Genomic DNA, 230,971 nt, shown 5'->3' on the forward strand with positions numbered 1-230,971 from the left:
CTTCACACTGAAATAAAAAGACACTAGATAGTAGTAACTCTAAGCCATAAGAATAAATAAAGAACAATGTTAAAAGTAATTACATAGGTAAATATAAAAGTCAATATTATTGTGCTTTTGGTTCACAACTCTTTTATGTTATTTTACAGGCAATTGCATAAAACAATCATTATAAAATCACTAGAGGCCCAGTGCACAAAGTCATGCATGAGTGGAGTCCCTTGGCCTGGCCTGCAGGATCAGGCCAAGACTGGCTCTCCAACATCCCCTGAGGGGTTCAGGATTGCGAGAGGGCACAGGCCAGGCCAAGGGACCCCACCGGTGCATGAAAGTGACCGATTTAAAGGCAGAGATTGGCAGATTGATTATTTTTATATTTTTATTATTATTAAAAATATTTTTATGGATTTTTTTAGAGGGAGGAGGGAAGAGAGATAGAGAGATAGAAACATCAATAATGAGAGAGAATCATCAGTTGGCTGTCTTTCACATGTCCCTCACTGGAGATGGAGCCTGCAACCTGGGTATGTGCCCTGACCAACTGGGAAATGAACGGTGATCTCCTAGTTCATGGGCTGATGCTCAACCATTGAGCCACACCACACGGGTGGCAGATTGCATTTTTTTAAAAATATATTTTATTGATATTTTACAGAGAGGAAGGGAAAGGGATAGAGAGCTAGAAACATCGATGAGAGAGAAACATCGATCAGCTGCCTCCTGCACACCTCCCACTGGGGATGTGCCCGCAACCAAGGTACATGCCCTTGACCGGAATCGAACCCGGGACCCTTGAGTCCGCAGGCCGACGCTCTATCCACTGAGCCAAACCGGTTTCGGCAGATTGCATTTTTAATAAATGATCCATGTCTTCTATTGTCTGCAAGAGACTCATTTTATAGACCCAAAGAGGTTAAAAGTAAATGGATGGAAAAAGATATCCCATGCAAATAGTAACTAAAAGAGAACTGAAGTGGTTATATATTTTTTTAATATATTTTTTTTCCATTTCAGAGAGGGAGAGGGAGGGAGAGAGATAGAAACATCATCGATGAGAGAGAATCATAGATTGGCCGCCTCCTGCATGCCCCCTAGTGGGGATCGAGCCCACAACCCGGGCATGTGTCCTTGACCAAAATTGAACCCGGGACCCTTTGGTCCGCAGGCTGATGCTCTATCCACTGAGCCAAACCAGCCAGGGCTGAAGTGGCTATATTATTATCAGGTAAAATAAGCTTTAAGTCAAAAAAGAATATGAGACAAAGGAGATTATAAATTGATAAAAGGTTCAATCCAAAAAGAATATAGAACAATTATATATATGTCTAAAAACAGAGCCCCAAAATATATGAAGCAAAAATTAACAGAATTGAAAGGAAAAATAGACAGTTCTGAATAATAGTTAGAGACTTCAATACTCCACTTTCTATAATGGGTATAACCACCAGACAGAATATCAACATTAAGGAAATAGCACACTTGAACAACACTATAAACTCATTAGACTTACAAACATATAAAAAACATTCCATTTGCCTGGCTGGTGTGGCTCAGTATTTGAGCATTGACCTATAAACCAGGAAGTCATGGTTTGATTCCCAGTCGGGGCATATGCCCAGGTTGGGGGTTTGATCTCTCCAATGTGGGGCATGCAGGAGGCAGCAAGTCAATGATTCTCTCTCATCATTTGATGTTTCTCTCTCTCTCTCCCTTTCTCTACCTTTCTGAAATAAAAAAAATATATCCTATATAATAATCCTATATAATAAAGAGCTAATATGCAAATGGTTGTCATGCTGTCACGCCATCATGCCAGGGCCAGGGGACTTGAGGCTGTAACCCCCATCCTGGCACCGGGGCAGGGGGACCAGAGGCCATGGCCTTGCCCTGGTGCCAGGCCGGGGAACCTGAGGCTGCATACCGCCCCCACCCCCCGCCCAGTGGGGCTTGACGGGGAACCTGAGGCTGTACCCCCCACCTGGTGCCTGTCCGAGGGACCTGAAGTTGTGTCGCCCACCCTGCGGGGCTTGACGGGAGTGGGGCTGGCTGGGTCTGGGTCTCGCGCGATTTTTTTTTTTTTTTTTGCTTTACTAATTCCTATACTGATTTATTTTTTTGTTCTAATTCTTTTTTTAATTTAATAAATCTTTATTGTTCAGATTATTACAATTGTTCCTCTTCTCCCCCCCCCCCGTAGCTCCCTTCCACTCGGTTCCCACCCCACCCTCTGCCCTTACCTCCCTTCCACTGTCCTCATCCATAGGTGTACGATTTTTGTCCAGTCTCTTCCCACACCCCCCATACCATTTCCCCCCGAGAATTATCAGTCCACTCCCTTTCTATGCCCCTGATTCTACTATAATCACCAGTTTATTCTGTTCATCAGACTTTTTATTCACTTGATTTTTAGATTCACTTGTTGATAGATATGTATTTGTTGTTCATAATTTTTATCTTTACCTTTTTCTTCTTCTTCCTCTTCTTAAAGAATACCTTTTAGCATTTCATATAATACTGGTTTGGTGGTGATGAACTCCTTTAGCTTTTTCTTATCTGTGAAGCTCTTTATCTGACCTTCAATTCTGAATGATAGCTTTGCTGGGTAGAGTAATCTTGGTTGTAGGTTCTTGCTATTCATCACTTTGAATATTTCTTGCCACTCCCATCTGGCCTGCATAGTTTCTGTTGAGAAATCAGCTGACAGTTGTATGGGTGCTCCCTTGTAGGTAACTGACTGTTTTTCTCTTGCTTCTTTTAATATTCTCTCTTTGTCGTTTGCTCTTGGCATTTTAATTATGATGTGTCTTGGTGTGGTCCTCTTTGGGTTCCTTTTGTTTGGGGTTCTGTGCGCTTCCTAAACTTGTAAGTCTATTTCTTTCACCAGGTGGGGGAAGTTTTACGTCATTATTTCTTCAAATACGTTTTCAGTATCTTGCTCTCTCTCTTCTTCTGGAACCCCCATAATTCTGATGTTGGTATGCTTGAGGTTGTCCCAGAGACTCCTTACAGTATCTTCAAATTTTTGGATTCTTTTTTCTTTTTGCTTTTCCATTTGAGTGGTTTTTGCTTCTTTGTATTTCAAATCTTTGACTTGATTCCTGTGGTCCTCTAGTCTGCTGTTAGGTTTCTGTATAATATTTTTTATTTCAGTCAGTGCATGTTTAATTTCTAGTTGGTTCTTTTTCATATCCTTGAGGGTCTCGCTAAATTTATCAGCCTTTTCTAGGAAATTCTTGAAAAACCTTATAACCGTGGTTTTGAACTCTATATCCAGTCGTTTGCTTTCCTCCATTTCTTTCATTTGTGATCTGTTTCTTTGTCTCCGCATTTTCGTTGCTTCCCTGAGTTGGTAGAGTAGCTTTGTGTGCTAGGTGTCCTATAGGGCCCAGTGGCTCAGCCTCCCCAGTTAGTTGAGGTGGACACTCTTGGTGCACCCCTTTGTGGATTGTGTGCACAGTCTTGTTGTAGTTAAGTCTTGATTGTTGTTGGCATCACTGGGAGGAATTGACCTCCAGGCCAATTGGCTGTGAGGTTCAGCTGTGTCTACGCTGGGAGAACTTCTGTGCTGGAGACACCCTTATAAGATAAGACTTGCAAAATTGCAAAAGCCTTTGTGCTCCACTTGGATGGGGTGGAGTCTCAGGGCAGAGCAGACAGCCTTGGCTTCCCATCAGCCCTGCCCTCAGTGTCCCTCAGTAATCACTGCAATCACCTCTGAGAGAAAGCTGCCCTCAAGTTTTGCCCGCTGCCAGACAGTCCAGTTTCTCCCCGAATGAGTCTGGGTTCCCAGAGTCTTGCCCAGAACTGGAGTTCAGCACAGTCAGGGGCTTCTGTCTCCCTACCACTTGAGAAAGCCAGCCGCACACTCAGCCGCCAGTCCTCTCCGCGCTCGCGTCTCCCTACCTCAGCCTCCTGCAGCTCCTCTGAGTCTCAATATGCTTTTCTCTTTCCTTCTAGTTGTAGAATTTCCACTCAGCCAGCTTCCCTGTGGTTCTGGATGATGTCCGTTTTGTCTTTTAGGTGTAGTTTTGAAATTGTTGTGCGAGGCAGCAGTTTAGGTGTTTACCTATGCCAACTGAGAGACCTAAAGTAACCACAAAGGATGGTCTGATATTAAACTTTAACTAAAAGCAGTTATGGTGGGTAGTTACATCCAAGGCTAGTATTGTGTGAATAAACAAATCATCTTTTCTGTCAAAGAACAGTTTAGACAGCTGCCATTTTGGACTGCACAGCCGCCATGTTGGCCACATGGCTTGCAGCTCCCCTGGGAGCCACCATCTTGAAACAGCAAAGGCCAACCCCTCCCTTTGAATTAGCCAATTGTGAAAGACTGTGTGCCTGAGCTCCAATCAAGAGCAAAGGACAGGTCATGTTCATCAGGGATTATAAACCCCAGCAGCCCACCTGCTTGGTGTGCATGTGCTTCCAGACCATGTGTGCGCACCCTTCTACATAGAAGTAAAGATGTTTGCCTTGCTGCCTGGCTCCTGAGTATGTTTTGTGTTCTACCAGGACCTCTGACTTGGGGGGCTCGCCTTATTTCTAACAGTATCTTCATTGACAAGGTCAACCTTTACCTTAACTGAGCCTATCTGTCTTTTTGCAGCTATAAAGAAAATTGATAAATATCCCTGCTCTCATGGAGTTCATATTCTAAGTGATGGTGATGAAACGGAATTTTTGGACTAGATCCTGGATTCTTTGTCCAGTGGAGTTAAAGAACGAATCCACGGACAGAGGGTAGTACATACAGCAAAGGTGGAGATTTATTGAAGAATAAGTACAGACTCCCGAGTGGGGAGAGGGAAAGAGTCCCACAGAATGGACTCCTGCATGGGGAGAGGGGAAGGGTCCCACCTGTCTTCCTGTTTCCATGGTTTATAAAGGCTGCAGTTCCTGTGCCCTGATAGCCCCTCTGAATGGTCAATATTCCCTTTCGAATTGGTTACTATAGTGACTTCTGAGGCCCTCCTTCCTCATTGTCCTATTCCCTCTGGGCTTTATTCTTCCTTCTTTATTTTGTAGAGATCTTTTTGGCTATTTCCAGTTCCCTTGTCTTATAGAAATGTAACTGCTCCTGGCTTCCTTGTGTTATGGAAATATACCTTTTCGCCCTAACCAGTTTGGCTCAGTGGATAGAGTGTCAGCCTGCAGACTGAAGGGTCCCAGGTTCAATTCCGGTCAAGGGCATGTACCTTGGTTGCAGGCACATCCCCAGTTGGGACTGTGCAGGAGGCAGCTGATCGATGTTTCTCTCTCATCGATGTTTCTAACTATCCCTTTCCCTTTCTCTCTGTAAAAAATCAATAAAATATATTTTTTTAAAAAATAGAAATATACCTTTTCCCAGTCTGTAGTCCTGTATTTTTCCATGGACCCCAATTCTAAAAATTCCCTAAACCTGCCTATATTCCCCTAAAATTCCTGTTTCAGTGACAAGAGAGTTGGGTTTGAGAAAAAGTGGAAATGTTGAATATGCAGGTGTGATACATATGGAGGAATTGGGAGTAGGGAAAAAAGTTGGGAATCTTCCACATATATGAGCCATTTAAAGCCGTAAGACTGGATGCTTTTTGTAAAGTTTGTGCATATTTGCAAAAATTTGGAGAAATGTGGAAGGATGCACTGAGAGACTAGAGAGAAAGGCTGAGGTTCAAATCTCAGCTGTTAAGTCTCTTGGAAGATGATGGCAGGCTCTTAAAGCCCGTTTGTAAAATGAATAGAATAACACAGCTTTCCAAATGGCTCCACCATTGCCACCTCCTGGCTTCGAGAAGCTGCCATGAAGTTGGAGTTTCCAAGATAGAAACGTAGCGTCCTGAAAGCCCAGGCTGAAGCCAGGACAGCCATATTGATTATGGGAAGTGTGAAAGCGTTGCGACCACAGCCATTTTCAGTTAGGGCAGGAGGCGACTTCCGGTCACCATCTTGAGAGACAGCAGACGCAGCTCTGAGCGACGTACTCATTGAGGGCCGGGCTCCGAAGGCACCTCGGGGCGGAGGCGCGCAGTCGTAGTCCCTCCCCCAGTTTGGGCTCCACCTCTCGGCCCCACTTCCGCTGGGTGAGGTCGCCTGGCGTCGCTGTCGTAATTCGCGCCGGCGGTTTGCCGCATCACGGAAGATGGCGGCTGCAGCGTTGAATGCCGGGTTGGGCTCCTCTAACTCGGGGCCTTCGGCGGCCTCGAGCGCGGTCCTGCAGGCCGCGGCCGGCATGTACGAGCAGCTCAAGGGCGAGTGGAACCGTAAAAGCCCCAACCTCAGCAAGTGTGGGGAAGAGCTGGGCCGTCTCAAGGTAGGGGTGGCCGGGGGCGCTACGAGGTTCTAGACCGAGCCGAGTTTCCGGACGCGGGGTTAACCGGACCACGTCTGGGATCAAATAGTGTGAAGGATTCGGAACAGCCAAAGTGCGGACTTGGAGGGGTGATAGAGAGTGGTTTGGGCACAACCCAGTGAGAGGGCAAAGTTTGGGTGCTTGGAGGCCTGACTGGCTGGTGTGGCAGGACGGGGTTTTTCAGGCGGCGTGTTCTGGATAAGACCAAATGGGAAATGAGGACTGGATAGGGTGATGAAAGAAGGCTGAGGTAATGGGCTGTGTAGTCTAGACCAGACCAAGTTTGGTTCTGAGATACTGGGGTGGGGTTAGGGATGCATCTGTAGGGAGTGGGAGGCCAGCCAAGTTGTGAAGGCTGGACTAAACCTACAAAAAAAAATGTCTTATAGTAGAGGACTAGAGTGGGGTTTATGGTACTTCAGACCAAATGTTTTTGGGAAAGTAGAAATACTGTGAGTTGGACCAAGTTTGAGAGGGGGTGTTGTCAGATAAGAAGTGAGGTGTGGGCTGGACTGTACCGGGAGGTTAGCATCCCTCCCTCCCTCGCTAGTGTGGATTGGGGTTGGGGGAGTAAGCTGGGCTCAACCCAACAGAGTATGGGAAAGGTCTGCAAGAACTGAAGGTGCTAGTGTTCCCCTCCTCCTCCCTCTCCCCCACCACCACTTTGATTCCATTGGGCCAAGCATGGATTTTGTCTCCTGATTCCCCAGTAGGGCTATTACTAATTGTAACATGAGGCAATCCTGAATGAGCACTCAGGATTTATGAGGACTGACTCCTTTAATGCTCATAACAACCTTATGAGTAAGCAATGATGATGAGTTACATTTTCTAGATTGGGAAACCAAGGCCTAGAAAAGGTAAGTAACCATTACTTGAATTCCCATCTTCTTTCCTTCCTTTTTCCCTTTCCATTCTTTCTTGTCAGCTGGTTCTGCTGGAGCTCAACTTCCTGCCAACCACAGGGACCAAACTGACCAAACAGCAGCTCATTCTGGCCCGTGAGTGTCACTGGAGTTGGTGGGGGGTAATGTGTTGGGGGTCGTGGCAGGAATAGTATTGTGGTGGCCAGGAGAGGGACTCATTCAACTGAGAGCCTGCCCTGTCACCCACAGGTGATATACTGGAGATTGGGGCCCAGTGGAGTATCCTACGCAAGGACATCCCCTCCTTCGAGCGCTACATGGCCCAGCTCAAATGTTACTACTTCGATTACAAGTGAGTATGGACTCTGCCTGATGGCAGCTCATTGATCCCTGGTGCTCTAGCTTGGGAACTTCCTCTCTGCAGAGCTTCATACCCAGAGACTGCAGGCTCAGGAGGTTGGCCTTGAGGCCCTGAGTCTCTGTTGGCCTCCATTCTGTCTCCCCCTCCATATTCCCACACTACATTTCCACTCCCCAGTGTAGCCACCATTACCTTTCATATGCCCTGGCCCCAGCCTTAACCCCTTGGATCATTCCTCCACCACCGACCCCCACCCCATGGCAGCCAGTAGGATCTTTGTGACACCAAACTTGGACCATGCTGATGCCCTGCTTAGAACCTATCATGGCTCTCCATAACCCTCAGGCTCCAGGCCTTGTTCTTTCCTGTGGTCTCCAATGCAGTATCAGCACTCTTCCTAGCTGCCCCATCCTAGCTCTGACCCCTGTGCCTGTGCTTCTCCTATCCCAGGCCTGTCTCTCCTGCTGGACTGTGAGCCTCCTAAAGGCAGAGGGGTATTGGTCACTGCTGTGTCCCAACTTTGCCTAGCATGGGGCCAGGCCCAGGGCATGGATTCAGTGGATATGTGTTGAATATAAAACAATGGTTTTATAGCTCAGTGGTGCCTGCATGGATTAATGATTAAGAATTTGACATCAAAAGTCAGACAAACCAGAGTTTGAAACTGATTTTTTCAATTCCCAATTATGTGGTCTTAGGCAAATGACCTTACCTCCCTAAGCCTCACTTCCCCTCTTAAAATAAAGGCTATGATTCCTAATATCATAATCATAACTAATACTTGTACAATACTTATTTGGGCTAGGTACTGTTCTAATCACTTTATCTAGGTTAAATCATTTAATTCACTTAACCCTTCTTCATTTAACCCTCTTCTTGTGGTATGAGTACTGTAGTAATACCCATTTTACAGTTGGGGAAATTGAGGCTGAGTCACTTTACTGAAGTGAGGTCACTCACTTGGGCCCATATGATTTGTGACTTCTTTTACCTCTCTGGACATCATTTTCATCTGAGAACCCAGGGCTCAATACCTCTCCGAGGGGACAGCATGAGACAGTCATAGGTAGTCCCTGGAACCTGGAGTGGGAGACACAGTAGGTACCTAAGTTCTTACCTTGGTTCCCTCACCCTGGTTCACAGGGAACAGCTCCCTGAATCAGCGTACATGCACCAGCTCTTGGGCCTTAACCTCCTCTTCCTGCTGTCTCAGAACCGGGTGGCTGAGTTCCACACGGAGTTGGAGCGGCTGCCTGCCAAGGACATTCAGACCAATGTATACATCAAGCATCCTGTGTCCCTTGAGCAGGTGAGTCTGGAGAAAGGGAAAGGAAGGGCCTGGCTAAGGAGGGTGGTGCAAGGACAGACATTAGGGAGGGTTTCCTGGAGGAGTGGATAGGGTTCACCCATCTTTCAGCCCATGGACTCATTTGTCTAACAAATATTGAGCACCAGCTATGTGCCAGGCACTGTGGTTGGTTTTCAGACTATACAGTGAACAAAACAAATAAAATCCCTGATCTTGGGAGCATGACATAAGGGTGGTCAGGGAAGATCTTGCTGAAAAGGTGAAATTTGAAAAAAGAGAGGAGTAAAGAACCCAATCATATGGACATCTAGGGGAACAGTGGTCCAGGTAGCCTGGACCTGCCAAAGGTCCCAAGGCAGAAACATGCCTGGTTGCCTGGCTGAGGGGTAGCAAAGAAGACAGTGTTTCTAGAACAAGGTCAGCAGGGTGAGGGAAGAGCCTTAGTACCCAAGGTTAGGAAGTAGTTCCTAGAGCTGAGGTCTCATGGGAGGATTTGGCTGTGGGGAGAGGCTGGGAGAGAGGACAGTTAAGGCAGGCAGCTCAGCTTGGGCAAAGGAGGAATGGGCTTGCCCTACATCCAGCTCTGTCTCCTCCTGTGATTGGATAATAGATGATATTAGTACATACCAGCCCAGGGCAGGCTGGGTGTGTGTGTGTGTGGCGGGAGGCGGGCGGGGAGGTGTATGGAAGTAAACCAGGGAGGCCTTTCTGGTAGAGCAGGTGCCCATTCTGCATGGGGAATGGGTGTTCTAGCAGAGTGGGGCTTATGGTAGCACTGGGAGTATGGTGAAGCCTCAGAGGGTAGGCCACTATGCTGTTTCTACCTCATCTTCTCATCTTCCCCACCCTCGGTCTCTGCAGTACCTAATGGAGGGCAGCTACAACAAGGTGTTCCTGGCCAAAGGCAACATCCCTGCGGAGAGTTACACCTTCTTCATCGACATCCTGCTTGACACTATCAGGTTCATGGGGAACCAGGGCCTTGGAATCTGGAGTCAGACAGCCCTTAACTGAATCCCATTCTGGCCACTTATGCTCTGGGGAGACTGGGCACATCAGTTTTCTTTTTCTGTGCACTGGAACTGGTCATGAGATTGTGGAAAACAGTCCTCATCTCGCTCTGGGCTGTTTTACCAGTGTGCCTATGCATTCCAGACCCAGAGCATTGATTTAGCACCCAGACAGTGCTCAGCAAACAGGGACCGTGCTGCCTTTCTTAGGAGTGTTCCAAGAGTCCTGTGACCTCACCTCAGATCACCTAAACCAGTGGTCGGCAAACTGCGGCTCGCGAGCCACATGCGGCTCTTTGGCCCCTTGAGTGTGGCTCTTCCACAAAATACCACGGCCTGGGCGAGTCTATTTTAAAGAAGTGGCATTAGAAGAAGTTTAAGTTTTAAAAATTTGGCTCTCAAAAGAAATTTCAGTCGTTGTACTGTTGATATTTGGCTCTGTTGACTAATGAGTTTGCCGACCACTGACCTAAACTATAAAACCTTTAGTTTCCACTTCTTTAAAATGGGGCCCTTAAACCCACTAACCCTTCGGGGGTTGCTCTGTGCACAAGTGACATCACAGAGGAAGGAAGGTGGGCATGACATTTACAAGTCCTTTGAGAAGTAAAAGAGTGCCCAGGTGGTGGCAGAGTATCAGATTGAGAGGGTTTCCATTCCTCGGGTGGCAAAGCCAAGCCCAGAGAGGTGGTGAAGGAGTGAGGATGGCAGTTTTGTGGATTTGGGTTATTTTTAATTATGAAATATTTTGACTCCAAAATTAAAGGAGTCAAAAGTGAGTGTCCATATACTGCTTGGCCTAAGAAATAAAATACTTCAGAACAGATGCACCCTCCCTGTCATCCCCACCCAACTCCCCCAAGCTAATCCCTTCTCCTGTTTCAGTGACTCCATGCCTTGTAGTTTTTCTACTCATTGTTGATCATGATACCTCTTGGCAAGGGTACAAGGAACCCCCTCAGGATTGGATCTAGAAATGGAGTGCAGCACCCTTGTAAGGGGTGTGGTGCTATGTGAAAAGACCCCCTACATGGGAATCCCAGGCTGACTTTCAGATAGCCCGAAGTCCTTGTGGCTGGGAGTGGAATTCAGAGTTTGGGCCAGGAAGTCAGAGAGACCTGAGTGTGGCCCTAGCTTTGCAAGCTGGTCAAGCTTCTCCCTCTCTCCCTGAGCCTCCATTGGTTAAACAGGACAGGTAACAAACATATCCCAGTAGTCGGTACTGAATTGAAGGGTCAGAACTTACCCATGTCAGATCAGGGAGGACAGAGCCTGGAGTGCTGTTTGTGTTCAATAGCGAGAACCTCATCTTCCCCCAGAGATGAGATTGCTGGATGCATCGAGAAGGCCTACGAGAAAATCCTCTTTACTGAGGCCACCCGGATCCTCTTCTTCAACACACCCAAAAAGATGACAGACTATGCCAAAAAGGTGGCTGGGGTGCAAGGGGTCATGGGGCCAAGGGGTGCACTTACTAATAGCTATGAGGGTGGCCTGGAGGGACCTGGAGCAAGACTGCCCAAGGTTTAAAAATTCAGGTGTGTATCCTCAGGCAAGTCACCAAACTTCTCTGAACTTCAGTTTCCCTATCTGTAGAATGAGGCTAGAATTTAACATGTGGGATGAGCTTAGCATAGCATCTGGCACAAGGTGGAGGTGAAAACTCCGTACATGTTAGCTGTTGTCCTTAACAGAATTCCTTGGAGGTTGTCGCTTTTCCCCACACAACTTTGCTTCATTTGGTTTGGGGTATTTGTGCAGGAGCAGTGCCCCTGGACATGCTGGTACATGGGATGCAGTGACCCTGGCTAGAAGAGGTGAAATTGACCTGAGTGGTGGTAACGGTTGATATTTAGTGGGCCAAACACTATTCTCAGCACTTCACAAGTGTTGATTGAATTCTCATAGCAGTTTAGAAGAGGAGTGTGATTAGGGTCCTAGTCTCAAACATGGAGAAACTGAGGCACAGAGAGGTGAAGTTACTTGCCTAGAGTTGTGCGGGTAGATTATGGTTAGTAAAGCAAGCCAGGGCCTACGTGGGTAAGTGCTGGCTCTATGGGGTGGGGAGGGAGCCTATGTGATCACCCCACCCATCTCTCATCCCTCCCTTTCTGCAGCGAGGGTGGGTCCTGGGCCTCAACAACTACTACAGCTTTGCCAGCCAACAGCAGAAACCAGAAGATACCACCATCCCCTCCACGGAGCTGGCCAAACAGGTCATCGAGTATGCCCGGCAGCTGGAAATGATCGTCTGAGCCCAGCAGGCACTGAGTGGGGCAGAGCTTACATTATTGAAAGCAGTTGCATTGCAGGGTTTCCTCTAATAAAGCTGAATGGACATTCTCCTAAGTCCTTGTCTCCCTAGGTGGAATGGTAGGGAGACAAGTCCTTGTCTCTGAAAAACATGGAAGTTTGAGGGCCCTCAGGGTCAGTCTTTGTCCAGTGGCCTTTGCAGAGGGTATCAAAACAAATGCCCACTGCAGGGTCTGGTGGCAGTGTGGCCTGGAGGAGCACAGGCCTTGGGTAGAGGAACTGTTGTACCTAGCTGTGGGCACAGGAGGGCCAGGCTAAGGTACCAGTTTTTTTAGTGAAGGGGATGAAGTATCGCAATTTTTAAAGTAAGTTTGCAATGAATTAAACCAGTTTTTTCAATAATAATGTGAAATGGAACCCTTGTGTGGGATACCACTTTGAGACCTCTTGGAACAAAAGGCATGGGCCCTGGCATGGGCTTGTCTTGGTTCCTGACCTTCCTGAGCCAATGCTGGGACTTACAAACTCCTACACCCCCAGCCTATGTTTCCTGCCTTGAAATTCTTGAGGTGTTTAAGGCTGAGTCCAAGTCTAGCTGGGCTATAGGTGGCATTTTCAAGCCTTCCAGAGTCAGTTTCCCCAGCTGTAAAATAGGAATGTCCACTCCTGCTTTCCAGAGTGATTTGTGCTGAACCCTTGAGTTTGGCACGAGATCAGCTCAGAAATGGAACTGATGGTATTATGGGGAATGAGACCATTTCACCATGGGCCCCATCAGTCTGGATGGTGGATGAATGGAACTTCCATTACTGTTGCTCTGGGTCCAACCTATTTCTAGGATGTGGTGCCTGCATGGAGACTTCTGCCATGCCCCAACCCCACTCCTTCAACCTTTAGTAGGTGACTTGAACAGGCAGCTAGGCATCTGGTTGTTGGTTATTTTATTGTCAAGGAGGGGAAGGTAGAGGCCATTGAACAGACTACACTCAGTTGGAATGGGTGGCCTGCAAGTCGAAGTGCTCCAGCCCGGCTACCAGGGAGCCGGCCAACTTGATGGTGGCAACCCAGGATGGCTCGCTCAGGTGGTTGGTGGGCGTGCTCAGCCTAGGATGAAAGTAGATTCAGCAGGGCCTGGCTGGTGGTGAGGCCTTTACCCCTTCTAGGCTTCACTTTCTCCATCTACATGAGGGACCATGTCTGAATATACTATAGGCAGTCTAGGGCAGGGCTATATGCAGTTAAACTAAATAGGAAAGGGGCCTGAGATTTGGTGAGTGTGACATCCCCCACTCTCCCTAGCTGAACTCCAAGGGGTCCAGGGCAGAGGGTCTCCTAGTGCAGTGGTCGGCAAACTCAGTCAACAGAGCCAAATATCAACAGTACAACGATTGAAATTTCTTTTGAGAGCCAAATTTTTTAAACTTAAACTATATAGGTAGGTACATTGTTATTACCTTAATTAGGGTACTCCTAAGCTGGCCTTTGCTAAAAACTCAAGGGGCCAAAGAGCCGCATGTGGCTCGCGAGCTGCAGTTTGCCGACCACTGTCCTAGTGATTCAGGATTCTCAGGAGCCAGGGTGACCGATCCTGAAATTCAATGTCGGGGTAATTAGATGATAGTGTCTCCCCTGGATCTGAAGACTCAGGAGTAGTCTCTGCAGCACTAAGACTGGAACATCAGTGCCCGCTGGCAGTCAAAAACTTGGGTCCCAGAGTTAGAAGTTGCCAGAGGCTAGAGGGAGGAGTGGCAGTCTGAGGGCTAGACCAGGGACTTCCTTTGGAGTCCTGCATTTATATCCGTTTGGTTCCAGAAGATAGTCATTTCCCCTCCTGTCCCTGAAGGGCTTGGAACATGGCCCCTCTTGGTACTCTCAGGGACAGTGTCAAGGCTGAGAAGACTGTCAGCTAGGACCAGCTTCCCTCCCTGGTGGCTCCAGAGAGCAACAAAAGTAACAACAGGGCCAGGAGTCAGCTTGAAGGGCTGGATACCAAAAGGCTGGGCCAACGTGTTCCTTGGAGCCCAGTTGGGTTTGAGTTGCAGCCAAGGAAAAGGTCAAGGGTAACCTGGGGTCATGAGCAAAAGTGCTTAGTGGGACTCTACCCAAGAAAGTTGGGTTTGGGACTTAAAAGGGGTATGCCCTCCTCTCCCTAACTCCCCACTTTCCCTCCCTAACCCCCTACCTCTCCTCACCAGGCAGACACGTTGCGTGGCAGGCGGCGATGGCGTGGCTGGTGGCGGCAGTAACACTTGCAGGGGCAAGAATTAAGCACCTGGAAGGGTGGCCAGTGGCGTCGGGCAGCAGTGTTAGCCGTCGCCGCTGGAGGAGCTCCGCCACCACCACCTCCACCACCTCCGTCAGTCATGGTAACTGCAGTCCTTTCACGAGGACCCTCTCCAGGTGCACCATCCTCACGGGTCGCGCCCCGGGCTGCGCGCGGGCCCTTGTTTCTGCGTGTGCGGGTTTTGATGGGCGCGGGCATGGGCGCAGGTGGTGATGGTTCGGCCTTAGTGGGAGCTGGAACTGGGGATGGGGATGGGGATGGGGCCTGGTCTGCAGCCAAGGCGAGGGGCGGGGCGGTAGCCTGGGCTGACTCCAAGTGGCCTGAGCCTGGGTTTGGTGGGAGTGCTGCGAACAGTGGCGTTGGCTGGAGAACTGGTGGCTGTGGTATGGGCTGCGGCGCCAGAGGCGGCGTGGGTGGTGGCGTGGGCGGTAGCAACTCCAGTTGGCCGGGAGGCCTGGGGCGCACCGGCTCTCCATTGGTGGGCGCTGGGAAGATGAACATAGGCGGTGCAAGCAAAGCGGGTGCGGGCCTCCGGGGCCTGGGAGCTGGGTGCGTCTGCCCTGGCGGAGGCGGCAAGGAGCCCCAGGGACCTGAGAACGCGGCTGTGCGCCGCCTGGGGGCCCCGATGCCTCCGCCTGCCCCGTTGAAGCGGAAGTGGCGTTCAGGGCCATCGGGAGGGCTCACCCAGTCAAATTTGGGCTTCGAGCCTGGGAAGGTGGTGTAGGGTGGTGGCGGAAGGGCCCGGGCGTGGGACGCAGGCACGGAGGGGGGTCCAGAACAACCCTCGCCGTCTCCATTACCGCCCTCTGCTTCCTGGGTCACCCGAGGGACCTCTCCAGGGGAGCGAGCGGCCCCAGGAGCCAGGGGCCCTTGCTTCAGGACCTCGGCATAAGAGATGGCGCCCGAGGCAGTGGAGAAGAGTCCCCTGCCTCCGCTGCCCCCTAGCGAGACTTTGGCGACTAAGGAACTCGATGCTGCCGCTGGGGGCAAAGAAGGCCCCGACTTGAAGGTGACTTTACACAGCAGACTCAGGCCGGACTCGGAGGCCACAGGCCGGGCCATTTCACCCTCGCCTGCTTGGGCAGGAGCTCCTCCGCCGGCCCTGCCGGCTGCCTGGCGCTCGCTGCTGCGAGGGACCTGGTTTTCTATGGGGGTTGCGGCAAGTGTGGCCAGAGCAGGACTTATTTTGTGGTCCGAGGTCTGCTGGTCGGAAGGCGGCGGTGGTGACGGCTTTCGCGGCTCCAAGGATGGGGGAGTCAGGGATGGGGCCCTCGGGACTGGGTCGGAGTCCTCTTCGGTTCGTGGCAGAGGCGGCGGTGGCGGCGGCGGCGGCGGTAGTGGGCGGAGGCTCGGAGGGTCGCCCTGGCCGCGATGGCTTGCTTCCAGTAGACCACGGATCCGAGGCACCGGAGTGCCCGTGGGTTTTCGCCACTTAGACGGCGTGGGCAACAGGGTCCCCACGGGGGGTGGGGATGTGGAGACCGCGGCCGCAGCCGTCTCCTCTGAAGGGGGCATCACTGGCGAGGGCAGTTCTAAGGGCAGGGGCAGGGGCGAGGGTGAGGCCTGGGGCTCCGGGGGTACCAGGAGTCCCTGGGGCGCTGAGCTGCTGGGGAACCAGACGCCCAGCCCGCGAGCCAGGCGTATGGCAGGGGAGGAGGGGGTCACCTCGGGCTCCGCCAAGGATGTCCGGCGGGAGTCGGAAGAGCGGTCCGAGGCCTGCTCTTTTCGGGAGCCCCCGCCGGCGGACGGCTCCGACTGCACGTTCCCCATTTCTGACGGAGGTCGGAGACTGTGGTCAGAAAAACTTGTACCAGTCAGTCTGCCAGGTCTGTGGGGGCCCGACGAAACTGGCTGTACTTGGTCCACTGAGGCACCAGTCTCGCATTCGTGTTCCCTGACTCCCGACGCTCACGCCTTCTTCCCCATGGCCTCATACAGCTGCTTTAACACACAGGCTCCATCCTTAGTTTAATGAGGTTCTATCCCTAATGCCTTGGCTGGTCCCTCAGATCACATCCCTACACTTTGGCCACCTCCTAGGTCTTCAGGCTCCAAGACACAGGTCTTGCCCGTTTTTCTCTCTCAGGCCACATCATTCATGATGGTTGTGCTCAGTAGCCTATAAGGTCTACAAGTTCAAACTTCTCTCCCTGCACTGTAACCTCACCCCCACTCTAGTCCCGCCCCCAATTGTCAGGAAATAGGGCCTCCTCAACACCTACTCAGGTCTGGCCCCGCCTCCACCTAACAAATTCCAGGTGTTCTAGTAATGCTCAGCCCTCAGTCCTCACCTCTAATCCTCTGATCTTTCTCTCTATCTCTATGTCGATCATTTGGGGCCTGCCTTCTATCCAAGCAGCGGCAGAGCTTCAGGCCTCACTCCTAAACTCCTTCCTGCTCGGGTTCTACCGCAGGCCTCAACACTCAGGCCCCACCCCTTCCTCCAAGTTCCGCCCTTGGCTCCTCCGCCCAGAGGTTGCCACTCACCGATTTCTCCTGCCCACCAAAGTTCACACCACGGCCCCCTGGGCCCAGGGCAGGGCGGGGAACGGCCGTAGAAGAAAATAACCGAAAAGAACGGGGATGCGGGTGAAGGCAAGTGGGCGAGACAGCTAGGGCGGACCCCGAGATCTAGGCCCCGCCCCCTGGCTCGAGGCCACGCCCTCCTGTTAGACAGCTTGAAACTGGCCTCTTACGAACCTGGATCTCCCTTGGAAATACTCGGGGGTCTTCTTCCCTACTCCTAGGCCTCGGAGTTCTAAGCCCCACCCCTTTAGAACGTTCTCCTTAGCCCCTCCCCTTTACCCCGTCCTCCCATTAGTCCCTCTCCCTAAGGCCCGCCCATTAGGAACACTGCCACGTAGCTCCTCACTTGGGTCTCTCAAGCGCCCCTTCCCCAAAACAATTTACTCCTAAACTCCCAAGACCCTCTCTGTCCATCGCCAGCCCAGAGGGCCCATCCACCATGGACCGGCCCTTCTCCATGACGTACTAACTTGTCTGCGCCTTGGGCGTCCTGTCTCTCCTTTTCCGGGCCCTCAGACCTCGCCCCCTAGTGAATGCTCCCTTCTCGCCCCACGCCTTTCGAACCCGGCAGGCACTTAGCCCCTTCCGTCTAGTACCCAAAGCGTAAACCCTCGCCTCTTTAGAACGCTGAGACCAGGCCATGTCCCGGACCCCTTCCCCACATCCTTAGGCGCTCATGGGTGGGAAAGTAGGGTATCCTTTCTGGATCCTGAGAAAATGGGGGCTGGGGGCTGTTCCCTGGAGCTGGTGCCGGGCTCTAGGACCCAGCGGGCAAGTACTCCCGCCTCGCGTTTACACCACCCCAAGCCTCCCCCTCCCCCTTCCCATCTTCCAAGCTCCCCCTTCCTCCCCCCTCGCCCCGGCTCCCGGAGCCCGTCTCTAGCGCCGCCGGAGCAAGCGAGGGAGCCGGAGCGAAAAGAAGGAGGAGGAGGCCACGTCACCGCCGCTCGGAGCCCGGCCGGAGCCTCCCAGGCAGGTGCCGAGGAGGGTGAGGGGGCTAGGGCTGTCCTGGTGTGGGGACGACCTGCACCGCGTTTCGCCTCCTGCCCACCGGGCCGTCCCCAGATCCCGGCTGGAAGAACAAGGGGGTGGGGGCTCCTAAACTACGCGGCAGCCATTTGGGGTAGCAGTCTCCATTTGGGGGGCCTGGACTTCCTCCGAGGATGCTCCATTCATAAAATTCTGTACAGGACCCCCACCATTGAGAAGCTGTGGGGACCACTCCTCCCGGGAAACAGATGTGTGGAGAGCATAGAGCACCCAGAAATCCCGGCGTCCCTTCGAAGCGAGGCCCTGCAGGGGACCCCTGCCCTTTTTCTCTGCTTCACCTGTTGTCCGGGGAGGCGGGCGGACAAAGGAAGCAGTGTCACGTGACTGCTCATTCACAAAATCCCATCCCATTGAGAAAAGGGGGCTGGGGGCGCTGGCGGCTCTGCGGCCGCCCCTTCCCCTATTGAAGGGCCGGGGAAACCGGTAGCCTGCTAGTGGGGGAAAGGGCCAAAGTTCGTTGCATGGGTCCCTAAGTCTGGGGCGCCAGGGTCCCTGCACTAGGTGGTAGTGAGGGGCTGGACGGCGGCCCGAATACTGGGGCAGAGGGCTAGGTCTCCTGAGCTGGGGGGCGGGGTAAGATGGTTTTGAAGGATGCTGGGGCGGGGAGAAGGAGGGATCAACTCCCACCCCCCTTCCCCCGCCAATTTCTCCCCTTCGCCTTCCCGCGGCTGGGGCCGGAGGGTGCAGGCTTTTTTGTTTTGTTTTGTTTTGTTTTTGTGAATGAAATGCTCTCTGGATGTGTCTCCGTAGCCGGTTTCTGGCTTCCTCTGCCTCCATCTCCCTGTTGGCCTCTTTCTGGTCATTTCTGGTTCTCTCCCTGACCATCTCCCGTTGCTGGGTGACTCAGTGAACTCTGCATCCGGTCTCATTCATAAATGCGGGAAGGCGGAGTGGGGGGGCGGGGGGACGGGGAGAGCCCAGTGGCCTGAGCGGCAGGGTGCAGAGGCAGTGAAGGGGGGATTGGAGCTGACTTGATGGACTCTAAGAAAATATGTATGCGCAGGCACCCAGCTGTGAGGGGGAAGGATGGGTGGGGCTGTGGGTATGAGTAGGAGAGGAGAGAAGGGAGGAGATGGGGTTGATGGGTATGAGCAGGAGGGGGGAGGGAAGTGGAAACCCAAGGCTGTGGGGGTTCGGATGGGAAAGATGGGGAGAGGGAGAAAAGGGGTATGGAAAGAAAAGGTAGATATGGAGAAGGTAGGGATGGGAGAAAAGAGATGGCATGAGAAAGAAAGAAGCCATGCTGGAAGAAGGGGGTAGGGAGAGAAGGTGGGTACTTGAAGAAGGTGGAAATGGAAGGTAAACTGAGTATCAAAGGTGAAAGTTGCAATGGATCCAGATGTGAGAAATGAAGAGGGGAAATGAAGGGTTCGTGAGACATCAAATGTGAGAACAGGATTGGAGTTCACTGACCATGTTGTTCCTGTCCCCCCACCTCCAGGTACATGGTTCGGGTCCGAGCTGTGGTGATGGCCCGAGATGACTCCAGTGGGGGCTGGCTGCCTGTGGGGGGCGGGGGCCTCAGCCAGGTGAGCTTATGTCGGGTCCAAGGGGCCAGGCCCGAGGGGGGGGCCCGCCAGGGGCACTACGTCATCCACGGGGAGCGACTCCGGGACCAGAAAGTGAGCCACCCTGGGGCACGGGACTAGGGTGGGGGCCTGGGAAAATAGGGAAATGGGCCTGGGAGTGCAGAGGTGAAATCAGGTCATCTCCAAGCCTGGGAATCAAACCTGAGTGTGGGATGGAGTTTGGAAGTGGCTTTCTGTCCTATGGATAAAAGTTGGGAGTTTCGAGAACATTTGGAGTATTCGGCAGGTCTTGTCCACTGCCATCGCCTGATGGACTATCATAGCAGCCTCCTCACTGCTCTCCTTGTCCTGCTCCCTCCCACACCTCAGTGTGTACCACAGGGGCTCTGCTAACACATCACTCAGATCACATCCCTCCTCTGCTTAGAACCTCTCACTGCTCCATCTTGTCCAGAGTCCTCACCTCAGTGCCCTACACTCTTGGCCCCTATCTGCCCTAAACACCTGGAGGCATTTGGTGGGGGACTATCTGGAAATGTCAAATAGGGCTTACAACCCTATATTTGAGTTCAGCAGGCATATTCTGGGCTGTCTGGCACAATAGGGAAGAAAAGTGTTAAAGTTTCAGTTGGGGGTGTAGTAGAAAGATCTGGATGGTTTGAAAAGGCTTGGGGGAAGGGTTGCATTTCAGGGGAGGGGTCAGAAGGAACAATGCATGGGGATTTGAAATGGTGTGAAGGAATATAATGATGTTGGGCAAGGATATAAGGGATTATCTAGGGCAGTGGTCCACAGGTTAAGAGCCGCTAGCAGGGTCGCGTAAGACCATCAGAAAACACAGATATTTACATTACGATTCATAACAATAGCAAAATTACAGTTATAAAGTAGCAACGAAAATAATTTTATGGTTGGGGGTCACCACAACATGAGGAACTGTATTAAAGGGTCGCGGCATTAGAAAGGTTGAGAACCACTGATCTAGGGTGTTGACCAGCATGTGTTGAGGAATCTGTGGGAGTTTGATAAGAATTTGGGGGGTAGTGTTTTGGGAGATTATTGGGGTGTTGAGAGGGGATTAGCAGTAATATTCTGAGGAGTTTAATAAAGTTTGGGGAATACTATTGAGTCAGAAGGAGGGATATTTGATTATCAGAAGTGGACTAATTAGTTTTTTGAGGCATTTAATAAGATTTGGGATTCCTATTGGGATATCAGAGGGGGGATATTGGAAAAAGGGATCAGGGGGTTTAGAGGAAATATTGGAGTATCAGAAGTCTGCTCAATAAAATTGGGGAGTGATGTTGGTCAGGGTTCAGGGGGTTACACCTAGGATAGAGAAATGAGGTTTAGGAGTATGCAGAGAGGCTGGGGGTGGAGGAGAAGTCCTACGCATGGCTGGATGGAGGTGTCTGACCTGCTCCTCCTGCCCTCAGACCACCTTGGAGTGTACGCTGAGGCCAGGCTTGGTTTACAACAAGGTGAACCCCATCTTCCATCACTGGAGCTTGGGTGACTGCAAGTTTGGGCTAACATTTCAGAGTCCTGCAGAAGCTGATGAGTTCCAGAGGAGCCTGCTGGCAGCACTGGCGGCACTGGGTCAAGGTGAGTGGTACAGGTGGTGGGCACTGGGGGCTGGGGTGGAGGGGTGGGAGAAGCTGGGGTACATGGAACTCATTCTCTGCTTCTCTCCCTGTCCCAGGCTCACTCACTCCCTCCTCCTCTTCCTCCTCCTCCCCTTCCCAGGACACTGCAGAGACCCCCTGCCCTCTGACGGTGAGTTTCCAGGACCAGCTCTGCTGGAAGGGCAGGGTTTATTTCTGTTCTACAACCATTATTGAGCACCTATTGTGTATCAGGCATCATGCCACAAGCTAGGGACAGAAATTTGGGCCCAAACTATCAGGTCAATTCTATCCCAGTTATTCTAGTTTCTGTTCTATCATGATAGAACATATTCACACATTCATTCAAGGGTATTTATTGAGCATCTTTAATTAGCAGTGTTTTAGGCACTGGGGATACATCACTGAACAAAACCAAGTCCTTTTCCTCATGGAGCTTCTCTTCTAATGTGGAAAGGCAGATTTTCTTTTAAAAAAGATAAACTATAAAATGAATAAATATTAAAAGTAAATGTATGAGCAAATTAATGACAAGTCCATCCTTTTAGTGTCTCAGGATACAAACCTTGAAGTCAACCTCGACTCCTCTCCTTTTTTATGCCTCTCCATCGGCAAATATTGGCTTCACTTTCAAAATGATCAGACTCTGCCTCCAATCTGGTAACTGCCCAACCGCATCTCCCAACTAGACCATCCCACCAGCTTCTCATTGTCAACGCCTTCACACCCCCCCCCCCCCGCCAAAACCTCTTCCTGAACACAACCAGAGGGACCCTATTGATATCTAAGTCAGATTATTGCCATCCCCCAGTCAGAACCCTCCCCAGGGCTCCATCTCACTCAGGGTAAAGGACAAAGTCCTTACAGTGGTATATAAAATCCCACACCATCTGGCCCCCTCTTTTTCTCCCTCTTCCTCACTCTGCTTCAGCCACACTGATTGCCTGTTACTCCAAAAGGGTAGGCACATTTCTGTCTCAGGGCCTTTGCACTGGCTGGTCCATCTGTCTTGGGACACTCTTTCCTAAATTTCTACATGGCTTATTTCCTTATATTTTTCAGGGCTTTACACACATCACCTTCTCACTGAGGCCCTCCCTGAGGAACCTGTTAAATTGCAATATCTTAATGTTCCTTATTCTGTTCTAATTTTTCCCCAGCTTCTAAAATATTGTACTTATTTTCTTTCCCAATAGACAATTTTCTTATCTTTTAATTTACTGTCATTCTCCCATGCTAGAATGTCAGCTCCTGGAGGGCAAGGATCTTTTGTTGCTTTCTTGCAGCATCTCCAAGGCTTAAAACAGGGCCTGGTGGAGATACAGTAAGTGTGCAGTAAAGATGTGTCAAATAAATTTATTGAATCAATAAATGCCCAGAATGTCCAATGTGATTTGGCACTTGCTGGGAACAGTTGGAGTTGCTTGAGAACACTGAGGAACAAAACTGGTTCTCTGGCCCTCGCCGGTTTGGCTCAGCGGATAAGGCATCGGCCTGTGGACTGAAGGATCCTGGGTTCGATTCTGGTCAAGGGCACAGGCCAGGGTTGCGGGCTTGATCCCCAGCAGGGGACATGCAGGAGGCAGCTGATCAATGATTCTCATCATTGATGTTTCTATCTCTCTCTCCCTTCCTCTCTGAAATCAATAAAAATATATTTTAAAAACACACACACACACACACACACACACAAAACTGGTTCTCTGGGCAGACCAGGGGAACTCCCAGTGTAGTGGGAGATTCAGGTGTGTCTACAAAAACCACATAGACAGTTCTTGATTATTGAGCGCTTACTCAGGAAAGATGGCATCCCTTCCATGCTTCATCTCACATCCCTACAAGAGCCTATGTGAGCCTGGCATGTCGTGGGTGTTCAATGAATGGCTACTGAAGATAGTAAACAGATGACATAGGAATGATTCCCAAGTTACAGAAAGGAAACTGAGGGTCCAAGAAGTGATGTTTCAGCTTGTAAAGGATAGAGCTTGGTCTGGGTGGAAAAGAAGGAATTCTAGGTGGGTGAAACTGCCCCAATAAAGGTGTGGTGGTGAGCATGAGGCAGGAAGGCAGCTGGCTGGCCAAGGGAGAAGGCTTCTGAGGAGGGAGAAAGATGATTTGATGTTATGTAGATTCGTGAGCTGAGCAATATCACTCCCCAAGCGGGGGAGGGGGGGAGGGGGCGGGGGTAAATAACAATAACGATAACCATTTCTAGCTCTTCCTGAACGTCAGGCATGTGTTATGCCCTTTACAGTGGCACCTAACCACAGCCTTAAGAATAGACACTATTATAACCCTAATTTTACAGAGGAAGAAACTGAGGCTCAAAGAGATTTGCTCATTTGCTGGAGGCCACACAGCTAGTCAGAGAGGGAGTGGGGTGGTTTGAACCCAGGCCTGGCTGGCCACAGAGCCCTCGCTGGAGGGGAGGGGGTCTATGTGAGGGCATCAGCTGGGTTGTGCCTATCTGGCTCTGAGGCTGCCAATCTCCCCCAGTCCCACGTGGACAGCGACTCCTCCTCCAGTCACAGCCGCCAGGAGACCCCTCCCACCACCACTGCAGCGGCCCCCCAGGTCACCGAGGAGTCAGCTTCCAGCTTCGGGCCAGCCATGCCCCACCAGCACCGATGCTCCTCCGCTCAGGTGCGCCCTTCAATCCCCAGCAGAAGTCTGGGGCACCTCATGGGGCGCGGGAGTCCCGAAGTGGGCAGGAACTGAGGCTGCAGAGGGGGAAGAGACCACGAACACTCGGGGTGGTTGACCGGAGTTCAGGGTGGGATAGGGTGGAATTTGGAAGTCTGGGATCCTTGGAGGGTTGGGTGAGGGTTTCCAGCGTCTCCTGCGCTCCTGGAAATTAGTTCTGAATTCCAGAGGGGTTTGGTGGACGACTTGGGCAATGAATTCTTCTAGTATTAGGGGGTTGCTCTTGGATTTTGAGAGTGCACAGGACGGGAGCCTGGACTACTGGGCCCTTAAGTTGTGGGCTTGGTGCCTGGATTCTTCTGTCTGTCCCTAGATTTCCTCTGACCCTGCGAGGGGAGTGGGCTAGGGGTTTGGAAGACTGCTGGACTCAGGCCACAGCGTCCCAGGACAGGATCCTCGGATGAATGAAGCCTGTGGCGAGGTCTTTGAATTCTCGGGTTTTCTGAGACTAGGCTGGATTGTGATTGTGATGGGATGTCAGGAATCACAAACCCCACTAATGGGTTCTCCGTCTCTTCATCCCACAGAGCTATCCTCCGCTCCTACCGTTCACAGGATTTCCGGAGCCCTCAGAGCCCCTGGCCGGGGCAGGAGGGCTGGGCTGGGGCAGCCGCGGTTATGAGGATTACAGGCGCACCGGGCTGCCCTCGCCCCTGACCCTGTCTACCTGCGTTGTTCGCTTTGCCAAGACTGGCGCGTTGAGAGGTGCAGCCTTGGGGCCCCCAGCCGCCCTACCTGCCCCCCTCCCAGAGGCTGGACCTCCCGGACCAGCCAAGGCCTCCCTGGAGGCGGAGGAGGCTGCACGCTGCGTGCACTGCCGCGCGCTCTTCCGCCGCAGAGCAGATGGGCGTGGTGGCCGCTGTGCGGAGGCCCCGGACCCGGGTCACCTACTGGTGCGCCGTCTCAGCTGCCTGTGGTGCGCAGAGAGCTTGCTCTACCACTGCCTGTCGGATGCCGAAGGCGACTTCTCAGACCCGTGTGCCTGCGAGCCGGGCCACCCACGCCCTGCTGCACGCTGGGCCGCGCTGGCCGCACTCTCCCTGGCGGTGCCCTGCCTCTGCTGCTATGCGCCCCTGCGCGCCTGCCACTGGGTTGCAGCACGATGTGGCTGCGCGGGCTGCGGAGGTCGCCACGAGGAGGCCGTGCGGTGAGGATGGCCTGGTGGACTCAAAATTGAGGGTCCAGGACCCCCGGGCTCCGTTTGGAACCCAAATCTAAACTTAGGCATACCTGGAACTTGAAGCTCGAGTTTAGATTGAGAGACCCCAGACCTGGAACCTGGATTCCAAATCTAGGATTGAGGGATCCCAGGCCCAGCTTCATTGAGCTGTCTGCCTAAGGGGTCCCAGGCATCCTGAGTTCTGGCATCCTCATCCTGCTGTGCCCCTCCCCCCATGACCTAGACTGAGGCGACTCCAGTCATCCCCAGGCGCTACACTTCAGGGCACACAGGTCCCTGACAGAGGCAGGGCCCTGAACCCTGACTGAACCCGCCGATTACAGCCCCAGAACGAGTCAGGAGTTTCGAATACCTGACCCTGCCTGTATACAATTACTCCCAGATCTTGAGATCACAGGACCCAGAATCACCCCAAATGGTTCCTGAATACTCATCTAAAACCTGGGGCACCCATATCTGAGGTGTTCTAGCCCTAGGACCCCTAAGACACCAAGCCCTCTTAAGATGCCCTGGGTTCGAGGATATGCTCAAATAGATGTTCTCTGACTAAAATGGCTTGGGAGACCCACCTCATAGCCTCACCTCTTCCCCCCGTCCCCCAATCCAGACATCAGATTCCAAGATACTCTGGGAGCCAGAGATCAAAGACAGCTGCAGACATCCCCCCCACCCAACCTCCCCAGCCAATGTTTCCAGGAGCTTTGAATCTCATATATAGGACGCTGAGGTGCCTAGTACTTTCAGATTAGGACTGAAGGCCACCAACACCTCAGGACCCAAGACACTGGTACCATATCCTCAGATAGCCCTCTTGGACTTAGATTTCAAGCCCCAGAATGTCCTGGAATCTTTGGCTTCTTTGTACCTACAGATTCCCCAATCCTCTAAAGGCTGGAAGCCCGGCTCCCAGAGGATGGGGTGTTCATGACAACCCTGACCTTTGTCCCCTTGGTCCCCAGCCTAGAGTGACCCCAAGGTGCTTTAGGAGCACTGGATCCAAGACCCCAAGGTGCCACTGACCTTTCAAATTCAGGGCTCAAGCCTACACAGCATTGGGATTATCCCAGACCTGAGACCTTGGTCCCTTCATACCAGAGTGAGATTTGAGTTGCCCCAGGACCCCAGCACACTCAGATCTGATTTCTTTGAATTCAAACCTCTCTAGTCTGATATTCCCTGTGATATGCTGCCCTTTGAATTCTGCTATCCATAGGTCCTTGAGATCCCCAAGATCCCAGACTATGGAACTCTGGAATTCTAGTTCCAGAGTCATTCTCTTCCCCCGCCCCCCCTCACCCCCCGCATGTTCCCAGAATACCACATAACTATCTCTTTACCCTAGAGGGGGCAAAACCACCATTGTGAGCTTACTTTTTTGGATTCTAGGACCACTGAGTTCCACCACTCTCAACATTTCCATAGATGATTGTGCAGGCTATTCACTAACCAAAGGCACCTGGCTAAGGTGGTGAGTGGGCTGGAATTCACACCACACTTCTCTCAGAGGAAGGTGTGCCTTTTTCTAAGTTGCACAAAGGCGCCTTTGGGGCCAGCTATGGCTCTGCTGGTGTACACACATACTCTCTCCAGCCTTCCAGGTTCTTTCCCAAGCCCAATCTTGAGTCCTGGTCCTAGTCCAAGCTTTTAATGTTTCACGCTACATTAACCCCTTCTCTTACATCTCAACCCCTTCTCTTACATCTCAGAGTTGAGGGTTGCTTCAGAAAGTTTGAAAGCCTGTTTCATGGCCCCCTGAGACTCCTGTTCAGGGGAAAGGGGATGTCAGAGTTTCTTTCCCATGAGTGGAATGGGACTTCAGGGTCCCTCAAATCTGATGGCCTGAATAGGGATGAGGGGATCAAGGTCTTGGAGCAACACCATCTTAAATCAGTATATGGGCTTGGGGCCTTCATCTGGTCCCAAGCATCTGGAAACGTGCACTTACCTTTCTTCAATACCTAGACTTGGGTGGCAAGGTTCAAGGACTAGGTCAGGGGGGCTAGAGAGATAGAGCTTTGTCACTTCCTTTAAATGATTAACTATTTCTTACATCTGAACCTGTGAGATTCAGCTCTCCCAACCAGACTCTGGGATGGGTAAGAAAAAAAGGGGGTGTCCCTCTCATCCCCACTCTGCCCAGCTCTCATCACTGTTAGACCCACCAGAGCTGAGACAGAGGGACTGGGGCTGGGGCACCCTGGGTCCCCACCCCCCTCTCTGTACCTCCAGTCTCCTCCCTACTGTGATGGGCAGGGGAAAGCTCCATTCTTAACCTACCTCGTTTTGGGGAGGGGTGGGACAGGGGACCAGAATGCTGTAAGGTGCTGTGGGATCTGCAAATGAAGTGGTGGGGGCTGGGAGAAAGTTCCCCCACACCACCTTGTCAAGGTCTCCCAGTCCTGTGCCCTGATGATACCCACCTCTGATCCATGAATTCTCTTCATCACCCCAAAATTGGGTGCATGGAGGGCTGATCTTGGGAGCCAGGAAGACCTCACACCCTGGAGCCCCAGGCCTAATTTCCCAGCTGCTTGCCCCTCAGATTGGACACTTGGCCCCCAGATTTAGGGGAGGCACCCTGACATTTAATTTCCTGATCTTGATTCCAAGCCAGTCTGTGACCTCAATATTCTTACTGAAGTGGTGAGGGAGCCAAAGACCCAGCCTTGTCATTGGAGGAGGGGGCATGAGATATTCACTCCAAGAAATGTCTTCGACAAAGTCTTAGCCTGTGTTTTTATTTGCATTGACGTGCCCCATCCACTCACCTTCCTGAACTGTCAAACCAGTCTCCTACCCAGTTCTCTTCTCCGTATCCTTTAGTCGCAAGCAGACGCTTAGCTGAGTTTATACATTCCACCAAATGCATTTATTGAACACCCATTATATGCCAAGTCCTGTTTTAGGCTCTGGAGAGAAAGCAGTGAACAGAACACAAAAATTTCCCACACGCTGCTTATGAACTTTATAGGGAATGACACAAATAAATGACATGTAAGAAATGATACGTTCTGTGGGGAAAACGTGGAGATGAGGGATAAAGTCAGTTTTAGCCAGGGTAATCGGGTTGGGCCTCACTGTTGAGCATTGGAATAGAGCCCTGAGGGAGTTCTGTGGGTGTCTTCTGGAAGAGGAGCCCTGCGAGTGAAAGAAGGGTCAGTGGAAGGCCCTGCGGGAGAAGCATGTCTGGCAAGTCAGGGACATTAAGGGAGCTGGAGTATCTGGAGGGGAGAAAGCAAGGAGGAGGTTACTTAGGAGATGAGGGCAGATTTGTGGGGACTTGCAAGCCATTGCAAAGACTTTGGTGTTCACCCTGGGTGAGAGGGAGCTATAGGAAGGTTCCAAACATGGGGGGGTGGGGGTTGTGACCTGACTTAGGTGTTCACAGGTTCCCTCTGGCTGCCTCTGGGGAACAGACACTGGGAAGGGAGGTAAGGAGGAGGCTGATGTGATGGTCCTGGGGAGCCAATGGTGCAGAGGACCAGGGTGAGAGCAATGGAGATGGGGAGAAGTGTTTTTGAAGGTAGAGTACACAAATTTAGATATGGGGTTTGGCTCGGGCAATTTTTAATGTTTTATTAGGGTTAACGAAGGCCTCTTGAATACCCATTCTTGAGGTAGACAGGACTAAGGTGGAACCAGATTAAGGGTAGGTAGGCTCTGCCCCTGAGGAGGAAATTCTGGCCTTTGTTCTTGCCTGAGGCTCAACACCTAGGCCACCCCTGCTCCCAGCAGAATTAAACTAGGAACTACTGGAGATCAGGATAAAGAGTCGGTAAAAGATTAAATCTGGAAAAATTTTAACAACAACAACAAAACAGTAGCAGTAATAACAGTAGTAATAGGTTAAATAGTTAAACGCATGGACTTCAGAATGGTCTGAATTTGAGTTCTGGCACCACTACACATTCAATGTAACTTACCCTCTCTAAACCTCATGTACTTGGCCCAGTGACACACAGGAAAAGCTCAATATATGTTATTCTACTAAGCACTTACATACAGGACTCTAACCCTCACAACTGTAAAAGGTAATGTCCCCTTATAGGTTAGAAGGGAATTTGGCAGGGACATATGTGAGTAGTGGAGTCAAATCGTAACCCCTGTTGGCCTGACTCCCAGGGTGTAATCTCAGTCACGGGCTATGCTGCACCTGCTCCCTCTCTCCAAGGCTTGGGAGGCAGAGGGATGAAGGCGAGACAAGCACAGTGTCATCCATGAGGAGGGCCTCTGTTGGGGCCGGACTTTCTGAGTTCCTGACTTAACTCCAACCCTAAGCAGAGAAGGAATAAGTACGTTTCTAGATTTGGAGCGGAGGTGGAAGAACACTTGGTCTAGGGTGCTTTATGAGCTGAGGGAGGCTGAAGAAAAATCCGAAGGTGCTTCTACATTGCAGCAGTAGCGACACGCACTGGCTGCTCGCGACAGCCGGGATCCTGGATTCACGCTCCGTCTTCCCGAGCCAGGAGGGTTTCCAGGGTCATTAGCTATCCCAAGGGCGGCGCTCCTAAAATACGGCGTGGGCGGGCCTGGGGGCGGCTCTGTCTCCCGCTGCAACAATGGGAACGCAAAAGGCCCTTTGCGAGAAGAGGCTATTGGTCGGTTACGCTGCGGCCAGCTGCGCACGCCACTTTTGGGGCGGGGCCTCCCGCCTACCGGCAGGGGGCGCACACCTACGAGGAGGCTACGTTTCCATGGAGGGCGCAGAGGCTGAGGCACGGGAGGGGGCCGCCGTAGCCCAGGACCTGCAGGCCCTGGGGTAAGGGGCGCGGGTGTGGCTGAGGGCGGCGCTGGAAGGGGCAGGTTTGCCCTCAGAAATTTTGAAGGCCTCCCCGGCTCCCTCTCGCCCTGGCGCCGCCGCAGGTATGAGGACTTCCTGGGGGCGGCGGCGCGGAGCCCCTCGTGCCCAGACTTCAGGGCGCTGTGCGCGCGGCTGGCGGCAGAGCTGGCGACTCTGGGCGCCTTGGAGCGAGAGCGAGAAGAGGGCGCGGAGGCACTGAGTGCCGGCGACGGTACGTGTGGAGCCGCAGGCCCAGAGGGGCGGAGCCCGGTGTCACCGGCGCGCCCTGAGGCTTCCCGCCTCCTGCAGGCCCTGGCGCGGAGGAGGAATTCCTGCGACAGCTGCCCCGCCTGCTGGAGGAGCTGCACTGCCCTGACCACGCGCTCTGCGGCGGAGACTGCGCGACCGCGCTGCGGCAGCCGGGCGCTGGCCTGCGCCTTCTGCGTGAGCCCGGGCGGGCCGGGACGCGGAAGTGGGCGAGGCTTCAGCCCCAGGGCGGGCGGGCGGGCGGGCGGGCGGGCTCGGCGCTGAGCTAGGGCCAAGGTTTCCCCCGAGGGGGCGTGGTCAGAATGTGGAGGGCTGCGAGAGGGGTCAGGTGGGTGTGGAGTCAGAACCTTGCGGGTGGATTTAGTGCTTTGAGTTGGGCGGGATTCGAATTTTGATGGAAAGATCTTGGAGCTCAAGTGGGTTGTGTTAGATGGAGCCTGGCAGTTGGTTCTCAGTCCAACTTTGGGCGAGGTTCAAAGTCCGCAGGGGACTGGGTCTCAAAGTGGGTGGAGATTATTCTGGAGCTAGAGCCAGGGCCCTAGGTGGGCGGAACTAGAAAGAGGGAAGGTGTTTTTGTTTGTTCTAATCCTCACCGGAGATACTTTTTCCGTTGATTTCTAGAGAGAGCTAAAGGGAGGGAAGGAGGGAGGGGGAGAGAGAGAAAGAGAAAGAAACATCGACCTGAGAGAGACACATTGATTGGTTGCCTCCCGCGGGCGCCCCTACTAGGGCTGGGAACCCGCAACAGAGGTACCTGCCCTTGACCTTGAACGGGAATCAAACCCGCCAAGCTCTAACCATTGAGCCACCGGCCAGGGCCTAGAAAGAGGGAGGGTTTGAAGCTGCAGGAGCTTCGTCCCTTCCCCCAACCCCCCTCCCCCGCCCCGCAGGAGCAGATTTTTGGCCCAGGTGGGTGGGCTGGGAGCACGCCTAGATTGCACCACTCCCTTTCCCTGCTTTTAGGCTTTCTCTGCACAGAACTCCAGGCTGCCCGCCTCCTCTGCCTGCACCACCGGCTGGATCCCACCCCAGCGGTGGCCGCATCCCATGGGGAAGGGGCAGAGGAGGGAGCTGGCATGGTTCCGGAACTGATCCTTATCCTCCAAGCCCTGGGGCTGCTCAGACCTACGCTGGGGACCCTCGCCAGCAGGCTGCTGTGGGAGTTGCATGCCAAGGTAGAAAGCAAGAGTCCTCTCCTTACCCGAGCCACCTGTGGTCTGGGTCCTCAGGGCTTTAGGAAACTAGGGTCCACGGAGGATTCCCACAGTTTCTTACAGTCAGTCAGCCTCTTGACTTCTCCCATCAGGTCTCAGAGCTGCTGCCTTCCCTGCCCCCAGGATCCCTGCAGCCCCTTCTAAGCTACCCACTAGATGCACCCAGATGGGTAAGACTGTATGGCTGTATGCAAACAGTGTCCTCATTCAGGGATGGGAGTGATATGACCAAGACCTTTCTTCCCAGGAAGCATTGGAGTCCCTGTGCCAAAACCTGGGAGATCAGTACTGCTGCCGCCGTTGCCTCCTCCTCAAGCGCCTGGACCTCACAATATCTGCATTCCACTGGAGTGATCGGGCAGAGGTGTGGGCATAGGACCCTGGAAGGGTCAAGGAGGCCCAATGGTGGGAGCTACTCCTGCAGGGAAGAGGAGCGAAGGCCAGGAATATTACCCTCTTGCATGTTCTGAGGTCCAGGACAATGTAGAATCTTGTGAGATTGGGGTCCTAGAATCTCCAGGGCATTCTAGAATTCCCAGCTCTGAGTTGGGAGTGTTTTCAGAGCTATACCCCTTATTTAGAGAAATGGGAAGTGAGACCCTGTGTGAGAAAAAAATGTTTCAAAAATGAGAGATTCCCACCTTGATTGGCTCTTGGGTACCTTCTCCATGTTCCCTCACAACCCCCAGGCCCAACGGGAGGCCATGAAGGCAGTGCTGATCCCAATTCGAGAGACTCTGACCCCAGAATCGGATGTCTCCATTGCACACATCCTGGCTGCCCGAGCTGATCTGTCTCGTCTTGTCCCAGCCACGAGCAAGGCTGCCCGCCAAGGGACCAGCTGTGCTATCAACAAGGTGGGCTTCTGGGGTTGGGGAAGGGCCCCAGCATCTTTGGCCTTCAAACTGGCCTTTCAACCTCTACCTTGGCCCAGCTTTGTCCTCTCCTCTGCCTGGTTTCCTAGCCTCTGGATTCGTCACCTCTAATCCACCCTCTCCACATAGCAGTTGGAAGGATATTTCTAACTCAGAAATCTGGCCATGTCCTCACCTCGCTAAAAACCCTCCTGTGGCTCCCCAGTGCCTTTCAAACAGTCCAGCTGAGCCCCCGGCCCACCTCTCCAGCTTTGGCTTAAACTCCTCCCCAACACTTCACTCTATTATATTAGTTTTCAGCCATTTTAAAAGCAGAGATACCATCTCTGTTTAAATGATTGTTATTTGGCCTCATACCTCTGTTTAAATAGTCTTATACTTATGTGAATACTAGGGAATAAAGTCTAGCACAGCAAAGAGAAGTAAAATTTACAAAAGTTGTTTGCTTTAAGGACATATAGTAAGTAAATAATATAGGTGATGCACAAGTGATGGATATTTAGAAAAAAAAATACGCTACTTTACTGGAAATGTTATACAAAGGCCAAATATAAAATAAACATAAATTGAGGTGTCCTTATTACTATTGGTGGGGACTTGGACCTCTGCCATCACTCTCAGTTTTATTTCCCTCTTCCTGAGGCCCCTGGAACCCAGCTGGAAAGCTCCAGGCCTGTATCTTCCACCAATCCAGCCCCCCAGGCCATCCCACCCATTGTACCCAAATAGTCAACATCTGCCCATTTTTAAATTCATGCTATTCCCTTGGCTCTCTGGCCCCCTTGTTCAAGATACTTTTCTTCTCTGAAACTAAAGTCTAATCAACTCTCAGGTGCTTATGGGCAATGTGCCAGACCGAGGGGGACGTCCAAATGAGTTGGAGGCTCCTATGCCCAGCTGGCAGAGCAGAAGAGATAATGGAGGTGGGAGGAAGGCAGGCCGTCACTGCTGGGGCGGTAAGAAGAAAAAGAAATAAAGGGGACTCGGTCCTCTATGAGATGCTGATACCATTGATAATCTCTGGGGAGTCAATTTGAGGGTGTTTCTTGGCACCTGGCACCCAGGCGCCACATCTCCTATTCCTGAGGCCCTAATTTCCCTCCCCCCCCCCCCCATCCACCATTTAACATCAAGGACCATGTTCTCTGGAAAATAAATTTAATTTATGACAGCTCTGGACCTATCTCTGGGAGGCTGGGGGGGGAGGCGGGGGAGGCAGGTCAGGGTGCACAGGTTTGAGGAGGAAAGAGGGGGTCTCAGTCCCTTGGATCTAAATAGGCTCCTGGTGCTCTGACCCTCAAAGTCCTTTGTTCTTCAGCGACACATTTTTCCCTTCCTGTGGGCATAGGGAAAGAGACATGCAGGCATTGGACAAACATTTATCAGGTACCCACCATGTGTCAGCTCTGTTCTAGGCTCTTGGGATAAAGCAGTGAAAAGTGCAGCCCCTGTCTTGCTGGAGCTCACATTTCTAGTACAGATGGGCAGATATTCAACAAAAGAAAAAGGTGAATAGTTGCCAGATGAGGAAAGGACTTTGGAGGAAAATAAAGCAGGGAGGTGGGATCCAGGACCATGGGGAGATTGAAACTTTGAGTATGGTAAGGAGTGGCTTCACTGAGGTGACACTTGAGCTAAGCCCCAAAGAGGGAGTCATGTGGGCCTCTGGGAAAGTGTTCCAGGCAGAGGGAACAGCCAGTGCAAAGGCCCTGAGGTAGGAGTATTGTTGGCATGCTCAGGGACCATTGAGGCCAGTGCAGCTGAAGCAGGATGGGAGGGGGTAAGTGGTAGGAAGTAATAGCGGCAGACTGTGTGGAGTGGGCTACAGGGAGGACTGTGGCTTTTAACCTGAGTGAATTGGAGCCACATAATCAGACTCAAGCGTTCACTGGCTCCCCTTTCTAACCCTTCTCTACTGTCTCTAGAACCCCAGCGTTTGGGACCCTGCCCTCCTCTCCCATCCCCCTCCTGACCCACCCAGACTGTCAGTATAGCACATTGATCAGAAGCTTCTGTTTTAGAGGCAGACAGAAGACTTGGGTTTGAGTCCCACCTCTAACACTTAGGAACTCTGCCACCTTGGGTGAGCAGCTTAACCTCACTGAGCCTCAGTTTCTTCATCTATAAAATGAAGATTTAAGGAGTTGGTAAAATAATGCTAAAGATTAAATGTATCCAACATGGGGCTGCACAGTTACCTAAGTGCAGGAAAAGGGAGTACAATGAATAGCTACTCTGATGCAAAAGAAGAAAATAACTTCCCGATGTCTAGGAATTTGGCTTGGAGGACTGGATGGGTGGCGGGGCCATCGTTGGGAGGGGAACCTGGAAGGAAGAAGATATTGGGTGATATGGGGGGGTGGTGTATGATGTCCAGGAGATGTTTCACTGCCATCAATACCTCACCAGACTTCTCTGTCTCTTTTTAAAATATGGAACCCTTCACGAATTTGCGTGTCATTCTTGAGCAGGGCCATGCTAATCTTCTCTGTATCATTCCAGTTTTAGTATATGTGCTGCCAAAGCGAGCACCTCACTAGACTTTTGTTAAGTGGATGAATGAATGTCCCCTGTGGACATTTTTTAACCCAATCTCAGAGTCTCTGCCTTTGAATAGTGGAATTTACTCCATGACATTTATTGTAGCTCCTGATATATTTGGCCTTATTATTGCCATCTCATTATTTTCTTTATTTTTTCTCCCTAAAATCCTTTTTCTGTTCTACTAGTGGCTACCCCTTCTTCCCATCAACATACTGAAATTTGTTTTTCTAACATTAAAAATTTACCAGAATCTCCTACCCAAGTAATTGAGGATTTTTGCCCATTTTTACTTTCCCATGCTTCCCCAATCTGTTTGGGTTCCCCAGGCAAGTGAGTTGGTCTCCCCTGTATCCACTTGGGGGTAAGGAGCAGTTTCTCCTCACCGTGTCTGGTTCCCAGGAAGGTTGTGGGGGTTCTGTCTGGGTCCAAGCATGGTGAAGGTGGCACTCCGTCTCAGGTTCCAGGGTGTATGTGTAGGAAAGACTGTCCTCGGAGCCTGTTTTGGGGGTATGGGTGGGAGGGGTGTGAGTATGTTGGGAAGAGCTTCATGACCTTGGGATTAATCCCTATGTACCAAGCCCCCTTTCCAGGACTGTACACCCTGGATCTTACCACAGCTGGCATGGGGCGTTGGTGTGGGTGGGACAGGGGCTCCTGAGGGGCTCATATCGCCCTTGGCCCCTGGCCTCCTACACTCCTCCTTTACTCGGTCTCTGCAGTGTTTGTGGCAACACAGCCCACAGTCTGGGGGAAGGCAGCAGTTAGTGGCCAAAGGCCCAGTCCATGCCCCCATTCTTCTGGGCTGCAAGTCCTGAACTCCCTCCCCCCTCACTGATGTCCCACTTACCCCGACAGCGGTAGCCTTGCTTGGTGACACCCCAGAGCTGGGAAGAGAAAGCAGAACAGGTTGCCAAGGCCAGGAGAGGTAGGGCTGTGGGTGGGCGGGGCTCTTTGGAAGTGTGGAACCATCCAGGTTTGGGAAATTCTCAAGGCTAGATAGAGGGTTATGTGGGATAGGGATTAAAGGAATTTGGAGGGTTACTCAAGTTTAAGGAATCATCGGCTATTAGAATTGGGTCAAATTTGGAATTCTGTGGGCAGGGATTGTGTCTGTTGTGTTTCCTGCTTGCCTCTCCCCACCCCTCCCCCCCACACGCACACATACACACCCTGAGCCTAGAACTGTACTGGCAGGTACTTAATAAATATTTAGTGAATGAAAGCAAATTTTGGAAGGCCAAGGGTTGTAAATTAGCCTGGGAGATTGAGAGATTTGTCTATTATCCAGAGTTTGAGTGTACTTTTGGAAATTACCCAGGGTTTGAATTATCTAGAGTCTAGAAACTTGGAGATTGATTGTTTAGAAATAATCTATCCAGGCATGTAAGTTAAATAGGGTTTTAGGTGTTATCCATGCCTTGGCAGTTATCCAGGATGGAGGTCAGCTGGGATTTGGGCGTTAGCTAGACTTTGGAAACATCGGGATATAGAGAACATCCAATGTTTAGGGTGTATATGAAATGTGGGGATTATTTGAGGTTGAACAATTTTCTGGAATTCACAGATTGTTCAGGGCTTGGGGACTGAGTACTCCCAGGAAGGTCTGGCTTCTGAGCCCAGACTGTGAGGAGCTAGGACACTCAGAAGATGGGTCCCAAGGATGATAGTGGGCCGAGTGCTCACGAAGCCACTGCAGCTGTCACAGAAGGTGGGCTTGCGGAAGGTGACCTCATGGAAGGTGTGCAAGAAGGCCAGGCCTAGCTTGGAGCAGATGGCGCTGGCCCGGAGAAGGTATCCCGTCAGCTCCTCTCGGCTGAAGGAGCCACTCCTGGGGGCAGAGACCTCACTTCAGCATGACTGGCCCCTTTCTCCCAGACCCCGGGATCCTGGAAACCCCGGTATCCTCATCTGTAGGGGCCTTAGAAATTAGAGCACTTACTCTTGGCGGGGGGATGGGTGAAGCCCATGACAGGCAAAGGGGAAGTTGCCTGAGAGTCGCTCAAAGTCCTCAAGAGAGATGGTTCCTCGGCCTTCAGGGTCATAATTCTTGAACACGGACTTCAGAGGAACATGGGAAGGGGAGAGTAAGGCCTTGTCGTGATCCCTTCAGTCTTAGGATCAGGGCTATACAGGTAGCTTCCTTCCTGGCCCCCAGTAGCCAGGCCATAGTCCCCTCCTTACCTCTACCAGCTGCTCCACATGTAGACCCAGGGTGGCCCTGTCGGGCTTGGGCATCACACCAGGGGCCCACTCCACCACCAGGGGTGCTTTGAAGGGGGAGGGTGGCTGGGGCAGGGACAGAGGGGCATAGTTAGTCAGTGTATAGGCTTGGACTGGAGGTCAGAGATCAGGGTTCGGGTCTCACCAGACTCTTGGGACAGCGAGGCTCCCGGGTGTAAGAAAGCTCATAGATCTCGTCCTCCGTGTAGAAAAGATCCAGGGAAAGCTGGGGGTGGGCAGGGGTTATAGACCCTCTGTCTCCATCCTCCTACCTACAGCCATTGCCCTGCCTGGGCCTCCATTCTCCTCCTCTTCCCCAAAGCCCCCTCTTCTCTGGGGACCTAGAAGGTCTTCTCTCCCACTGATACCTATTCATTCTTCACAGCACCTGTCCGCTAGTACAGGTATGCTATTTTCTCACCGAGGCTTTTTTTGGATCCTATTTAAAAGTGCAAACCCCTGCTCCTTTCCATTGCCGTTTTCTGCCTTCATTTACTCTGTCATACTTATCTAAAAGACCATGTAATTGACTTAATTGCTTTGTTTTATGTGCTGTCTCCCCCACTAGGATGTCAGCCCCACAAGAACAGTCCCCTCCCCACCTTTTTCTGACTTGCTCACTGCTGTGAACCTAAGTGCCTAAAGTAGTAGTGCCTGGCTCACAGTGGGTATTCAATAAATATTTGGGCTGATGGCCTTATATTAGGGCAGGGCCAGCTTCATGCGCAAGCCCCACACTTAGAAGGGCCCCCACTTTGTTTAATGCCCTGTCACCACAGTCTTGAAAGTCTGAAGAATTTGGAACAAGGAACTCCATATTATTTGTATTGCATCTGTAAACCTACTTTTGCCCACCCCTGTTTATATGTATCTCCAGAATCCCACACTTCCAACCTTAGGACATAGTGTAGTAGTTTAGATGTTACACACGTAGGTTCTGAAGCTGGCCTGCCTGCTTTCAGATCCAGGTTTTACTGCTATGGGAGAGTGGGCAAGTGGCCTCACCTCTGTGGCCCTGTTTCCTAATCTGTAGGAAGCATGATAAGGGTCCCCACCTTGGAGTGGTACAGAAAGAATGAAGTACTCTGTAAAGAGTGTTTTACATTTTGCCTGGCCCAGAGTAAGTGATCAATAATTACTACTAGCTTTTTGCTTAGATTCATAGTATGTTAAAGCTTGGAATTTTGGACTAGTGACATGAGAAGCTCAGAACCTTGGAGTTCAGAAGTGTGAAAGCCCAAAGCAATTCTGGAGCTCAGATCAATGGATACTTGAGTTGCTGGGGGAATGGGAGGAAAATGCATAATATATGTGGAGCTCACTGTGTTCCAGGTACTAATTTAAGCACTTTATGTGAATTATATTGATTGGTTCTTCTCAACTACTCTCTGAAGTGGGTCCTATTATTCCCATTTTGCAGATAAGGAAACTGAAGCCAAGGGTCTAAGTGACTTGCCCAAGGCCACACAGCTAGGGGGGGAAAATACCTAGAAGCTCTGGTTTCAGTATATGTGCTGCCGAAGTGAGCACAAGAAGCTCTGGTTTCAAACCCCAAACATCCCAACACTATTCTCTCCTGGCACACAGCCCTTCACCCACCCAGGACCCCAGGCTAAGCCTCCAGGAGCCCAGCTGGGGCTGGGCAGCTCACCGTAAGCAGATGCAGCAGGTCCTCATTGGCACTGCAGGGGGGGTGCTGCTTCTGAAGGGCTGCCAGTTCCTGCAGCCGTAGGTAGAGGCTATTGAGCTTGGGAAGGTGCAGGCGGCCATCAGGTAACCTGTCAGGCTGTGCCTCATGCAGGGACACCAGGTCCTTGAGGTGCACACCCAGCACAGGCAGCCGGAAGCCTGTACAGCCAGCCCAGGCTCGGCGATAACAGGCATAGTTGTTGTGGGCAGCGAGCAGCTCAGTCAGCTCCAGCAGGGTCTATGTGGGAGGCCATGTTGGGGAAAGGGCAGCATGTTATCGGGGGAAACCAGGTTCTGCTCCCTTAGCCCCGTGGAGGGGTGTATATTAGCAGCCCCCTGTGTGGGCTCCTGACCCCCAGGGGCCCAATGCCATTTTTGGACACTTTCTCAAACCCTATCCATGTCCCACATTGGCCTCAATATCTTCTCAAACTGCTCTTCCTTGGGTCCCCAGGCTAGAGTGATTCTTCCAACACCTAAGTCTGATCATGGATGTTGCATCATTCTCAAATGTTCCCTAACTCCCCAGTGCCCTCTGGATAAAGCCCAGACACCTTAATGAGCTTGCAAGGCTCACCTGGATCTTCCTCTGAACATCATCTGCCACCTCCTGACCTCAGCCACACACCAGACTCATGAATGACTCACTTTCCACAGACATTACCAGAATCCCATCCAATGCTCCTCCCATGGTGGCCCAAATGTTGGCACTCTTGGGGGCATTGTTTTACTCTGCACCTGGACTGCAAGTTCTCCACTAGCACCTTTCTCATGTCTCTTGCCAGTCCTGCTCAGGACTGGACACACAGTAAGAGATGTCAGCATGACAGGTGGATGGGTGAAGAGGGAGGAAGAATGGCAGAGGAGAACAGAGCCTGGGGGTCTGTTGGATTTGGATGAGCAAGGTCTCCAGAGCCCCAGGGGTAAAGGGGGTTGGAGGAAAGTGGGAGTTCAGGACCACTAGAATTTTGGGGAGGGTAGTGGGGCCTCACCTTGGTGCTGTCAGGACTCAGGTGGGCATGGGAGTCCTTGAGCCTGGAGATGGCACTGTGACAGAGGCCACCAGTGACCGCCATCAGTGTGTTGAAGTTCTGCAGCTGGTGGAGACTCTAGGGAGGGAGATGCAGATGTGATGGGGGTCACATGGAGCACGGATAAGTTGGGGGTTCAGATGACAGCATCCCAATTGAAAGTACCCAGTTGAAGTTGAGGTCCCAGGCATTTGTGGGTGTGGGCCAGTATGGGCATCAGACAGTTGAGATGTGTCAGGCAGGAGTGGGCCACAAGCAGGTATGTAACAGACTAATGTGAGGTCAGGCAGGGAACAGACTTAAGGTGAGGTCAGAAAAAAAGTGGAGGGACTCTGTCAAGTGTTGGACTAGACAGGTGTGTGTCAGACAGGTGTAGGTGATTCAGACAAATATCAGGGTGTCAGGCACCTGGAGGTCTCACTGTTCTGAGAGTCAGATGTGGGGAGAAAGAAGGTCCGGCTCTGGGTCCGAGTTAGAAACAGGGCAGAGGTGAATGGGGTCAGAGTGATATAGAGGGGTCAGGTAGACAGGTGTGGGGTCAGCTGGCCATCAGGGAGAATTGCCTCGCCCTCCCCTTTTCCAAGTTTGAAGGGCGCAGGTCGCTGCGAGGAGAAAGTGGAACCAGGAGGAAACCCGCAGGCAAACCCAGAACCGCGGGCCTAAGGGGCCCAGCAAGGGAAGCAAAGGCGCAGGGAGAAGCCAGAGGAAGGGTGTGGCTGCAAGGAAGTGCGCAAAGGGGCGTGGCCACGCTAGGGGAAGGAGGGCTTCCCTTTTCTCCAGAAGGGAGGGAACCTGTCTGCAGGGGAGGGGCGTGACATGGGGCGGGGCCAGGGAGAGACCTGTCGCGAGGGAAAAGGATGTAGTCACTATTTCCGAAGAGGCGGCTGGAATGAATGTAGGGACTAGGGTGGAGGATGACGTAGAGGTGGAGGGCATGAAAGAGACGCTTTTATTGCCTCGGAGACAATATTCGGGTGTAGGTCTTGGAAGACGGGGCCAGGAGGGATGTTCTCAACTGCCAAGTTTAGGACCACGGGGTGGGGCCAGGGAGGGTTGGATGCGGTGATATCAAGGCCAAGGAACCAGGGCTGTCACAGTCCGGGTAAGAACCACCAGACTGAGACCTGGAGGGGACGGGGGGGGGGGGGTGGCGGGGGCGGGGTGCGGGGGAAAGAGGGGACGGGGCAGGCGTGGTCAGGATGGGGCGCGAAGCCGCGGGGCGCGGCCAGGGCACGGTGATGTCATTACCCGACATGGACAACTGGAACCGAAGGGGTGCGAGCGCCCACAAAGCGAGCAGAGCGGCGGGGCGGGCCTCACCTGTGCCACATGGATGAACTTGTCCAGCACCTGTGCGCGCTGTGTGGGCCCGGGCCGGCTCAGCACCATGACCTGCACCCAGCGGGACACGCTGTTGCTGAGACCTACGGAGACCTCTAGGGCCGAGCAGCCCCGCACAGAGCCCTGTAAAACGTAGTCTCGCAGGTCCTGGGGCTGGGGATGAATGGGCATCAGGGTGGGCCGTGGCATTCTGGCCCTGCCCCTCACACGCCCATCCCCCTAGCAGTCATGACCTAAGTCCTAGCCTAGCTGTCATGTCCCTGACGTCACCATGGCTCTTTCCCATCTGAGGAGAAATGTTTATTATTTTAAAAAATTCTCACTTGAGGATATGTTTACTGATTTTAGAGAGAGGAAGGGAGACATAGAGAGAAACACCAATGGTTGCCTCCCATACTCACTCTGACCAAGCATCCAACCTCAGCCTAGGTATGTGCCCTGACTGAGAATCAATGTCACAACCAACCGAGCCACACTAGCCAGGGCCAGAGAAATGTTTACAAAAAGCCAGGCACTCTTCTGAACCTTTTGTCATGTTAAGTGATTTAATCCTCACATCGACTCTATGAAGTGACTACTATATTATTCCCATTTTAGAGATGAGGCCAAGGAGGTACAGAGAGGATAAGTAATTTGTCCAGGATCACATATGCTTGAGTCAGGGTGGGAACCAGTCTGTTGCTCTTAACTGTTTACCTGTCTGGTATACTGGTATACAGTCAGCAAAGGGAAGAATGATGAAGAGGACAAGAAACCGATTTCTATTTGTTCTGCTCAGGGGTCAACAATCCATATCCACATGCACTGTGCTGTGTGTGTGTGTGTGTGTGTGTGTGCGTGCACGCGCGTGCGCACATGATCAGGAAATGTTCACATTAAAAAACCAGATCCCATCAGGATGATCACTTTGTAAGGTATGTAAATGTCTAATCACTATGTTGGACACCTGAAACATAAGTATGTTAACTGTAATTTAAAAATAAATTTAACAAAACAAAAGTATAAGACAAACACGACAAAAAACTAGATCCCCACCTTCCCTTGAAGTTATGATGGCAATAATGAGCACTTACTAGATTGAAACATGAAATTACCATTTGGGTAGATAAAATATAATAGGATTTAATCTGGACCAGGCACTGATCCTATCTTTAGCACTTACTATGTGCCAGGCATTGGGACAAGCATTTTCAAATGGACATATTAATTTAACTCTCCCAACCATCCAATGAAGTAATATGACCTGCATTTAAAAAAACTGAGTCCCGCCCTGACTGGTTTGGCTCAGTGGATAGAGTGTCGGCCTGCGGACTCAAGGGTCCTGGGTTCGATTCCGGTCAAGGGCATGTACCTTGGTTGCAGGCACATCCCCAGTGGGGGTGTGCAGGAGGCAGCTGATCGATGTCTCTCATCGATGTTTCTAACTCTCTATCCCTCTCCCTTCCTCTCTGTAAAAAAAAAAAAAAAAAATCAGTAAAATATATTTTAAAAAAAACAACACACACACACACACACACACACACACACACATACACAAACTGAGTCCCAGAGAGAGGACTAGTTCAAAGTTACACAAGTAACAAGGGGCTGATGGATTTGAACCCCAGGGGCTCTGTGCTCGGACAGCTTAACTCATTTTCCTGGCCCTTCCAGCACCAAGTTTGAGAGTGAGATCCCTGCCCAGAGTCCAGGCCAGGGTGGGGGAGTGTCCTCTTACCTGGCCCAGCCAGGCCCCGCCCCATCACAAGTCCTCCCTAGCTGGAGGAAGGGGGTTCTCACCGTGATAGCCTGAAAGGACCGGAACTCCAGGTAAGTGAGGTGCTGAGCCAGCTCCCCTGCCTCCAGGTGGTCGAAAAGCAAGGACACTTTGCACTTTTTGCCCAGGCCTGGGCTGCTCATGGAGGGTGGGGGGCCAGGGCTACCAAGGCTCAGACTGGGGGTAAAGAGGGGCAGGGTATTATAGGGGCTCAGGGTGAAGAATGTGGGGGGTATGGAGAGAGATGGCAGAGTGGGGGTAGGGACAGAATGGGGAAGGGCTGACTCACAAGTTGGAGGAATCTCCCAGGCTCCTCTGGGCTGAGTTGCCTTCCTGCTCCACAGTGGCCCAGAAACGACCTATAACCTCTTCTAACTGGGGCTCCCGGTGCACTGTCTCCGGGTGTTGGGTCAGCCAGTACCTGAGGACAGTTTAGAGATGGTGGGATGAGGCTGGATGGTGGGATGGTGGGGTGAGGGTAGGGAAGTTCTCTGAGGAATCTCTAGGTGCTGTACTGGGGAATCTCTGGAAGGCCAGGGTTCAGAGAGGCACCAGGCTAGTGCGATCTCTGGGATTAGGATTGGGGGCCTCTTAGCACAGGTTAGTGGATCAATAGGATATAGATTGGGGGGAATCTCTTGGAAGTGACATTGCCAGGTAGGATAGTGAGGAGGTCCCAGGGGGAGATTTTGGGAGAGCAGGATGAAGGGGGTCTTAGAAGCTAGACTGGAGTATGTGGGAGGTAGGGGTTTGGGGATCAGAGCTAGAGGTGTCTGGGCACCAGCTGTGAGAGGGTCTATAGGATCTGGTTAGGGGTCTCTAAGAGGTGAGGATTCTAAGGAGTAGAACTGGGAGAATCTTAGCAATCAAACCAGGTGTCTGAAAGTGGGATTTGGAGGAGCAGAGCTGGATGGGTCTATGGGGAATTGGGCTGGGGAGACTCTGGGAGGTGTTTTAGGGATCAGCAGGGTGAGGGTTTGGGGTCATGGGTATGGAGGTCTTGGCCCAGTCCTACCTGACCAGGTGACAGATCTGCAGCCGCCTCAGCTCCTGCGTGTTCCCTGTGGCCTCCTGATACTTGGGTTCTGGTTAAGGCTCTGATAGCCAGCATCCCAAACCTGCCTGCTCACTTTGTTCCTATCTCTCAGACTCACATCTCTGCCCTCTGACCTCCACCACTGCTCATGGCCCTGGGAGGATATAAGGTCAGCAGACGGGCAGCAAGGTGGTCAGAAGGCAGCACCCAGCTGTGCATGGCCAATACCATGTTGAGAATGTGGTCCCCACGGCGCAGGCTGCCAGCTGAGTCTGGGGACAGAAGGAGGGGACTCTGTGTCAGAATGGCCCCCAGGCAACAAACTGCAGTCTCCAGAGCCAGTTGGACCACCTGGTTCAAATCCCAGCTCTACTCCTGACTCCCTACATGAACTTGGGCAAGCAACTTGGCCTCCTTGAGCCTCAGTTTCCTGGTCTGTACTATGCATGAATCAGAACAGTGCCTGGCAAGTCATGTTGAAGACGGAAATATCATCAGACTTCCTTCTCCACATCTCAGGAAAGAGAAACACAGGTGTCTCTCATACCTAATGTAGTGATTCCACACATCCTATGTTATAAGCCCCCACCCCCACTCCCCAAATGAGGCCTAGAGAGAGGAGAGCACTTGGCCCAACCTTAGTATTTGGAAGGCTGGCCAGGGAGGGGGACACTCACCAAAGGACTGAATGCATTTCTCCAGCAGCTCATCTTCGCTGCAGCCGCCCTCTTTCAGCATGTCCAGAGCCATGGAAGCCATGATCTTGCTGATTTCCCTGGGGCTGGGGCACGTCTTGTGGCGGCGAGCCTGTCGGGGCCGGCCCCGCCCTCCTGTCTTTCCTGGGCATTCCTGGTGGGACTTCCTGTGGGCATTTCCCCCAGGGAATCATGGGAGCCCCTTTCTTCAGACAGGCCCCCAGAATCCTTCTTGATCTTAAAGCCCTAAAGGCAAAGCCTCAGGGTTACTCCTGACCTCCCATGGACTCATGGGAGAAAACCCCCAGAGTATACCAGATCATGGGAGCCTTCTCTTACAGGTAAATTCCAAAGGTTACTCCCGTCTCCAGGGAATCAGGATAAGACTCTCAAAACTACCCTGAAACATCCACCCTCCTCCACACACCCCCAGAGAATCATTGGAGATGACCCTCTAGGTAATCATAAGAAATTTCTCTTCCAGGCATTGCCCCCAAATTCCCCTTGACTATACAGTCCCTAGGCATCATGGGAGATATTTCCTGTTGACAGACTCCTGGAATTACTCCAGATCTTAAAGGGAATTATGGGTGAAGACTACCAGAATCCTGTCCTCCCAGGGGAATCATAGGAGATTCTGCCTTCAGGGAGACTCCACAGAATTCCCTTTTGTTCTCCAATGCCGTGCCTTCTTTTCCCAGCCCTCATGAGAGCAGCAGACCCCTGAGATTCTATCTCCCTCTCCCCTACCTTGATACCTCCATCAAGCCAGCCCTTCTACAGGACTTGAGTCTTAGCCACTCACTTTAGTCCCTAGATTTCGAGCCTAGAGAGAAAGTATGGGTGCTCTTCAGAGTGTGTGGGGTCCTTGGGGCAGAGACAGTTTCAAGGGAAGTTTAAAAATAACCCTCACTCTGCTTTGTGCCTCCTCAAGGCTGGAGGCTGGTGTTCCAGTTGGGGAAAGAGGTAATGGAGAGACTGGGATGGTGGAGAAAGCAGGGAGGAGAATCCAGGCAGAATAGCCTTGGTTTCCACAAGTCAGACAAAATGAGGTTGGAGAAATGTATGCTGGCCATGTGGCTATGTTAGTCACTTAATTTCTATGGGCCTCATAAAAAATGAGTCACCCTGGAACTTTCCCTAGGAATCTGCTCTGACCATTCAATGCCTAGTTCTTCAAAAGTGCTAAGTAAGCATGGCTGGTGTGGCTCAGTGGTTGATCATTGACCTATGAACCAGGAGGTCATGGTTCATTCCCAGCCAGGGCACATGCCTGGGTTGCAGGCTTGATCCTCAGTAGGGGGCGTGCTGGAGGCAGCCACGCAATGATTCTCTCTCATCATTGATGTTTCTCTCCCTTTCCTTCCTCTCTGAAATCAACAAATATATATAGGTCATGCAGGCAGAAAATGAGGCAACTAGGTCTCAACCACTAAACTGCTGGATATTATGGGGAAGGGACCCCTTTGTACATCAGAGACATGCTGGAGGCGCTGCCTAGGCTAGGAACCCAATTACCATGGCCTTGTGAGGACAGGAGGGCCAGCTTGCCCAGGCGATAGAAGGCCATGCCAGCACCTGCTACTATAGCCAGCTGCTAGGCCCTTCCCTGCAGACCGCTAAGCCTAAGACCATCGGAAAACACAGATATTTACATTACGATTCTTAACAGTAGCAAAATTACAGTTATGAAGTAGCAATGAAAATAATTTTATGGTTGGGGGTCACCACAACATGAGGAACTGTGTTAAAGGGTCGCGGTGTTAGAAAGGTTGAGAACCACTGCCCTAAAGCATCTTTCCCTCTGGTGCCCCCTGCTCCTGCCCCTGCCCCCAGAGGAGCCCCACACCCTGCTAACTGGTTAGTGCCTCCCAACCTTCCCACACAATGGGAGGCCCAGGGGCTTTGGGTGCTCCCAATCTCCTCGAGGGTCTCTCACCTCTTGCTGTCTTTCCTGTTCATGCTTCCTGGGGGAGGCTGGAGGGGGTCTTGCAAGAGTCTGGCTCAGCTTCTCCCCTTTCACCAATGCTCCAGCTTCTTAGCCCCTTGGGAGCTGGGGCCTCCTCAGTGCTTGGGAAGGAAAGAGGAACTGGCCCTCCCCACCCAGGCCCAGGCCAGGGGGAAGGAAGAGGCTGGGGAGAGACCAAAGGTTCCCCCTCCCCCCACATGGGGATCCCTTCAGGCTGAGGTTTCCGGTGCTGCTGGCCCCCACCCCCAATCACCCAGTGGGCTTTCTATCTCCCTCATCTTTCTGTCTCTAGACCCGTGATTCTCTGTTCTGTCATTTTCATACTTCAGTAAAAGCATTTTTTAAAAGTATGCCTTATATGACAAATTTATGTGAAAATACACTCAAAATAAAAATTTATATTTCTATAAGGACATATTCATGTAAAGAATGCACAAAGCTTTAAATGGAAAGTTACAGACATAATATTTTGTATATTTCTTCTTAAGTTTCTTTTATTCCTAGTTTAGTCTTTGCTTTATTACCTTCATTGTAACAAAGCCTTATGTAGTGTCTACTGTATACCACACACTGTTCTAAAGGCTTTAAAAATAGTAACTCATTTAATTCTTACACAGCCTTAAAGACTGTTATCTTTTTTGTTTGTTTGTTTTGTTAATCCTCACCCGAGGATATTTTTCCATTGACTTTTAGGGGAAGTGGAAAAAAGAGGGAAAGACAGAGAGAAACATCGATGGGAGAGAAACACATCGATTGGTTGCCTCCTGCATGAACCTGATCAGGGCCCAGGCTAGGAAGAGCTTGCAACCAAGGTAGGTGCCCTTGACCGGAATCGGACCCAGGACCCTTTGGTCCACAGGCCAACACTCTATCCACTGAGCCAAACCGGCTAGGACAAGACTGTTATCTTATTATGAAGAAAACATTAGAGATGGAGGTAAACCCTCTGGGAGCCCCCTCCCCATCCCATTGTCCCCCTTAGGCAGGCTTGACCAATGTCACATGTCTTTGGGTTTCATCTGCTCTGTTGGCTGTGTTTATCTGGGTATATGAATACATACTCATAGAAAGACAGACTTTTCTTTTGAGTGTGTGTGTGTTTTTCTTTTACCTAAATGTGTCATGCTTGACATATTTTTAAAAAATATATATATTTCATTGATTTTTTACAGAGAGGAAGGGAGAGGGGGAGAGAGTTAGAAACATCCATGAGAGAGAAACATCAATCAGCTGCTTCCTGCACACCCCCTACTGGGGATGTGCCCGAAACCAAGGTACATGCCCTTGACCAGAATTGAACCTGGGACCCTTGAGTCCGCAGGCCGACGCTCTATCCACTGATCCAAACCGGTTAGGGCTTGACATATTTTTTAATTGACATATGAATAAAGAGCACAAATCCTAAGTGTTTAGGTTGGTGAATTGTAACAACCACACCAATCAAAAAATAACATTCCCATCCTCTACCAGCCCCCAGAGCTCCTCCGCAGAGCTACCTCCCAAAATTCCACCACCAGCCTGATTTCTAACAGAGCAGTTTTGCCCAGTTTTGAGCTATATATAAATGGAATGATTTATTGTGTTTGGCTTCTTTTATCCAACATCATGTTTTTGTGATTCTTCCATGTTATTCTATTTGGTTTTAGTTTATTCCTTATTTTTAACCAAATAATTTTTTACTGTGTGACTATTCTATAAATGATCTATCGATTTTCCTGTGATGGTCATTTGAGTTCTCAGTTTGGGGCTGTTGTGAATATTGCTGCTGTAAACATTCTCGCACCTGTCTTTTGATGAACATTAAAGTGTACAATTCTGTAGGGTACATACCCAGGACTAGAGTAAATGGGTCATAGTAATTAATATGCTTGTGCCAAACCTAGTGTGTTAGTTAATTCAACCAAAGCTCTTGTAGAAGTGTGTGTGTGTGTATTTTTTAAAAAAATATATATTGATTGATTGATTTTAGAGAGGAAGGGAGAGGGAGAGAGAGATGGAAACATCAATGATGAGAAAAAATAATTGATCAGCTGCCTTCTGCACACCCCTCATTGGGGATTGAGCCCACAACCCGGGCATGTGCCCTTGACTAGAATCGAACCTGGGATCCTTTAGTCCACAGGCTGAGGCTCTATCCACTGAGCCAAACCGGCTAGGGCTAGAAGTATATTTTTGTTCCTTTCTTTTTTACACTAAATGAAGTGTTGTTTTTTTTTCACACCAGAACATTTAGACAAGCGCAGAGCCCATTCTCTTTAGCTTTTCCATGACATAACAAAACATATAGTTTCAGACCCTCTTTCTGCATCTCTTCCTCTTCCTACTTCTTTTCCTCTCTCTCTTCCCCAGTCTCAAGCTTGTGCTCTCCATGATGTGCTGTCTTTCACCCCATCTCCTCAGCACCTGCATCTCCGGAGGTGATGTAATGCTCCTGGCTGAGCTGACTCAGCCTCAGGGAGGGTGGAAGGAGGAAAAGGCCCTGGCACTGGTGTATTGGCATCCCCCTCAAGGCCCTCAGGGATGATTAATACCAACAATGACATGGACAACCAGAAAAGGACAGATTTCTGAAGCAAACCACAAAACTCATATGGCAGAAAAAGGATGCATTTGGTAACACTCAAATAAGGATCTTGTTTAATGAGGACACCATGGGACAAATGTTAGATGCTACAGCAGGGAAAGCTATTTCCAATGTCTAAAATCAATGGGACTTTTTTGTTATTGTTGTTAATCCTCACCTGAGGATATTTTTTCCATTGATTTTTAGAAAGAGGGGAAGGAAGGGAGGGAGGGAGGGAGGAGAGAAGGAGAGAGAGAGAGAGAGAGAGAAACATCTTTGCTCCACTTATTTATGCATTCATTGGTTGATTCTTGTATGTGCCCTGACCAGGGATGGAACCCACAACCTTGGTGTATTGGGATGATGCTCTAACCAACTGAGCTACCTGCCAGGGCTATCATGGGTGGGTCTTCAACAGATAATGATGACTGAAAAAAAAGAGAATTATTAATATCTTATGATATAATGCAAAATGACAGAATAATCTTATATTATATATAAAATTCTAAGGAAAAACTTACTATTTAATATACATGTATATTACATAATGTATAATATGTAAACACATAACTGTATTGTACTATATAATTACATAAGCCTAAATATATAATTATATAATTATCCATTATATAATTCAACAATATGGTACAAACATATGCTATATATTACATTGTATCACTATACCAATATTTAACTATGTTACTCCTAGCAACCTATTTAACACTAGATCCCAGTGCACGAATTCATGCACCAGGGGGGTCCCTCAGCCTGGCTTGTGGGATCTGGCCAAAACCAGCCCTCCCACATCCCCCAAGGGGTCCCGGATTGCAAGAGGGTGCAGGCCAGGCTGAGGGACCCCACTGGAGCATGATCGGGCCGGAGAGGGACGCGAGAGGTTGGCCAGCCAGGGATGGACCACGGGAGGGCTCCAGAGCGTGTCCAGCCTGTCTTGCTCCATCCTGATCGGACCCCAGCAGCAAGCTAACTTACCAGTCCACGTACACGTTCACGGTAAGGAAGGGACCAACTTTCTCCCATTTCACAGAGAGCAAGCTGAGACTGAACGGGGAGCCTGAGGGACCCCCGGAGGCCCTCGAAGGCTGCCCCTGGTGGTCAGTGCATGTCATAACAAGCGGTTGAGCAGCCTTAGCATATCATTAGCGTATTATGCTTTGATTGGTTGAATGGATGACCGGACAACTGGACACTTAGCATATTAGGCTTTTATTATATAGGATTTTATGTATAGTTTTATTTCACTGTAAAATATTGTTTTATATAACTTACTAGATACCATTACATGTTAACAATGATAATAATTTTAATAAATCCCTGTATCAATCAGTTACCATGTTGGTTTCCGCATGGAAATTTCCCCATGTCCCCATTAGGTAGAAACTATTCTAAATTAACCCCATTGCCAGATGAGGAAACTGAGGCCCAGAGGCATGAAGTTGCCTGTCTGGCAGGAGGCCCAAGTAGGTGAGGCTTTCTGTGTTGGACCTCCAGCTGCATGTGTTTTTTGAGAAAATATGTTTTTATTAATTTTTTTAGAGAGAGAAGAAGGGAGAGGGAGAGAGAGAGAGAGAAACATTGATGAGAGAGAAACATCGATGGGCTGTCTCCTCCATGCTCCCTACTGGGGATGGAGCCCACAACCCCAGCATGTGCCCTGATTGGAAATCAAACCAGTTACCTCTTGGTGCATGGGACAATGCTCAACTAACTGAGCCACACAGGCCAGCACCACAGCTGCCTGTTTAGGAAAGTGTAGAGGCCCTCCACACCTGCTCCCAAGAAGCTGGTTACCCTTCTCAGGTTTCCTATTTACAAAGCCCAGAGTGCTCATCTGCATAAAGCAGTGGCCTAGCTAGTGGCCCTCAGCGGCTCAAGGTGACCCTTACAGAGAGGGAGGGTTAGAAATCTGGGGCTGGGGCCTGGACATGGGGAAGTGGATTTTTGTTATAATTGGAAGATTTTATGCAAATATTGAGACAATAAAGCAGAATGGTTAAGAATCCTGGCTTTGAATGGTTAAGAATCCTGGCTTTGGCCCTAGCCAGTTTGGCTCAGTGGATAGAGCGCCGGCCTGTGGACTAAAGGGTCCCAGGTTCAATTCCATTAAGGACACATACCTTGGTTGCAGGCCCCATCCTTGGCCCTGGTCGGGGCACCATCTGTGCCACAGATTCTGTGGGAAGCAACCAATCGATAAGTCTCTCTCACATCGATGTTTCTCTCTCTCTCTTCTCTCTCTCTGTCTCTCCCCCTCACTTCCGCTCTCTCTAAAAATCAATGGAAAAATATCCTCGGGTGAGGATTAAAATAAAAAAAAATATATATATATAAATTCTGGTTTTGGGTTCAAATCCCAGACTCAGTCTCTGTGTGACCTGGGACAAGTCACTCCACTTCTCTGTGCTCAACTTTCCTTATCTGTAAAATGGGCACCGTAAGAGTATGGCTTCACCATACTGTTGTGAGAACTACATCATTTTATTCGTGTCCTTAAAAGTATACATGTTAAGGACCACACATTTTTATTTCCTCCTCTAAACCATGTGAACAATAGCAGGATTGTTGTGAAAACTAAATGAGATGCATAAAAAGATCTAAGCCCAGGGCCTCGAATACAGCATGTACACAAAAGACCTCTGCTATGGCTATTGTTCCTGCCTCATCAGTTTTTATAATGATGCTGATGATGATGATGATGATAATAGTAGCAGCACTTACATAATATTTACATTGGTTCTGTTTTAAATGCTGTAAATAAATGATCTCATTTAATCCTTGCAACAGCCCTGTGAGATAAGTACTATTAATATCCTTCTTACCAGTTGGGGAGTCTCAGGCACGGAGAGGTGAAGTGACTTGTCCAAGATCACACAAGGGAGTCACAAGGCTGGGACTCGGATCCAGACTGTCTGGCTCAGAGTCGTTGCTTTTAATCACTAAGTATGCTGCGCTCTAAAGTCCGGAGACCTGGTGCGCATTCCGGCTCTGCTGTGTGGCACCACGCAGGGGCTCCCGTTCAGCCTCAGTTTGCTTTCTGTGAAATGGGAGAAAGATGGTCCCTTCCTGACCATGACTGTGTAGAGAGAGCAGCTGCCTTCTAGACACTCCCTTGGCGTCTCTCCACACCCAACGCTGACCCGCGGCCGAGGTGCGGGCCTGTGGGCGGGGCACAGGAGAAGGGGCGTGTCCCGAGTGGTCTCGGCCTATTGGGAACCCGGGGGCGGGGACCTCCTTCCAGCTCCGCTAGCGCGCGGGTCCTCCTCGCAGTTCCATCTGCCTCGCGGGTTCCTCTGGTGTCCCCAGAGGTCTCCGATCCAGCCCGCCCGCAGCCCGCCCAGCCTGAGTCTCCTTCTTCCTATTCCCAGACCTCAGCGTCGTCCCCTCGGGCCTCGACATCATGGGTGACGGAGGAGAGGGAGAGGATGAGGTTCAGTTTCTGCGGACGGTGCGTATCTCTGTTAGGGGGACTCTGGGGCTATTTCTCGGGTTCCTCTGCGTTCTCTGTCCTGACTGCTGGTCGTCTCTGAGACTCGAGGTCTCTTCCTCTGTCCCTCTGGGTATCACTCGGTCTTTCTCAGGTTTTTCTCTCTTCGCCCCCTCTCCCCTTTCACCACAGAGAATTAGCCGACTTTGGGGAGGGGGATCTTGGGCCGCCCTCTCTTATGCCATTAGCGGCTTGTCTTGGAGAAGGGGGGCCGCTGGGGAACACCCTCTCTCATCACCCTGGAAGCAGCACTTCGGGAAGGTGGTTTTAATTCCTGAGCTTAATTTAGCCGCCCCCCCCCCCCCCCGCGCCCGCCCCAGACCTAGCCCTCATTCTCTTCTTGCTCCAGACTCTGACCTACTTAAATTCTTGAGAAGGGAGCTGGGGTGGCTGGAAATCCCAAGTCCTTTGCACTCCCAGCCCTTGAGGGCCTCCTGGGGGTCCCTCAACTTCTGGGTCTTCTTTCTTTCCCACCTTGGTTTTGGGGAGGAGGGTGAAATGGCTGTTGATAACCTCTGGCCATGTCGTTCCCTATAGGTCTCTTTGGGTTGTCTCTGTGTCTCTGTCTCCCTGTCTCTGTCTTTGTCTTTTGGTTTCAGACCCTCTGTGTCTCACTCATCTCTCTAGCGCTGTCCCCACATCTCTGATCCCCTGCTGGGGGCAGGGATGGGAATTGGAACAACAGGTGTCTCTCCCAGAATAGCCGCTCTTTTGGGGGCTGGGCAGGGGACAGGGAGATGATGGGGGGGAGGAGCTGCCTATTTCGGAGTCCTTCCTAACTTTCCCTCCCAGTGGCTCAGCTGGATGTGGGGTGTGAGTATGGAAGGAGATGTTCTCTCTTTTGGGCCAGGTCTGCTGACCCTGCACTAGCTCCTCCCCTCCCCCTCTGGGTCCTGGGAAATGCTGACACAGCATCCCGGCTAGGACCATGGCTATAAGGTCTTGTTTCCTGGGAGGGAGGAACACACAAGGGGCTGGCAGTGAAGGATAGGGACAGCTGAGCATGCAGCCAGGGGAGGAGTCCTAGCTTCACCCTAGACTCTTGCCCCAGCTCCAGTCCCTTCCACTGGGTTGGGTTCTCCTCTCCTCTTGGGCCCTAATGAGACGGTGGCCAAGGCCATCAGCCCCTGAACTACTCTATGTCAGACCCGTGTCCAGGGCCTCAGCCTCTGAAGCATCTAATTATATCCTCGCTGCTTATCTTCTGAGGTAGGGCCCTATCTTTATCTCTCTGGGAGGTTTGAAGGAAACCAAGGTCTGAGTGGAACAACTTGCCCAAGGTCAAGGCCAAGAAGAATCATCTCTAGATGCCCCTGGGGCTCAGCACTCCTGCTTTCACAGACTGCGTGTTTTTTTCTGAACTTTATTGATGTTGTGTGGTGGTTCTCTCTACATTATTTAAAAAACAACTTTGTTGAGATATAATTGACATGCAATAATTGCACCCATTTTAGGTGTTACAATTCAATGAGTTTTGACAAACTGTACAGTTATGTAATCAGTATCATAATTAAGACAGAACATTTCCTTTACCCCAAAAAGTTCTTTCTTGCTCTTTGCAGTAACCAACCTGTCCATTCACTTTATGTCACTATAGCTTCCATTGGTGGAATGTTTCATATGAAACATTCCAATGTATCATATATAATTCATGCTCATTTGTCTTGCTTCTTCTGCTCAGTGTAATATTTTTGACATTCACCCATGTAGCATTTCAGAGAGGAAGGGATAGGGAGAGAGAGATAGAAACATCATTGATGAGAGAGAATCATTGATCGGCTGCCTCTTGCACGCCCCCTACTGGAGATCGAGCCTGCAATCCTGGCATGTGCCCTGACTAGGATTGGAACCATGATCTCCTGATTCATAAGTTGGTGCTCACACTGGCTGGGCAAAAGTTCTTTTCTTTTTTTCTTTCTTTTAATTAATTTTTTTTTTTGGTTAATCCTCACCTGAGAATATTTTTCCATTGATTTTTAGGGAGAGTGGGAGAGGGAAAGACAGAGAAAAACATTGATATGAGAAACACATGGATTAGTTGCCTCCAGCATGAACCCCGATGAGGGCCTAGCTAGCCTGCAACCAAAGTGAAGCCTGCAACCAAGGTATGTGCTCTTGACCTGACCGGAATCGAACCCAGGACCCTTTGGTCCACAGACTGACACTCTATCCACTGACCCAAACAAGCTAGGGCTCTTTTTGGTGCTGGGAAGTATTTCAATTGTGTGAATATAGCACAATTTGTTTATCAATTCACCTGCTGATGGCTGCCTCCAATTCATGTTATTATGGACAAATTAGGTGCATTCACACACACACACACACACACACACACACACACACACACACACTTATTTTTAACTGAAATTTCATAAACTGTAGGTAGCCCTTAGAGCATGATGGGCAAGTTGGTATTTTCTGTTCTTCTTATTTCCCTTTTTAAGTATGGTGGCCATGGACCCCCAAACTAATTTCCTTTCCTTTAGATGTGTGGTGGCCTTTAGCCCCCCTTCCCTGGGCTGGGCTTTCTCAAAGCATGGCCCATGTCAGAACCTCCTGAGGTTGGTTAATGGCCCAGATTCCCTGCTCAGGCAGAGCCAATAAATCAGGCTCTTGGTGTTGGGTAGGGGGTGGGAAACTGGCACAGCAAGGAAGCTGCATTTTAACCAAGCACCTCTCTTCATTCTTTTTTGTTTTTGTTTTTTAAAATATATTTTTATTGATTTCAGAGAGGAAGGGAGAGGGAGAGAGAAATAGAAACATCAATGATGAGAGAGAGTCATTGATTGGCTGCCTCCTGCATGTCCCCCACTGGGGATGGAGCCTGCAACTCAGGCATGTGCCCAGACCAGGGAATCAAACCATGACCTCCTGGTCCCTCCCTTCATTCTGAAGCAGGAGAAAGTTAGAGAACCACTGGTGTAGCCATTCTCTGGTTTGTGTCTGGCTTTGCCATTTGCCTGCTTCCAAACTTTGGGCAGGTGATTTTTATTTTTCTCTCCAAGCTTTAATTTCCTAATCTGAAAAATGGGGACAAGGATCAATTCAGCAGCAAATATACTAAAATTAACAATGGGGCCTTTGGCTCAGTGGATAGAGTGTCGGCCCGCAGACTGAAGGGTCCCCAGGTTTGATTCTGGTCAAGGGCACATATCTTGGTTGTAGGCTCAATTGGGGTACATGTGGAAGGCAATCAATCAATGTGTCTCTCTCACATTGATGTTTCTCTCTCTGTTTATCCCCCCACCTTCCACTCTCTCTAAAAATCAATGAAAAAATATCCTGGGGTGAGGATTAACAACAACAACAAAAAACAACAAACAAACAAACCACACACACACGCACACGCACACGCACACGCACACACACACGCACACGCACGCACAAATAATGGGGACAAAAAATCTGTACCATAAGGGTCCCAGGGGTCTGTGCAGCTCTCTCTCTGAGCTCCTCTCTCCCACTCTCCCTTTGTTCCTGCTACCACCATCCTATCCCCCTTGCTCTTCCTCAACACCCTCGGCCCCCTCCAGCCACAGGCCTTTGAACAGGTTGCCCCTTCTTCCCCCAGAGACCATCAGGCCTGATTCCTTCTCATTATTTGGATAAGGTTTATGGTTTGGGATAAAGTATTAGGCTCAGCTCAAATGTCACCTCCTTGGAGAGGCTGTCACTTCATCCCCTCACTGATGTCATCCCTACTCCAAAAGCCACTCTCTTACATCACCCTGGGAATTTTTTCCATTACACTTATCACTGACATTTAAATTATGAACCTATTCACCTGTTTATTGTGTCTGCCCCAAAGGATGTCAGCTCCATGAGGGCGGGGTCTGTCTGCTTTAGTTGATGCTCTATATCAGCCTTGGGCAAACTACGGCCCGCGGGCCGGATCCGGCTGTTCTATCCGGTTCTCTTGCTCTCCCCTCCGCTCCTTTACTTTGAATTTATATTAGTTTACACAAACACTCCATCCATGCTTTTGTTCCGGCCCTCCGGTCCAGTTTAAGAACCCATTGTGGCCCTCGAGTCAAAAAGTTTGCCCACCCCTGCTCTATATACTAGTACAGTTTCTAGATCAGTGCCTGGCAACCACAGATGCTCAATAGTTGTCTGTCAAATGAACATAAAGCCCCGAGCATAAGGCCTAGCAGACAGCAGTACTTAATAACGCAAGCTATATGATTCCCATGAATGCACAAGTGCCGGGATGTCCTGGTTTGGGATTACAGGACAGAAAAGTTGTGGAGCCTCCTTGCCAACAGGCCCGCCCACCCTCCCTCCTCTTGCGCTGGATAGACAGACTGAGGGCTGCCTGTGTGGGTCAAAGCCCAGGACTGGAACACGTTTGTGTGATATGCTGGAAGGGCTGGAGACTGTGCAACCTCAGGCAGGATGCCTGAGCTCCTTGAATCTGTTTCCTCAGCTACAAGATGGAATAACCACTGCCTTCCTCAGCAGATAAGAGCTGTGGTCGCCATCATTTTTGATTGAGATCTCTATCAGTGAAAACACTGAGCACTCCCCATGGATACTGTACTAGATATAAAGGTAGATGTGGACTACTATAGTCATGTATGGAGAGGTGGTCTAGTGTTCTAAGAGTGTGACATACAGAGTTGGGATCAAGTACCAACTATGCCATATGACAGCTGTGTTACTTCAGGCAAGTTGCTTCACCTCTCTGGACCTCAGTTTCCAAAGGTTCACATAATAAGACTTACTTTACAGGGTTGTTGTGAGGAATCAATGAGTTAACTTCTTGGAATGGGACCCACCACATGAAAATGCGTCTATTTTACTTAAAATTTTAATTAATAATCTTGAAATCATTTCAAACTTAGAGAAAAGTTGCAGGGTTAGTTCAAAGAATTCCCATATGGCCTTCAGTCATTTTCCTTAAATGTGAAGATTTGGCATATTTGCTTCCCCTCCCCCCACTCTCTCCATATTTTTTTCCTGAACTGTTGTAGCTGTTTTAGGGTAAGTTGTGAACATGATACCCTTAACCCCTAAATACTGTAGTACCTGTTTCCTAAAACACAAGGGCCGTCTCTTACAAATCACACTACAGTTATCAAAATCAGGAAAATTAGTATTGCGATGATACCATTAGCTAATTCACAGTCCTTATTCAACTTTGACCAGTTGCTGAAACACCAACTTTTGTGGCATTTCCCCTCCATCCAGGATCTAGTCCAGGCTTTGGCATCACATTCATTAGAAAGCACTCCTTAAAGGATAGCTTTTAAAAAATATATATTTTTATTGATTTCAGAGGGGAATGGAGAGGGAGAGAGAGAAATATCAATGATGAGAGAGAATCACTGATTGGCTGCCTCCTGCATGCCTCCTCCTGGGGATTGAGCCTGAAACCCTTGACCGGAATTGAACCTGGGACCCTTCAGTCCGCAGGGCAATGCTCTACCCACTGAGCCAAACCGGCTAGGGCAATGGCTTTTTGTGTGTGTGTGTAATTATTATTTCTTTTTTCAGAAAAAGGAAGGGAGAGAGAGAAACACTGATGAGAGAAACATCTATCAGTTGCCTCTGGCATGCACCCAAATTGGGGATTAAACCCTCAACCCTGGGTTTGGGCCCTGATGAGGAGTAGAACCCATTACCTTTTGGTGTACTGCACTATGCTCCAACCAACTGAGCCACACCGGCCAGGGCAACAATTTTGTGTATTAAGGCAATATACAAAAGAGAAATTAAAGGAGGCTGAGCTTAAAAGCCATTGAACTTGATGTGTTCAGACTTTCCACCCTCCAATGGCTCACCTTGAAGACCCCACCTGGGAGGCCTCTGGAGCCAGCTAGACTGAGGCTCAAATCCCAGCTCCTCCTTTTAGTGGTGTGGTCTTGGACAGGCCATGTCTCCTCTTTGAGCCTCAGTTTCCTATATTAAAATGGGATGACACTAGCTCCTATTTCATGGGGATATTAGAAGTATGTTTAGCGTTCAGTACGGGCACCTACTTTATTGCAAGGTGGGTATCTCTTTCATGGGGACAAGGGTGGGGTGAGTGGCATGGTATGCAGTGTCTGTGGGGTGAGGGTGGGTGCCAGGGAGCCCTAAACCCCCATTCCTTCCCAGGACGATGAGGTGGTCCTACAGTGCAGTGCCACCGTGCTCAAGGAGCAGCTTAAACTCTGCCTGGCAGCCGAGGGCTTTGGCAACCGCCTCTGCTTCCTGGAGCCTACCAGCAATGCCCAGGTCAGCACGGGAGCGAGGGCAGGGGCCAGGGGAAGAGGGAGTCTGAAGGGACACAGAATCTGTGGCCCAAAGAAGGGTGGTCTGGAAATCTGAAGAGGGGGTGCTGATGGGGAGAAAATGGAGGGGGCTAAGAGGAAAAAAGGGCTAGGGTTTAAAGAGGGAGGGACCAGGGTCTTAGGAGGCAGGAGTCTGAGGTGGCAGAGGGCCTTGGATCTGATGTGACAGGGCCTGGAGGGACAGGAGGATGCTAGCAGGGAACTGAGGTGGGGGTGGGGGTGGGGGTTGAGGCTGAGAGGTGGAGGGTGCCTGGGGTCTGAGGGTGAGGTGGACTCAGGTCTGAGAGAGGAGGTGACCTAGGGGATGGGGTGAAGGCTGGGAAAGGGAGGGGACATAGCATCTGATGGGGAAAAGGGCCAGGGTCTGCAGGGGGCAGAGAGCCTTGGGTCCAAGCAGGAGGGTGTCTAAGAGTCGATGTAACAGGTGGGAGACTGAGGGGGTGGCTACGGGTGCCCTCCTGTGATTTTGAAGCAATGTTCACAGTGTCCATGCAAGAGGCAGGAACTGGGCTGCACTGTGACAGCAGGAGGCAGGCCTCCCTCTGGGGTTGGAGAGATTTGAGTTACCTGCAGGGGAAGCGGAGGAGCCCTGGAGTTGGGCGGATGCAGTGTGTCTGAGGATGGAGGCGTTTTCCGAGATTAGGTGGGGTGTGGGGTGCCTGAGCAGGAGGGTAGCGTGGAAGCTTCTGTGGGGTTCAGGTGTTTGAGGGAGGAGGCACAGCAGAAGTGTTTTCTGTGATATTGGTGAGGATTCAGGGTGTCTGAAGCAGGAGGCAGAGGGCAGGGCTTCTTGGAGGGTTGGGATTGAGACTGGGTGTCCATATTTAGAGGGGCAAGGGGTATGCCAGATCTTTGGGCCTGCAGGCCCCCTGCTCACATCTCACCTCCCTCCAGAATGTGCCCCCCGATCTGGCCATCTGTTGCTTTGTCCTGGAGCAGTCGCTGTCCGTCCGAGCCCTGCAGGAGATGCTGGCCAACACTGTGGAGGCCGGTGTGGAGGTGAGGCTCCCCTGAGCCGATGGGTGACCAGGATGGGTGGGAGGACATGGGCTTCATTTACCATCTGCTCTTCTTCCTCTCTCTGACCCACCTCCACAGGCCCTCAATTTGGATAAGTGGGTAGGTCTGGCCTTGGGTGTCACCTGTCCTTCCCACCTCTTCTGAGCCCGATCTGCCTCTTGGGCTCACGTCCTGCATTTGAGGCTGGGGCTATGTACCCCAGAACAGGCCAGGAAAGAAGGAAGGAAAGAAGGAAGGAAGGAAGGAAAGGGATGGGGGCTTCTGAACCCCCTGTTCCCACCGCCTGCTACTTCCTCCTCTTTCCCATCCTTTCCCTGACCCTGATCCCAGCTCTTCTCTGCATGGGACCTCTTCCCTCCCCTCTCTTATCCCAAGTGTGGGTCCCCTCTGGTCCAGGAGTGGGTCTGCCATGTGATCATGTGGTCCCATCACATGGCCCCCTCAGAGCATGGGCATGAAAGAGCTGGGATGGAAGGCCTGGTGCCATTGAATGACGGGGTGTCACCCCTCAAGAGGGACGGAGTCTCCTTGAGGCAGTACAGAGCAGGTCTCTGTGGGTGATGTTCAAATCTTTAACAACTGGCAGGACTGTACCAGTGCACACCAGCTGCCGCCAGCCATGATGCGACAGGTTAGAGTAGAAGGAGCTGAGGTCCATGGAACATGAGATGCTGGGGCTTCCTGGAGTGTCCTCGGTACCTAGAGGAGGGGTCCAGCCTCCGAGTGACTCTTGGCCTAGTTAACAAGGTGAAGGAGGCAGGGAGGACAGAGAGGGCTTTGGGGAATATAAAACACTCCATCCACAGGCTTCTCAGAGACAGAGCCCCCACTTTCATGGGTAGGGAAACTGAGTCAAAGAATCTGCTACTGGTCTGAGTGGAGGCTTCCTTGCATCCAGGTGTGAGCATGGTATTTTATGGGGATCCTATTCCCACCTGGTATAGGCCAGATGTATTGGAGATCTGTTCTCACTCTGTGCCCTCATTCCCCCACACCCCCTGTAGTCATCCCAGGGCGGAGGACACAGGACACTCCTGTATGGCCATGCCATCCTGCTCCGGCATGCACACAGCAGCATGGTGAGTGCATCAGCAAGAGGGCAAGGGCAGGGGGCAGGGAGTGCAGTGCCTTCCAGGAGGAGGCTGACCCCGCTCTATGACCCTAGTATCTGAGCTGCCTCACTACTTCCCGCTCCATGACCGACAAGCTGGCCTTCGACGTGGGACTGCAGGAGGATGCAACAGGTGGAGGAGCTGGAGGGAGCAGGGTGTGATAGGGACAGGACAGGCAGGAAGTTGGGGTGCAGATCTACAGAATTATGGGGTAGACATGGAAATGCTCTGGGGGTAACGAGGACTTTGGGGCAGAGAGTCTCTGGGTGCGAATGGACAAATTTGGATGGGGAGACTTGGGCAAGCATGGGGGAATCGTAGGCAGAGGATCTGAGGGCAGGAAGAGGAAACTGAGGCAGAGTTGGTGGCAGCAGTAGGAGAATTTGGGGCATAAGGCTTGGAAGGCTCAGGACTGGGAAGACCTTGGGAAGAGAATTCTGGGCAGCCATCATCCTGAGAATCCTGCCCCCATAGGCGAAGCCTGTTGGTGGACGATGCACCCAGCCTCCAAGCAGAGGTCCGAAGGAGAAAAGGTTCGCGTTGGGGATGACCTCATCCTCGTTAGTGTCTCCTCTGAGCGCTACCTGGTGAGCAACCCCACCCCCTCGTGGCTACTACTGCCCCCGGGGCTGGAGGCACGTGGGATCCACCCCATCTCCTATCACAGGTTAGCCTCGTCTCTGGCCCCAAGGTCCTGACTCCCAATTTCCAGGTTCCTGACCTTTGACATTCAATTCCTGGTTTCTGACACCCCATCTCCTGACTCCATCATGGTTTCCTGATCTGTGACCTCTAATGTTCTGTCTTTCATCTGCTGGTTTCCTGGCTTCCACCTCTGGGTTTTGGCTTCTGCCTCTGGAACTATTGGCCCATCACCATTGTCTCTGACCATCACCTCCTGGTTGCCTTCAGCACTTGTCAACAGCCAGTGGGGAGCTCCAAGTCGATGCCTCCTTCATGCAAACATTGTGGAACATGAATCCCATCTCCTCTGGCTGTGAAGAGGGTGAGGACTCCCATAATTCCAGACCCTAAACTGAGACCCCCAACATAGACTTCCCACATTGCCTCTCAGATATGCCCAAACAGAACCTTGTAAACTCAGACCCCAAACTATGACCCTCACAATTAGATCTCCAACTGACCCCAAATCCAGAACTCAGGATGAGACTCCCAAACTCAGACCCAAAATATTGGTCCCCAAAGCTGACATGCCAAACTTGGGTCCTGGAGGCCAGACCCCTAAACTCAGATCCAAGCTTAGAACATCAAATTTGGAGCTTATTCTCAACCCTAAGCCTCAGATGACTAGCACAAGCAGCATGTGACCTCAACCCCCAAACCCAGACCCCCAAATTCAAACCCTGATCCCCAAACCAAAACCCCTCATTCAGACTCTAAACCAGAGCTAACCAACCTCAGACCTCCACTTTAACTTCATATCTCCAAAATCATCTCCCAGATTCAGACCCCCATGCTAAGACCCCAAAGCATGGCCCCCAACTTTGACTCCAACTCTGACACCCCAAACCTCAGAGCCCCAAGCCAGACTCAAGCTGAGACTCAAAGGACAGATTCCAAAACTCAGGCCTGAAGTTTGAATCTCAGATTCACCAACTTCCAATTGCAAAGCTCAGACTTACAAACCTAAACTATAACTTCAGACCCTAAACCTCAGCTACCAGCCTCAGACCTTCAAAATCACACACAAATTTCAGATCCCAACTTCAGAGCCAACCATCACACTTCTAAACCCAAAACCCAGACCAAACCCTGGAACTTGGACCCCAATATCAGGGAGCATGAGACCCAAATCTCTAACCCTAATCTCAAATATCCAAACTCAGACCCCAGCTCTGTACACCCGACCCTCAACCTGAGACCCCAAATCATATCCCTCTACTTCAGACCTCAAACTTAGCCTAAATCTCAGACTACACTTCCTACCCTGAAACTCAGGTCTTTAACTGCAGACCCCCAACCCAGGCCCCAGCCTCCCCCGGGCGTTAAACAGGCCCCTGAACTCCCCTTTGGTTCCCGGGCTTGTCTGGGGCTCCAGCCCACAGTGATCATCTTTCCTGGCTCGTCTGCAGGCTATGTGACTGGGGGCCACGTCCTCCGCCTCTTCCATGGACACATGGATGAGTGTCTGACCATTTCCCCCGCTGACAGTGATGACCAGCGCAGGTCTGGATGGGGGACAAGAGTGCATGGGGTTTCAGGGTGGGGGCAGGGAGGAGTGCAAAGGTCAGTTGGGGGGCTGGGGCCCTATGGGTAGGGGTCAAATTCTGGGGGACTGGAACCTGAACGCCTGACCTCACTCTCTTCCATGTCCCCAGGCTTGTCCACTATGAGGGGGGAGCTGTGTGTACCCATGCCCGCTCCCTCTGGAGACTGGAGCCTCTGAGAATCAGGTGGGGGCATTGGGTTGAGCTGGGGGAGGGGACTGGGTCTGGGGGGACAAGAGGGGAAAACTAAGGAAGAGACTGGAGAGTTTTGAGGGGAAATCTGGGGAGCCCAAGAGGGCAATGAAGTCCTCAGGGTCCTAGAATCCTGGAGGAAAAGGAGGTCTTGGGGGTTGTGGGGGTGCTGAGGGAGAGGTCAGAGGGTTCTGAGTGAAAATGTGGGGAGTGGAGAGGGATAAGATGACAGGTCTGGGAAAACTGGGGGCACTAGAGACATCTGGGGAGCCAAGAGGAAGCTGTGAAGGCCTGAGAGGAGATGATTAGGGTTCCTGAAGGGGGATTGCGGGTTCTAGGAAAGATTTGAGGAAAGTTTGGGGCATCCTGGAAAGGGGCTTGAGGAGGTTTGAACTAAGACCATGGTCTCCATGGGAGGATCAGGGCTGGTCTCTGACCATCTTGCCCTCACCCACCACAGCTGGAGTGGGAGCCACCTTCGCTGGGGCCAGCCGCTTCGCATCCGCCATGTCACCACGGGGCGGTACTTGGCACTCACCGAGGATCAGGGTCTGGTGGTGGTTGATGCCAGCAAGGCCCACACCAAGGCTACCTCCTTCTGCTTCCGCATCTCCAAGGTTGGTGGGGTCAGAGTGCCCTCCCTCACCTGGAGCCCCAAATTCCATCTCAGCAGTCTCTCTGTGGGGCTCCCCTACTAACTGCACAGCAGAGGAGCTAACCTCTGTCCCCTGCCCCTGCAGGAGAAACTGGATGTGGCCCCCAAGCGGGACGTGGAAGGCATGGGTCCCCCTGAGATCAAGTATGGGGAGTCGCTGTGCTTTGTGCAGCATGTGGCCTCAGGCCTGTGGCTCACCTATGCCGCTCCGGACCCCAAGGCTCTGCGGCTCGGAGTGCTCAAGAAGAAGGTGGGCACCTGGCAAGGAGAGAAAGGAGACGGGGTGTGGGGTGAGGGGGGTTCATGCTTGAGCCTTCAAAATATCAGGGGTTTGAAGACAGGATGAGAGAAAGACGCAGGCTGAGAGAGAAACCAAGATTGAGAAAGAGGAAAAAATGAAGAGAAATATATATTGTTAATACACATGGAGAAGAAGAGAGAGGGAAATATAGAGACAGAGAAAGGCATAGATAAAAACAATATGGAGACAGAAAAATAGAGAAAGACAGAGATGGAAAAGACAGAGAGTGACAAGCAGACGGAGAATGACATTCAACAAATTAATGAGTATCCAAGTTGTTTTGGATGTGTGTGTGTGTGTGTGTGTGTGTGTGTGTGTGTGTGTAAATATAGGCCAGCTATAGAGACTTGTTCCCAGCCCCCACCCCACCATTGCTCAGAACTGGTGAATAAACTGCTTTTAATGAAGTATATAGCTATATAACTGAAGAGAGGGAAAGCTACTTTTGACAGAGGGAAGAACATGTGTAAAGGTTGGAATGAGGTTGGTTAGTTGCAATAACAGGAAGAAAATCCAGTTTGGCTAGAGCAGAGTGAGCGAGGGGCAAGTAGAGGGGCAGGTGAGGACAGAGAGGAGATGGGAGCAGACCATGTAGGGCCTTGTGGTAATGGGGAGGGTCCTGGCTTTTATTTTTTTTTTTTAATATGGAACGCTTCACGAATTTGCTTGTCATCCTTGCGCAGGGGCCATGCTAATCTTCTCTGTATCGTTCCAATTTTAGTATATGTGCTGCCGAAGCGAGCACCTGGCTTTTACTTTTACCTTGCATGAGATGGAGCCACAGAGTGTTCTGGTTCCTTAGCTGCTTTCAGGAACAGATTGTGTGTGGTGGAGTTGGGGTGCAGAGCTGGAGTAGAAAGACCGGGAGGAGATTGCTGGTAGGGTATAGGTAGTAGATGACAGGGGACAGGACAGGGTGGGGACTGTGGAGTGGGGAAACATGGTGGATTCTGGTTGGATTTTGAGGGTTGAGCCAACAGGATTTTCTGACAGATTGGGTATTGGGAAGAGAGAGATAGGAGTTGGGGGTGATGCTATGATTTTTACCCTGAGCAACCAAAAGGATGGAAGTGCCATTAACCAAGTTAGGGACAGTCAAATGTCAGCTCATGAGGACAGGGATCTAAAGTTTTAGCTCCAATGTCTATAACAGAGTCACTCAATAAAGACTTGCTGAGTGAATGAGTGGGAAGACTAGGGAGGCACCTGTTTGCAAAAAGAACAAGGTTTGTCATTGAAATCATGAGTGGAGGAGTCACAGCCACGGGACTAGAGGTCAGCTCAGGGGAAAGCTGGCACTGTGATGGCTGTATTCACAGAAGGTGCCAGGCATTCTGTCTGGGACATATTAAGTTTGGGGAGCTGCTATAGTGCTCTGATGGGGCAATGTTAAGGCATTAGTAGATACAAGTGGAGGGCGTCTGGCCTGGAGACAGACATGAAAGAGACAGAGAAAGACAGAGAAGGAGAGACAGGGAAAATGAGACCAAAGTGTGCAATAGAGGTAAGATATAGATAAGGAGAGAGAGACAAAGATGAACAGATAGAAAAAAAGAGGGACAAAGACAGAGAGAGACAGAGATGAAAGGGAAAAGACAGAATGAAAGACAGAATCAGATAAAGAGGGATGGCAGGGGAGGACTGGCAGAGAGATTTGGTGGATGAAGCAGGCAGCTTTGGGCTAGAATCTAGGGAGCAAGGCCCCCTCCTGACTTCTCTGTCCTCCCACCGCCAGGCCATGCTGCACCAGGAAGGCCACATGGATGACGCTCTGTCACTGACCCGCTGCCAGCAGGAGGAGTCCCAGGCTGCCCGCATGATCTACAGCACTGCTGGCCTGTACAACCAGTTCATCAAGTGAGCGACCTGCCCACTCTGCCCGTGTGCCAGGCCATACCTTGACCCCCATGCTCCTGGCGTTCAGGCACCTGACCCCATTAATCTCTACCTCTGACATCCACATCCCTGCTAACATTCACATGACCACTAACCTCTAAACTCTTGACCTTTATATACTTGGTCCCTAATCTGATTGAGTTGAACATTTCTGATCATCACCTTTCAAACCCGACACCCAGGCCCTTGACCTGGACCTCCCAATTCCGACTCCTGTTTCCACTGTCCCTGTGCCTACTACACAGGCATAAGTCCTAGTTCCAGCTCTGCCCTTGGCCACGTGTAACCTCAGTCAAGGCCCTTCTTTGTCTTTCTGCATATCCGTCTCCCTCTCTGTTAAAGAGGTGTGTCTGTGGGAGTCCTGCAGGGACGGGGGTAGGGGGACTCCAGAGTGCCACACCCATGGTCAGCACTCAGCCCCTGGCGAACTAGTGCGCGATCCCACAGGGGCCTGGACAGCTTCAGCGGGAAGCCGCGGGGCTCGGGGCCGCCGGCTGGCACCGCGCTGCCCATCGAGGGCGTCGTCCTGAGCCTGCAGGACCTCATCGGCTACTTCGAGCCGCCCTCCGAGGAGCTGCAGCACGAGGAGAAGCAAAGCAAGCTGCGCAGCTTGCGCAACCGGCAGAGTCTCTTTCAAGAGGAGGTGCGGGCGCAGGGCGGGCCTGTGGTCGCCGTAGGCGTGGCCCGAAGGCGGGCGCGGGACCTCGAGGGCGGGGTCTCCGGCGGAGCGGGGGCGGGGTCCCGTGCGAGCGGGCGGGAGGGGCTGACCTTGTTCTCTCACCGGGAAGGAGGGGCCGGGCCTTTGGAGAAGGCCTGAGAAGTCCGAGGATAAAGGCTCAGAGGCTGCGGACTCAGGGGTGGTGTCTGTGGGGGCGCGGCCTGTGGGGTGAGAGGATGGAACCGGTGGGGCGTGGGGGCGGATCAGGGGCAGAGGTGGGTCTTTGGGAGACTGGGAGGGCAGTGTAGGGCGGAAACTCAGATGGGGTCAGGGCTAGGAGTTTGGGTTATGAGAGCCCGAGGAGAAGAGATGTGGGGTCTGAGTGGGAAGGGCTGAGCAGAGTGGGAGGAGGGGGCTGGACAAAGGTTGGGCGTCTGATACATGGTGATGGGGATGTATGTTCATTCAAAGGTTGACAACTTGGTCCCCCTCCTCTCCAGGGGTTCCCAGGCTGATGGGGGAGGCAGACATAGAAATAATAATAATAACAATAATAAAACTTACTTATGGAGTAGAGTTAGGATATGCAGAGCTTGAACAGTGCCAGTAACTAGTAGATGCTATATAAAAATGTTAGTGGTTATTTTACCTTGAATTTAGCCCTCGCTATGTATTAAGAGCGCTATGTACAAGACATCTTCTAATAACTCCATGGGGGATTGTAATTCCTGTATTACAGATGGGTCAGTGAAGGGCAACAAATATGCCAGGGGATGTGGCTGTCAACAAAACAGACAAAATGTCCATCCTTACGGAGTTGACATGGAGGAGGATAGATGATCAATAAAATAAGAAAATTATTCTTTGGCCAGGTAGCTCAGTTGGTTAGAGCATCATCCCGATACACAAAGGTTATGGGTTTAATCCCCAGGCAGGGCACATACAAGAATCAATCAATGCATAAGGAACAACAAATCGATGTGTTTTTCCTTCTCTCTCCCTTCCTCTCTAAAATAAATAAATACATAAAATAAAAAATGTATATGGTATGGTGGCAAGGGCTAAGGAGAAAAATAAAGCAGGACAGCAGTAGGCAGTGCTGGGAGTGGTGCAATTAAAATACAGTAGAGTGCTCAAGGCAGGTGACCTGAACGAAGGGAGGCAGCCATGTGCATACCTGGAGGAGCTAGTGGCAGAGCCAGTCTATGTGACTCCAGCGTGGTTATGCTCTGAATCACAATGCACTGCCTCTCTTATATAGATAAAACAGTTGTCATAGCAGCATTACTTGTAACAGCCTAAAACTAGAAACAGCTCAAATATCCACCACTAGAATGGATCCACAAATGTGTCATATCCATAAATGGATATGGATACACTCAGCAATGAAAATGAACAAACGAAATGATAGCTGCAACAATGTTCTTGGATCTTAAACTATAACATTGAGCAAAAGAATCCACGTACAAAAGAATACTTTCTGTATATTCCAAGTTCAAATACAGGCAAAAGTCAATTAGAAAATTAAGGAAAGGATTTTCATGAAAGTCAGGATGATGGTTTATCCCTAGCAGCAAGGATTGTGTAATCAGAAAGGGCATCCAGGCGACTTCTGGCTGGCTGGCAATGTTCTCTTTCTTGGCCTGGGTCATGATTCCACAGCTATTCTTTTTTTTTAAATATATTTTATTGATTTTTTACAGAGAGGAAGGAAGAGGGATAGATAGTCAGAAACATCGATGAGAGAGAAACATCGATCAGCTGCCTCTTGCACACCTCCTACTGGGGATGTGCCCGCAACCAAGTTACATGCCCTTGACCGGAATCGAACCTGGGACCTTTCAGTCCGCAGGCTGACGCTCTATCCACTGAGCCAAACCGGTTTTGGCTCCACAGCTATTCTTGATATTGGTTTGGTAAAACATATACTTTGGTCTTTGTTATTCACAGATTCTGTATTTTCAATTTGCCTACTTGCTAAAGTTTATTTGTATTACCCTAATCAATACTAGAGCACATGTGTGGCCATGTGCAGAGTGGTAAAAAATTTCAGTCACATGTAGCCAGCTGAGGTGGAACAAGGCTATGCTCCACTTTCATCTCCTTTTTTAAAAAATCCTCACTCCAGAATATGTTTTTTAAACCGATTTTTAGAGGGAGAGAGGGAGAGAAACATCTATTGGTTGCCTCCACTATGAACCTGCAACCCCGCAACCTTTTGGTGTACGGGGCAATGCTCCAACCAACCAAGCCACACTGGCCAGGGCACACGCTGTTTTCTTGTTTCATGTCTCATATTATAAACAAGTGTCCTTTTTGTCACATATTTGGTGCCATATTTTTTTGCATTTTTGTTGATTTTGCTGCTTAAAATGGGCCCTAAGTGTAGTGTTGAAGTGCTGTCTCATGTTCCTAAGCACAAGAAATCTGGGAGGTGCCTTACTGAGAAAATGCATGTTAGATGAGCTTTATTCAGGTATGAGTTATTGTTGACTCTTAATGTTAATGAATCAATAATATATATTAAATCAGTGTTTTTATTTTTTTCATTTTTTTATTGTTTAAAGTATTACAAATAGTAGTACATATGTCTCCTTTTCCCCCCCATTGACCTTCCCCCGGCCTCCCTTACCCCCCGGCACATGCCCTCACCTCCCCCCGCCACTGTCTTGCGTCCACTGGTTATGCTTATATGCATGCATTCAAGTCCTTCGGTTGATCTCTTACCTCCCCTCCCCAGGCTTCCCACTGTAATTTGACAGTCTGTTCAATGCTTCTCTGCCTCTGTATCTATTTTTGTTCATCAGTTTATGTTGTTCATAATTCCATAAATGAGTGAGATCATGTGGTATTTTTCTTTCACTGCCTGGCTTATTTCACTTAGCATAATGCTCTCCAGTTCTATCCATGTTGTTGCAAATGGTAAGAATTCCTTCTTTTTTATAGCAGCGAAGTATTCCATTGTGTAGATGTACCATAGTTTTCTAATCCACTCATCTGCTGATGGGCATTTAGGCTGTTTCCAAATCTTAGCTATTGTAAATTGTGCTGCTATGAACATAGGGGTGCATATATCCTTTCTGATTGGTGTTTCTGTTTTCTTAGGATATATTCCTAGAAGTGGTATTACTGGGTCAAATGGCAGTTCCATTTTTAAATTTTTGAGGAAACACCATACTGTTTTTCACAATGGCTGCACCAGTCTGCATTCCCACCAGCAGTGAAGGAGGGTTCCTTTTTCTCCTCATCCTCTCCAGCACTTGTCGTTTGTTGATTTGTTGATGATAGTCATTCTGACAGGTGTGAGGTGGTACCTCATTGTTGTTTTGATTTGCATCTCTCAGATGATTAGTGACTTTGAGCATGTTTTCATATGTCTCTTGGCTTTCTGAATGTCCTCTTTCAAAAAGTGTCTATTTAGGTCCTTTGCCCATTTTTTGGTTGGATTGTTTATCTTCCTTTTGTTAAGTTGTATGAGTTCCCTGTAAACATTGGAGATTAAACCCTTATCAGAAATAACATTGGCAAATATGTTCTCCCATGCAGTGGGCTTTCTTATTGTTTTGTTGATGGTTTCTTTTGCTGTGCAGAAGCTTTTTATTTTGATGTAGTCCCATTTGTTTATTTTCTCCTTAGTCTCTCTTGCCCTAGGATCTGTGTCTGTAAAGATATTGCTATGACATATGTCTGCAATTTTGCTGCCTATGGAGTCTTGCAGGATTTTTATGGTTTCCTGTCTTACATTCAAGTCCTTTAGCCATTTTGAGTTTGTTTTTGTGTATGGTGTAAGTTGCTGATCTAGTTTCATTTTTTTGCATGTATCTGACCAAATTTCCCAGCACCATTTATTAAAGAGACTGTGTTGACTCCATTGTATGCTCTTGTCTCCATTGTCAAATGTTAATTGAGTATAATGGTTTGGGTCAATTTCTGGGTTCTCTATTCTGTTCCATTGGTCTATATGTCTGTTCTTGTGCCAGTACCAGGCAGTTTTCAGAACTGTGGCTTGGTAATATAGCTTGATGTTTGGTATTGTGATAAATCAGTGTTTTTAAACAGAAATGCACATAAAACAAGAGAGTATGAAATTGTTGGTACTAAATAGAGGAACTGCCTGTATTTCCCCTGGGAGTCATGGTTCAGGATTTGCTAACTCAGTGTTCATGGGGACTTTACAGAACCCAAATATCATGAGTAACAATTGACTGTATATGTCTTATGTGCTTTTCTATGTGTCTGTTATAATTCACAATAAAAAAGACAGAAGATTAAAATATAAAACAACAAAATCTCTCTTATGGTCAGTGTGGCAAGTGAACTGGGCCAACTGGGACCAGGAGTGGGGTGCTTGGAAGTGAAAAGGATGGAAAGAAAACTATAGGAAAGAGAAGCACAAATTCAGTCCTGATGCTAATAAGGCTGTATTATGTTGGGGACAGAGACACAGAAGACAGGACTGATCTGGGGAGCCAAGAAGGAGAGGGGGTGATGGGAGTGAAGGGGGACATGGAGCTATTGTGCTGGTGTAGATCTGGGAACTCACAGTCACTAGCTGTTGAAGAAATATAAATTAGTAAATCCAAGAAAGGCAAGGAAGGACGACTTGGAACTCCTGGGTGACCCTTGTTTCCCCACCTCAGGGGATGCTCTCCCTGGTCTTGAATTGCATTGACCGCCTAAATGTCTACACCACCGCTGCTCACTTCGCAGAATTTGCTGGGGAGGAGGCCGCCGAGTCCTGGAAAGAGATCGTGAACCTGCTCTATGAACTCCTGGGTAAAGGGGCCTAGTTATGACTTCCCCTGGAACTCCACAGGTCCCAGTACTGTTTGGTCTAACCTATCTCTCCACCTTCAGCCTCTCTGATCCGTGGCAATCGTACCAACTGTGCCCTCTTCTCCACCAATTTGGATTGGTTGGTCAGCAAGCTGGATAGGCTGGAAGCCTCATCTGGTAGGAGAGCTCATGGGAAGAGACAGGGGTTTGGGGGAGGGAAGGGCCACAGCCACCTCACCTCTCATTCTGCTAACCATGCAGGAATCCTAGAGGTGCTGTACTGTGTCCTGATTGAGAGTCCTGAAGTCTTAAATATCATCCAAGAGAACCACATCAAGTCCATCATCTCCCTTCTGGACAAGCATGGGAGGAACCACAAGGTCAGCCCTCACCCCTGACTTCTCATCCCCTTAACTCTGAACCCTGGCCCCACGGCCCCAGAACTCTCCACTACTCTCCCTCCCCTCCCTCATCTTATCTCTTACCTGGATTCCTCTTCCATATGCTTCCATCTCTTTAAAAAATATATTTTTATTGATTTCAGAGAGGGAGAGAGAGATAGAAACATCAATGATGAAAGAGAACCATTGATCAGCTGCCTCCTACACACCCCCTACTGGGGATTGAGCCCACAACCCGGACATGTGCCCTTGGCTGGAATCAAACCTGGGACCCTTCAGTCCCCATGCCGACACTCTATCCACTGAGACAAATTGGCTATGGCCCATATGCTTCCATCTTAACATAAGGCCTCTAACTCATAGTTCTGAAATGGATTTGGGGCCATACATGTGCTTCATTAGATCTATGAAATGCTTTTTAAATTTCCTATAATTTTCCAATTTTATAGTCTTTGATTCGGTGCATACACACTCTCCACTTTGCCACAGGTCCTACCTGCATTATTTCTAACCACATCACAGATTTACATTACCCATCCGGGAACTCACAGTCACTAGCTGTTGAAGAAATATAAATTAGTAAATCCAAGAAAGGCAAGGAAGGGAGGGCCTGGAACTCCTGTGGTGACCCCTTGTTTTTCCCACCTCAGGGGATGCTCTCCCTGGTCCTGAATTGCTTTGACTGCCTAAATGTCTACACCACCACAGCTCACTTTGCAGAATTTGCCGGGGAGGAGGCAGACACTAGTTTGCAACCCCTGCTAATCTCAAATCTCACCCTGACCCCTGCGCTCTCTCACTAATATAATACTTTCACTCTTTCCCTGACTTTTTCCTTCTAACATCTTACTTCAGACACTCATTTCTTACATTGCTGATGCTTTATCCCAACTCATATGGCCCCTACCGTCTCACCTGACCTTTCTCTTTGACCCTTGACCTTTCTCTGTGATCCCTGACATCCCACTTTCTCTACTTCCTCTCAGTCAAAATGTCCATCTCCTATTCTGACATACCGCCCTTTACTGCTAGCTTCCCACCCAGGGCCTCTCATGGATTCCTGCCTTGGTGCCCTTACATCATGATCTCTGACTTTGACCTCCAGGTGCTGGATGTGCTGTGTTCTCTGTGTGTGTGTAATGGCGTGGCTGTGCGCTCCAATCAAGATCTCATTACCGAGAACTTGCTCCCTGGCCGTGAGCTTCTGCTGCAGACAAACCTCATCAACTATGTCACCAGGTCTGAACCTAGCCTGACCTCACCCTGACTAAGAGACCCTTCCTCTATCTCCCACCCTGGACTTAACACCTGGTCCTCACAGTTGTCTGCTCTTGCCCCAGCTCACCTGGCTCCCCACTCTTGTCCTCTGTCCCTTCTCCATTTCTGCATCTGTCTGTTCCTTTCACTCTCTGTTCTGTCTCTCTCTATTTCTCCTCCTCATCTTTTCCCCCATCTCTCTCTTCTCTCTGTCTTTGGTGTCTGTCTGTTTCTATCTCTGCTTGTTCTCCCTTTGTTTCGTATTCTCTGCCTTCATGCCTCTGCTTCTCTGTTTTTCCTGTGTATATATCTCTTTTTCTGTCTCTGTCTCTTTGCCTTTCTTTCTCTCCCTCTCCCTCTCCCTCCACCCCTGCAATAACCTGGCTCTCCTCTCCACCTCTCCTTCATCCCCCACTCTTGTTCTCTCTCTCCTACAGCATCCGCCCCAACATCTTTGTGGGCCGAGCAGAGGGCTCTACACAGTATGGAAAATGGTACTTTGAGGTGATGGTGGATGAAGTGACTCCATTCCTGACAGCTCAGGCCACCCACCTGCGGGTGGGCTGGGCCCTCACTGAGGGCTACAGCCCTTACCCTGGGGGTGGTGAGGGCTGGGGCGGCAACGGGGTTGGCGATGACCTCTATTCCTACGGCTTCGATGGGCTGCATCTCTGGACAGGTATCTGAACTCTTCGGGGGGATGACCAACCCTGACCATTGACCCTAAAGTTTCCAAGCCTCTCACCGCATACCTTAGAGTTCTTAGGATCCTGACCCCCCCCCAAACAGGCCAACTTTTGATTCTTTACTCCTCATTTATCATGACCCTATACCTAGAGGTTCCAGAATCCTGTTCCTAATACATTTCTTCATAGCCTCCAGAACTCTGACCCCAGAGGATGTATGATCTGTGACCCTAGAGATCCCAGAAAACTGCCCAGATTATTATGACCTCTGATTTTGACTTCTGACTCCAAAGGATCCAAAATCCTAACTCCAGAAAGTCTTTAATCTCTGACCCCCCAACTTTAAGGGTCCTAACCTCAGGGAGCCTTGATCTCTGCCTGTTGCAGAGCTACAGAAACACTTGACTTTAGAGTTTCCAGGATCCAAACTCCATAAGATCCTCTAATATCTGCCCTTTGTCTCTTGAGAGCATTGGTCCCGTGGGACCTCTGACTTCTGACCCCTCCCTGGTGACCCTGGTGCAGGACATGTGGCACGCCCAGTGACTTCCCCAGGTCAGCATCTCCTGGCCCCAGAGGATGTGGTCAGCTGCTGCCTGGACCTCAGTGTTCCATCCATCTCCTTCCGCATCAATGGCTGTCCCGTACAGGGCGTCTTCGAGGCCTTCAACCTTGATGGGCTCTTCTTCCCTGTCGTCAGCTTCTCAGCTGGTGTAAAGTAAGGACTTGCCCCTGTCCCCTTGCCAGTCCCCAGACCTGGGACTGTCCTGAGACAGCTTCCCCAAGCACTGTCAACACCAGCAGCTCATCTTGAAGATGAGCTGTAAGACCCATAAAGGTCCCAATGACCTCTACATGACCCCGGACACTTTCAGTGTCCTCCCAGTGACCTTAGCTTCTCCCCAACTCCAGGTTCTTCTGGTGACCTTCAAGTGTCCCCAAAATTTCACAATGACCTTCTAAAAACTTCAGACTCTTAAATTACCTCAGACTGTCCCAATGACTCTATGCTATTCCAGTGACCTCCAAATGACTCCAGAATATGACGATGATCTTCTAATGACCCCAAAACCTCCCAATAAATCTGCAATGTCCTTGGACATTCCTAATGACTCCATACTCTTAAACACTTCTCAGTGACTCCAACATCTCTCAATGATCTTTCAATCGCTTAATCTCCCACTGACCCCGGAGTGACCCCACATATTTCAAAGACCTCTCAATTAGTCAGCCTTTTCCCAATGATCCCAAGCTCTGTGAGTGACTTCCCATTCAGGGACAATTATGGTTATCTCATAGTTACACCAGATTCTCAGTGACTCCCAAATGACCTTCTTGGTCTCCCAAAAACCTTCCAATATCCCCAAATGCTCTGTTGACCAAGAGCCTCCAAAAGACGTTCTGTGACCTTACATTAACTCTCTAAGGACCCCACACTTTCCTTCTTTGACTTTCCAATGATTCCCATTGACCTCAGACATTCTTTTCGACTTTAGAATATCCTTTCTGACTCCTTTTTAACCTTTATCATTCTTTGACTGTCCAGTGATCTCAGGTCTCCCCAGAACCTTCCACCAACCCTAGGATTGCTCCCTTACCGCTACTGAGCACAGACTCACCCCTGTAACCTGCCCCTCCAGTGACCTCACTCTCCCATCAGGGTACGGTTCCTTCTTGGTGGCCGACATGGTGAATTCAAGTTCCTCCCCCCACCTGGCTATGCCCCATGCCATGAGGCTGTGCTGCCAAGAGAGCGACTCCATCTGGAACCCATCAAGGAGTATCGGCGGGAGGGGCCCCGGGGCCCCCACTTGGTGGGCCCAAGCCGCTGCCTTTCACATACCGACTTTGTGCCCTGCCCCGTGGACACTGTCCAGGTAGTGCCTGTCCTGCAGGGGTTTCCCGGTGAGGCAGACTCCCTTCGGAGTCAGGGAGGTGGGGAGCTGAGCTGGAAGTTAGGAATCTTGTTTAATAGAGAGGGGAACTAAAGTAGAGAGGAGGAGGCAAAGGACTCTCAAGGCAGACTCCCCATTTCAGGGAGTCCTCACTATAGCCCCCTAAGGAAATCACTATTATTACCCTCAACTTACAGATGTGGGAAAAGAGGCCCAGACAAGTTAAACAATCTGTGCAGGTCACACGGCCGATTTGAACCTAGGCAGTGTGATTCCAAAGCCTGTGATCTTATCCACCACTCCCACGACCCTTATCCCAACCTGAACTCCCACCTTCCTTCCAAGCATGTCCCTGTAGCAGGGAATTTAAGTAGTGTTCAAGAGACTGACCACGCTCTGGCCGGTGTGGCTTAGCTGGTTGGAGCATTGTCCCATATACCAAAAGGTTGTGGGTTAAATCCCCGGTCAGGGCACATACCTGGTTGTGGGTCCAATCCCCATTCGGGGCTCGTATGGGAGGAAACTGATGTTTCTCTCTCTCTCTTCCTCCTTTCCTCCCTCCTTCTCTAAAATAAGAAAGCATGTCCTCCGGCGAGGATTTAAGAAAAGAATAAGAAAGACTGACCATAAGGGTTTGATTTTTATTTTTTTATTTTTTATTTTTTTTATATATTTTTTAATATATTTCTTTATTGATTTCAGAGAGGAAGGGAGAAGGAGAGAGAGATAGAAACATCAATGATGAGAGAGAATCATTGATTAGTTGCCTCCTGCACGCCCCCTACTGGGGGTCGAGCCCATAACCCAGGCATGTGCCCTTGGCCGGAATCGAACCCAGGACCCTTCCGTCCCCAGGCCGACGCTCTATCCACTGAGCCAAGACGGCTAGGGCAAGGGTTTGATTTTTAATATGTCACCATGAGCATGTGGCTTCACCTCTCTGTGCCTCAGTTTCCTCATTTGAGAAAAGGGGATAACAATAGAACCTACCTCATAGCATTGTTGTGAAGTGTGGATAAATTAATAAATGCAAAGTGCTTAGCACATTCCTGAGTAAATAGTAAGTACTCAATATAGTTCCTGTTAGTAGTAGTAGTAGTAATATTATTTCAGGGATGAACTTGTCATTCCCCTGTAGCCAGGCCAGAGCCCTGGGCCTCCTTCTTGATATCTCCCTCCTTAACCCCCAGCCTACTGGACATCCTCATCCCCTTCCCTCCTCTCCCCACAGCCACCCTGGTTCAACTATCTTCTGCCTGGAGAACAGCAACAATATAAATATTTATTAGACACCTCCTATGTGCCAGACATTTAGATAAACTACATACATTTAATAATTTATGGAAGTGATTTCACTGAATCCTTATGAGGTATTATGAGTTAAGTATTGTTCAAATCCTCACTGTACAGAGAAAGAAAGACACTTGACCATTCATTCAGCAAACATTTTCCGAGCATCTCCTCTGGGCCTGGCTCTGGACTGGGCAGGCCTGGGAAAATGGTAGAAACTGAGGAAGCCCTGGTTCTGTCCTCTGGAGCTTCCAGGACATGGGAGAGACAGACCCATTTCCAGACGACCCCTTAATTCTTTTTTTTTTTTTTTTTTTAATGTTTTATTGATTTTTTACAGAGAGGAAGGGAAAGGGATAGAGAGTTAGAAACATCGATCAGCTGCCTCCTGCACACTCTCCACTGGGGATGTGCCTGCAACCAAGGTACATGCCCTTGACCAGAATCAAACATGGGACCCCTGAGTGCGCAGGCCGACACTCTATCCACTGAGCCAAACCGGCCAGGGCACGACCCCTTAATTCTGATGATGCTGAGTCCTTACTTGGCTAGTTCCAATCCTGGAGTCAGGTCATGGAGATGGGGAGCAGGGCTTGGAATAGCAGAAAAGGTCAGAAGAGCATGCTGGGGGGTGGGGAGGGGAACAGAGTTTGCACATGTTCTCTGGAAGAGGGGTCACAGTGCAAGCTGGAGAGAACTCAGGGGCTCACGGATGTCTTCTGCCCCAGATTGTCCTGCCTCCCCATCTGGAGCGGATTCGGGAGAAGCTGGCAGAGAATATCCATGAACTCTGGGCTCTGACTCGCATTGAGCAGGGCTGGACCTATGGCCCGGTAAGTGACTACCTACAGTATCAGGCTGGACTTGCTGCAGAGGGGGGGCATGGCTCACTATTGGGAGGGGCCAGTGGCTGAGGGAAGGGCCTTTACAGCATGGGGCGAGGGGGTGTCCTTGGGTTTCCAGTGGCAGAACTAAGGGTGGGAGGTCAGGGGTCACAGTCTGGGAATGTTGGGGGAAGGGAAGAGGGAACCCAGAACTTGACCCTGGGGTTTCTCCAGGTTCGGGATGACAATAAGAGGCTGCACCCATGTCTTGTGAACTTCCACAGCCTACCAGAGCCTGAGAGGAATTACAACCTGCAGATGTCGGGGGAGACACTCAAGTGAGGGGGGTCCCGTGAAGCAGGGGCTGGTGGGGAGGGGGGTCCCATGGAGCAGGGGCAAAGGGAAAAAGGGAAAGTGAAACAGACTGAAAGAGAGAGAGAGAGAGAGAGGAAAAATGGCAAAAGAAACAGCGAGAGAGAGGCAGGGCTTGTGAGGCAGAAACTGACATAGGGCAAGAAAGAGAGATAGAGGCAGAAGGCAAGATAATCAAGAAGAGACAGACAGACAGAGAAATAGAGAGAGAGACAGAAAGAGGCAGAGTGGAAAATGGACAGTCAAAAGATACAGAGAAAGAAACAGGGAAAGACAGAGTCAGAGAGACAGAGACTAAGACAGAGAGAGGTGGGAACAAAAACACCCAGGAAGCTGGGGGAAAGATATGAAGAGAGCTGGAGACTTAGAGACAGAGGCAACAGGGGCTGCAGGAGAGAGACATGGGGCAGGGGACTGGGTGGGGTGACCCTATACCCCCACCCTCCACCCCAGGACTCTGCTGGCTCTGGGCTGCCATGTGGGCATGGCAGACGAGAAGGCGGAGGACAACTTGAAGAAGACAAAACTCCCTAAGACGTGAGTGTGGGTGGCCTCGTTCCCACTGGGGAATAAAGTATGGGGCTGGCATGATTGAGGGATCTTGTGGGGAGACTGGGGTCAGAGAAGAAAGGGCCATGAGTTGAAGATCATAGGCTCAGGGGTCACGGTCTGGAATCAGTGGTGTCTCGGGAGGTGTCAGGATTTTAGAGTTAGAAGTTCTAGAGGGAGAATAGAAGCATGTCAGGCCCCAGGGGTTATATGTGGAGGTTAGATGCTAAGTTAGAGGCCAGGAATCAGTGGAAAGAGGCGAGACGTTGTAAGGGATCCTAAAATTATAGGTGAGAGGTCCTGGGGATAGATAACAGGGTTCAGAGGTCAAGGGCTCCTAAGCTAGAAGTCTGGAGCAATAAGGTCTTGGGGTTAAAGGTAAGAAAGAGGTGAGAGGTCAGAGCATTCCAGGGTTAGAGATGAGGCTCCCAGAATCAAGATAGAGTCACAGAAGCCAGAGGTCAGTGAAATCAAAGCTTTTGCTAGGGTCACAGGATCCTGGTGTCAAAGGTCAAGCATCTCCAAGATTATTCAGGGAGTCATAGACCCCTAATGTCAAAGATCAAAGGTCAGAAATTCCAAGATTCGTGGCCTCTGAGATCCTGGAGACAAGGGTCAGTTCAGAGTCAGGGATCCCATAACACTGAGCTTATATACCAGTGCCACCACACCTGTAGGTATATGATGAGCAATGGGTACAAACCAGCACCGCTGGACCTGAGCCACGTGCGGCTAACGCCAGCACAGACGACGCTGGTGGACCGGCTGGCAGAGAATGGGCACAATGTGTGGGCCCGAGACCGTGTGGCCCAGGGCTGGAGCTACAGTGCTGTGCAGGACATCCCTGCACGCCGAAACCCTCGCCTAGTGCCCTACCGCCTGTTGGATGAGGCCACCAAGCGCAGCAACAGGGACAGCCTCTGCCAAGCTGTGCGCACCCTGCTGGGCTATGGCTACAACATTGAGCCACCTGACCAGGAGCCCAGTGAGTGTTGACCTCCGGCCCCAAGCCCTGACCCCTGATCTCTGAGCCAACTCAACCTCTGAATGGGCTACATCTACAATACTGAACCTCTACCCCTAACTCTGACCTTTACTCTGACCCCAACCCTGAACTGGATCTTAACCACTGACCTTGACTTAATGCAAACTCTGCCTGGACTATGACTGCGACACTGAGCCACCAGACCAGGAGCCCAGTGAGCACTGACCCTGATCCCAGACTCCAATCCCTGACCCCCAGCTATGATCCTTAACTCCTAACCTCTGGACTATAGCTAATACATGGAGCCACCCAACCAAGATCTCAGAGACCCCTAACTTGACCCCTGACCCATTGCTTTCCTCTAACAGCAGCCTTGACCCCTAACCCTGACTATGGTCCCCAGCCTTCAATTTCTCAACCCCTTGTTACAACCCCAATTTCTATTTCCTCCCTGACCCTGACTCTGACTTTCTCTTTGATCCAGCTCTTAATACTTGATTCTAAATATTAACTGTAATCTTGATCCTTAGCCCAAGACTATGACCATGACCGACCTGACTTCCTCCCTCTATGTCTCTGTCAGTATCTCTTCTCTGAGAGCTCTGACTGCTAAAGACAATAGGGGAGAAGTTTCACTCAGTAGGTCCCTTCTACCTTTCTTTGTCTAGTCCGAGATTTCCCAATTCTTCTCCTCTAACACCAAACAATTGTCCCTCTTCTCCCAGCCTTACCTTCGCTGGTTTCTCCCACCATCCTCTCATTGCCTTGTATCCACTCCCCATCCAGCCTCTTTGACTCTGTCTGGCCCCATTTGTAGGTCTGGTAGAAAGCCAGTCCCGTTGGGATCGAGTGCGCATCTTCCGGGCAGAGAAATCCTATGCGGTGCAGAGTGGTCGCTGGTACTTCGAGTTTGAGGCAGTCACCACAGGCGAGATGCGAGTGGGCTGGGCAAGGCCTGAGCTGCGGCCTGACATGGAGTTGGGAGCTGATGAGCTGGCCTATGTCTTCAACGGGCACCGGGTGGGTAGTTCCCTGGGCTCCACTTTGCCATGTCCTGTAGTCCCTCCCACAGCTCATATAGGTCAGCCCTGCCTCTGTCTGTGCCCCACTCTCTCCACCCATCCCTACATCTGATACCTTACTACTCACCCATTCATCCACCCATCCATCCTTCCCTCTTTCTCTGTCCATACATATATCTACCCATCATCCATCTCTCTATCCAACTATCCATTAATCCATCCACAAATCCAACTCTCCATCCATCTAATTGTCTGTCCAGATAATCACTTAACCATACACTTTTCCACCTACTTATTCATTTGTTAATTCAGCCGCCCACCTATTTAATCAATTTGCAATTTCACTTATCTATCCATTCATCTATTCAATAATTTAGAATGTGGAACCATTAAGTCATTTAAAAATATTATTTATTTCAGAGAGGAAGGGAGAGTGAGAGAGGGATAGAAACATCAGTGATGAGAAAGAATCATTGATCAGCTGCCTCCTGCACACCCCACTCTGGGGATCGAGCCCACAACCCAGGCATGTGCCCTGACCGAGAATCAAACCATGACCTCCAGGTTCATAAGTCGACGCTCAATTACTGAGCCATGCCATCTGGGCTCCATTAATTCATTTATTTATCCATCCAACAACTCATCCAATCATCCATTTATCTATTTGTCTATACCAGTGGTTGGCAAACTCATTAGTTAAAAGAGCCAAATATCAACAGTACAACGATTGAAATTTCTTTTGAGAGCCAAATTTTTTAAACTTAAACTTCTTCTAACGCCACTTCTTCAAAATAGACTCACCCAGGCCGTGGTATTTTGTGGAAGAGCCACACTCAAGGGGCCAAAGAGCTGCATGTGGCTCGCGAGCCGCAGTTTGCCGACCACGGGTCTATACTTTCTTTCTTCCCTGCATCAACCCATGGACTCAGTAGAGAACCTAAGCAGAAGGGAAGCAAAAGCATAAAAGCCTGTCCCTTACATTCCAGGGGTCATGCATACACATGTGGGGAAAGATGGGGACACTGTGGGGATGACCACTGCTTTGTCCCACATGTCCTGGACCTGACGCTTTGTAACGTGTATATTTACATGTCTCTCCTTGCTTTCTTATGTCTCCATTTCTTTGTGTGTCTCTTTCACGCCACATCTTCCCCTTTGCCTCCTCACAGGGCCAGCGCTGGCACTTGGGCAGTGAACCATTTGGGCGTCCCTGGCAGTCAGGTGATGTTGTGGGCTGCATGATTGACCTCACAGAGAACACCATTATCTTCACCCTCAATGGCGAGATCCTCATGTCCGATTCAGGTTCCGAAACAGCCTTCCGCGATATTGAGATTGGTGATGGTGAGGGCTGGCCTCATGGCCCCTTTCTGATTTTCTTCTGTCTGACCTGACCCTACACTGCCCGTTCCAGCCTCCCCTTCTTCCATCCTTTCCTTCCACGTTATCCCCTCCCCACAAGTCCTTGCCCTGCCCACCTATCTCACCTCTGCCCACTCACGCCCTCCCACCAGGTTTCCTGCCGGTCTGCAGCTTGGGACCTGGCCAGGTGGGTCATCTGAACCTGGGCCAGGATGTGAGCTCCCTGCGATTCTTTGCCATCTGCGGTCTTCAGGAAGGCTTTGAGCCATTCGCTATTAACATGCAACGCCCGGTCACCACCTGGTTCAGCAAAAGCCTTCCCCAGTTTGAGGCCGTGCCCCTTGAGCACCCCCACTATGAGGTGAGGACTGACGCCACTCAATACCTTCTGATCTGCCTCCAGACCTCATTTTCCCTGCAATTCTCTTCCCTGAGTTTCTCCTTTCCTTCCGTGTTAGCTGACAAACCGTGTACAAGGGGGTGTCAGGGTGATGGGTTCCCAGGGCCACCTTGTAGGGTATAACCTTGGCAAACTACAACCTTTCTCAGCTCCAGGTACCTTGCCTATAAAATGGGGAAATGGAGGAAAGAGAAGCTGGATTAAATGATTCCATTGGAAATTTCCAGTCTTTTAACTATCTGATCATAGACAAAGTTTAAAGAAATATAAACCTTGAGTACATTTTGGCACCCTCCTTACCAATTGTTATTTGTCTTTTCTGTTTGTTCATTTATTTGTTTTTAGTATCCTAATTTTTTAAAAATACATTTTTATTGATTTCAAAGAGGAAGGTCGAGGGATAGAGAGATAGAAACATCAATGATGAGAGAGAATCATTGATTGGCTGCCTCTTGCACGCCCCCTACTGGGGGTCGAGCCTGCAACCTGGGCATGTGCCCTTGACCAGAATCAAACCCAGGACCCTTCAGTCCCCAGGCCAATGCTCTATCACTGAGCCAAACCAGCTAGGGCTAGAAAAGACCACTCCAGTGTCTTTTCTTTCCCAGGGTTGAACTCAGGGTCAGACTCTTAACATAAATACCCCCCATTGACCAAAGTGATAGTCCTTTTCTCAATCTGAGAAGAACTTGAATCCCATGTGACTGAGGTTCAGCTGTAGAATCAGACAGAGCTGGAGCTGGCCTCTTACATTGGGCATGTGACTGTCTCTTCCTGAGCCCCAGTTTTCCCATCCATGGCATTGTTCGGATCTCCCTCTCACACAACCTTCCTCTTTTTTTTTTTTTTTTTACTGAATCATTTGAGTAAGTTGGAGACATCATACCTCTTTACCCCTAAACTTTCAATATGCATTTCTTCAGAACAGACTATGCTCTTACAGAACTACATGCAGTGCAGTTATGAAAATCAGGAAATTTAACACTGGTATAAACTGTCACCTAATTCACAACCCATATTTAAAATTTATAAATTGTGGCAATAATGTCCCTTTTTATTTCTCTGGTCTAGGATCCAATATGGTGTTTATTGCTATGCTTTTAATCTTAAAATAGAATGTTTCTGAGCCTTTCTTTGTCTTTCATGACATTGACATTTTGAAGTGTACAGGCCAGTTATTTTGCAGAATGTCCCTCGGTTCAGGTTTGTCTGATGATTCCTCATGGTTAGGTTCAGGTTCTGCATACTTGGCAGGGATTCCACAACATTTACATTGTGTAGGCTATCAGGAGGCACACGATGTCTCTGTATCTAAGTTGATGTCTTATATCAACTTAGACTCTGTAGTTAAGGTGGAGTCTGACAGATTTCCCCACTGTAAAGTCACTCTCTATTTGTAATTACGAAGACTTTGTGGGGAGGCATTTTAAGACTACACAAAAGTTGAAGGGTATTAAATGTGGAAATGTACAGTGTAGATTTGAGTTTTGGAAAGAGTCCTATTGACAGTAGAAGGTGACAGTGGAGACAGACCAGAGAGGTGGCTGGGGCAGGAGAAGATGATGGAGTAGCCGTGAACTTCCCAATTCCTGCCACTGCCAGTGGTCTTCACAACACAAAGAGCAGAATGCTAGATAGCAGTGAGAGTGAGAAAACTAGTATATACACAACACATGGACAAACATCATAGACATAATGTTGAGTGAAAGAGCCAGGCACAAGAGAACACATACTGTGGGGTCCCATTTGTAGAAAGTTCAAGAACAGGCAAAGCTAATCTGTGGTGTGATAAATCAGGAGGGTGTTACTGTGAAAGGATAACTCAGACATTTCGTTACTTTGCACACAAATCACAGGAGGGAGAGGTCAGTAGACTGTTGTCAAGGAGCAAAGTCCAAACAGAATTTATAAGGAAGGGAAGAGAGAGAAGATCCTGCCTTTAGTATGGGGACAGCAAATCTTTGTTGCACAGTTTGGGGTGAATTCTCTTTTTACATTTTAAAAATTGATTTGAGAGAGAGAAACATCCTCCCACACTGGCCCCAACTGGCCCCAGTATATGCCCTGACTGGGAGTCGAACCAGTCACCTTTCGGTGTACAAGGCGATGCTCCAACCAACTGAGCCACACCAGCCAGGGCTTGAGGTGAATTCTTTGGCTGGTGAGGAGCACAGAGGTCCATCTCAGCAGCCAGTCCTTCAGGAGGTCAACTTGAGAGGGGCATCAAAGAAAGGGAACCTATCCAATTGTTGATGGAGTCTCCAGAAAACTTTTTTTGTTCTTAAGTAATTTATTTTTATTTATTTATTTTTTTGCAGACACACTGTATTTAAGAACTTTTTTTTTCTTTTTTCTTATTTATTTATTTATTTATTTTAATAAATCTTTATTCAGATTATTACAATTGTTTCTCCATTTTCCCCCCATAGCTCCCCTCCACCTGGTTCCCACCCCACCTTCTGCCCTTACCTCCCCCACACTGTCCTCATCCATAGGTGTATGATTTTTGTCCAGTCTCTTCCTGAACACCCCCATACCCCTTTCCCCCTGAGAATTATCAGTCCACTCCCTTTCTATGCCCCTGATTCTATTATATTCACCAGATTATTCTGTTCCTCAGGTTTTTAATTCACTTGATTTTTAGGTTCACTTGTTGATAGATATGTATTTGTTGTTCATAATTTTTATCTTTACTTTTTTCTTCTTCCTCTTCTTTAAGAATACCTTTCAGCATTTCATATAATACTGGTTTGGTGGTGATGAACTCCTTTAGCTTTCTCTTATCTGTGAAGCTCTTTATCTGACCTTCAATTCTGAATGATAGCTTTGCTGGGTAGAGTAATCTTGGTTGTAGGTTCTTGCTATTCATCACTTTGAATATTTCTTGCCACTCCTGTCTGGCCTGCATAGTTTCTGTTGAGAAATCAGCTGACAATCGTATGGGTGCTCCCTTGTAGGTAATTAACTGTTTTTGTCTTGCTTCTTTTAATATTCTCTCTTTGTCTTTTGCCCTTGGCATTTTAATTATGATGTGTCTTGGTGTGGTCCTCTTTGGATTCCTTTTGTTTGGGGTTCTGTGTGCTTCCTGGACTTGTAAGTCTATTTCTTTCACCAGGTGAGGGAAGTTTTCTGTCATTATTTCTTCAAATAGGTTTTCAGTATCTTGCTTTCTCTCTTCTTCTGGCACCCCCATAATTCTGATGTTGGTACGCTTGAAGTTGTCCCAGAGGCTTCTTACACTATCTTCAACTTTTTGGATTTTTTTTTCTTTTTGCTTTTTCGGTTGAGTATTTTTTGCTTCTTTGTATTTCAATTCTTTGACTTGATTCTTGTGTTCCTCTAGTCTGTTGTTGGGTCTCTGTATAATATATTTTTTTTAATATATTTTATTGATATTTTACAGAGAGGAAGGGAGAGAAATAGAGAGTTAGAAACATCGATGAGAGAGAAACATCGATCAGCTGCCTCCTGCACACCTCCCACTGGGGATGTGCCCGCAACCAAGGTACGTGCCCTTGACTGGAATCGAACCTGGGACCTTTCAGTCCGCAGGCTGATGCTCTATCTACTGAGCCAAACCGGTTTCGGCTGTATAATATTTTTTATTTCAGTCAGTGTATGTTTAATTTCTAGTTGGTCCTTTTCATATCTTCGAGGGTCTCGTTATATTTATCGGCCTTTTCTAGGATATTCTTGAAAAGCCTTATAACTGTGGTTTTGAATTCTATATCCAGTCGTTTGTTTTCCTCCATTTCTTTAATTTGTGATCTGTTTCTTTGTTGCCGCATTTTCATTGCTTCCCTGAGTTGGTAGGGTAGCTTTGTGTGCTAGGTTTCCTATATGGCCCAGTGGCTCAGCCTCCCGTTAAACTGAGGTGGATACTCTTGGTGCACCCCTTTGTGGACTGTGTGTACAGCCTTGTTGTAGTTAAGTCTTGATTGTTGTTGGTATCACTGGGAGGAATTGACCTTCAGGCCAGTTGGCTGTGAGGATCAGCTGTGTCTATGCTGGGAGAAGTTTGGTGCTGGAGACAGCCTTATAGGATTAGACATGCAAAATTGCAAAAGCCTCTGTGCTCAGCTTGGTTGGGGCAGAGTCTCAGGTGGAGCAGACAGTCTTGGCTTCCCGTCAGCCTTGCCCTTGTGCGCAGGCACGCCTCCAGACCTCTGCCTTCCCCGGCTCCTGAGTCTCCGCCCGAGAGTCCAGATTTCCCCCACAAGAGCGTGGATCCCCAGGGGCTCGCCTGGAACTGGGGTTCAGTGCAGTCAGGGGCTTCCTTTCCCCTCCCGCCAGAGAAAGTCAGCCAGGCTCTCAGCCGCCCTTCCTCTCTGCGCACACAAAGACCCTTTGCCGTACCTCCAATTCTCTGTGAGCTTTTCTCTTTCCTTCTGGTTGTAGAATTTCCACTCAGTCAGCTTTCCTGTGGTTCTGGCTGGTGTCCGTTCTGTCTTTTAGTTGTAGTTTTGAAATTGTTGTGCGAGGAAGCAGTTTAGGTGCTTACCTATGCCGCCATCTTGGTTTCTCCAAGTAATTTATTTTTAAATAAGATTACAATGCTTTGATTATACAACATAGCATAATGGAAATTAAACCAACTCAATAAACCAAAAGAGAAAGAAAGCTTGGTTTTCTTCAATATCAGTACTTAAATCATCACTATAAGTACCTGATGTCCCAATCATATCTTATGTAGACATGAGTATAATCATTTCAAACATTTCACTTGTGAGTTTAATTTCTCATTTTTAGCTTTTATGAACTACTAGAGGCCTGGTGCACAAAATTCATACACAGGGGGTGTGTCCCTCACCCCAGCCTGCACCCTCTCCAATCTGGGACCCCTCGAGGGATGTCCGACTGCCTGTTTAGGCCCGATCCTACCTAAACGGGCAGTCGGACATCCCGCTCTCAATCCAGGACTGCTGGCTCCCAACTGCTCACCTGCCTGCCTTCCTGATTGCCCCTAACCGCTTCTGCCTGCCAGCCTGATCACCCCCTAACCACTCCCCTGCCAGCCTGATTGATGCCTAACTGCTCCCCTGCCAGCCTGATTGCCCCTACCTGCCCTTCCCTGCAGGCCTGGTCCCCCCCCAACTGCCCTCCCCTGCAGGCCTGGGTCCCCCCCAACTGCCCTTCCCTGCAGGCCCAGTCACCCCCAACTTCCTTCCTCTGCCGGCCTGGTCACCCCTAACTGCCCTCCCCTGCAGGCTTGATCACCTCCAACTGCCCTCCTTTGCAGATCTGGTCCCTCCCAACTGCCCTCCCCTGCTGGCTATCTTGTGGTGGCCATCTTGTGTACACATGGGGGCAGCCATCTTGTGTGTTGGATATTTGCATATTACTCTTTTATTAGATAAGATAATATAACTTATTTTCAATCCTATGATACCTAGTGTTTATACAGCAGCAAATCTCACATGTGCAATTAAATGATTAACTGGGACACAGATTTTAGTTTTTAGCCGCAGACAAAAATTACACACTGCATTCAGTACAGCAGAGTATATTACATTAACCAGAGCATGGCATTTCATACACTTATTGCAGGATTGGTATTTCTTTCCCTTTGAACTGAACCAGAAAACTTTTGAGAGTTTGTACTTGGAGCACACAGGACAGACATCTGTCCCTCTACCTGCTTCTGTCCTTTATTTAGGCCAGGTCGGTGCATCTCCCTCATCAGAAACTCGCATGGTCCTTGAGAGGATAGTGACTAAACAGGAACTGAGGGGGCTCCTGGAGGCTTTGTTGTGTTCTGTTTCTCCTTCTGGGTGCTGGGCACACATGTGTGTTCACTCTGAAAACTCAAGGTGCTATGCACTTATGATGTGTGCACTTTTCTGAGTGTTATGTTTCCATTTATAAGTGTAACAATTTTTTTTCTGGGACACCTTTACAAAACCCTGGGCTGCTCTCCCCAAGAGGTCTCCCTGAGAGACCAGGATGGCAAGACCTTTGTTCTGTTCACTGCTGTGTTCCCAGAACCTGGAACAGTGCCTGATATACAGTAGGTAGTCAGGAAATATCTGTGGGTTGGATGAATGGATAGATCGGTGGACAAGTGGACAGGTGGATGGACAGGTATATGGACGAATGAATGAGTGGACAGATGGATGGTTGGATGGATGAGTGGACTGATGGATGGGTGGATGGGTGACTTGGTCTGGAGTAAGGCCTGTGCGTAGGTAGGTTTTTTTTAATACTCACTGGAGGACATTCTTTCCATTGATTTCTAGAGAGAGTGGAAGGGAGGGAGGAGGGGGAGAGAGAGAGAAAGGGAGAGACAAATCGATTGGTTGCCTCCCACACATGCCCCCCAGGGTACATACCCTTGACAGGGAATCGAACCCAGAACTCTTCCATCCACAGGCTGATGCTCTAACCCAGGTGTCCTCAAACTACAGCCCGCGGGCCACATGCGGCCCGCCGAGGACATTTATCCGGCCCGCCGGGTGCCGCTGCCTGTCCTGCTTAGCAGCCGACTTGTCCCGGGCCCACAGTGCGCATAGGAATTTGTTCATAGTTTTTTTTTTAAACTATAGTCCAGCCCTCCAACGGTCTGAGGGACAGTAAACTGGCCCCCTGTTTAAAAAGTTTGAGGACCCCCTGCTCTAACCACTGAGCAAAACCTGCCATGGCTATAGGTAGGTTTTGAAAGTGATCCCAGTGTCTGACTAGGGCTGCCACTGTACCAGGTGCCCAGACAAAGGTTGACAGAGGACTGACTGCACCCCATGGCCAAACTGTGTGCTCCATGGGGAGTTTATCCACCCAGAGGAGGGGATACTTTTGACTGATTCTCACACAGGTGCTCTAAGGCCTAATGGTGGCTCGGTGTGTAACCAGGTTTAGGACCAATGGCCTAGCCCAACTATCAGGCTCAGTGCTTCCTGCCCCTCCCCGCAGGTGGCCCGTGTGGACGGCACTGTGGATACACCCCCCTGCCTGCGCCTGACCCACCGCACCTGGGGCTCCCAGAACAGTCTGGTGGAGATGCTCTTTCTTCGCTTGAGCCTTCCAGTCCAGTTCCATCAGCACTTCCGCTGCACTGCAGGGGCCACCCCTCTGGCATCCCCCGGCCTGCAGCCCCCTGCTGAGGATGAGGCCTGGGCAGCAGAGCCTGACACAGACTATGAAAACCTGCGCCGCTCAGCTGGGCGCTGGGGCGAAGCTGAGGGGGGTAAAGAGGGAACTGCAAAGGAGGGGGCACCTGGAGGCACCCTCCAGGCTGGGGCAGAGGCCCAGCCTGCCAGGGCGGAAAATGAGAAGGATGCTACCACAGAGAAGAACAAGAAGAGAGGGTGAGTCAAGGTGGGGCCAGGTGAGGCCTAGGGTCTGTCCTGGGACCCCCAGTTAGACAACCTCAATAACTTGATAAACCCCATTGTATCCCAAGGTATCCCCATATATGCGAAGTAAGTCAGAATACTGATGGATCCTATCATGTCTCAAGTGAACGCCTTTATTTTCCTAGGAAGCTCTAATTTCACTGAGAATGTAAAATTGGGGTACCCCACTATGTCTATGGAGAACTTCACTATCCTTGGGGTACCTGGTGGGCCTCAAAGCATTTCACCCAATGGGCTTCATTAACTATGGACTTTATAGGGAGGACCTCAGTATCTTGGCAGAGTTGACCATATCCCAAGGTAACCCAGTGAACACCAGTGGTCTTCTAAATCAGGGTCATTTCTGTGTCTCACATGTACCCCCAAAACTATTTCAAGGAATGCCCTCAGAAGGCATTAAACTTGAATTGAAATGAAATCAGCTTTCCCCTACTATGGTAGTGGTTTTCAATGGGTGTAGTTCTGTGTCTTTTGCGGTGGGTGGGGGGGCTGGAAATGATGGAAGATTTTGGTTATCACAGATTGGGTTATCACAGCTGCTCCTAGGGTCTCCATCGATTCTACTTGCTTTCAGTGTACCGGACAGTGCCACACAAGAAAAATGGTCCTTTCCCAAATTCCTTTAACACCCATATGAGAAACGCATATGAGAAATGCTGACATAGGGGGACCATTGTATGTCCCCAAGGGAAGCTCCATGTTCCCAGATGCTCCTCTAAATTTGGGTCAACCAGCATTCACAACCTCAGAGCGCAGCACTTTCAGAATAGATTAGGCTGCCATAGTTGGGAATTCTATCCTTTAGGGGCAAGGCCTTGGGTATGAGAATATAGTTAGGACAGATGTGGGCAGCATGAATGTTGTAGTCAGGAGGACTGGAGGGCTGGGCTTGAGAGCTAGTTCTTACACAACTTCTCCTCCCCACCACCAGGTTCTTATTCAAGGCCAAAAAGGCTGCCATGATGACCCAGCCACCAGCCACTCCAGCTCTGCCACGACTCCCTCGAGAGGTGGTATCTGCCGATAACCGTGATGACCCTGAGATCATCCTCAACACCACCACGGTGTGAACCAAGGACCTTCAACTTTAGAAACCTGTCAGATTTCAGAATTTCATGTGATTCCTAGGAACTGCCATACCTCAATATACACTGGAGACTCCTTTGAACTCCTAGATCCACAGAGCCTAAAAATTGTGGGAATCACTGTGAAGTTACAAAGCACACTAACATAACTCCCAGGGATCTAAAAACATCCAAGGGATAAACCAATATAAACTTGGGGCCCCAATATTTGTATTCACCCATATAAACTCAATATATCCAAATTTAAGTTATTCTAGCATATTCCTGGGAACCAAAATTTACAATTATTCCAATAGTTTTGGGATTCCCCAAATCTAGAACATTTCTGAGACAAACAGCCATGTTAGGATCATGGGTGATCTGGGTGCCACTTGGGTCTTCTTGTCAAAAAGCTCTATGGTTTTTTCCATCAGTAAAATGGTAATTATAAGGTTATTACAATTGATGGTAATTGTAAGGATTATGTGAGTTAATTTGTGAGCTAATTAGTGAGCTGTTTGTTAGCCATTGTTTATTTGTAACTTTGCTGTAACCTGAGGAGAGACCCAAACTTGGGGGTATCACAAAATACTCCCAAAGGATTCCCGAGTTTAGAAATACATCAATAAACACAGAAACAGAAGGACATAGACCCAGGGGGTCTCAAATCTGGAGACTTGTTAAATTCCCAGAAGACACTGAGAATCCAGAGAAACCCACTTAAAGTCCCAGGGAAACCGTATGTCACCATTCTTTTGGACTGACCACTGATTTTCCCTTTGCCTCTCCAGTACTATTACTCTGTGAGGGTCTTTGCTGGCCAGGAACCCACCTGCGTGTGGGTGGGCTGGGTCACCCCTGACTACCATCAGCACGACATGAACTTTGACCTCACCAAGGTCCGGGCAGTGACAGTGACCATGGGGGATGAACAAGGCAACGTCCATAGCAGGTGCCAGGGAGGGGTGGGGACTGTGGGAGGCAGGACATCAGCACTGGGCACCTGGCTCAGAAGCTTCCCTCCTACTTTTCCTCCTCTCTTCCTGTTTATTTTCTTCCAATGGCTTCTGTTCTGCTTTTTTTCTTCCTCCTCTCCTTTTTCCATTTCTTCTTTTCTGTTTACTCCTTCTTTTTCATCTTGCCCTCTTCTTTCTACCTCACCTCCTTTCTCTGTTCTCTCCTCTTTGCTCCCCTTCCTTCTCCTCCTTCCAGGACATCCCACCAGCTTTTAAGAATTCTAGCTCCGAGGGGCTCAGGGTCTGGGGTGAGGGGTTTCAGTGCTCAGGTCTGCAGGTGATAGAGGTTTGGGGATGATCCCTGAGGTTGCAGTATTCTAGGAGCTTGGGGAAGGGGGTATCCAGGGTCCAGAATGCTTTGGCTGAAGACCCATGCACTGATCACCCCTGTCTCCTCCAGCCTCAAGTGCAGCAACTGCTACATGGTGTGGGGCGGAGACTTCGTGAGCTCCGGGCAGCAGGGCCGGATCAGCCACACAGACCTTGTCATTGGCTGCCTGGTGGACTTGGCCACTGGCCTAATGACCTTTACAGCCAATGGCAAAGAGAGCAACACCTTTTTCCAGGTGAGCCCAAACCTTTCAACTTAGCAATAGCATCATGTCCCAGCATCCTGGGACAACCTTCCCAGACACCCCTGGAGTCCAGACCTTAAAAAGACAGGACAAAAACAGCACCTAAAACAAAACAAAACAAACAGTACCTAATCTGTCCTCAAGACAGGCCAGAGCTGGCAGGCCCCAGGTTTCGAAACAGTCTAGTTGAACCACCCAGTGAACTGAGGCCCAGAAAGAAGGAGACAGAACATAGCCTTGATCTTAAAGAGAGTTTTGTATTCCCTATTAGGATGGGTGCCACCAGTCACCACCTTTTCACCAATCAGGGAACACCCTAGATAGGCCAGAATCCTAAGGTGGACTTTTCCTTTCAACATTTTATTATGAAAAATTTCAAGTGTACAGCAAAATTAAAGGAATTGTACAGTGAATACTCATATACCCACTACCAAGAATCTACCATCCATGTTTTACTACAATGGCTTTATGTCATATTTATTCACCTGTCCACCCATTAATCCAACTAAATTATGGTCCCTGGATCAGCAGTGTCTGTATCACCTGAGAGTTTGTTAAAATACAGAATCTCTACAAAAAAGATACTCAGCAAAACTAATCATCAGAGACACCATAATGAGATATCACCTCACACCTGTCAGAATGGCTATTTTCAATAAGTCAGCAAGTGTTGGTGAGGATGTGGAGAAAAGGGAACCCTCCTGCACTACTGGTGGGAATGCAAATTGGTGCAGCCACTGTGGGAAACAGTATGGAGGTTCCTCAAAAAAAATTCAAGATAGAATTGCCATGTGACCCAGTAATCGCACCTCTGGGTATTTATCTGAAGAAATACAAACCCCTAATTTGAAAAGACATATTACCTCTATGTTCATTGCAGCATTATTTACACTATCCAAGATATGGAAACAATCTAAGTGTCCGCTGATAGACAAGTGGATAAAGATGTGGTACAGACATACAATGGAATACTACTAAGTCATAAAAAGAATGAAATCTAGGCATTTGTGACAACGTGGATTGACCTAGAGCAGTGGTCGGCAAACTCATTAGTCAACAAAGCCAAATATCAACAGTACAACGATTGAAATTTCTTTTGAGAGCCAAATTTTTTAAACTTAAACTTCTTCTAACGCCACTTCTTCAAAATAGACTCGCCCAGGCCGTGGTATTTTGTGGAAGAGCCACACTCAAGGGGCCAAAAGCCGCATGTGGCTCGCGAGCCGCAGTTTGCTGACCACGGACCTAGAGGATATTATGCTACCAAAAAAGACAAATACCATAAGGTTTCACCTATATGTGGAATCTAAAAACCAAAATACACAAACAAAACAGAAACAAATTCATAGGTACAGAGAACAAACATGGCTGCCAGATGGGAGGGGGATTGGAATGAAAATGGTGAAGGAATTAAGAAGTACAAATTGCTAGTTATAAAAATAGTCCTAGGGGTGTAAAGCACAACATAGTTATTACAATATTATTTTTATTTTATTTTATTTTATTTTTTATTAAGGTATTATATGTGTACATATCTTACCATTGCCCCCCGACCCCACTCCCATACATGCCCTCACCCCCCAATGTTTTGCATCCGTTGGTTACTCTTATATGCATGCATATAAGTTCTTCAGTTGATCTCTCAGTTCCCCCACCTCTCCCTAACCTTCCCGCTGTAATTTGACAGTCTGTTTGATGCTTTACTGCCTCTGTATCTATCTTTTTGTTCATCAGTTCATAATGTTTTTCATTATCCCCAAATGAGTGAGATCATGTGGTATTTTTCTTTCATTGACTGGCTTATTTCACTTAGCATAATGTTCTCTAATTCCATCCAGGTGCCTACAAATGGTAGAATTCCTTCTTTTTTATGGCAGCATAGTATTCCATTGTGTAGATGTACCATAGTTTTCTGATCCAGTCATCTGCTGACGGGCACCTAGGCTGTTTCCAAATCTTAGCTATTGTAAATTGTGCTGCTATGAACATAGGGGTGCATATATCCTTTCTGATTGGTGTTTATTACAATATTATTGACTATATTCCCTATGTATATTGTCAAGTGGGTACTAGACTTATTGGGGTGATTACTTTGTAAGGTATATCACTATGCTGTACATCTAAAAATAGTATAATATTGTATGTTAATGGTAATTGAAAAAAAATTATTTTAAGAAAAATGCAGAATCTCACCTCTCCCCAGACCCACTAACTTGGAACGTGCACTTTAACAAAGCCCAGGGGACTCTGCACACTGCCATCTGAAGAGTATGGGCCTAGTTCCCACTGTCAGGATCTGGCTGACACATCCCTGTGGTATCATCTGAACATTTCCCTCTGTCCTCTGTATTTCCTGTAAACTGGGAGTGGTGCAGAGGCGCAATTAGATTTAGGTTTGGTTTTGGCAAGGCTGCTTCCAGATGGTGGTGTTTGTGGTGGTGGAGGCTGGGTGGGTTCCACTGGGAAGATTAGAAGTGCTGGGGGAAGGGGGAGTCAGAGGATGCTTGCTGGATTTTTAGAGAATGAGTATGCTTGGGAGAGAAGTGGGAATGGCATTTGTGGTGGGGGACATGATGTGGACAGAGACCCAGGCGACAGGTTGCCCCAGTGGAGTTGGAAGAACTGGACCTGGCTGGATCAGAGGAGTGCAGCCCAAGGGCGGCTGCAGGGCCATTGTGGAGCCTACAGTGTCTTAGTTTGGATCTGCAGATGCCAGCAGGATCAGGATGGGACAATCAGCCCCAGAGTTTGGGTTCCAGAGTCAACACCACCTGCAGCTCACCCTCTTCCTCACCCTGCTGTTATCCCTTGCCAGGTGGAACCCAACACGAAGCTCTTTCCTGCTGTCTTTGTCCTGCCCACCCACCAGCATGTCATCCAATTTGAGCTGGGGAAGCAGAAGGTAAGAGTGCAGTGATGGGACAGGCCGAGGTAGGAGGTGTGGCAGGCCAGGCTGGAACAGTAGCTGTAGGGGAGGGGGCAATCTGGGAGGTCTCCCTGGAAGCAGGGTGGCAGGATGGAGGGCTGGGAATCCTGACCAGTGCACTATGCCCCCAGAACATCATGCCGCTGTCTGCCGCCATGTTTCTGAGCGAGCGCAAGAACCCGGCCCCGCAGTGCCCACCGCGGCTGGAGGTGCAGATGCTGATGCCCATCTCATGGAGCCGCATGCCCAACCACTTCCTGCAGGTGGACACGCAGCGTGTTGGAGAGCGACTGGGCTGGGCCGTGGAGTGCCAGGAGCCACTGATCATGATGGCTCTGCACATCCCTGAGGAGAACCGGTCAGGGTCCCTCCGCTGCAAGACATGCGGTGGGGTGGGGGTGGGAGGGCGGCAGGGATCTGGGCCCAACTCAGTGCCCCCCCGCCCCGTACCCTGGGACTCCAGATAACACTCTAGAAGGCCCAGACCTACCTTACTGTCCCCAGATAACACCCCAGGGAACCTTAGATCCATTTCAGTGGGTCCCAGACACACCTCATGGGACCCAGACGCAGTCCAGGCATTCCCAGATACACTTCAGGGAACTCCAGACCCACCTTAGGAGATCCTAGGTCCTTCTCAGGGGACCACAGACCCACCTCAGGGGACCATAGAAAACATCCCAAGGGGCCCCAGACCCACTTTACAGGGCTCCAAACCCATCTTAGGGAGCCCAGATCCATATCAAAGAGCCCACTCCCCCAAGGGGCCTCAAGTGCACATCGGAGGGTCCTGGGCATTCCTTGGAAAGGTCTAGGTGCACCGCAGGGTCTCTCGGGCACACCCCATGGATCTCTTTGAACCCACTCCAGGTGACCCAGACACACCTGGGTGGACATGGATCGCAGGAATACTCTTAAGGACTCTGAACATGGCCAGGAATCCCAGGCTCACCCCAGGAGGCTTCCGACATGCCTCATCTTTCCTTTATTCATTCATGTGGCAAATAGCTTCGAGCTCTTCTTATGTAACTGATGGCATTCCAGGCTGTAGACCATCAAGCCCTTGTGAACGAACATTCTAGTAATGCTCATGTATAACTAAGTGGGCTCACACCCATCCCCAGGGGCCAGACACATCCATTTATTCAGTCAACAAATACTTATTGAACACCTATTATGTGCTACGTCCTGTTTCGGTGCTGGGGAATACAGAAAGAAAAACACGAAAACAGACTGAAATGGCCTACCCTAGTAGCATTTACATTCTAGTGGTGCTCACACATAACCAGGATACTCAGACCTGCCCTGGGAGGGAGGGGGTCAGGCTCCGTCTGGATCCCAGATACACGTCAGAGTCACAAGATCTCCATAGAGTCTCAGATACCCCAGAGTGCCAGACATTCCCAGGGTGCCCCCAGACCCCTTAGGGACGTCCAGAACCATTCAGAGACTCCTAAACCCAGTTCCATAGACCTCACAGAACCTTGGCCCAGCAGAGCACTGGGATTCTCTGCTGGGGCCGCCAAAACTCACCTACACACCTCTTTGCCTCTCTGCGGTTTGTGTCTGTCTCCCACCTCCTCTGCCTGCTCTGTTCCTGTCTGTGGCTCATCTTTGCCACAGGTGCATGGACATCCTGGAGCTGTCGGAGCGCCTGAACCTGCAGCGCTTCCACTCCCACACACTCCGCCTCTACCGCGCAGTGTGCGCCCTGGGCAACAACCGCGTGGCGCATGCTCTGTGCAGCCATGTGGACCAGGCGCAGCTGCTGCACGCCCTGGAGGACGCACACCTGCCTGGCCCTCTGCGCGCTGGCTACTACGACCTCCTCATCAGCATCCACCTGGAAAGTGCCTGTCGCAGCCGTCGCTCCATGCTCTCCGAGTACATCGTGCCCCTCACGTCTGAGACCAGAACCATCACCCTCTTCCCACCTGGAAAAAGCACAGATAATGGTCCCCGCCGCCACGGCTTGCCTGGCGTGGGCATCACCACCTCCCTGCGACCTCCACACCATTTCTCACCCCCCTGTTTCGTGGCTGCCTTGACAGCTGCTGGGATGGCAGAAGCTCCAGCCCGCCTCAGCCCCAGCATCCCTCTGGAGGCCCTGCGGGACAAAGCACTGAGAATGCTGGGAGAAGCAGTGCGAGATGGTGGGCAGCACGCACGCGACCCTGTCGGGGGCTCTGTGGAGTTCCAGTTTGTCCCTGTGCTCAAGCTTGTGTCCACCCTGCTGGTAATGGCTTCCTCCTGCTTTCCTCCTCCCCCAGTCTTCCACAGTCCAAATAATCTGTCCATACATGCATCAACTCCCCTTCCATTTATGCATCTAATCGCCCATTCATCTCTCCATCTATACATCCTCCACCTTTCAAGTTATCCCTCCATTATCTACTCATCCTTCATTCACTTTTCCTTCCATTCATTAATCTGTCATCTATTCATATATTTATTAAATTCTTATTTCCATTCATTCTCCCAACCAACCACCATTCGTACATCTATTTATTCTTCCATTCTCCAACCATATATCCATCCACCCATGTGTCAATCTGTCCAGCTTTCATCCTAGTTTTTCATTTAGCCTTCTATTCACTCATACATCAGTTCATTCACCATGCCATTTATTCATCTATCTATCTACCCATTTAGTTAATAATCTAACTTCCTTTTCATACATCTAATTATCATCCTGTTTCCACTGGTGCATCCATACATCCATATATACATCTATGCACCATCACAGATTTATCCGTTCTTCATTATCTACCTACCTGTCCACCCATACATATATCTGTCTATCCATATGTATTTTTCACCCATCCACCTACCTATGAATCCATCCAACCACCTACACTTATTCATCCACTCACCCATCCACCCAATCTCCATCTTCTATTCATCCCTTATTTCATGTACCCTTTCCTTCACATACCCATCTATTAATTCATCCTTATGCCTACCCACAAATTCATCCAACTTTTCATTCACAAATTCATCCATCCATACCACATCATTCCATGACTACTTACCCATTTATCTATTTACCCATACACATTTACTTGCTCATGCATCTATCAGACAATCCATTCACCTACCCACCTATCCATATGTCATTTATCCTCTGTCATCTTTTCACCTCCCATCTCTTCCTCCACTTTTACCTTCACCTCTCCATTCCTTATCCACCCATCCATCTTTCTTCTCCCTTTCAAACCCTTACTATTCCATCTATTAATTCAGCCACCCAGTTCTCCCCCCATTCATCCATGTTTCTCTTTTTCAACTCTTCTTCCCTTTTATCCCCCAATTTCCTTCCATCTGTTAGCATCTCCATTATGTTGATTGAGAACTGGCAATGCTGGAAGCTGTAAGGGCCTCCATCAGGTATAGGGTGTGTCCTGTTCCAAATGCACACATGCTGAAGCTTGGGAGAATAGACACTTGGGAAGGGAAAGTTGCTCATATTTAGCTATGTGGTCTGGACCATGTGGGTGGGACACAGGATAAGGACTTGAGGGGATCTTAAGGAGGATGAATGTCAGGGCAGAGAAATGTCATTCCTGCTTGTGAGAGGAGCCATATAGCCAATGCAGGAATGAACCTGCCACATGCGGGAAAAGCAGATCTGGGAAATGATGCTGGGACTTACTTATGGAGGCTCTGCAGGCCACAGTGAAGGACCCAGGCTTTGTCCTGTAGGTGATGGGCGTCTTTGGCGATGAGGATGTGAAACAGATATTGAAGATGATTGAGCCTGAAGTATTCACTGAGGAAGAAGAGGAGGAGGAGGAAGATGAAGAGGAAAAGGAGGAGGATGAGGAGGAAGAGTCACAGGAGAAGGAAGATGAGGAGAAAGAGGAAGAGGAGACAGCAGAAGAAGAAAAAGAAGGCTTGGAGGAGGGGCTTCTCCAGATGAAGTTGCCGGAGTCTGTGAAATTACAGGTGGGCTGGTTCTTTTCATTTTCCAACCTCCATTCATCTGGTGTGGGAGACAATGGTGAGGCTTGAATCCGGATTTGTTCTGAGGCAGTGGGGAGCTGTGGAAGTGCACAAAGCAGTGAAGTGCTGCTGGTTTGAAATTATCTCTCTGGTTTCCAAGTGGGAAATGAATTGGAGAAATGAGACCATGGAGAAGTCTGGTTTATGGATCCAGGCAAGAGATGATGGTGGCTGGACTAGGTCAGAGCCCCTGAGAGGAGAAGAGAAAGCAAGAAAAGTTTCAAGGAAGTCCTGATGGTCTGACCACCATCCCTCCTAATGCATGGTTGTTCTGCCACAGATGTGCCACCTGCTGGAATATTTCTGTGACCGAGAGCTGCAGCACCGAGTAGAGTCCCTGGCAGCCTTTGCAGAGCACTACGTGGATAGGCTCCAGGCCAACCAGCGGGACCGCTATGGCCTCCTCATGAAAGCCTTCACCATGTCTGCAGCTGAGACTGCCCGACGTACTCGTGAATTCCGTTCCCCACCCCAGGAGCAGGTCCTCTGACCCCTGACCCTGGTTGGCCTTACTGTCTAAACCCCAACCTCAACTTCTCCCCTACTCATATCACCAATGGTACTTGACCTCTAAACTTGTTCTTGATCTCTGACCCTATTGATATACTTATCTCATACTATCCTACCTATCTCTGAATGAACTTGACCTCTGAGTCATCCAGACTGACCCTGACCCTTTACAAGCGTCTAGTCTCCCATATATTCTTCATTAACTTATACTTTGGCTCATGACCTTAGACAGGAACTCACAATTGAATCTTTTATTCTTGATCACAGTGTTTCTGCTCTGGGGTCTCTGACCCTCATTCTGACCTTTGACCTTCTCCTAGATCAACATGCTAGTGCACTTCAAAGATGGTCAGGAAGAGGAAGATTGTCCTCTCCCTGAAGAGATTCGACAGGATTTGCTCAAATTTCATCAAGACCTGCTGGCACACTGTGGTAAGGAGAAGGGATCAGAGAACCTTCCTCCCAAACTTTTCTTTGAGACCTCTCCTGAAGTTACCCTAAGATTTCCTGATCTTAAACATCTAGAGTATTGTACTATGTAACTGTTGATTGGTTGAATGAATGGATGTATTCGTGAATAGATAGATGATGAGAGGAAGGATATGTTTATATAGGTATTTGGGTGGATGTGTATATGGATGAATGGCTATTGGCAGAGGGATGAGAGTGGAGAGATGGCTGACTGGAAAGATGGATGGATGACCTCCATTGTTCCTGATGAGAAGTCAGCTGACAATCTTGCTGAGATTTCCTTATAATGTATTGTTTTTCTCTGGCTGGCTTTAAAATTTTTCTGTTTACCTTTGCCTTTAAACAGTTTGAGTATGATGTGTCTAGGTGTGGAGCTCTTTGAGTTTATCCTACTTGGAGTTTAATTTCTTTTTTTAAAATATATTTTTATTGATTTCAAAAAGGAAGGAAGAGGGAGAGAGAGACAGAAACATCCATGAGAGAGAATCATGGATTGGCTGCCTCCTGCGATTCCCCCACTGGGGATCGAGCTCACAACCCGGGCATGTGCCCCTGACCAGAATCGAATCTGGGACCTTTCAGTTCACAGGTCGGTGCTCTATCCACTGAGCCAAACCGGCTAGGGCTGGAGTTTAATTTCTTGGACGTGCAGATAAATATTTTTCATCAAATTTGGAAACTTTTGGTCATATTTCTCCAAATATTTTTTCTGCCCCTTTTTCTGCTTTTATTCTGGGACTCCCATTATGCATATATTGATACACTGGATGGTGTCCTACAGGTCTGAGCTTCTGTTGTTTTTTCTTCATTATTTTTCTGTTTTTCAGACTAGATAATCTCTATTGTCCTACCTTCAAGTTCACTGATTCTTTCTCCTGCCAGCTCAAATATGTGGTCATAGCTCTAGCTGGTTTTGCTCAGTGGATAGAGTGTTGGCCTGCGGAATAAAGAGTCCTGCGTTCGATTCCAGTCAAGGGTACATGCCCAGGTTGCAGGCTCAATCCCCAGTAAAGGGCATGCAGGAGGCAGTCGATCAATGATTCTCTCTCATCATTGATGTTTCTATCTCTCTCTCCCTCTCTCTTCCTCTCGGAAGTGTATATATTTTTTAAAAGTCTATTAACCTGGGTTTTTTTGTTTGTTTGTTTGTTTGTTTTTAAGAACTTACTTTTTTTAAAAAAATATATTTTATTGGTATTTTACAGAGAGGAAAGGAGAGGGATAGAAAGCTAGAAACATCGATGAGAGAGAAACATCGATCAGCTGCCTCCTGCACACCCCCCACTGGGGATGTGCCCGCAACCAAGGTACATGCCCTTGACCGGAATCAAACCCGGGACCCTTCAGTCCGCAGGCCGACGCTCTATCCACTGAGCAAAACCGGTTTCGGCACTATTAACCTGTTTTTCAAAAAATGTGGTCATCCTCTCTAGTGATTTTTAAAATTGTTGTTGTACTTTCCAACTCCAGAATTTCTATGTGTTTTTTTTTTTATATTACCTACCTCATTATTATTTTTAGAGCTATTTTTTTAAATTTAATAAAACTTTATTGTTGAGATTATTACAATTGTTCCTATTTTCCCCCTCATGGCTCCCCTCCACCCGGTTCCCACCCCATTCTCTGCCCTTACGTCCCCCCACTGTCCTCATCCATAGGTGTACACTTTTTGTCCAGTCTCTTCCCGCACCTCCCACACCCTTTTCCCCCCAAGAATTGTCAGTTCACTTTCTTTCTATGCCCCTGATTCACCAGTTTATTCTGTTCATCAGATTTTTAATTCACTTGATTTTTAGATTCACTTGTTGATAGACATGTATTAGTTGTTCATAATTTTTATCTTTACCTTTTTCTTCTTCCTCTTCTTAAAGAATACCTTTTAGCATTTCATATAATAGTGGTTTGGTGGTGATGAACTCCTTTAGCTTTTTCTTATCTGTGAAGCTCTTTATCTGACCTTCAATTCTGAATGATAGCTTTGCTGGGTAGAGTAATCTTGGTTGTAGGTTCTTGCTATTCATCACTTTGAATATTTCTTGCCACTCCCGTCTGGCCTGCATAGTTTCTGTTGAGAAATCAGCTGACAATCGTATGGGTGCTCCCTTGTAGGTAATTAACTGTTTTTGTCTTGCTGCTTTTAATATTCTCTCTTTGTATTTTGCTCTTGGCATTTTAATTATGATGTGTCTTGGTGTGGTCCTCTTTGGATTCCTTTTGTTTGGGGTTCTGTGTGCTTCCTGGACTTGTAACTCTATTTCTTTCACCAGGTGGGAGAAGTTTTTGGTCATTATTTCTTCAAATAGGTTTTCAGTATCTTGCTCTCTCTCTTCTTCTGGCACCCCCATAATTCGGATGTTGGTACACTTGAGGTTGTCCCAGCGGCTCCTTACACTATCTTCAAATTTTTGGATTCTTTTTTCTTTTTTCTTTTCCGGCTGAGTGTTTTTTGTTTCTTTGTATTTCAACTCTTTGACTTGATTCTTGCAGTCCTCTAGTCTGCTGTTAGGTCTCTGTATAATATTTTTTATTTCAGTCAGTGTATGTTTAATTTCTAGTTGGTCCTTTTTCATATCCTCGAGGGTCTCGCTAAATTTATCGGCCTTTTCTAGGAAATTCTTGAAAAACCTTATAACCATGGTTTTGAACTCTATATCCAGTTGTTTGTTTTCCTCCATTTCTTTCATTTGTGATCTGTTTCTTTGTCTTCGCATTTTCGCTGCTTCCCTGAGTTGGTAGAGTAGCTTTGTGTGGTAGGTGTCCTCTAGGGCCCAGTGGCTCAGCCTCCCCACTTACCTGAGGTGGACACTCTTGGTGCACCCCTTTGTGGACTGTGTGTACAGCCTTGTTGTAGTTAAGTCTTGATTGTTGTTGGTATCACTAGGAGGAATTGACCTCCAGGCCAACTGGCTGTGAGGATCAGCTGTGTCTATGCTGGGAACACTTCTGTGCTGGAGACACTCTTATGAGACAAGACTTGCAAAATTGCAAAAGCCTCTGTGCTCAGTTTGGATGGGGCAGAGTTTCAGGGCGGAACAGACAGCCTTGGTTTCCTGTCAGCCCTGCCCTATGAGGCCCCTGCATCTCAGTGTCCCATGGTAATCGCTGCAAGCACCTCTGAGAGAAAGCTGCCCTCGAGTTTCTCCTGCTGCCAGACAGTCCAGTTTCTCCCCGAATGAGTCAGGGTTCCCAGAAACTTGCCCGGAACTGGAGTTCAATGTAGTCGGGAGCTTCTGTCTCCCTCCTGCTTTAGAAAGCCAGCTGCACACTCAGCCTCCCGTGCATTCAGCAGTCGGTCCTCTCTGTGCTTGCGCGTCTCCAGACCTCTGCCTTCCGCAGCTCCCGAGTCTCAGTGTGCTTTCTTTTTCCTGACAGTCCAGATTCCCCCCAAATGAGTCTGGTTTCCCAGCGTCTCGCCTGGGACTGGAGTTCAGTGCATTCGGGAGTTTCCTTCTCCCTCCCACTTTAGAAAGCCAGTCACGCACTCAGCTGCCCATGCACACAGCCTCCCGTCCTCTCTGCATGTGAGTCTCCGTACCTCAGCCTTTTGCAGCTCCTCTGAGTCTCAATGTGCTTTCCTCTTTTCTTCTAGTTGTAGAATTTCCACTCAGCCAGCTTTCCTGTGGTTCTGGATGGTGTCGGTTTTGTCTTTTAGTTGTAGTTTTGATATTGTTGTGTGAGGCAGCAGTTTAGGTGTTTACATATGCCGCCATCTTGGTTTCTCTACCTCATTATTAATATTCTCTATTTGATGAGTCATTGTCATCATACTTCTCTTTAATACTTCAGACATGCCCTAGCTGGTTTGGCTCAGTATAGAGCATTGGCTTGTTGACTGAAGGGTCCCAGGTTCGATTCCAGTCAAAGGCACATGCCCAGCTTGCAGGCTCGATTTCCAGTAGGGGGCGTGCAGGAGGCAGCCGATCAATGATTCTCTCTCATTGATGTTTCTATCTCTCTTTCCTTCTCCCTTCCTCTCTGAAATCAATAAAAATATATTAAAAAATAAAAACTTCAGACATGGTTTCCTTTAGCTCTGTGAATATATTTACAGTAGCTGGTTTAAAAGACAAAGGCTTCAAAGAATGAATAAATGAAAAAAAACATGTGGACATATAAAGAAATAAATGATAAAAACATGAATGCATGCATGAATGAATGAACAGATGAAGGAATGAAAAAGTGAATGGTTAAGCATATGAATAGCAAACAGATGAGTGACACTCCCTTCGTCCTTGACCACCTCCAGGAATTCAGCTGGAGGGGAAGGAGGAGGAACCAGAGGAAGAGGTCACCCTGGGCAGCCGCCTGATGAGCCTGTTGGAGAAAGTGCGGCTGGTGAAGAAGAAGGAAGAGAAACCTGAGGAGGAGCTGCCTGCTGAGGAGAGCAAACCCCGTGAGAACTGGGCCATTTGGGAAGGGGCTGAGGTGGGGCAGGCAGCCCTGTGCTTGGGGAACCTCTGGGTTCAAGACAGCTTATGAGGAGTAGTGCAAGGGAAGGATAAATGGATATTAGAGAGGAGGAATGGAGGATGAGGTGAAAGGGGAAGTATGCTGGAGTGGGGCTGCATGTGGACATGTAGACCTCCAAATGTTGGGGCGGCACAATATGTATTGGACCAGGGTAGTATATGGCCCTCCCAGAGAAGAGACTCACATCCATACATGGCAACTCCTACACCACCATGGCTTCCATGTCCTTGTGGATTTTCTTTGTTTTTCTTTTCTTTTTTTGGTGAAATGATTACCATGCTGAGGGATTATGATAAATGTTGGGCCAATGTTGCATCATTATGCAAACTATGTATTAACCCCATCTCACAAAGGCAGAATCATTGATGTTTTATTGGATTTATTCTACAACATGTAGGAAACTATTATTGGCCAACTCTGGGCCAGGCAACATTGGCAGGGCTGGGGAATATATTAGGGGGAAGAGTCAAAGTCCCCACCCTCAAGGAGTTTAGAATATTATGACAGATACATATATACGCGATAATGTCAGGTGGCCATGGGTGTTAAGAATAATAATAAAGTTGAGTGAAAGAAGAGAGAGGGACTAAGATGGAGGGGTTAAATTGGGGGAATGAGGTGTGCAAAGGTCTGGGGAAGATTAATTGGTACAGAGAGAACAGCCAGTGCAAAGGGCCTGAGGCAGAGACATGCTTGGTATGTTTAAAGGCCAAATGTGGCTTGTGCAAAATGAGTAGGGGGTCAGAAGTGATGGGCCAGAGTGTGGAAGGAAGGTAAGATTAACACATCACAGGTCATGAATTGACACCATCATTTAATGCCAGTGCCTGGAGGTTTCTTTTAACACAGGAGACATCTGTCTTCTCTCCCAGAAATCCTGGGAAGAAAATGGGTTGGGAGAGAAAGAGGGACAGAGAGATAAATGGATGCTGGCTGTAGGAGAGGCGAGGCCTAGGGAGATCCCCAGGGAAAAGAAAGGAGTTGCTTTGACATTATTTTCAAATAATACTGAAATGTTCCCAGTTTTTCTTTGTGCCTATTGACTCTTGTGATGACAAGTTGGCAATATTTTTATAAAACACATAGAATTGAGGCTTGGGCTTTCAGAGGTGCATAGTGAAAAGCTCAGAATAGTGCTCTGGTGTTCTCTAGCGATTTAATTTTTTTCCTTTTGAAATTTGTAGGAGGTCCTTATGGAAGGGGAACTAGGGTGAAGAGAACAGAGAGAGTCTTAGGGCAATAGAAAAAATGTGCCAGAATCCGGGCACTCCTGCCTCATGGGGCAGGCAGCTAGTAACTGAGAAGCCACTGGAAAGACGGGTCCCTTTTACATTGTTTGGGCTCAAAGCCCTGGTCAGGCAATGTGTACTGACCCTGTGTCTCCTTCCCAGACTCACTGCAGGAGCTGGTGTCTCACACAGTGGTGCGTTGGGCCCAAGAGGACTTCGTGCAGAGCCCTGAGCTGGTCCGGGCCATGTTCAGCCTCCTGCACCGTCAGTACGATGGACTCGGGGAGCTGCTGCGCGCCCTGCCTCGGGCATACACCATCTCGCCATCCTCCATGGTGGATACCATGAGCCTGCTGGAGTGCCTCGGCCAGATCCGCTCACTGCTCATTGTGCAGATGGGTCCCCAGGAGGAGAACCTCATGATCCAGAGCATCGGGTGAGGCACTGCCCCCTCCTTGACTTTGCAAGTCCCAGGGGAAAGGAGGGGAGCTTGTCCCCTGGGCCACATCCTCTGGATACGATAATGTCTCCTTCCTCCACCTCTGCCCTATCTTCAGGGTGATACATTCTTCTGGCAACTAGGCCATCTCCCTAGATAATGTCCTTTCCCCTTACCGCTCCACCTACCCGTGGGATAACAGCTCCTACTCACCTGTGACTGACTCTTGGCACAAAGTCCACCCTGATGGAGCTTCAGTTTCCTCATCTCAAATGGGGAAGAGGCATGCTCACCTTGTAGAGTCCCTGTGCAGCTTTAGTGAGCTCTTGCTTGTAGCAGTAGCAATAATAATAATAATAGTATTGAGCACTCAGCGTCAAGTGTCTCATTCACTCACTCAGCAAATGTTTATTGAGCACCTACTGTGTACGAGGCCATTTCTAGGTGCTTAAGGATACAATGGGCAATGTGACAAAGGTCTCCTCCCTAGGAAAGCCCACTTGGTGACGACTCCCCCAAGAGTCTAGGGGCTCTCCCTGGACTTGGGCCCCACTTAAGAACTTCATTTGTCCACAGGAACATCATGAACAACAAAGTTTTCTACCAACACCCGAATCTGATGAGGGCACTGGGCATGCATGAAACAGTGATGGAGGTCATGGTGAATGTCCTTGGGGGTGGCGAATCCAAGGTAAGGGTCCTGCATGGGCTGGGGAGCTCAGGGGCAGGGGCCATGGGAGGCAGGCACTGACAAGTGGCCCACCCTGCCCACCCCAGGAGATCCGCTTCCCCAAGATGGTGACAAGTTGCTGCCGCTTCCTCTGTTACTTCTGCCGCATTAGCAGGCAGAACCAGCGCTCCATGTTTGACCACCTGAGCTACCTGCTAGAGAACAGTGGCATTGGCCTGGGTGAGAACCCCCAGGCTTGGTGATGCCTCCCAGAGCCCACTCCTAGCAGTCCATCCAGGCTCCCCTCACTCTCCAATGGCTCACTCATTCATTCAGTAAACACTGACTTTCAACTGCCCTTGGTCTGACCCTGTGTTAAGCAGTGCTGGGGACACCCAGACAGCCCTGGGCCTGGCCCTCATGGGGCTCATGGGGAAGTGCATCGGGGAAGACAGACCCATCCCAGACAGCAACAGCCCAGAGTGGTCAGACCTTGGATGGGGAAGCACAGGACAGAAGAGGCACCCAACCCAGGCTGGAAAGGGGTGGTCACGGAGGGCTTCCAGAGGAGGTAAGATAGGCAGGAGACAGGTGGCTAAGCACCTCCAAAACGCATTCTCACAACCTCTTGCCCCCACAGGCATGCAGGGCTCCACACCCCTGGACGTGGCAGCTGCCTCTGTCATTGACAACAATGAGCTGGCCTTGGCGTTGCAGGAGCAGGACTTGGAGAAGGTGTGGAGGGAGGAGGCCTGGACCCTGGGGGCACCTGCTGATTCAGGACCCATTATGAGGGGCCATTTTGGATGGTCCAGGATCAAATCAAAAGGGGAATAATTTTCAAGAAAAGAACAGGACCCCAGTCACTCATTCGTGGAGCTGAGGGCAAATCCATGCTCCACCCTTCCCAGCTGTTGGCCTTGACACATTTCTTGGCCCTCTGTGCCCCTGCTTCTGGGTGTAGCACTGAAGGGCTCTGAGTTCAGAAACTTAGATTTAACTCTCCCCACTTCCTTGCTGCATGGTCTTGGACAAATGCCTTAAATTCTCCAAGCCTCTGTCTCCTCATCTGCAGAATGAATATAATTAAAAAAAGTTATAGAGCTGATCAGAGGATTAAGTGAGTTAACCTGTGAAAGCATTTACAAAACAGTAAATACTCAATAACAGTTATCCACTATTATATTATTTAACAAATGTTTATTGAGCACCTACTATGTGCAGGGCAGTAGGGGTATGACAGTGATTGAGACAGAAATCCTTGTCTTTGTTCTAGTTGGAAGGATGGATAATAAACAAGATGAATAAGTAAAAGACACGGTATATTAGCTAGTGATAAGTGTTGAAGAGAGAAAAAAAGTAGGCAAGAGAGAAAAATATCAAGTGTCAGAAGGGTGTCCAAGTTTAAACAAGAGTGATCAGAGAAAGCCTCCCTGAGATAGTGACATTCAGGTAAAACTCTGAAGCAGGTGAGGAGCCATGTAGACATCCGGGGAAAGAACATTCCAGGCAGGAGAACAGCCAGTGCAAAGGTCACGAGGTAGTACTGAACCTCATGATTTTGAAGAACAGTGTGGTGGTTGGAGCAGAAGGAGTGAGGGGTGAGTGGTGGGAAGTGAGGGCAGGAGATACTGCGGGGAGGTTGTGTGGAGGGTCTTGTGGGCCACAATAAGGGTTCTGGCTTTTACCATGTGTAATGCACTACCAGAGCATTCTGAGCAGGAGAGGGACATGACCTGACTCAGGTGTTTACAGGGTCCCTCTGACTGAGTGTAGGGGACAGACTTGGGGGTAGCAGAGAGCCCTGGGTGGAGGCCCCACTGATGGCAGGTGGGAATTTAGGGCAGAGGATGAGAGTTATTGTTGGAAATGAAAATGGCGGCGGAATAGACAGACGTGTTCCGAGCCTTGTCCCGGAGCAGAAAGAAAGAACAGCTGAGGGACGCACAAGGAGTGTTTGTTGGCTGGTTGGGAGACAGCTGAATTCCAGAAGGAGGTGGGGGACTGCTGAACGGGGTTCCCCTGACCTGGCAGCACGAACTGCGGCTGGGTCCCCTCCCGGAGCTGCGGGCTTGGACGCGGAGTCTGCGCCATCTTGATCCGGAAAGTGGAGCTTATCTGAAGCCTGAGAATCCACAACTGCGGCACCCTAGGAACAGCTGCGAGCCCCAGAACAACGCTCCCCAACTGGCGCAAGCACACGGGTTCAGAGGAGCTCTACACTCCACCACGGAAAGGTCAGATTTCGCCTGGGATAAGGAGAGAGAGAACTACATAACCAGACACCCAGAGAAGAGAGACCATGGGGAGACAAAGAAGCAGCCCGCATATGAAAGAAAAGCAGGCATCACCAGAAAAGGAAGTAAACGAAATGGAGGCAAGCAACCTTCCAGAAAAAGAATTCAGAGAAATGGTCATAAGGTGGCTGAAAAGAATGGAAGACAAATTCGACAATATGAGCAAGAACCAAGAGGAAATGAAGAAGAACCAAGAAGAAATGAAAAATGACATCGCTGCTGTAAAGAACTCAATAGAAAGCATCAAGAGTAGACTAGAAGAAGCAGAGGACCGCATCAGTGAGCTAGAAGACAAGATGGAAAAAAATACCCAAGAAAAGCAACTTCTAGAAAAAAAAATTAAAAGGCAGGAGGAGAGTCTAAGGGAACTTTGGGACAACACGAAACAAAACAACATCCGCATAATAGGGGTTCCAGAAGGAAAGGAAGCTGAGCAAGGAATAGAAAACCTCTTTGAAGAAATAATGACAGAAAATTTCCCAGATATAGGGAAGAAAAAACCCACACAAATCCAAGAAGCTCACAGAGTCCCAAGCAAAATGAACCCCAAAAGACCGACGCCAAGGCACATTATAATTAAATTGGCAAACACCAACGACAAAGTAAGAATCTTAAAAGCAGCAAGAGAGAGACAGAAAGTTACATACAAAGGAACCCCCATCAGACTAGCAACTGATTTCTCAACAGAAACTCATCAGGCCAGAAGGGAATGGAATGAAATATACAAAGTCATGCAAAGGAAGGGGCTGAATCCAAGAATACTGTACCCAGCAAGGCTGTCAATCAAAATTGAAGGTGAAATCAGGAGCTTCACAGACAAAAAAGGACTAAGGGAATTTATTACCACCAAACCAGCAATGCAAGAAATGCTAAAGGGTCTACTGTAAAAAAAAAAAAAAAGAAAGAAAGAAACAGGAAGCGAAGAAGTAACACAGGGGTAAAGAATAGGAATGGCGACAAATAAGTACCTATCAATAATAACTTTAAATGTAAATGGATTAAATGCCCCAATCAAAAGACATAGGGTAACAGATTGGATAAGAAAACACGACCCATATATCTGCTGTCTACAAGAAACCCACCTCAGAAAAAAAGACGCACACAGACTGAGGGTGAAGGGATGGAAAAAGGTTTTCCAGGCAAATGGAACTGAAAAAAAAGCTGGGGTAGCAATACTTATTTCTGACAAATTAGATCTCAAACTGAAGGACATAACAAGAGATAAGGAAGGCCATTTCATAATACTAAAGGGAGCAATCCAACAAGAAGAAATAACTCTGGTAAACATATATGCACCCAATACAGGAGCACCCAAATACATAAAAAAACTCCTGGAGGATATTAAGGGAGACATTGACAGCAATACAATCATAGTAGGAGACTTTAATACCCCACTATCACCATTGGACAAATCCTCTAAACAAAACATCAGCAAAGAAACATCAATCCTAAATGACTCACTAGACCAGATGGAATTAATTGACATCTTCAGAACATTTCACCCCAAAGCCACAGAATATACATTCTTCTCAAGCGCACATGGGTCATTTTCAAAGATAGACCATATGTTGGGACATAGGCAAAGTCTCTTCAAATTCAAGAAGATAGAAATCATATCAAGCATCTTCTCAGACCACAGTGGCATAAAACTGGAAATCAACTACAATAAAAACAACCCAAAGAAATCAAACACATGGAGACTAAACAGCATGCTATTAAACCATGACTGGGTTACCAGAGAGATCAAAGAAGAAATAAAAAACATCATGACAACAAATGACAATGAAAACACTACAATCCAAAATCTATGGGACACAGCGAAAGCAGTCTTGAGAGGGAAGTTCATAGCTCTACAAGCCTACTGCAAAAAACAAGAAACAGGGGTAATAAATTACCTAACCCAACAACTCAAAGAGTTAGAAAAAGAGCAACAAGAAAAGCCCAGTGTAACCAGAAGGAAGGAAATAATAAAGATCAGAGCACAGATAAACGACATAGAGACCAAAGAAACAATACAAAAGATCAACAAAACCAAGAGCTGGTTCTTTGAAAGGATAAACAAGATTGATGAACCTCTAGCCAGGCTCACCAAGAAGCAAAGGGAGAGGACCCAAATAAACAAGATCAGAAATGAAAGAGGTGAAATAACAACAGATCCCGCCGAAATACAAAGGATTGTTAAAAAATACTACGAACAACTCTATTCCAACAAACTGGACAACCTGGAGGAAATGGACATATTCCTAGAAAAATATAACCTTCCAAAACTCAATCAGGAAGAATCTAAACAGCTCAACATGCCAGTAACTATGGAAGAAATTGAAGCAGTCATCAAAGAGCTTCCGGCAAACAAAAGCCCGGGGCCAGACGGCTTCACAGGAGAGTTCTACCAAACATTCAAGGAAGAACTAAAACCTATCCTCCTCAGACTATTCCAAAAAATTCAAGAGGAAGGAACACTTCCCAGCTCCTTCTATGAAGCCAGCATCACCCTAATACAAAAACCAGATAAAGACAACACAATGAAGGAGAATTACAGGCCAATATCCCTCATGAATGTAGATGCCAAAATCCTCAATAAAATTCTAGCAAATAGGATCCAGCAGTACATCAGAAAGATCATACACCATGACCAAGTAGGATTTATCCCAGGAATGCAAGGATGGTTCAATATCCGCAAATCAATAAATGTGATACATCACATAAACAAATTGAGAGATAAAAATCACATAGTCATATCAATTGATGCAGAAAAAGCATTTGACAAAATCCAACACCCTTTCTTGATAAAAACTCTCAACAAGGTGGGAATAGAAGGATCATACCTCAACATCATAAAAGCTATATATGATAAACCCACAGCTAACATCATACTCAATGGGCAAAAACTAAAACCATTTCCCCTAAGAACAGGAACAAGACAGGGATGCCCACTCTCACCACTCCTGTTTGACATAGTACTGGAAGTATTAGCCACTGCAATTAGACAAGAAGAAGAAATAAAAGGCATCCAAATTGGAAAAGAAGAAGTAAAGCTGTCCTTATTTGCAGATGACATGATATTGTACATAAAAAACCCGAAAGACTCCATCAAAAAACTAACAGACTTAATAAATGAATTCGGCAATGTAGCAGGATACAAAATTAACACCAAGAAATCTATGGCATTTCTATACACCAACAATGAACTTACAGAAAGAGAGACTAAAAAAGCAATCCCATTTTCCATCGCACCAAAAAAATTAAGATACTTAGGAATAAACCTAACCAAGGAGGTAAAAGACCTATATGCGGAAAACTACAGGACACTGAAAAAAGAGATAGAGGAAGATGTAAACAGATGGAAGAACATACCATGTTCATGGATTGGTAGAATCAACATCATTAAAATGTCCATACTACCCAAAGCAATCTATAGATTCAATGCACTCCCCATTAAAATACCAACGGCGTATTTCACAGACCTAGAAAGAACTCTCCAAAAATTCATCTGGAATAAAAAAAGACCCCGAATAGCCACAGCAATCCTGAGAAAGAAGAATAAAGTAGGAGGGATCTCAATACCAGATTTCAAGCTGTATTACAAAGCCACTGTCATCAAAACAGCCTGGTACTGGCACAAGAACAGACATATAGATCAATGGAACAGAATAGAGAATCCAGATATCGACCCAAACCAATATGCGCATTTAATATTTGACAAAGGAGGCATGAGCATACAATGGAGTCAAGACAGTCTCTTTAATAAATGGTGTTGGGAAAATTGGACAGATACATGCAAAAAAATGAAACTAGATCACCAACTTACACCATACACAAAAATAAACTCAAAATGGGTACAGGACTTAAATATAAGACGGGAAACCATAAAAATACTAGAGGAATCCACAGGCAGCAAAATCTCAGACATATGCCAAAAGAACTTTTTCAGTGATACTGCCCCTAGGGTAATGGAAGCCAAACAGAAAATAAACAAATGGGACTACATCAAAATAAAAAGCTTTTGCACAGCAAAAGAAACCATCAACAAAACAACAAGAAACCCCACTGTAAGGGAGAACATATTTGCAAATGGTATCACTGATAAAGGTTTAATTTCCAACATCTACAGGCAGCTTATACAACTTAATAAAAGGAAGATAAATGATCCAATAAAAAAATGGGCAACGGACCTAAATAGAAGCTTTTCGAAAGAAGACAGAAGGAAGGCCAAGAGACACATGAAAACATGCTCAAAGTCACTAATTATCCGAGAGATGCAAATCAAAACAACAATGCGATACCATCTCACACCTGTCAGAATGGCTATCATCAACAAATCAACAAACGACAAGTGTTGGCGAGGATGCGGAGAAAAAGGAACCCTCGTGCACTGCTGGTGGGAATGCAGACTGGTGCAGCCACTGTGGAGAACAGTATGGAGTTTCCTCAAAAAACTGAAAATGGAACTCCCATTTGACCCAGTAATCCCACTCCTAGGAATATATCCTAAGAAACCAGAAACACCAATCAGAAAGGATATATGCACCCCTATGTTCATAGCAGCACAATTTACAATAGCTAAGATTTGGAAACAGCCTAAATGCCCATCAGCAGATGACTGGATCAGAAAACTATGGTACATCTACACAATGGAATACTATGCTGCCGTAAAAAAGAAGGAATTACTACCATTTGTAGGCACTTGGATGGAATTAGAGAACATTATGCTAAGTGAAATAAGCCAGTCAATGAAAGAAAAATACCACATGATCCCACTCATTTGGGGATAATGAAAAACATTATAAACTGATGAACAAAAAGATAGTTACAGAGGCAGTAAAGCATCAAACAGACTGTCAAATTACAGTGGTAAGGTTAGGGAGAGGTGGGGGAAATAAGAGATCAACTGAAGGACTTATATGCATGTATATAAGAGTAACCAACGGATGCAAAACATTGGGGGGTGAGGGCATATATGGGAGTGGGGTGGGGGTCGGGGGCAATGATAAGATATGTACACATATAATACCTTAATAAAAATTTGAAAAAAAAAAAATAAATAAAAATAAAAAAAAAAAAAAAAAAAAAAAAAAAAGAGAGTTATTGTTTGCAGAGGGTTCCAGAGATAATGGGAGTGCAGAGCACCAGGGATTGGCAGGGACCTGAGCCTTGGGGAGGACGGTAGTGTGGGTCTGGCCTCTGGCTGAGCCCTCCTCTGCCCCCAGGTGGTGTCCTACCTGGCTGGCTGTGGCCTCCAGAGTTGCCCCATGCTCCTGGCCAAAGGGTACCCAGACATCGGCTGGAACCCCTGCGGCGGTGAGCGCTACCTGGACTTCCTGCGTTTTGCTGTCTTCGTCAATGGTGAGGCAGGTGGTAGTGGTGGTGGTGGTGGTGGTGGTGGTGGTGGTGGTGGTGGAGGAGGAGGAGGCGGAGGAGGAGACTGGGGTCACTGGCCAAAGTCTCCCTCAGGTGTGGCTCACATCTTGAGCTACAGGCCTGGCATGGGCAGGAGGCAGGGTCTGGGCATGAACTCTTGAGGTGCAGGGTCCAAGGTTACCCGGGGAGGGACCCTGGGCTCACAAGGCCTCCTGACCCCACCTGAGCCACCAGGTGAGAGTGTGGAGGAGAACGCTAATGTGGTGGTGCGGCTGCTCATCCGCAAGCCTGAGTGCTTTGGGCCGGCCCTGCGGGGCGAGGGTGGCTCGGGACTGCTGGCTGCCATCGAAGAAGCCATCCGCATCTCTGAGGACCCTGCGAGGGATGGCCCCGGTGTCCGCAGGGACCGAAGGCGTGAACAGTGAGTTTCCCGCCCCCCTCCTCAACAGAACAACCTGCCCTCCTGTGCCCCTTGCTGCCTCCCCAACGCCACCTTCCTTCTCCTGCAGCTTTGGGGAGGAGCCCCCTGAGGAAAACCGGGTGCACCTGGGACACGCCATCATGTCCTTCTATGCTGCCTTGATTGATCTTCTTGGACGCTGTGCACCAGAGATGCATGTGAGAACAAAAGACCGAGGGGCGTGCATGGCCTTAAACCTCTTCATTCAGGTGTTCAACATTGGTCCTGAGTTAGGCATTGCTGGGGACACACCAGTGACCAAGATAGCCCCAGATCTCACTCTCCCAGTGCTCCCTATCCAGTGGGGGGAGACCAAGTAGTGAGAACATGGGGTAGTCAAGGCTGAAGTGAAGACACACAGGCTGGGGTCAGGGCTGTGTCTCCCTGACCCCTGAGTTATCCCCATGAGAAGGACTTCTGCTCCAGTGCATCAGGAAGGGATAGAGTGGGGTAATGGTCAAATGGGTCATGGGCTTCCCAATGATATGCTCCCCTTCCCCCTCCAGCTAATCCAAGCCGGCAAGGGTGAGGCCCTGCGGATCCGTGCCATCCTACGCTCCCTTGTGCCCCTGGATGACCTCGTGGGCATCATCAGCCTCCCACTGCAGATCCCCACCCTGGGCAAAGGTGTGAGGGGGCGGGACTCAGCAAGGGAGTAATGCTGGGGAGGATGGGTCTGAAGGGCATCTCTGACCCCCTGTGTCCTTGTCCACAGATGGGGCTCTGGTACAGCCAAAGATGTCTGCATCCTTTGTGCCAGACCACAAGGCATCCATGGTGCTCTTCCTGGACCGTGTGTATGGCATCGAGAACCAGGACTTCTTGCTGCATGTGCTGGACGTGGGGTTCTTGCCCGACATGAGGGCAGCTGCCTCACTGGACACGGTGAGCAGCCTGGCCAACCTCCCTACTTCCAGGGTGGGAATAGTGTGTTCTGAAATCGTGTAGCTATCCTGACCCTCTCCCCCGCACCATCAAGATAGAAGACAAAACCAAGAAAAACTGAATTATGGGAAAGGGACAGGGTAGAAACCTCCAACACCTCGGGTTATAAGAAATAATCATTCTCAGAGATGGTTTAGCACCACGGAGACACAAAGACCTGTGCACAACAACAGTACTAATAACAGGTGACAAGGTCAAGTATGATGAAGACTGAGAACTGACCACTGGTTTGGCCAGATGGAGGTTACTGGTGTCCTTGACAGTTTGAACAAGGTGATGGGGCAAAAGCCTTACTGGAGAGAGTTTAAGCAGCCTGGGAGATGAGGTATGGGGGACAATGAATGTTGACAGTCTTTACACAAGTTGGTAACAAAGAAGGCAGAGAAATGGCGATGTGCTGGAGGGGTGACCTTGGTCAAAAAAAGGCTCTTCTTAAGATGGGAGAAATAACTCTTAGCCGTTAATTGGGAAGAGGAACACAGGAACTTGAATCTATAACCATCAGCTTGTCAGAAATACTGGGGCAAAGGAACAAGTTAACTGACACCACCAGGAAGCGACCAGCCAAAGCCAAAATGTAGGAAATTCCACTGGACTAATGACCCAGTTACTTCAGCAAATAAACAGCTTTAAAGGGTGTGGAGGAAAGAGACCGCTGCAGATGAAAAGACCTGAGACCTGTCAGCTAAACATAGTATGTTGACCTTCCTGGGGCCTGATCCAAACAATCTCAGCTAAATGCAAAGCAACTTTTGAGACAATTGAAGTAAGCTGATCATGAATATGAAGACATTAGAGGCCTGGTGCACAAAAATTGTGCTCTCGGGGGTGGGGGGGTCCTTCAACACAGCCTGCCCCCTCTCACAGTCCAGGACCCCTTGGGGGATGTCCACCTGCTGGCTTAGGCCCACTCCCTGGGGGATTGGGCGTAAGCTGGCAATCAGACATCCCTCTGGCAGCCCAGGAGCCCTGGGGGGAGCGGGCCTAAGCAGTTAGTTGGACATCCTTAGCGCTGCGGAGGAGGCAAGAGAGGCTCCTGCCACCACCACTGCACTCAAGCTTTCAGCCGGTTTGTGGTTGGGTGGAGCTTCCCCTGTGGGAGCACACTGACCACCAGGGGGCAGCTCCTGCACTGAGCGTCAGTGCACGTCATAGCGATCAGTAGTTCCACCGTGAGGGTCAATTTGTATTCTACCCTTTTATTATATAAGGAAAATTGTTAATTCTGTGAGGTGTGATAATGGCAGCATAGAATGTTAAATAGAACTTATTGTCTGAATGGAGATACATATTTAAGTATTTTGGAATAAAATGGTATAGGCTGGGTGTTGCATGAAAATATCACAGGAAAAAAGGTGGGGTTAGAGGAAATAAACATGCTGAAGATGGAACTGCAGAGCAGTCTAATCTGGGTAATGAGAATTCATTAATTGGCTTCTGCATTTTTATAAGAGAGTAGAGACTAGGAGGAGCAGGTTTGGAGAAAAGATCAGAAGCCTGGGTCATTTGCTCAGAGTTGTCCAGCGCGAGTGCCAGGGCAACCCCAGGAGCCACAGAGGACTGAAGTCCCCACTCTGCGCCCCAGGCCACGTTCAGCACTACTGAGATGGCGCTGGCGCTGAACAGATACCTGTGCCTGGCGGTGCTGCCGCTCATCACCAAGTGTGCGCCGCTCTTTGCGGGAACCGAGCACCGCGCCATCATGGTGGACTCCATGCTGCACACCGTGTACCGCCTGTCCCGCGGCCGCTCCCTCACCAAAGCGCAGCGCGATGTCATCGAGGACTGCCTCATGGCACTCTGCAAGTAGGCGAACCCGGGGGCGGGGCGAGGCCGAGGGGTGGGGTGGGCTTCCAGGTGAGAGCCCACCGCCCGCCGAATGTCCTCACAGGTACATCCGCCCGTCCATGCTGCAGCACCTGCTGCGGCGCCTGGTGTTCGACGTGCCCATTCTTAATGAGTTCGCCAAGATGCCGCTCAAGGTGAGGGCAGCCGCTCTTTTAGCTCGCTCACTTCCATGCCCCGCCCACCGCTTGCTCTGCACTCTGGGGCTCATTTGTATCAACACCCCCCAGGCCAGTTAAACTACAAATATAAAGCCATTCTTTAGCATTTTCATTTGCATACTGGGGTTCCCAGAATATTCACTTTGTGTCATTGGTGCCTCTAACACTCTCTAATTGAAGTTTAATTTTCCTAACATTGAGCCAACACGCACATAAATTAACATATATTTGCATGGGGCACACAACTTTTCCTAATTAGCATGCTTATTTTTATGCCCAGACCATCAGGCTTCTATTATTCAAATGAATACATTTATTTTAATAAACAGTTCCACAGCTATTTTGAATCTTTGCACACTGTCTTTCCTATTATTTTCTATTTCCATGCTAGTTTTTTTAAAAAATATATTTTTATTGATTTCAGAGAGGAAGGAAGAGGGAGAGAGAGATAGAAACATCAATGATGAGAGAGAATCATTGATCGGCTGTCTCCTGCATGCCCCACACTGGGGAATGAGCCTGCAACCTGGGCACGTGCCCTGACCGGGAATCAAACCATGACCTCCTGGTTCATAGGTCGATGCTCAACCACTGAGCCATGTGGCCGGGCTCCATGCTAGTTTTCATAAGGAGATACCTCCAACTCAGATATCTTGACTATTTTGCATAATACATCTAAATTAGCCCCTATTTTAAATTTGCATATTAAATGTGGAGGCCCTCTTCCCAATTACTATACAAATTACATTTGTATGGAGTGCTGCTAATGTTTCTATTCCACATGATAATTTACATAAGAGCAAACCACTGCATCCATATGTCCATTTACTCATAATGCTACTCATGGGTTAGTTATTTGTGTAAAACAATACCAGACAAATCCAGCTCTGCTTTAATGCCCATCCTGACTCAAAATTAGAATGCTAAATTTGTATAATAAACTGTCCAGGACCACTCCCCAATAAGCATACCATTCCCCTCATTAGCACAATTTACATAACCCATACCTTCTTCAGTACTTAAAAGCACTGGCAACCCTTGGCCTCCCAGGATTTCATTTGCCTGTCAACTGCTTCTGCCCCCTCATTTGCTTACCTCTTCCTTGCTCCGATCCAGCTCCTTACCAACCACTATGAGCGCTGTTGGAAGTACTACTGCCTGCCCACAGGCTGGGCCAACTTTGGCATCACTTCAGAGGAAGAGCTGCACCTCACAAGGAAACTCTTCTGGGGCATCTTTGATTCACTGGCACACAAGGTCTGGGCACCTGGGGACCCTGAACAGAACCTGTTTGGAGGGGGTGGAGTCCAAAGTTGAGACTTAGGATGAAATCTCCAAATGTAGGGTTCAGGGAGGGAGGTTCTTTGGATCCAAGAGAATCCATGAGTTGGACCTCTGGTTTGGGTGTCATGGAAGATGGGATGGACCTCTCATTTGGGGGCTTGGAGAAGGTTACATAGGATGGCTTGAGGGTCCAGGTGGGACTGAGGCTTGGGTTTTAGGAAGAGGGACCGTAATTCATGTTTGTGGGCTCAGAAAGAAGGGTTACTGATGGCAGGGATAAGTTTGAGATCCTTGGGCTCCAGAAACTGCAGGCTCATCCAGGCCTGCAGTGACACCCCTGTCCTTGGCATCCCTAGAAGTATGACCAAGAGCTGTACCGCATAGCTATGCCTTGTCTGTGTGCCATAGCAGGGGCCCTGCCCCCTGACTACGTGGACGCCTCATACTCGTCCAAGGCTGAGAAAAAGGCCACGGTGGATGCTGAAGGCAACTTTGATCCTCGACCTGTGGAGACCCTCAAGTGAGGCCTAGTGGAAGGAGAGGGTGGGGCCTGGGGCAAAGAGAAGTAGGATGTGACTGTCAGAGATGGGAGGAAGGGCCAGCCCCAACATCTGCTGACCCTGTCCCCTCTAATAGTGTGATCATCCCAGAGAAGCTGGACTCCTTCATTAACAAGTTCGCGGAGTACACACATGAGAAGTGGGCCTTCGACAAGGTTGGCGTCAGGGTCCTCCCCTTCCCAGGAACTCCTACCCCTGCCTCAAAACACCAGCTTTTCTGAGACCCTTAACCCTTCCTGAGACCCACAATATCCTCTGAAGCCCTCAGTCCCTCCAGGGTTTCCTCTCTGTGTCCCCCAAGCTTCTGTCTACCCCTCATCTTGCCCCTACTCTCAGCTGTATGGTAACACTGCTTCCACCCATCCCTTTTCACCTCCAGATCCAGAATAACTGGTCCTATGGGGAGAATGTAGATGAGGAGCTGAAGACCCACCCCATGCTGAGGCCATATAAGACCTTTTCAGAGAAGGTGACCAAGCCTTGGGGCCCAATGTCGGGGGTCCAAAATGAAACCTCTAAGCTTGGAGGTTCAGGGAGGAGTGAGTCTGCTTCAAAGGCTTGGATCTAGCTGGATCCCTCTCCATGGACTATGCCGTTCCTCGAACTTGGCTGCCTCCCCTAAACCCAGGACTCCTAGTGTTCCTTCTGGAGAGTTGGAGAGACTGGGTTTGATTCCTTGACCACCCTTAACTTCTCTGAGTCTCCTGTGTAAGATGGGACAATGCGAGTGCGTTTGGAAAGCTCTGTTACAGAGCAGGGAAGAGACCTAGTTTCAAATTCAACTGGACCACTTCCTAGCCATGTGCTGGGGGCTTTCCCCTTTTTGGGATACTGGAAGCCAGGGAAGCTAAGCCAGGGCCTCTTACCTCCACTTCTCTCTCACCCCATTCCACCAACTCCGTTTTCTCCTGTCAACCCCAGGACAAAGAGATTTATCGCTGGCCCATCAAGGAGTCCTTGAAGGCCATGATTGCCTGGGAATGGACCATAGAGAAAGCGAGGGAGGGAGAAGAGGAGAAGACAGAGAAGAAAAAAACAAGGAAGATCTCCCAAAGTGCCCAGGTGGAGGCTGGACCGGGTTGGAGGGCTGGGGGGGGGGGGTGAGTGGCTAGAATAAGAAGCAGGGCCAGGAGAGGGTGGGGCCAGGCAGGAGATGGAGTAGGGGAAGGAGGAAGGCCTGCAATAAGGTGCAGGAGAAGACCCAGGAAAGGAGACAACAAAGTAGAAAGGAGGGGGTGGCTTAGAGGCAGGGCCTTAAAGAGAGGGTGCAGAGCAGGGGTCTAGGGCCAGGTGAGGGGGGGTAGATTGGGTTGGGGCATGGGCTTCCTGCTAACTCACGAAGCCCCCCATTTCTCCCTTGTCCTCCCAGACCTATGATCCGAGAGAAGGCTACAACCCCCAACCACCCGACCTCAGCGGAGTTACCCTGTCCCGGGAGCTGCAGGTGAGACCCCTCATCTTTTCTTTTGGGGTGTGGAGGTGTCTGTTTGGGTGGGGGAGGACATCCTCCGAATCTGGGCCTTGACTCTCCGCATCCATACCCAGGCTATGGCAGAACAGCTGGCGGAAAATTACCACAACACGTGGGGGCGGAAGAAGAAGCAGGAGCTGGAGGCCAAGGGTGAGGGGACCCATCTGCCTCTGCACAGATCCTCCTTCTCCACAGTCCCCTAGTCATAGGCTCTGGATCATAAGGGCCTGTGTTAGAGCTGTGTGACTTTAATCTTCCACAATTGCTTTCATCCCCTTGAACCTTGTTTCTGTGTTTGTACGTGGGGATAATAGCATTTACTACCTTAGGATTGTGGTGAGGATGTGCAGAACATCCAAAAGCAATGATTTGGTTATTTTTATCTCTGTCTTTATTACTATCCTATATAATAAAAACCTAATATGCAAATTGATGGAACTACCAGTCACTATGATGTGCACTGACCACCAGGGGGCAGAGGCTCAATGCAGGAGCTGCCCCCAGCCTGCAGGCCCCAGGCCAACCAAGGCAGATGCCAGCGGGGCCACTCAATCGCCTCACAGATCGGCCCTGATCGCTGGCCAGGCCTAGGGACCCTACCCGTGCATGAATTTCAAACATCTAGCCTCTAGTAATTATATAAGCCTTCAACTGCAGGAACCACTTCATTGAGAGTGGCCTGGGTCCCTCCCAGCCCCCTGATTTCTGGTCTTTGCCACGCCAGGTGGTGGGACCCACCCTCTGTTGGTCCCCTACGACACTCTCACTGCCAAGGAGAAGGCACGAGATCGAGAGAAGGCCCAGGAGCTGCTGAAGTTCCTGCAGATGAATGGCTATGCAGTCACCAGGTACGTGGGCTGGGAGCCAGACCTGAGAACAGTGGGGAAGAGAGGCAGTACCCACAGGGCAGCAGCTGGGAGAACTGAGGCCAGTGTAGGGGAAACCGCCAAAGAAGGGAGGAGGCTAAGAGGGCGGGGTCTGGAGAGCAGAGGAGGGACCTGAGAGGGGAAGAAGCTAAGAAGGTGGGGCCTGGAGAGTGGGGGCGGGACCAGAAAGGAGGAGAAAGCTAAGAGGGTGGAGCCTGACAAATAGGGTGGGTGTTAAGAGGGTGGGACTTGGGATAAGAAGCAGCTCTAGTCCAGGGAGGAGCTAGAAACTCCAGGGACCTGGGGTGAGGCAGAAACTCGAAGAAGCAAGGCCTGGAGGATCAGAGTCGGAGCCAGAGAAGGATGGGAAACGGCATTCTGGGTTTAAGCTGATCCTTTCCTCCACCCATCCACGCAGAGGCCTTAAGGACATGGAGCTGGATACATCTTCCATTGAGAAACGGTTCGCCTTTGGCTTCCTGCAGCAGTTGCTCCGCTGGATGGACATTTCCCAGGAGTTTATTGCCCACCTGGGTGCGGAGAAGTCCCTCCCTGATGCCCGCCCTACCTGGGAGCCAGGTCACGCATGTCTCCTTCCTCCCTCATATAATTACTGCGCCAGACAGTGTTCTAGGTGTTGAGACTAACAGTGAGCAAGACAGACAAAGATCCCTGTCCTGGATTCAGACAATTAATGTCAGAAATAACTAACTCACTTCATGTGTTAGAAGGTGATTGATGTTATGGGGGAAAGACTGCAATAGAGCCAGCTAAGGTGTGTGCAAAGGGGAATAGTCCCGAAGACCTTGAAGGAACTGGGGAGGGGGCAGTGTGGACATCTGGAGAGAGTATCCCAGGCAGGGGAACAGCCAGTGCAAAGACTCTGGGAGGTCCCTGCTATGAATATTAGGCCTGTTTGGCTGCAGCAGAGTGACTGAGGGGGAGAGTGAGAGGAAACGGGGTCAGAGACGTGACAGGGGCAGCTCATGGAGTGATTTCTTAAATGTATGTAGAGCTCACATTTATTTCAAAGTTTAATATTGGAAGTGTTTGGGGTCTTTATTTAGAAGTTTGGTGATGAGAAATATGCCATAGGAACTTAGCTCTTGTTTATGTCAATGAGCTGTGGTCAAATCGGTGCCTTATACATTGTTTTGCTTAAAGCTGCAGTTTCCAAGAACCTAAGGAGGACGTTAAGTGAGAACGTACTGTATACAGACATCCAAGGTGGGAGGAGATGGCACAAGCATGCTTCTCACAGTGCCAAGAAATAGCAAGTCTCTAATAATTAGGGTCGGCATTATTATTTTAATAGTATTAATTATCATTGTCACCATTATTATTACGTTTGAAATTGATTCCCATTTTAAAATTAACAATATTGACCTCTTGTTTCATTTATTTCAAATTTACTCAGTGTCAGTATTGGTGTTCAGGAAGAAAAGGGCTTGTGATAGGAGAGAAGGGGGATGTTTGTTTATTTCAAATTTACTCAATGCCAGGTATTGATGTTCAAGAAGAAAAGGGTTTGTGATAGGAGAGGAGAGGGATGTTCCATGGCCCTGCCCATTTTCAGCCTCAAGAAGGGTTTGATCAAGGAGTTAGGGCAGCAGATGAAAGGTAGGAGAGAGAGTTTTATTTCAGAGCCAACAAGGTGACTTCATGTGAAGAATTTATCTCCCATCCTCTCCTAACTCTGCCCCATCAGAACACCCTGAGTTTGCTAGCCTTGAATCCACCATGACCCCTTTTTGCCCCTCCTCCCCAGAGGCTGTGGTCAGCAGTGGACGAGTAGAAAAGTCCCCGCATGAACAGGAGATTAAGTTCTTTGCCAAGGTGAGAGGAGGGCTCAGAAGCTGGAGGAGGCTGGGAACTCTCTTACCCTTCACTCAGTCACACTCATCTCTTCCCCCCCTCACTTTTCAGATCCTGCTCCCTTTGATCAACCAGTACTTCACCAACCACTGCCTGTATTTCTTGTCCACACCGGCCAAAGTGCTGGGCAGTGGTGGCCATGCCTCCAATAAGGAGAAGGAAATGATCACCAGGTGGGCTACCCTGTGATCTCTGACCCAGCCCCATGACCTCACAGCATTGTAATCCTGGACCTTATACTCCTACCTTGGATCTTAGGGGCTCTGTCCTGGGGGCCGGGCACTGACTACCTCTACCTGCAGAGGCAATTAAAGGGCAGGGTGACCAACTGTCCTATTGTGCCCAAGACCGAGATGTTTCCCAGGACATGGGACTTTCAGGCAAACTGGGATGAATTTGTTGTCCTGTCAGTAAGGCTGACCAGGCTCCCCACTCAGCCCCAACATGCCAGTTATTGCCAATTCCTTTCAAGCTTACTCATCTCTGCCCCTCCCCACCCCTCCTGTCTTCTTTTTCTCCCCCATCATCCTATCTCCCCTGGCTCTGTCTTCTTTCCCTCTCTCCTATGCCTGCCTCCTCTAACTGTGTCATCACTGCCCCTATCCCTCGGAGTCTTTGCACCCTGTTTCCCCATCTTTCTTTCTCTATCATTAGCCTCTTCTGCAAGCTTGCTGCTCTTGTTCGTCACCGAGTCTCTCTCTTCGGTAAGTAACTTTGCTCCCTAAGCCCTTCTTCTTAATCTTCCCTCTCTTCCCCTCATTACCAACCCCACCCTGAAGAAGTATGGACCAGGTTCATGCCTTAATTTGAACAACCTTTACTGTATTCTTCCCCTGGACCCTACATGGACTAGGTAGACCTAGGGGCAGTGACTGGGACAGTCCTGGGCCCTGCCCTCATGGAGCTCACAGGCCAGGACAGGGAAAACAGGCTCATCATCAGAGAGTGAAGGCCTGAGTGGTCAAGGCCTGGATGGGAGAGGGTCAGGGCCTGGATGGGGAAGAACAGCAGCCTATGGGAGTCTGGGTAGGGGTGCAGAGAGATCATTTGGGGTGGATGTAGATGGAGGTACTGTACTGTAGTCCTTCCTTCATCCAAGCTCGTCTTCATCCCTCAGGGACGGATGCCCCAGCTGTTGTCAACTGTCTTCACATCCTGGCACGCTCCCTGGATGCCAGGTAGGGCTACAGGTGATGGTGCCCATTCCTAGATTCCCTGAAATCTAAACTCTCATACTCTATAACTGGGGTGCCCCCACTTCCCTCCTAGGACGGTGATGAAGTCAGGCCCCGAGATCGTGAAGGCTGGCCTCCGTTCCTTCTTTGAGAGTGCCTCAGAGGACATCGAGAAGATGGTAGAGAACCTGAGGCTAGGCAAGGTGTCACAGGCACGCACACAGGTGAAGGGTGTGGGCCAGAACCTCACCTACACCACTGTGGCCCTGCTGCCCGTCCTCACCACCCTCTTCCAGCACATCGCCCAGCACCAGTTTGGAGATGATGTCATCCGTAAGGACTCCTGACCCTAAGGGCAGAGGAGGGGGGCAATTCAGCCAACATCACCCGTCCCTGTGTGCCCAATAGAAAGATCAGGTGTTTAAATGTGTATTTACTGAGTGGATTTATTGCCATAAGCAAAGTGTGCATTCAGTAAATTAGTAGGAAACAGAATGAGTTAATTAGGATGACTTCAGCTGCTCTATCAAAAGAGCCTAAATCGCATAGCTTAAGCAAGATGGAATTATATTTTTGTCCTATGTAACGGTCTATTGTAAGTGGACCATAATGTCAGGATCCCAGGTTCCCTTCATTTTGTTGCTCTGCTATCTCTGAAATATTGCCTTTATCCACATGGTCCAAGATAGCACACCATTACATCCTTATTCTAGCCAGTAGGAGAGGAGAAAAAGCAAAGAGGAGGACACCTCAACTATTTTAAAGGAACAACCTACAAGTGTTCCGCATCACTCCTGCTTACATCAGTCCCATTGGCCAGAACTTAGCATGTGGCCCATGTTTCTGCAAAGGAAGCTGGAAAGTAGCCTTTATTCTGGAGGTCATGTGTAGAGCTAAATATTGGTGGTCTCGGATGAAGAGAAGTACAGAAAGTAGGTAAGAGCAGGTGCTGGGAGTCAATTAGCAGTGTCTGCCATGTTTATTCCACCAAGGGGCTCGGTCCCCAGCAGGGGAGAGCCAATCAATCAATGTTGCTGTTTCTTTCTCATCAATGTTTCTATCTCCCTCTCCATTCCTGTATCTCTAAAATCAATAAAACATTTTTTAAAAACCCTAGTAAGAAAAGTAGCACTTGGAGGGGATTTCCATTTTACTTGGAAATTTTAATAATATACAGAAAAGTCAACAGAAGAGAATTGTGAAGAACTTGCCCCATTTGCTTTACCTTTCACTTTATGGGTGAAAGGATCTGCAGACTTTCCTGAGCTTTTGAATGTGAGTTACACACATAGTGACATCCCACCCCTGAACATTCAGCTTGTATCTCCTAAGCAAGAACCTTCTCTCATATAACCACATATCAGAGTCACCCCTAAACTGACTACATCTAAGTTTCCCTATTACCCTCAAAATGCCTTTGATTTTTTTTTAAAAAATTCAGAATCCAGTGATGTTTCTCTCATGGCTTTGTAGTCTCTTTTCAATCTAGTACAGCCCCCCTGCCCTCTTTTTGCCTTGTGACATTTGTGAACTTGAGATTCTTAACCCAACCTTCCAAAGAGGATGTGTGGCTAACCTAAAATTCTAGCCAGGATTGCATGTGTGTTTGCATTTTTCTGGAGAGTATCCATCACTATCATCAAAGAGATCCATGAGTCCTTTCCTACTGAATGCCTGCTGTGTGCCTTGTTTTAATTGCTTTCCAAGTATTAACTGGTTTTATCCTCACAATAACCCCCAAGAGGAAGATACTATAATTATCCCCATTTTACAGATAGGAAAACAGGCCAAGAGAGTGGTATTTGCTCAAGTCACAAAACTAGTAAATGGCAGGCAGCTCTCCAGCCCCTGCTCTTACCCTCCATTTGGATACAAGGGAGGGGATTGGGGCACTGGTGTGATGGGCACATCCTCCATCCTTGTTCTCTCTCTCTCAGTGGATGACGTCCAGGTCTCATGCTACCGAACACTATGCAGCATCTACTCTCTGGGAACAACCAGAAACTCTTATGTTGAAAAGTAAGGAGGAACAATCATAGTTTGGGGCTGGAATGAGCACTCTGGAGGCTCAGGGAGGGGAGGGCACAAGAGAAGATGGGGGTGAGTGAAAAGCAGGGGAGATCAACAGCGACACTTTGTGGTAGATGCAGTTCCCAAGGTGGCCACATGAGGGCACTCAGGTGAAGGCTAGCAAAGGAAGTGGAGGCCTCCACGCTGGGGGTGGAGTAGGGTGGAGTAGGGCAAGGATGACCAGGCTCTTGCTGGCCCAGATGCCAGGTTGTTCTTCGCTGAGGAACAAGCTTGCCCTGACAAGGGCCTTGCAGAAACGAGGGTAGCACACAGGAGCCATAGCACACTGGGAGCACTGGGAGGGCTCTAGCAGTGCTCATGTGGGCTCTCCTGAGCCAAGACCACAGGTGGGACAAGAGGGCATTCAGGAAGCCTGAGAAAAAGGTCATATCTGTGCCCACTGGTGAGCAGCACTCTGTTCCAAAGGGTTCTGGGGAGAGTCACTTCTGTGGAGGCTGGGGCTGGGACCCAAGTCCAGGCGGAGGACATGGGAGCTAAGGAGCGCCCTCTTTCAGGCTACGGCCAGCCCTCGGGGAGTGCCTGGCCCGCCTGGCAGCAGCCATGCCTGTGGCGTTTCTGGAACCTCAGCTGAACGAGTATAATGCCTACTCAGTGTACACCACCAAGTCTCCCCGGGAGCGGGCCAGTAAGTTGTGTGGGGCTAGGGCAGCTGTCAGGGTTCCAGTCCACATGGCCCAGGGCAGAGCCCACTTTGGGAGCAGTGTGGCCCAATCTGGGCTCTCAGGGGCTGAGGATTCCCAAGCTTGGGTGTGCTCCATATTGGGGAATCCCAGGGTTTATGGGGGACCCTAGTATGTGGTGTGGACACTGAGGTCTGAGGGTATGGGTTGGCATGCCCTGATCCCTCCCTGCACCCCAGTCTTAGGGCTCCCCAACAGCGTGGAGGAGATGTGCCCTGACATTCCAGTGCTGGAGCGGCTCATGGCAGACATCGGGGGGCTGGCCGAGTCGGGGGCCCGCTACACAGAGATGCCACATGTCATTGAGATCACACTGCCCATGCTGTGCAGCTACCTGCCCCGCTGGTGGGAGCGCGGACCTGAGGTGCCCCCACCCACCCTGCCCGCTGGGGTCCTCCCACCCTGCACAGCCGTCACCTCTGACCACCTCAACTCCCTGTTGGGGAATATCCTTCGAATCATCGTCAATAACCTGGGCATTGACGAGGCCTCATGGATGAAACGGCTTGCTGGTGGGTCTGGGGGCATTAAGCTACGGAGGGTTGGGGCCAGGGTCTTTGGGCTGAAGCCTCTTGATCTAACAGTCTGAGAGGAAGATCACAGGCTCCATGGTCTCCTGGGAGTTGAGAGGAGTCAGAGTCTAGGTTTTCTCAGGATTGAAAGTCAAGGGTCATCACAAGGGGTCAGAGGCTCAGGGCTGAAAGGATGAGTCCAGGGAGTCCTCCAGGCTGGATTCTGAATTTCTGGAACCTCAAAGTGGGTTAGATCAGGATTTAGGAACGGGGTCAGAGCCTGAGTTCCTTATGCAAATAGTCAGAGGATGAGGTTCCTGATGAGGATGGGTTATAGGTAAGAGGTTCAAGACATTAGTCCTTAAAGGGTTGGGATTCCTGGTTTAGAAGTTCTATGTCAAAAATTGGTTCAAACTAGAGGTTGGGGCTGGAGTTGGAGGCCAGGATTAGAGGCAAAAGGCTGGGGTAAGAAGCCATAGTGAGAAATCATGTAGTGAGGAAGAGTCTGTGTAGGGACCAGGTCAGAGGTTAAAGACAGGTAAGAGGTTACAGGCTAGCGTAAGATATCAGTTGGGGTCACAGGTCAGGCACATGTGTTAGGCTGGGATCACAGGTTCAGGTTATGGGTTATGGTTGGGATCAGGATTCAGGGACTGTGTTACAGGTCACGGCCCAAGGTCAGAAGTGGGATTAGAGATAAATGCTGGAGTCAGAAGCCAGGGTCAGGCTCAATGATAGCTGCTGGGTCAGAGGAGTCATGGGATGGGAACAGAGGTCATAGGTCAGATGCTGGAGTTAGAGGCTGGCCAGCAATGAGTATCGCCCCTTTGCTCCTGCAGTGTTTGCCCAGCCCATTGTGAGCCGGGCCCGGCCAGAGCTCCTGCACTCACACTTTATCCCAACAATTGGGCGGCTGCGCAAGCGGGCGGGGAAGGTGGTGGCTGAGGAGGAGCAGCTGCGCCTGGAGGCCAAGGCAGAAGCCGAGGAGGGTGAGCTCCTGGTGCGGGACGAGTTCTCTGTGCTCTGCCGGGACCTGTATGCCCTCTATCCACTGCTCATCCGCTACGTGGACAACAACAGGTTAGCATGTCCCTATTGTTCCCCCCACATACCTCAGCCCAACCTCTGGCTTTCCTGAATACCATCTGACCCTTCTTCACCTTCTGACTTGCTATAAACTTCTTGCAATTCTCACCCAACCTTCTGACTCCAACCCCATTGTTTCTGGCTCAACAAAATCCCACCCACTGGATTTGCTCCCTTCCTGCCCCTTTGCACTCCTGAATCTGAGCCCTGCACAGTTGCAATGTCAGCTATAAGGAGCCCTGCTTTTCTCTCCAGCACTTGGCCTCCAGGCTTGGGTAGACGAGGTGTCTGATATTTGTGCAGCAAAGCCCAATCATTAGGCCTTTCTCTGTCACTGGGAGAAGAAAGATAGTCCAGATGTGGCCAGTCTCATTCCCCCAGAAACATGGATCTTTAATAAAAGTGCAAGTGCAGGTATCAACCAACTGCTAATGTCTCTCTAAATTCAGAAACTGTTTAAAAAATTATTAACTCCCATGTGCAGCCTAACTCAAGGATAGTAAATGAGTTTCAGCTCCAGTTCCATCCTTGTTGGAAAAGGTTGTCCTGGGAGCAGAAAAGGAAGTGGTGGTATGCATGCTGGCTGCATCCTTGCACATCCATCTTTGTGCTCACCAGTGGGTACTGCTATAGGGTAGACTCCTAGGAGTGGGAGAGCTAGGTCAAAGAGTTCGAACAAGTAAATTGTGGTATATTCACACAGTGGAATATTACACAATAATTCAAATGAACAAAGTCACAACACACAACATGGATAAATCTCACAAACATCAGGTTAAGTAAAAGCCAGGAAAATAAAACAAAAAAGAGTACATATCATATCATCTATTTATGTAACATTCAAGAACAGACAAAAATAATTTATGGTCTGTAAGTCAAGATAAGTGTCATTTTTTTCAAGAGGAAGGAAGTGGGAGTGGCTGGGAGGAACACAAGGGTAGTTCTAGGGACTGAAAATGTTCTATTTCTTGAGTTGGGTGGTGGTTACACAAGTGTGTTCACTTTGTGATAATTCATCAAGTTGACATTTATATGCATGTTAAATTTATTTTTTTCGCTGTAGAAAAAATTTAGTTGCCTCATTAAAAAATCTCAATAGCGCATTTAACTATAAATTCAATCTTCTCATTCAAGGAGTTGCAAACAAAGTTTAAGTAGAAACTTTCGATTGCTTTAGGTTTACATTTTATTTTTTTAAAATAAATCTTTATTGTTCAGATTATTACAATTGTTCCTATTCCCCCCCCCCCATACCCCATAGCTCCCCTCCACCCGGTTCCCACCCCACCCTCTGCCTTTACCCCCCTCCCCCCCACTGTCCTCATCCATAGGTGTATGATTTTTGTCCAGTCTCTTCCCGCACCCCCCACACCCCTTTCCCCCCAAGAATTGTCAGTCCACTCCCTTTCTATGCCCCGATTCTATTATATTCACCAGTTTATTCTGTTCATCAGATTTTTTATTCACTTGATTTTTAGATTCACTTGTTGATAAATATGTATTTGTTGTTCATAATTTTTATCTTTACCTTTTTCTTCTTCTTCTTCTCCTCCTTCTTCTTCTTCTTCTTCTTCTTCTTCTTCTTCTTCTTCTTCTTCTTCTTCTTCTTCTTCTCCTTCTTCTTAAAGAATACCTTTCAGCATTTCATATAATACTGGTTTGGCGGTGATGAACTCCTTTAGCTTTCTCTTATCTGTGAAGCTCTTTATCTTCCCTTCAATTCTGAATGATAGCTTTGCTGGGTAGAGTAATCTTGGTTGTAGGTTCTTGCTATTCATCACTTTGAATATTTCTTGCCACTCCTGTCTGGCCTGCATAGTTTCTGTTGAGAAATCAGCTGACAATCCTATGGGTGCTCCCTTGCAGGTAATTAACTGTTTTTGTCTTGCTGCTTTTAATATTCTCTCTTTGTCTTTTGCTCTTGGCATTTTAATTATGATGTGTCTTGGTGTGGTCCTCTTTGGATTCCTTTTGTTTGGGGTTCTGTGTGCTTCCTGGACTTGTAAGTCTTTCTTTCACCAGGTGAGGGAAGTTTTCTGTCATTATTTCTTCAAATAGGTTTTCAGTATCTTGCTCTCTCTCTTCTTCTGGCACCCCCAGAATTCTGATGTTGGTACACTTGAAGTTGTCCCAGAGGCTGCTTACACTATCTTCAAATTTTTGGATTCTTTTTGCTTTTTGCTTTTCTGGTTGGGTGTTTTTTGCTTCTTTGTATTTCAAATCTTTGACTTGATTCTTGCTATCCTCTAGTCTGCTGTTGGAACTCTGTATATTATTTTTTATTTCAGTCAGTATATGCTTAATTTCTAGTTGGTCCTTTTTCATATCCTTGAGGGTCTCATTAAATTTATCGGCCTTTTCTAGGAAATTCTTGAAAAACCTTATAACCATGGTTTTGAACTCTATATCCAGTAGTTTGCTTTCCTCCATTTCTTTCAGTTGTGACCTGTTTCTTTGTCTCCACATTTTCGCTGCTTTCCTGAGTTGATAGAGTGGCTTTGTGTGGTAGGTGTCCTCTAGGGCCCAGTGGCTCAGCCTCCCCAGTTACCTGAGGTGGACACTCTTGGTGCACCCCTTTGTGGGCTGTGTGCACAGTCTTGTTGTAGTTAAGCTTTGATTGTTGTTGGTATCACTGGGAGGAATTGACCTCCAGGCCAATTGGCTGTGAGGATCAGCTGTGTCTATGGTGGGAGAAGTTCTGTGCTGGAGACACCCTTATGAGGCAAGACTTGCTTCAGTGGGGCTTTGGTGCTCACTGAGTCTGCCCCCTGAGTATGTCCCTTATGGATCTGAGGAGTTGTAATCTGGATGGTCCTACTCTGACCCCTGGGTACACTGGCTCTTGGATCTCCAAGGAGGTGCTAATTTAGCCTCTGCCTGAGGCCACCCAGCAGGAGCTACGGAGAGATCTGCAGATTCCTCTTCTTTGTTTGGGTTTTGGAGGTGCCCAGATGAGGCCCAGCTGTGAAGCAGTGCAAGCTGCTGCGGGGCCTTGGGCCTTCTTTTGGATGTTCTGGGTCTCTCTGACTCAGCTGCAGTTTGTTAGGTAATTTTAGATTTCAAAGGACCAGGCCATTCATATGCAAAAGCCTCTGCACACAGTTTGGATGGGGCGGAGTCTCAGGGTGGAGCAAACAGCAATGGCTTCCTGTCAGCCCTGCCCTAAGAGGCCCCCAGGTCTCAGTGTCCCTCGGTAATCGCTGCAAGCACCTCTGAGAGAAAGCCGCCCTCGAGTTTCGCCCGCTGCCAGGCAATCCAGTTTCTCCCCGTATAAGTCTGGGTCCCCAGGGTCTCGCCCAGAACTGGAGTTCAGAGCAGTAGGGAGCTTGTGTCTCCCTGCAGATTGAAAAAGCCAGCCACTTACTCAGTTGCCAGCCCTCTCCGCGTGCACCTCCGTACCTCTGCCTTCACTTCCGCAGCTCCTCTGAGTCTCAGTGTGCTTTTCTCTTCCCTTCTAATTGTAGAATTTCCACTCAGCCAGCCTTCCTGTGGTTCTGGATGATGTCCGTTTTATCTTTTAGTTGTAGTTTTGAAGTTGTTGTGTGAGGCAGTAATTTCAGGTGTTTACCTATGCCGCCATCTTGGTTTCTCTCTCTAGGTTTACATTTTAAAAACTCTTAAATTTACCGAGGGAACATTTAAAAAGCCAGACTTAAAAAATCTTGAGCCGAAACTGGTTTGGCTCAGTGGATAGAGCGTCGGCCTGCGGACTCAGGGGTCCCAGGTTCGATTCCGGTCAAGGGCATGTACTGTGGTTGCGGGCACATCCCCAGTGGGGGGTGTGCAGGAGGCAGCTGATCGATGTTTCTCTCTCATCGATGTTTCTAGCTCTCTATCCCTCTCCCTTCCTCTCTGTAAAATATCAATAAAATATATTTTTAAAAAAAATCTTGAAGCATAAATTTATAACTAATGGGTTTGTTATTCTGCTCCCAGTGCCGGCTCTGCAGGAGAGAACACTTCCAATCTATAGCTAAAGCATGAAATAAAACAGTTACAAACTAAATCCTGCATTAGCTACTGAAAGAGCTGAAATAATTTAGGGTGGGAAAGTTATGTGTCATTATCTTACACAATTTCACTCCAAGAGTAAAAAAGTGAAGCCAAAGGCTCAGCTCTTTCCCCGCTTTAAAAATGTCCCTGTCCGACCTCCTCCCTGCAATCCCTCCCTCTCTCCAGGACAAAGTAGAACTAAAGGTCCCTATGGTGGTGACTCCAGGGCTGTCCTCACACCCAGAAAACAAAGGGGATTCCCAGCCATTGTCCTCCCTACGCTGAGCATCACCAGCACTATGCATGCATATTTCACTGGAGAAAGAAAAAAGTTTGTAAAGAAATGGTCATTTAACAATTTTAAATAATCTGAAGGGCCAGATTACCTAGAAAATTCCACCCCTCCCTTTGGAGTCTCCTGGTCCCCCTGATCCTCTCCCCTAAGGTCTCTTGTGTAGCCCCTCTCCTGGGTGTCCCACCCCATCCCTCACCAGCCCCTTCCCTGCTGCCCAGGGCGCACTGGCTGACGGAGCCCAACCCTAACGCTGAGGAGCTGTTCAGGATGGTGGGCGAGATCTTCATCTACTGGTGCAAGTCCCACGTGAGTCCCTGCTCACTCCCTGCTCCTCTTCATACCTGAGAAGCTGCTGTCCTGAGATGCCCTCCCCACACCCTGCCTGACCCCAGTACTGCCTCTACCATCAGAATTTTAAGCGTGAGGAGCAGAATTTCGTGGTCCAGAATGAGATCAACAACATGTCGTTTCTGACTGCCGACAACAAGAGCAAAATGGCCAAGGTGGGTGCTTTGCTCTGGGAGGTGGCCTTAGCAGGGAGGGAGGGAACACCCAAGGGCTTCCTACCTGCCCCTCCTCATACAGCCGGCTGCCCTGTCCTGGTCACATTCCCTGCAGCCCTCACAGCTTTGTCCTCTCTCATCTTGCATTTCCTTCCTCCTATCCTCATTATCCCAGGTCCCCCCCTTCCCCTCCCCTTATTACTTCTCAGAACTGCCCTCTACAGGGTTCTATCTAAAGGACAAACCCACCCACCCTGAGTTAAGGTGTGGGAATGCCCTACAAGGGGATGCATGTCTGGTGGGCAGAGAGCTTGGGTTGAGCCAACTTGGAATTAGGCCTGGGGTTCTCTGAGGACTGAGGTAACCCTTTTTGTCTCTGTCTGCCATCTGATGAAGCAGGCAGGAGACGTACAGGTCAGCCCCTCATCTGGAACCTTCCGCATGACTCTTGGCTAATACCCTCTTCCCCACAAACCCCAGCATCTGCACCTCTCCAGAAAACCCCTGTCCCTATTCCCCACCCCTCATCCTTGGCTCCCAGCCACCATCCTTTTTCTCTCCCCATTCCTCCCTGTCCCCAACCATCCATTCCCTTTCCAACTCTCAGCTTTGAGCAAATTTACTTTTCTTTTTTTTTTTTTTAAACTTACGTTGAAAAAAAAAAAAGAAGAAAAAAAAAAAAAACACCTCTCAGCTTTCCCCAAAGCATCAAAGCATTGTGGGCTAAGGTCCATTGTGGGCTGAGGTTGTGAGGAATGGAATGAGGGTGGGACAGGCATGTGCATGCCGAGTTTAAGTCTTGGGCTCTGGAATGAGAGAGACTTGGGTTAGAATCCTGACTCTGGCAGTTGGCTATGTGACCTTGGTCAACAGTCTTATCCTTTTGAGTTGCTGATGGCATTTGGCCTATGGCCCCTGGCCCAGGACTCTGCAAGGACTCAGATGCATGTACGGCCTCCATATTTCTAGCTGGTGTGGATGTGGCCCTGGCCAAAGCTTGTCACCCGGGCTTCTCATTGGCATGACTGGGGTGGTCCTGACCACAGGTCTGCACCAAGGCTTCAGAACATGGCTATGGGACTCCATGCCCGTGTTTCTGTTCCCAGATCTTTTTGGATCTCTCTTGCATCTTTTGTCTTCCTGTTTTCTTGTCCATCTCAGTCTCTCAGTGTCTTTTTCTTCCAACTTCTCTTTTCTCATCTTTATTTCATTCTTGGGAACTCAGTCTTGAGATATGAAGTGTGGGTTTGTGCATGTTTTTTGGAGAGATGTTGTACTGAGAGTTCTTAGGGGATTCTGGGAGAAGACCTCTAGAGGTTGAGAAAGGCCTGGAATTTGGGGGAATCTGTAAGGGTTTGGGACAGAAGTTAGGAATTTGGGATAGGGGCTTGGGTCTAGGAGGGTCAGGGCTGGGCATCTGGTGAAAGATCAGCAAGGTCTGGGGTGGTAACTGGGGCAATGGCTGTTGGGGTGGGAACCGGGCATGGGGCTGGGCTGGCACACAGGCTGGTGCTGAGCCCCATGTCTCCACAGTCAGGTGGCTCAGACCAGGAACGCACCAAGAAGAAGCGCCGGGGGGACCGGTACTCTGTGCAGACATCGCTGATTGTGGCCACACTCAAAAAGATGCTGCCTATTGGCCTGAACATGTGTGCACCCACTGACCAGGACCTCATTGCGCTGGCCAAGACCCGCTATGCTTTGGTGCCTGCCAGACCCCATTCTGGGAATATGCCAGGATCCCACTCAGCACCCTACACCGAGCCCCCAAGACCCCAGGAGCCCACTGGAAGCCCTCCCTTAGGACCCTACTGAATCCTTCTCTAGGACCCTGAGGACTCACTGGACCCCCTAGGATGTTTAGGACCCACTCAGGAAACTGCCAGAGCCCTGGGACCTAAGGACCCTACCTGGGACCCTACTGAAACCCAGAAATACTAAGACCCTCTCAGATCCTCCCTACATAAGCCTTCCACCAGCTGCTGGGTTGACAAGCCTAGAAGGACCACACTGAGCCTTCAGGGATCCAATTGAACCCCCTCCCCCAGGACCATGCCAAACCCATTATGACTCTGAGGACCCCACCCAAGATACCATTAGCACCCTAGAGACTCCTCTGAGCCCTCCACCAGGACCTCTCAAAACTCCTTGGAACCCAATGAATCCCTCATGATCCCACTGGCCCTCCCCTGAACCTCTGTGTCTTCATTGAGCTCTCATCACCTCTTTCCCTCAGGACCCTGCTGGACCCTCCCTCTGAACTCTCTTGACACCCAACTAAACCCCTCAAAACTCTCAGGGGCCCAGTGAGCACTCTGTGACCCTAAGTAGCCCTGCAGAATCCTAATGGTCCCTTCCCCAGATCTATGAACAATCCTCTGAGGTCCCAACAATCCAAGGGATCTGTTGACCCTGCCCCTGAACTCTAAGCCCTCTGGGACTTAAAGGAGGCCTCCCAGGACCCCACTTACCCCTTGTATAGAATAACACCTTCCCCATCCCTGATCCTTTTCACCACAAGAACCTAAGAAGGTCCTATCTCAAGACCTCTAAAACCTCCCCCCAGGACCCTGCTAAGGAACCTTACAACTTACTATCCCCCACTGACCTCCCCTGGTATCCTTAGGACCTCAGGCTCCTCCTAGGACCTTGCTGAGTCCCTCCAAGACCCCAAAGAGCTCTTTGACCCCTCAACTTGGTCCTTGAGGGCCCCCCTCTCCTGGGACCCTAAGGAACCCCCACCCTATTGACCCCTCCTTTGGCCTGTGAAAACCCTACTTATGACTTGGTTGATATGCCTGATCTCCCATGACTTCTACTAACCTGGCCATCTTCCTTATAACCCCCTTCACCCCATCTGATCAAATACACCCCATCCATCTCCCACTTACTTGCAGTCCCACTCTGACTCTTCTCTGACTTCCAATAATCCCTCTGTGGTCTTATTTGACCTTTGAGGACAGCCTGTCACCTTCTACCTCCTCTCATACCCCCATGAGGCCCTTCTAATCCTTACTGTCTCTTCAAGGTGCCTCCATGCCCTTTAGGACCGCCCCCATCTGACCACTCCTGATCTCTGATTCCTTTCGAGTTTCTCTCCCATCCTCCCTACACAAGCCTCCCACCAGCTGCTGGGGTGACAGGCCTAGAAGGGAAAGGGTTATGGGTCAAGGAGAGAGCTGAGCCCTCCAGAGTGACCCAGCCTGGCCATGTTCCCCTCCCCCCCCCCCAGAAAGACACGGATGAGGAGGTCCGGGAATTTCTGCATAACAATCTTCACCTTCAAGGAAAGGTAGGTCTCCTTAATCTGCATCTAAGCACATTGGGATACCAGCAACAAAAAGAGCCAACTTATGAGCACTATGTACCAGGCATCGAAAGAGGGACTTTAACTTGTACTCACTTCCCACGGAATTAAGTATGACCGCATTGAAAGGGGCCGGGTAGGCCAGAGCAGCCACTGCATGCAGGGCCATTCCCCACCCCACCCCACCCTGCCAGAAACCAGGCGGGGGGAGGGCTTTGCGGACAGGGTAGGGGCCCTCACGCCAGCCCACTGTTCTTCCTCCTCTCAGGTGGAAGGCTCCCCTTCTCTGCGCTGGCAGATGGCCCTGTACCGGGGCCTCCCGGGCCGCGAGGAGGACGCAGACGACCCTGAAAAGATCGTGCGCAGAGTCCAGGAAGTGTCTGCAGTGCTCTACCATCTGGAGCAGGTGGGCGGCTGGCCTATGATCTCCTGGCCGGACAAGGGGCAGGCCTTACGTTTGTGGGCGGGGCCTGAGGGTGTACCTCGGCTTTTCTGGGAGGGCCAAGGGGTGGGTCTTGGGTCTGTGAGTGGAGCTTGCATGGAACCTTGAGTTTAAATAGAGGCTTAGGCCCAGCCAGTGGGGCTCAGTGATTGAGCCTTTTTAAAAAATTAATGTTTATTGTTGAGATTATTACAGATGTCCCTCTTTTTTTCCCCCATTGCCCCCCTCCACCTGGTTCCCACCCCCCCTCAGGTCTTCACCACCCTATTGTCTGTGTCCATAGGTAATGCATATCTATATATATAAAAGCCTAAGCAACCAAACGACTGAATGACTGAACGACCGGTCGACCAGTCACTATGACACGCACTGACCATCAGGGGGCAGACGCTCAACATAGGCACTGCCCCCTGGTGATCAATGCGTTCCCACAGCCAACCTCCTGGGGCCAGCCACCCTCCTGCACTCCCTCCCTCCGGCCAGCCAGCCCTGATTGGCCCCCATAGGGCTGGCTGGCTGAACCTCCTGCAGCCCCACCTCCCCGCTGGGCCTGCCAACCTTCCACAGCCCCTCCTCCCCCCCCCCCCCCCAGCAACTTCCCACAGTTCCTTCCCCCAGCCAGCGGGCCCCAATGACCCCAATGACCCCGATTGGGCTGCCGGCTGAACCTCCTGCAGCCCCACCTCCCCCCTGGGCCTGCCAACCTTCCACAGCCCCTCCCCCCGAGCCAGCCAACCTCCCGTGGCCCCTTCCCTTGCTGGCCAACATCCTGCAGCCCCGATTGGCACTGATCACCAGCCAGGCCGAGAGACCCCACCCGTGCATGAATTTGTGCACCAGGCCTCTAGTATGCATATAAGATCTTTGTTTAATCTCTTCCCATCCCCCTACCTCCCTTCCCTCTGAGAATCTTCAGTCTGTTCCATTTCCATGCCTCTGATTTTATTTTATTCATCAGTTTATTCTGTTTATTAGATTTCTTATTTGTTTATTTTGATTTTTAGATTCAATTGTTGACAGATACGTATTTACTAGAGGCCCAGTGCATGAAATTCGTGCACTTGGGGGGTCCCTCAGCCCAGCCTGTGCCCTCTTGCAGTCCAGGAGCCCTCAGGGGATGTCCAACTGCCAGTTTAGGCCCACTCCCCACAGGGCTTCTGGCCATGAGCCCAGCTTCTGGCCAAGTGGCACTCCCCTTGTGGGAGTGCATTGACCACCAGGGGGCAGCTCCTGCATTGAGTGTCTGCCCCCTGGTGGTCAGTGCACATCATAGTGACCGGTCGTTCTGCCGTTCAGTCAATTTGCATATTAGCCTTTTATTATATAGGACTAGAGGCCCAGTGCACAAAATTCGTGCACTCAGGGGGGGTCCCTCAGCCAAACCTGTGCTCTCTTGCAGTCTGGGAGCCCTTGGGGGATTCCAACTGACAGCTTAGGCCTGCTTGCCGGTCGTTCCACTGCTTGGTCAATTTGCATATTAGCCTTTTATTATATAGGATTGCCTTTTTATTGTTCATATTTTTTATCTTTATCTTTTTCTTCTTCTTCTTTCTCTTCTTAAAAAATACCCTTCAACATTTCATGTAATACTGGTTTGGTGGTGATGAACTCCTTTAGCTTTTCTTGTCTGTGAAGCTATTTATCCAGCCTTCAATTCTAAATGAGAGCTTTGCTGGGTAGAGTAATCTTAGTTGTAGGTCCTTGCTATTCATCACTTTGAATATTTCTTGCCACTCCCTTATGCCTGCGTAGTTTCCGTTGAGAAATCAGCTGACAACCAAGCTCCCTTGTAGTTAACTGTTTTTCTCTTGCTGCTTTTAAGATTCTCTCTTGATCTTTAGCCCTTGGCATTTTAATAAGATGTGTCTTGTTGTGGGCCTCTTTGGGTTCCCTTGTTTGGGACTCTCTGTGCTTCCTGGACTTGTAAGTCTATTTCTTTCACCAGGTAGGGAAAGTTTTCTGTCATTATTTCTCAAATAGGTTTTCAATGTCTTGCTTTCTTTCTTCTTCTAGCACCCCCATAATGCAAATATTGGTACACTTGAAGTTGTCCCAGAGGCTTCTTATACTATCTTCATATTTTTGGATTCTTTTTTCTTTTTGCTCTTCTGATTGGGTGTTTTTTGCTTCCTCACATTTCAAATCATTGATTTGATTCTAGGAATCCTCTACTCTACTGTTGAATCCCTACATATTATTTCTTATTTCAGCCAGTGTATGCTCAATTTCTGACTGGTTAGTTTCCCCTACCTCCCACCACCCCCCCTTTTTGGAATTCTCACTGAGATCCTTGAAAGTCTCACTAAGTTCCTTGAAGGTCTCATGAAGATTCTTGACTAACCTTATAACGTGGTTTTAAACTCTATATCCAGTAGTTTGCTTTCTTCCATTTCTTTTATTGTTGACATGTTTCTTTGTCTCTGCATTTTGGCTACTTCCCTGTGTTTGTTTCTATGTATTGTGTAGAGCTGCTATGTCTCCTTGAGTTGATAGAGTAGCCTTGTGTGGTAGGTGTCCTATAGGGCCCAGTGGCTCAGCCTCCCCAGTCACCTGAGCTGGGCACTCTAGGTGCACCCCTTTGTGTGCTTGTGCACAGTCTTGTTGTAGTTGATTCTTGATTGCTGTTGGTGTTATTGGGAGGAATTGACCTCCAGGCCAATTGACTGTGAGGACCAGCTGTGGCTACAATAGAAGAGCTGCTGTGCAGGAGACACCCCTAAGGAGCAGGACTTGCTTTAGTGGATCTTTGATGCTCACTGAGTCTGCCCCTTGAGTGTGTCACTTATGGATGTATAGAGTTGTAATCTGGTATGGTCTGACACTGACCACTGGGTACACTGGCTCTTTGGTCTCCAGAGAGATGCAAAGTCAACTACTGCCTGGGGCCACCTATCTGCAGATTCCTCCTATTTGTATCAGTTTTGGAAGTGCCCAAGTGAGGCTCAGCTGTGAAGCAAGGCAGGCTGGTGCTAGTGCTGGGTGTTGGGCCTTTTACTGATATGTTTGGGGCTCCCTGACCCCATTGCACCTTGTTTGAGAGATTTTAGCAAAGTCTGAAGCCTGAGCAAAGATAGACCATTCATATGCAAAAGCTACTGCACACAGGTTGGGTGGGGCTGAATATTGGATGGGGCAGGGTCTCAGGGAATCACCAGGGTAGTGGAGCAAACATATATGGCTGCCAGTCAGCTGTACAACTGGGGAGGTCCCAACACAGGAACAATGACCCCTGTTAGCACCTCTGACTGGGAGAAAGCCACCCCTGAGTTCCTGCCCTGATGCCAGACAATCCAATTCCTCCTCGTATGTGTCTGTGTTCCCTAGAGACTTGCCCTGGCACTGGAGCTCAGAGGAAGTGGGACCTTGTAAGTTCAATTTGGGTGCAGGGAGGTGCTTTAAGAGGATCAGCTGGGTCTTCAGCAGCCTCCGTGTTACTGAGCCCCAATCCCTGCTGGTTTTTACAGCCCATAGTTATGGGGACTTCTTTTCCAGCTCTGGGAGCCTAGGCTGGGGGTATAGTGTGGGGCTGGGACCCCTTGCTCCTCATGGGTGGCCTCCACAGAGATGATCTCCCACCCGATTAAAAAATCCACACATGTGGGTGTCGGTCCAACCCATTTCATGCCTCTGCCCCACCTACCAGTCTCAGGGTGCTTTCTTCTTTATTTCTCTAGTTGTAGAACTTCCATTCAGCCAGCTTTCAGGCGGTTCTGGATGATTATTTTTCTGTATTTTAGGTGTAATTTTGATGTGGTTTTGGGAGGCAGAGGGTACAAGCATTTTCCTATGCTTCCATCTTGGTCCCATGAACTAGGAGGACATGGTTTGATTCCCTGTCAGGGCACATGTCCCGGTTGAGGGCTTGATCCCCAGTAGGGGACATGCATGAAGTAGCTGATGGATGATTCTCTCTCATCATTGATGTCTCTCCCTCTCACTTCCTCTTTCTGAAATCAAAAACATTTTTAAGGTGTTTTTTTTAAGTCTAACGTTAAGATGAATTGTAAATAAATAAATTGAGGCTTAGAATGGAAACTTGAATCAGTGCGCTCAATCTTGGGCCCGGAACAGAACTTTGGTTCAGGTAGTAAAGCCTGATGGAGACTACTTGACTCTCTGGGAAAGGCCTTGGAATTGGGGGCGGAGCCTGGGTAGAGACCCTGGGTCTGTGGGCGGGGCCTAGGAGAAAAATTTTGGTCTGGAAGCAGAAACCAGGTTAGAACCTTGACTCTGTCAGTGGAACCGAAGTGTTTCTTTGGCCCTGTTAGTCAGACCTGGGCACAGATGGGCAGTTTCACTCAGGCTGGAAGTGGGAATCAGGCCAGGGGCAGAGTCTGGGGACATGACATTGTTCTGCCCCCAGGTCGAGCACCCTTACAAGTCCAAGAAGGCTGTGTGGCACAAGCTCTTGTCCAAGCAGCGCCGGAGGGCGGTCGTTGCCTGTTTCCGCATGACTCCCTTGTACAACCTGCCCACGTAAGACACTCCGGGTGAAGGGGACCTAAAGGGACCTCGAAGAAAGGGTGGCTGAGAGGGCAGGAGGATGGCGTGCCAATATGATGGGCTCTTTAGGAACGGTTTGTGAGGCAAATTCATAAGAGGTCAGAGGAAGCGGAGGAGAGAAGGTCCCACTGTCTCTCCACACATTTCCCTTGCAGGCACCGGGCATGTAACATGTTCCTGGAGAGGTACAAGGCCACATGGATCCTGACTGAAGACCACAGTTTTGAGGACCGCATGATAGATGACCTTTCAGTGAGCTGGGGCCTGCCTGGGAGTGTGGGGGCAGAGCTGGATAGGGCTGGGGCTGAGGCTGCCTGTTGTACATCTCCAGGGATCACCCTTCACATTGAGAGGTATGAGAAAGGTGGCCTCTGGCTTGGGCAGAACCAGGGAAGGGTGCAGGATGTGGGGCATGTGAGAAAAAAAATCCATCCCATCAGGGCTATGGGTGAAACAGGAGGGGACTCTGGAAGCCCCTTTCCCAACCCCACTCCTTCCCTCAGAAAGCTGGGGAGCAAGAGGAGGAAGAGGAAGAAGTGGAGGAGAAGAAGCCAGACCCCCTGCACCAACTGGTCCTGCACTTTAGTCGCACTGCCTTGACTGAAAAGAGGTGAGGACCCTTCATAGGTCTTGGGGAAATAACCCACTACCTCCCTGCCCCCAGCAACCTCCCTGTTCCTCAAGAGAGACCTTCTGTGTCCTAGGAGAGCTGATCTCTCAATGTCATTTTACGAGGACTGGCAGGGCCACCATGTACCACTGTGCAGGCAGAGCACTCACAAGGGCATCTTTGAAGGTTTCACATCACAGACAATATTGATTTTGACATTTTTAGAAGAAAGCACCTTGCTCAAACAAAATCAGTATATTATAGGAACAAATCAGTAAATTACGACAAATTTCCAACAGAGGGAAGTGTGGAAGGGGGTCCTTTTTCTAATTCACACAAGACTGCATATGGGCTAATGACAGTCTTGGGAATAAATGACCGAAGTAATGGTGCTGCTGCTGATAAGAGGTGACATTTATCAAGTGCTTATGTGTCAGGCACCATGCTAAGCACTTGACATCTATATTCTCTCACTTAATCTTCACACTATAAGATAGACACTATTATCAACTCCTTTTCGTGGACAAGGAAATGGCAGCACAGAGATTTATTTTTCTCACATAACATGAAGTCAGGAGGTAGGAAGTCCAGGGCTAGGCAGTGACACAATGACAGTCACGAGTCATTCAGGCTGACAGGCTTGCTCAGGCTTTCTGCACTGCATTCTGAGCTTCTGTCTTGTGGTCATAAAATGGATGCTAAACTTCGAGACATGACCACATGCCAGGCAGAAAGAAGGGAAGAGAATGTGTTTCCTCTATGCAAGGCCAAGATCTTTTTATCCAAGGAGAGAAGCCCTCCTTGGTGGGCTTCTGCACAAATCTCATTGGCCAGAATTCTGGCATCAGGCTACCAATAGCAGCAAGGGAGGCTGGGAAGTTCAGTGTCCTGGGAAAGCAATGACTCTGGAGTTAGACTATCCAGATGTGAACCCCAGTAAAAGCTGTGTGACCTTGACCAAGAAGGGTCTTTGTGCCTCAGTTTCCTCACTGGTAAAATGTGGCTAGTAACATACCTACCTAATAAGATTATTGTGAGAATTTACATCTCTCTCTCACTTAGAACAGGGATTAACATAGGGTAAACACTTAATAGGTCTTGGCCATTACTATTATTATTATTATTATTATTATTATTATTATTATTAAGACACAAGGATAAGGTGGTTGGTCATAGTTGTCAGGGTGGTAAGATGGACCCAGAAACTCCATGTTTCCATCACACCATTTTAGCAACCCCAGTGGAAAGGGAATAGCTCTACCAATAGCTTCAGCAAAATTCCCCATATGAGTTCCACAGGACTATCTCTAGCCTGTTACTGTGGCCAAGCAGAAAAAAAGTACTGATTGGCCCAGTCTTCATCACAGGCCCACTCTGGCAATGGACAATTTACCCTGGGTGAACCATACAGGCTGAGCATGGGGAGGGCTGGCTTTCCAAAGGAAATCTGGAAGCTACTATAAGACGGGGTTCTCTCCATTGGGTCCTGACTGTCTCCCCAATTACTTCCTCAGCAAACTGGATGAGGATTACCTGTACATGGCGTATGCTGATATCATGGCAAAGGTGAGGCCCTGCCCCCATCCAGGGCAGGTCCCCTTCTCCTCAGCTGCAACGCCTGTCCACTGAAAGGGGTGGGGGTGGACTGAGGATCTCCTCTGTTCCCCATCATCCCTAACTTATGCCCCATCCTCAGAGCTGTCACCTGGAGGAGGGAGGGGAGAACGGCGAAGCTGAAGAAGAGGTTGAGGTTTCATTTGAGGTAGGTGGGATCAGGAGGTCCTGGAGGAAGGGATGGGGGACCCTGACTTCAGTCATCCTCATTCATTCAGCATACACTCACAGAGGAGTGCTCTGAGCCAGGCCCTGGGCTGGGTGATGTTGGGGACACAGCAGTGACCAAGTTAGTCCATTGGGGAGACATGTGCATCACAGACATTAACAGCACAGAGTGTTCACAGTGGTGAAGAGGGAAGCTCAGGCAGGGGGGTCAGGGCTGGGAAAGCAGAGCAGCTCAGGGGTAAGTTCAGGGGGTTGTGGAAGCCCACCCAAGGTGCTCCACCCAGCCAGAGTTGCAGGGTGGCAGGAAGGGCTTCTCAGAGGAAGGGATGTCTGAGTAGGGGTGTGCCAGTTGAAGAAAAGGAGAAAGGTGTTTCAGGTAAGGTAACATTTGCAAAGGCCACGCAGTGAGAAAGAGCTAGTAAACTTGCAGTTAACCCACCTATTCATCATTAAGGCAATCAGCAAGCATTTCCTGGAGTTTCTTAACCATTTTTGTGCCAGGGTTCCTTTTGGCATCTGGTGAAGCCTTTCTCACAATTATATTTTTAAATGCAGAAAATGAATTCATAAGAGAGGAAATAAGCATATTGAAGTAGTTATCAAAATATTGTGTTAAAAATTTGTGATACAGTAATATCTGCACTTCTTTATTAATCTATTAAATAAGATCTAACAGTGGGTCCAATAGCTACTGTAAGTGATAAGTAGTGGTGAATAAAACAATATTTTGAGATGTCTACAAAAATGTGACATGGAAACATCTGTGATTCTTTTTGTTGTTGTTAATCCTCACCTGAGGATATTTTCCATTGATTTTTTAGAGAGAGTGAAAGGGAGGGGGAGACACAGAGAGAAATATCAATGTGAGAGAGACACATTGATTGGTTGCCGCCCGTACTCGCCCTGACAGGGGGGCCAGGGACCAAGCCTGCAACCGAGGCACATGCCCTTGACCAAAGTCGAACCCGTGACTGCGGACCAATGCTCTATCCACTGTGCCAAACTGGCTAGGGCTCATCTGTGATTCTTATTGATGACACAACCACGGGTTCTATAATATTGCTGTTTTATGGCCTCATCCATAATGGGAAGAAGTGCTACATTTCAGTTAGAGGGTAGTAAACAAAACTTTTTTCCTCATTCGAGTTCACAGACTTCCCGGATTTTATCCATTGACCCCTTGAATGTCTGTGGGCCCAGGTTAAGATTGCACCATGCCCAGTCCTGCACTAGGTGCCAGAAACAAATGGAAGATTTCAGTCCCAAGAGATAGAGGAGGTTTATGAGTTGAAGGAATGAGCCAGTGACTGGAGCAGGGAGCACAGGGGTGAGGGACTGGGTTGTGGGGGAGGGGAGGGTTGGCTGGAGAGCCTGGACTCACTTGGCACCATGGACCTGGCTCTGCCCCAGGAGAAAGAGATGGAGAAGCAGAGGCTCCTGTACCAGCAGGCGCGGCTGCACAACCGAGGGGCAGCGGAGATGGTGCTGCAGATGATCAGTGCCTGCAAAGGTGCCCTCCACAAGCATCCGGCTCCTCCTGAGCACACTCATCCTGTTTTCACTCTCCCAGCCCACATTTCCTGTGGACCCAGTGGCACACTCTCTCACCCCTGCATGTCTGTGGTTTGCACACACACACCAGCCCTTGCATGTTTCACTTGCCTTGTGATTTCTTGCTCATCCTCCCATCACTATCACACTTCCACACTCCTCTGACCCTTTCTTTCACATCCCCTGCATTGGCTGTTTTCTGGTGGATGGAGAAGCCCGCTCCCAAACTAAGTGGACCATATTTTGTCCCCTGCTGCCCCCACCCCCCAGGAGAGACAGGAGCCATGGTGTCTTCCACCCTGAAGCTGGGCATCTCCATCCTAAATGGGGGCAATGCTGATGTGCAGCAGGTAGCAGGAGAAGGGACTTGGGAGGAGGGCTAAGAGGGTTAGTAGGTTCCTGTGTGACTACCAGTTCCCCCTGTCCTGCCGCCCCCTCTGCAGAAAATGCTGGATTATCTGAAGGACAAGAAGGAAGTTGGCTTCTTCCAGAGTATCCAGGCGCTGATGCAGACATGCAGGTAGGCTCTAGTATCTATCTTTTAGTGAAACTGTTTGGTGCCACTGTGCCCCTCCCTATTCCTGCTACCACTTCTAGTTCCACTCTCTTGGTTCCAGGAACAGAGACCCATTCAGACTAGCTCAAACGTTAGGGAGTTTATTATAAGAATTCATGTGCAACAATAAGGAAGGCAAAATGCCACCCCATGGATCCAGGCAGGTGGAACTGGAAGGCTATTGAGAATTCAAGGGGCACCGAGCAGCAGGGAATCTGGGCTCTCTCTCTCTAATGACCCCTATTAATGTGACTCTATGATTGTCTGCCTTTGTTCTCCTCTTGATGTTGACCCTCTGAAGCTTTTGCTGATTGATTGTTTCTGTACCCTCCTGATTTCAACTGGGACACATTTTGTCCTTACCCCATATTACTTCACAGCTTCTGCCAACTCTTAGTTTCTGCTTCCTCTTGATCTCTGCTCATTCATGGTGTCCCATGGCTCTTCACCCGCCACTGTCGAGGGGCTGCGGGGCTCTGGAAGAGGACCTCAGCACATCTTCCCATCTTCCCATCTTCCCTTTCTTCCCCTCAGCGTCCTGGATCTCAATGCATTCGAGAGACAGAACAAGGCGGAAGGGCTGGGCATGGTGAACGAGGACGGAACTGGTGAGGCCTTCTCTTGGGCTTCCCTCTCCATGGAATTTCTTTTTCCTTCAGGATCTGCCCCCTCACCCAACACTGCCCAGGGCTCCCTTCCTCCAAGACACCCCCTCTCCAAAAGCATCCCCATGTCTCCCCTCCCCTGCCCCATGCAGTGGTGCCCAGTCCTGTCCCCAATTCCTCCAGGGTCTCCCTCCCCATGATCTCCACCCCTGGGTGCCCTTGTGTCCTGTGTTCTCTCACCCATCACCACATGGACCCTGCCTTCCACAAGCCCCACGTCTCCCACCCTGGTTGCTGTTCTCTCATTAATGTCCCTAATCCGGGTTAATCAAGTCTCCTCTTTGCCGTGTTGTGATGTGTTTAACCTTTCTGCCCTGATCCTTGCCTCCTGCCTCTCCACCTCTACCTGTCCATCTCTCTTTCTCTTCCCTCTCCTTTCTTTCCCATCATTTCCTACTCTCCTCCTGGCTTCCTTCTGTATCCTTATTGCTCTTTCTGTGTGGGTTGTTTCTTTTTCCATGTCTGTGTCTTCGTCCCTGAACTTGTGTCACTGTGTGTTTTTCCGTCTCTATCTCCTTCTGTCTCTTTTTCCCCTCTTTTTTCCTGCTTCCTCCTCCCATCCTGTTGGCTGCCCCAGTCATCAACCGCCAGAACGGTAATTTCCCCAGCCCATTCCCCTTGCTGTGCTACTCTGCCACCCCTCCCTTCTTACCCCCATTGCCCCCTTCACCTGGGGGCTGAGGATCTGGGACATCCAGGGAGGAAGAAATTCTTTCCTGGGTCACTGTACCTGGAGAAAGTCTGGAGAACAGGGTCCAGAGACCAAGATTCGAGTCTCAGATTAGCCACTCACCTATTTTCATTGGCCTCAGTTTCCCCATCTGTAAAGTAGAAGCTAGAGAAGATGGCAAATGTCCCTTTCCAGATGGATGTTCTCAGACTTCCTGACCCAGATTCACAGCCCCAGGGTGGGGTGATCCCCATTCCCACCCATCCCGCTCTTTGTGCCATGACCCCACCCCACATTGGTGGGGTCTGCAGTTCCCATCCACCAACCAGATTGGTTGCTCCTAGCTTCCACTCTGATTGGTGTGTGTGCAACCTCTGTGCCTGCTCTGATTGGCCCTAGCCTCCCCTCTTTTTCCTCCCCTACAGCCCTTCTTGATGGGCTTATTTCAGATGCCTGTTCTGATTGGCCCATGTTCACACATACACACACACACACACACTGCTTCTCCTGGATTGGCTGCTTTCAAGGCACCTGAGCCTATTTCAGTCCTATCCCTTTCTGCTCGGAGCCTTTGTGTGAAAGTGATCCCAATCCCCATAATCCATTAACCCTTTGGCCCTGGAGGAGTGCTGAGGGAGGTGTCAGCTGCTTGAACCTTTGCTGGATCAGGCAGACACTCCCAGATGTCACATAGTGATGACATCAGAGAGACACTGATGTTGTAGAAAGACACCCAAGGCCCCAGCTTCATGACTCAGGGCCCATCAGGTCTACATCAGCTGTCAGATTCTGAAATCAGGACTCCTGGTGTCATGGATGTCCATGGCCCTCACAGTGTCTTTGAAGTGATGGCTGCTACCCCCCCCCATGCTTTGCGCATGCGTGTGCAGTGTGTATGGGCCCTGTGCGTGTGTGCTGTGTTCTGGTGCACCTCACCCCTTCTGGACCCTGCCCCTTTCTCCACCCAGGGGAGAAGGTCATGGCAGATGATGAATTCACCCAAGACCTATTCCGATTCCTGCAATTGCTCTGCGAGGGGCATAATAATGGTGAGAAGGAGGGGTGGGTAGAGTGGAGAGGAGGTGAGGTTTGGGGACAATCTGGAAGAGTTGCCTGAGTTAATCTCCAGTTCCCTCCTCCTTTATCAGTGATGACCTCACTACCTATCCTTATCCCATTGTCCATCATTTACTTTCAGCCAGGGTCAAACTCAATCCACCTACCTTCCTAAATCTCTCTTGAATTTCTGGAATCTAGCCAGAAATTCACTTCCTGGCCAGTCCAAAAGCAACCTATCAGAAACCAATTTGGCCAAAAATCAATTTGCCAAAATGAGCAATTAGCTACTTGCCATTTTTCCATAGTCATTTCAAAGTTGAGTAAATGTTATGGATTTCCATACTTTGGTCCTGTACAGGGGGAAAAATCACATGGCATTTTTCAATTAATCTATTACAACTAGAGGCCCGGTGTACGAATTTGTGCACGGGTGGGGTCCCTTGGCCTGGCCGGTGATTGGGGCTGATCGGGCCAGACAGCCGGGGGAAGGGACCATGGGTGGTTGGCTGGCTGCAGGAGGTTGGTTGTGTGAGTGCACTGACCACCAGGGGCAGCTCCTACATTGAGCATATGCCCCCTGGTGGTCAGTGCATTGTCATAGCCACCAGTTGACCCGTTGATTGGTCGACGGGTTATAACAGTCACTTAGGCTTTTATATATATGGGTAAATGAACAGAAAATATAGGACAAACGTCACACACACAAAATAACACATAAGTAAAAACAGATAACTCAGGGTCGTTCCACCGTTCTGTCTTTGTGATCCAGTCCTCTGCCAAATTCTTGCATATTAGCCTTTTATTATATAGTATTGCTTATTAATTTTGCTTATAAAAATGCTTTGCCAGAAGGAATAACTACAGATTCTTTCCTAACTTAAGCGAGAGTTTTTACATTTGTTCTGGTTCAAGGGTGATCAGCAAGTTAAACACATAGTCAGGGAGAAAATAAAACCCCTTGTGGCACACATAGCTTATAACATTAAAGGAACAGCCCAAACTCTGTCCAACAAACATTCTACCCAAAGTCATTTTAGTCCCAAGGGTGTGGTTGTAATGCTTAGCAGGTGATTATGAAACCACAGACTGCCCAGAAATTAGCCTTCATGACAAGAATAGGAGTAATTATAAATCTAACTTCCATAGAACCTGCACCCTACTTGGCTAGTGCTCTCTAATGTAACTGATTTGTAAATATCTCTAATCTTCACTCTTTTCAACAAAGGATAAAGCATGATCTATTGCTTTACATTCTCAAAAGCTCTTAGGGCCACAACTATTCTTCAACGTTTATTAAATACTCTTCTGCCACATAACTGGGATTTCCTTTCTTTAAATTTAACTAAAGTGGAATCAGTCTTTGGTGTTAAAAATGAATTTTATTCCCTGGATCTATCACTTTTTGGAAATGAAAACATTCTTATGGGTGGGATTTCTTTCTCCCAGTAAATTTGTGATCCAGTCCTCTGCCTAAATTCTTGGATTCATAAACCAGCCCAATCAAATAAGTATTTGAAATCTCAGATGCCTTGCATGTCTTGAGTATTCAGTACAATTCAAAGAAGATAAAGGGTTTGTCTCTTACTTGCTCATGTCTATGACAGCATTCTCAGTTGGCAGAGTTCTTTACAAGAGTGGAGTGCTGTATATCTAACCACTTGTGCATATCGTCTGATGTAAATGAACACAAAGGAGTTAGCAAACAGGGTTGATGAGAAAACCTGCTTATAAAATCTTGAATATTTTAGTATACTTTATCTATAATGTGAAACCAGGCAAAATGGACATTTCGCCTGATACAGTGATTGTGAAGTGATTATAGGAAAGTCAAGGGGGGAGTAAGACTTTGGAGGGGAAATACCTTTCAAGGGCTGTTAAAGCCATCCTGTGCAACATGATATTGCTATCAACATTGAAAGGACTTCACTGAATCCCATGTTTGGTCATTTGGCAAATAGGTGGTTCTCAAACTTAGCATGCCTGAGAATCAGCTGGAAGCCTTGTTAAAATACAGATTTCTGGGCCTCACCCTAGGATTTCTGATTTAGTAGTTCTGGGATGGAGCCCAGGAATGTGAATATCTAACAGGGTCCCAGGAGGTGCTGATGCTACTGGTCTATGGTCACACTTTGAGAATCACCACTCCAAAGGGCAGCTCTTAACCTCAGCACTTTCTTTAAGACCCTTTAAGAACAGCTTAACGTTCACTGAGCACTTACGTACCAGTGCTATCCTAACTCCTTTATGTACGCTAAAGTATTAAAATTATACAATAGCTCTAAGGTGTCTAATAAATGTGACCGCCATGTTGCCAATGGGAAACAGGCAAGTCTGTACCACACAGAAAGGTTCAATAACTTGCCCGAGGTCACACAGCCCGAGGTCACAATCAACTCCTACTTATCTTAAGGTCTCAGCTCAGAGGTCCCCTCCTCCAGCCTTCCTTGATTACCCAGGCTGGGCCAGGATCTCCTCTGGGCTCCTATTGTCCCTTTGGGTTTCCCCATCACAACCAAGATCATTCTGCTCAGTATTTCCCACCACCACTCCTGCCACCAATGAACAATGTATTATTATTATTATTATTATTATTACTATTATTATTATTACCACACACTGATAATGGTCTAGTAAACCCCAAGTACTCATCACTCAGCTTTAATAGTTACAAACTTTCTGCCATAGAACAATGTTTTTTAAATAGTGGAAACTAACTCACCAGAGGTCCTAAACCAGTTTATCACAGAGGTTCTCATCCTAATTGCACATTGGTATGCCTGGGGAGCCTTAAAAAATACTAAAGCCCAGGTTTCACACTCCCCACACCCTCACGTTCTAAGTTAATTGGTCTAGGGTGGGGCCTGAGCATATGGATTTTTAAAAATGCCTTCGGGTGATTCTAATGTGCAGCCAAGGTTGAGAGGTTGAAAACTACAGATTTAGTGGGTTGAGATCAGAATTCCTTATAGTTAATGAGACAGAAAATACAGAATGCACGGCACATAGTAAGTGAAACTTCTGTTTCAGGTATATGTGGATATAATTTCAGTTTAAACACATATTCTGGGTCTCAGTGGAAAATGAATTTCCTACCATAGATTGCAGTTAGAAAATACTGAAAATTACTACATGAGAATCTAAACTTTACAAGGGCAGGGCCTTTGTTTTCTTTTACTGCTATATCCCTAGGGCCTAGAACAGTGCCTGGCACATAGTAAATGCCTAGTAAATTTGTACTATCAAAGAATAAGTGGTCAATCTTCATCTCTCACTAGCATATAGTATACTGGTGGCCTGGTACACAGATTTGTGCACATTGAAAGGAAGTTAATTAGAAGAAATATTTTAGTATCGTTATTCACCCTTTCTCTATAATAGAAGTGTCAACCAAATTCACGATCGACAATGACAGATCGAAACACACGCGTGTGATTGGCGCCACTGAGTGCTTTATATGTATCGTGCATGCGCGAGTCAACATTTATTTTTAAATTGCCAGTGCGCATCATATGTACTGGCCAGCCAGTCAGTCAGTCAGAAGTATGTACGGATGGTCACTTAGCCTTTTATATATACAGATGCTCAGTAAGTATATATTGAATTAATGAACAAAGAAATTACAGATGCTTATTTCCTCTGGCTTTTGGTAGGTGCTCAATAAATATTTGTTGGATAAATAAATACATAATAACCAACCTTCCATCTCCCCCAGCACATTGTAGACATTCAAAAACCATTTTGGAAACAAATAGAGGACTAAATCTCCATTTACCCTGCTATACTGTAGGTGCTCCAGAACCATATTTTGGAAAGTAATCAATGAATAAAGGACCCTCTACCACATCTTGCATATTGTAGGCCCTCAACAAATATTTATTACATAAATGAATAGATTATCCTCCATCTTCCTCTGCCACACAGTAGATACTTGATAATTATTAAATTAATGATAATACTACCGAAAGATGCTCCTAAGCAAAGCCAAGGTCACCAGTTCATCCCACCAAAGGTCTCGCTGCCACAGTTTGGCTCTCCTGTTGAAAGGATTTCTTCCACATTTGACCAGAGGAGATTTCAAAGGATGTGAATATGAGCAAGAACTCTGTCACCTAGAGTGATATCGCCACAACGTACTAATTGTGACTAATGGCCGAGATTGTGAGGTCTCCGAGGGCAGCGCTCTCCTGCACATCTCTGTACTCCCCTGCAGCAGCTTCAGTGTTTGTACTTGTAGGCACCTAATAAATTGATTATTTGCTAAATGGGGGAAAAAAATGATTATATGCCTCAACATACAATAGACACCCTATTTGAACACTTATGCATTAATTAATTAATGAACTTCCCTGAGTACATGGTAGATTCTCAATGAATGAATAACTTTTAATCTTTTTAGATTTCCAAAACTACCTACGGACACAGACAGGGAACACGACCACTATCAACATCATCATCTGCACGGTGGACTACCTCCTGCGGCTGCAGGTGAGGATGTGAGGGTATCCAGGTGTGACCTGGGTCGGGGGCTGATCGTTGGCCCAGCATCCCCTCACCCTCTGTCGGCCCCCCAGGAGTCCATCAGTGATTTCTACTGGTACTACTCTGGCAAGGATGTCATTGAGGAGCAGGGCAAGAGGAACTTTTCCAAGGCCATGTCGGTGGCTAAACAGGTGTTCAACAGCCTCACTGAGTACATCCAGGTAGGGCCCGCGGGCTGTGACAGGGCGGGGAATTCGGCACCGCGCCGCGCCTCGCCTCGCCCTCACGCAGCCCTCTGCCTGCAGGGCCCCTGCACCGGGAACCAGCAGAGCCTGGCGCACAGCCGCCTCTGGGACGCCGTGGTGGGATTCCTGCACGTGTTTGCCCACATGATGATGAAGCTAGCTCAGGTTCGGGCCCCTCAGTTTTTCCTCTAACTGCTTCAGGGCACCCCAACTGGCCCGTTTCCAAGTCCTGCCCCACCACTCACTTTCTCACCCAAGTGCTCCCGGCATGTTCCAGACGGGTTCCCTCCCAGAGGCTAAATCCATCTTCCTTCTGGATTAGCTCTGGGCCTGACCCCGCCTCTTCCTTTGCCACCAATCGGTTGGTTTCCTATCCATACTTCCATTGGGCTGACGTTTGGTCCCGCCCCCTCTGGCCGGAGCTCCTCCATGATTGGTTGGTGTTCTTTTCTCTCTGATGAGGTTATCAATTCAAACAGCCCCAGGAATAGGGTACCCGCAGGCTTCTAGATGAGGGCCTGGGGCTGTAGGAGTGTTTTGCTTCTTTATTCTGTCTGCGGCATATGATGTCCATCGTGGGCATCCTGGATGTAATGTCCATCTCCCATCTCCAGAATCTTCGTGCTCCCCTTTCCCACCACTCCCTCCCCTTTGCGGCCTTGTCAGTGTCTCCCGAACACCATATGCATTTGCTCTGCTCTGTCTGGTAAACAGACCCAAGGCAGCCATAAGTAAACACTGCGCCTGGGCTCAACTTCTGAAGGGGCACCACTCACATCCTAGATATCAGACATACATCGGTGTATTTGTTACAGTAGTTTTCCAGCAGATGGCAGTAAAGTATTCTGTATATTACAATTTCCCAGCAGGAAGAGTCTTGAGGAAGGGAGGCCTTTTTCTAATTTACTCAAAGGTGCTACAGGTGCTGGCATAAACCCTGTCTGGTGTCATTCGACTTTTGGAAAGGAGTTAAATTTTGAAATGCAATTGCTCAGTGTCAGTGCAGTTGAAGTCAAATGTTGGTGTAATTTAAAATTCTAGAGACTGTTGGTATCATAGTGTAGAGTTTTAGACCCTGCAGAATTAATTCATAGGGTCAGGTTGCAAAGGCCAGACACCCAATGCAAAGTACTGGCTTACAAGGGAAAAATAATTTACCAGTTCCCGTCACAGTTCCAAGGCCTAAGGTGATGTCAGCAGAAATGTCTCTCTTGTCTGCCTTCATTCTCAAGCAGGCTCTCCCCAGGGGTTAGAAAAATGGTGCCCTGGGCTTCTGAGCACCCCATTAACAGCTCCAGAGGGAAGAGAGCCCCTTTTTCATGGGAGCCCTGGAAAATACCTGCAATTCTCTCTGATTGGGTTATTGGGTCACATGCCCATCTTGAACCAATCACCAGGGTCAGGAGAAAGAAGGCTTTGATTGGCCAGATCTGGTCATATACTCAATCCTAGAACCAAGAAGATGGAGTTGGCCTCACATGCTCTGAGAGTGGAATTAAGAGAAACAAGGGCTGGATTCTGGGCAGGCACACATCACAGGCACCCACCCATCTCAGGATCTCGAGATCCTGGAATTGTTAGAATCTTAGACTCAGAATACAGAGCTTTGGAACTGTGGAAATGTGTTAGGGTTAGAATAAGCAACTTTAGAACTAACATTTGGGGTAGAAGGAGCCTTATGTCCCATTTCTCTGCTATCCTCCCCCTCCACCATTTTATTAGGTAGAGCCATATGAAATTACCACTTCGTGGATCAAAATGGTCGAATATTGGCAATTTTATGTAGCTCAACCTATACAAATATGGACCATGAGGCAGAAGTTTGACCATGTTGGAAGCTTTTCTGGGCTTTACATAAGGCACTGTAACGGGGGAGGCAGCATGTCTTTACATTGTTCCCAAACAGCTTACCAGAAAGCACATGGCTGTATCTTCCAGCCTTCTTCCTGAACCCAGAGTCCCACTTTTCCCATCACACATTCATTCACTAACCACGTGCCTTGCACCATAATAGCCAGACACAGTGCTGAGCTCCCATCCCTTCAGATACTCCCATCCCTTATTTGTGTCTCTGACCAGTACTTGCCCCTGCCTGTCTCTGTCTGTCTCAGCCCCAAGAGTCTGCTCTCCAAGCCCCATACTCCCCCCAGTCCTTGTCTGCCAGCCCTTGCCCCTACATATCACCTGTTGGGCCTGCTTCTCCCCAAATGTCAATCCCATCCCCACACTTTTGTCTCTTTACCCTTTCCCCTGCTTCCGAGGAACATGTCTGGACTCGGGTCCCCTCGGAGGTAAGAGGGGAGGAAAAAAGATGTCTTGGGCCCTGCTGGGTGGTGAGGAGGAGCAGAAGCAGCTGGAGATGAGGGAGGTGTCTCTGCAGAGACCAGTCCTCATATGGCTGTGGTGTGGGTCTCTAGGACTCGAGCCAAATCGAGCTGCTGAAGGAGCTGCTGGACCTGCAGAAGGACATGGTGGTGATGCTGCTGTCACTGCTGGAAGGTACACACCTGGGGCAGGGGAAGGCGGCTACAAAGCTGTAGACCCTAACCTCAACCCCATCTGATACCATGTCGATATCAATGGGTTGATTAAGAAGTCACATTAATAAGCTCAGCAGACATTTATTGAGAACTTATCATGTGCCAGGTCCTGGCTGTACATACATTAGTTTATTGAATCCCCAGAAAAATCTTTTTTTTAAAAATATATTTTTTTATTGATTTCAGAGAGGAAGGGAAAGGGAGAGAAAGATAGAAACATCAATGATGAGAGAGAATCATTGATCGGCTGCCTCCTGCAAGCCCCCCACTGGGGATCAAGCCCACAACCTGGGCATGTGCCTTGACCAGAATCGAACCTGGGACCTTTCAGTTCACAGGCCGACGCTCTATCCATTGAGCCAAACTGGCCAGGGCCCCTAGAAAAATCTTAATAAGGTAGATGGGCTGGACACTTTCTAAATGACCTAGTAGTTAGTTATTTCATTCCTAGACATATCAGTTATGTTTTGCAGCCTAACAAACATCCCACAACTTAGAAGACTTAAACACAACCACAATCTCCCAGCCAGAGGGCACGGTTGTTTGTCATCCTGTGCACGGTTCTCAGTCAGCGCACATATCGGGGTTGCAGGGTCGGTCCCCATCTGGGCGCGTACAGAAGGCAACCAATGGATATTTCTCTATTCATCAATGTTTCTCTCTCTGTCCCTCTCTCTAAGCATATCCTCCAGTGAGGATTAAAAAAAATAATAATAAAATAAAAAATAGAAGAACACCTATAATTTATTATTGATTAATGAAACAATTTAACTAGTAGACAGACTGTTTTCTATAGAGGTCATAAAGCGTGTCCTCATTCATTTATATGGCTGCATAGTATTGCATTGTATGGGTTACAGTGATTCATTTAACCACATTCCTATTGATAGATATTCAAGTTTTAAAAATATTTCACTACAATGTTGTAATGATTAATCCTCTTAGAGTTTCAGGTTCTTTGGTAACTAAGCATTAACTTTAAAAATAAGGTTTTCTTTAAACATCAGATTTCCAGCTTTTTCTTGAAAAAATGAAAGATTTGGTGACCCTGGGTTCACAGTCTCACATGGCAAAAATTAGCTGGACTGAATTAAATAGCTGAATTATATTAGTTAAATCTTCCGATTTTGGTTACTGTGCTATGATTATATATGTTTTTTAGGACATATCCACTGAAATGTTTAGGGGGGAAGGCCTCGTGCCTGCAGCTTACACTCAAATGGTTCAGAGGGAAAAGAGAGTGGGAAGAGTATAAAGCAAAAAAGCAAATGTGGCAAAATGTAAACAGTTGTTGAATCTGGACTATATGAGGGTTCCCTTGCACTACTGCACCTTTTATGTAAATGTGAAATTATATTAAAATGGAAAGGTACAAAAAGAAGCTGGAGCCAGTTTGCTTTAGAAGGCAGTGCGAGATCCCAGTTTGCCACGGTCTCCACCTCTCCCTGCTATATTACCTGTGGCCTGCCTCACTCATCTGTGGGCCTGCTTCCCTCTGTGGGCTAGTGGAAGGCTTCGGTGTGTGAACTCTGAAGTCATGCATTTCTGGGTTCAAACCCTCCTCACCCCTTTGCTGGCTATGTAGTCCTGAGTGTGTGATTTTCCCTGAGTCTCAGTTTCCTCACCTGTAAAAACGGATAGTAGCATACCTCCCTTACAAGGGTGAGATCATGCCAGCACAGCATCTGTCACCTGCATTAGCTTTTGCCGTCGTTACTTTATCGATGGCTCCTTCAGCTCTCCGGGAGGTGGACAAAGACAGGATCAGCTAGGTTGGCACATCATGCTGATTGAGATCAGGAAGTTCCCCATGCCCTTGAAGGGGGAGGCTTAGGTGCTGGCCAGGGAAGCTTCCACCAGCACAGTGGATCCGGGGGAGCTATGGGAAGCTCTTGAGCTGGAGAGGGAAGCGAGCCATGGGACTCCAGAAAGGAGGTTCTGTTGGACCACACTGACCGGGGCTGTCTACAGGGAACGTGGTGAACGGCATGATTGCCCGGCAGATGGTGGACATGCTGGTGGAATCCTCATCCAACGTGGAGATGATCCTCAAGTTCTTTGACATGTTCCTGAAACTCAAGGACATTGTGGGCTCAGAGGCCTTCCAGGACTATGTCACTGATCCCCGTGGCCTCATTTCCAAGAAGGACTTCCAGAAGGTGAGTGCTGGAAAGTAGCTGGGTGGGGGTGCCAAGTGCCAGTCATATCCTTCCTGGCTACCTGCCTTGGGCAAGAGACTTCTCTGCAAGCCTCAGTTTCCTTATTTGTGAAATGAGATACAACAGCCCTTAGGATTGTTTTCAATGTGAAATATATTAACACAAATAAGAACCATTATTTTATTATCGTTATAAATAGTTATAATATTACTAGAGGCCTGGTGCACAAAATTTGTGCATGGGTAGGGTTCCTAGTGGCTGCGGCTGCTGGCCAGGGCCTCCCTTCCCATGTTGGCTGGCCAGGCCCCACCCCCTGGTTGAAATCCTGGTTGAACTCCCGGTGGAGGGGACAATTTGCATATTAGGCTTTTATTATATAGGATTATTATAATAGATAGAGATCAGCTATTTAGCTGATAAACATCTACTGAGTTTCTTCAGCATGATGGAGACAGAAACAATCCTGCCTTCATGAAGCTTATAGTCCTATGACATAGGCAGTCACCAGTGACCATGGCAAATCTAAATAGTGAGGCTGTTAGGAGGGAAATGCAGAAATCAGCTTCATCCAGGAGCCCACTTATCTCCCTCTGTCCACTCCATCCCAGCTGTATCCTCTCTCTCCCTATGTAAACCCAGCTAAGTCACTTGTCTGCTCTGAGCCTCAGTTTCTTCCTCTGTGAAATGGGGCTGAGAAAATAACATTAACTATCTGACAGGACTGCTGGGAGGGTGGACAGTGCCTGGAACACAGGAGCACTCAAAAGGTGCTAGCTACTATTTTTACGGGCATACCTTGGAGATATTGCCGGTTTGGTTATAGACCACAGCAATAAATTTAATATCGCAATAAAGCAAGTCACAACTTTTTTTAGTTTGCCAGTGCGTATAAAAGTTATGTTTACACTGTACTGTAGTTGGTCAAGTGTACAATAGCATTATGTCTAAAAAACAATATACCTACCTTCTTTTAAAAATACTTTGTTGCTAAAATATTGCTAACTATCATCTGAGCCTTCAGCAAGTCATAATCTCTCTTTTTTAAAATTGATTTTAGAGAGAGGAAGGGAGAGGAAGAGAGAGATAGAAACATCAATGATGAGAGAATCATCAATAAGCTGCCTCCTGCATGCCCCCCACGGGAGGTGGAGGGGATTGAGTCCTGACTGGGAATCGAACCGTGACCTCCTGGTTCATGGGTCGAAGCTCAACCCCTGAGCCACACTGGCTGGGCACAAGTCAAAATCTTTTGCTGGTAGAAGGTCTTACCTTCAATTCATGAAATAACCAGTATCTGCAAAGTGCAATAAAGTGAGGTACACCTGTACTATTATTACTGCCAAATCATTTCCATCACCATTTCATTAACTTTTTCTTTTGAAATGATTTCAAGTTTATAGAGAAGTTGCAAAAACAGTACATTGAATTCCTGAATACACTTCCCCCAGATTGCCCAAATGTTAACTTTTTTAAAAATATATTTTTATTGATTTCAGAGAGTAAGCGAGAGGGAGAGAGAGATAGAAACATCAATGATGAGAGAGAATCATTGATCGGCTGCCTCCTGCACGTTGGGGATCGAGCCCCCAACCTCAGCATGTGCCCTGTGCGGGAATTGAATTGTGACCTCCTAGTTCATAGGTTGATACTCAACCACTGAGCCATGCCAGTCAGGCATATGTTAACTTTTTACCTCATCTGTTCTATTATGATTCCCCTTGACCTCTAAATACCTTAGTGTGTATGTTCTGAGAACATGTTCATTCTCTTATGCAACCACAGAACAATTATGCAAATCAGGCAAATAATACTGGTGTAACGCTACTACCTACAGAGCTTATTCAGTTTTCATTCATTTTTCTTCCCTGTCAAGGATCAATCCAGGATCAGGGATTGCAGTTAGGCACCCTGTCCCTTCAGCCTCCTTCAATTTGGAACCATTCCTTGGTCTGTCTTTGTCTTTCATGACCTTGACATTTTTGAAGAACAAAGGCTAGTTGTTGTATACAATGTCCCTCAGTGTGGGTTTGTCTGAGTTTTCATCATAATTCAATTCAGGTTACACATCTTTGGCAGGAATGTCATAGACATGATGTGTCCTTCTCAGTGCATTGTATTGGGAGGCACATGATATTAGTTCTTCCATTACTGTCGGTATTAACTTGACTCTCTTGGTTAAGGTGATGTTTACTAGGGTCTCCACTGTAAAAAGACTACCATTCCCTTCAATATTGTGTGAGGACCAGCTATGAAGCTATGTAAATATCTTGTTCACCCTCTAGAGTTAGCATCTCTGGATGATTCTTCCCTGAAACGATTACTATGGTAATAGACATGTGTTGATTCTCCAATTTCACCATAACCTTTACCTTTATTAGGTGCCATTTTACCACATGGAAGAGTTTTTCCTACTTCTCCACTTATTTACTCATCTATCATCTATCTATCTATCTATCTATCTATCTATCTATCTATCTATCTATACCTTTGCTTCTTTTATTCTAGGGGTTGCAATCAATACTGATAATCAGTCCTGGCGGATTTGGCTCAGTGGTCAGAGCATCAGAACAAGGACTGAAGGGTCTCAGGTTCGATTCCAGGTCAGGTCACATACCTAGGCTATGGGTTCGATCCCCAGTTGGGGTATATACAGGAAGCAACCAATCATTGTTTCTCTCTCACATAGATGTTTCTATCTCTCCCTCTCTTCTCTCTCTAAAAAAAAAAGCAATTTTAAAAGACTGCTAGAAATTAAAAATAAATAAGTCCAGGGTTTCCTGAGTTAAAATAAAATGCCACACACCTCTGAATCTCTACTCTGACTTATGGTGGCAGCATTTGCCACAGTCAGCCATTTCCTCCCCCCAGCAATGTCTGCCTGCTTCCTTGGGTATCTGTGCCACACACTCCTGGGACCCCCACCTTCCCTGCCAATCCCACACAGCCCCTTAAATGTTCCTGTCCCTGAGCTCTCTACCTTTAGCAGGAAGAAGAGCTAACATTTATCATGTTCTAACTCTGTGCCAGGTCCTGTGTATAAATGAATTACAGATAACTCTTGTACAACACAGGTTTGAATTACACGGGTCCACTTATATGTGGATTTTTCCCCAATAAATATACAATCAGTTCTTCCTATTCCCAGGTTTCACATCCACAGATTGGCCAGCTATGGCTGGGAATCTGCAGATGCCGAGGACCAGCTGTATATATTGTTCTGTACCACTTATACAGAGTACTTGAGCACTCATGGAGCTTGGTATCTGCAGGGGGTGCTGGAACCAATCCCCCACAGATACCAAGGGATGACTGAAGCTTTCAGGGGTCAAAAGTTATACATGGATTTTCAACTGGGGGATCGGGCCTGAAATCCCTCTGTTGTTCAAGGGTCAACTGTAGTTCATTTAACCCGTATATCAACCTTATGTGGGAAGGACTATTTTTATTACCATTTTGCATAAGTGGAAACTGAGGCACAGGGGGGTGAAGTAATGTTCTTAAGATCACATAGCAAATAAGTGACAAAGCTGGGATTAGAATTCAGGAAGTCCAGTTCCAGAGCCGATTGCCTCTCGATTCATCCATCCATTGATCTAGCCTAATAAATAGTCAGTGAGAACCTCCTGGGTGCCAGGCCCTGGCAGGATCAGTGGGAGCTGAAAGAGAGCCAAAAAGCACTATGCAGAAGCTAAAGTGCAAATCATTCATGATATAAAAATGATTCTGCTCAGCAAAGGAAACCATCAATAAAATGAAAAGGCAACCTATGGAATGGGAACAAATATTTGCAAACAACAGATCTGTTGGAGGGTTAACATACAAAATATTCAACAACTCAAAAGCAATAAAACCAGGATGCACGGACATGCTCCCAGGAACAAGCTGGAATTACAACTGAAATATGGAAAGGCTTCCTGAATAATAAACAGAAAACTCACAGGAGAGAACCCTGATACCCAAGGACCATGGAGACCGCATAGAGACTGGTAGGAGGGGCAGAGGTGCAAAAGAGCTGGCCGGGCACCCACAGACAGCAACTGAAGTCCGGGAGGGCTATCTCAGCTGTGGGGGAGTGCCACTGAGAACTTGGGGATCTAATCCCAAAGCTGGGCACCCCAGCAGAGAGCACCAAACTGAGCACATAACATCTAGCTGTGAAAAGTACTGGGGTGTTGTCTGCCAGGGAGTGGCAGCTGAAAGTTTGGGCACCCTCTTGAAGGGCCAACACAAAATAATTCTCTGTGGAGCCACCCACCTGACAGAGGGAGGGGTGAAGTGGACTGGAGCTGTGAGAGCAGAACCCAGGACTGGGGACTCAAGGGATAGAGCTCAGAAGGCAGACACCCCAAGTTTCCTGGGCTGAGTCATTCCCTCACGCAGCAGAGGACATCTTTCCCACACAGACATTTGCCTTGCCTGGGGGGAAGACAAATGACACACCCTATTGGAAAATACCTTGCCCTGAGGCCACTTAAGATATTAATAGTAACAGTTATCCTCCAGGCAGAAGCAACTGCCCTAACCTGTTGAAAAACTATCGCTACACCCCAGAACGATTCAAGTTGAAATCCTATTAGTCTGTAGACAGAGATGGTCTCTGGAGGCTTTGAGTCTTTGCCTGACCCAATTAGTCAGAAACAGCCTTTAACACTGTCCTGCACTAGAAATTGAGAGGTATAGAGCAGCAGTCACCAACTGGTAGTCTGAGGACTACTGGTGGTCCATGAGGTCCAAAAGGTTGGCAATCACTGGTGTAGAGGATCTACCTAATACATAGTCACAAACTCAAACAGACAACCAAAATGAGGAAACAAAGAAACAACCCACAATGAAAGAACTAGAGAATTCTCCAGAAGAAGAGATAAATGAAGCAGAGGTAAGAAATTTATCTGAAACAGAGTTCAGAGTAATGATGGTAAAAATGCTCAACAGTATGAAAAAAGATATAGTAACTATGAAAAAAGAACAGTCTGAGATAAAGAATGACATAACACAAATAAAGAATACATTGGAAGGAATACACGGCAGATTAGGGAAGCTGAGGATTGAATCAGTGAATTAGAAGACAGGGTTGAAAATATCACTCAATTAAAGAACCAAAAAGAAAAAACAATTAAAAAACAGGAAGACAGCTTAAAGGAGCTGAGACAATATGAAACATAACAGTATTAGAATAGCATGTATGCCAGAAGAGGCAGAAAGGGAGAAGGAAATAGAGATGGTGTTTGAAGAAATAATAGTAAAAAACTTCCCTAACCTGGTAAAGGGAAAAGTCACACAAGTTCAGGAGGCACAGAGAACCCCAAACAAGAAGAACCCAAACAGACCCACGCACAGACACATCATAATTAAAATGCCAAAAATTAAAGACAGAGATATTCTTTTTTTTTAAATATATTTTATTGATATTTTACAGAGAGGAAGGAAGAGGGATAGAGAGCTAAAAACATCAATGAGAGAGAAACATCGATCAGCTGCCTCCTGCACACCTCCCAATGGGGATGTGCCCACAACCAAGGTACATGCCCTTGACCATAATCGAACCCGGGACCCTTCAGTCCGCAGGCCGACGCTCTATCCACTGAGCCAAACCGGTTTCGGCAGTCAGAGATATTCTTAAAGTCAGCAAGAGAAAACTGTTACCTACAAAGGAGTTCCCATAAGGCTGACACCTAATTTCTCATCAGAAACTCTACAGGCCCGAAGGGAATGGCATGAAGTACTCAAGGTAATGGAAAGCCAGGATCTGAGACCAAGATTACTATATCCAGCAAGGCTATCACTTAAAATAGATGGTCAAATAAAAGCTTCCCAGACAAAAGAAGGCTAAAGGAGTTCATCACCACCAAGCCAACATTACAAGAAATGCTAAATGAATTGCTGTAAGATATTGCTGAGAAAAAGAAACAGAGAGAAACCTAACCATACAGAATTAAAATGGCATAAATAAGTACCTCTCAATAATAACCCTAAATATAAATGGATTAAATGTTCCAATCAAAAGGTGTAGGGTAGCTGAATGGATACAAAAACATGACCCAACTATATGCTGTCTACAAGAGACCCACCTCAAAATAAAAGACACACACTGGATGAAAGTGAAGGGATGGGAAAAAGTTTTCCATGCAAATGGAAAAGAAAAAAAAAAGCTGGAGTAGCAATACTCATATCTGACAAAATAGACTTCACAATGAAGGCCATCACAAGAGACAACAAAGGTCACTAACATAATACTAAAGGGTTTGATCCAACAAGACAACAAAGGTCACTACATAATACTAAAGGGATTTATCCAACTATGTATTAGGTAGATCCTCTACTACCAGTTGGTGACTGCTGCTCTATAACCCTGGTAAACATTTATGAACCCAATATGGGTGCACCTAAATATATATTAAAAAACTTCTACAGGACTTTAACGGAGAGGTTGACAACAATATAGTCATAATAGGGGACTTTAATATCCCTCTGACTTACCTGGACAGATCTTCCAGACAAAAACTTAACAAGGAAACAGAGACTCTAAAGGACACACTGGATCAGATGGATTTAATAGACATTTATAGAACATTTCACCCCAACACAGCAGAATATACATTTTTCTCAAGTGCACATGGATCATTCACAAAGATAGACCACATGTTAGGACACAAAACAAGTCTCTACAAGTTTAAGAAGACTGAAATCATACCAAGCATCTTATCAGATCACAGTGGAATGAAATTAGAAATCAACTATAGTAAAAACACCCCAAAACATTCAAATACATGGAGGCTAAATAGCATGTTATTAAACAACAAATGGGTTACCAATGAGATCAAGAAAGAAATCAAAAACTTCCTGGAAACAAATGAAAATGAACACACAACAACCCAAAATCTCTGGGACACAGAAAAAGCAGTTCTGAGAGGGAAGTTCATAGCACTACAGGCATACCTCAAAAAAACAAGAAAAATCACCAATAAACTATTTAACCCTACAACTTAAAGAACCAGAAAGAGAACAACAAGAAAAGACCAGAGTAAGTGGAAAGAAGGAAATAATAAAGAGTAGAGCAGAAATAAATAACATAGAGACTTAAAAAAAAAAAAAAGAAATACAAAAAATATCAATGAAAACCAAGACCTTGTACTTTGAAAGGATAAACAAAATTGATAAACCATTAGCCAGATTCATCAAGAAACAAAGAGAGAAGACTCCAATAAATAAAATCAGAAATGAAAGTGGAGAAGTTACCATGGACACCACAGAAATACAAAGGATTGTAAGAAAATACAAGCTGGACAATGTGGATGAAATGGACAAATTCCTAAAAAAATAAAATCTCCCAAAACTGAATCAGGAAGAATCAGAAAACCTGAATAGGCCAATAACAACTTAGGAAATTGAAGCAGTAATCAAAAAACTCCCAGCAAACAAAAGCCCAGGTCCAGATGCCTTCACAGGGGAGTTTTCCCAAACATTCAAAGAAGAACTAACACCTATGCTCCTCAAACTATTTCAGAAAATTCAATAGAAAGGAACACTTCCAAACTCTTTTTATGAGGCCAGCATTATCCTAATTCCAAAACCAGATAAAGACACTACAAAGAAAGAGAATAACAGGCCAATATCCCTGATGAACACAGATACTAAAATCCTCAACAAAATATTAGCAAATGCATCCAGCAATATATTAAAAAGATCATACACCGCCAAAACCGGTTTGGCTCAGTGGATAGAGCGTCGGCTTGCGGACTGAAGGGTCCCGGGTTCGATTCCGGTCAAGGGCATGTACCTTGGTTGCGGGCACATCCCCATTGGGAGGTGTGCAGGAGGCAGCTGATCGATGTTTCTCTCTCATCGATGTTTCTAGCTCTCTATCCCTCTCCCTTCCTCTCTGTAAAAAATCAATAAAATATATTAAAAAAAAAAAAAAAAAAAAAGAGCAGCTGTGGTCAGCCATGGACCATGCTTCTTTTTGAAAAAAAAAAAAAAAAACATCATACACCATGACGAGGTGATATTTATTCAAGGGATGCAAGGCTGGTACAATATATTTGCAAATCAATAAACGTGTTACATCACATAAACAAATTTAAAGACAAAAACCACATGATCATATCAATAGACACAGAAAAAGCATTTGACAAAATCCAACACCCATATTTTATAAAAACTCTTAGCAAAGTGGGAATAGAGGGAGCATATCTCAACATGATAAAGGTCATATACAACAAACCTACAGCCAACATCATACTCAATGGGCAAAACCCATTCTCCCTAAGAACAGGAATAAGACAGGGATGTCCACTTTCACCACTCCTGTTCAACATAGTACTGGAAGTGCTAGCCATAGCGATTAGACAAAAAGAAGAAATAAAAGGCATCCAAATTGGAAAAGAAGAAATAAAATTGTCATTATTTGCAGATGACATGATATTGTACATAGAAAACCCCAAAGACTCCATCAAAAAACTACTAGACTTAATAAATGAATTTGGCAATGTAGCAGGATACAAAATTAACACCCAGAAATCTATGGCTTTTTTTATACACCAATAATGAACTCACAGAAAGAGAAACTAAAAAAAAAAAAAAAAAAAAATCCCATTTACCATTGCACTGAAAAAATTAAGATACCTAGGAATAAACTTAACTAAGGAGGTAAAAGACCTATACTCGGAAAACTACAGGACGTTGAAAAAAGAGATAGAGGAAGACATAAACAAATGGAAGAATATACCATGTTCATGGATTGGTAGAATCAACATTATTAAAATGTCCATACTACCCAAAGCAATCTATAGATTCAACGCAATCCCCATTAAGATACCAACAGAATATTTCACAGACCTAGAACTAATTCTCCAAAAATTCATCTAGAATAAAAAAAGACCCTGAATAGCTGCAGCAATCCTGAGAAAGAAGAACAAAGTTGGAGGGATCACAATACTAGATATCAAGCTGTACTTCAAAGCCACTGTTCTCAAAACTGCCTGGTATTGACACAAGAACAGACATATAGACCAATGGAACCAAACGGAGAACCCAGAAATCGATCCAAGTCATTATGCTCAATTAATATTTGACAAAGGAGGCAAGAGCATACAATGGAGTCAGGATAGTCTTTTCAATAAATAGTGTTGGGAAAATTGGCAAAAAAAATGAAACTAGACCACCAATTTACACCACACACAAAAATAAACTCAAAATGGATAAAGGACTTAAACATAAGACGGGAAACCATAAAAATCTTAGAAGAATCCATAGGCAGCAAAATAGCAGACATATGTCATAGCAATATATTTACTGATACAGCTCCTAGGGCAATGGAAACTAAAGAGAAAATAAACAAGTGGGACTACATAAAAATAAAAAGCTTCTGCACAGCAAAAGAAACCATCAACAAAACAACAAGAAAGCCCACTGCATGGGAGAACATATTTGCCAATGTTATCTCTGATAAGGGTTTAATCTCCAACGTTTACAGGAAGCTCATACAACTTAACAAAAGGAAGATAAACAATCCAACCAAAAAATGGGCAAAGGACCTAAACAGACACCTTTTGAAAGAGGACATTCAGAAAGCCAAGAGATACTGGTATATGAAAACATGCTCAAAGTCACTAATCATCCCAGCAATGCAGATCAAAACAACAATGAGGTACCATCTCACACCTGTCAGAATGGCTATCATCAACAAATCAACAAATGGCAAGTGCTGGCAAGGATGCGGCAAAAAAGGAACCCTCGTGCACTGCTGGTGGGAATGCAGACTGGTGCAGCCACTGTGGAAAACAGTATGGAGTTTCCTCAAAAAGTTAAAAATGGAATTCTCATTTGACCCAGTGATCCCACTTCTAGAAATATATCCCAAGAAATCAGAAACACCAATCAGAAAGAATAAATGCACCCCTATGTTCATAGCAGCACAATTTACAATAGGTAAGATTTGGAAACAGCGTAAGTGCCCATCAGCAGATGAGTGGGTTAGAAAACTATGGTACATCTACACAATGGAATACTACGCTGCGGTAAAAAAGAAGGAATTCTTACCATTTGCAATAGCATGGATGGACCTGGAGAGCATCATGATAAGTGAAATAAGCCAGTTGCAGAAAGAGAAAAATTACATGATCTCACTCATTTGTGGGATATAATGAACAATATAAACTGATGAACAAAAATAGAGCCAGAGGGGGGAAAAATATTCTGGACTATAATAGAAGCAATCCTGTTATTTGCAGATTTTTAATATTTCCTACAACTTTTGTTATATCATACTATATTAGTACAGTTTTGGTAATATTATTATACTTAAAATCCTTTTATTATTGAAATGTTAATGTTTATTGCATGTAATATTATATGTAAGATCGTTTTTCTTGAATAATTGGTGTTTATTGCATGTAACATTATCATATTTAAAATAGTTTTTCTTGAGATATTAATGTGTACTGCATGTAACATTATTATATTTAAGATTTTTTCTTGAAATATTAATGTTTACTGCATGTAACATTATTATATTTAAAATCATTTTTCTTGAAATTAAAAAAACTGAAAAAAGAAAAGTAATACTGAAAAAAGAGGAACTGGTGGTGTTTTTAAATTAAAAATTTTGTTTCACAAAGTTACAAATAATCTGTAACTTTAAAAGGACATTGGTTTTATTTTTGAATGAATAATACATTCACATGATTAAAAAGATACTTTCTGTCTAATTTATTCTTGGTCAGTATGTCCTGGCCAGGAGGCTCAGTTGATTGGAGCCATCATCAGGTACACCAAAAGGTTTGATACACAGTCAGGGCGTGTATGGGAAGAAACTGATTGGTGTTTCTTTCCTTTTTTAAAATACATTTTTATTGATTTTAGAGAGGAAGGGAGAGGGAGAGAGAGATAGAAACATCAATGATGAGAGAGAATCATTGATTGGCTGCCTCCTGCACACCCCACACTGGGGATCGAGCTGAAAACTGGACACATGCCCTGACAGGGAATCGGACCATGACCTCCTGGTTCATAGATAGATGCTCAACCACTGAGCCACGCTGATCAATGTTTCTTTCTCTCTCCCCCAACTCCCTTTTTCCCTTCCCCTCTCTAAAATAAATTTGGAAACATTTAAATGTAAAATATAACAAGGTATGAAGTGAGAGGTCTCATTCTCACCTCTTTCTCAACCTGCCCTTCCCCCACTCCCACTGCTGTAAGTAGCATTAATTTCTTTTGTATCCTTCCATCATTTTTCCAGATATTATTTCCCTCCTTTTTTTATAATAGGTAATGAACTACATACATTAGTATATATCACTTAATATATTCTGGAGATACAGGGAGTCCCCTCATTATTTTTTTTACAGGTGCCCAGTATTCTACTTTGTGTATTTATTATGTTTTATTTGGTTATTCCCTGCTGATGGACATTTGCTTTGTTCCCAGTCTTTTGCTATTACAACACATTCTGTAGTAGTTGTGCACTTTACAAAGGTGCAGTTTATAGCACAGATATTGTAGATTTCTAGGAGATGGAAGTAGGTGTGCTGAGGAAGGCCCCCTATGGTCCATTTGCAATGCTGGCTACAACCATACCCTTGTACACACATCATTCTGTATGTGCAGTTACATCTAAGAGTAAACTTCCGAAAGCAGGATTGCTTGGTTAAAGGGTAAATGCATTTGTCATTGGACAGATTTTGTCATCATCTTCCCTCTCATTAACATCATGTGAGAGTGCCTATTCCCCCACAGCCTCACCACCAGACCTCATTGTAAAATATTTGGATTTTTGCCAATCAGATAAGTAAAAAATGGTAGTGCATTGCAGTTTTAATTCACATTTCTCTTGTTAGAGGAGCAGTTAATCATCTTTTCATGTTATTTCTTTCATGTTAGTTGTTCAGTGAAATGACGATGCCCTTGCCTTGTTTTTCTCTTGGGATGTTGGTACTTTTATTCTTGATTTCTAGGAGCTCTTTATATATTAACTTATTATAACTTTGTTAGTAATAGGAGTTGCACCTATTTTTTCAAGTTCATCATTTTGTCTTTTGACTTTGCTTATGTTGTTGTTTTTTGGGGGGGTCATGCAGAATACTTAATTTTTATGTAGAAAATAATTTAAAATACTTGATTCATTTTTAATGAAATAGATAATACAGAAATACACTCCTCTTGTAAAGAAACTCAGAACTTACAGCTATGATTGAGGTCACCTTTGCCCCCAATTCTGTTCTCATTCCACCTCTCCAAAGGCTGCCACTATTATCCACTCTCCAGTTTTTTATTTCTGCATCTCCATTCATATATAAATCTGCATAAGCCCTGACCGGTTTGGCTCAGTGGATAGAGCGTCGTCCTGCGGACTCAGGGGTCCCAGGTTCGATTCCGGTCAAGGGCATGTGCCTTGGTTGCAGGCGCATCTCCAGTGGGGAGTGTGTAGGATGCAGCTGATCGATGTTTCTCTCTCATCAATATTTCTCTCTATCCTTCTCCCTTCCTCTCTGTAAAAAATCAATAAGACATATTTAAAAAAAAAAACTATATAGTATTGTTTTATCGTTTCCCAAGTTCTTCATGGTTGACAGAGTTCTTGACAGTTTGCAAGACACATCTCCATTAATAAGTACTTTGCAGGTTCCAAACTTTTGCATTAGTTTGGAAAGCCCTTTTTGGTAGTTGAAAACACATTAAAAGCTACTAATTTATTCTCGGTCAGTACTGTTTTGGGGTTTTCTTTATTTTTTGATCTGCAAATATTTTTAATGTATCTCTAAATTTAAAATTTTCTTTTTAAAAATATCTTTGTAGGAATATAATTCACACACCATAAAATTCACCCATTTAAAATGTACAATTCAGTGACTTTTTTTGAGTATATTTACAGAATTGTGCAAGCATCCCTACAATCTAATTTTAGAACATTTTAATCACATCCAAAAAGGAACCCCATACCCTTGGGCAGTCACTTCCCATTTCCCACACCCAAGCACCACTAATCTACTTTCTGTCTTTATAGATTTGCCTATTCTGGACACTTCATATAAATGGAATTGTAGGCTTTTTTTTTAATTTAACAAGCCACAATGTCATTATCACCCCCAACCAAAACCAAAACATATTCACAACTCTTTAAATCATCAAATATCTAGTTGGTGTTCAAATATCCAAATCTCATAAATATCACATAATTTTTTGTAACATCTTTGAACCAGGATCCAAACAAGGCCCACCTATTGCAATTGACTGATATTTCTTCTTCTTTTTTTTTTTTTTGTAAATATATTTTTATTTATTTCAGAGAGGAAGGGAGAAGGAGAGAGAGATAGAAACATCAATGATGAGAATCATTGATCTGGCTGCCTCCCACATGCCCCACACTGGAGATCAAGCCCACAACCAAGGCATGTGCCCTGACTGAGAATCGACCTCCTGGTGCATAGGTCAAAGCTCAACTACTGAGTCATGCTGACTGGGTTGGTTGACATTTCTTTAAATCTACTGCTTCTATCCGTCACTTTTGCTTTTTCTGGCGCTTTATCTGCTAGAGACCCAGGTGATTGGTCCTGTAGAAGTCTGGCAGAAGTACAATGTGAGCAATATGTATAATTTAAAACTTTCTAGTACCTATGCTTTAGGAAAAGGAAAAAGAAACATGTGAAATTATTATTATTATTGTAATATTCACCCAAGAATATTTTTCCATTGATTTTTAGAGAATGGAAGGGAGGTGGAGAGAGAGAGAGAGAGAGAGAGAGAGAGAGAGAGAGAGAGAGAGATGTGAGAGAGACACATCCCTTGGTTGCCTCCCACATGGGTCCCAAGACTGGGGCCAGAGATTGAACCTGCAACCTAGGTATGTGCCCTTGACTGGAATCGAACCCATAACTTTTCAGTGGGTGAGCTGACACTCAACCAATGCTCAACACTGGCCAGGGCACATGAAATTATTTTTTAAAAATAGGTTTTATTGATTTTTAGAGAGAGAGGAAAAGAGAGGGATAGAATCCATGAGAAACTTCAGTTGGCTGCCTCCTGCACGCCCCCTACTGAGGATGCAACCCACAACCTGGACATGTGCCCTGACTGGGAATCGACGGGTGGTGACCTCTTGGTTCCTGGGTCTACACTCAACGACTGAGCCGCACTGGCCAGGCTATTTTTTACATATGTTTTTTAACCTAATGTATCCAAAATATGACTTCAACATATATTCAATTTGAAAATTATTAAATATTTTACATTCTTTTTTTCATAATAAGTCTTCAAGATCCAGTATGTGTTTTTTACACTTTGAGCATATCTCAGTTTGCTCCAGGCACGATTCAAATGCTCAGTAGCTACATGTGGCTCATGGCTATCATTAAACAGTGCTGTGCTTGAGTTTCCCACAGTTTGGATCTGGCTGATGTAACTTTGTTGTGGTATTTACTGTGTTCCTCTGTCCCCTATGTTTCCTGTAAACTTGGACTTAGGTCAAGAAGCTCAATCAGACTTTCAGGTGTGGAATTTTTATTTCTGTTTTCCTTTGTTTGTTTGTTTTTTGTGGTGTTGCATCCGCCTATCAGGAGGCACATCCTGTCCGGGCCTCCTCTTTTGTGATGTCAGCAGCCCTCGTGTCAATGCCCAGGCACATGAGTTCATTAGAGATTACAGAATGGCGAAGTTCTCATTTCTAAATGTTTGACAATTTACCAAGCTTTATGTAGTTTTCTGAACTCTTCACAAATCTTTGTATTTTTACAATGTGCTTTTCAGTTTATTTATTTTTTAATTTTTTTAATTGATTTCAGAGAGGAAGGGAGAGGGAGAGAGAGATAGAAACATCAGTGATGAAAGAGAATCATTGATCGGCTGCCTCCTGCATGCCCCACCCTGGGATGGAGCCTGCAACCCGGGCATGTGTCCTGACTGAAAATCAAACCGTTACCTCCTGGTTCATAGGTTCACACTCAACCACTGAGCCACACCATTTCTTTATGGTTTAAAAAACAAGTTCAAAATTTTTTAAAAGGAACTTTTAAATTTTAAAGAATTGTAACATTTATGCCCGACCAGCATGGCTCAGTGGTTGAGTGTCGACCTATGAACTAGGAAGTCATGATTCGATTCCCAGTCAGGGCACATATCCAGGTTGCAGCTCGATCCTCAGTGGGGGGCATGCAGGAGGCAGCCAATAAATCATTCTCTCACATCATTGAAGTTTGTATCTCTCTCTCCTTCTCACTTCCTCTCTGAAATCAATAAAAAATATTTTTAAAAATTGTAACAGTTATAAACTCTTTGCAGTTTTCAAGATGCTTAATTCATTTGACAAATATGTGTGTAGCAGAGAACAAAACAGAGATCCCATCCTCAGAGCTGATGGCCCAGTGTGGAGGGGCAGATGAAAAAAAGTAAATAAACGAAATAATTTCAGATTATAATCTGTGGTCTGAAGGAAGTGAGCAGGGTATTGTATAAGAAAGTATGGTTTGAATAAATCCTGTTATCTGCATGGTCCAGGAAGGTCTTTCTAGAAGAGAATATTGAAATAAAAGCTGAAAGGTACCATGTGAAGATGGGTGGGGGTGGGGTGGGAAGGTTGTAGCATCCAAGGCGAAGGAGACAGCAAGCTGAAAGGTGGGAACAGAGGGATGCAAAGGAGGCCGTGTGGCTGGAGAGAGCTGTTGGTGGCAAGAGAGGAAGAAATAAAGTCTGAGAGGTGAAGGGGGCAGATATGCAGAGCCTAGTTGGTTGCAGGGAGGACTTTGACTTTTAAGTTGAATAAAATGGAGCCCAGGGAGGATTCTCAGTGGAAAGGGTGCAAGGAGGGGAAATGTGACCTGACTCAGATGTTTCCAGGGTCCCTTCAGCTGAGTGTAGGGGACAGATTTTGGGAACAGATGGGGAAGAGGGAGACCAGGGAGGAGGTTGCTGTAATGGTCCAATGGGAGACAATGGGGTGGGGGGACCTGGATGAGGTCCATTAAAGAGGGGGAATTGTGTGGGACCTAGATCTGTCAAAAGCAGAGCTGACAGATTTGCTGATGGGTTAGGTGTGGGTGGTGAGATAAAAGAGAGGAATCAAGGATGACTTCTGAGATGGGTAAGAGTATGAGAGGATAGGTTTTGAAATCAAAAGTTCAGTTTGTGCCATTTCCAATTTGGGGTACAGATACACAAAGCGTTGTTAGGTAGGGTTTTAGCTGTGTTTGGATTCTGGAGAGCAGTCAGGGCTGGGATGCAGACTTGGCCATCATTGGTGTGAGATGACGTCCAGAGCCTTGGACCTCAATGATATCTCCATGGAGGGTGTATATTTAAAGAAAATTATGCAAATTCCAGGCCCGGAGTCCCCCAACCTTTAGGGATCTGACGTCAGAGAAGAAGGCATTTCAAAAGAAGGGAGTGGGCAAATGGACAATGACAAAGAGAGAGCAGCAAATCACAAGAGCAGAGTCCAGGACTGAATGGAGGGGATGGAGTCCCAGGCCCCCAGTGGGCAGGGGGGCACTTTTAAGGGTTCAGTGTCACACTGCATCATAAAGGGAGGAGATAGTTCTGTGGAGTGAGGTAGAAGGTGAGGAGTTCCTGTCTGATTATGTCTCCACATTCTGCGGTTTTTAGAGCCCTTCATGATTTGCAAAGCATGTTACTCATTTAGAAAGCATTTTGCAAAGTTCTTGACTATAAAGCACTTTTTAGAGACAGAAAATTTTGCTTTTGTTCATACCCCAGAGCAGCATTTCTCAAACTGCATGTGGCAACCTACTTGTGGATCATGAAATTAGTTTAGTTAAGTCATGACCAGCATCTTTAGAAATAAAATAGAACATTACAGAGGGAGTGGCACAGTGAAAGTCAGAATTGTGTCACGAAACCTCTTTTTAATAAAAATGTATTCTTACTGTGGGTGCAGTCAAAACATTTGAAAAACTGCCTTAGAGAGCCTCTTGCATAGGAGATCAGCACCAAATATTCTATCTAAGTGTTGCCTGCGAAGTAAAACACTGGAAACAGCCTCAGTGTCCATCATCAGGAGAATAAAGAGTATTATTTTTCTAAAACAGGAATACTGCAGTGAAATGAATTCATTTGATCTAGATATCAACATGGATAGGTCTAGAAAACATACAGTTGGCCTAGCCAGTTTGGTTCAGTGGGTAGAGCGTTGGCCTGCGGACCAAAGGGTCCTGGGTTCGATTCTGGTCAAGGACACGTATCTTGGTTTCAGGCTTCTCCCCTGCCCAGGCCCTGGTCAGGGCTCAGGCAGGAGGCAACCAATTGATGTTTCTCTCACATTGATGTTTCTCTTTGTTTTCCCCTCTCTCTTCTACTCTCCCTAAAAATCAATGGAAAAATATCCTCAGGCCCTAACCGGTTTGGCTCAGTGGATAGAGCGTCAGCCTGTGGACTGAAGGGTGCCAGGTTCGATTCTGGTTAAGGGCATGTGCCTTGGTTGCAGGCACATCCCCAGTAGGGAATGTGCAGGAGGCAGCTGATCAATGTTTCTCTTTCATCGATGTTTCTAACTCTTCTATCCCTCTCCCTCTCCTTCTCTCTTCCTCTCTGTAAAAACTCAATAAAATATAATTTTTTAAAATATCCTCGGATGAGGATTAACAAAAAAAAAAGAAAAGAAAAAGAAAAAAAGAAGAAAAGAAAACATACAGTTGAATGAAAAAAAGCAAGTTTCAAATTACATCATTCTTTAAATTTAAAAAATGCACAGGATACTGTATATATGTATTTTTTTGGTGGAAAAATGTTGGGATATAGGTAGTAAAAGTATTGACACATTTAGGATAGTGGGTACCTTGGGAGCAGGGTAGAGCAAGAGAAGGATATCAGATAGGACTCCAATCTTACCTGTAATGTTTTAGTTCTAAAATATGTTTTTAAAAATGTAGTATTTGAAAAGTATCTCCTCGGGAGCATTTGCTAACTCTGAGTGATGGGTATATGACTCTTTGTTACCAGGTGTAATTCAGAGGCCTCCATGCATCAGGTGTCAATTTTTAATTGCTAGAAATGTGGGAGGGGCACTTGGGAAAGGGTCAGAGGTTGAGGCAAGCATTAGTCAGGGGAGCCTGGGGGCTGGCCTGGAGGAAAGAATAGTTACCTAACTTGGAGATAAAAGGAGCTGTGTGGACAGGGCTGTAGGACTCACCTTGGAACAAGGGGCACAGCCAGCGCAGGGAGGAAGCCAGGGCAAGAAATGCCACAGCTCCATCCTCCACCTACAGTCAGAGGGCCAAGAGCGCCTAAGGTGCAGGCCATGGGGGCCCTGAGGCAGGGGAGGGAGAAGAAGGTCGGGTGGGGAGTGGCCTGTAAGAGCACACCAAGATAGCACATAGAGCTTGCGGGGAAGCAGCTTTTCCCAGTTACTACACAGTGCTCAGTTTCACCCGGTTACATCTTACAAGCTCTGAAAATAGGATGTATCTTACAATAGATGGCGGCTCACCTTTGTGGAAAGACAGCATTTTTTTTTAAATTTAATAAATCTTTATTGTTCAGATTATTACAATTGTTCCTATTTTTTCCCCCGATAGCTCCCCTCCACCCGGTTCCCACCCCACCCTCTGCCCTTACCTCCCCACCCCCATCCTCATCCATAGGTGTACAATTTTTGTCCAGTCTCTTCCCGCACCTCCCACACCCATTTCCCCCCCGAGAATTGTCAGTCCACTCCCTTTCTATGCCCCTGATTCTATTATATTCACCAGTTTATTCTGTTCATCAGATTTTTTATTCATTTTATTTTTTTTAATAAATCTTTATTCAGATTATTACAATTGTTTCTCCTTTCCCCCCCCCCCCCATAGCTCCCCTCCACCCAGTTCCCACCCCACCTTCTGCCCTTACCTCCCTCCCACTGTCCTCATCCATAGGTGTATGATTTTTGTCCAGTCTCTTCCTGAACCCCCCATACCCCTTTCCCCCTGAGAATTATCAGTCCACTCCCTTTCTATGCCCCTGATTCTATTATATTCACCAGATTATTCTGTTCCTCAGGTTTTTAATTCACTTGATTTTTAGGTTCAACTTGTTGATAGATATGTACTTGTTGTTCATAATTTTTATCTTTACTTTTTTCTTCTTCCTCTTCTTTAAGAATACCTTTCAGCATTTCATATAATACTGGTTTGGCGGTGATGAACTCCTTTAGCTTTCTCTTATCTGTGAAGCTCTTTATCTTCCCTTCAATTCTGAATGATAGCTTTGCTGGGTAGAGTAATCTTGGTTGTAGGTTCTTGCTATTCATCACTTTGAATATTTCTTGCCACTCCCTTCTGGCCTGCATAGTTTCTGTTGAGAAATCAGCTGACAATCATATGGGTGCTCCCTTGTAGGTAACTAACTGTTTTTGTCTTGCTGCTTTTAATATTCTCTGTCTTTTGCTCTTGGCATTTTAATTATGATGTGTCTTGGTGTGGTCCTCTTTGGATTCCTTTTGTTTGGGGTTCTGTGCGCTTCCTGGACTTGTAAGTCTATTTCTTTCACCAGGTGGGGGAAGTTTTCTGTCATTATTTCTTCAAATAGGTTTTCAGTATCTTGCTCTCTCTCTTCTTCTGGCACCCCCATAATTCGGATGTTGGTACGCTTGAAGTTGTCCCAGAGGCTTCTTACACTATCTTCAAATTTTTGGATTCTTTTTTCTTTTTGCTTTTCTGGTTGAGTGTTTTTTGCTTCTTTGCATTTCAAATCTTTTACTTGATTCTTGCAGTCCTCTAGTCTGCTGTTAGGTCTCTGTATAATATTTTTTTATTTTAGTCAGTGTATGTTTAATTTCTAGTTGGTCCTTTTCATATCTTCGAGGGTCTCGCTAAATTCATCGGCCTTTTCTAGGAAATTCTTAAAAAACCTTGTAACCGTGGTTTTGAACTCTATATCCAGTCATTTGCTTTCCTCCATTTCTTTCACTTGTAATCTGTTTCTTTGTCTCTGCATTTTCGCTGCTACCCTGAGTTGGTAGAGTAGCTTTGTGTACTGGGTGTCCTATAGGGCCCAGTGGCTCAGCCTCCCCAGTTACCTGAGGTGGACACTCTTGGTGCACCCCTTTGTGGACTGTGTGTACAGCCTTGTTGTAGTTAAGTCTTGATTGTTGTTGATATCACTAGGAGGAATTGACCTCCAGGCCAATTGGCTGTGAGGATCAGCTGTGTCTACACTGGGAGAACTTCTGTGCTGGAGACACCCTTATGAGACAAGACTTGCAAAATTGCAAAAGCCTCTGTGCTCAGCTTGGATGGGGCGGAGTCTCATGGCGGAGCAGACAGCCTTGGCTTCCCATCAGCCCTGCCCTATGAGGCTTCCAGGTCTCAGTGTCCCTCGGTAATCGCTGCAAGCACCTCCAAGAGAAAGCTGCCCTCTAGTTTTGCCCGCTGCCAGACAGTCCAGTTTCTCCCCGAATGAGTCTGGGTTCCCAGAGTCTCGCCCGGAACTGGAGTTCAGTGCAGTCTGGAGCTTCCATCTCCCTCCCACTTGAGAAAGCCAGCTGTGCACTCAGCAGTCAGTCCTCTCTGCACGCGCACGCCTTCAGACCTCTGCCTTCCGCAGCTCCCCTGAGTCTCAGTGTGCTTTTCTCTTTTCTGGATAGTCCAGATTCCCCCCCGAATGAGTTGGTTTCCCAGAGTCTCATCCAGAACTGGAGTTCAGCGCAGTTGGGAGCTTCCGTCTCCCTCCCGCTTGAGAAAGCCAGCCATGCACTCAGCCGCCAGTCCTCTCTGCGCGCGTGCCTCCATACCTCAGCCTTTTGTAGCTCCTCTGAGTCTCAATGTGCTTTTCTCTTTCCTTCTAGTTGTAGAATTTCCACTCAGCCAGCTTTCCTGTGGTTCTGGATGGTGTCCATTTTTTCTTTTAGTTGTAGTTTTGAAATTGTTGTGTGAGGCAGCAGTTTAGGTGTTTACCTATGCCGCCATCTTGGTTTCCCTCGAAAGACAGCATTTTAATATTTTAATGGCTAGTACAGCCTCGCCAGTGCCAACATGCTGAGTGCCAGCCTTGGGTGCTGTTGATATGATTCTGGACCTTTCTGTCTTCATGAAAAGTCCATAGTTGTTTTAAGAAGACCATTCAGGCTCTCCAGGCCACCCCCTCTGACCTCTTCCCCACCCCTGCCCACACTCAGGCCATGGACAGCCAGAAGCAGTTCAGCAGCCCGGAAATCCAGTTCCTGCTGTCCTGTTCTGAAGCGGATGAAAACGAGATGATCAACTGTGAGGAGTTCGCCAACCGCTTCCAGGAGCCAGCCCGCGAAATCGGCTTCAATGTGGCAGTGCTGCTGATTGACCTGTCAGAGCACGTGCCACACGACCCACGCCTGCGCAACTTCCTGGAGCTAGCCGACAGCATCCTGGAGTACTTCCGGCCCTACCTGGGCCGCATCGAGATCATGGGCGCCTCTCGTCGCATCGAGCGCATCTATTTCGAGATCTCAGAGACCAACCGCACCCAGTGGGAGATGCCCCAGGTCAGAGGACCTGCACTTACTCGTGCATGCTGGCTTTCCCAGGTTTGGGGTCACGCTCCTCGCACCCTTGGACTCCATGCATGCTTTGTACATCTGGTCTGAAGACCCTGGTGGGCGTTTGCTCTGCTCATACAAGCCCATGCCCACGCTTTTGCACACATTTTATGGGTCCTGCAGTGCCCTTGTACACCCTCAGTTCCCCCTTGTCCACTTCTCTGCAGCCTTGGTGCACACATGGATGTACACCCCTTGTATGTGAAGCAGAGTCTGTGTGCCCTCACTGTGGTGCTAGCACACTATGCCTACCATTTGCACACTTATCCTGGGAGCCCTTATAGTCCTGATGCAACCAAGCCCACACCTTCATGTACTAGAACCGACCCCTTGCTCACCTTCCCAGCAGACACTAGTTTGCCCTCTTTTGGTCCTGGCCTATCCATGCCCACATTTTTGCACACTCACTTTGGGGATCCTGGGAGCCATGGTATGCTAGCCCAGCCCTCACCAGCCACCATATGTGCCCACAGGTCTCAGCACACAATGCCCATCCCACTTATTCTGCTTCCACATGTGGTACACGTCTCTTACACACTCATTGGGAGGATGCAGCACTGGCATGCCATATAGTTGTCCATTCACCTCCCACATGCCCTCACTGTAGCCCTGGCACACTCATAATCACCCATGCACACTTGGACTACCCTTTCAAACCCCATAAGAGCCCCCACATGTCCTTAGTGACCAGGCCTACTTCTTGGCCCTCTCTCAGCCCCTCCTATGCCCAACCAAAAGTTTTCATGTCTTTACACATTCACTTACCCCAAGAGTACACTCATGTGGCCCTAGATCAGCCGTGGGCAAACTACGGCCCGCGGGCCGATCCGGCTATTCTATCCGGTTCTCTTGCTCTCCCCTCCGCTCCTTTACTTTGAATTTATATTAGTTCACACAAACACTCCATCCATGCTTTTGTTCCGGCCCTCCGGTCCAGTTTAAGAACCCATTGTGGCCCTCGAGTCAAAAAGTTTGCCCACCCCTGCCCTAGATCATCTCCTGCCCACCTGACACACTCAGCTTGCATGTGGTTCCTATCATTCATTCTCTCACACTCCCACATGCCTCACACACCCTCAGTCCCCAGCCGTGCCCCTGTTGTCCCGGTGGCCCTCCAGCACACACACACATTGCACACCAGCCTGCGTACCCCTTGCATGCCCCTTAAACTCATGCTTCCATTTTGTTCCTTAGATGCCCCGAGGCACCTGCATACTCCTCCACACGTTCTTGCACACCCTTTCCCACTTACAGCCCATGAAGCTTTTACTCCCATAACCTCCTCAACAACTAGGCCCTTCATGTTTCCTCAGTGGACACCTGGCTTATGCACAGCTGGGCTCATGTCCCACACTGAGCCCTGTATTCATGTCCTAGGGCCTTACACTGATTCCTGGGGCCCGCTTGCACATTTATACCTGCTTCACATACACTGACCCTATGAATTGTAGGCCACTCCCACACCAGCACTCCCCCCACCCCTGTTTTGGCCTCAGGCCCTTGCATGCCTGCCCCATGTGCCCATCTCCACATGTACAATGAGCCCCACATGGTCACATATTTCCCAATCTTCCCATGCCACCATGCCCTCCTCACACCCATTCCTCCCTTAATCCCTGGTGCTCTCTCACAAGGCTCTTGCACATCAGCTCCTTCACATAGTCCACAGGAGCCCTCAAAAGTTTGTACACTATGTCCCTTGGGACACCATTGCATACTCCCCCCACCCAATCTAGCCTAAAAGTGGTTGCACCATCCTTGCACCTGGATGTCTGCCACATCCCTGCAACCACCGGAAGCCCTGGCCCTTTATATGCCTGTCCATGCCCTGGGAGCTCCGCCTTCCCTTTGCCTGTCTCATGCTCCCCACGTGACACTCATTCCCTTAATGTGTTCCTCCAAACTTGCACTTCCACCTGCTCACCCTTCCCACCGCACTTGCCCCTGCTGGTGTGGGCCTGGTATTCCTCAGCAGTGTAATAGCAAACGCTATGTGGCATGGATGAGGCGCCAGCTGCTGTTCTAACCCTAACTCATCTAACCATCACACCAACCCTATAATGTAAGTCCTACTATTGTCCCCCACGTTAGAGAGGGGGAAGCTGAGGCCCAGAGAGTTACATGGAAATCACCCAGCTATTCGGTGGCAGAATTGGGATTTCAACCCAGGCAGGCTGGCTGAGGAACCTTTGTGTTCGAGCACTATGCTGTCTCTCAAAGAGGCTGAAAGCATAGATTCTGAAGCCAGCTTGTTGGGAATTCCAATCCCACATCTGCCACCTCTCAGCAGCGTCACCGCAGCGCGTGGTGACCCTCTGGGCCTCCGTTTCCTCATCTGTAAAATGGGGATAAGAGCCCTAGGGGTTGTTTGTGAGGATTAAGTAAAATATATGTAAGATGCTTGGTACAGGGCCTGGCTTTGTTGAAGAGAGCCTACAGCGAGCAGTATATACGCTTACTATTACTAATTTTGCTTTAAATTATTAAAATACAAGTATAAAACCACTAATACCGCTATTAGTGACTGCGTGGAGCGGAGCTGCTCCGTTGACCCCTTGTCCCCACCTGCCCGCAGGTGAAGGAGTCCAAGCGCCAGTTCATCTTTGACGTGGTGAACGAGGGCGGCGAGTCCGAGAAGATGGAGCTCTTCGTCAGCTTCTGCGAGGACACCATCTTCGAGATGCAGATCGCCGCGCAGATCTCGGAGCCCGAGGGCGAGCCCGAGGAGGACGACGAGGAGGGGGCGGCGGAGGCCGGCGAGGGCGCCGAGGAGGGCGCGGCGGGGCCCGAGGGCGCGGCGGGGCCGGCGGCGGGCGCAGCGGCGCGCGTGGCGGCGGCGCTGTCCCGGGCCCTGCGCGGCCTCAGCTACCGGGGCCTGCGGCGGCGCGTGCGGCGGCTGCGGCGGCTGACGGCGCGAGAGGCGGCGGCGGCGGCGGGCTCCCTGCTCTGGGCGGCGGTGACGCGCGCGGGGGCGTTGGGCGCGGGGCTGGCGGCGGGCGCGCTGTGCCTGCTCTGGGGCTCGCTCTTCGGCGGTGGGCTCGTGGAGGGGGCCAAGAAGGTGACGGTGACCGAACTGCTGGCCGGCATGCCCGACCCCACGGGCGACGAGGTGCACGGCGAGCAGCCGGCCGGGTCTGGCGGCGAAGCAGACGGCGAGGGTGAGGGCGAGGGCGCTGGCGACGCCGCGGAGGGCACCGGCGAGGAAGGGGCCGCACACGAGGCCGGCCCGGGAGGCGCCGACGGGCCCGTGGCCGCGGCTGAACGGGGCCCCTTCCGGCTCGAAGGGGCCCCGGGAGGCCTCGGGGACATGGGTGACACGACGCCGGTGGAGCCACCCACGCCAGAGGGCTCCCCCATCATCAAGAGGAAGCTGGGGGTGAGAGTGCAGCGGAGTTGGGGGGTGTTGGGGTTTGGGAGAGATTGGGTTAGGAGGGACAGGAGCGGGAAGAGAGACTCAGACACAGGGATACGCAGAGAAAAACAGGGGGGGGGGGGCGCACACAGAGATAGAGATAGAGAGACACTCAGAGACACAGAGAAATGGACTCAGAGGTGGAGACCTGGAGAGAGGCTCCCGATGAAAAAATGTGGTGTTTCTGGGAGAGAAAGAAAACGATATCTGGAGTCACAGAGCGAGAGACCCCAAGATGACATTTGAGGGGAAACAGGACCAGAAATTAAAAGCAGCCGAGGTGGGGTCAGGGGCACCAGGAGAGACCCTTAGAGACACAGATGGTTGTGGGGAATAAGTTGCCCACAGCATCCTCAGGTCCTTGGTGCTGTGAGTGCTCCCTGGGGGTGGTTGTCAAGGGGATGGGAAAGGTGAGGGAGAGAGCTGGAGCCGGAGAAAGCTGAGTGAGTGGCCTTTGGGCCCAAAGTGCCCAGCCTCTATCATTGCCTGCCTCCTGGACTGCGAGCCTGACCCTGGTGTCAGCCTGACCCTGCAGGGTGCTTGAGCAAGGCATTCCACCTCTCAGGGCCTCAGTTCCCCTCTGTAAAACGAGAGTCCTAGTCCCTCTTCCTTCTAGCTGGGGCGTTGTGGAACTTGGATGGCCCCAAGGAGATGACCAGGGAGGGACACAGGTGAGCAGGCACGTCAGCACTATGAGGCACTCAGGGATGGGGGCTCAAGACTCTGATGCTTGCCCTGCTGCCAGGTGGATGGAGAGGAAGAGGAGCTGCCTCCAGAACCAGAGCCAGAACCTGAGCCAGAGCCAGAGAAAGCTGAGTGAGTGGCCTTGGGGCCCAGAGGGCCCAGGCGTCTATCATTGTCTCCCTCCTGGATGGAGAGCCTTCTGAGGTCAGGGCCCGAGCCAGGAGGCTGTCCTGGTTACCCAGTGTTCTCAGCATCTCCCAGCCCAGGCCCAGAGGAGGGGCTCTGTGAAAGGGAGGAGATAAATGAATGCTCCTCTCTTACCCCCAAGCCTTTGGGGGTATGGGCCTCTGCCCAGAACACCTTCCCCCGTGCTTCATCTCAGTCTTCCTCATCTTCTGAATTTTGGCTCAAGCCTACCTTTACATCACATCCCTAAGTTGAAGGAATGTCTCCTCAGGGCTCCCAGCTTCCCTCATGCCAGCCCTGACCACACTGGGTTGCCACTGTCTCTTGACAGATCTGTACTCCATTGGACTGGAGACCATGAGGACAGGGCCTGAGGTTGTCTCATCACTGTGTTCCCAACACTATCTCAACCTAGGCCAGGAATGGGGGTGGGCCCCCAGTACATGGCTTTGAATGAATGAATGAACAAATTGCTCAGGTACCTCCTCACTCTGTCCTGCCTTGCAGTGCTGAGAATGGGGAGAAGGAAGAAGTCCCCGAGCCTCCACCAGACCCCCCCAAGAAGACAGCACCTCCTCCACCCCATCCAAAGAAGGAGGAAAGCAGAGGTGGGGGCCTGGAATTCTGGGGAGAACTGGAAGTGCAGAGGGTGAAGTTCTTGGTAAGAATCCAGCATGCTGCAACTTCCTCTTCACACACCCCTCCTATCCACCTTGTTCTTGAATGAAAGCCAGGCTGGGAAGAGGGCAGAGATGTCCCAATAGAACCAGGACCTGAGCACAGGACAGCATTTTTAGGTTGTTCCCACTTGGCTCTTCCGCCTCTCCCTGCTCGTGATCCTTATTCCAACCTCCACACCTTTGCTCATCTGGGGCCACCTGCTTAGGCATCCCACTGCCATGCTGGAGCTAAATCCTCTGTCTGGAGCTAAAGCCCACCAAGGCCATGTTCTTCCTGCCATGGCCTGTTTCTTGGCTGTCAGCCTTCAGGTTGGAGCCGTCACTCCAGCCCCAGCTACTCCTATTGGGGGGACAATTCATCTCATCCAGGCAGGAAGAAGGGAGGGTATTTGGGAGAGAGGACCCAGGGCTCCACCTCCTGTTTCCTCTCCCAGGGCCAGCCTGGCATCAGGGCTTAAGGGAAACATGCTGGACAGAAGGTGGTTTAGTGAGGGTTTATGAGAAGAATGAGGGATGGAGAGAAAAAAGGGAGAGATGGAAGTAGGTGTGCTCTGCCTGTGGTAAAGCAGACAGGGTAACCTCACACAGGAAGCAGCAGTGGTTGGGAGCTTGACTGCCTGGTTCCAAATCCCACGTCTGTCACTTCTTGGCTGTGACCTTGAGCAAGGCATCTCATCTCCCTGAGCCTCCATTTCCTCATCTGTAGAGTGGGCATATCAGGAGTACCCACTTCATAGGGTGTGGTGAGAATTAAACAAGTTCATGCAAATAAAGCTCTTAGCCCAGGTCTTGGTATACAGTAAGCACTCAAAAAATAAGAGGTTGTGGGACCAAATATTGAGGACTCGGGTACTTGTGTTATGGGAAGAGGGTGGCCTGTGAGTTCTCTTTCTCTTTCTCTTTCTCTCATCATAGAACTACCTCTCCCGGAACTTTTACACCCTGCGATTTCTTGCCCTCTTCTTGGCATTTGCCATCAACTTCATCTTGCTGTTTTATAAGGTGCTGGTCATGAGGGGCCAGGAGGATTTGGGCTGTGGGGTGGGAGGCTCAGCCCCTAATAAGTTCACAGGGTCACTGCAGTTCACAAGGTGTTGGGCCCGGGGTTCCCAGAAATGTTCTGGCTGGACACCTGGATCTTGGAACCCCACTGGGGTGAGTGTGAGTGTGTGGGTCCATCTGGACAGATGCCTGAGTGCCTGTAGGAGTTAGAACAGGGAGCCAGTTCAGGGTCCCGTGCTCAGCTCTGCCATTTGTCCTGTGCCCCTAGCCACAGGCCTTTGTCTCTGCAACACCCATTGATGCAGTTAAACTTCTTGGCTTTCACATAAGCTAAAGAGACATTTGTAGGGAGGAAGAAATGGGAAGGAAAGGGTTAAGAACCAGGCATCCTGAAGGACAAAGGGATCCTTGGGGCCTATGCCTACATAACAGGACAGAGAGGCATCTAGCAGAGTGATCAGAGCATGGCTTCTGTCAGACTTTTATTTCAGAGAAGGGAGAGGGAGAGAGAGAGATGCCTCTTGCATGCCCCACACTGGGGATTGAGCCTACAACCCTGGCGGCATATGCCCTGACCGGGAATCAAACCGTGACCTTCTAGTTCATAGGTCGACACTCAACCATTGAGCCACACAGGCAACTTCTGTGAGAGTGAATCCTGGCTCTACCACTCACTAGTTGCATGACTTAGAACAGTACCTGACATACAGAAACAACTGTGTAAATGTCAGCTACTACTAATTTTAGTATTAGTGTAAATATTAGTAGTCAGTCTCTTTAAGGCTCCACTACTAAGATGATCCATTCTGTTTTCAGTCCTCCTGTCACTTGGTTCAGTAGTGAGATTCCCAGGACATAGTTTGATTTGCTAGCTAGAGTTCTGGGCCCACCCCTTGATCTTGATTGACAGTTCTTTCCCTACTGTCACTGACAGGGGCCCAGTACAACCTCAGAAATGGAGGCTGTTTGTTTTGTTAGTGGGTTCTGGTAATGGCAGACCAGGTGCCTGTGACTGACCTCTGCTCCCCTTCAGGTCTCAGACTCCCCGCCAGGGGAGGATGACTTGGAAGGCTCAGCAGCTGGGGACCTGGCAGGCACAGGGTCTGGTGGTGGCTCTGGCTGGGGCTCAGGAGTCGGTGAAGAAGCAGAGGGCGACGAGGATGAAAATATGGTGTATTACTTCCTGGAGGAGAGCACGGGCTACATGGAGCCTGCCCTACGTTGCCTGAGCCTGCTGCACACACTGGTGGCATTTCTCTGCATCATTGGCTACAACTGCCTCAAGGTGGGCCATGACCATGTTCCTGAACAGGGGCTTGTGTACTGAGGGGAAGGGGACACTGGCTGAGAGGACCTCGGGCAGGCTGTGGGATCTTACACTGTAGGTGGGACAGAAGGGTCCTGGTGTTGGGGTAAGGGCTGGGGATGGGTACAGGATTGGGGTCTTCAAACTGGGAACTAATGTGGGTCATAGCTGAGGAGCCAGGTCCTCTGAATGTTAATTTCTGGATCAAGAGGCAGATTTTTAAAATTTGGAATATTTCCTGCATGCTAGTCAGTTGGTGAATTAAGATCTGTGGGGTCTCTTAATATAACAAGGGTGCTAGTGGGAATGTAGAGTCTGACATCAACTATGCCTGAGATTTGTGATGCCCCATAAGCACTGTTATGAGAGTTTCCGTAAGATAAGTTTTAATAAATATTGGTATTTTATAATTGGATGAACAGAGTTCTTTGGCTTAGAACTTTTGCATATGCTGTCCCTCTGCCCTGGAATGCTTTGCCCCACTTCTCCCTCCTTTCACCTATCTCTGTTTAATTCATCCTTAAGATCTGAGTTCAGAACTCCCTCCCTTGGGAAGCCACAGGCTGCATCGGGCACCACATCTGGGCTCTCCCATTTCTCTCATGTCCCAGCCCGGACCCCTTTGCCCACACTTCCCCATCACTGCCCTGTTCACTCTAGTGTGGGGGCTCACACAGGCTCCAACAAGATCTCCTGGCACCTGCTGAGGCTGTGGTCTCCTGAGGCACCTGACACCAGCCCCTTTGCCTCCCTGCACAATCTAGGTGCCCCTGGTAATCTTTAAGCGGGAGAAGGAGCTGGCCCGGAAGTTGGAATTTGACGGCCTCTACATCACTGAGCAGCCTGAGGACGACGATGTGAAGGGGCAGTGGGACCGACTGGTGCTTAACACGCCGTAAGGACCCAGTCCCCACCTCCAGGTGGATGCAGGGAGCAGGGCTGGGTTTCTACTCCAGTCCTAGCCTCCTCAAAAGACCAGGGTTTCCGTCACTGCCAGCCTGACTCATTCTCCCCGAGCCTTGGTCTTCCTCTCTGTAATGTAGACACATTTCCTCTGCAGTACCTGTAGGGGTGTTGGTGACACATGGAGACTCCTGGGCCCTGGCCTTGGAGATTCTGGTTTAGGAAGTCTGGAGAGGAGCCCAGGAACTTGCATGTTAAACCCTGCCCCCATGTGGGATTCTTACCCAGGTGCCATGAGTGGGAAATGTGAAATCATTTGGTTTTTATACTGGGCCCAGAGAGGGAATGAGGGTGCGTGAGGGCAATGTGCTGGAACTGTGGATTCCCAATGTGCATGCCAGCCCATTCCATTTCCCCCCAGATGGAGTCCTATTTCAGGTGCCCATATGGGGCTTGGGCGGGGGGAATGTCTCTAGAATAAGAACGTCAGGTCAGATTTAAACCTTGGGTTGGTCATATCCTAGCTGGGAATTCTTGATCAAGTCACTTAGCCTCTCTGTGCCTCAGTTTCTTCATTTGTAAAGTGGGGATAAATAATAATATTGACCTCAAAAAATCTTGTAACTATGAAATGAGTTAATATAGTTTCTGAGGCACAGTGAGTTCTAGGTAAAGATGGGAAGTTATTTTATTATGGGGTCCTGCCTAGTATGGGTGGTGTGAGGAGGGAGGGAAACCACACCAATCACATCCTTCCCTCTCAATGTCACCATCAAAGCCACATTCAAGTACACATGCTTAACAAAAAGACAGAGGAACACTTGTTTAAAATAGTATTTGCCTACCCTAGCCAGTTTGGCTCAGTGGATAGAGCATCAGCCTGTGGACCCAAGAGTTCCGGGTTCGATTCCAGTCAAGGGCACATACCTTGGTTGCAGGCTCCGGGGCACGTGCAGGAGGCAACCAATCAATGTGTTTCTCTCACATTGATGTTTCTCTCTGTCTTTCCCTCTCCCTTCCACTCTCTCTAAAAAAATCAATGGGAAAAATATCCTCGGGTGAGGATTAAATAAATAAATAAAAAACCTTAAAAAAAAAGTATCTGCCCAAGACCTTGACTTCTAAATGCCATTTTCCACAAAAAGGAACCAAGCTCCTTGAAGAAGTGGCAGATTTCAGGGCTGGGGCAGGTCAATATACAATGAGCCTGGATTATCCTGTTGTGTCAGAGATATCAATCAGAAAACTGGTCAATAAAGGGCCAGAATCATCAAATAACATTACATAAAACTGTGTGAGAAAGCACACCACTCCCCACCAGAGCTGTATCAGGACCAGGTTGCTGGCTGGGAGTCCTCCCCACCTGAGTGCCGATAAGGGTTTTTTGGTACATCTAGGCTCTGAATGCTATGCCCGGCCTCACTTGGGCTCCACCAAAAGACACCAGTGGGGGTAACGGTTGGCCTGAGGCAAACTTCAGGCCTGGGTCTTCAGAGCTGGACCCCAAGTGAGAGTGTGGGGTCCACTGTAAGAAAAACATTGGAATTTCAAACCACGTTGAACTGGCTAGTGGCTCCTATTCCCTCCTGTCCTGACACCTCGTGGTCTATCTCTCTTGACAGGTCTTTCCCCAGCAACTACTGGGACAAGTTTGTCAAGCGGAAGGTGAGATGCATGGATGGGGCGGTGGCAGGGCCTTCCAGGCTGGGTCCCTTGCTGCCATCAGGCCATCCCAGCCCTATCAAGGATTTGCTTTGTGTGTGACCTTGGACCAGGAGCACCTCAGTTTGCCCATTTTGAAATGAGCATGATAAGCACCCCTCCCTCTCACAAATGAGATGAGGCAGGTAATGAGCATAGCATAGTGCCTGGCACAGAGTAAGTACTTCATAAATATTACTTTCAAAGGAGGAACTACTCTTTTAAGCACACAGACTCAGGAGCCAGATTGCCTGCTTTTTCTACTCCTAGCTGTGTCAACCTTTCTGTGCCCCAGTTTCCCTCATATTCAGAGTACGGTAACAACAGGGCAGACTCCATAGAGTAGTTGTAAAGATTATATGACCTACTATGTCAACAGTATCTGGCTGTTACCATCATTTATTCACTTAACAAATGTTCATACTGCATACCAATGTTCACCTACTGCATACCAAAAACTATTTTAGAGACCTGGGATTCAGCAGTAAACACAACAGTAATTCTGATACTGGAGTTGGAAAGACATTTGATGAACACATTTACAGCATTCAAGTTGTGATAAGTGATATAGAAGAAAACAGGCAGAGCAGTGGTTGCTCTTTCGTGTAGGGTGGTCAGGAAAGGGCACGCTAATTAAAAAGGATCTGAGAGAATGAGCCAAGTGGAAATCCGGGGGAAGAATCCAGGCGGAGGGGACAGCAGTGCGAAGGCCCGAGGCCAGAGGGTGCCTGGTGCATTTGAGGAGCTGTGAGGAGGTTGGTTTCTGCAGCAGAGTGAGTGAGTTGAGGAGATAAGTTTATAGGTAACAAGGGGCCTAATTATATACAACTCCTTGCCTACCTACCTACCTAAAAATAAGAAATTATCCTAATTTAAAAATTATCCTAATAAGAAATTATCCTAATTACTTTGGTTAATGAATCAGCTGGACCTTTATAAGTATTGGACCCTCCCCCTTAGGATACAAAGAAAGCTCTGACTCTTCTCCCTAGAAAAATGTATCCCCAATTTACCACACAAAGTTCTGAGGGTCCCCAGAACTCCCTATGCCAGCCAAGGCCCTCCCCGACTCCAGCTGTGTCTGTATGGCCCCACGTTCTTCTGTTCAGGTCCTGGACAAGCACGGGGACATCTATGGGCGGGAGCGAATCGCCGAACTGCTGGGCATGGATCTGGCCTCGCTGGAGATCACAGTCCACCATGAGCGCAAGCCTGAACCACCGCCAGGGCTGCTTACCTGGTGCGCCTGGGATAGCACCACGCAGGCCTGGGGCAGGCAGGGGGTTGGCCAGGGTCGGACCCTCAGGCATCTGGCCATCCCTCTTCTCTCCATCCTGCATAGGCTCATGTCCATTGACATCAAGTACCAGATCTGGAAGTTTGGGGTCATCTTCACAGACAATGTAAGGAGGGGTCAGTAGTGGGGGAGGGACCTGTAAGAAAATGGCTCCACCCCTAGGTATCCCTGGCCAGGGACTGACTCCTGAGCCCCCTGCACACCTCTGATCCTAGGATAACTCCTGAGCCCCTGCACACCTCTGATCCAAGGCTCCTTGTCACCCAGAGTGCTGTTTAATTTCCAGACTATATCCTTCTTCAGAGGAATCCCCAACTTTCCCCAGGATGGCTTTTCACCCAGAGTGCTCCTGAACCTCCAAGGTCCCCCCCCCCCCCCGCCAGCTAAAGATGGCATCTGATCCCCAGAGCACTCCCAACCCTCTTAAATGTCCCCAGACCTCCTGTTTCCCAGAGTGCTGCTCCCCACGAATCCCTGCATGCTCCCTGACCCCTGACCCTGTGTGCCCGCAGTCTTTCCTGTACCTGGGCTGGTACATGGTGATGTCCCTCCTGGGACACTACAACAACTTCTTCTTTGCTGCCCACCTCCTGGACATTGCCATGGGAGTCAAGACACTGCGCACTATCCTCTCCTCTGTCACCCACAATGGGAAACAGGTGTGGAGAGGACCTGAAGGAGGCGTGTGAGCCTGGCAGGGACCAGTTTAGCAGTCTGTGTAGGGGTGGAGGGATGAGGGGCAAGGCTAGGCCACCAAGCCAGGGTGGGTGTGGGTAGTAGGACCCGGGGGATGCATGGGCTGAACCTAAGTAAGGATGGGGAAGGCTGGGCATGGGGGAGTGGCAAGCCAGAGCATGGAGCTGACCTGCCCCTGCCTGTCCCCAGTTGGTGATGACTGTCGGCCTCCTGGCAGTGGTGGTTTACCTGTACACTGTGGTGGCCTTCAACTTCTTCCGCAAGTTCTACAACAAGAGCGAGGATGAGGACGAGCCCGACATGAAGTGCGATGACATGATGACAGTAAGCCCCTCCCTCCAGCGCTCTTGGGCCAGTGACTTAACCATCCCTGACCTTTAGATTTCCCCTCTGTAAAGGGGTTTAATAATAAATAGTCCCTGCCTCGTAGATTTACTGTGAGGGTTCAGTGAGCTGATGCTTGTGAGGTACTTTGAATAGTACTGGGCACACAATCAATACTCAGTAAATGTCAACCACTGGTGTACTATTATTTGAGTTTTTATAACTTTTCTTATTGGGAAAGGCACTCAGGCAAAGTGTCCCAAGCCATGTGATAGTGGGCAAGCTACTCAAGCTCCCCATGCTCTGGGGTCTCCACCTGTCAAATGAATGTATAGTAACAGTATCTACAGCTGAGGGTTGCTTTTAGGACTCAGTGGTGCTCTGTGACAATCTCAGATTTAAATAGCTGAGAATAGTGCCTAGCATGTGTTAAGGATTACATAAATGTGAGCTCCTGCCATCATCCTATCTAATAAAAGAGTAATATGCAAATTGACCATCACTTCAACACACAAGATGGCTGCCCCCATGTGGTCAAAGATGGCCGCCCTCATGTGGACACAAGATGGCCACCACAAAATGGCCAGCAGGAGAGGGCAGTTGGGAGGGACCAGGCCTACAGGGGAGGACAGTTGAGGGGGACCAGGCCTGCAGGGGAGGGCAGTTGGGGGGACCCAGGCCTGCAGGAGAGGGCAGTTGGGGGGGACCCAGGCCTGCAGGGGAGGGCAGTTGAGGGGGACCAAGCCTGCAGGGGAGGGCAGTTAGGGGTGACCAGGCCTACAGGGGAGGACAGTTGAGGGGGACCAGGCCTGCAGGGGAGGGCAGTTGGGGGGACCCAGGCCTGCAGGGGAGGGCAGTTGGGGGGGACCCAGGCCTGCAGGGGAGGGCAGTTGAGGGGGACCAAGCCTGCAGGGGAGGGCAGTTAGGGGGTATCAGGCCTGCAGGGGAGGGCAGTTAGGGGAGACCAGGCCTACAGGGGAGGACAGTTGAGGGGGACCAGGCCTGCAGGGGAGGGCAGTTGGGGGGACCCAGGCCTGCAGGGGAGGGCAGTTGGGGGGGACCCAGGCCTGCAGGGGAGGGCAGTTGAGGGGGACCAAGCCTGCAGGGGAGGGCAGTTAGGGGGTATCAGGCCTGCAGGGGAGGGCAGTTAGGGGAGACCAGGCCAGCAGGGGAGGGCAGTTAGGGGTGACCAGGCCTGCAGGGGAGGGCAGTTAGGGGTGACCAGGCCTGCAGGGGAGGGCAGTTGGGGGGTGACCAGGCTGGCAGGGGAGGGCAGTTAGGGGCAATCGGGCCAGCAGGGGAGCAGTTAGGTGTCGATCAGACTGGCAGGGGAGTGGTTAGGAGGTGATCAGGCTGGCAGGCAGAAGCGGTTAGGGGCAATTAGGCAGGCAGGCAGGCAGGCAGGCAAGCAGTTGGGAGCCAGCAGTCCTGGATTGTGAGAGGGATGTCTGACTGCCCGTTTAGGCCCGATCCCACCAGGTTCAGGCTTAAACGGGCAGTCAGGCATCCCTCGAGGGGTCCCAGATTGGAGACAGTGCAGGCTGGGCTGAGGGACACTCCCCGCCCCCACCCCATGCATGAATTTTGTGCACTGGGCCTCTAGTTAGCTATAATTATAAGTTTCACCAAAGTACCAGCATACCACCCATTTCTGTTTTCTCTCCTATTATAATAATGGTGGTTATAATCTAAATTGAGTTTAATCTACCAGAGGCACAGTTGAATCATCTCAGGCTTTTATCTGAAATGTCCTATAATCTGGCACCATGATCTCAGGACCCAGTCCAGCTCCTCAGCCTGTCATTTGAGACCCCACCAGACCCCGTCTTGCCACTCATAGCACTGTTCCCATCACAGTCTCTGGCCTTAGCTTTTATCAAGACAACTAGGTTCTCTCACTTCCTGGGGACACAGAAATAACAAGTGTGAAGTCTTTCCCAAGGTCCAGACAGATGATGTTCCCAGCTCTGCACAGAATCTTCGTGTGGCTCTCTAATGCCAGATGGATGAAACCAAATCCTCTCGTTATGGCTTACAAAGCCAGGGAAAAGCTAGTGTTGCCTGAGTCTAACCACAGTCTTTCTTGCCTTTTGCTCTCTGGCTGCCTGGTCCTTCTTTCAGGTCCCCTAAGACCATGTGTTTTCTCCCAACCCAAGCTTTTTGCTTCTGATGTTCTCTCTGCCTCCCACCCTGGCCCTATGTGCACATACACCTCTTCACTTAACACCTATTTTTTCCACTTAAATGCTGCCTCCTACAGGAAGCTCTCCATGTCCATTGATTGAGCCTCATCTCCCTCCCTACTCTTGCTCACAGGATCTCTATTTTCTAGCCTCACTGAACATTCATTCTTTCAGTTCCTCACAGGACCAAAATATATTCTTTCTCCCCCAATGGTGACGTAACACATGTAGTTTCCTCTGCCTGGAACAGTCTCCCACCTAACACCTGCTTCATGTCCCAGCCCACATATGCCCCCTCTTCCAGGAAGCTGCCTGCTCACCCAGGCTTTCAAGCTTCAAAGCTTCCTGTGCTTCCCCATCTCCTCCGAACACACTGTCTCCCTCATCCCAGCCCTGACTCCTCTTCCTGTGCTTCCCCATCATAGCCCAGATCGTTTCTTGACTGTCACTATCTGGTGGCATGTTTGTGAGCCCTGTGAGGGCAGGGTCCAGGGTTATCTCAGTCATTGCCATGACTCCTACCCCACTGGTCCAGGGCCATGTAGGTACTCGGTGAATGCTGAATGATCAAATGTGTGACCAATATGCTTCTCACCCTCCCCCTGCAGTGTTACTTGTTTCACATGTACGTGGGTGTCCGAGCTGGTGGGGGCATTGGGGATGAGATTGAGGACCCAGCAGGTGATGAATATGAGCTGTACCGAGTGGTCTTCGACATCACCTTCTTCTTCTTTGTCATCGTCATCCTGCTGGCCATCATCCAGGGTCAGTGCTGGTAGGGGTTGTGGGAGTGGGGCTCAGTGCCTAGAGGCAGACTAGCTCCTTTGAGTGCCAGCCCAGAACCCAGTCTGCTTGGGTCTATGTCCTGGCTCTGCCTCTCCTTACTGTAAGATTAGGGCAAGTCACCTCTCTGGACATCAGTTTCTCCATTTGTGAAATGGAGATATAATAAGATGCTCATATTGTTGTTGTGAGAATTAAGTCAATTCATAGGTGTTAAGTGTCTGGCTCATAAGTGCTCAATAAACACTAGATGATAGTATTTTCAGAAAGCAGGGTGAGATTAGGGAGATGGGAGATGGGTGATTCACAGGTGGGTAGCCAGAAGTGGGTCAGAGGTTGGGCACTGACTTGTGCCCTGCCTTCCAGGTTTGATCATTGATGCTTTTGGCGAGCTCCGAGACCAGCAAGAACAAGTGAAGGAAGATATGGAGGTAGGTGTTGTCTGGGGATGACCCAAAGGGATTATAGGACCCTGGAGAGTCAAGTGGGCCTCAACTCTGATGTCTCTCACCACCCACAGACCAAGTGCTTCATCTGTGGCATTGGCAGTGATTACTTTGATACCACACCCCATGGGTTTGAGACTCACACACTAGAGGAGCACAACCTGGCCAATTACATGTGAGTGTGGGCCCACTGGCCAATGAGAAGGATGGGGCGTGGTCACTGACTGTCAGGGGTGGGATACTGGCCTTGGCCAGTTAGGGAAGTGGGTGTGGTGTCCATGTGAGTGGATTCCCAGCCAGCTAATCAGGAGAAGGTAAGGATGTGCCTGACCTGTCTGCTGCTGCACTCCCGTCCCCAGGTTTTTCCTGATGTACCTGATAAACAAGGATGAGACAGAACACACGGGTCAGGTAAAGGGGTGTTAATGGGAGGACAGTGGGCAGGACATGGAGAGTTTTAATATAAGGTCAATCAGCAGGTGTCAGTAAAAAGCTCATATCAATATCAAGTGTTTGAAGATGTGACCAACCTTCTCTTCCCCATCCCCCAACCCTAGGAGTCCTACGTGTGGAAGATGTACCAAGAGAGATGCTGGGACTTCTTCCCTGCTGGCGATTGTTTCCGCAAGCAGTATGAGGACCAGCTTAACTGAGTCACCCCCGCTGGCCCTTCACCCCCGCCTCCAGTGCCTTACTCTCACAGCAAGCCCCTTAGCCCCAGGCCCTCCCCACAAGGCCCCTGCGGGGAGGTGACCATGTACTAGAGAAATAAAGTCTCTGCTACCCCCTGACATCCTTGTGTTGGATTGTTGACATTGGGGAGGGGCATCCAGAAATTCTGTCCTCCCCTAACCCCAGAAAAACAAGATGACAGTAGAGGCTGAAGACATGTTTATTGTGGTAAAGGGACATGTCAGGACCACTAATGAGTGTCTGTTGGGAAGGAGGGTGCAGGAAATGGTTCCTAACACCCCCAGGGACTCATTCCTGAATGTAGAGGTTGCTGGGAGCAGTAGGATCATCTGCTGGGCGTGTCTCCACCACCACAGGCCTGGGGAAGAGAGAAGTCAGTTCAGGCATTTGTGTTTTTTGTGTGTGTTGTTATTTTTTTAATCCTCACCCAAGGATATTTTTCCATTGATTTTTTTTTTAGAGAGAGTGGAAGAGAGAGAGAAAGACAGAGAGAAATATCGATTTGAGAGAAACACATCGATTGGCTACCTCCTGCATGTGCCCGACCAGGGCTTGGGCCGGGGAGCAGCCTGAAACCAAGGTACATGACCAGAATTGAACCTGGGACCCTTTGGTCTGCAAGCCGATGCTCTATCCATTGAGCCAAACTGGCTAGGGCCAGGCATTTGTTCATTCATTCATTCATTCATTCATTCAAGAAATTAATAGAGGCTGTGCCTGCATAATGCTGGGCTGTAGCAGTGAACAAGCAGACATGGTCCCTGAACTTGGGGAGCTTAATTTAGAGCAGGAGACCAACATGAATCAGTAAATTACATGAGTGCAAAGCACGGCACACAGCAGGGACACCTAGCGCCCCAAAGGTCAGCCAAGGTGCCTCCAAAGAATGGATAGGAGATCCTGATGAAGGCTCAGGAGGGAACTTGGTGAAAAGACAGGGAAGAGTGTTCTGGAGAGAGAACAGCCCGTGCAAAGGCCTGGAGGTGGAGAGGGCCTGGGGGTTGGCTGCAGAAGTCATGGTCTTGTGTGCTGTGGCCAGAATTGGGTATTTATCTTGAAGCCACGGGGGAGGGAGGGTATTTTTTATTTATTTATTTTTTAAATATATTTTTTATTGATTTCAGAGAGGAAGGGAGAGGGAGAGGGAGAGATAGAAACATCAATGATGAGAGAATCACTGATCAGCTGCCTTCTGCACACGCCCACCACTGGGGATCGAGCCCACAACCTGGGCATGTGCCCTTGACCAGAATCAAACCTGGGACCTTTCAGTCCACAGGCTGACGCTCCAGCCACTGAACCAAACCGGCTAGGGTGCCACATGAGGGTTTTAGACAGGGGGAGTGACAAATTCATATTTGGAATTTAAAAGACCCCTCTAACATGTCAAAATGGTCACAGAAGATCCTTGAAGAGGCTCTCACTGGCTAAATTTGGGAGTATTTGTGCTTTCCAGATGATAGTAATAGATTATATATAATCCATAGAATACAATGGAAATCCATGAGACTATGCTGAAATACATACATACATACACATAATGGTGGAGAAGGGACAGCTTTTCCCTACAGTAGAATGCCAACTAATAAGTATAGAAGGAATCTCCTGGCCAGTGTGGCTCAGTTGGTTGTCCCGTGCACCTAAAGGTTGCCAGTTGAATTGCTGGTCAAGGCATGTGCCTGGGTTTCAGGCTCAATTACCTGGAGTGGGCTTGTAGGAGACAAACCAATCCATGTATTGCTGTCACATCGATGTTTCTCTCTCTCTCCCTCTCCCTTGCTCAAAAAAAATCAATTGAAAAATCTTAAAAAAAATAAATGTAGACAGAATGATAGAAATAGAAAAATCAACATTTAGTAACCATCCTAATAATAGATTCAGACAAAAATCATCTATAGCCCTGGCCGGGTAGCTCAGTTGGTTAGAGTGTCGTCCTGGTATGCCAAGGTTGAAGGTTCAATCTCTGGTCAGGGCACATACAAGAAGCAATCAATGGCCCAGCTGTGGTGGCTCAGTGGTTGAGCATCGACCTATGAACCAAAAGGTCATGGTTCAATTCCTAGTCAGGGCACATGCCTGGGTTGCAGGCTCAATCCCCAGTGGGAGACATGCAGGAGGCAGCCAATCGATTCTCTCTCGTCATTGATGTTTCTATCTCTCCCTCTCCCTTCCTCTCTGAAATCAATTAAAAAAAATTTTTTTAAAAGAGGCAACCAATGAATGCACAAGTGGAACAACAAATCGATGTCTCTTTCTCTTTTCCTCTAAAATCAATAAATAAAACTTTAAACAAAATCATCAACAGCTAAAACTAGTCGATGAAAGTCTAGTAAGAAAGAGTATATTTACACAGTCTCAACACATTACCCAAAAAGATACAGTAGTCTCTCCTCCCCCCATCCACAGTTTTGCTTTCCAAGGTCTCAATTACCCGAGGTCAAAAGCAGTACAAAAATATTAAATGGAAAATTCCAGAAATAAACAATTCATATGTTTTATTTTTTTTTATTTTTTATTTTTTTTAAAGGAAAGTGCATTCCCAACTCAGGGTCTAAGTTCTTTTTTTTTTTATTTTTTTATTTTATTGATTTTTTACAGAGAGGAAGGAAGAGGGATAGATAGTCAGAAACATCGATGAGAGAGAAACATCGATCAGCTGCCTCTTGCACACCTCCTACTGGTGATGTGCCCGCAACCAAGTTACATGCCCTTGACCGGAATCGAACCTGGGACCTTTCAGTCCGCAGGCTGACGCTCTATCCACTGAGCCAAACCGGTTTTGGCTAATTCATATGTTTTAAATTGCATGTCGTTCTAACTAGCATGATTTAATCTGGTGCTGCACCACTTTGTCCTACCCAGAGGGGGTCATCTCTCTTTGTCTAGCCTACCCAAATTGTATATGCTAGCCTCCCTTTAGTCACTTAGCCATCTCAGTTATCAGATCAACTGTTATGGTATCTCAGTGCTTATGTTCAAAGAACCCTTACAATAGCCTAACGCTACATCACAATGCTTACGTCATTCATCTCACTTCTTCCCATCACATAGGCATTGTATCATTTCACATCATCACGAGAAAAAGGCTGAGTACAGCACAAGATATTTTGAGAGAGACCACATTCAGATAATTTTTATTATTCTATATTATTATAATTGTTCTCGTTTATTAATTATTGTTATCTCTTACTGTGCCTAATTTATAAATTAAACTTTGTTATAGGTATGTATGTATAGGAAAAAACATAATACATATAGGGCTCAATACTATCTGCAGTTTCAGGACTGAGGGTCTTGGAACATATTCCCACAGGTAAGAGGGGGACTTCTGTACTTATTAATAGAAAGGAAAAAAGAGTAACTTGATAGTGGAAAAATGTGGCTGACTGCACACCTTAACCAAATGATCAAAGATAACATCATCAGTAATAAGACAAATGGACATGTGCCTCCTAATATGATGCCGTGAGACAGGCACACCATCACTTCAGTGAATTTCCTGCCCCAAATGCTTAACCTAGACATCTCAAACCCAACTGAGGGACATTCTGTAAAACAATTTTCCTGCACTCTCTCCAAAAGTGTCAAGATCATGAAAAACAAAGTCTGAATAACTGTTCCAGGCTAAAGACTAAAGAAACATGAGTCCTGGCCGGTTTGGCTCAGTGGATAGCGCGCGTCAGCCTGGGGACTGAAGGGTCCCAGGTTCGATTCCGGTCAAGGGTATGTACCTTGGTTGCGGGCACATCCCCAGTGAGGGGTGTGCAGGAGGCAGCTGATCGATGTTTCTCTCCCATCGATGTTTCTAACTCTATCCCTCTCCCTTCCTCTCTGTAAAAAATCAATAAAATTATATTTAAAAAAAAAAAAGAAACATGACTCCTGCCCTGTCCAGTGTTTCTCAGTGGTTAGAGCGTCAGCCTGAGTACCGAAGGCTCACAGGATTGATTCTGGGTCAAGGGCACATATCTGGGTTGCAGGTTCAATCCCGGACCCCCTGGGGCATGTGCCGGAGGCAACCAACCTATTTGTCTCTCTCACATCAATGTTTTGTTTCTCTTTGTCCCTCCCTCTGTCCCTTCCACTCTCTTTCTAAAAAATCTATGGGAAAAATATCCTCAGGTGAGAATTAATTTCAAAAAAACAGAAAAAGACGAAAGAAAAGAAAAGAAAGAAGACTCCTAAATGCAACTCATCATCCTGAATTATATTCTGGACACACACCCCCCAATAGTATTATTTTCTTGTTATTACGAATATCACTGGTACAACTAGTGAGACTTTAATGGGTGTGTGGATTAGAAAGTAGTGATGTCTCCGTATTTTCTTGATTTTGAAGGCTGCATGTGGTTTGTAAGAGCAGGTCCTTGCTTGATTTAGTAAACACACACTGAAGAATATATGGGTAAATAGGCACCACGTCTGCAATTTACACCCCCATAGTCAGGAAAAAAATCAATGGACTATCGGGGGCAGAGCTGGAAACAGGACCAGGGGAGAGAATGTCTAGGTCAAAGATTCAGGTGGCTAGGAACACCTCAGGATGCCCTCTCCATCTCAGAAGCTCCCCTCCCAGGTCCCCGTCCCCAAGTCCATACCTGGGGGAGCCAAGCAGACGGAAGGTGAGGGTGGGGTCTCTCAGCTCCTGAAGCAGCTGGAGGAGAAGTTGTGTGTCAGTATCTAGAATACTCCTCCCACTCCCTTAAAGAGAACAGGAGGGAGTGCTCTGAACTCCCAGCCTCAGATCCACAAATAATCATTCTTGCTAATACCACTCACACAGCTGTGTGACCTCAAGCAAGTTACTTAACCTCTCTGTGCCTCAGATTACTAACCTGTGAAATCACAGTACCTACCTGATAGGTGATCACGAAAATTAAATAAAATACAAACATGTATGGGCAGGTTCTGACACAGTGGTCTATGAGCTAAGCACCATTTTTGCCCCATCTTCCAGATGAGGAAAGTAAGGCACAGGAAGGTTAAGTCATTTGCCTAAGGTGACTCAACTCGATTCCAACCCAGGCAGTCTGGTCCATATGCCTAACCACCCATATATCTCCATAGTGACCCCTATTTTATAGTTGGGACGATGAGGCTAAGAGAGAAGCAAAGTCCTTTGCACAAGGTCACACATGGCCTGGGATGAGCTCCGGACACAAGAGACCCTGGGGAAGAGCAGGGGACCAGTCTGAACTGAGACTGGAGGACGCTTCGCCTCAGGACTTCACAGCTGACTCAGATCTCCCGGCCCATCTCGTGAGTGAGGTGAGTGAGAAAGGAGGTAAGGCTGTAGGGCTTGGGCTGGAGACACTTACCTGGTCAGAGCCTAGAGCCCACACCTGCACTCCATGCTTCCAGAAGGCCTGGAGCCGCCCTCCGACCATCGCTGGGAGGAAAGCAGTGCCTGTTATCCTTGGGTATCACTTGAGCCTCCACTTTGGACCCCGGGCCTCCCAACCTCCACATACCCACAGCCTCCACAGCTTCCGTCATGGGGATCTCCGGAGTTCTAAGCCCCCTGACTGGGGCTCCCTCTGGCGTCACCAGCTTCAGAGACCCTAGAAGGGAGTAAAAAGAGAGCTTTAAGAGAGGGGCGTAGAAGATTGGTTACCGAGGAACTGGACAATAAGTTCAGTGGGAGAAGCAAAGCAAGACGGGGGGCCTGAGAGAAAGGGGCGTCCTTACCGTCCATCAACACCATAACTTTGTCTTCCTCCACCTGGGTCACCTGAACTGGTCCCTTGTGCTCTGTTTGAGAGGAGGAGGTTCACGGACAAATTCGTGGCACTCGCCTTTCTCCTTAGCACCCGCTCCATCCCCACACAAGTAGGCTAAACCCCGCTCCCCAAGCGGCCCCGCCGGGTCTTCTATCTCACCGGTGATGCCTACCGCCTTTCTCCCCGCCCCGCTCACGCCCTGTTCAACCCCGTTCCCAACCCCGCCTCGGGCTCAGGAAGCCCCGCCCGGCCCAGGCCACCCCGCCGCAGCCCCGCCCAGAGCCCGGCCCGCTCACTGGTGCTCATCTCGCCCAGCCAGCAGGAAAGCGCGCCGAAGCGCACGGTGTGGAAGAGCACGGACTTCGGCGCCCCCGGGCTCACGCCGATGCACACGGCGGGCAGCTCGGAGCCCGGCCCCGTCAGCAGCGCGAACACGGGCAAGGGCGTGGGCAGCGGGAACAGCACCTGCTGCGGGGCGCGGAAGGAACGGGCTCAGAGGAGGCTCGTGGCGGGGCGGAGAGGGTGGGGCCTTGAAGGACAGGGGGCTCAGTCTTGGGAGGTGCCAAATCTAGAAATGTCAGGGGGTGAAGTCTCAGGGGTTTCGGTGGTGCCTCCTTAGAAATGGACAGATGTACTTTCAGAGTCGTCGTGGCTGCTGCTTGGGGGCGTGGTGCTCTGGTGGCAGAAAGACAGAGTCCCCAACCCTATCCCACCCCCAGAAGCGTGGCCTCAAAGGCAGCCAGGTCTCAGAGGTTCAAAGGACCTGCATGGGGTCCCCTTAGAGTGCAGAGGCGGGGAAGGGCATTGTGCCTGGGCTGAGGGGCGGAATTTAAGGGTTAGGAAGCCCTCAGAAGGAGGACACCCCCACCCTGACCTATGGCAGGTGGGCAGAACCTTGGGGGAAATTGGGACGAGGCCTCGAGTGGAAGTGGGGTTTCATGGAAGTCTCCACAGAAGCCAGCGTCTACGGCTCCCTACCCGGATCAGCAGGAACTTGTTCATGGGCTGGTACCACTGAAGCAGGACCACAGAGGTCTCCAATGCCCCACACAGGAAGGGGCCCCCGGAGCTGGAGCCCTCCGCTGTGGGGAGGGTAAGGACATGATAGAGTCAATCTTCTCTCCCCTTTCCCGCTCCCCAAAGGCCATATTTTTTCCCAGGCTCTGGACACCCTGCCTTAACTCTTCAAACCCCTAGGGTGGATGCGGCCCATGCCCCACCCCTGGCCCAGTCCAGCCCCCTCCATGGCCCCCAGGGGGTTTTCTCTCACCCACACAGCACACTTGGCAGCCTTTGGTGTCCTGGATCTTGGTGGAGACCATGTTCTTCCTGGAGAAGAAGGTATGTGGGAGTGGAAGGTAGGCGGGGAGGGGGGATTATAGGGGTCTGTGGTGCCATTGGGGGCTGGTACCTTGCGAGTAGCCGGTGGGGACTAATGTGAGAGATGGGGCTTCCTGCTCTGGTCTCTTTCCTTTCCAGCAGGCCCAGGATGCTATGAGAATACAGGTGGGGGGTCTTTCCTGCAGTGGTTGTATACACAGGAAGCAGGCCGTTATAGGACACTGGACATTCCCACCTTTCCAGGTAGCTTCACTCGCCCCATCACTTTGTCTGAAATTCACAAACCTTGAAGCCTTAAGCACTTTTCACCTAACATGTTTTATTTTTTAACATATATTTTTTATTGATTTCAGAGAGGAAGGGAGAGGAGAGAGACACATCAATGACGAGAGAACCATTAATCGGCTGCCTCCTGCACACCCCACAGGGGATTGAGCCAGCAACCAGAGCATGTACCCTGACCGGGAATTGAACCATGACCTTCTGGTTCATAGGTGGACGCTCAACCACTGAGCTATGCTGGCAGGGCTCACTTCACATGTTGTAAACACCCACTGTAAGCCAGGCACTGTGCTAGGCACTGGTAACAGTGGCAAGTAAAAGAAATATGTTCCTTGCCCTTTGGTGCTTATAGCCACATAAGAACTATGGACACTTAACTAGCCAGATGAAGTTATACGCATTGAAAAGTTTAAGAAGAACCTATCTAGAAACTTTTAAGTTTGTCATCACAGGTATTAATTAGCTCATGAATCCTATTTGGTTTGGAGATTCCCCACAAATTAGAAATTCTTTTACACAAAGTGTTTATAAAATTAAACAAATTGTAATCTATAACTTGCTCACTCTATTTTAGTAGTGTGGGCTAAGTTCTAATTGTCATCTTAACATCAAAGAAAGGTAAAGACTAACTTATTGTAGAAATTCCCTCAAAACTGACTTGAGAGGTGGGGACTGTGAGATGGGGAAACAGACTCAGGGAGCAGACGTCTCCTGCCCCAAGTGAGAGTGACTGGGATTGAACCTCAGGCTCTGTGAAGGGGAGCCTAGACTTTTATCAGCTGTGCCCGTCTACCTCCCAACCCACTGACCCTCAACCCCTTAACTTCTGATCCCACCCTTCCCAGCACCCCCCACCCCTGATGGCCAGACCTGAGAGAGACATGAGGACATTGTTGATGGAGTACACCCAGGTAGTCCGGCTAGGAAAGAGCTGCAGAGAATGGGGGAGACGGCTCCTGTAAGACCTCAGCCATCCCCAGCTCCAGCCCCACCCTCGGCCCACCCTGGGAGCTGTCCTTCACCATCTCCAGCGTGGCCTCCTGATCATTCCGGTTCAAGATGAAAATGCCTTCCTCTGCCCCTAGGATCAGGTGCTGGTCTTGGGGGAAAGACACAAGGACACTGGGACCTGCCTTATCCTGGGGGACCTCCCAAACCCACACCTGTCTGACCCCAAACACTGGCACTCTGTCTCCCAGCCCTGACCCTCAGCTCTCTAATTCTCACCCCAACAACAATACTCCCAGCCTGTCCCCAAATCTGAACTGAAACCCTGATCCAATCCCTCTAACTGGTCTCATTCACACCTTCCTCTGACTTCCCACATTCTGGTGGTTCTTCCATCTCTGAACCACAAATCCTGACCCTCTGTCCCCTCAGTCCTGACCAAACATTAGACATGCCTCTCCAAATAGCCCTCTAAATTCTCTTCCTCTTTTTCCCTCCCTAGTTCTGGTCCCTAAAGGCTAATCCTGTCTCAGCATTGATCCTCAAACTCAGGCCCTCTTAAATATAATATAGCTTTCTCTGTTCAGTGTGACACACCCAAACTCTATGCTTTTTCTTTAACCTCTCATTGACCTTGTCTCTACATCTTTGATCCCCAAACTCTATCCCTTTCTGTTATATTCTAATCCCTAAAACTCCTAATCCCAAAATGCTGATTTTAGTCTCTCTACCATTAATCTCCAACTGAGGTTAATGGAGTTAATGGGGTCCAACTGTCCTCCATCTTGTATCCCAAAGTTTGACCTTTCTGCTGTATCTAATACTCGTGGCCCCCAATCCCTAATATTGCTAGTTTTCACTCTCAAACTCATCTTCAAGCCAACTATCTTTAATCCCCAAATGCCACTGTAGCTCCAGGCTCTGTCCCTGCCTCAGCTTGGCCACTCTGCACCCTATTAAGCCCCTCCCTAGTCCCTGACTTTGTACCTTCCATTAAGGTCCCTCCCCATCCCCCCATGCTCTCTGTTACCCTCCTGAATGCCCACCCTTGGTGGAGGGGTGTGTCCAGGCAGCTGTGCTGTGGATCCGGAGGGGGCAGCCATTGAACAACTTCACAAGAAGGGCACATCCCTGGGCAGGTCATGGGGAGCAGAGCAGGAGATTCAGAAAAAAAAAAAAAAAAAAAAAAAAAAGGAGTGGACAGGAAGTGCAGTGGTTAAGGCTCTGGAGCAAGAGTGCCAGTGTTCAGATTCTGCCTCCTCAAAGGTTTATGACCTTGGCAGGCTACATAACCCTCTCTACCTCAGTTTACCCTCTGTGAAATGGGAAATATTATCTACCTCTAACTGTAAAGGTTTACACCATGTAAAGACATGAGATTAGTACCTGGCACAGAGGAACTGCTCCACAAATGTCACTTATCATTAGTCTTCCCACCCCCACCCCACCCAGCATCCCCAGTCCCATCTAGAGGTGTGAGTCCTCAGCATAGATGGCCTCACCTTTCTCTTCATCTTTTCCTTCTTGGGGGGCAACAGTGGGGGCTGGTCAGACTGCTGAGTGGTTGGGTTCCAGAGTGAGGGCTCTGAGACAGGATTGGGAATAATCAGTCCACAAAGCTCCCCCACCCCTGCCCACCTCCCACCCTAGCCTGCCCTGTTACCTGAATGGGCAGTTAGATGGGGACTCCTGGTGGCTGGGAGAGGTCCAACATGGGGAGTGCGTGGGGGAGGCCCACTGGCACATCGGACCAGCACCCCCGGGCTCAGCTGCCCCTCCTCCCCAGGCCCCCCAAGACCCTCGTCTGATGGAGAGCGGAACTTGGGCTTTGGAGACAGAGAAGTGGGGCAGGTAATACATTAGATCAGTGGTCGGCAAACCGCGGCTCGTGAGCCACATGCGGCTCTTTGGCCCCTTGAGTGTTCTAACGCCACTTCTTCAAAATAGACTTGCCCAGGCCAAAAACCGACTTCTGCGCATGGGCCACGAAGTTTCAATCGCACTGTACATGTGCGCCCGCATGTGGTATTTTGTGGAAGAGCCACACTCAAGGGGCCAAAGAGCTGCATGTGGCTCACGAGCCGCGGTTTGCTGACCACTGCATTAGATGATCTCAGAAAGAGAGGGCACCCTGCCATACCAACCCTGCCTAGGCTACAACAGAAATGTGGTCATAGCTCTGACTCTTCCCACAATGTCCTACCACCACTCCAACTTTCCCCTCCATCCGCACCCCGTCAATACACTCCAGCAACTAAAGGATTAATGCTGGGTAACCAGCTACTGACCAGTGTCCATCAGGCTAAATATTTTGAATCACACCTGTGGTTCATGGATGCCACTCCCATACCCCAATATGCTCATTGTCCCATCTCCCAGATTTCAAAGGACCTGGTGTCCCAGACTATAGCCCTAGAATGCCCGGTATCCCAGCATCTAAGGACCCTAAGCTCTTGGCCCCCAAACCCCCAGCTCTTGACTAGGACCTCACCTTGGGGGGCAGTGGAGGAGGTGTGTCCTCTGAAGGGGTGGGGCTGAAACACAAAGACAGGGGTGGGGGTGTGGAAAACAAGGATGGAGTAGTTTGGGGCTGGATATCTGAGGTCAGAAGGGTCAGGGGTGACTTGGTCTGTGATGGAGCTGAGGTCTAAAGGACTAATTAATAATCATCATGACAGCCCAGCCTGTGTGGCTTAGTGGTTGAGTGTTGACCTATGAACCAGGAAGTCATGGTTTGATTCCAGTCAGAGCACATGCCCAGGTTGTGAGTTCAATCCCCAGTAGGGGATGTGCAGGAGGCAGCCGATCAATGATTCTCTCTCATCATTGATGTTTCTATAGCTCTCTCTCCTCTCCCTTCCTCTCTGAAATCAACAAAAAAATATATATTTTAAAATAATAATAATCATGATGACAATAACAACAGCAACTCTTGGAGATCAAGGCATCAAGTCTAAATCTTCATAGCCACCTAGCGACACAGATCATCTGAGCTCCTGGGGGTTAGGTGCCCACATGGTGCCTGGTGCCACATGTGAGCCCATTACAGACATGATGGGAGCCCTGAGGCTGACACTGGGCCTGTGGGCTGGGGGCTGATGGCTGGAGTTGAGGTTGGGGTCTGGGGCCCAGGGTCTAGTCTAACATGGGGAAAATTCCCAGGGACCAAGATTCAGTCAGGTTTTGTGAGATGAGGAAAGATGAAGGCCTGTGGTTGAGGGTTGGGGTTGCAGTTGAAATCTGGGGGTTGGAGCAACGTCTGGGAGGAGCTGGGGACTGGCAGGTGGCAAAGGGTCCAAGGCTGAGCTGGATAGATGGGGAAAGAGCCCTGGCTGGAGCAGAAGGACATTCTGGAAGCAACTGGGGTTGAGGGCAGGTGGGGGCTGAAGTTGGGAGTCAGATCAAAAGTCCTATAAAAAGTTGGAAGGAAGGTGGGTTTGGGGGTCAAGGGTCTGAGGTGAAGGGCTGAGTTTGGGTGGGGCTAAGGAGAGATGGAAACATCAATGAAGGATAGTGGGGGCCGGGCTAGGGGTCAGGTTGGGGTCATAGGTTGGGAGTGAAGGAAGGTGGGGGCTCCATTGAGGGTCCAGTCAAGGTTCAGGGATGAATGGTGAAGGAAAGTAGGGACTGAGGTTGGGGTCAAAGTGGAAGCAAGGCAGGGGCTGCAGGAAGGCAGGGGCTAGGTGAAGGCCTGAGGAGCTGAGGGCCCAGCCTCTCTTACATGTCCACGTCATCGTAGTCATCATCAGACTCCGACAGGTGCCTCCTGAGGAGTGACAGGCATAAGCCTCAGGCAGTTCCCACTTATATCCTAGCCCCTTCCCCTCCCAGCCTTAGGGTCCCTGACCTAGGACTGCTGCTCCTGAAGTCTTCAGGGGGCTGTAAGCGAGCCTGTGGGATAGTAAAGGGTCAGCAGGGGCCTAGGTGAAGGGGAGGGTGTTCGGGGCCAGACAGGTGGGGGAAGGGGCATCTCACAGTGTCAGCTGCAGGCCTGGACTCCATTGCTCTGAGCTTCCTGAATTCCATGTGCCGTCCTGGAGGTTGGGGGTGGGAAGGTGAGGTAACACACAATGAGCTGGGAAGATGGATTCAGAAATAGACTAAAAGTGGGAGTTTGGATTGGAGCTGTTCCTTAAAGGGAAGCATCTTGGTTTACATTTGGGGACCAAGGTTTGGGATTAGGGAGGTAGGGGCTAAAGTAGTGTTAGAGTGTTCAGTTTCAGGTTCCATTGGGTATCAGGGGTCTGCCATATTTCTGAGGTCTCTTTGGGGGTCAGGGTGGTAATGGGAAGTCTGAAGGGGTCTGTTTGCAGGTCAGAGCAGTGGAGCCTCTAGAGCAGCCGTGGGCAAACTACGGCCCGCGGGCCGGATCCGGCTGTTCTATCCGGTTCTCTTGCTCTCCCCTCCGCTCCTTTACTTTGAATTTATATTAGTTCACACAAACACTCCATCCATGCTTTTGTTCTGCCCCCCCCCCCCCCAGTCCAGTTTAAGAACCCATTGTGGCCCTCGAGTCAAAAATTTTGCCCACCCCTGCTAGAGTCACCTTGTAGGTCAGGTAGTAATGAGGTTCTCTGGGGTCTCTGAGGGTCTGTTTGGAAGTGATGAGTGATGTAGGAGTGTAGGGGTCTCTTGGGTCTATTATAGGGCCAAGTGTTCCCAAGTTTGAGGCCTCTCTACTCACGACAGCAATCTGCATCTGGAATCCCCAGGGAGCTGGATCGGTGGGTGGATCTGATCCGCCGAGGGATGGCAGGGGGTGGCTGGGCAGAGTGGCAGCTATATCAGGCCACTCACTTCCAGCAGCCCACCACCCTGTGGGCCCAGCCTGGAGCCCCTGACCCTCCCATAACCTCTGTGCCCCCAGCCCTGTGCCAAGCCCACCATCCTCCCTCCCATTTATCCTTGCAAGAGCAGCAGCAGGAAGTCACTCCAGGCAGGGGGCCTGGCCTGAGCAAAGGCTGGGAGGTTCCAGGGCTTCTGTCTGCCAGGACCCCTCACCTCAGGCTCCTCATCTTCAGTCTCACCAACAGGAGTCCCCTTCCCTGGGTTCCTCAGTTTGTCAAGAAGATCCAGGATCAGGCCTCTATTTAGCCCTGGCTGGGATACCAGTTGATGCTGGGGGAGGGGAGGAGGGTGTCAGCAGGCAGACAGCTGGTGTGAAGGGAGAGGTTGGAACAGGGGCTGGAGAGCCTGCCTAGGGGAACAGAGGGAGAAAGCAGGAAACTCTGGGGAACTGGCAGAAGACCAGAGAATGCTGAGGAATCTGAAGATACTAAAATAATTCAAGGATCCTGGTGGGGGGCTCAGAGAATTCTATTCCAGTGTACACCCAGGAATGGGTCTTGAGGCTCTTGGGAATTTGTGAGTTTTAACAACTCAAGATATCTTGGAAAAGGGTTTGGGTACAAGTTGGAGGGTCTTAGGGGGCATCCTGGGAAATTCTGAAGGACTATGGACTCTGAGAGGGCCATGGGGTTCTGTGGAACTAAACCATCAATGTTCTGGAGAGCCATGTGGCCCTGGGGAATTCTGGGGTGAGAGTCTGGGGAGGGTTTGGAGGAGGGATGGTTTACACTGAGCATCTTGGTGGCGCTGGGTCGTTTCTTGGGGCTCTTGGTGAGGGAGACTTTAACAAAGTTGTGGAAGGCAGCAGACCTTGGAAGAAAGAAGCCAAGTTCTGGGGTGAGGGGCCAGAGACATTCCCATCAGACCATCCACCCTGGCTCTGCCCTCCCTCTCATCACTTCCTCCTACCATTTGCCTTTTTCCTTTAGCCGGGGAGGCTGATAGCCACTCTTGGTCATGAGGAAGAGAACTCTACAAGAATAAGGAGAGTACATGGAGTTCAGACTCCCAATGGGGCTCAATAGCACTGAAGCCAGTAGAGAACAAGTGAGGGACAGAATGAGAATGAGGCTTAGGTTTTACTATGCACTGGGTTGCCACTTCCAGGGGACACCACATTTCACATTATAGAGCTATGTGAGTAGCAGAGGGAGGCTCAAGATGGGGATCCCTGAGTTGGGGGTTCCTGGTGTGGAGGACTGGAAAAAAAGGCTTTGAGAGGATCCTTGGGGGTCTCAGACTGGGTTTGCAGAAAGTGGGGGCTCTCCTATAGGACAATCTTGATGTGGGGAAGCAGGCTGGTGGGGGTGCTTAGAGTCAGGGCTGGGTGGAGTCTCTAGGTCCTGGGGGGAGCAGCCACACCTGCTTACCTGAGAGGGTGCACATCAAAGAGCGGTGGCTGTAGCTCGGCTAGTTCTATGGCTGTGATGCCCAGAGACCAGATGTCACACAGCTCATTGTATCCCCCCTTCAGGGCAACGGCAGCCACTTCTGGAGCCATCCTGGGGGCAGAGACCCTCAGCGAGCCAGGGGTGAGATAAGGAGGGGGAAGGGAGACTCCTTGGTGTGGGGAGTGGGGGGGGGGGGAGAAGAGACACAAAAAGAGAGAGGAGAATGGAAAATAGAGAGAACCAGATGCAGAGAGAATCAACGATGGAGAGAAAGAGACAGATGGGAAAACACTGAGAGAGAGTGAGAGAGATGGGAACATAGAGACAGGGCCACACTAAGACAGAAAAAAGACAGATGGGGAGAGATCAGGATAAAAATCAACACAAACACTAACGAAAGGGAAAACTCAGGATAGAGAGCTGAAGGGAAGATAGAATATTCAACAGAGCAAGGCAGAGGCTGGGAGAAGGAGCCAGAAGAAGAGATGGGGGCAGGGGAGCTGCTGCCCCTCACTCTACCCCTAGCTGCCTGCCAGGCACCCCTCACCAGTAAGGTGTCCCAATGAAAGAGAGGCGTCGAGCCAGCGTTGCCCCGATCTGAGCTGAGATACCAAAGTCAGCTGGAGGCAGAGGGAGACACAGTGAACTAGGGTCCTCTCGGGCCCTAGCCAGTCCACCTCCTCAATCCCCAGCCACACTCACCCAGTCTGACCTCCCCAGAGTCATTGATGAGGATGTTGGCTCCCTGGGGACAGAGGAGAGATTAGAGGCTATCAGAGACCACCATCTCTAGCCTCTACCCCTTGGCCCCCCTACCCCTGCCCCACAGCTCAATACCACTCCAAGCCTTCCAAATACCACTCCCACCTCCTGCCCCTCCCCGCAATGCCACCTTTCTGCCCCTAGACCACCTTAATGTCCCGGTGTATCTTTTTCTGTGAGTGCAGATAGGCCAGTCCCTGGGAAGGGGGGTAAACAAGGAGGCTGTGAGAGCGTGGGGGCTGGAGCAGGGACCTGCCCCCACCCAGGCCTCTCCTCACCTGGAGAACTTCTCGGCAGATGTAGCTGATCTGGAGCTCTGACAGGGAGCCTGTCACTGCAAAGGTCACCCCAGCACAGTGTTGGCTGGGAATTAGGAAACCTGGCCCAAGAGGCCCTGGTCCCCACCGAACTGGCTGAGAGGGTGCCATGTGAGGAGTGGGATACAGTACAGGATGGGACAAGGCGGGGTGGGGACCAAGGGATGGTCAGCAACAGAGAGGCAGCAGGGAGCCAGGAGCCAGATGGAGACGGAAATTCACTCAACAGACATTGACTGTGTGTTTACTGTATGGTAGGCACTGGGGACACAGCTGTGGACAAAAAAGACAGATCCCTACCCTCACAGAGAGAACATTCCAGTGGGGAAGACCAACAGTAAACCAGATAAATAGGTAAAATATACAGTACACAAGATGCTAATAAATAATAAGAAAAAGCATGAATGAACAGGAAATGTGTGGGAAGGCTACGACATTTTACTCAGGCTGGTCAGCGAAGGCCACGCTGTGAAGGTGACAAGATGAAGTTGTGAGCAGTCCTGCTTGGAGGGGGGACAAAGGCCAGTGCAGAGCTGGGAGGCAGGAGGTGCCTGGTGGGTCTGGAAAGCAGCAGAGTGAGTGGAGCCGCGGGGAGACGAGATGAGGCCATACAGCATGGGGCTCAGTGGTGTCAGATTCATGGCCATGATGAGGAGCTTGGGATTTTCAGAGGGAAATGGAAGCCCTGGGAGGGCTCTGAGTAGGGAGTGATGGGACTTTGCAAAATGAGGAAAGGCAGAGAGACAGAGAAGCAGGAATAGATCCAAAGTGAGACAGAGAAAGAAAGATGGTCAGAGACCAAAAAGTGGGAAGAGAGACACAGGGTGGAGAGGGAACAACAGAGAAAGGCAGACAGAGACCAGGTCTGACAGTCTTGCTGTCTGAGTCATTTCCTCTCTATGGGCCTCAGTTTCCCCCCCTGAGGACTTCTTAATGAAGTCCTTCCTTTTCTAACACTTGAGGTGTTGGGATGGAGGGAGACAGGGAGATGGTCAAAGATAGAAGTGGGCATCAGAAATCGAGAGGTGACCACAGGCTACTCCACCCTACCCTCAAATTCTCCCAAGAGAAAAATAAATAAATAAATATAAAAATAAAAAAATTCTCCAAGACAGTGAAAGCAGGATGAGAGAATCACTCATTCAATGAAAATGTGGGCACCTACTATGAGCCAGAAATGCAGAAATACTCAAACACGAATAGACCTTGGTGAGAAAATGCAGACACAGAGGAAGCTGAGGAGGGGGCCTTGGACAGAATATAAATCAGATGCAGAAAGATTGGGGCTGTCAGGTCCTGGAGGGGAGGGCCCAGGACCCAGAGGAGGGGCTCACTATGTAAAATATGGACAGAATAAACAGTTCCAGGACACACAAACACAGACAGACAGAAGAGGTGGATTGGAGGGGCAGGGGCTGCCTGGGTCCCTTGCCCTTCTCTTACCTTGGTAGATGTCCTGAAGAGAACCAGCCCCACAGAATTCCATGCAGATCCAGAACTTTTGCAGCCTACAACAGTTCAACAGCAGTAATAATAATAATACAGTGATAAATTAATATTTATTGGACAGCCCCTGGCTCATTGTCTTGCTCTGACATTTTTGTGTTTTTTTTTAATCCTCACCAGAGGGTATATTCACTGACTTTTAGAGAGGGGGAAAATGAGATAGATATATATAGGGGGTGTCTCTATATATATAGGGAGAAAGAAAGAGAAAGAGGGAAACATTGATCAGTTGCCCCCACCCCCACTGCATGTGCCCTGACCCCTGGCCAAAGATTGAATCGCAACCCAGGCAAGTGTCCTAACCAAAAGCCACACCAGCCAGGGCTCCAACCTTTTAATGTAACAGCAGTCATCTCTAACTTTCTTTTCCCACAGAGTGAAATCATCCCACTTCCATTTTATAGATGGGGAAGTTGAGGCTCAAAGAGGAAATGTATGTTCATGATCAACTGGACTCAAACCCACATCTTTGGCTCCTAATCCAGGGCACCCTCTGCTGTCCCATGCTAACGTAAGAGACAGGGTAGAGATCTCAGAGGTTGAGGAAGTTAGAGGGGACACAGAGGCCCAGGGTGCCAGGTCTGAGGGACAGAGTCATTATTGGGGCATCTGGGGTATTAATGTGGGGGTCAGGTAATTCAGAGGTTCACATTAAAAGAACAGAGAGTGAAACTGGGGGAACCAAAGCACAGGATGAAAGGTTAGTTTTAGGGAATTTAGTTTCAGATTTGGTTACTATAAAGTGGTCGATTTTGGGACCCCTGGTCTGAAATGGGAGTTCTGAATTGAAGTTTACATTAGGGGGTATTCTGGTCAGAAATGTAGAACTTTGGCCTGGGGATTAAGTTAGGGGTAACAGTTAAAATAAGGGTCCAGGATAAAAGGATAGGGGGTACCCTGGTCAGAAGTAGGGGTCCTGGGATAGGGGGCAAGTCTTAGTTAGGCTCATCACCAGAGATAACTCCCGTGGTAGGCCACAATGTTGGCGTGCCGGCAAGTTTTCAAGATGAGGATTTCCTTCTGAAGTGTAGAAACATCATCATCTGCAAAGAGGGTCAGGAGAGAAAATTCCACTGCAGGGAAGGCGTATGGGGGCGAGCCCAGTGTCCTAGGAAGTCGGTGGGGTGTGGGGAAGGATCTCCTGGGACCTCTCCTCACCAGGCTCCATCTTCACCATCTTCAATGCCACCAGGTCCCCCGTCACCTTGTCTCGAGCCTTGTAAAAGGGAAGTTGACAGTCAGGCTGTCTCCATTCCCCTGAATTCCTCTTCAGCATGCCTGAGCCAACATCAAAGACCGGGACCCTCTCTCATCCCCTCCCCTTCTTGGACTTCACCACAAAGGCCACTGGTTGGAGGGTGATGGAGGAGGGGGCTTCTCACCTTGAAGACTTCTCCATAGGTGCCACCACCCAGCCGCTGAAGCAGGTCGTAGTGGTCCCGAGGGTCCCTATTAAAGATGTCGGGGTCCACGAGGTCCATTCCTGGGAGCCGGAGCTGGGCCTCCGCCCAGGGGCCAGCAGGGCCTCAGGGCTGGAGTGCTGGCACCTCCCTCCCTCCCCACACACCCTACACCCGCCTTGCCTCCACCGGCTGTGGCCTCCCCCTTCCCCACTCTCGTTTCCTGCCCCAGCGCAAGGCTGTGCAGCCAGCTCCACCCCCAGTCCCCTGGGCCCTGAGAGCCTGTTGGGACAGCTTGCCTTGAGACCCACGGGACCCCTCTCCACCTTCAGGGCCCTGGACAGAATGTAAATCAGATGCAAACTATCTTAAGTGTGTCCTGATGGGTACCTCAGCACCCCATCCCCCATTCAGGGTGGTGGCTAAAAACCACAGTTGAACCTCTGCTGAGTGCTTGAGGGTTTGGCCACAACCCAGAGATGGCAGGTCTGCACAGGGAGCCGGAGCTGGGCCTGATCATTCAGTGTACATTACTGCTCACCTTGGGCACAGACATGCACTTAGTGGAACCCCCTGTGTGGTGTGCAGACCAACCAGACGTGCACATGCCTGGATACGCATATGCACACATGTGGGTGTACCTAGACCAACAGTGAGAGTAAAAGCTTAGTGTAGCCCAACGCGCTGAGTTGTTGTTATATACCTCCATATATATAACACACGCCTGTACATTCATGCCTGCCTGCAGTGTTTAGAATCTGTATCCACATAACTTATGACGACACACATGGAGAGCTCGCTTTCACCCAACATACTGTAGGTGCAAATCTGCGGAATTCAGGAGTCCCTCACCCCTGCCCCTCCTGGGCAGACCATCCCAACAGCTTTGCGGGCCCCTACCCCTGGAATTAGGGTGGAGCATGGGGGCCAGTTTCAGGCTTTGAAACTATGGAGCTCAGGATCCTGCTGGGGCCCAAGGCTGGGGGAAGAGCTTGGATCACGGCTCAAATAGAGGGCTACTACGTCCATTCCAACAGTTTTGTAAGTTCAGTGCGGCGAGCACCGCGACGTGCGCGCACACCGGCGGAGGCTCGCCTCCTTCCTAGCGAGTTCGCGCGCACGGCCTGAGGACTGGAGCTCGACGCCCGCGAACAGCTTAGCCCCGCCCGGCGCCCCGAGACAGCGCCAGCGCATTGGGCTACACTAAGCTTTTACTCTTGCTGTTGGTCCAGTTCGGGTGGAGAGTGTGCGCACGCGCCAACGGCGCCTCCTGGGAAGAAATCACGTGGCAGCCGGAAAGCGTGGCAGCCACCGCAAGAACCTTCCCCCCCCCCCCCGCTTCTTCGCCTCGGGGCTAGAGAGAAAACAGCGACGTAGTTTCCGTTTCCGCCATCTCTTCCTCTTCCGGTCCTCTAGGACGCCGCACCGGCCGGTACTGCGGCTCCATCCCCTGGGTGGGAAGCGACCGCAGGCATGGCCATGTTCGAGCAGATGAGAGCGAACGTGGGCAAGTTGCTCAAGGGTATCGACAGGTCTGAGCCTGGTCGGAGGGAGAGCTTCTGGTCAGCGGGGTGGAGGAGAGCCTTTTTGGAGACCGCAAGGGGGTGGTCAGGGTCCTGGGCTTGCCCTGGGGTGGGATTTCCCAGTCTTCTGGGGGAGATGTTTAAGGAAAACAGCATTGCAAGCGTCTAGAGGCGGGAGATAACCTTGCCTTGTCTCCCCTCTTTAATTGTCTTAAGGCCTCTCAGCCCCTCAGTTTTCCTCTCAACTGTGACAGTGCTCTTCATCTCTACCTTCTTTTCTCATATCATTCATTCAACACATGTACACTGTCAGCGCCGGGCAACGTTGGGGACCAGAAGTGACCAAGACAGCCGCTGGCCATGCTTTCATGGAGTTCCCAGTTCAGAGTCACGACAAAACTGTCAATAGATAGTGATAGCTGAGAGCAGTCAGAGCTGCGATGGGGGAAGCACAAGCAGATTGATCAGAACTGGAATGGGAGAAGCTAGAGCAGGGAGGATGGGGCTGGAACAGGGGTGAGGTCTGGAGAGGGGAGCCCAGGTATACAGGTTGCAATGACTGATTGAGAGGTTGGGAAGCATCCTAGGCATTAGACCCCTGGCTCCGATGGGATTTAGAGCTTAGGCTCAGGTCTGAGATATGGGTAAGATAAGGGAAGAAAAGGAGGAAGGAGCAGGTTGCTGTGCCCACCCCCATCCTCAAAAAAAGTAACTGGCCTCAGCTCCTGTCTCCTCTCTGCTCATCCATCTTGATTCTTCTCTAGATACAATCCTGAGAATCTGGCCACCCTGGAGCGCTATGTGGAGACACAGGCCAAGGAGAATGCCTATGATCTGGAAGCCAACCTGGCTGTCCTGAAGCTGTGAGTGTCTGCCTCCAACCCCAATCCCATGCCAGTGACCAGCAAGGTACCACTTCCAACACTGGGTGGTACAGGAGTAGGGAGTAGCTTACAGCATGAAGCATCTTTTGTTGTGCAAAACTAGGAATCCAAGGAAGTTAGAGCAGGAGGATGGATTTTTTTAAAAATATATTTTATTGATTTTTACAGAGAGGAAGGGAGAGGGATAGAGAGTTAGAAACATCAATCAGCTGCCTCCTGCACAACCCCCACTGGGGATGTGCCGGAAACCAAGGTACATGCCCTTGACCAGAATCGAACCCGGGACTCTTCAGTCTGCAGGCCGATGCTCTATCCACTGAGCCAAACCAGTTAGGGCAGGATGGATGTTTTTTAAAAGGTAATTATAAAACACACATACAGGCTAGTACATAAAACAAATATAGTTGGCTCTCCATATCCACAGGATCCACATCAGTGGAAAGGTTGAAAACATTCCCCTAAAAATGTGATGTTGCTGATGTACTGTGTAGTTAGACCTACTATGGTTATATCTGTATTGAACATGTACAAACATTTTTCTTGTTATTCCCTAAACAATACAGTATAACAACTATTTACATGGTATGTAATTGTATTGGGTATTATAAGTAATCAAGAGATGGTTTAAAATGTATGAGAGGAGCTCTAGCCAGTTTGGCTCAGTGGATAGAGTGCCGGCCCGTGGACTCAAGGGTCTTGGGTTCAGTTGCAGTCAAGGACACGTACCTCGATGCAGGCTCGATCCCCTGCCCTGGTTGCTGTGCAGGTAGGAGGTAACCAATCAATGTGTCTCTCTCACATCCATGTTTCTCTGTCTCTCACCCTCCCTTCTACTCTCTCTAAAAATCAGTGGAAAGATATCCTTGGGTGAGGATTAACCAAAAAGTAAAAATATGTATGAGAGAACGTGCATCAGTTATATGTAAATACTACACTGTTTTATGTAAGGAACTTGGGTCTGTGGATTTTGGTATGCACAGGGGGTCCTGGAACCAAGCCCTTGTGGATACCGAGGGATTGCATATTGTTTAAACAGTAATTATAAATTCACCCATATGATCACCATCCATATTGCAAAACTGAGTGTTGCTAACAACTCAAGCCCTTTGCCCCACATGTCTTATGTCAGCCACACCTATCGCCCACTCTGGTAACCACTCTTAGGTTCTAATGGCCTGACTTAATGTGAGTTTACCACACATGCATGCATCCTGATCACCTTAGCTGAAGATTGCCTGTTTTGAACTTGATGCAAGTAGAGTCCTACAGAACAAGTTCTGCATCTGGCTGCTTCCACTGAGCACTGCATTAATGAGGTCCAGCCATTTTCTGTGGCTGCAGTTTTTATCTGTTTTCCTGTAACAAACATTTGGGTTCCTCTCCCTCAGTACTTTATTAGCACACAGCTGTGTAATTTTTACGATTGCATAGCTTCAGTTTTAACATCTGTACAATAGATGTACTTAAGGGGTTCTTTAGGTTGTTATTGGTGATCGCTACTTAGGGAGTATTCACCATGTGGTAGTTGCTGTGCTATAAGCTTTGCATGTATTAACTCACTTAGATGCTGTATTGTCCTTGTGAGGTAGATATGGTTGTAATTGCCCCATTTTGCAAGGGAGGAAACTGATATACAGAATTTAAAATAAGAAGTCCATGGTCACTCAGCAGGGAAGTTTAAACCCAGGCATTCTGGTTCCAGAGTCCTAAACCACTATTCGAGACTTCTCTCTGTACTCATTTACTGGTATTTGTGAATCAGTTAATAGTATCTTGTCTTATTGGTGGTTGTGAAAATTAACTGTCCTTGTTGACAGCAGGAAAGTAGGGTCAGGGAGGTCACAAAGCCAGAGAATCTGTGGTTGGGATTGGAGCCCAGGCATGTATAGTTCCCAGGCTCTGGGCCAAAGCAGTGTATACCCTGCCTCACACCTGGTGAGGCTTCTGGGACCTGGAGATGCCACCTGTTGCTGTGTCTCTTGTTTCCCTTCTCAGGTACCAGTTCAACCCAGCCTTCTTTCAGACCACTGTTACCGCTCAGATCCTGCTAAAGGCCCTCACCAACCTGCCCCACACTGACTTCACCCTTTGCAAGTGCATGATCGACCAGGCCCATGTATCCTTCTAGTTCTTGGGCCCACGTGTGTGTGGTAGGAGGCAGGGGCAAGAAAGATCATTTCACTGGGAAGTGGTCTGTGAGTTAGTCACACTTGAGTGCCTGCTCTGGGCTTGGCCCAGTGCTGGGTAGGGCTGGGGCCCTGTGGTGGTTAAGACAGGCCTGTCCCATGTTAGTGACAGCCTCGTGTATTCAGGGCTCAGGGTTAGAGGGGCCAGAGGAGGCACCTGACCTTTCCTGGATGTTAGAGCTTCCTGAAGGAGAGACCATCTGAAAGATGAGGAGTTAGGTGAAGTGGTAGGGAAGGTGATCCAGGCAGAGGGAACAGTATGTAGGGAGGCCTGGAGGAAAAGAAGAGCTCAGTGCTGTCTTTTAAAGGCTATAGAAGTTCAGCATAGCCATGCCATAGCTTTCAAAGTGGAATTTGGGAGGGCACCAGGGAGCTGTAGAGTGATGGGGGTAGATTTATGCTTTAGAGAGATTCTCATGAGGATTCTAGTTGAGTAAAGACCACCAGGCCAGAGGCAGGAGGGGCTGGGGGCTGGGCACCAGGCAGAAGCCATGAAGAGCTGGATTGTCAGCTAAACTTCATTTGATGTATCCTCATTGCCTACCTAGCACGGTACTGGCCTCCAATGAAAAACTTTTGAGTGAAAAATCAATGAATTGGATCCCCCCACCTCCCCTTGCTTTTTTGTAGCTGATCTAACACTTAACTAGGAAAGCCTCTAACTTTCCTTTAATTCCTTGAGAAACTTGGCAGAGTCCCCCCACCATGCTGGGCCCTATGCTCCCTAGTGATCACCATCCCAGGGTTGCCACTACTTGCCTATTACTGGCTGAGCTGAGAAATGGCTGCTTACTATTGGACCTGTTCTGCCAGGTGTGTCCATGAGAGTGTCTCCCTTCTGAGAAATTGTTCACCTTCTCCAGGGTTCTGTTCTGGTGGTTTTGAAAAAAATAGGCATACGGTACACTGTTAAAAGTACAAAAAAAAAATTATATAGGGGGAAAATGGCTTCTCTCCCCTGTCCCACAGCTCCCCCAGTCCCCTCATAGGAGGTAACTATTGTTTGCTGTTCTTAGGGACCTTTCCACAGATATCCTGTAGCTACATAAGTACAGCTGTGTATGTTTATATTCACACTATATATAAATCGTGCACCTGGGCGGGGGTGGGGGGGGGGGGTCCCTCAGCCTGGCCTGCACCCTCTCGCAGTCTAACATCCTTAGCACTGTCGTGGAGGCGGGAGAGGCTCCCCCTTGCCAGCCAAGAGCCCGACTTCTGGCTGAGCACCCCCCAACACCACCCTCCCGTGGGAGCACAGCACACTGAACACCAGGGGGCAGCTCCTGTGTTGAGTGTCTGCCCCCTGGTGGTCAGTGTGCATCATAGTGACCGGTTGTTCTGCCATTCGGTTGATTTGCATATTAGCTTTTTATTATATAGAAAAGGATATGTCCCCCACCCAAATCATAAGCTGTTATGCACATTGTTCTGCATCTTTTTTTTCATATCAGCGTGTCTTATGTTCTATGGGAGTTGGCTCAGTCTCTGTGGACAGTCAGTGATTGATGTCATTGTCCCCATCATTGGATAATTCGGTTGTCTCACCTTTTGCCATTATGACCCGGGCTGCAGTGACCAGAAGAGGTGGGTAGGGAGGGCTGGCTTAGGACTTCACAGTATGCTCCTCAGGCTCTAGGACCATTTTCCCTTAACGTTTTCCTCCAGCAAGAAGAACGGCCCATCCGACAGATTTTGTACCTTGGAGACCTGCTAGAGACCTGCCACTTCCAGGCCTTCTGGGTAACTTCCCTTGGATCCAAGGGCAGGATGGGTGACTGGGCCACACAGAGCGGACTGATGAAAGTAATGACCATGCCCGTTATTGGCTTCCTGTGTTCAGGGCTTTGCAAGCAGGATCTCATAGAATCGTGATCCTCACACAGAGCCAGGGCTCCCAGGTTGCCCCCTTTGCCCACAGGGCTCAGGCATCCTTCCAGTAAAAGTCCTCCATCATCTGAACTGCCCCCTTTCTTGTTCTGACTGGAACCTGATCCTCCACTTCTGCAGCTTCCTAAATGGGACCCACTGCCCCATAATTTTCTTCAGCAATAATTTCTCCTTCCTCTGGCCATTAATGTTAAACATTTCCACTCTCTGACCACTTCCTCCTAGCTTTCCAGCTCCCCCACTGTGAGGTCTCCAACTGACATTCTTAGGCTGACCAGCACTCCAGTCCTTTGTTCTGTTTCCTCTTAGCAAAAGTCATGCATCCCTCCTCCCCAGGATCCCCCCTTCCCCTCCCACCACGCACACACACCTGTATCTGAGATGATATAACAGGCTAGAGAAAAAGCCATCCAGAGCACGTGACAACCCAGATCCACATCCTCCACCCTTCTTGGCCTAGGGCTAAGCTCTTGCTTCCCTCCCCAGTTTATTCCCGCCCACTCACCTAGACAGCTCTTCGGACCTCCCCTCTCACCCACCCTTCTCACCTCAACTTATGATCTGGTTGCTTGTTTTGTGGGAAAATAGAAGCAGCCAAAAGCAGAACTCGCACATGTCCCTCTTATGTCAGGCCATCTGGTGCACTGTCCCCTTTCCCTTGCACCCACTCAGTGGTGTTACAATAGCAATTCTCCCTGTCTTGTAACATCAAACGTGGCCTTCCTGGGTTATTTGTGTCACCATAGAACATGCCTACTCTGGAGTTCTAGCATAACAAAGAGCTCTTGCCCCCACCGTGGTGGCTCAGCGGTTGAGTGTCGACCTATGAACCAGGAGGTCACTGGTCTGATTCCCAGTCAGGGCACATGACCGGATAGTGGGCTCGATCCCCAGTAGAGGGCATGCAGGAGGCAGCCAGTCAATGATTCTCATCATTGATGTTTTTATTTCTCCCTTTTTCTGTGAAATCAATAAAAAATATTTATTTTTTTTAAAGAGAGAGCTGTCCCTGACCTCCACATTCGCTCTGTCTCCTACCCCCTTTCTCTGCGCCCCTTTATAGCCACACTCTTGGCTAGGGGACTGGCTACCCAGTTTGCCCAGGTCTTTCCAGGTTTTAAAACTACAAATGTCACATCTCAAAACTCCTCAGTTTCAGGTAGGTGGGGACTGTTGGTCACCCTGTTCCTGGGACAGATTGCCTATGGTCAATCTTCCCTGCTCACTTGAACCCACTCCAGGCTTTTGTGAGCAACCCTCTGACCCTGCTCCCCAACACAAACACACTCCATGAAACTTGTCGAGGTCAACAGTTGCTAGATTCAGTAGGCAGTTCTCAGTCCCCCATCTTACCTGTCCTGTCAAATCCTTTAATCACTTGGCTTCCAAGACAACTGCTCTCTTGACTTTCCTCATACCTCACTGGCTACTCCTTGTCCTTGTGGCTTCTGCATTTCCCTCACTAATGTTGGAAGGTGCCTTTGCTGAGAAGATGACATATGAATAGAAACCTGGGGGAGGAGAGGAGAGTTCCAGACGCAAGAACAGTCAGTGCAGCCTAGCCAGGTAGCTCAGTTTGTTAGAGCTTCCTGGCCAAGGTTGCGGGTTCAATCCCCAGTCAGGGCACATACAAAAGTCAACCAATGAATGCATAAATAAGAGAACAACAAATCGATGTTTCTCTTTCCCTCTCCCTTCCGCTCTCTAAAAATTAATAAAATTTGGAGTGAGGGGGTAAGTGGGAGGAGGTGAGGGCATAGATCTTGTGGGCCATTGTAGGACATGGTAGGCTTTTTCTCTGAGTGATATAGGAGCAAAGGGAGTGCATTTAGCTAATCTGTATCTGTCCCCTCTCTGAACTGGGTTCTGCCTACCAGATTTAAGCCCTAGGTTTAATTTTGGGCAAATCACTTAACTGTTCTGAGCCTTGGTTTCTTTATCTCTAAAATGGGCATAAAAATAGTAACCGTTACATCATAGGGTTGCACACAGAAGAATGGCTGGCATGTGGGGGTCGATGGCTAATATTTTTAATATTAGCTTTTTTTTAAAAAAATATATTGATTTTTTTACAGAGAGAAACAATCAGCTGCCTCCTGCACACCCCCTATTGGGGATGTGCCTGCAACCAAGGTACATGCCCTTGACTGGAATCGAACCTGGGACCCTTGAGTCCGCAGGCCGACACTCTATCCACTGAGCCAAACCGGTTAGGGCAATATTAGCATTCTTGATATTAATATTAAAATTGTCAACATTGTCATTCCTCTCACAGCAAGCCCTGGATGAAAACATGGACCTTTTGGAAGGTATAACTGGTTTTGAAGATTCTGTCCGAAAATGTAAGTCCCTTTTTGAAACTGAGCTCCCAGGCAGGGGCGAGGGGAGGCAGGTAGGAAGTGTCAGTAGGGTCCTGGGAGGGGGGCGTGGCTCTTTACCATCTTTGTCCCTGACCTCCACAGTTATCTGCCATGTTGTGGGTATCACTTATCAGCACATCGATCGCTGGCTGCTGGCCGAGATGCTCGGGGACCTGACCGGTAAGATGCTCTCTGGGTCCCTAGTGCCAGCCTAGGAAGTTCAGGGTAGTCTGGGGTAATGGGCCTCAGCCAGCTCCTCTGATGGATCTATCTCTTCCTCACCCTGTGGTTATTGAAGGCCCAGCTCAGGAAGGAAGGAAGGAATTGGTATAAGACATTCCCTTCCTTAGGGAAGATATATCACATTCATTCGTTTATTCTGTATTAATTATTGAATGGCTGCTGTGTGCCAGACACTGTTCTGTCCACTGGTAATTCATGCAAGACAGCTTGTAGAGTAGGGCGGGGGCAGCATTTGAACAATTGCAGCCTGAGGGCAGAGCAAATGTGAGGACCCTCAGGCAGGGGGGCTCTGTCATGTTCCCTCGGTGGCTGGAGCAGAGTGCTTGTAGGTGTGGGTGGGTATATGGGGAGTCGATAGCAGAGAAGTGGTGGTGGGAGGGAGATCTCTAGATATAGCAGAGCCTTCAAAGACTTTGACCTTTACTTTGAGTGAGATGGAGCCACAGAGGGTTCTGAGCAGGGAGGACATGATCAGATTTATGTTCTTAAAAGATCCTTCTAATAAGAAAAAGGTGTGTGTGTGTGTGTTTGCACATTTTTGCAAAAAGAAACACAGGAAGGAAAATAAATAAAAGATAAGGAAAATGGGGCAAAGGTGAGGGGGTTGAGAACAGGGAGAGAGGGGTGGGTTTGGAGTGAGATTTCTCTGAGTACCTTAGACAGTTTTGCCTTTTGATCCAGTTAGTTTTTTGTGGGGGGTTTTGTTGTTTTAATGGGAGCTAACTTTGACTTGATTGCACGCTTTGTGTCGGGCACTATACTGTTTTACATCAGATAGGTGTTTGACATACTTTAAAGTGAAATTAAACCAAAAGGGGATGAAACAACCTTAAAATTGAAAATAAAAGATGAATCTGGATCACATTGATAATGGTTAATTATTTCCAGTTACAGTACACCCTCTTGCCCTATATCCTTAGTGGCATATTTTCCAAGGGTGAAAAAGAACTGCAAAGAAATTCTCAAACCTGATAACCACAGGCTTATTGTTCGTGGTAATGATGGCATCGTGATTTTGAAACCATTTCATGCAGGTCGTGGGAAAAAGCAGTTACATAAATACACTGTGGCTATTAGAAACCAAGGTTTGCACTGGGAGAGAAAAGAGATAAATAGAAAATAAGACAAAAGTCCGTGTGACATGTAGGATGAGAAAGGTAAAAAGCTCCCCTTGGCAGCCGTCTGGAGAATGAACTATAGAAGCGCAGAGGTGCTGCTGCTGTCCAGATAGAAAATGCTGTTGGCTTCTGAAGCATTTGGGCAAGGAGGGTGCCTGGGCTTTTGGTTCCCAGGACCCCTGGTACTGCAGGATTGGGTGACCAAAACCCCTGTGCTGCTGTGTCACCTGCAGACAGCCAGCTGAAGGTGTGGATGAGCAAGTATGGCTGGAGCGCTGATGAGGCAGGCCAGATCTTCATCTGTAGCCAGGAAGAGAGCATTAAACCCAAGAACATTGTGGAGAAGATCGACTTTGACAGTGAGTGGTACCCTGAGGCCTCAGGGTGGGTGGCTCAGCAGGTGCCCTTCCACAGAGACCCGGGCTAGGAAATTTGCATCTGCCAGACTCCACTGACCTCTTCTGTCCCAGGGCTACCGCCCAGGAAGGAAAAGCAGGGAGTACTGGTGTCCTTCCCTAGAACTTTCAGGCCCTGTGTCCTGCCCCACAGCACTCAGTAAGACTTCCAAGGGCCTGGAGTGGCCTTGAGAGTTGTCCCCACACATTTACTGGTTCCTGGGGCTCTGTCCCATTGTCTCTCCTTTATCCTTGGGGCTCCTGGGGCCTCAGCCCTGGCATCTGCTCAAACGCAGCAGAATGCCAGAAAGTACAGGCTCTGAAGTTAGGCTAGTGGGTGGGAATCTTGGTTCTGCACTTTATGGCTGTGTAACTTTGGGCAAGTGATTTTACTGCTCTGTGCCTCAGTTTTCTCATCCAAAATATGGGTAAAAGAGCATCAATAATAATGACAAACACTGTTTTTTCACACTTGAGTCAGTTTGTCCTCTCATCATCCTATAAGGTGGGTACTATTAAAGAGACTTATTGGTACAACAAGGCTTCTCAGTGCAAACCAGTAAACTTGGTGCCTATTGAGGAATCAGATTGCGTGGGCACTTGGGTACTGTAGACCCTCACTCTGAGGTACCTGTTCTATGTAAGAACTTACTGGAGCAAATGGTTCAGTGAGGAGATGCAAGTCTAGCACAGAGTGTCTTGCAAATAGTACATGTTACTACGATAATAGTGAGTAACACTATCAGGCATTGTTCTACTGCATCCTTAATCCTATCCTAGTTAGGATAGATGCTTCCTACAGGTGGGGAAACTGATGTACCTGGTACCTGGCAGAGCTGAGACTTGAACCTGGGCCTCCTTGCTCCAGAGTCCAGACTTTTAACTACTGCCACAAACTGCCTTTGTGATAGTGACTAGGGCCCAGAAGGGAGTTGTGATCTGTTGACTTTAAAGAATTGTGGGTGCTATAGTTGGTGACTGGAACTTTGTCTCCCATTTTGCCCACATTGACCCTTGGTCTCACCTTCTCTTCTCAACAGGTGTGTCCAGCATCATGGCCTCCTCCCAGTAACTTTGCAGGTGCTTAATAAAGATTTATTGCCTTAGCCTTGTTGTCTCCTTACTGGCTTCCAACTCTGTCCCTCATCCACCAGAGGGAGCCCTGGAGCAGGCCTCTGCTGGCCCTGTGCTGGGGCCCCCCAGTGGCAGGGCTTCCATCTTTTTTCTTCCCTTCCTCTTCTTTGCCTGCCCCACCCCTGCAACTGACTTTCCACCCCCACCTTTCTGATCTGTCAGGTCCCCAGGAGAGGGCAGGTAACAGTGAGTCAGCAGGAAGGAGAGTGTGAATGGGACAGGAGCCCAGCCCTGCAGCTGGCTCTAGCCTGGGCTCTTAGGTACTCTGGAAAACCTAGCCGAGCAGGTATGGGCCCCCTGGGGTCCTGGAGGGCAGGCACATCTTTGCCCCTGGGCCTCACAAAACGATGCACTAGTGACCCCAGGGCTGTGGCTAGAGGGTGATGGGGGAGGATTCTGGCTGCCCTACCCTATGTGAATTCTTGATCTAGTGACTCCGCCCCTGTTCCTCACTTTCCTCAGAAAGGTGGAGAATGGTGCACTCTTCTCAGAGTTATGAGGATTTCATGAGCTCTTGCCAATAAAGGTCTCAGACCAGGTCCTAGGCTGTTATTGGCGCTTAGAAAACAGGAGTTGTTGATTTTAGACTTGGGTTCGTCCCTGAGGTTGCAAACTAGTCCTTAGAATTTCTCTGTTTGGAGAGACTTGACAAGTAATTCAGATTTTCAGCCAGGCCATACTCCCCCGTCCTTGTCCCCAAATCCCAGCCTATGCTAGTTAGGAGGTCTAGTTCACATCCCTCAGTCCTTAGTTGGGTTGGTTATTTTTCCCATTTTATACATGAAGTATTCCAGGCATCTTGCAGAATAACCTTGGTCAAGTATCTTCCCTTCTGTGCTTGCGTGTAAAGGGCATGAGAACAATAGTGACTCCTTTGGGAGGAAATGAAATGCTGTGATACACAACCTTTAGTGTGGACTTGCTGCTGCCTGGGGGAGCTCTTCATTCTCCCGTGACAGTGGACTTTGCCTATGGAGAGTGGCAGTGCCCAAGCTGCCAACCTCCCTGATACCCCTGCACTCACACCCATCCTCTGGGCAGGGATGTGAGGATCCAGGGCTGGGCGGGACACCCTTTGCCCTGGGTTCCAGACCTGAGCAGGAGCCAGGAACTAGGGTGTGTTCAAACCCTGGGCACAAAGGGTGATTATATAGCTCAGAACTCTGGAGCCAGCTGAAAGGGGGTGAGGGGTAGCAGGAGGGAAGAATAATGCTGCTACCCACTCATTTGTGTGGGCACCCCCTCAGGGTGGGCACAATTCCTACTCACCCACTTGGTAGGTGCCCTGTGTACAATAAAACCTGTACAACTGGCCATGTCCACAACAAGGAAGAGGAAATAAGCCATGTCATTTGGAAGCCACATCTCGTCCTGCTTTGTCAACCTGCTTTTGCTCCAGGAGGATCATCATCCTTTGACAGCCTGAGTTCCAATCCCAGCCTAGTGGCCTTTGGGCTTAACTCCGCTTCAGTTTTACAGCTGGTGAAAGTATCCACTTCCATAGTTGTGAGTTATGTGAAAATTTCAGAGATCTTGGCTGTAAGATCACAAACGTGTAGCCTGTCTTGCTCACTTGGGCTCAGGGCTGCTGTTTCAGCTGCTTCCATTGTCACCTCTAGATATCCCAGTATCCATGTTCCCACCTTGGGAGGACACAGCTGTCTCTCCTTTGTTTCGCCCAAGTGGCACTAATAATAGGACACAGTGCTTAATCCAATACTACAGTCTCGAGAATTCCCAGTGGTATAGAATGGTGAGCCCATTGGCATGCCCCTTCATTCAGAGCCCCTTCCAGTCTCTTCCTGCCCCTTGACACTCAATGGATGATAGCTATTACTGCACTGGCCCTGGAGGGCCTCAAAGGTGACTGACAAAGGGAGCCCATAATTTAAACCTCATTGCTTGGCACCATCAGCTTTGTCTCTCAGCCCTAGTTCAGTGTCCACCAGGAGCAGGCAGAGTGGGGCAGATGGCCCTGAACTCAAGGGCCTTTCCCTGCTGACCAGGCCCAGCACAAGAGTCCTGGGCTTGTTCGCCATGTCAACAGGCTGCCTGCCCAGCCCAGCTTTGTAAACCACCAACACTCTTGGGTCTTTGGCTAGGTCCTAGCATCATACTCTGGAAAAGTGGGCTTCTGCCAGGCCTTGTTCCCTTTACTTGCCATTGGATCCCTTCCAGTGCCTTTGAGAGAGCTGGGAAAAGACCTTGTAGCTCTCATACCTGGAGGAGCCATGTCTTTTTTTTTTTTTTTTTTTAATACTAGCGGCCCAGTGCACGAAATTCATGCATGAGGCAGGGTGTCCCTCAGCCCAGCCTGCACCCTCTCCAATCTGGGACCCCTCGAGGGATGTCCAGCTGCCCATTTAGGCCCGATCCCAGTAGGATCGGGCCTAAATGGGCAGCTGGACATCCCTCTCACAATCTAGGACTGCTGGCTCCCAACTGCTCGCCTGCCTGCCTTCCTGATTGCCCCTAACCATTTCTGCCTGCCAGCCTGATCACCCTCTAACCACTCCCCTGCCAGCCTGATTGATGCCTAACTGCTCCCCTGCCAGCCTGATTGCCCCTAACTGCCCTCCCCTGCAGGCCTGGTCACCCCTAACTGCCCTTCCCTGCAGGCCTGGTCACCCCTAACTGCCCTCCCCTGCAGGCCTGGTCCCGCCCAACTGTTCTCTCCTGCAGGCCTGGGTCCCCCCCCAACTGCCCTTCCCTGCAGGCCCAGTCACCCCCAACTTCCCTCCTCTGCCGGCCTGGTCGCCCCTAACTGCCCTCCCCTGTAGGCTTGATTGCCCCCAACTGCCCTCCCTTGCAAGCCTGGTCCCTCCCAACTGCCCTCCCCTGCTGGCCATCTTGTGGTGACCATCTTGTGTCCACATGGGGGCAGCCATCTTTGACCACATAGGGGCAGCCATCTTGTGTGTTGGAGTGACAGTCAATTTGCATATTACTCTTATTAGATAGGATAGAGGCCTGGTGCACGGGTGGGGGCCAGCTGGTTTGCCCTGAAGGGTGTCCTGGACCAGGGTGGGGGTTCCCTTGGGGCATGGGGTGGCCTGGGCAAGGGGCCTGTAGTGGTTTGCAGGCTGGCCACACCCCCAGGTGACCCAAGTGGGGGCCCTGGGATCTGGGATTTATTTATCTTCTATAATTGGAACGTTGTAGCCTTGAGCAGAGGCCTGGGCCGGCCAGGGTGTGCAGGAAGCTTGGCTTCCTCCATTGCCAGGGAAACCCAAGCCTCCTGCTCACTCCATGGCTGCAGCCATCTTGGTTGGGTTAATTTGCATACTCGTTCCTGATTGGTTGGTGGGTGTGGCGGATGTGTGGTCAATTTGCATATTACTTTTTTATTTGATAGGATATTTTATTGATTTTTTACAGAGAGGAAGGGAGAGGGATAGATAGGAGAGAGAAACATCGATCAGCTGCCTCCTGCACACCTCCTACTGGGGATGTGCCTGCAACCAAGGTACATGCCCTTGACTGGAATCGAACCTGGGACCTTTCAGTCCACAAGCTGATG

At 48.8% G+C, this 230,971-nt stretch overlaps 8 protein-coding genes across 20 annotated transcripts; 5 read left to right on the forward strand and 3 right to left on the reverse strand.

Moving 5' to 3' along the window:
* Positions 1-5,898: 5,898 nt before the first annotated feature.
* Positions 5,899-12,229, forward strand: PSMD8 (proteasome 26S subunit, non-ATPase 8). The gene is made up of 7 exons (XM_080646070.1): positions 5,899-6,295; positions 7,263-7,335; positions 7,450-7,552; positions 8,705-8,870; positions 9,732-9,832; positions 11,200-11,311; positions 11,998-12,229. The coding sequence occupies exons 1-7, from the start codon at positions 6,125-6,127 to the stop codon at positions 12,133-12,135; spliced, it is 864 nt and encodes a 287-aa protein (XP_080502196.1). The 5' UTR covers positions 5,899-6,124; the 3' UTR covers positions 12,136-12,229.
* Positions 12,230-12,369: 140 nt separating this feature from the next.
* GGN (gametogenetin) lies at positions 12,370-16,306 on the reverse strand. Its single transcript, XM_080646071.1, has 2 exons — positions 14,326-16,306; positions 12,370-13,237 (listed from the first exon to the last, which is right to left on the reverse strand). Exons 1-2 carry the CDS (start codon positions 16,185-16,187, stop codon positions 13,120-13,122), a joined length of 1,980 nt encoding a protein of 659 aa, XP_080502197.1. The 5' UTR covers positions 16,188-16,306; the 3' UTR covers positions 12,370-13,119.
* SPRED3 (sprouty related EVH1 domain containing 3) lies at positions 14,458-28,020 on the forward strand. 4 transcript variants are annotated; one of them, XM_080646067.1, is made up of 6 exons: positions 14,458-14,499; positions 19,435-19,615; positions 20,959-21,127; positions 21,225-21,298; positions 23,644-23,790; positions 24,378-28,020. In XM_080646067.1, exons 2-6 carry the CDS (start codon positions 19,439-19,441, stop codon positions 24,999-25,001), a joined length of 1,191 nt encoding a protein of 396 aa, XP_080502193.1. In that variant the 5' UTR covers positions 14,458-14,499; positions 19,435-19,438; the 3' UTR covers positions 25,002-28,020. The 4 variants fall into 4 exon arrangements, with proteins under 4 accessions (XP_080502193.1, XP_080502195.1, XP_080502192.1 ...); XM_080646069.1 differs by having other exon boundaries at positions 14,461-14,499; positions 19,435-19,522; XM_080646066.1 differs by lacking the exon at positions 14,458-14,499 and adding an exon at positions 16,192-17,915.
* Positions 28,021-29,671: 1,651 nt separating this feature from the next.
* Positions 29,672-33,337, forward strand: FAM98C (family with sequence similarity 98 member C). The gene is made up of 8 exons (XM_080643434.1): positions 29,672-29,789; positions 29,894-30,042; positions 30,120-30,254; positions 31,041-31,252; positions 31,384-31,461; positions 31,539-31,655; positions 31,981-32,148; positions 32,999-33,337. Exons 1-8 carry the CDS (start codon positions 29,725-29,727, stop codon positions 33,140-33,142), a joined length of 1,068 nt encoding a protein of 355 aa, XP_080499560.1. The 5' UTR covers positions 29,672-29,724; the 3' UTR covers positions 33,143-33,337.
* Positions 33,338-34,219: 882 nt separating this feature from the next.
* On the reverse strand, positions 34,220-46,440 carry RASGRP4 (RAS guanyl releasing protein 4; the record flags this gene model as incomplete). The annotated part of the gene is made up of 17 exons (XM_080643433.1): positions 34,220-34,491; positions 35,094-35,206; positions 35,323-35,454; positions 35,558-35,594; positions 36,394-36,538; positions 36,650-36,768; positions 36,892-36,996; positions 37,076-37,156; positions 38,582-38,857; positions 39,612-39,728; positions 40,971-41,144; positions 42,771-42,924; positions 43,037-43,168; positions 43,763-43,832; positions 43,927-44,055; positions 44,461-44,645; positions 46,418-46,440. 17 exons carry the CDS (start codon positions 46,438-46,440, stop codon positions 34,435-34,437), a joined length of 2,049 nt encoding a protein of 682 aa, XP_080499559.1. The 3' UTR covers positions 34,220-34,434.
* Positions 46,441-52,345: 5,905 nt separating this feature from the next.
* Positions 52,346-197,305, forward strand: RYR1 (ryanodine receptor 1). Of its 9 annotated transcripts, none has more exons than XM_080644317.1 (106): positions 52,346-52,473; positions 58,612-58,731; positions 59,682-59,786; positions 60,812-60,886; positions 60,973-61,051; positions 61,394-61,506; positions 61,832-61,925; positions 63,013-63,106; positions 63,259-63,333; positions 63,800-63,956; positions 64,080-64,244; positions 66,031-66,152; positions 66,639-66,834; positions 71,490-71,625; positions 71,707-71,802; positions 71,887-72,005; positions 73,132-73,265; positions 73,721-73,962; positions 74,495-74,687; positions 75,630-75,846; positions 77,883-77,987; positions 78,213-78,316; positions 78,804-78,887; positions 79,577-79,884; positions 80,702-80,904; positions 82,076-82,250; positions 82,421-82,629; positions 89,575-89,969; positions 90,949-91,081; positions 91,873-92,033; positions 92,498-92,663; positions 95,488-95,574; positions 95,730-95,956; positions 97,222-97,834; positions 99,301-99,543; positions 99,881-100,081; positions 100,431-100,542; positions 104,828-104,974; positions 106,443-106,716; positions 107,296-107,410; positions 107,497-107,629; positions 108,030-108,124; positions 114,894-115,029; positions 115,279-115,465; positions 115,554-115,662; positions 116,011-116,131; positions 116,220-116,389; positions 118,035-118,255; positions 118,341-118,431; positions 119,572-119,712; positions 120,096-120,259; positions 120,376-120,454; positions 120,679-120,768; positions 121,221-121,361; positions 121,669-121,743; positions 121,845-121,920; positions 122,495-122,618; positions 123,055-123,170; positions 124,405-124,472; positions 124,563-124,684; positions 125,166-125,215; positions 125,629-125,689; positions 125,781-126,019; positions 127,624-127,705; positions 128,272-128,402; positions 128,637-128,969; positions 129,809-130,049; positions 134,562-134,649; positions 134,754-134,846; positions 135,246-135,260; positions 136,380-136,550; positions 138,079-138,138; positions 138,422-138,559; positions 142,959-143,071; positions 143,254-143,350; positions 143,602-143,708; positions 145,223-145,274; positions 145,405-145,470; positions 146,901-147,000; positions 147,312-147,391; positions 147,485-147,561; positions 148,132-148,205; positions 148,840-148,857; positions 149,901-149,981; positions 154,388-154,476; positions 154,563-154,691; positions 154,776-154,880; positions 157,133-157,214; positions 159,227-159,414; positions 180,515-180,856; positions 183,486-184,286; positions 185,068-185,138; positions 185,700-185,853; positions 186,788-186,874; positions 187,908-188,159; positions 188,945-189,075; positions 190,706-190,748; positions 191,894-192,024; positions 192,127-192,187; positions 192,594-192,740; positions 192,967-193,101; positions 195,893-196,049; positions 196,434-196,498; positions 196,588-196,688; positions 196,873-196,924; positions 197,071-197,305. In XM_080644317.1, the coding sequence occupies exons 1-106, from the start codon at positions 52,426-52,428 to the stop codon at positions 197,164-197,166; spliced, it is 15,087 nt and encodes a 5,028-aa protein (XP_080500443.1). In that variant the 5' UTR covers positions 52,346-52,425; the 3' UTR covers positions 197,167-197,305. The 9 variants fall into 9 exon arrangements, with proteins under 9 accessions (XP_080500443.1, XP_080500446.1, XP_080500447.1 ...); XM_080644320.1 differs by having other exon boundaries at positions 59,727-59,786; XM_080644321.1 differs by lacking the exon at positions 186,788-186,874.
* An 81-nt stretch (positions 197,306-197,386) lies between these two features.
* On the reverse strand, positions 197,387-215,917 carry MAP4K1 (mitogen-activated protein kinase kinase kinase kinase 1). Its single transcript, XM_080645138.1, has 31 exons — positions 215,704-215,917; positions 215,480-215,537; positions 215,274-215,364; positions 214,259-214,323; positions 212,777-212,832; positions 212,648-212,695; positions 212,439-212,481; positions 212,284-212,356; positions 211,716-211,847; positions 211,255-211,317; positions 211,074-211,155; positions 210,499-210,615; positions 210,182-210,260; positions 209,473-209,531; positions 209,345-209,388; positions 209,219-209,263; positions 207,989-208,031; positions 207,161-207,323; positions 207,000-207,082; positions 206,544-206,628; positions 205,572-205,648; positions 205,420-205,480; positions 204,338-204,446; positions 204,197-204,255; positions 203,905-204,008; positions 203,223-203,394; positions 202,895-202,957; positions 202,678-202,767; positions 202,525-202,595; positions 201,805-201,860; positions 197,387-197,564 (listed from the first exon to the last, which is right to left on the reverse strand). Exons 1-31 carry the CDS (start codon positions 215,800-215,802, stop codon positions 197,495-197,497), a joined length of 2,460 nt encoding a protein of 819 aa, XP_080501264.1. The 5' UTR covers positions 215,803-215,917; the 3' UTR covers positions 197,387-197,494.
* Positions 215,918-216,840: 923 nt separating this feature from the next.
* Positions 216,841-227,423, forward strand: EIF3K (eukaryotic translation initiation factor 3 subunit K). 2 transcript variants are annotated; one of them, XM_080645139.1, is made up of 8 exons: positions 216,841-217,253; positions 218,009-218,107; positions 220,124-220,244; positions 221,980-222,054; positions 224,477-224,543; positions 224,664-224,741; positions 226,156-226,281; positions 227,358-227,423. In XM_080645139.1, the coding sequence occupies exons 1-8, from the start codon at positions 217,195-217,197 to the stop codon at positions 227,387-227,389; spliced, it is 657 nt and encodes a 218-aa protein (XP_080501265.1). In that variant the 5' UTR covers positions 216,841-217,194; the 3' UTR covers positions 227,390-227,423. The 2 variants fall into 2 exon arrangements, with proteins under 2 accessions (XP_080501265.1, XP_080501266.1); XM_080645140.1 differs by having other exon boundaries at positions 217,113-217,253; positions 218,009-218,153.
* The last annotated feature ends 3,548 nt before the right edge of the window (positions 227,424-230,971 follow it).

The sequence above is a fragment of the Plecotus auritus genome, assembly GCF_963455305.1.
Source record: "Plecotus auritus genome assembly, chromosome: 10".
NCBI lineage: Eukaryota > Metazoa > Chordata > Mammalia > Chiroptera > Vespertilionidae > Plecotus > Plecotus auritus.

What these genes read in the sequence shown, in the direction of transcription:
- PSMD8 (XM_080646070.1), top strand. Translation starts at nt 6,125, where the DNA reads ATGGCGGCTGCAGCGTTGAATGCCGGGTTGGGCTCCTCTAACTCGGGG. An exon ending in ACAGCAGCTCATTCTGGCCC is followed by an intron (nt 7,336 to 7,449) that starts GTGAGTGTCACT and finishes TGTCACCCACAG; the next exon opens with GTGATATACTGGAGATTGGG. An exon ending in TGACAGACTATGCCAAAAAG is followed by an intron (nt 11,312 to 11,997) that starts GTGGCTGGGGTG and finishes CCCTTTCTGCAG; the next exon opens with CGAGGGTGGGTCCTGGGCCT.
- GGN (XM_080646071.1), bottom strand. Translation starts at nt 16,187, where the DNA reads ATGGGGAACGTGCAGTCGGAGCCGTCCGCCGGCGGGGGCTCCCGAAAA. An exon ending in CCACGCAACGTGTCTGCCTG is followed by an intron (nt 13,238 to 14,325) that starts GTGAGGAGAGGT and finishes CTTTCATCCTAG; the next exon opens with GCTGAGCACGCCCACCAACC.
- EIF3K (XM_080645139.1), top strand. Translation starts at nt 217,195, where the DNA reads ATGGCCATGTTCGAGCAGATGAGAGCGAACGTGGGCAAGTTGCTCAAG. An exon ending in AACCTGGCTGTCCTGAAGCT is followed by an intron (nt 218,108 to 220,123) that starts GTGAGTGTCTGC and finishes TTCCCTTCTCAG; the next exon opens with GTACCAGTTCAACCCAGCCT. An exon ending in GATGCTCGGGGACCTGACCG is followed by an intron (nt 224,742 to 226,155) that starts GTAAGATGCTCT and finishes TGTCACCTGCAG; the next exon opens with ACAGCCAGCTGAAGGTGTGG.
- MAP4K1 (XM_080645138.1), bottom strand. Translation starts at nt 215,802, where the DNA reads ATGGACCTCGTGGACCCCGACATCTTTAATAGGGACCCTCGGGACCAC. An exon ending in CTAAAGGAAAAAGGCAAATG is followed by an intron (nt 211,156 to 211,254) that starts GTAGGAGGAAGT and finishes CTTTCTTCCAAG; the next exon opens with GTCTGCTGCCTTCCACAACT. An exon ending in AGTTATGGTGTTGATGGACG is followed by an intron (nt 202,768 to 202,894) that starts GTAAGGACGCCC and finishes ACTCCCTTCTAG; the next exon opens with GGTCTCTGAAGCTGGTGACG.
- SPRED3 (XM_080646067.1), top strand. Translation starts at nt 19,439, where the DNA reads ATGGTTCGGGTCCGAGCTGTGGTGATGGCCCGAGATGACTCCAGTGGG. An exon ending in AGCGACTCCGGGACCAGAAA is followed by an intron (nt 19,616 to 20,958) that starts GTGAGCCACCCT and finishes TCCTGCCCTCAG; the next exon opens with ACCACCTTGGAGTGTACGCT. An exon ending in ACTGGCGGCACTGGGTCAAG is followed by an intron (nt 21,128 to 21,224) that starts GTGAGTGGTACA and finishes TCCCTGTCCCAG; the next exon opens with GCTCACTCACTCCCTCCTCC.
- FAM98C (XM_080643434.1), top strand. Translation starts at nt 29,725, where the DNA reads ATGGAGGGCGCAGAGGCTGAGGCACGGGAGGGGGCCGCCGTAGCCCAG. An exon ending in CAGGACCTGCAGGCCCTGGG is followed by an intron (nt 29,790 to 29,893) that starts GTAAGGGGCGCG and finishes GCGCCGCCGCAG; the next exon opens with GTATGAGGACTTCCTGGGGG. An exon ending in CACTAGATGCACCCAGATGG is followed by an intron (nt 31,462 to 31,538) that starts GTAAGACTGTAT and finishes CTTTCTTCCCAG; the next exon opens with GAAGCATTGGAGTCCCTGTG.
- RYR1 (XM_080644317.1), top strand. Translation starts at nt 52,426, where the DNA reads ATGGGTGACGGAGGAGAGGGAGAGGATGAGGTTCAGTTTCTGCGGACG. An exon ending in CTGGAGCCTCTGAGAATCAG is followed by an intron (nt 63,334 to 63,799) that starts GTGGGGGCATTG and finishes CACCCACCACAG; the next exon opens with CTGGAGTGGGAGCCACCTTC. An exon ending in AGAAGTGGGCCTTCGACAAG is followed by an intron (nt 120,455 to 120,678) that starts GTTGGCGTCAGG and finishes TTTCACCTCCAG; the next exon opens with ATCCAGAATAACTGGTCCTA.